Genomic DNA, 250,773 nt, shown 5'->3' on the forward strand with positions numbered 1-250,773 from the left:
GGTTTTGCTCTGGAAGAGGAAGATATCAAGGTGGTTTAGGTGAGTGAACAAGCTTGGGAAAACAGAGTGATAGAGAGGCAAGAGGTTGATGATTGCATGTAAACAGGTTGCTGGGAAGAATGCTTGCCTAGACATGCACCTGCACCAGCACAGGCTGTCCTGTCTGCTCATTAAACCTTCCTGGGTGAGCAGGCTACCTGTTCTGTGTCCATGCATCTGTTCATATACTGGATGGGAACACATACTATTGAAGTTAAGGGCATAAAATAAACTTTTCTGGGGATAAAATATGTTGATCATCACTAAATTGTGTGTGGCTGTAAAAGGAGAGACAAATAATTTGACATTAAACAGAAAAGTGTTCTTCATAAAATAAGAATGCCTTTCTCATGTGGCTGATTTGAAATGTGTTTGTCAAGCACATTGACGTCCTCAAAACCACTAATAAAATACAATCTATGTAATTTCATGTGCATATTCTGAAATATATCCATTCTGGATATGAAATGTGTCCTTAGAAGCCTACTAATTACATTGACACTTTCTGCATGAGCTTATACTTACCATATAAGCAATTAGCGTTATTTCCAGACAAGAATGCAAAAGGTGAAATAACTGTTTGTCCATTATTACAAGCCATTAAGATGCCAGTTTTGAATCAGTACATTCATTACCAGAGAAGTCTAAACAGAAATGACATAAAACAAAAATGTAGCCATATTTACACTCACACTTCTCCAAACCATACAAAAAACTTCTTGATACTAGTGTTATTTAAGCACTATCTCTATCCATTTCAAGTTATTAAAAAAAAAAAAATCTAAAATGTTGAAGGGTTTTTATTCAAGAAAAAAAAAATTGTTTTCTTCATCTATTTTTTTAATAGATTCTTTTTACACCCTGGTAAATCTTTCTTCACTTTGTATGTACAGAGTCGCTGTTCTCACCCACTTGTAATTTCAGTGAAAATGAAACTGATCTGAGATTTCACAAGTATGCTCTTTGCCTCAGGATAAATAGTTATTGCTTAAAATTCAAATCTTTCAGTGAGTATTGAGAATAATTTTAGGGGAAAATGGGACTATTTTTAGCTAGTATTATTTTTCTGTTTGTTTAGAAACCTCTATTTTAAAAGTCTGTACACACAACTGCTATGAAATTCTCCTTTGGTAACTATTATATCAATCAGGTTTTATAGTGTGAAAGCATATTCACTTTGTTAATATAAATTAGCTTATTCTATACACTACAGTCTAATGAGGCAGTGGAATTTTACTGGAGGCTTTGACGTTGTTCACATCCAAGAAAAGCAAACTAAAGGACACCACCTCATTGTAAACACCATAAAGACAGCCCAGCCCTAGAAATAAGGACTTTGGTTTTCAGAGCTGTCCATGAAGGATAAAAGATACCCTTGGACAACCAAGGTAATGCCAGTATCCTAGTCCCTCCAGCACTCTTTGAAGGCTTCCCAGCATCTGATGTCATAGGTAGGTACTACAGCAAGACCGACTCCAAGGACATCTGGATCGATGGACAAGCAGCAAGAACACGGATGATGACACTGCAGAAATACAGTTATTTTGCAAAGCTTTACTATGATTAATAGTAGGTAGTGTATGCGTTAATTAATGATTAATCAAATTGTGTTGTAGCCAAACACTTGAAGGGTATAGGAAGCCTGTGTAAAACCTCGTACAGTATTCCCCAGTTTGGCTGGGACATCTCATGCACATTAATAAATACTTACCCTTGTAATTCTATACTTTGTTTCCCAGCATCTTTCCTCAGCTGGCATGGGCCAGCTGCAAAATTCATGTAACACAATGTATAGGGCAGAAAAATTTTAATTAGCTTTGGTGTTAGACATGTGTGTTCAAAGTCCTAGTGAAAGCTTACCAAGATTTCGGCTAAACTCTACCTATAAATACAATATAATTGTACCGATTCAGTACAGATTATTTGTAACAGCCTACTGAAGTGTTTGAATACTCCCACATTACATATGCATCAAGTGCATAGACTAACCACACTGAACATGCCTTACTCTTTCCATCTCATGATTGATTGCAACAGAGGAAAACTGCCTTGGTACACTGGGTGGGGACACAATAAGCAAACAAGTTTTGATTAGAGAAAGAACAACCATGATAAGAGAACATGAGTACTGTAAGCCTGAGATTACATGAGATTGTTTTCACCCCACACAAGCACACAGATAGTCCTCCAAGTCTTCCTGCAATCCATACAGCAGTTTGCTGAAGTTTGTCTACTTATAAAAACAGAATATTTACCTGGTCGTTTCTAAAAGAGAAAGTCACTTTTCTTGTTTCGTATCAGCTATTCTAGACATAATCAATAGGAACTGGCCAAAGTTCTCCACTGTTCCGTTTTTGTACTCATTTAATTCAGGAGCAAAAACTTCTGGGAGTATGTGATGAATTACCTAAAGAAAACCACATTTTACATTTATGTTTCTGAGCAGCTAGAAGCAGCATGAAATACTATAATAAAATTAAACACTATAGTTGAAGTTCATTATGATACAGCCACAACAACAGATCAGTGCAGCAGCTGGGGAGCAGAGTCATTCCCAGCTGGTGGCCGAACTGAGAGCACAGGGCAGGCAGCAACCGCACAGTCCTGATACAGCAGAGCTGTGACAGGAAAGGGTCCCACCAACAGCCCAGTCATCACTGGACAAAGCAATAGGCCCAGGTCAGCCGAGAAACCCCACGCAGTAACTCAGGAACAGGGCTAAGAGAAGTCAGCTGCAAGCCAACAGAGCTTAAATGGAGCCCCATGGCTTGCAGAGTGTAGGGGATGGATCCAGGTAAGAATGGTCAGGGCAGTTAATCCCAGTTACTACACTCAGGTCCCTCTCAGTACCTTTGCCTGAATTGCTTTTCAAGCAAGTTTTAGTATCTGTGTATTAACTTCCAAGAATTAAAGCTGACATAAAGATAAGGCCCAGGTATTTTGTTATTTTTTACTGTTTCTGGAGCTTACACTTGAAGACAGTATTTGGTACATTCCTGAGCTTGCAAATCTAGCAAAAGAGTATTTTACAAAATGTGAATATGTCTTCTATGCTGCGCATTTCTTATACGTTTATCATATGTTCAATGAAAACAATGTTAGAACAGGATATCTTGGACTATGGTCCTTTTGTCAATGGTGATCGAATGCTGGGAGCTGTCTTGTTTTTCAGACACTGTGTTCAAGAAAGCAAAAAGACAAAACAATGAATATACTCCTAATATTACTTTTATCTGTGTAAATAACTATTATCATTCCAAATAAATATTTTTAAAAGAAAAATCTTTTAGTACATGTCTTTCACCTGGAGTATGCTGGATTTTACAAGTTTTCTTATTTTGGGTAGTGGAATATTCTAGAAAATTATATTTTCCAGCATACTTAGTCCATGCTGCCCAGCTCATTCAGGCATCTGAAAAGAAGCATTCAAAAATGCAATTTCATTTTCTATCCTAGCAAAATGTCAATTCAGTAATACCTAGGACTATACCTTAAACTGAAGTATGCTGTCAGAAGGGTCTTGGGTAAATAAAAGTATATTGAATTTACACTGTAGTGTAACTTGTGGATGTTAATATTTCCAGGACAGTATATAGGATCTGAGAGGTCAATGAAGGGCAGAAAATTTTGGCATTTAATTTTACATGTGAATCCTGTCAGATGGAAAAAGGATTATGAAATGGATTATGGATGAAAATAAGAATATTTAGCATTCTGAAATGGTGTCAATTTGACAAATTATGCAGACATACAGTTTCATTAAGTATTTATATTGACATAGTTCTATATTTAATGTTATTTTTGTAAGGGACTGTTGACATTCCTGAGTTTATCCAAGGGGAATATATGTATTTCACAATGTAGTCAGGTGAGCTGTAATGTCAAGGGTATTCAGGGTCCAGTCAGTTCTGAGATATCAGGAGCAAGTTAGTCGACTGACATAATAATGTAATACTGGAAAAAACAGACTGCTAGGGCAATATATTCTAATATCCACCTGTTCTTTGTACTGTCCTTTCCAATAGCACAATCAGCTTTATTAGCTGCCCTGACAGAATAAAAATGTGTACATGTTTGGTTTGAGGGCAACAAAGCAATCGCTCTCTAGCTTTGAGTGAGAAAGTTGGCAGTGCCCTTTTTCAAGCATTAGTTAAAGATTTTTTATAAACCGGGGTTTATTTGTTCTCCATTAGTAACAGCTACAGGAACACCACCCCCATCAATAATAACCTCTTTATTGCAGCTAACAAACCTTTTCCAATTAGCTGTCTGACTGAGGAGAGGCACATAGCAAAGGTTATGCATTGTCCAGAAAGAAGCACATACTGAAGGTTATGCATTGTACAAAAAAAAACCTACTTACAAAACTCGGATGATGCCAAACTGATGAATTACTGTAATGCCTAGAAAGCTCCTCAAATACAGAATATGTCTCCCCCACAAACTGATTTCCTGGAGTGACTTGAGCTGCACACAAAACTCTACTGTTAGTATGAAAGCACTCTGCCATTACAACAGGCAGTTTATTAGGATGTCCTTGCACAGTCTTCTTACACTTAATGCCTGCCAATCCCTCCAAAGAAACCACAAAAATATGTATACTTACTTTTATCTACGGATTGTTCATTCCACAGTTGAAAACAGACATTCAAACCAGACATTTCTGCTGTATGTTTCACAGAATCATTTTGACAGTTTTCCAGGAAATCTTTTATCTTATTTACTTCAGACCTAAAACTATGTGTCATTTGGTTATCAATGCAAAGGCTTTTCCACTGTTTCTGATCTTTTATCCTTTTCTTCTATATTTTTTTTTTCTGTTTTGAATTCTACCGATAAATCAAATAACATAAAAAGTATTTGCAAAATTCTAGTTAACAAATGCTAAATGTCTTCCAGAAATTCCATTCCCCTTGCTTTATAAATTTGATGTACATTTTTCATTTTCTCTCATATAAAATGTTTTCACAATAAAATCACAGTTAGCACATATAACACCAGTAGTAACCTAGCAGTCATGAAACATACCCACATACAGTGAAGAAAACATGTCCAAGGACAAAATGATGTTAAGGCTTTGGGTACTCTTTAAACTATGTTCTGAGTAAAGGATGCCTATGTACTTCATCTTACATGCAAATTAGTTAATAAACAAACACAAAAACCAGCAGCGATATTCAATTGACTACCTCACATATTCAGACTAAATGAAACCTTTTTTCTCTTGTATTATTCAGATTTTTGAAACAAATTTATTTATTTTCAGTATCAGCTACTATCCAAAATTATAATATTTTGAATAAACAACCTTTGTAAAAGAATATTCACCACTCAATTGCTAATTAAACTGTCTAAGAATAATACCACCTAGAACACTGATTCCCTCATATGCCTTTGCCATCCCTCTGCCCAGTCCCATTTTCTTTGTACTAGCCAAGAAGCAAAATAATTGTTATACAAACATACGTAGTGTGAATGACCCTTCTTTTAGGCCTCTTTCCCTGTAAGAAATATATATTATATATATGTTTTATGTTCTGGATATCTCCAAGAAAAAAAAAATACATATTCTCATAAGCTTTATTAGTTAAATAATTGTACAAATGAAGCAAATGGAACTTTGACAGATGAAAGCTTACTATTGTTATAAGTTTTGGTAAATCATATTTACTAATTTACTTCCTCGAGGTTCAAAGTCAATGGGCACCAACAACCCTAAGCATAGACTCTGCCATCACTTCTGTGTAACTCCCAAAACTGCAAACTCACTCTTAACTCCCACCAGTACAAGTTCCCATGAAAATGGAGAACATCAAAATCAGCTACACAGGAAACTCTCTAGGTTTCACTGCTTGCTGGCATATTACACCATCCATTCAACTTGCAGAAGAAAGGTAAGAAAAGGGTTCTTGATCAAACACACCTGGATGTCTGCAAAAGAGATATGGTAACTTTTATGGGCTTCTGAGGCAGTTTACTCTGTGACTAAATACTCATAGACAGCATGTCCCAAGATGACGCTTTCAATTTCAGTTCCTAAGACTCACTCAAAAGATTGTTTTCAGTTTAGGACTTAAAATGTATAATCATGTTAAAAATTGAAATAAGAATGTGATAATGACTTGTTTACATAGAAATTATACAACCACTCATCACAAAACTATACAATATAATTTCAATACAGTAAGTACAGTAAGTACAGTTACCTCAAAATAATAAAAGTTTTGTGTTAATTCCTCAATGTTATGTATTTACATATTGTACTTGTCCATGTGTATGTATCTTTTCAAAAGTATATTATACATAATTATTACACCAATTCAATATAAAAGATCTCTAACGTCTCCTCTAAAACTGTTTGTATCAACATAAACTTCCCTACTCTCTAGGCTCTTTGGATTATTTTAGGATTTGAGGGTGACAACAAAGTTAATTAATCTGCTCATTGTTTCTTTTGTTTTGCGCATCACCCTCCCTCCTTCTTGTTATGTAAAGTAAAATCGAGATTGATTGGTTCTGTTAGATCCTAATTTTGCACGCCAGATCTGCCTTTATTTCTGTCTGTATGACCTGTGAAACAACACAGTTAATGTTATTGAAAAAATTTTCTCTATGACAGATTTATTACCTAACTTCCATGGGTCATAGCCAACTTTTACTCTTGCCCAGATTTCAAAGCAAGTATTGTATGTGTTAGATTGCTTATACGACATCTTCAAATTTCAGAGCCTTTTGTGAAAGCATCACAAAAAAACTCCTGTCTTTCATATGCAGATTCTTTGGATCCAGTCAAGTTTCAGCAACAAAGCCAGAAATTGTATTCCAAACAGTCTGAAGTTGTTGTTTCTAGTAATCCACTTGGATGAATCATTGTTTCAGCAGTTCCCTCAGTTGTCTCACTGACAGCTTTTAATTTTATATGCATGCTTGCATCATCATCAAAGGCTGGTTGTTTTGACTCTTCACACTTGCTTCCTCCCAGGTCCACATTCCGCTGACTGGCTGAATATTTTGCACGATTATCTGTAACATCTCACCTGTTAAAGAGAGTTCAATAGTTCACTGATGAGTCAGTTTGACTCCCTTCTCTAAACTAATACCACCAGCTTCACTTAAAAACCAGAAAATTTCTTCATAAAGCATCACTGAAAATCAAATGACATCTAATTCAACAGTTACAAAAAACCCACAAATTTAGAATTAACTATCCCTTCTTTAGTAGGGAGCATCCAATACAGGGTGCACATCTGATGCTGTAGAATTTTAAACATAAGGAAGCATACCTGCAGGCAAAGGCATACTTTGCCTCTTTGTCTTGATTCTAACCAAGGTATCAAAGAGGACAGGAAGGGAGGTATGCATATCTTATCACACTTTTTTTGTGTTTGATAGTGAGTAGAACTTCCTATATCTGGAATATATTTCTATGCAGCTTTTCATCCCTGCCTTCTAAAGGTACTCAATTCATCCCTATGTTTTTTAATTTTTTTTTTCTTTTCCCTAGAAATAGTCACTGTTTAGGAAAAGGAAAAAGCTTGATCCTCTTGAAATGGAGAACATGTTTAACAGCTTGTTTTACTTAAAAATCTGGGACCTCCTTTTTTCCAGTTCATCAGTGCTAAACATCAAGACTGTACACCTACAACGTCAAGTCATTGGCTCTGAAGCTGCAATGCCTAGAGAGAAAAGTACTTCTAAGTACAAAAACAATTCTCTGACAAAATTTCTCTTGCTTTGGGCAGAACCAGTGGATTAAATTGGGGCGTCCAAGCTCTATAAATTGACTCCAAAATGAAGAAATACAAGAATTCTCAGTACTGCCAGACAAGTTTCACTGCCAGTGAAAGGGTCCTGCTTTCTACCTGTCATAATTTAGCCCCAGCTGGCAACTGAATACCACCCAGCTGCTCACCCACTGCTCCCCTCTCCCCTGTGGAATGGGGAGGAGAATCAGGTAAAAAAAAACACAAAACAAAACACAAACAAACAAATGGACAGGACAGCAAAGGGAAGAGATAAACAGTAACAACAATAAAGGAACATACAAAGCAAGAGATACATAATACAATGGCTCACCACCCAGAAAGCAATGCCCAAACTGCTCCCAAGCAGCAATCTCAACCCCTAGTCAGCTCCCCCAGTTTATACAATTTATACACTAAGCGTGACCTCATATGGTATGGAACTACCCTTTGGCTAGTTTGGGTCAGCTGTCCCAGCTGTGTCCCCCACCAGCTTCCTGTGAAAATTAACTATATCCCAGACAAACCCAGGACAGTCCCAAGTTCTGAGGCTTACTTTATGTCATCCCTAAAAGCACCTATTTTTAAAAATAATTTGTTTGATACATTATTTATGTCTAAAAGTAAATGATAAATTTACAATGGAATAATATGTTTCTGTTTGAAGGACACAGGGACTTTAAACATAACATACATATTTGTAAATCAGAAGTACACAGAACACTTCACCCTGGAAGAAAAAATATATGGTTTAGGTTATAAGCCATTAAACATGTGTTATGGTAAAATACAGCACTCCCTAATTGTAAACACAGGTGGTTGTTTTTTCAACCAACATTATTTGGTGCTTTGTCTGACCTCTTTTCATTTTACATGAGAGAGAAAAGAAAATTTATGTTCTGTATTTACATGATACAGCCTATCATAAAACAAAAAGTTAGTTTCTGTTGCTTGTCCGTACGATATTCACCATGTCTGGAATATTTCTGCCACCACCTTTTTCAGCACCTGTCTATTGGCCAATCAGAAAAAAGCAAAAGGCCTGAAGTGTCTCCAACTTCATGGAAACTCTTTCCAAAAATACTCTCAAGTTAAGTGTCTCCCTAATAGAAGCTAGTGACTGACAAATCTTTCTGCAGCTCATTCTAAATAGCTAGCTGTGTTTTAACTTTTGGCTGTTGTTGTTGTTTAATTTAGTCCTACTGAGGTTAGCAGCGGAAGTGATCAGCTGTTCAGTGTTCCTCCTTCAACGTTCATTCCTCTTTCCAGAAGTATGGATGTCACATTCTTGCAGATTTGTCTTTGTTTAGCACTATGACTGCTGGCAGCAACGTACAGCTGTCTACCCTTATCTTGCACCAGACATGTTTTTAGGTGGCAGGCTGAGCCTTCCTACAGAACACAGCAATATATTTGACATAATCAAAAGGCAGCTTGCAATAGCTGTTATAAAGGTAAAGTAAGGATGTATTATGATTAAAGGAAAAAGAGAAGTAAATATTTGTTTTCCTAGAGAACAGCATTTCAGTTTGTTGAAAGAGGCACTTTCCTTTTTCAAAGTTAATCCCCTTGTAAAGAAAGAGGCTTTAATCTGGTATTGAACTTCAGCGCTGTCTGTGCCTGCTCGGATCAAACACATTTCACATGCTAAGAAGGAATCCAAGTACATGACTGGCTGTGAATATAAACATATAAAATATGGGCTATAGGCTTGCAGTTAAAATTAACCTAATGGAGGCCATTTTCCTTATGAAAAGGAAAGTGTAACTGAGCTGCATTGACAAAGGCTTAATATTACAATATAAAAACATGCCATGTGATGCTACAAAGCATTTTTCTCATTGACCAGCTATGAAGGTTTTATGATATGCATAAGTGCAAACAGTTTTTATTTTAAAAAAAATCAGATATGTTTGAAATGTGTTTTTTGTAGAGCCATCCAGCAGCTAATCTGAGTGGGACTGAAGCACATACTTGAAGTTAAGCAGGAGTTCCATACTACACAGGGCATAGCAAGATGGATGACTTTTCAGTTACGGTACTGGGAGGGATAACAAATGTAATTAATTTACAAAATAAAAGAAATGGTAAAGCCGCATGAATATGACTAACATTAGGAGGATATGGGACAAAATCAACTTAGAGTAACAGTTGATGCAGTTAAGTAAAATGAAACTAGACAAAAATACAGCTGAAGTCTTGAATGTGGACTCTTTAAAAGAAAATTCTTTAACAACTAGGCTAGGGTTAAGTCTGCTTTGCACAATCAGGACACTTAAATTAACTACCTAACACTTATAGTTTGCTTTTCTTCTTTCAGTGTATGAGGTATCAGTCTAAGTTAGAATGTTATTTTTGTGACACAGATTTTCCAGTAGACTGTTTTAGTTATAATTTGTTTCACTTATCTCCTTAGAAAATTATGTAGGACTAAACTATGCTAATACATTAACAAGAGTGCTTGAATTTCTTAAATTTATAACATAATCTCAAATCTCTACATGCTAGACTGCCCAATCTCAATTATATTGCCATGTGCTATACTGCTGATTTTCATCCTTGCTTTCTCTACCCTTGTGAAATCACATCAGTCCTGTCTTCTGTAACTTTAACTCTCTTCCCCACATGTTTCTTAATTCAACGTGAGATTGGTTTCTTGGGTTTTGTTTGTTTGCTTTTTGTTTGTTTGTTTGTTCTTGTGTGTGTGTGTGTGCTTTAACAACATCAGCTGTATTATAGGCTTGCTTAAATTCTCACTGATATACATTCCCAAATGTTAAAACCAGGAGTGGTCTTCCTTCTTAAACCACGGAAGACTGTCAGCTGCAGTTTGTTGACACCTATTTTCTTGTGGTTTGATGCTATTATATAATATGGCTTAAACATTGTAATGGAATCAGACAGTGACAAGGCCTTCTCTAGGCCCCCTGCACAGATGCAAGCTGAGCCTATATGGATTTTTAAGGACTATTATTACAAAAAATATCAGTACCGGTAAATCAGATTGTCTCTGCGTGTTCTCTGCTCTGAAGAGGGATTTCAATGAGAAGGGTGTGGACACTGCAGGGCCTAATGCACACACAGGCCCCTGCCTGAAAAGTTAGATGCTGCATTCCTCAGCAACACCTCCTGGCAGCCATGATTGTACCGCAGCCTCCACCACGACATGACACGAATCGAGTGTGTGTGACAGTGTTGTGAGCCTGGAGGGAGTCTGATGAACTCCAGGGTCTGGCAAAAAGTAAAGAGGCTGTTGGTGTCACTGGCTCAGACTCCTGGCTGCGGCCACCATCCAGGCCAGGCCACTGCCTGCGCTCAGATAACTTAGGCAGGGACATCTTCACCCCAGCACAGTGTTTGTTGGCAAGGGTGGAATGGCTTTGCTCTACGCGCCTGTGTCTTCATGATAAATTCTGTGAGGACATGGTGTGCTTCACAACCCTAGATGCAAAAAGTGTATTAATCACTATACACAGGGGCTCAAATTCCAAATAAAATTCTTCTGAGATTTTAAGGGATCTTGAAGACACCCACTGTGGCAATTTGTTCATTAGTTTAGTTTTTACCTGTCTGGCTAGTGATAGATTGGAAAATGTGGCATCTTACAAGTGTTCTAGTAGTCTTCAGATAAGGGACACTGAATTACAGGTTTCTTAGTCTGAGGTAGGTTACCTCAGCAGGACCTTAGATACCACAGATCTTGGACTGAGAAGCCTTAATCTCTTTCCTAGTTTAAGTAACAGTATCAGTCCTTTGTGAGTTGCCTTCCTTTCTATTTTATGGTTTCCTTTCCTACTCACAGCTGCGATAATTCCAGAAAGCTGTGATATTTTTAAGTTTATTGAACTGTTGTTACTTGCAACCCCTCAGTCATTTTATTGATGAAGTGTTCTGTAAAAGAAAGGTGTGAGTTATTATTACTGTTCTTTTAGCCATTTAATTTTAACAACTGTTGAATTCCTTCTAGACCAAGTACTAGTACCACTGCTAGAAAAATTGAAGGTGTATGAGCTTTTCTGTCACAATTCTGCAGATTCGTCCAGAAACTTGGAAAAATGGTATTTGAGTACCATGGACACTGCTTGACTATTTCACTATGTTTGACACTTTCATATATGTACAACAGGTAGATACTTCTAATGGACTTTAAAAAAAACCCCACAGAGTAGCTCTAGCTATGTAACAAATTTATTTACAAATATATCTACAAGCAAAATTAAATTTTTGCATACTGAGGGAAAACAAAAAAAGAAACAAAGTGATGCATGGCATCAAACTATAGCAAGGTAGTGACCTAGTGTGTTTAAACACAGGTGACCAGACTTAAAAAAAAAAACCCAAAACAAAACAAAACACCACCATTTAGAGATGGGGGAAAAAAAAGTTAGTGATTCAAAAGAACTGGAGGATTCTGTGTCAACTAGTAAAGGGGGTTGTATCTGATTCTGCTGCTTAAAGTAGAAGCAGCTCTTAAAGATCCAGCTTGCAGTCTGCTGTTTGACTTCAGGTCTTGGGAAAGGAGATTGCCTATCTACTTGTATCTTGCCCTGTTGGTATTTGGAGGAAGATAAAAATAACAGGGACTACAACAGCGGTATTCTTCTTTCTCAAGCAAACACATTAATTACTAGGGTAAAGACCCATGATAGTATATTTTGGTCTTAGGCCAATCAACAATGAAAATCTCTTGCACCATGTAGCATCTTCATCAGAATGGAGAGCTTGTACAATCAGGAGAGAGTTATATTATAGTTTGTGGTATGAGGCTCTGCATGACTCAGGCTAACTAGTATTAGAAACTATTATTAAGGTTTCAGGAGACCAGTCTAACAATGCTCCATCAAATCTATCACTAGGGAAAAAACATTATCTCTCCAGAGTTCTGTTCATCGGTTGAATTTGCCACAATATTGCAATAAGAAGTGAGTGAGCATGTCAGGCATAATATCCTTTATCCTGTTTGTAAGTTATTATTAATCTTTGCATTTTACATGTAAATGCTATATTATTATATAATTATTACACCATTGTATATTATTGTTCACATTCATCTTTCAAAATATGTAGTTGCTCCGAAGTTTTAGTCCCTCCAGCATTTGCTTATAGCAATTTACCGCTGTCCACCATCTTTGTAAAGGGACGTACACATTATTTTTCCAATAAAAATGGAAGATCTTGATCAAAAGTTAAGTAAATTTCCTAAAGATTCAGCATAGGTCAAAGGATATAAAGCACCTAAATCTTAGTAGAATGACATTGGGAAAAATTGTTCATGGCCTACAGCTGTATAAAACCTTACTTTAATGAGTTTGCAAGTTATGAGGAGTATTTCATTAACTTTTGAAGCCCCTAGGAATAAACTGAACACAAATCTTTCTCTTTCAGGGCAAATGTTTCTACCATGCTCTACAAAAGGTAACAGGCATACCTGATTTACACAAATCATCAGTGCAACTGTATTTGTAAAACCTTAGTTCCTTTAAAAATTATCTCTGCAGGTGTCTCCAGGCAGATACATTTTCTTCCCTGAAGTGACAATTTAAACATGTAATTCCAAGAACCAGGATTTCATCCACCCCCTCCCTGTAGAAAATGCTGAAGACAGCCCAAGGCAGTTTGTTGCTGTTTATATACAGGCTATTTTTGGCTCCCACTTCAAGGTCCCCAACTCTTATGCATTTAGTGGAGAGGCCAGTGCCTGACACAGGGCCTGGATTCCACTCTGTGGGGTGACGGCTTAAAAATTAGGCAGAGTGGTTAACTCTTACATGACCTGCTCCTTTTTTGTGTACAGTTTTTATCCTGGATTTTTTTAGAATGACAATTCTGTTCTTATTTGACACAGTGAAATTACTGCAAAATGACATGAAATAAAATCCTTTTTATTTATTTCATTACAAAACAGGAAGGATCTCAAGTCATAAGAATGAGGTTTGTGTACATTATGAAGTAAGTATTCCTAATTCAACAGTGAATTTGTTGAAGTTCTCATTAGGGGACAGTAATTGCCTCTATGAAGATGCAAAGGAATACAGTATGTTAACCACTGAAATAAAACGTGATACCAACACTTAACAACACATAAGGATGGCCTGGGACCAATAGGGAGCTATGAGTCTCTTGTACGCTCGTGTCACAGCAGCGGGTCCACTGCACTTCCATTGTTACCAAGGAATAAACTTCATTAAAAGTGCACAGCAATGTTTAGAAGACCTTGAGATAAGAACAAAATGAATGGAGATCAGAAAGCAGATAATGAACGCTGGCAGAAGGGATGGAGGTCTGTAACACCCGTTCGGAGCTACAACTTCTCCTATCTAGTCTAGAGAATTTGACTCCCAATAGGGTGTGATCTGGCAGAAACAATCCTACCTACATATGGCTTTTGTTTCTGGAAATTATGTGATAAAGTCTGTAGATAAAATGAGCAGTCTTCAAGTTTAGTCCTCCTTTCACTGAGTACTCAAAGGAAATGATGTGCCTGAAAAGGCACGAGTGTGCTCTTGGACAGAAAGATTTTCTTCCCTTAGACAAAACTCTCACAGGAGTTCTTAATGAGGTAAAAGGACTTCCTTGGAAAAGACAGTAAGGGAGAGTTGACAGTGTTACTCTTTAAAATCTACAAGGCTATAGAGACCAGAAATGCATTTTAATTGTCTTAGTGTTAATATATCTGTCAGTTGTGCAGTTTTTTAGAGCATATGTGTTTTTCCAGTGTTGGTATGTGTGTGTGTGTCATTTCTGAGAGAGATACTTCTTTTCTGATTATAAGATTACTTCATTCGAAATGTGGACATTCAAGAGGTAAATTTATTTATACAGTGTAGTATAAGATTAATAATTATCTATTATTACAAAAAGAGGTACCATTTCTGCTGATAACTCTAAAAATATTAAGGGTCTTTTCCAACCTAAATGATTCTATGATTTTTCTTGTCCTGGAAGGATTTTTAAAGTACACAAGGCAGCTATTAGTTTCAAACCACTTTTAGTAGAAAAAGCGTATTATTTTATTTGTTGTCATAAAAACAGTTAAAAAGTTAGGAATCTGTTATGACAAAATGCTGTAGAAATACATTATTTTTCAAAAATTAACTTTCACACACTGTGTTTTCTATGACCTGTGGAGGTAGGTCCCTTGTCAATGAGCGAGAGTCACATCCGAAAATTCCAGAATAATATTTTTAAACCACCGAAAGTACTATCTTAAATATGATAAAAATTGCTCATTTAAATGATTAAGTTCTCTGAATCTCTGAGTAGTAAGTGCACAGAACTTTGTGCCACTTCCAGGCCCAACGTTGCTTCTGCTGGAATTCCAGATAGCGGCAGTCTGCTGAAACATGAGTTCAGTTACCAAATATAGATGAGTGGGGTAAGAATTACATAGTCACAGAGGACAGATGTAACACACAGGCCACAGTCTTCTCGATGCTTACCAAGGACCAAGCAATCTTTAGTGAATAGCTGGAGCAACTTTAAGCCTGCTTAGATAAAGAAGGAAAAAAGCAACTTTACCTGCTATTAGTTATACTTGAGATTCTTCATATTGGCCCATTCATTCTAAGGTCTGTTTTATATTTTCTGCTAAATTTAGTTATTGTACTTTGGGGAGTAATTTTGCAGGATTTCAAAATTCAGAGGAAAAGTATGTGACTTTTTTGTTTAAAAAGAAAATCTTACTAGATACTCTTCTTCCACCATATTATTCATTTGAATGGATTTGCTTTGGGTTATATTTTTTTAAGCAGCAATTTTTCATTGGACAGGTTCCACAAATTTAAGATGCTTATGCTTGAAATGAGTCCTTTGATTTTCTGTGATTTTCTATATTTCATTATTTATCTCTTCAATACATTAGTTTGATTGATTATTCAATTGTTTTCTTTTTGTACATTGTAATCTAGTAAATTTTGAATGTACTCTTTTTCATACTATTCCTTAGAGCATCTATATTATTTTCTGCATAAATATTTAACTAGTGTGATATTAAAATGTATATTTACTTGTCAGTAATTTTTAAATATACAGCAAATAGTACCCCATAAATAGTTTACATGTAATAATGCTGGAAGCATAGCTGCATGCTGATCTACATGCAACACTGTATTTTATGTTTATGTCTTTAAATGATATAATATATGGCTTTGCAGGTTACCTAATGAGTAATGATGATGAAAACTGTTATAAATACATTGTAGTGTAACTTGGAGAAGCTAGAAATAGCATTTGAAATTTCTAATTATGATCTTATATGCTACTTGATATGGCTAGCAATACTTCATCTCCAGTTCACTGTGGTTGCAAGTTGTTCTAAAAGAATAGTGGTTTTATGTATTACAGTGTGACTGAAAAAAAGTCTTTATACTGGAAGCTTCCATTCAGCTGTCCAAAGCTAGACATATAAATCCATTTTTAGTCATCAGACCTTTCTCACCAAGAAAGCTTATCAGCATTAGAGATTTCCAATAACCAGTGTATATTTAATTTTATCATCTTTATCTAAATACCCAGCTTCTGGTTGATTTACCTAAATTCAGGTATTGCGCTTTGAAAATTATGACATGTGTAGCTGTAATATTGTTCTGATGAGTGACAAAACAGCATAAAACTGAGTAGTACATGGAGATATGCTCATTCATAATACATTCATTTTAATCATCATGTCAGGTGGCTTGCAATAGGTTAAATTGTTCTGTGACCCATAACCCATTGAAATAACAGAGCAGCTTGGTCTTGGAAGTCAGAGAAGTTTATCTGAGTATGTAATGTGCCACTTTGAGATGTCAGCAAGCTAGGAATCAGTATGAATCAAATTTAAATAAATATATCATTTGAATCACAGATATTTACAAGTTATATAACTAGTAAACCACCATGTTTGTCCACTTTAACACAAAGTGTTCAAAAATAGCTAAGATTAAGGAGACAGAAACTCTCCAGGTTCAACACGTGGTTCTCTGGCAGCTGTCCAGTTTATGCCTTAACAGCTGAGCCTCTAGACCAACTGTTTGCTTGGCTTCTCAAATTCATTCTTTAAAGCTGCTATGTGGTAGTCAGTTATACTGTATATACCTTTTTAGATTCTGTTGACAAGAGATTGCCATGGTAGCTAAATTTGTTGCACTGTAAACACAGATACAAGGAAAGAAAAATGTAATGCCAAAGAATAAGCCTATCACTGTATTCTGTAAAAACATGTATCAAGTCCTAAAATGTTTCTGTTCCCTTATACTTCTCTTTTATGTGTTGAGTTGTGATCTGTTGGCAAGACAAGCAGGCATATCAAGAGGTGCATATGCCAGGCCAACTATTCCAGTAATCTCTCAGTCAGTTAATGACTACATGCTGGGTAAGCCCTGGTGAAGTGACTAAAGGTAATTGGAGCTTTCACAAGCTGACGTAAAATACATCCGAGTGAGTCTCCTGACTGTCAAGCCACCTATCTATCAGTGGAGAAATGGTTTAAACCATAAAGAGAACAACATTTTTAAAAACCTTGTGCACAAGAAATCTCATAGAAATTATTGTAAGTGAATTTTCAAGGGTTATTTAAAAAGCTGATGTTCAACTTAATTCAATGGATCACAGAAGCAACCATTACTTCTAAGATGAGATCACTCACAATCTAGTGACCAGCAGGATGAATAAATTTCTATAAGGAGAGTTTCAGGCAGATCCTTCCGTTGGGAAAAATGTGGTTACCTGTTTATTGCTGGCTTTGCAGAGACAGAGAACACTCATTCCAAAATAATGTGGGAAAACTGGAGATGTATGGATGCTTCTGTACTTTGTGAAACTGGTACAGAATATGCATAATATGCTTTATACACTTAGATGGTGTGGGGCGACACATAGGTTGTGAAACCTATTTCTTTCTTGTTTTATTTTTAGCATGTGGTAGTTGGATGTTCCACTGACTGGTGTTGAGAAAAGTGCTACTAAGTTGTTTTGAAAGGCAACAAGTTTAAATCATTAATAAAAGAAGTCAATTAGTATTAAAAACATTCTCAACTTTAAACAGGAAGGATAACTTGGAATTTCTAACCCAGACGTACTTGTGTAGATTCTCAAAATGGTTTCAATTAGATCAATATTTTCCTCTTGGAATTTGATGGTTTAGTGACTGAAAGGCAGTGTTAAGGGTATGAGAAAAGTAAATATATTCTCCAAATCATCAAAAGTCTAAAATCAGGAAAAGTAAAGTGTAATAGCATTGATATGAAATAATCAATCAGATGTGAAATAACAAATCACTCAGATTGGCCCAGTGGAATTCAGCTTTGTGCTAGGCAATGTACAAAGGATGTCTTCATAGTTCTGAAGGAAGACGCATGAGAAATATTACTCTTAAGTACTCCCATTTCCACCTAGACAATTTGCAGCCCTCACCCATTCTAACAGAAATGAAGATTTATGGTATTTCATGCATCAATGAGTTCTACACTTCTCCAGGTTTTCTGTCTAAGCTTATGGGAACCAGGCCATAACAGGGATTTATATTAACAAGTTCTCTTTTATTTGCTGAAAAATTGTATTTGTGTCTTCCAGGATGCAAGAGAGAAGCTGTAGCCAGTCATTGCCTCTTTCTTTGATGCTGAAGGAAGTTTACTGTGCAGAGAAAGGCACCAATAAGGGATATCCTGAAAATGTGTCAGAAGCTTCATCCTATCATGACTATTTCTGTGATTCCCTACCAGACACACAGAATGGGGAATTTTCAAATGAACTTTCTGCCTTCCTTACCCAAGAGGAAATATGCAAGAGCCTTGACATAGCTCGGGAAGCCATTGCTAGTTCCATGAAAGAGGATCAGAAAGCAGCACCAGAGTTTACTCATTTCAACACTTCTCTTTCTAGCAATTCAGAAAATTCTTCTTTCAGGGATACCAAACTTCAGGAGCAAGATGCTGTACAGAGGCCTCAGGCAAGCAGTCTGACTTCACCTGCTGTAAGTGACGTTCTTCCAAGCAAATGGAAAGAGCAATCCATTGCACCTCAAACAGCAAGTAGTGTTGTCACGGTTCCCAGAAGGCAAACAAGCACCTCACCTTTGCTAACTGCCAGTCCCAGCTTCATTAGAAGCCTGAAACATCCAGAGAAAGATGGCCCAGGTGTACCTGAGACAAGTCCAACACCTGAACTGGCATCCCAGGGAGAAGTTCCTTTCAGGAACAAGCTATGTGACAAAGCTGCCACGTTCATAGAAGAATTGTCATCTATATTTAGACAGGCAGCAAAGACAAGAGGCCGAAGTCCTGATGGGGATTCTTCTTCTCCAGACAGTGGATACCTGTCTCCTAAAAAGAAACAACTACCCATAAGTACCTCAGTGAGCCAGGAGTTTGACAAGCCACATCAAGATACTGAGCCTGAGGCAATATTACCTGGGGTTCATCTGAATGGAGAGCACTTTTCTAAAAAGGAGAACATCACTCAGAGTGAAGTGGTCCTTTGCCATCCTTTCATCAACATGGAAGAGAATCGGACTTCACCACCTCAATTCACTCAGAAGCTTCGGAGCCAGGAAGTTGCTGAAGGAAATAAAGTATTGCTGGAGTGCAGAGTTGCTGGCAACCCAGTCCCTGATGTCAGGTAAGCATGTGCCTTTTGATTAAGGCACCAGATATCATCTTGTGATTGGAGAAGATACTCAATGCCAAGTATCCCAGTGAACCTTCTCAGAGGTAATCACATACGAGTGGATCACACAGGGGTTAGTAAACACATGGAATAACAGATTCTGACCTCTTCAGTTCTCTAGAGCATTTCATTATTTTCTGCTTGGGAAATGAAGTTCTACTTGATTGAAGAGCCACATGGCAAATTTAGAAACAGAATTAGCTCTAATAACATTCTCTGTGACAGTCACCTCATTAATCTGGGTGAAAGAATTCACAATTTGCCCCTGAAGAGCATATATCAGGCAGTTGATACAGTTTTTAGTCTCAGTTAATTAGAATATCTCCAAGCCCCATACCAATGGGATTTGGGGTCTATACTATGAGATAACCTAAAATTTTCTAGATCTAGTCAAATACTCTCTTGTGTAAGACATTTCCAGAAGATATAAAGATGTTCCCCATTTCAAAACTTATTTTGATACTTTGTAGTGACATTTATGTGCACATACTTTTTTCAATGACAAAACATAAAGTAACTGCTGCATAAGTTTGTTTTTACATGTTTTATTTTTATTAGGAAAAGCTCATAATACGTTCCACTGTCTTCCTTTCCTTGTAAAGCTAATAGAAATTAAGGTCACCCAGAACTGCATAAACAGTGTTTGCCACTCCACAGGTCTGAGCCTTAATGCTAATACGATTGCCTAATACACACATGGCTAGATTATACCTCTAGTTTAAGAGTTCCTCACAACCTACTTTTGTTTAAAGTCAACTAAGCATATTCAACATTCTCAAAGGAAAATTTTGTCCCAAAAGACAAGTTTCAACAGGACAGAATTTGCAGTTCCCCATTCAGAGCTTCCTTTAAGGTTGTTTAGTTACATCTGAAGACTCTATAATTCTTTGAACATTCTCAGTATTTGCTTAAAGGAACATAGTAATCACTCTCCTGTAACAATTGTTGTGCTTTAAATTTATTTGTATCTTTTGCTGTGCAGTCTTTCAACACTTTGAAATTACTAATATTTTGCATTGGCTTACCTCTGATTACTTGCAGACAGTCGCATGTATAGGTCTCGCAGCTATGCAGGCTTAGGAATTCATATCCATCACTAAACAGTGTCTTCATACATACGGTAACTGAACTTCTCCTTTGAAATCAGTCTTTATATTTTTAGAATTTGTACTTCTTGGTACAGGAATAAACAGAGCTGTCAGTTCGAAAATTTTAGATGATTGTCAACAAAATTTAAAAACACACAAACATTCTTATGAAGTTTCTTGCTAAGAAAGCAAGAGACACGAAGTTGTGGTTTGGTTTGGGGTTTTTTTGATGATTTTTTTGGTGAGTTTTCGTTTGCTTGTTTGTTTTGTTTGTTTTAGAATACTACTTATCGAGTCATTAATAAGACTATCAAGGTACTGAGAGCCAGTTTATAGACAATATTGGTTTACTACAATGAAACACTGTTTTCACCACCATCAATCTATCAGTTACAAAATTTATTTTGTGGGGTGAAAATGATCTTAGAATAGACAGCACAGAGGCGTGGAGGATCTCTAAAACCAGAATTACTAAACACCCATTACATAGAGCCTAGGGTCAACAGGCATTTAGTTTCGTATCACAACAAAAAAAACCCTTACTAGTGACATCAGACTGACATATTCTCTATTTCCAGCCATTGGTACAAGTACAGTTCTATTCAGAACAATGATAAATTATTTATTTCTTTTATGAAATACAGGCAGTTTGCTTGAGCTTGACAGCACCAATGAGGTTACAGTGTTTTAATAGCAAAGATGCACTGTTGTAATGCTTCGGTATCTCATTGCTCCTATTTTATTTGGTGGACCATCAGTCTTCAGTGATACAACTCCAGGACCACACATAAATATCATCTGAACTAGGAAGTTGTGTACAAGCTATGGACTTTTTTTCCTTAGGTCTCTTACATCATTATATTCATTACAGTGGCTGCTAATATCAAGATATTTACAAGAAATGTATGAAAAAGCTTTATATTTTTTAAATTTTAATGTGAACTCTGCTTTTCTGAATCTAAACTCTTGCAGAATCATTAAAGGAGAAGGCAAATCTTAATCACTGAGCAGAATGAGTCATGACATAATAAATGATTTTAAAATTCACTATACTTTTAAGTAAACTCAGGAGTATCAATTTATTTGTAACTTTTGGCTTATTTTGCTTTTTGAAACCCATAATTGTGCTATGTTATTAGTCTGCAGATACGACCGTTGTTGAATCATAGCAAATTTGCTTCACGCCAGCTTCTCAGTGTCTTGCAAAGCTCCTTGACAGTCAGTTTATATACTTGCATGGTCCACTCTCAAGTTGGTTTTATTTAGTAATTATTAATAAATCTCCATCTGGCAACAGCAGACAAAATTATGAATATACTCGAAGACCTATTGCTTACTAACAAAAATTTACTTTTAAAAATTTTCCACTAAAAATGCGTTTCCCCTTTAGCCTCTATTTCATTGTAGATCTTCAAGAGAAGAAAAATACGGCAGCCGTAACTCAAAAAACTATTCATTTTGGCAGTCAATACAGTTCTCCACCGGGACCTTGCTGTAATGACGCTGCCGTGGCTGCAGAGGTCACTCGCACACAGCACAGGCTGGGCTCTGCCAGGCCGGGCTTCTCCCGAGGGCTGGGCCCCACAAGGGGGAAGCGCAGAGCCCGCCGCTATTGAGCGCTGCTGGGGAGCTCACAGAACAAAAGCCAAGACTCGTTCAGTGGTTAAAGAGACTGGGCTCACCGTGTAAGGACATGGCAAATACTTGCGCGCTGTTTGGGTTAGACTGCAAAGTCCTGTCTCTGAATCTCGGGGAAAGAAGGGGGTTCTTTCCTTTAGAAGATAAGAAAGGGTGCACAAAGATTAGTAGTGGACTCTAGACTGTAATAACATTACTAGGAACTTCTGAACAGTTACGTAATATGCACATCACTCCCCCTCTTGCTGGAGCTGAAAGAGTTTTATAGTATATCCTGCATATCCAGTAAATAGCTAATATGTTGCAGTGGAAAAATAAAAGCCTATTGAAAACCACTGATGTATTGCAGAACAAGTGAAGAATGTTTGCTGTTTGTGCCACTTTTAGGAACATTTCTGTAAATTTGATTTTTATATGATTAAACAAAAGAACTCAAATATCAATGATACAATATTAGTTAACCATTCTCATGTGTTTTGGTAACTAAAACAATGTAGATTTCTAAAGCACTGTACTTAGAAAACCATTCCATTAGTCTGAATTTCTGATTTGTAATGCCTTTGAAAAAAATCTTTGGAGCATAATCATATGAATTGGATTTAATTACATACTGTTTTCTGAGGAAACTGGCATTAAACGTTTTGTGAAAAGTGCTGAATAGGTACGAGAGAGAAATGGATATTATTGCCAAAAGAAGGGCTATAGAACAAGCTGAGCAGTTACCTGGTCTGTGAGGCATAATATCCAGCCAGTTAGCACATGCAAAGCTTTCTGAACAGGAGATGCATACACGCCAGAAGGCTGTGCTGCCATCCAGCAGGACCTGAACAGGCTGGAGAGTTGGGCAGGGAATAACTTGATGAAATTTAACAAGGGAAAGTGTGGAGTTCTGCATCTGAGCGGGAACAACCCCAGGTTCCAGTATAGGTTGGGAAATTGCATATTAGAGAGCAGTGTAGGGGAAAGGGACACGGGGGTCCTGGTGGACAACAGGATGACCATGAGCCAGCACTGTGCCCTTGTGGTCAGGAAGGCCAATGGCATCCTGGGGTGTATTACAAAGGGGGGTGATTAGTAGATGAGAGACGTTCTCCTTCCCCTCTACTCCGTCCTGGTGAGACCACATCTGGAATATTGTGTCCAGTTCTGGGCCCCTCAGTTCAAGAAGGACAGGGAATTGCTGGAGAGGGTCTAGCATAGGGCAACAACGATGATTAAGGGAGTGGAGCACCTCCCTTACAAAGAACGGCTGAGGGAGCTGGGTCTCTTTAGTTTGGAGAAAAGGAGACTGAGGGGTGACCTTATTAATGTTTATAAATATATAAAAGGTGAGTGCCACGAGGACAGAGCCAGGCTCTTCTCAGTGGCTAACAATGATAGGACAAGGGGTAATGGGATCAAGCTGGAACACAAGAGGTTCCACTTAAATTTGAGAAGAAACTTCTTCTCAGTTAAGGTGACAGAGCACTGGAACAGGCTGCCCAGGGAGGTTGTGGAGTCTCCTTCTCTGGAGACATTCAAAACCCACCTGGACATGTTCCTGTGTGACCTCATCTAGGTGTTCCTGCTCCAGCAGGGGGATTGGACTAGATGATCTTCTGAGGTCCCTTCCAATCCCAAACATACTGTGATTCTGCGATACATAGGCATAAGCAAAGATTAGTACGGTCTGTACATTTGCACACAGCAATAAAATCTGCAGAACTCAGGCTTCGGTTGTTCTGATTTTTCCCAGAAAAGCCAGTTTCAATAACATAGCCACTGCAAGTAATATCGTTGGAACTCTATGTGGTGTGATAAAAGTAGAAAGCAATTCGGGGGGGAGCGGGGGGGGCGGGGCGGCGGTGTTTGTTTGTTCATGGGCTTTTGTTTTGGTTTGTTTGTTGCAGGGTTTTTGGTTATGTTTGTTTTGTTTTGTTGTGGGTTGTTTTTTTTTTTGTCTCAGCTGGGAATAAAATAACCAGAAGCTGTAGTTCCTAAAGTAATGATAAAATAACATAAGTTTTATGGTGACCAAAAAAAGCACTAACTATGTTGTTGTTTTTCCCAGCAACCAATAAGTTGTCCAGCTTAATAATGAGCACAGCTGATATTGAGGCAGAATAAAGCACTGGTGGCCATAAGTTCATCCAAGTCATCTTGTTATTCTGTGATCGACAGCAGAGCAAAAGGCCTTCAAAAGAAGCTACTTAAATATTTCAGACTGTTTAGCATATTACTGTTTTTCTGTGCATCACATTTTAAACTGGAACCCAATAATTGTTATAACTGGCTTTCTTCCCTTTTCATAGCTTTCTTGCAGTTAAACTTTCCAAAGTCCTCAACCTATCCAAATTCAAGGTAGACTCCTTCTTTAATCTACTACACTTCTTATGAGGCTAACAAGATTACAGAATCTTATTGTAAGCAAAGAAACCACGAAATGTAGTGTAAGAACAAGGTTTATATTTGAAGATTTTGTGACTAAGAAGGCCTCTTAAAATTTAAGTTCCTCGGATGTTAATAGCTGTATCACATAGAAAGTAAAAACTGTATTATAGTTTGAGTGACTAATCTTCACTAAAGTAGCTTTATTCTACAAGGGTAAAATACATAAACTTTGACAGAAGGACTTTAACTAGAAACTTAGGGTTGAATCAGTCAAGAAAACAATCAGTTAAATTTCAAGAACCACTACATTTCCTCAAAATTAAATCCTTAACTTACTAGTTCTACTAGCAGAAAATTGAATATCTAACAACAAAGATTTTGTCACTGGTCAGAACAATTTTAACATTGCTGAACAACCCAGATTCTAATCTTAAGATGTAGCAAAGTAGGCTAGTTTGAGAAGTTCTAGGATACGTGTCTTCTAAAAAAGGTCTAAAGCATATAAAATATAAGTTGAAACAGAAATTTTCTATATTACTCTCAAAACCATTGTATCAATCAGTAGCTCTCCTTCAAAGCATGTCAACAGTGAAGTACTTAAAATACCCAAGTGAGCACTGAGCCAGCTGAAGCACATACCTACTGGGACCTCTTCAGCATTTGCCTCACTACCTGAATAATTACTTCTGAGGTCTGCCTTCAGCTGTAAGTTATGATTATTCACCCAGATTCTGTAGCACAATGGACACTGAAACCTTTTGTGCAAAGTGTATTCTCTTCCATCTTCAACAGCAAAGTCAAGAAACTGCCCCTCCCCACTCCCCCAAAAGAAAACAAAGAAAACACAACACTTCCTGCATACTACATGTGAATAATAGAGAATGCTTTCTTTGCCTTAAGGAATCTGTTCTTATTATAACCCTTTATCTTCTCCTTAGTGATGTTTACTTAAATTTCACTGTATCAAGGAGCTAGAATCTCCACCTAGAAACATTTCTAACATGTAATCCAGAACTGGTTTTAGAAAATATAGAAACAAATACAGACTACAACACATTTATAATAAAACCCAGTGATCTTGATATCTACAACTTCACAAAACTTCCCCAGTTTTACAGCCTTTAAAAACTTCAAAGTCTAAAAACGTGCAATAAGCTATGTCTCCACCATAGTCTTCCTATAATAAAGAGTGTGATCCCCCAGGACTCTAATCAGGCACAGCTGCACAGAATATTGATCATCAGTTTAAGTAATGCTTAAAACAGATGCACACAGCTGGGAGGAAATCCAGGTGTACAAGACAATAGTGACTGAACTACCTACAGTTGTCTTGGGAATGTGAAGGGTGTTACAGATGCAGTTTCTGCTTCTTTACTAGGCCTGATTTCAGGTAGGAGAACTGTGGTTTAAAGGGACCATTTGGTTTTGTTTCCTGAAGTCTCTCGTTGTGTCTATTTTGTAGTTGTAATGAAGCATACCAGTGACTTGGTAGGAGGTGTAGGTGTTTCGTAATGGTAAGGCTTTACTACTTTTTTTTTCAATAAACTATGAATAGGTATTTATATATGTGTCTTAATGGAACATATTTAACAACATGTTTGATAATTCTAGGTATCCCTGCTTCAAAAAAATGTGTTTCTTGGGTGTGTTCCTCACTTTTTTGTATAAGCTCTTTAATAGTTATCTTCAGAACTGTTCCTTTTCCATTTGTAAAATCTGAACTATTCAGGTTAGAGTTTAGAACCAGGTGATTCAGGTCCTGCTTTTCAAATCTTTTCAGAAGCTTAAATACATACTTGTGTTATTCAAGATGGAAGCTTTAGTGAAACCATTTTATGATGAACTTGTTTTAAGTATTTGTTAATTACATTCTTATTTGCTAGCTCAAGAACTAAACTTTCTTCTGAACCATTAGATGTTTAATGTGTCTTAATAGCAGACTTTATACTAGACTATAAGCATCATGGTAGCTATAGTGATTGGAGAAATACTTTATAAAAGATTGAAAGGATTAGTGTGTGCTCTAAGTAGCAGGAGAGAGCTCTTGTGACTTGGAAGACATTAACAGCCAAATCTATTATTCTTATACAGTAAAAAATATTTTATTGAGGTTTAATGTGATTGTCACATTATTTCTTATATGTATGTTTTAAATTGAAGCTCACTCTTTTTTGAGAGAGGATAGAAATAGATAACAATTCTGTTGCAAAAACTGAAGTGCAACTTTGTGCCAGAGATAGTATTGATTACACAAATGGTTTATTTCTGAATCTTTGCAGTTTTTGTTATTGAGAATTGTCATTTAAACTTGTCCAAATTCATTACTAATATTGTAATTATAGCAGAGTTTCTCTCATTATTTTTCCTTGTTTTAACATACCTATATCCTCATGTGTTTCTCTAGGTGCTCTAGCACCCTTACAGCTATATCAGAGACCTGCTTGGTTTAGTGTTTTTATTCAAGTATTCATAGTTTTAGGATGAAGTGACATGTTTCATTTTAACTGAAATGAATATACAAAGTATTTTAACAACATTTAAGCACAGTAATTCCATTAAGTTTCATTTTTTCCTTTGATCTGTTGCTTTACTGGATTTCTGTTCATTGTGTGCATTTGTGGTGGTTTTACTTTAGTTTAATTTATTACCAAATGCAATACTTTACAGTAAGAATCTATCTATTATAAAAAAACTTCCTTAATTTACACAATAGTTTCTATTCCATTCATTCACAGTGTTGTTATAATTGTTTATTAATGTTTAGAACAGGGTAACAAGAAATAGTGGTTCTTTGTTACTATGCAACCTTTTGTAAACAAGAAATGTTCCCAGAATATTTTGTATTTACTTCCAAGGGAGACAGTTGATGGAGTTGGATGTTAAACTTCTTCCAAATATAAACATTTTTCTTATATTCTCCCCATAGTCTGGCTGGTTTTCTTTATGAAACTATTTTGTCAAAAAAATGTACTTTTATACAGGAATCTACAATGCTCTTTTACTAACCATTTCAGAGTAGAATTGCACTGATCTCTCTTCTTATTAATCTGCAAAGAGAAAGTGCTTGTTAAGAATGGAGGAAGATTTTTCCACCTAAGGAGTTCCTTGGATCATAAAACGTTATCTTTGTAGATTTGGGTATTTTTATGTGCATGGAACATTGAAGACCATCTGAAAGTATAAACAGTGTGTGTAATATTGAGTGTAGATAAAAAAGTTAGCCATTTTAATCTGGTAATACATTCATTTCAGAAATCTGTTCAGCAGTAACATGTCATTTAGTATTTTATTTGCATTCAAATTAAAATATAATATCTATAGATATTAAAACAATATGTCAACATCCTCCATATTATTCCGTCACTTATATTTTTTTCTTAGTCCTCATGTATCAATAATCTTGTCTTTTACTTTTTTTTTTTCTTCATTTATGAGTCAAACTAATAGCTATTTGCAGTCTTGACCTTCTTATTCTTTTAGCCCTTCTTCCCTTCTCATTTATTTCCTTTTATACTCTTGGTTTATTGGACCATGCTATGCCATTCTTATGTCTTGAATTTTGTTTGTCTGCTTTTGTTGATTTGGGATAAGGCCTGTCCATCTCCAGGCATTGCTGGGGTTTCAGTTTCCTTCGGGGCTGATCTGGAATGTAATGTTGAAAGTCACTTCAGTGACTTCTGAAACTGCTCTGTCTTAGAACAGAGCTCTGGACTAGTGGGCCTTATTGGGGAAGCGAGGGTTTATACCCTAGTGCAAATGGTTAAACTATTGCGGTAGCTGCCTGTAGTAATTTGTGGCCTGCAGGTTTTAAGTAGATAACCTGTGTCTTTCAAATGTTTCCTTTTCCATTCTCCATTTTGTGGCAGTTAAAGTTCACACTGGCTGAATTTTCTGCATCTTGGTGAAAACATGCAGCGGATATAAGGCCTGTTTAGATAATGCACTTACCTGCTTTAAAAATAGTGTGACATATCTGAAAAATGCTAGTAGGGCAGCAGTTTTCTTAACTCATAAGTTAACTCCCCCTCTGCCCTGCCCTGGTGAGACCACACCTGGAATATTGTGTCCAGTTCTGGGCCCCTCAATCCAAGAAGGACAGGGAACTGCTGGAAAGAGTCCAGCGCAGGGCAACAAAGATGATTAAGGGAGTGGAGCACCTCCCTTATGAGGAAAGGCTGGGGGAGCTGGGTCTCTTTAGCTTGGAGAAGAGGAGACTGAGGGGTGACCTCATTAATGTTTATAAATATGTAAAAGGTAAGTGTCAGAATGATGGAGCCAGGCTCTTCTCTGTGACAACCAATGATAAGACGGGGCAATGAGTATAAACTGGAACACAGGAGGTTTCATTTGGATTTGAGAAGAAACTTCTTCACACTGTGGGTGACAGAGCACTGGAACAGGCTGCCCAGCGGGGTTGTGGAGTCTCCTACTCTGGAGACATTCAAAACCCACCTGGATGCCTTCCTATGTAGCCTCATCTAGGTGTTCCTGCTCCAGCAGGTGGGTTGGACTAGATGATCTTTTGAGGTCCCTTCCAATCCCTAACATTCTGTGATTCTGTGTGATAAGTAATACTCTGTTTACCTTAAAACCACAAGGATGTTGGAAAGAGGATTCTTTATTATTTTTCATTACACTAATTAAGAACAGCATTTAGGAGACTCTTGTATTATATGATAACCAAATATTTTATTTTGATGGGGATTTTTTTTGTCATTGCTGCTTAAAACCATAGAGTATAGTATTTAAAATGGGTATCTGGAGAGCCGGGCTATTTTGTAGGTGAAATGACCTTTATAAAGTCCAGATTGTGATAATGGGATAATTTATGAAAGTCTTATAAAATAAACAGATTGCTAGTTCAAGCATAACTTAGTCTGAGAGATCAATTGGTTTTATAAAATGAATATTCAAAGATTTAAAATTGAGAATGTGTGGGTATGGTTGGGGACGTGGTATGGCTGGAGGACACACAGACTGTCTGTTTGTTCACTTCTTATACGGATAAAAGTCCCAAGGAGGAGCTATAGATCCTGGATTTAGATCATGGGTTATTCTTACATTTCATTTATTTCTTGTCTCTGTAGAACAGTTTTGACTATGTGACATATGCATTTTCTCATCTTTGTTATACAGGCTCTGTGCATCACCAGGCTCTCTTTCTTCAGACCTGTATGTTTAGTATTTTTCATGAACACTGAAATATCTTTTGTAGTTTACGTTTTAGAAAATAGCAGACTTTATTTTTTGTTTCCCATCCTGAAAACAGGAATAATAAAGCCTGTTAAGTGTATGAAGATGGGTGTTATAAAAGGCAACTGTACAAAAAAAAAAAAAAGTAAAAAGTTGTTGAAACTTAGCTAGGTCTGTTCTTTCAAATTGGACTTAGGAAAAGAATTCCAGCTCTGTTACTTTATTTTTCTCTGTCTATTTATGAATGCCAATGTCACTGTCTTGGTGTATTTCTGATTACATTACTGAAAGTTTAAAAGAATCTTGGTTCACTTCATTGTTCCTTTGTTCTGCTTTGTCTGCCTCTCAGTAAAAGTATGCAGTTCTTATGTTCCCTGCTAATGCTCCATAAATAAATAACATATTAACTAGTATTTATAAGAAGTCTCAAAGAGAGATGAAAATGTTATCAAAGTGCATTTTAAATTTTTTCTATGCTTGACAGCTAATGTGAAAAGATTAAAAGTAAATTCATTAAAATTACATTTCTAAAATAAGAAAAATTGTGCTATTATCTGCATAGTGAAAAAAACATATAAGGAATTTTTGCCTTCTATTTACATAGGAATTGAATGAGATTTGGATGAACTCTAAAATAATAAGGCACCACATGTCTTCAGAAAGCTCTTTCACTTTACTTGCTGTGTCCATAGTAAATAATTTCAATTTAAAAACTAAGCTTAATTGAATTAGTTTTAAAACAGAGGTTTCCAAAAAAAAGTGATGCTGAAACAGGGCCAGAGGCAATATTCCAAGATGCTGCTTTTACTTCATGTTTCAGTATTTATTTGTATAAGTCTTACATGTGGTCCCTGAACCTTTCCAGTGTTGTGCAAAGCATTAATAGCCAAGATGTCTGACAGTGAGGAAATACATCAGCAATCTGCTTGTCACAGACTGATTGAAAGTATCGATCTATGAAAACGGAAACTTAATCTAGCAGCTAAGTAGAACAGAGGTGGGAATGAACTCACTTGTTTTGGGAGTGGACTGCTTTATTTGTACTGAAATGTGAAGAGAAATGAAGTAGTGAGGCTTTTCATGGAGAGAAACATTTGGAGTTGGTAATTCTGGTATCACAGAATCACAGAATGTTAGGGATTGGAAGGAATCTTGAAAGATCATCTAGTCCAATTCCCCTGTCGGAGCAGAAACACCTAGATGAATGTGTCCAGGTGGGTTTTGAATGTCTCTAGAGTAGGAGACTCCACAACCCCGCTGGGGCAGCCTGTTCCAGTGCTCTGTCACCCACAGTGTGAAGAAGTTTCTTCTCAAGTTTAAGTGGAATCTCCTGTGTTCCGATTTGCACCCATTGCCCCTTATCTTATCATTGGTTGACGCAGAGAAGAGCCTGGCTCCATCCTCCTGACACTCACCTTTTACATGTTTATAAACATTAATGAGGTCACCCCTCAGTCTCCTCCAAGCTGAAAAGACCCAGCTCCCTCAGCCTTTCCTCATAAGGAAGATGCTCCACTCCCTTAATCATCTTTGTTGCCCTGCGCTGGACTCTCTCCAGCAGTTCCCTGTCCTTCTTGAACTGAGGGGCCCAGAACTGGACACAATATTCCAGATGTGGTCTCACCAGGGCAGAGTAGAGGGAAAGGAGAACCTCTCTCGACCTGCTAATCACTTCCCTTCTAATACACCCCAGTATGCCATTGGCCTTCTTGGCCACAAGGGCACAGTGCTGGCTCATGGTCATTCTGCTGTTCACCAGGACCCCCAGGTCCCTTTTCCCTACACTGCTCTCCAACAGGACATTCCTCAGCTTATCATTACTTACCAACGTTCAACAAGTATGCAGTGCTATTCCAAATCTATTTAAAATATTATGCTTAATATTCTTTGACATATTTGCTCATTTGCCTAAAGGCAATACCACATCTTGGATTGCTTAAGTTTCTTAAGGATAATTACAGCAGTTTAATAACATTACTTGAACAGGACATAGCTTTGTAAGATACAATATGTCACTTTTTATATACAAGTTAAGTAAATGCAATTATCACTTCGAAACTTGATAGTTTAAAAATTATTTCCTAATAAAAAAACTTAATCATGTCTGAAATATGCTCTGTAAATGCATTCTTGACAAAGTGAAAGCTAACTTTAGAGATCTTGATGATGAAGTTGAACAAATAGGACTTTTCTGTAAACATTCACAGCTGATGACTGAAAATGCTAGACTTCAGTTCATGCAATTGGAGCTGACAGAGCTTAGAGGGAGATGGAGAAGGCTATGGACTAAAAGTTTATAATAGACCAAACATAGAAGAAGCATAGTTAAACAGCAGTGAAAATTGAGCTTATTTTATTAGTAATAGAACCCCTATGGAAAGTATGTTCTTTTAACAAGTGTTGCAGTTTGATAGGGCTCTGTTAAGTGGACTGTAGATGTGGATCATTTAATAGGCCCTGGGCTTCCCCTTTCAGCCTATGCAAAGTGAAAGAAAGGACTAAAAGAAATTCCATTGTCTACCTGCTCCCTGTCACTTATGAAAATGAGAGAGTAAGTCCTTCCATAAAATCTGTATTTCTTTCCCTGAGCAGAAAGATGTAAAGTGGGAAAGTTAAGGCATTAACAGTGCTTTGTTTTTATACCTTGTAGAAGCATGGTCACATTTTGAAGTGAGTGGTGCAAGAATAGCAGTAAATAGACCTATTATTTCTGTAAACCCAGTGAAATTCTTCCTTTCACTCTGTGGTCACTCTGATCAACAGTGGGGTTGGTAGAAATAAATAAATAGATAGAAGTCTTGGGTAGCTTTTTAGGGTATGTGGGAGTGATGTTCAAGGGATATAATAATGAAAGAATATTGTTGTTCCTTCTTTAGATAGAACTTTACAAAACCTCTGAACATGCACTATATGCAGAACAGCTGTTTTATTTATGTCTGAGGCATTGTAATTGTTTCTCACCAAGTTACTTACTCACAAAACTTTTTATGTTGGCACCAGTTCTAACATTCCACATTCTTTAGCAAAGAAGTGAAGATTAAAATAATTTTTTTTTTACTTTTGGATGTTGAAAAATAGCGTTTCTTTTAAGGTAGCAAATAAATAGAATTTGCATGTTTAGCTTTGCACAGAATATGTCTTCACTGAGGTGTTGTCACCTTAGACATATAACTGTTTTTTAGTTTTTATCCTCTAGAAAACTTTCATTTATTACATTAATTCATGTAACTTAATTGCTACTTTGTGCCTGTGTCAGTTGCCTGGTCTGAGGCAATTCACAAAATGAGAATTGATCAGTAGGAATAGTCGAAAAATTGCAAACACCTGATATAGTAAGGGGCTTGCTTAAGTAACAAAAACTTGAATCAGTATCTATATGACATGTTTCTGTAAATCAGGAAATGAGCAGACTTCTTAAATATACACCAAGGTAATCTGGGTAGAGAAGAGATGCTATTGTATTAAATAAACCAGGAGGAATAATTCAACTATATAATTTCACTTGTATATATGAAGATACCTTTAAGTTGCAGAAGGGGCAAATGCCTGTATAGAAGTATCTTGTCTGATGTACTGAAGTACTTCATGTCACAGTGCTTGTTGTAGACCAGACACTAAGAACCCTAATTTCCTTAAATAAACTCTGCTACAGTTAGTGTGACACTATTCAGTGTAGATAAGTACACAACTCAAGGAGTAGTGTGAACTCAAACAGGCCAGACTTCCTGTGGGAAACAGTAATAAGTTAAAATGCTTGGGAGCTGGAGTTAATTACCAGGTAGAATCACTCCTAAACCACTGGGTATTTTCAGCTACCTGCAGGTCAAAGCAAGTAGAGGACTTAAATTTTTGCGCAACAAGTCTATTATGAAGACAGGTTTCTTTTAGTCTAACACTAACATGCTGCTTCATATTGAAGTTGTTAATTGTTCCGTCTTGTTAATAATGTATACTTGCAGTGTATGCATGCATTAATGTTAAAAAAATAATTAATACTTTTCAATAGTGCCTTTCATCTGAGCATTTCATTGCTTTATAGACAGCTTGTATAACACATGAACAGCTTTTGTTTATCTCCTGTTATTTGATAAGGTAGTGCTTTTCAGATGGCCAAGGCAAAACGATTAGACAAATAGAATCTATCTCTCATTTATGGTACAACTGACAGGTACCCATTGCTAACTATGGATTCTTTTAATGTCATAGAAGATGTTGCAACTAAGATAATACAAGGCCAAATCATTGCTTATGAGAAGACCACTTAAATATTTGTCCTGTGAGTAGCTGAGGCATGTATTAACTGAACTAACATGAATGGAGAGTTTCCTACTCCTATAGACTAGCCTTGACAAGTGCAAGTTGATAACAAGCTTCATAGAAGACCATTTACCATTTAGCCACAATCCAGCATTCTTAGCATTTTACTCTTCTACTATTTTTTTTTTTTTTCCCCCTTTGACATATTAGTGAAATGGATAAAGCATTAATACACTGATAATTAGGGGCCAGGTATAGCATCAGATGCTGTCAGAACCTGTTACCTTTGTATATGCTTTCTATATAGCCTATTCTGAAAGGAAAGGTGAGTCTTTTTGGTCAAGTGTCCCTCTGTGTTATGACAGGTTTGCTTTTAAGAGGCAGTGTGGGGAAGAAAAACAAAACAAACAAACAAAAAAAAAAAAAAAAAAACCAATGAAACAAACCTAAAACCAGTTAGACATTCTACATGCCTATGTTTGACCATGAGTGGGCACAGAGATATTCTTTGTAATATCATACTTAAACTCAGAGATCAAGCAGAAACATGGATCTCATATTGGCAGTTATCCATAGTTCAAGCTTGAATGTGAACTGCCTTAGTTTCTACCTTATTCCCTTAAAAAAAAAAGTTATTTGAATGAAGATAATACTTAAGTCAATTGACATGTGTATTTTTGGCTAAAGCATAGCTCTAGATAAAATGAATGCAATATGCATAGTTTGAATTATGTAAGTTAAAGTTAATTTTTAATATATTTTATAGTGTTTGAAGAGTGAATTTCTGTTATTGTTCAATGTAGGCAGATTAAAATGTGTGCTGGCTTAGAATTCTTCATGCAGTACCAGATGTTCCACTTGGCAGAACGTGAAGCTCATCAAAACTTTTACTGATTTGCACCATTCTTCCTAGAAATCTGCTTCTCAGCTAGTTCTGAATGGAAACACCTGCTGAACCAATTAGTTCACAAAGTAACAGGAATGAATTTGTGTAGATAACTAACAAGTGCAATGTAAGATATAAAAGTGACTTCTCCTTTTTCCTATTCTTAATATATAAAACCATCTTCTATTAAATACTTATTGGTAAAATTCACTCTTAGTTCCAGTTGGATCCCTTTGCTCAGAATTTTCTACTTTTTAAACAGTGAAGCCTTACATTTAGGTAACTAACATAACTATTCACCAAGTAGCCTGTTTACAAGCAGTATAAACCAAAGCCTTTTAAAATCTGCAGTGACCAACTGATATGTGCCTCCAGAAGATAAGTGGAAGTTACTCAGAGTATTAGTGTTTTAGGAAAAGGCAAAAATATCTACGGGGAAGTTCTTATGCAGAATTGAAGATCTTAATAAAAAGTAGGGAAATATAACTTTCATCTTAAGGTTCTGCCTTAATTCTGAATGACTAATCCATAGAAAATTTAATTCTCCTAGTTGCTGCATGGAGAGTCTTTGGATAGTGTGTTCCATTATAATCAATCAATGGGATTTATGTTCCTAAAGTCTTTGAGTTCTGTCATGCATAAAGCCAAGAAATCTAATTTCAACACTATGTATTGGTATAATATTCTATAGATTTCCAAAAAATGGGGAAATTCTCTCAGTTTCTGTTTCTGCACTCCAACAGCTTTCTTAATTAAATCTGAATTTTTATGTCTCCTAAACTATGATCATACTTAAGCAGTCATCAGTGAAGCACCTTTGGAAAGGCAAAAACTCAGGCAGGTAAATATTTATTCTCTTTGTATTGGATAGTTGCTTGTTAAGAACTCCTGTTAGAAGGTATTCTTCTTAGAGATGTTAATTTAGGGAGAACTTGAATTGTAGTTATGAAGCAGTATAAAATAATCCAAACTAGAATACTGAACTTATTTTTTTTAGTACGTCTTTCCGATACACTGCAGAGAGCATCTGTATGTTGCAGTCTTTATTATCAATTAATATCTATATTGACTGGATCTAAATATTTCAATCCTTTGACACTTAGGATAATAGAGATGGACAACTTAATTCTCAATTTATAATTTGCTGGAGATGTTAGTACAGTGAGTCTCTTGTATAGTGAAGAGTAAGGGAAAATACTTGTATCCTTACAGAGGTAAATGTTACTGTATATTTTCTGCCTTTTTTCCAAAACAGCATTGCCACTGGTGAGGGCTTTCAAGTTTAATTAGGGAGGGCTGGGACAGAAGGAGACTTGATTCTATCTGAGCTTCCTCAGGCTTGCCAGATGGCCAGAAGGAATCTATAAAAGCCTGTTTTCCCCAAAACCCATGAGAGGTAATTTTGAGGGACTTTACCTATAAAGGAAGTAGGTGGAGATTGTGATTTGCAGTTCACTGGGGAATTATTACAGATGCCGGGCATTGTAATTCTAGAACATGCTGCTGACTGCAGATTCAGAGGCTGTTGATTCAGAATTTCAACCTCTTTATTCTCAGAGGATTTCTAAATCACTGATCAAAGCATCCCCCTCTAAAAAATAATAAACAAACTAAAACACAACCTAAATGAGATTAACTTTATCTCTATTGGATAGAGGGAACACCTCTGTTGCTATAATCCAGGTAAGTGACAACCTGAAAACTGGATTCATGTCACTTTGTGTAGTGCGATATTACAGCCAAAGTCACTCCAGAACCCAGGACTGGCATAAGACCCACAATGAATTCCTATATAAACTGATGCAGAAACCATCCTTAAATGAAGGCCTCCCCTAGTTTAACAGTTACAGCAGGCCTACTATATCATGTTTCTTCACAGCTTTGTCCTCAGAAGGACTGTTCTTGAGGTATATGACATGAAGATAGAAATGAACTGCTTTGGATTGAAAAGGAAGATGCAATATTGGATTTTCCCTAGCTGGATGGTGTTGGATAGGAAACCTTTAACTGGGTGTTGTCATCATGATTCAAAGCACAGTTTCTTACTCTCCCTCCTGCCTATTTGAAAGACAGCTCTACTACATCAGCATTCAGCACGAGGCTGGATTGTACTTCAATACTTTGCATTTTAAACACAGATTGGATTCATTAATTATTGCTTCTATTAACTATATAGTTTACTCTGCTGATTTTAGTGTAGTGCAGTTTGTATAAAAGACATTACAGGTTTTTGTATGCAGCTTCTTTTATAGGTGTGGATATTTTGTTTCACAGTATGTATTTTAAGGCTGCTACATTATGCAATATCTAGATAGTTCAAACTGCAACAAAAATATTGGTCCCAAAGATGATCCCAATTTGCTGCATTATAATTTATTCATAGTATGACAACTGTTCATTTTTCTCCTGTTCTAACATTCTCAATTATTAACTTCTTCACCTATAACTTGAACACTGCATTCTAAACAGGGAACAGGAAGTGTGTTATATGCAATTTTAAACTTCAAACCCTTTGGCAAATGAACCAGTACATGCTGTACTAACTGCTCAGTTTAGAAAGAATTTGCATGGGGTTCTTCATGATTAATATCAGAGCACTTCTGTGGGGTTTAGGGTGCAAATCAAAATTTTGACTTTAGCAAATTGAGTTCTTCAGAGGCTTGGAAATTTGCTACTTAAATCCAGTTCTCTGTTTTTGTTGTACAAATATGTGATTAAGACAACTCAATGCTCTGCATGTGATAGAGCAAAGAGAATAGCCAGGAGAATACTGTTTTGCTGTCCTTTGGTTCCTCCCCTTCTTTTACTTAATTCTGTAAAAAACTCTAACTTGGTATTTCAGGTAACCATTGGAAAAGCATCTATTCCTCAACTTTTTGTGGAAAAGTGAATGTGAAAGTTGAGTCATAGGGGAATGTTATCTCTAGTCATGTATTTTTATCTTGCTGATGTAAAATGAACATTGTCTAACAGTGGATGAATATTTAAGTTATAGAATTAATATCCAAAATCATAGGGATTCACACACAAAAAAATGGAAAACAATCTACAAAAACTGCATTTGCTGAAAAGCTTGTTTGTATTCTTTGATTGCATTCTTTGTCTTGAATATCTTAATAGAAGCACCGAAGTTCCTTTAATCTAAAAAGTTTTGGGTTTTTTTCCAGAGCAAGTTATTCAATCTAGACGACTAGTTCTCCATTTTCAAGGGAGAGGAAGATAATTTATACTTATCTTTGTGAAAACAAAATTCAAGTCCTTTTTCCAGGAAAGGCCCATGCTCTGATAATTTTTGTAGTACGTGGTATGAATCTCCCATGAGCTTCAGCAAAGTCTGCTTTCAAACTGAAATACGTTGCCTGGCAAATCTCTTCTTGACTCTGGTCTTTACAATATCTTGCCAACACCCCTTATTTTGCACCAGCAATGAGACCAGCAGTTACAGTGATCTCAGTTGACCTAAAAATTTTCCTTTACTTTAAACAAAAAAAAGATATAATCTGAAAACTTGGAGGACGAATTATTACGTCCTAAAATCTGACTCAGTGTTGTAATAGAAAGAAGCATGAGGCAACCTAAAGCATGGTAGTTAGATAAAGAAGACCTCACTAAATTAAAGTTCTATTTACACCCAGTTTACATGGTGTTAAGATTGCTTATACAACCAGCAAGCGTTTTTGAGAGACAAACTGTTCTGGAAACAGCCTGATTTCTCTTTGCTACCTTAAGCGCAGGGCTATTTCTAAGGCACGTACGTGAGAATAATGAACCTAACTTACCACAGTTCCAAGTGAAATATCTCCTTTTAATATTTACTGAAATTTGAACAGTAGTAGCTGGCAACATTGTAGGTGCACTTTTGGCAGCTTATCTGTGTTTTCCCATGAAGAGTACTGCAGTAGCTTCCTTAGATAAGAAGTGTCAGAGGTGAAATAAGCAACTTTTGATGCCTTAGAAAGGTTCTCTTGACACACCTAATAAAGATTCTTGGAATGCGAGTGTCTGGCAGTGGGAGACATGAGGAACCACCGACCCTGTGCATGGATCTTCCCATATATGCCTAAGGCACTCTGTGAATTGGCAGTGCAAGAAGACTTCTCTACATGCAAACATGCTCTTTATGGGTGAAATGGAAGCACTGAAGAAACAGCCAATACTTAGGAATGTAAGAGAGAGGCCTTAGGCACTGCCGTTACTGGAAGTTGTTTGGGTTTTGTTGCTGGGTTTGTTTTGTTTTGTTTTGTTTTTTGCCAGTTCAATCTGGTTTTAACATCTTTAAGGACTCCTGCTGTTGTAGACAAAAATCTAATTCTTATCTCGTGTGCTCATAAGTGATGAAACTGGGTTGCAGAGCTTCCCAAGAGCAAGTTTAGAAAGAATACCACAACCTGAATGCCTTTTCTGCCAACCACACTTTTACATATTTTCTTTCAACAATGTCCTCTGTTTCTACTAATTAAACTACAGGTAGGGAAAGTGTGATGACCATCACATACAGCAGAAGAGATTAAGTTCCTAGTGTTTTGTCATGTACTTTTATCTATATTGCTAATGAGGAATTTAGAAATTGACTTTAGTAATTTATCTAAAATTACTAAGTAATAATAAACTAACTTTTATTTACCTATAAAAATCAAGTTATCATTATTTTTTGTGTGTAAGAACATCTAACACTACTATCTGTGCCTATCCACTTTTGCCTTATATCCTGTGTTCCAAGAAACAGAAATTTCTTTTCATAGAAAGGCAAGCATTTCTTTGAGAAATCAAGTGATTTCATAAGCCTCTACATCTGGCTACCAAGGGTCTTCATCTCTACCTACTTTCTCTGCTTTAGGTATTCAGCAAGGTTTATCTTTCACAGTATATTATAGTCCTACCCATGCATATTATCCTGATTCTAGTTCTAGGGATTTTTTTCCCCTCAGATTTGGTCTGGTTTTGAAATAGAATTTGGAGACCAAAGCAGGCTGTGGAAACTCAGCTGCAGGAGTGTCAGTTAGATCAGGAAAGTTCCTCTATGTGTTGCCAGGTATTTTACCAAGATGCTTATTCTTCTTTCACTAGAAAACAATGAGTTTTGACTAGTTGTACCTCTTCTTTAGCCTCTTGATGTTTTTTTTTTTTTTTTTCCTTTTAATAACTGCCTCAGCTGAGCTAGTATGTTTAGATACATCTAAATTAGACCGTACTCCACTTCCATGGTGTGATACTGATTTTTCTTGTCTTCCCACCAGCAGAAGTCTTCCCTCAATTTGAAGTTCTTAATACATGAAACGTGTTAAGTCTTTCATCAAATTGCTTTTCTGTTGTTCTTTAGAACAACTGTTTCTTTTTATTTCTAATTAAGTTTCAACCTTTGAATTCTTTCTCGTGTACTGTTTGGTGGACAGTGTGCAGGGAATAGCTTCATACTTACATTTTGGGTTTGACTTCCATATTGTATTGTATCTATTTTCTTATTTGCTCATTTATACTTATTGAACAGTACAGAAACTATTTCTTAGTACTTGTGCTCAAAATCAAAACCATCTAATTAGTTATGTAATCTCCCTCAAAATTGTTGATTCTGTAATATAAGAGGTATCTAAGATAAGATTCTTTGCACAGAAAGGCTTTTTTCCTCATTGTTCATCAAAAAGCAGTGACCAAATCTATGACTTAATTAAAAATCAGTAAAGATGAAAAGATTCAAGTGGACATTAAGGATGGAAGCATCAAGAACTTTGAGCATTTGAAATTAAATCTCAAAGATACTGGAGTGTAGGGGATGTTATGTTTTGTTTTTAACACTATTCCATTACACATACTATGTGCATTAGGTGCATCTCTAAGATGGACATATGGTATTGAACATTTCATGCAAGTCTTGTAGAGCATTATGGTAATTCTTGATACTTGTTATCTGAACTAGAAGGGCTTTCAGTGGCGAAATAGCACAGATATAATATTTGTTGTTATTTGCACCTTTGTTTAGGAGTGACAGTAGGCTATTTAAAATCTTCTCAGGAGGAAGGTACATGACTGTCAATCTAAGGGAATTTCACTCCTGGCACCATAAAGAACTGTTCTTTGCTTTACTTTAATTATTAAAAAAGAAAAAAAAAAAAGGAAAAATTGTGTGACATTGAAGATTAATGAAGCGTACGTACATGCTGGAAGTTAAAATACAGGAACAGTGCTTGACATACTTGGGCATATTTCTGCTAAATTTTGAGAAGATCCGATTTTTTTCAGTAGTGAGACCAGATGTTTTTGTAAAGTCTTTAATTAGTCATTCTTCATGTTCATTCCAGTAAATGTAGGTTTCATATGGTGCTTAGTATATAACCAATATTATTTGAGGCTTTATGCCTGCCAAACAGAATGTATGAATAACTACGAATTAGATTGTCATCTATTTGAAGTCCTATGAAACTTTTTAAAGAGCTACTGTGCTCAAAAAAAAACAAAAACAAAAAAAACAAAAACAAAAACCAACCAAACAAACAAACAAAAACCCACAAAAAAGTCAAAATGGACACAACAGTCTAAACACACAGCATCAAATGTTCAGTGTGACATATTTCATCTTGACTCCCAAAAAGACCTTGTACTGTGAGCCAAAGGGAAAAGGAGGATGAGAACTCCTAAGACTTCTAAACTATTGCAGGTATCTGGTGTTCTTCTAAGATTAAACTTTCTTGCATAAGCTGAAGCAGGATAGCTTCAGCTATAAAATAAATTCAATCAGTTGCGCTGCTAGGTTTATTTAGTGAATTCTGTAGAATAAAACTGAACCTTTTCTGGGCTCACTGAAGAATGGAATGCCAAAATCTTTCCAATTTACCATTTAGGCTGGAGGGACATTCATTTCTGACAGATGCAGTCTTTCTACATAATAGCTCTGGGAAAGTTTTAAATTATTCTTAATGTTACTAGTGGTTTTGGGAGCAGGGGAGGTCTGTGGGGGAAGAGCACAGTTTTAGTGCCACCTATAATGCAAGCTCTTGTACTGAAGGGTTCACTTAAAACCCAGGTCCTGAATAAATAGAAAGGCACAGTATGTACAAAAGGACTTCATTCCAAAGGAACTAGTTTAAAGCTGATGATAACTCTGTAGTCTTATTTCGAAATTGCTTGCAAGAGTAAAGCTCTCATTTGTTTAGAAGCGGGGTGGTTAGTAAGTTGAGAGAGGTTCTCCTTCCTCTCTACTCTGCCCTGGTAAGACCACACCTGGAATATTGTGTCCAGTTCTGGGCCCCTCAGTTCAAGAAGGACAGGGGACTGCTGGAGAGAATCCAGCATAGGGCAACCAAGATGATTAAGGGAGTGGAGCATCTCCCTTGTGAGGAAAGGCTGAGGGAGCTGGGTCTCTTTAGTTTGGAGGAGACTGAGGGGTGACCTTCTTTATGTTTACAGATATATAAAGGGTGAGTGTCACGAGGATGGAGCCAGGATCTTCTCAGTGACAACCAATGGTAGGACAAGGGGTAATGGGTTCAAACTGGAACACAAAAGGTTCCACTTAAATTTGAGAAGAAACTTCTTCTCAGTGAGGGTGACAGAGCACTGGAATAGGCTGCCCAGGGGGGTTGTGGAGTCTCCTACTTTGGAGGCATTCAAGACCTGCCTGGATGCCTTCCTATGTAACCTCATCTGGGTGTTCCTGCTCCAGCAAGGGGATTGGACTAGACGATCTTTTGAGGTCCCTTCCAATCCTTAACATTCTGTGATTCTGTGTTAATTAACTGAAGCAAGAGGACATTACATGCTTGATTTTGTAGAACATCAGTGTTTAATGAGAGCAAACTACAGACAGGAAGGCTCCTGAGTGTTATTTCAGTGTTCTAAAAATTTGGTTTTACTTCTAAGCTTCAAGAAAGCAGACATATTGCACATCCAGTTCTATTTTCAAAATACCCTGTATCATACATATTCACTAAACAGGAAACTAGGAGACTGATTTCAAGGATCTGACAAGATTAATGTACTTTCCACTTATTTGTCAAATCTTAAACATTGTAGTACGTGAGCATCAGTAAAAGATAACTGAGACACAGAACAAGCTAGTAGACAGAAAAGAGCTTGGCCTTCCATCTGATGGAATCAGGTTACAAAACTGAAAAAATCTGTAGTTACAACAGATCACATAAGATCCTTCGGTAACTCACTCTGCTCATAGAGTACAAAGATATCCCAAGATGCAAGCAAGACAGGTGTCAGTCAGGGACATAAGCACAAGGCACAGCTGAATGGATGGAGCTTGGTGCATGCTACAAATATCATTATCACTATTTCCCCTAATCTTCTGGGAGTTTTGCAGTTTTCACTGGACTTGAATTTTACTGTTTTTGTAGCTCCACTGTATCCCATGTCACTTCCCATCTGTGGTATAGAATTTCATGAAGCCACTCAGTTGTACAGAATGACAGTGACAAGTCTGTACTTAGCTGTGGTGGTTGTAACCAGAGCATTGTGTCCCATTCCAGAGCTACCATTAAAGTCCAGAACTCCCAAAACCTTTATTCTGTTCCTTGTTAGCAAGTATGCATGTACCTGCTGAAATCTGTTCCATACATGAAAACAGATATTATTTCTGAAAGGGTGACAGTCTGCTGTGGTTTCACAACACACCATAGCTGTCATGCAAACCCCTCTATTGGCTATGGGATGATAAAAACCTCATTTCTTCTGAGAAGACAAATCATACATGCGCTGTGTAATTTCAGTAAGGGCAACAAGTCTGACAGAGAGCTTTTTACCTTAGTTTGAAAACAGAACTGTGCTTTTTTGTTGCTTTTCCACAGAAATCAGGAGAGGAACTCAAAGTGAGATAAACAAATGGCAAATATTGTTGCCGGTTTTTAAAATGTATCTGAGTGTTTTTCTTATTTTTTCATGTGATTATATTATTTCTATAAATAGTCTTTCTGGTATGTTTATTTTGGGCTGAGAAAAATAAAACTATCCTTTCACCTAATATTTGAATCCTTTTCACTTTTCTAATTTTATGCTTCATGAAACCTTATAGACTGAGAACCCTTTGAGGGTAGTCATCATAGATCTAACAGAATACTTTTTATTTTTATCCCAGCATGAAGGCAAAATGAAGAACTGCTGAGATTCAGTGATGTTTTTCTTAAGAGTAGCTACTTAAAAATACCAATGCAAAAAATGTTGATCTGTGTTAGGGCCAAATATTGGCTAGAAAGAAAGTATTTTGATTACATTGTAATAGTATGAAATATAACCTAGATAATGAAAGGCAAAAGGATATGGCCTCTTGCTATGTAATCTCTTTGGCCATCAGCCAGAGCAGGAAATTTTCTCGGGAAGAGCGAAGGTATCGAGTAGCTTGAAAAGTAATATATTTTTAGAGACACTAGCTTCATTTCACACTGCTTTCTAGAATTAGATTGTCACCTTAGAGAACAGACTGATTGTTTGAAAAGTAGTCTGCAGTCTAACTCTTTTTCCCTTATTTATATAAAATACGCTTTAATCAGATGGGGAAAGAGGGGAAAAACTACAGAATACCATTGTTTTAGGAAGGACCTTTGGTACTAGTGAACAGTACTGGAATACATACTAGAGAACAGCATATGCTATTCAAGATTCTATAGTACAAGTGTGTCACCATAAAAGCAAACACTAATGTAACATATTTGCAATATTTCTCTTAACAAAACTGACTCTTGGCACAGCCAATGTCAGTAATTAATCTCGAAAAGTGCGGTGACAGATCCTGCAATTATCTTCTGCTTCTCCTGTTTGTTGTACCATGGAACATTGTTCATTATTTTAAAAGTCTTTGTGGAAAGCCCATTGTATGCATCTACATAGCATGGGGAACAGAGAGGGAGGCAAAGGCTTCAGATAGTTGGAGGGATTTCAAATCCCTTCAGCCTTTGAAAGGATTTTGGTTACTTGCAGACCTTTAAAAGAATCATTATTTATTGTGCAGGAAAATGTATGCTACTCAAATTTGAACAATGAAATATGGTTTTGCTCAGGATGATTGCAAATTTTTGACCACCATTGTACTTATGAGGGCAAAGCTGTCGCAATATGTTGTTATGTACTGAAAAATTTCTATTTCAGAAAGTGTTCTTCATTTAAAATGCTTTTGAAATGTCACTACTTTTATTACATTTACTATATGAATTGTGATACTTCTTGTCTAAGTGAATGATTGCAATCATCAAGAATTGCAACAGCCATGTCACTTAAAAAGGCACCAGTAGGGTCCATTGGGCTGGGGAGAATGAAGATTCGGACCCACAACCATTGTCTTCCATCAAGGTGGTCTGATCCTATCTCTTGCTGGAGTAGGATGGATGTTGCAACAGAAAATGTCATTGGAGGGAATGTGGGATTCCTTCTGCCTGCCTGCCATGCAGGAATTCTACCCTGGACAGCATGAGAGAATCAGCATCAGTCATGTTAGTTCTCCATGCATTCTGATTCCTGCCAGATATGGTAATGACATCATACCTTAAATTATTTCTTTGGGGGCATCCACGCCTCCCGTAATTGCTTCTCTTCTTTGAAGACCTGCTGACTACAGTTGCATTATTCTTTAACTTCAAAAATCCCAACCAATTAAAAGGTTCTGGGAAGGATTTTGTGACAGCTAAGGGTGTGGGATTTTATTTTATTTTATTATTTTTATTTTGTTTTTAAGAGAGGAATGAGCAGAAAATTAGGTGTTTAGTTTGCCTGAATTAAAAGAAAAGGCTGCCCAGTAATATATGTATGATCCTGCCAGTTCTTTAGGGCATATTTTGAAATTTGATACAGGGCAACCTTTGTGCTAGAGATGTGCCTTTTGCCACTCCTATGAAAATCCACCCAGAGTTGTCCAAGTTGCAACCTGCAGTTCTTCCTGAGTTTACATGTGGTTCCATGATTGAGGAATTTTGCCCGAAAGCAAAGATTATGTTTGCACTGGCTATGTTCAGCTCTGAAACAGAGTCCAGGCAGTTTATACCCTTTGCAGGCTGGCCGACTTCTATGCTCCACAATAGGTAAAAGAGTCAGAGACAGCATGAAGAGAAGCTTTGGTCAGGAGTACAGGGTGCACTTAGAATCTGCATGGACTGGCCAAAGAGGCCACTACTGGGAGCTGTGAACAAACCACGAGCTGATCAGATGAAAGCCCTTGAGAACTGGGGGAAGAGAGGAGGACACAGTGCCTGAATAAGGAGGCTGGAACTGCGATCCAGTAAGAATAGATAGAAGGAGGTGGAATACAAAGCAAACAAAATGAGAAGTCAGGGTGACACTGGCCCTGTGGTAAGGAATCTGAAGAACGTGTATTGGGCCTGCCTGGACAAAAAGCTGTAGGGGTAGAAGAGTTGGGACCAGGATAGGTGAGGACAACAGCATTCAGTGGTCTTGATGGATATTTAGTAAGTCAGGTTCTCACAAAAGACCTAAAAGGTTCTGATGCGATTACTTAACTTTTTGTAATGCTGTATGATAGAACTTACCTTGTTGTCTTGTTCTAAAAAATGTAAAAATAATTTCAAGTATAAAAAATTATTGAAGTCACAAAGCCAAGGACTCAAAATGTAGAAAACAAGGTTACACATAAACAACACACTACAATATGTAATTACATAATCACATCTACCTCCCACCACCTCTTATTATTTATGAGTTAAGGGGTAGAATCAAGAAAATATTTTTGTAGCATTCTTGTCTTAGTTTTGTTGAAGATGGAAAATGTGATATTGAATGAATGAATAAATACTGAAAATTGAGAATGTTATTCAAGGTACTGAAGTCAGTGTTTTCAGCAACTGAAAGTAATAGAAATGCTGCTTTAAATGTCTGCAGCATTATGTATTCTCTGAAAAAAACAACTCCTAAATATTTCAAAGTGTATTTTGCAATCCCACTTGCAATGTAATGGTAACACCTTTTATCTCACAGTATTGATTGTGTGAAGAAGTTAGTTATGAAATATTCATGTAGAAGGAAAATAAAAAGTAAGATATTAATATGTCTTAAAAGTAGGTAGGTATTATGTAGTAAAGAAGTCCAAATGTTGTTTGATGAAGCCAGGGTTGTGGAAGAGGTGGAACAGGAATGTGCATGGATATAGCAAGTTGAGGACAAGTGGAGGAAGAAGGGTCTCTTTCAAGCTCTCAGATCTTTACTCTTGCCTTTCCTGTAACATGAGCAAATGTTGGTGAAACCTGGCAACAAACTATCTCATCCTTTCTTCTCCCATACACCATTATCCACTCAGTGAGTTCTCTCGAAAAGTTATGTGTTTGCTATTTGGCGTTTCCTCACATCTGAGTGCTTAACTTCTTAGCAATGCTTTTTAACATACTGCGCTTCTATGTAATGTCTTTTCCTTCCAAATATAATACTGAAAGCTCAGACCCTTTAATCATTATTCATGAGATGCATAACGTCAGCTTCTCAGAGATACAGCTGCTCCAGCTGATTTTAGAAAAGAATTATAAATTGTAAAACTATTTGAGAATGATTGTTTAACCTGGGGGTTGAAATTATTAAAATAGACAACAAATTTGTTGCACCCTTTGAAAAACATGAGGAATCATTCTAAATCTGCAGAAAAGCAAGGCTAAAAAAGATGATATGCAAATAATAATTTCTGTTAAATGAATGGTTCCAAGGCATGAATTTGACATTCTTCAACCACATGAAAACTATCAGTTTTATCTGTGGGGAATATTTTATCAGCACATTGTATTCAAACAATAACCATTCTTATCAACCAGAACCAGGTTCAGTCTTGTTAATGGGGTGAATTGGCAATGACTTCTGTCTACATAGCAACCAAGAAATATTGTTCCAGTGGTCTGGAGTGGCCAAGGAGAGGCAGGGGCGCATTGTGGCACCTTTGCTCATGCCAATAGCACCATACTGCAATTCCTCCTCCTGACAACCCCCTCCCCATTTCACTGACATGAACATTTTTAGAGTATGATCTCATCTTCAAATTGTAAATACTTGGCACTTTTATAACAGGAAAGTATTACAGAATGCTGAGGCTTGCTTCGTGAAGAATTTAGGTAGGAAGCACTTTAAATTTTCTGTTATTAATTACTTACACGTATTTATTAAAGAAATGTACTCTTAATTATGTTAACTTATTTGTAATTTCAGTAAGAATTTGTGTGTGTGGTATTTAGCATTTTATTTGAAGTCCTCACTGTCTTTAGGGCCACTTAGTGGAACCACATTCAGCTGCCTTTTATTGTTTATAACGAAGCAGTGACAAGGCTTTGGGGAATCACCTTGTTTATAAGCTTTTAACACCTGGATAGAAGAATAAACTGTAAAATATTATATTACCTCTTTTTCCTTTTACATTTTCTTAATATGGAATATACTTAGAGCATCCAAAGAGATAAGCCATTAAAATATAAGTCTGGAAATATTTTGAATATTAAACCTGTATTTTTTTTAAATGGGTTTCTTTATTATTTGATGGTGTTTTCTATGTAAATACAATTTCTACTACGGAGACTTCCTTCTTCATTTCAGTTTAAAGCCAGTATAATATATTTTGAGTAAATATTTTAGTATGTATATATTTGATTAGTGAATAATATAGAGAGTAATATAATTTTTGCATATATATTAAGGAATCTAGATTTTAAGTGCTCATTAAGGATAAATATTACATCAAAATGCTTTTATAGCAATGCAAACAAAAAAGAGAGAGGGCTTTGAGGCCAATAGGGAAAATACGACCTTTCCTTTAAATGTAATTTTAGTTTTAGGAACAGGATCATCTTATGTTTTAAAGACACTGTTTCTGACTTGCAGAGGAAGGTGAGATGACGGTATACATGTTAATAGTGATAACAAACACACAAAATTATCAAATGTCCAAAAAGTAGTGTTTCTTCCTACATCTAAACTCAAATTTTAAGCAGAGCTATTTTGAATCTGAAGAGTTACCTAGAGTTTAAAATGTTTAGCATTCAGTGCGGCTGCCTGACTTTAAATTTATGAAAGAAAAGGTGTCAACCAAACCATGGGCAGGGACACCTTCCACTAGACCAGGTTCTGCAAAGCCCCATCCAGCCTAGACTTGAACACTTCCAGGGATGGGGCATCCACAGCTTCTCTGGGCAGCCTGTTCCAGTGCCTCACCACCCTCATGGTAAAGAATTTCATTCTTATATCTAACTAAATTTACCCTCTTTCAGTTTCACATCATTATGCCTTGTTGTATTACTACATGCCTTTGTTAAAAGTCCCTCCCTAGCTTTCTTGTAGGCTGGAAGGCTGCTATAAGATCTCTCCAGAGCCTTCTCTTCTCCAGGCTGAACAACCCCAAATCTTTCAGCCTGATCATCTTCATGGTCCTCCTCTGGACTTGCTCCAAGAGCTCCATGTCCTCCTTATGTTGGGGGCCCCAGAGCTGGATGCAGTACTACACGTGGAGTCTCACAAGAGACTCCCATGCTGTCCTTCTGACAAAGAAAATTAAACAGACTTTTCAGTAGAACTTAAATGTTTGTGAGCATGGGAATATACATATGCATTTTACTTGAATCTCTTCTTACCTCAAATATTTCCCTTAAGTTTTATCTTTGTTTGCATTGATGTTTTTACCTCTGTTGGTTCTATTCCTTAATTTAAGGTGAATTTGTATTTACCCTATACAGAAGCCCTTTTGTTTCAGGACTTGCCAACATTATTAGATGTGCTATGTAACAGAAGTTATATAGATTGAAGAATTTCTGGATGCTTTTAGGGGAAAAAAAAACAGTGGCATAAAATTTAGGGTGTTTAAGTTCTAACATGTATGCTTGCTATTTATCACAATTCAGTCATTAGACATTAGTTCTGTCTCATATGTTTCTCCATAATGATCTTGGCTATGTGGAGACAAATGAGTGAAAAGAGTGTTTAAAGACAAGAATATGTAGCAAAAGAGTCAGTAAGCTTCCTTGCAGGTAAAGTAAAAGCACTGGTCACAAAGAACTTTGTTTTTTAACATTCTTTCCTGGAATACTCCTGTGAGTCTTATTATGCTGCATGTTATTTGTACCAGAATTTCACAAATATGGTCCCTGTAAGGCAGATGTTTTTAATAGCTCAAATTAAGTGACTTAACAGTTCTAGCCTATGTAGTGGCAAGATATCAAGTGCTTCTTTTCATATGAAATATGTGTGCTCTTACAGTGGTAATTCTCTACCACTTCACTATGGTTATACAAAAATGATATCACTGTATATTGCACTTATACATGTTTGATCTTGACCTTTCCATAGAGCACTTACAGAAATTCAAGCCCTGAACTTCATGGCTTCCTTCGGATCCAAACTGAATTGTGTCATTTTAATTAACTTTTATAGTCTCTGATTTCCACATCTTGATGACAGATTAGCATACCAACAGAGTAATAAAATGAGATTAAAAGGTAGACAAACTTCTGCTTTTATTAAGCCTTGATGTTACAGAAGAAGAAAGGAATTTGATCATGGAATGTTCCTAGATCAAGGATCTATGGTATTTCTTTCAAGTTGTACATAGCTTACCTCTGTATCTGAATGCAATAGGAACTTAGATTGTTGACTTGTTTATGAACCATTGTAGTTTCATTGCTACAGAAAGCTCCAGTGCCATTGAAACAAAAAAAAAAGTGTCATTGTACACCTGAATATATTTTTTTTGTGTGAAAACATTCTCATTTCCTTTTTTTTCAGCTCCAGAGGCATAAATAAGTCTTGAAGGACTGCATCATTAAAATTGAGAGTTGATTCAGATTATAAATGGGTAGTTATTTATTATAAACTAACATCTCCCCTAGGCTCAGTAGAAACTACTAACAAATTCAGTCTTGAAAAAGTTGTACGGAAGGAAAATTCCATTATGGTTTCTTAGGTCTTTGTTCTTTAATGTAGTGCTTTACTTTCTGATTAAAACTATTTGTATTAAATGCAATAGTATATCAGATTAAATGTTTATAGCCTTATAAGCTAATTCAGCAAAACTAATTGCAGTAAATAAACTCAGCATACTTAAGTAAACTTGTCTATTGGAGCTGTAGACATTTTGATGATTTGAGCATATGTCATACTGTTATATTTGAAAATACAGGGGAAGTGGTGTTTGAGCTTGGCAGAGAACTGACAGATAGCTCTTATTATTTCTAGATACCCTCTCTAAGTAACAGGTGCTTTCTGGATACCCTCTCTAGTAGCAGCTGCTAGTGAGCTCCAATGATCTTATTCCTAGAATGGCCTACATTCATTGGGAAGAACTGAAATACAGTCTCTGTGCTTTTGTGGGCCAGAAGCGGCCAAATACCACTGTTTAATATTGTGATGTAGGTATTTCTTGCCTCAAAGGAAAGAAACTAGAAAGTTGTGGTCAATGGGGCAGAGTCCGGTTGGAGGCCAGTATCTAGTGGAGTGCCTCAAGGGTCAGTGTTGGGGCCAGTACTGTTCAATATATTCATCAATGACTTGGATGAGGGACTAGAGTGTACTATAAGCAAGTTTGCTGATGACACCAAGCTGGGAGGAGTGGCTGACACGCCAGAAGGCTGTGCTGCCATCCAGTGTGACCTGGACAGGCTGGAGAGCTGGGCAGGGAAAAATTTAATGAAATATAACAAGGGCAAATGTAGAGTATTGCATCTGGGCAGGAACAACCCCAGGTTCCAGTATAAGTTGAGGAATGATCCATTAGAGAGCAGTGTAGGGAAGAAGGAACTGGGGATCCTGGTGGACAGCAGGATGACCATGAGCCAGCACTGTGCCCTTGTGGCCAAGAGGGCCAATGGCACCCTGAGGTGTATTAGAAGGGGGGTGGTTAGTAGATCAAGAGAGGTTCTCCTTCCTCTCTACTCTGCCCTGGTGAGACCACATCTGGAATATTGTGTCCAGTTCTGGGCCCCTCAGTTCAAGAAGGACAGGGAACTGCTGGAGAGAGTCCAGCGCAGGGCAACAAAGATGATTAAGGGAGTGGAGCACCTCCCTTATGAGGAAAGACTGAGGGAGCTGGGTCTCTTTAATTTGGAGAAGACGAGACTGAGGGGTGACCTCATTAATGTTTAGAAATATACAAAGGGTGAGTGTCAGGAGGATGGAGCCAGGCTCCTCTCGGTGACAAACAATGGTAGGACAAGGGGTAATGGGTTTAAATTGGAACACAAGAGGTTCCACTTAAACTTGAGAAGAAACTTCTTCTCAGTGAGGGTAACAGAGCACTGGAACAGGCTGCCCAGGGAGGTTGTGGAGTCTCCTACTCTGGAGGCATTCCTGTGCAGCCTCATCTAGGTGTTCCTGCTCCAGCAGGAGGATTGGACTAGAAGATCTTTCGAGGTCCCTTCCAATCCCTAACATTCTGTGATTCTATGATTCTGTGAAATTTAGAAACAAGTAAACAACAGCCTTGCTATGGAGAGAGGTGCAAGTAACTTCTAAAATAAACTGAAATCCAGCTGAATATTGGACATTATATGGAATAGGCATTGTATGTTTTGAAGATTTGTACTGGTTTAAATTAATTTTTATTCTCAATTGGAATTAGGAACTGATTCTTTTTTTTTTTCTCCTCCTGTTGAAGGAAGAGCAACAGGGATTGTAGCATCCTGATAAGTCCACTTTTTAGGATGAAGTCCATGACCCAAGAAGACCCTCAGGCCTCAACCAGAAGGAGGCTACTGTGCCTTTTGTGTATGTGTGTGATATTTTTAAGACCAGCATCTGTGATCTGTACTGAATATATAAGAACTAGCTATTTCCTAGTTACCTTTTTCAAAGTAATAATGTGCACTACATAAATATATCCCTCTTTTTTCCAGAGGGAATTGGAAGTCCCACTGCATAGGTGGGCCTGAGGGACTGTTTAAAGCTCTGCCTTCAGAGAACCATCAAGGAGGAAAGGCTTTGTGGGAGTCCAGGGAGTAAGGGATGGTGTTGACTCGGTAAGCGAGCATTGGCCAGGAGTTAGTTACTTTGGCATTATATACTAGTAGTAAATTGGATGGTCCTTTGTATGGCTATATGTGTAGTTTTGTCTGATGATTACTTTTATAGTACAGTAAATTGTTTTTAGATTGAATGGCTGTTATATTCCTGGTCCTGCTCTGGTAATGCAGGCTGGATGTGTTTTCAAAACAGGCTGCACAAACTGGTTGGGAAACTCTAAGTCAGCAGTACCCATACCAATATGATTTTGAAAACAGGTTTTGCTTTTGGTTTTTACCTATCTTGTTAAACAAAGGTCTATGCAGTATAGGACAGGGGGTCTTCTCAATAACTTCTGTAGAGACTCATAACAAATTTTAGGATTACTATGAAGCATGACTAGAAATGTGTGTGTAAGTACCAGAAGAAACAGCAGAATAAGTGTTAAAAGAATGGCCTGAAATGATAGTAAAGAACATTAATCCCAACCAATTAAAGCCAAAAGGCCTACTCTTCAGTGGGACCACAACATCTTGCTAGTGGAAGTCTATGCATTCTGACAACAGAAGAGTGGAAAAAAGGTTGTAGTATATGCTATTTCTTTTTCTGCTACCCCAAAAGGAAGAAATCCTATAGCAAAAGACTTCCTATAGTAACTGTTAACTCTTCAGGAATATAAAAATCTATCATTATTGTTAATCAAGAAGAAACCTAGAGAAAACACAAGGACTGGATGGCCAGCATCCCTTGTTGTCCACATGGCATGCAAGTGATTTTGGTCAGACCACTAAACATGTGTCTTGGTGCTTGTAAATATGTGGGTGTGAGAGTGTATGTTAAAATCAAGAGTGGATGAAATCTACAAGAGAGTGGGTGGCTAGATAAAATCAAATCACCTGGAGTTCCTGTAAATACTATTTCATCGTCTGTAAGGTTTTGCCTTTGTTTTGTAATACTAATTTCCTACATACCTACTTAAACATTATGAAGGAAGCATTTGATTTTAAGAGTACACAGCTGAGGAAAGCCTGCTGAAATTTCAGCTCAAGAACAAATGGAAAGCTGAAAAAAGTGTTAATTTGATGCACTTCCTTCTGCAGACTGTACCACCAGCTCCATGTTGCAAACCCAAATCACTGCAGCCAGGGAGGGCAAATACTATTCAGATTTTAGAATTTTCGTTTTTCCAAACTTCAGTGGTAAAATACATTAATAAATACAATTAATATTTCAAATCTTAGCTAAGCAAATCTTGTGTTCATGAAACAGGATATATGACCTTGTTTCTTACCCAACTTCTCTGTAATGGCCTGAAGCATCTCATACACCACAGCAAGGCATTGCAGGAATAAACTGACTTGCATATTTTTGTCAATTAGTGAGGAACATGACTTGCACTGATAAATGTGAATACTGGCAAAGAATAGGAAAGAAAATCAATTGACAAGAATGTAAAATAAATTTCTGCTGGGCAGAGTGTAGAAAAAAGCTGCATTGATGTAGCTTACTGGTCTAGGCTAGGCAATATGCATTTGAAATACTGGTTTGCATCTTATTTGACTGCTTTCTTGATTGTCACTTCTGATACTTCTCACATGAGTATTTGAAAGTATTTCTAAATCCCTCACAAATGTTTGTTTTAAGATAAATTTCCCTTTACATGACAATATTTTAAGTTTCATAATTTAAGGTGGCATTTTACTCTAGCAAATTTAGGAGGATTCTCTCAAGGGAAGAGAAAGATTCAGGAAAGTAAGTTTTGAATATTTGCAGTTAAACATTGAAGTAATTTAAAGGTTAAAGCTTATCAATCACATACACATTTGTGAATAATTTTTGTTGTCAAACTCTCCAATTAATTTGCTGACATTTGTTTTAACATCTGCTGTTAAATAATCGTGGTTAAATATAGGGTGTTCATTGCATCTTTGTGCAAAATTCATTTTGTTCTCAGGATAAACAAGAGCATCTATCTGAAGTGGCTCCAGCCAAAATGCAATGCAATTTGATTATACTATAATAACTGCTTAATGACTGTGGAGCTGCTTATTGGGAGTACCGTGGAGTCAAGCTCAACTGCTGACATTACAATCTTGTAACCACTTCTTAGGTAGAACTGACATGTGTACACGTCATTCAGCCAAAATGAGCCTGTGTGGATGGTTCCTTTGTGGGACCTGAAGATGTGGTTCCCATTTCTCCTGTGGAAGTAGATTGCAGGTGAACAAGGTGCAGTTAGTTTTTCATCCTTCATTTATTTCCCATGCATTTTGATTTGTTGTTTTGTTTTGTTCCAACTATCTTTTGTACTTGAAAGTGATATCTTATAGCCTCATTTTACAAAGACAGTTTACATCAAGAACAAATCAACTTGCTGTGGAGTTAGCATTTGTGGTGTAGGAACAACAGATAACTCACACAGCATTCTGATTTGGTGCCAAATAATTTTTATCTATGACTGTCTCAACAGTGACATCTTTGGTTGATTGTATGTTAACATTAGCAAGCCCCAAATGGCTACTCATTCCTAAATGTGAGAACATCCATTTCAAGGAGTACTTCAGGAATGCTGAAGGAAACTGTTGGTGTTTAGTCCACACATTCAAATGAAACTTGTACAATAAATTAAGTAATACATGCAGGTTCCACTACCTTGTATTAGAAAAAAAGAGTCATAATGTATAGTCACATTTCATGCGGTTATCCTTCTACCTGATGAGTTATCAACTTGCTTCCTCCGTGGTGATGACTGTAAAATGAAAGTCTGGAATTGTCATTGCCATTAGCTTATGAGAAATACACATACTAGCAGGCACCTCTTATAACGGAAAGCTGCAAGCATGTATACTGCGCTTAGTTCAATTTATACTTTCATCCACCCATGTGTGCTAGTTTGTATTCATTGTATTCATGACTAAACTTGTGGGGACTTTTTTTTTTTTTTTTTTTTTTTTTTTAAGAAAAGGAAAATGGAAAATGTCAAAATGTCAGGCTAGATTTTTTTTGTTTTGGTCGGTTGTAAGAAGTGGATGGAACCATGATGGCACAGGCAGACTTACCTCAACTTATGTGCTCTTTTGGCTACTTCACAAAGTAGGTAAACTGGCTATAGAAAATGGAGCACTATCACCTAACAAGTTTTAATTTCTTTGTAATGCTGTATAATTCTGCCTCCACTAAGTCAAGGGCCCCAGTGTTTGGAATTGTGTAAATATATAACAAGGAAATAAGTATAAATTTCTATTCCCCACATGTGTTGATCTCTGCAACAAGTAGTAAGAAATACGTATTTATCATATCTGTTATGGAGTATGCAGAGGTGAAGGGAAGGAAAACGGATCATAAGGTTTGCATCATTTTAATGCATGCTTAAAATAAATGTCTTCCATTTTAAATAGGGAGTTGGCATTTTCAGCAGTCTCCAAAGGGGAAGCTGTGAAGGAACTTTGGCAAACACAGATGCTTTGTCTGTGTCCCAAGAGCTCTGACTGGCATGTGGCAAAGGGATGTTACATTTGGCACTGTGTGGGCTTGATGATCTGCTGAGTCCCTGGCATACTGATTGGTGTAGCAAAGATCTGTGAAGACATCAAGGACTTGGCAGCATTGTGTGTGTATTAGCAATACAACAAGCCTCAATTTGCCATCAGGTATGGCTGCATGAGTTCATTCATTGAGTGCAGAAACAAAAGCCAGCTTTTCAGGGAGTGAGAGGGGAAAGATGACTTCTTGCCAGCTGCATTACTCATTAGTCCTCTTAACCTAGGTTAACCCTTTTGTGCACAGTGAAGCTATGAGAGAGCAAGAAGTGTTCGAATGCTTTGTGGATGCTTTCTGCATTTGTTCATCAGCTGCTATAGAGCAGCTGGCCATGCTGCAAGAATAAAACTTTAAGAATGCGCTTCCAGATCTGCTTGGGCAGTTTGCCCTCCAGTTTGTGAGGCTGTTGTTGAAGGTATGCAAAGATTGAACACAGATACTGCTCTGGAGAGCAGCAGGATATCTGCTTAAGATATTTGGGGTAGTGTATGCATGGAGTTTCCATTTTTCACCATAAATTCTGTTTGCCATGCAGTTAGCTCAGAGTTTGCATTGCAGAATTACGTGAAATGTGATCAGATTCTACCATGAAACACACACACAGCCTCTCTGCTTTTCTTTTTGATTACTGGTGCCCATACCATACTGAGATATTTTTGCATATGGACGTGGTGCAACTACCCTGTTAAATAATATTGGAGTGAAGGAAGACAATGTTGATAGCACTTCATCTTCAAATGCTGAAGGGATATTAAGTATGTAGGATAAACAGTTAAAGAGCAGACTGTGACCTCCAAGAGGGTACCTCCATTCCTTCAGAATGCTTCTCAGGCTGCCTGCCCCAGATGCAGTAGTGCAGTAACACACTCCCTGGCTGTCTGCCCGGGCTGAGGAGCAATCTTTAGCTAGACAGCATTACCTACGCTTCACTTAAGCCCACCCAAGTGAGGAAGCACCTCACTGGGGTGGATGTGAGCAGGCAAGAAGGGCTCTGGGCTTTATTTTAAAGGGCCACAACCTCTCTTAGGAAGAAGGCACAGGTTGAGCAGTGGGGGTAAGATGTGCTTCAGGCATGGCACCCTAGAGGTAAGGCATCTCTGTTTCTCCTGTCTAAAGATCAGCTTAGCCCTTGCTACGGCTATGACTGATCTATAAGAAGTGGCCTTCTGTAGAGAAGAGTGTCCTCATTTAAAAGCTTCAATTCAAAAAATTCCTCTGATGTACTGTGTATATTAATTGCCCAGACACATTTACATTACAATTTCACCTAAGATTTTCCAGGTATCATGAAACTTCCTTCTGTGTAAAACTTTGCAAATTCATTTTTGTCATAGAGATACTTTACATGGAATGAAGTTAGGAAAGTTTACCTCTTAAAACTGTAAAACCTATAACAAAGACGTGGCACTGTTCCTGTTTTAGTGATTTTGTTTGTTCATCTTGCCACTGCTAAATATAACCAGAAAACTCAAGTGAAAAGCTTCAGTTAAAAGAGCATGGGATTTCAAAGGGCTGGTAGAAAAAAACCCAGCCCCATGTATGCTAGCTCACTGCAAGAAAAGTACTGGAAGTGTGTCAGCAGCAGAGGATAAGAAATCCTTTTTCTGTAGAAGCCATGATCTCAAAGAATCCTGGCTGTTCATGAAAGCTTCTCTTCTGGATGTAGCTCCACAGCACTTCAAAGTGATCTCCTTGCTGTGGCCATGCATCAATCTCCTGCTTGATCTTCAGCTGAATGTTTCTGCCTCTGTCTGGCATAATAATTGTTGAGCTGGAGGCCAGTTTCAAACAGAATTTATCGTAAGTAGATATTTCAAAGCTTATTAATTAGAGATTCTGTTAAAATAAGAAACCGAACTTAATATATCTACTTAGCTTACTGCTTCTTTGTTGGTGCAAATCATTATGCACAATTATTGTTTGCCTGTTGAGTCAGCTTGGACATACTAGAGCAGAAGTATCAATGTCAACACAGCATATAGTGTTTGGTAGCTAGGGGGCACAGAAGGGATTGCAAGGTGCAGATTGGAGGGTTGACATGCTCTTACAGGGAAGAGAAAGTGGTTTGTGTAACACAGCTTTGTAACATGGTAAGGTGGAGAAAACATAAATCCTACATATTTGTAAGAAATCATCCCTGAAGAATATTCTGAGTTTTATTGCTTGTAAAATTAAAAAGTTATATGTGTTAGGTTGATTGGATAGAGGTAAGAATTTACTCTTTGAGTTGGCCCAAACTAACTGGTAATGGTTAGGGAACATTCATAAAATAGTCCTCTGTGCCACTGCAAGCAAAGTGAGCCTGAGGTAAAACTGTATCCAGAATTCGGGATAATTTACCTTTGCAAAGGGGCACAAACTTTGTATGTGGGAGGTCTGGAAAGAAAAAACAATCTGCAACCATTAGTACCTCAAGGTTAGAGGTAATACTTTACAAGCATAAACATGGTTACAATTACTGCTAACTGTATGCTGATGTTCCTTGGGAAGGGCAATATGCTCTTGAAGAAGAGGCAGTCCAGATACATGTGTCAAACTGCAAATCAGTGGTTCTTTGAGAAAGTGGATTGGAGACAAGATATAATTTTTAAGTAGCAAAAATTATCTGCTATATATATTTTTTTAGAAAGTTGTTTTGGAAGGTAAATGCAAGAAACAGGTTCCCTAATACTCTCAGTCAAAGCTAGGAAGATGAGTAATTAAAGGAAAAAGTTGGGTTATGGGGTAACAGCAGCCTGTACATTGTAACATATATTAAAAAAAAAGAATACTGCTTATTGCTTCTCCAATCATTATGAGTATTAATAAATAGCATGATATTTAATTAATAACCTGATTTTCCAAAGCAGCTGAAGATTGAAAATATTTCAAAAATATTGTTTTGATGAACAGAACCTGCTAGGTTCATGGTAGCATAACACATCTGAGGATCTACAGAAAAAGTTTAATTTTAAAATCCCATTAAAGATAGCAAATAAACCCCTTGGGTACAGCTTTGGTTACTATTGGCTAGAAACACTACCAAATCCATATATCAACATTCACATACACTCCCCCTTCTTCAAGGTTTCAGCAATGCATTAGAAGGGAAACAGCATTGTGTGTTAAGCATGATTTTTTCTGTGTTTTGTTGTTGTTTGGTTTTTGTTTGGTGTTTGGGTTTTTTTATTATTTTTCCTAATTATTATTTTTTTAAAATATATTTTTTTAATCTCCCTATGAGCTCATTTCCTGAACTGATTTTCCTCCATACTCAGGAATAGAAATATGCGGTTTACCTCAGGTTACTTTTGAAGAATTACTGCTGCACAGTTAATCCGCCTGAATAGCATTTTTAAGATTTTTTTCAAATCATGAAAGGGCATTTGTCCCAGAAGTAGGTGAAGCAGGCAGCCTGGTAAAACTCAGCCTTCACTTCACAGCTATCCAAACAGCCAAAGCAGGCTTGATTCTATATAAAAAGCTTTGATTGATGTTCAGGGGAGGCCCATTCCTGGCGATGCGTGAACTGGGACCCCCTTATGGTCCAGTCAGCAGCCTCTGCTAGGTGATCTATTGGGAAGTTTTCCCCCACCTGACCTAATCCTCAGTGTTTTGTGTTAAAATATCTTTTCTGGAAATCATTCTTAGAGACATGGCATAGTTTATTAAAAAAAAAAATAAAAATCTCTGTGTTGTCTCCAAAGTGAAATAATATGTAAAGAATAGGTAATGAATGAGATTTCATTTTTAAAAATTTCAATAATTAGATCTACTTTTGATAAATTATTTAAGTGCGCTTTTAATTGTCTGCTGATAACAATACTTCCTTTATTATAAATGTTAATTCATAATATATCCAAATGTATTCATTTTCATTTATGTTGCATTGATAAGGAAAATATTTTAACCTTACAGAAACATATAAATTTTAAATATATGGTATCTCTCAAAATCTAATGTTACAAAAGTTTGAGAAGGAAAAATTGTGGCCACCTTTGTAACCTGCTTATAAAACAGGGGTGTCCAACTCCAACTACTCCTAGTTACATTTATACAGTCCTAAAATTACATTTGGCCCTTTCAAAGGCAACCGCGAGGCCAATGTGGCCCCTGGTGAAAATGAGTTTGATACTCCTGTTATAAAAGAAAACTGCAATAGTGATAGAAAGGGAAGATCTCTTTTTATGTAAGTAGACATACATACTGTTTATATCATCACAGAAAGACATGGATTTTTGGCTCATTCAAATACTACCCACGTCTAACAAAAAGCATTTGTTCAAACAATCTACATTTTCTGTTAGAAGTTAACTAATGAATCATATGGATATTTTTGAAAACAGTCTCAATATATTAACTGTAAGACCTTCTCAAGTACTGATTCATTTAACATCAGAACTCAATACATATTTTATTCTGCTTTTTGTTTTGTTTTTTTTTCAAAATGCTTGTTGCTTCAGTCTTAAAATATACTTTTATTTAAATGCAGCAGTAGCTGGATTGCTTCATTTAATACTCCTTTCACTAATAGAGGCTGCAGAAATATATTCTTTAAAAGCTCGACTAGAAAGGGACAAGGTGATGTCTATACCTTTAAAAAGCACTGTGGTTTTAAAACCCAACCAACAAACTAAAACCCCTGCCTTCAGAATATCTGCATGAGATTTGTGGTGGGCAGAGGGTTTGGGCCCCACAAACCTTTTGTTGTATTGCTACATTTTATTATTAAGCTCCCGATAGTCATTAGATCATAACATAAGGACTTTGACATTGCTCACATTAAAAACTTACATAAACTAAGCTAAGAAATAATAAAAATAGTTCTCCTTCACAGATTCTTAGAATTACAATCAAAATGGGGGCGGGGGGGGGATAATAATAAAGGAGTCTATTGTACAGGATTTAGTGATTATTTTGTTACTTTATGGAAACCATTTCCTCAAAGTTTAAACTGAAATAAAATTGTTAATGAGCTTTTTCTGCCATTACTCTTCAAGTTCTTGTTTCCTAGCTAAAACAGATTTGGTGGTCAGGTGGTAGCCATGTCATCTGCTGACATCCTGGACACCAGTTTGCATAGGGAGGGGTGTAGTGGTAATGCTGGAAGCTTTGTTTTACGAACTAATAGCAGGTGTCTACTTTTTCAGAACACTGGAGTTGTGTTGGTGCTGGAGTCAGGTCAGTTGTGCTGATCTTTTGCCTTGTTTGCTTGGAAAGAAAGGCTGCTAAATGCCTGTGGTTCTAGTTTCTTTACTAATGTGACTGTGGAAATTTTATGCTGTGTTCAAGCTACACTGGTTTCTCACATTCCTCATAGATTTTCTGTAGGAAATATTAGCAGATGATGGCATGAAATAAAATTAAGAAACCCCCATTGAGAGACTAGGGGCAGAATTAAGGAGCATTCACACTGAAAATTGTATTATAATAGTTGCAACAATTTTGGGGTGTAGTTTGCTATTCTTCACGACCCAAAATGACACCTTTCTCTAGCCCTGGATTTATAATTTCTTATGAAAGGAGAGTAATTTTCTTTAATAAATTGCAAAGCATTTACTTGTGAAAAATCTTCAGTTTTGACTGAGAATATGTGCGCTATCCAGAAAGAAGTACTTGGGTTTTCACTTTCTGACAGAATGTAATGGAGAATAATTACCTGTTTCCACACTAGGTTTGTATGCTCTCTCAACATGAGCATGAAGGTGAACTAAACCTGCGGATAAATAGATCAGAGAAGGCATGAGATTCTCCGGCTCACTAGCAATTAAGAACAATTCCCATGAGCTATAGCCTCAAGCAGAATATCCCCAGTGTATGAATCATATGGACAATGCATGCATTAAACAGGTGGATGAGCTGAGTTTTAGGAATGTTTGATTCTTCTCATCTCCACCCTACCATTATCCTAGTTCACGCATCCTTTCAAGGTGCGTTTACATTTGATCACTCAGCAATTTCAATGGAGCTCATTTCAGGGCTGATTGTTACATACTTATCCTGAGATCACAATGGATTCAGTAAATAAACAGAATAAGTAGATGATTCTTTAACTCTGTCTGAATTCAGCCGTTTGTCTTGTTTGGATTTGTGATGCTTGCATGTGTCCCCCACTAAAAGTAAACAAATTTACATGGAAATTAGATTTAGCAACTATTTGGAAAGTAATAGTTATTAAAATGTTCTTGGGCTTTCTGGTCTTTGGGGACTTCCTATTGGCAGCTAAATGAAATGCATATTCTACAAGATCTCTGCATTTTTCCGGTGCTCTGGAAACTCATGATTTGACTGACTTTCAGGCCTAAGTGCAGATGATGAGGATTTTTATTTGTGTAATTGTAAAAAATGTTGCTATCAGTTTATGTTATGATGCAGCTATAAAAGATTTGTTAAACTCAACTTGTCTGAACACGTACTGTCAATATGATGCAGATACTAATCTTGACGGCACTGTGCTTGAGGCTGTAGCTTGTAGGTACTGTTCATTTCAATAGACATTGGGTTCAAAAAGCTTGTGATTTCTTTGAAATATCTGTTCTTGGGTTGTGTGGAAGAGATCTCATTAATTAACTTATTCTGAGATATTTGAACATGCTCCTTTACATATACAACCTATATGTCTGTTTCTAATACCGTGTTCTTCTACGTCTCTACTGCTTACGTACAATTGAATTACAGTGTTGGCAACTAGAAGCATTACAGGCACAAAAGACAGAATTATGTGTAGTTCTTTTTTTCTTTCAAATAAGAAAGTTTACATGCCAGGAAAGCATTCTGAAAATTTGAATTTCCTCCGATTTTTGATTATATTTTCTGTAAAAGTTGGGGTTTTTGTTTGGTTTGGTTTTTTTGGGGGGGCGAGGGGAGGAAGTAGTATTTCTCTTAAATGTTAACTTAGGTTATTCCTCTAAGAGACAGAAGACTTTGGAATATACAGTAAATCTCACTTTCAAAAATGTCTAAATGCTCTTTAGGCCCTCTTGAGAATAAAATTTTGACATTAAATAATTTCAGAACATCCAAATACTTCATATATCTTCACAGAGAAAAAGCTTCTCTCTAAATCTATGCCACTGAAACACTTCCACTTTTTGAAAGAACAGAAGTCTTTGGGAGCAGTGGTGAGTGCGAAGATCAGGAAAGAGCATGTTTTGGGTTAGTAGTCACAGAAATGATGGAGAGGCTGTATGGATAGAAAAAAAGAAAACCTTTAAATGTTTTCCTAATCAAAAATAAACTCAGTATGGGTCATAATTTGAAAAATTAAGGTTTATAAATACTAAAAGAAAAATGTTCAAATTAGGAAAATACAGATTCTGACGTGAGTGTTCTACCTTTTTGCATTTTTCACCAGTCTTGTTACTTTTATTAGATTATAGCACTTGTCTTGCAAGTGCTCCCTACATCCAAACACTGCGTGACCTTTGCTGGTGAATGTCAAATTTACATAGGCTATATTTGGAATACATTTGTGTATACAGAGTACAAGACACTGAAGTTGTTAAATCACCCAGTTTACCAGAGCTTGTGTCTAGTAAGTGCTCAAAATTAGCAATTAAAATTTAATTTTACCTCTAACTGCATGGCTATTATTATATTTTATGATTATTCTGCAGAGAAAAAAAAAAAATAAATATAATGGCTTCTTCATGCAAAAAGTTCAGGAGAGTGTGCCATAACCTCTCTGGATGGACCTTACCATGTAGTAATGGGAGGAAAATCTTGCTTTTTAGAAGCTACTACTGGTAGTCAGATGTGGCATTACTTAGAACAGTTTGATTAACCTTAAGGAATCTTTTAAATCTATTCTTTTTTGATAATTAGAATTTCTGATGCATTTATCTAATGCTTCAGAAATTACTGTAGTCATCTGGTCTGAACAGCGAACAATTTATGACGGCTACATTTTACCAGTCAAAGCATTACTCCTATAAAGCATCTTATTTCTGTGTGAAATGAGAATGAATTTTCAGTGCAAGAAACTATCATATATACCTTTTATTTTCCTTCCTTACCTAAAATGAGGTCAGCTGGAAAACACAGTGAATTCTGATAAATGTTCATCAGATTTTGAAATTTCCAGCTAAAATGTTAGTAGGCAGAATATAACACATTACTTGAAACAGGTTGGCAGCAAAGTAGCAAATGTACAGTTATCATAATTTTTAAAAATGTGCTAGGGTTACATTATATTTGAGTTAAATAACAACAATATTAGTATAGTAATGATTTATACAACTGAGACCCCTGAAAAATTCAAATATTTTAGTTCCATAATTGCATAATAACAAATAATTCCAGGTATTTTTGGTTTTGCTACGCATCTTTGTCATCTGTGTAGACAGCAGAGAATAACAAAAATGTAATAACTATACTGGTAATGATTCATTTGATGGATAAGTGTGGACTACTGAAGTTCTCAATGTTACTTTATCATGTCTTATTTGAATTTCTGATCTTATGGTTGTCAAATTCTCCTGAAAGCAGCGTCATCGTTTTGAGTTTGGTTACGACAGCAGTGCTTAGACAGAGGAAAGCATGTGACAGCTCCCCATTACTCTTTTGTTTGCTTACTTTTGTGTGTGTGTTTATGTTGTAGTTTTATATTTTTGCCAAATTTGCGTTATTTCGGGCTTTTCCATAATAGCAAAACAAATTCAAATGTCTGTACCAAGACTGGGTTTTGGACTAACCTCTGTATTCTGGAGACACAATTGCAAACAAAATGGAATGTGGGCTTATTGTTGTCCACTCAAAGTGTATGTTTTTCAAGTTAGAACTGTAATTAGCCAGTTCAGCAAATTCAGTGCAGTTGCTGTTCAAGATGGGATGAGGTGTGGACTAAAAGCCTTCAAGTAATCTTATCTGTTCTTGATCTTTTCTTGCATGTGAAATTTGTCAGGTTAAATTTGGGCTGGCAAACCTCAGGACAGCAAAGAAAGCCAAGCTCTCTGATGTGACCAAGGAGTAAAGTACCAGCAGAAATGCACATCACAGGAGGGCTCAGTGAACTTCCTGACACACAACTTGGATTTACTATAACTTTTATGGCCTTACAATATATTGCAATTCAGTCTCTAGTGAATATGCAGGAAGGCAAACTTAAATCATCATAACTTCCTTTCATTCCATATGGTTTCTATAGGCTTCTGAGATTTACCTTCAACATAGTGTATTTGTAGCTTTAAAATCTATCATAACAATTCTTTTTGCTACTAGCTTTGGAAAAGCACTTTAATTTCTTTAATGTAATGAGAATGTAGGGAAGTGTATTATATTGGTTCTATAAAACTTAAGCTTCTATCCTAAGCTACATTAGACTTACTAAAGGATAGGAAAAAAATAAAATAAAATAATATATATATATATTATATATAAAAGCTAGGTCCAGACAAAGTATTGACCCTGGGTATAGAAATCAGTCAGTCTGATCTACTCTGTCTCCTGTACTGAGGAACAAAGTCTTGTGCAAACAGGTGGCTGGTTTATGCTATCATTGTTGAAACTGGCACACTGGAGTCTAATTTCTATTTTCTCCCTTCTTTCCCACTTCTATTCCTGTTGTAAGAATTGTTATTTCAGAAATATTTGTTGTGGAAATTGACCGGTTTTGCTTTTCTAAAATAGCAGGTCAGATACCTCAGAATCTTGGGCTAAACTATTCTGCATGAGACAATATCCAAAATGCTTTGACCATTCTTCATATTGCTGTGTTTTAATTAAATCTTTTAAAAACTAATACTGCTCTCTGTAAAGTAGTACTCTTTGCTGAGAGTAGTCTGATAAAAATATAAATTATATATCGTTAGTTTGTAAAGTTTGAGGGTATTTGCTTGAAGCCCTACTGGATACAATTAAAATTTCCCAGAAATTTTAACTAATCACAGAGACTGCTTCTGGGTTGTTTTAGTGGTCCTCAAATTTATGTGAGAGAGTCCAGATCAACTACAAGTAATTAAAAAAAAAAAAAAAAAAAAGGCTATCACTAATGATTTTTTTTTCCTTAAATTTATTTACTTATTAATGACCATTTTTAAGACCTTAAAAAGCCCACATTTGTTAGAATCAATATTCTAAAGCTTTTTACAAAACAGTGACAATAGTTACATCATAGCTTGCTTGATTATCCGGGAAAGAAGTCTTAATTGTTCTTGTTCTGTGTGGTTTTCTTGGTTGTGTTGTGGGTGTTGATTTTCTTTTTGAGAGATGCGCAATTTCTTTATGAAAATTTCTGAAAAAGTTGGGTGAAATTAAACTATATAGAGATTTTTATATCCCAGTTTCTGCATTATGTTATAAACTTCCAGCATTCGCTTTTTCAAAAAAACATTAAGCAATAACTAGAAATGCTGAGGATTGGAATTTAGGGAATTCTGGAAAGGCAAATGTGATGCTATTTTTTCTGACACATAGTAAACTTCAATAGTAGCTTCTGTTTTTTCTCTCCAGTTTGTGAACAAATGCACACAGTGTGAAATGCATTCTGGCTTCGGTATTATCAAGTAGATTGCTACTAAATCATGCGTTCCGTGACGTGCCTTTGTAAGCATAGAGCTTACAGTTACAGTTTAATAGTGCAATGAAATGAGCTGCAAGTCACATTGGAATTTTTGCTCTACCTACTCTCAAGATCAGAATCTTAGGATAGAGACACTCTCAGTACATGCGATAAGAGGAGAGAATGAGGGGAGACGGATCACTATATTACTTCCTTCATGTTATTTTTGGATATGACTAGCATTCCTCCCCTTACACACACCCTCTTTTCTCCCCAGCCCCCACCTCTTACATGCATTACAAGCTCATACAAACACTCTCACGTACTCTGAAGCAAAAGCAAGAGCAACAGTTGGACTGAAGCCAGAGGACTTAAACTTCGCTTCCTCATTGCCAGCAGGCTTTGTTCTTTGGAATCAGAACTAGGGAGAACGTCTTCCTCGCCGATTGTGAGTGGCTGGAATTTGGCAACTCGACTGTCTATTAATTTTTTCTGTGCTCTTCTGCAAACAGCTGAATTCAGAGCAGCAAAGTGAAGAGCTGGGAATAGTCAAGAAACAAAGGATCCAGAGACCTTCAGCTTCTTTGTGGGGGGTGGGGGCTCATCTGTTCCACAATGGTAAGTGCCAGCATTAAATGTGTATAAAGATGCAAGAAACAATAAGGTGTTTTTGCTGTTCTACTACAATAGGAGAGGGGAAAAAATACGTGAGTGAGTCATACAGTATGTGCTCAGTTACAGTGGTCTCGGAACACTGCCTAGCAATAAATGTTTCTCATTTCTCCCTTTTCAAAAAGCACTGTAAGAATGTACGTATTTTTGCAAGATTCCCAAGTACCTGTACGATTCCAGAAAGGCTTCCAAATGGCTTCATTATCATGTTTTCTTCAAACCTGTTTTGTTTAGAACCGTGTGTAGCATAGGATAATTTTAACTAGCAGAGTAACTAATTTACGTGCGAGAGTTGAACCTGAGAAGTAAACATCTTCCATCACAGAGGATATGAACAGAACTAAAGTTCAGGAGAATGGGGGAGTGAAAAGGGATGAGATGCTTCCTTAAACTGTCTAGGTTAGAGGAACCCAAAATAAACTTGTCTGAAATGATTCGCATCCATTCAGAGCACACCTCCCTACTCTTCACCGCAGCATTAGGAGCCAAGTGAATCTTTTTAGAAACAAAAAGCTTTGAGAGTCTACTGTTCTAGGGCATGCAAGTGAAAGCTAATGTAAACTGGAAAAGATTGTATGTTTGGATAAATGACTCTCAGAGGACAGGAGTTGCAAAAGGAAACTGTTTTCTTCCAATAAGCAAAATTATTTAGCTATTCTTGCTTTCTAAAAGTGTTAACATTGCTGCATTTGAAGTTTATTAACAGAATGGATTGCTTTGTTACAATGACTTTTTTTTTATCATCTCCCTGTCTTGTCTTTAGGAAAAGTTTTATAATGACCAGCACAACAGCAGATTAATTCAAATGCCTTGGTTTAAAAACTGCCATCTAGCTGTCAAGGGAAATTCACTGTAGGGACCCATTTGTTTTAAAGCTACTGATAAGCCCTGCTATCAGCATGCTGTTATGTCTTGCTACATGGTTATCTTAATAAAGTGATAAATATGAAACCCTTGAAATCCAAAAGTTCAGCTGTGTAATAGATTTGACAAAGAGGGAAGGACCAGGTGATTGAATGTACTTTAAAATAAATAAATAAATGAAATTAGTGGGACAATAGACCTGAAAAGGTGAAAGCTTTTTTTTCCCCTTAACTCAGGTTCCATCAGCTACTTCAAGCAGTTATTGCAATATTTTCTGTTGACGACGTGAGTGGTCCCTTCCCCCTGCTGTCTTATTAACTGCTGGTTATCAGAGATTTGTGAAGGTGAATCTGGTCATGTGAAAAATATGCTGAATGAGCAAATGAGTGACTGTGCAAAGTATAGCAGGCACAGTCAATTAACCGTTTGTTTGAGTTCTGTAAGTTTGTTTTTTCTAATTCAATAACTTGTAACCAAAGCTCTCCATTCTGACTTTTACCCTTCATTTGGAAGAATACTCTGTTTGGTGTGGTAATAGGTAAAAATGAACCACTGAATCCTGTTACTATGGCATGACTGCAAAATGGTGCTCAGCAGGATAGTGCGCAGTAGGTTAGGTTGTTAGGGAAGTTTAGTAAACGTTTTGTTTGCCATGTACTAAGGCACTTCTTTCTGTAGCACTTACTAGTTTTATTTATGGGAAGTTATTCACTGAACTGGAATCACACACTCGAACTAGAGAACAGTCTTTTTCAGAGCTAAAAATGGAATAGTGTTTTCCTGAGTGGGGCTCCCTCCTGCCGATGGCACCATGTCAGGTTGCCTCAGCAGCTGCTTTCAGTTTCACAATTTACATGGGTGCTATAATGACATTTTTTCTATTTGATGTGGTGGAAAAATCTGACATCTTTATACTGTTTTTACTGCTTTGATGTGTTAAAGCATATTTTCTACTGACTGTGAGGTTTGGCAATGAGTGTTGAGTTCAGAGATGAGCCTGTACCAAAACTCTTGGATTCCAACCTCCATGAAGTATGAGAAGGTTAATAACTGAGTCCAAACGTCTTGGCTCTGACCTATACTTCTTTTAAATGCACATCACTTCGGCCACATGTTTAAGTGGTTTTTTGAGGTGATTAAGACTGAAAGAAATCTTTCAGGCTGCAGACAGATTTTTAGAGAGGAAGTGACACTTAAGAATCTTATAGTTACTTAAGCTAAACTTTCTCATTTGCTGCTTAAACTTGACTTTTAGGAGTCCCCAAGGAATTACGTTCCCTTCCTCTGTTATAACTTTAGATTTAAGTAATATTTTGGAGCTCCTTCTGACATGTGCTGAGAAAGCTAAGGTGCTTTGTGCCTATTGTTCCTACTTGCTCGAGTGGAGCAGCGAAGGCCAACAGCATTCATCCAGGTAATGTGGGTACCTCCAAGGGTTTGTTTGATCCTTAGTGACCGGCTTGTAAGCTTTTAAGGAAGCTTCTAATTGTTGTTTTTGTTTTTTTTACTCATCTGTGCAAAAAACTTGTGGGAGCCCATAATAAAAATACTGTTGTGCAATGTAAAGGGATACACAGATTGTTACTGAAATAATGGATATTCTGCTTCTTTAATTGATCAACTTCTCCAAGCCTGGCTGGTTTAGTGGATTCAATGGCTCTCTGTGAATACAGTTACACAAGCATCTGCCAGCTGCTTATTGTACCTCTGTTTGCTTCAGCAAGGCAAGAAAAGCTGGGTTTTGGCTGTGTTGGCTCGCTGTGGTTTGTGGCACACAGCATTGATTTATTAGGCAGTAGTTACATTTTTTTTTTCTTTTTTCCTTGAATGATTGAACTGTGATGTCACTTTCTGTCTTGGCTTTAACCTCTTAAATAACTTTTCTTTTCTTTTTTTTTTTTTTTTCCTTTTCTTTTTGTGCAGACTATTCTCTTAACACTAGGGAAGTGGGAAATGTCCCAATGTTCATTGCAGAGCAACTCTGTCTACCCCAGCACATTCCAGGGCCACCGAATCATTTGTGGTGAGAGTGATTCAGACCTGGTTAAGATGATTTAAAAGAGAGGTTATGGGCATACTGCAGTTGTGCATTTAAGAAAATACAGGGAGTTTTTTACTGCCTGATTGAGACCACATGGCTCCAACTTAAACTTTTTTTAACGTGGAAATTGTTGGCTGGATGTACTGAAACGATTTATATTTTTTTTTAATTGCCTAGAGGCCAAGAATTGGGATCATAGCATTTAATTATAAGGTCAGGGTTAAAACAAATGCTTTTAATGTTTCTTCGAATAAAAGGAGAAATAGCTTCTTTGAATATTTTGCATAGAGGACAAACATGCCTCTCTTAAATGAGAGCAAATGTATTTCAGAAACTCTTTTGGACATTACAGGGTAATTGGTGACCTGATTTGAGAGAGAGGGAGAAGGACAGAGATAAGGGAAGATCTCCCTGTCATAAATCAGGGTAAATATGTTCCATTCCAAATACATTATGGAAAGAAAGTATGAAAAGTAAAAGAGGACAATGACCTTCTTGATTGTATACAGTTTAATTGCTTACTCTCAAAATTAGTATTTGGGCTGCTCTTAAGAGTAGTGGAAAGTTTATATTATTAAACAATTTATTAAACTGTTGTAAGTATACCTAGAACAAAGTATATTCCCAATCTGAAGAATGAAATTATAATAATCTATATTTTAGGCACTTTGTACTATTATGTTCTTTTTATGTATATTGTTTATTCTGAGACACTTTTAATCAAATCTTGTTCTTTGCTTAGTACTCTCATAATCCTTTCTTCTCAATTCTTTCCTTTTTTCCATAAATTAGTGCATAGGACTTGACATAAATTTTTCATCCAAATCTCCTTCAGATGTGAGTATCACATGGTGAATGATTTTTATACAGATACTTTTGAGATGGGAAATCAAGTTCATGGATTTTCAAATTTAGAAAACAGATCAAAAGCCGCAGCATTGAAAAACACTGGTTTTTTTTTTACTTCTGTCTGGAAGATGAAGTAAATATGAAGAACAGTTTCTATGATAGTTCTGTATACACAGTAATTTATGTAGAAATTATAGATAAGTATTATTCTACAACAATCCAATAAACGGCAATTAAAAGCTTTTTGCTGTCTTTAAGTATTGGGGTAGTAAAGTTAGTGGACTGAAACAGAAAAGAACAGGTAATGTATATCAGTCACATAACTGTGTACATCTTTTGAACTAGCTTCTTCCTTGACAGTACTTTTCTTTCTAATTTCCAGGACAGATGTGAACTTTGTTCTTAACCTTAAAAAAATAAAGGATAAAAACTTAAAAAGCCCAACAAAACAAAAAAATTAACCAGGCTTCACGAATCACTGTTAGTTAATTTTTGCCTGATATAAACCACAATGTAAATGTTTAAAACTTCTTTGCATTTTTTCGTAACTTTGAAGTGCACAATGCAGATGGGAAAGCTATTAATATTTCTGAATAACTGCTGTGAGAACTAATCAGAGGTCCAAATGTATACTGCAGCACCTTGACATTCCTGCCTCTGAGATGCTAATGTGTTGTGTCAGTGTTCAGTTTTACTGTATTAATGCATACGAAATATGTAGAACCAACCTGAATTGGTTTTATATTAGGCAATCCTAGTCGTAGTGTGGATAAAACCGTACATTTTTTTCTACTAAAATACCCCAAGGCATGGCCTTTATAGTACCCAGTCTTAAAAGGTGCATCTTGTGCCTGAGTCCCTCAGTGCTTTACAGATCATGTGAAGCAGAGGTGGTAAAATTCTGCTGCACAGTATAGGTGGGAGTTTCCTGCTGTTTTCATATAAAGAGCAGAATATTTTGGTTTTTTGAGACTTCTCTGGGACAGCATTCATAGTGCTGCTGATGGTATGCAGTTATTAATCTGTAAGTAGGATGACATTTGCCATTCTTCCCAAACTTAATGGCTACTTACATGTTTTTCCTGACTAATGCTGGTGCAATCTGTGTTGCAGTGCTCATTTGTAAAATAGATCCCCTCTCTTTAGTCAGTTTTTCAAACAGCGGAAAGAGGCACATTGGAAAAGAGTTGGAAATAAGGATCATAGAATGCCAGGATTTATGTGGGCCAGAGCAAGCATGTATAAATTCTAGTCATAGCACAAAGGAGTAATTGCTTGAAGCAGTCTTGAGCATTGATCTTCAACCTGTTGGATTCCTATGGAATTTTTTATTTTCCAGTAAAACCTGCTTTTGGTACTGCTTCGTATTTTAGTTTTCATGATGGTTGTGAAAAATACATGGCAGATGCTTTGAGGCAAGTGGGAAGAGCCTTGAAAGTGATGAATGTTTGGAGCAAGCAGGCACTCGCCAGAGCTACACAGATAGTGTCCAAGGGACATAGCAGGGGTACGTGCAAGCTTTGGGATCATACCGCATTGACGGCTGGGAACCATGGTTATGAGCTTGTCTGATGGGGCTGAAACCAAAGTCTCAAGTGAGATCCAGGCTGTGTCTTGCAGCTAGTGAGGGTATGTAAAGGTGCTGAAACTGATAGATTAATAGATAGTATCAGTTAATTGTTATTAATTAGGCAGAGGCCCTCAAGTCTGGCATAGGTGGTGAATGTAGTCCTTCTCTAAAGAGAGTCCTTGTGAGATTTGAAATGCACAGTAATGCAGCAGTTAACCCTAATGACAGGTATCTATTTGCATAGACATAGTAAATCAGCCAGATTTTGCCTGTGCTTTGTAATTTCTGTAAAAGGATGCTGTGTGTAAGAATGCTGAGGAAATGGTAGCATAAGTTGTGCTGCCTTGGGAAACCTGAGGCTCCAAAGACAGGCAATTTTCCTTCCCCACCCTTTCCTTCCCCTTATCTGCTGCTTCATCTAGACCCTTTCAAATAACACATTCTAAATCTGTCCTAGGACACCACAGATGTTATCTGGGAGTCCAAAGTCTTGAATCCTATTTTCATTCTTCTAATGAGTAGCTTTTTGCTATGTCTGTTGTTGTACTTACCTTTGAGGTAGATCATAATGAAATAGCGTGCCAAAGAGAGGTATAGTTACTTGTAAAGATGACAGTTCTTCCATAGAGATCAAGCCTTTTTTTTTTTTCCCACCAGCAACCATGAAACGTGTCTGTGATAATATTACATTATGAATTAGAACAGGTATAGTCAGTATTGCTGATGAATTGTTTTGCTAGTTAATGTTGGATATTAATTCAGAAAGCTTCCAGTTTCAGTCCAGACCAGTAGGCTTAGAAGCTATTTAACATGTTACAAATGTGAGTTTGTAAAGTGTCTGAAGTTCTGTGGCTCTGCTGGATATCAAACTATTAGTGAAAGAACATTAATGTTTAGATTATTTGCTGTATTTCTGTGATTATACAGCTGACTCCAGATCTAGCTTTAATAATTTCCTTTCCTGAATTTCTCTTTATGTAGTTTTCTCAAAAGTTTCCAGTTGTCCTTACATAAAGTAATCAATATCGCTGAGTCTGAATTACAAATTAAAGAATGCATGCAAGATAGCAAGAATTAGCTGTATGGATGAAGGAGACTTCAGCATATTTGGCGAAGACTGCATTTATGAATTCAGAACAAAATTCAACAACGAGTTTAACCATTTAGGAATAGTGTAAATTAGGTGCATTATTGCTGGGCCTTGATTATTGGATTCTGAGATATTTTTTCTGAGATTTTTGTTTGTATACATTGTTGGGTACCTCACACAAACACACAAAACCCACATTTTCCTGATAGTCCTGAGGGCATTTACATGAGAACTTTGCTTCAAGCTTAGGAGATAAAAATTGTGATGATCACTAACAGAAAATATTACATAGAGCTTTAAACCCTGCACTGCCAACTTCAGCCAAACCACCTGTTTAACTAATAGGATTGCTGCTTTTGTCATCTGTAAATACATGAAACAGATTTGACTGTTGTGACTGACTGTGAATACAGGTCATCCTAATCCTGAATAGTTCATTGATGGAAGTTTCCTCCATGGGCATCTCAGCCATTCAAGATCTGCTGCTACTATTGAAACTCAGTGGAGAACTGAGGTGCTTGATTTCTACAGCCTGTGACTCTCTGAGATGCCAATCTCTGCAGGCTGAACCTCACAAAGTAAATTTGACTGCTGTCATATGTAATGCAAGGCACTGACAAAAGTGCTGACAACTTTCTTCCTTTGCTCTCAGCTGCTAAGTTGCTGACTTGACCTGTATGAATCAAATATTTTATCTCTGGTCAACAAGGTTATATTTACTGACTCTGGCTTGGAAGTAACTGGGAAGTAAGAAAAAGGGAGATGATAGTATGAACAGTATCCATGTAAGAATGAAACAGTTTTATATTGGGTATGTAGAGTCTCATTTTGTATTTAATCTAGGGTAGTCAAGCTAATGTTGCAGCTACAACTAAAACAGTTTATCTATTCAGCTACAATAATGTAGATAAATGTCTTCTGTAGGCATCATTTAATTGTGCCTATAAGAAGCATGGTGATTGCAATATATATGATAGTTGATTTAATAACTTTCTACTTTTCATAATTCCAGCAAGATGTCTGACAGTTTTGAAGGTAAACCTGCAAGTTCCACAGTTGCCACTTCCATGTTTTCAGCATGAACCCTACACACCCTGCATGGAGGTTTCTTTTTACTTATTGTTGATACCTTATTATTATTGATTACTTATTGGTGATTTGTAAGTTATTAAGGTTTCATGATCAAATGTTGGTGGTATTTTTCTGTGAAGTAGTGGTTGGGCTAATATACTTCTCAGCTTTCTCCCCTTCTTAAATATTATGGTTTTGAGAAGTATTACTGCTTCATCTGAAATGTTTGTTGCCAGCCATAAACTTGCCACTAACTCACCACAATCATATAATATGCAGCCTCCCTTATGTATAGAATTTGAACTGCATAAATGCAATTTTATCCTTATCCCTTTCCACCTTTTTCTTTACTCCTAACTCTTTACTGTCCTTCCTCAAATTTCAAAATGCTGTTCCACTGGATGATTATGCTTGGCAGTTCTGTAAGAGGTTCCCCTCCCCATGTAAGCAAAATATTGTCAGCATGCTACTTCAAAATACATTTCTGGTCAAAGGAGTGTGCAGTTATAATGGACGGCTGAGAGCGGCATCTCTGTTGTAGGCAATATGCATTCCATTTCAGCTAGACAAGCAATCATGTTAATCCTGCAAGCCTCAACAGTGCTTTATGTCTGAAAAATGTTCAGCATTTTACACGTGATTATTAAATACTTAATTTTTTAACCTGCTGTAACTGTCTTCACTGCTTTTAGTTTTCTTTCTTTTCTTTCCATCTGTTATCGCGTTAATTTCCTATCAAGTACCAGCAGTAGTAACTTGATGTAAGCCTCATTCTGCATAAGCCAAGTGACAGTATCTGCAATTTAAGGGAACGTATTTACAGTCATTTAGTACACACACGAGAGACTTCAGTGCATAACTGCCCTCAGAGTCAATAGAAGGTGGCCACATAAACTCCTTTTGTAACAACAGGCAAACAGATCCCTAAGAGTGAGAGTTCAGTATTTCACTGCCATGCAGTGCTATATAATATCTTCCATTAATCTCCTTATTCCAACCTGCTAGGTTTTTAAAAGACTGAATAATAGTTTTATGGCTAACAGTATGTGTGGTAACGCAAAGTCAGAATCTGCTCTTAGGCTGGAGAAGGTCAGTGCATGGAAGGTGGTCTTAGAGGTGAGGCAATGGAAGCCGAGTTCTGACCCGACTCTTACCTTTCTTCAGTGACAATAGACAAAGTGCTTAAGAGCTGTTTCTCAGTAATAAAACATATCTCATTATCTTATGTTCAATTGCTGTTTCAGTGCTCAAAGTCCTATTTGCTGAGCTTGTCTTTCGAGACATCTTTATTCAGCTACCTCAGGCACAATGTTCATTGTGCAATTGTCAAGGTGCACAGTAGATGAGAGAAAAATGTTGTTGGGAACCATTAGATCCTGTCTAGACTGTTGTTATCAGGTGGTCCAATGTTTATACTTGGTAAGATGGGTGCTGCATGCTAGACACTCTGGGAAATTATGGTGAATGTTCTTACTGAATATACACCTGAGGATATGCCTAACATAACAGAGTAAGAAAAATTGATGAGAGAAGGGAATGGTGGAATAAAATGAAGGAGGCATAGGATGCTGCTGTAGTTGGCTCTTCCAGCACACTCTTGAGGCTGAGAACAAACCGTATGAAAGCAGGAATATTATCTCTAATACCGTATGTGCGTTTCTTCTGAAGCACTAAGCTGCGACTCTGTTCTCATATGCTTCCCCTACTCTTGACTCTCAGTACAGGGCTGGTTGCATTTCAAGACTGCTTCTAAAATGTATGGGATATCTTTCTTCAACTTCCTTGGACCAAATATTTGAGGATGCTTAATAGAAAACAAAACAGGTAGACCTTCCTGGATTATCTTTGAAATCCATTTTGGAGAGAAAATTTTCATGTATGTATTTCACGTGTGGCAAAGGGTTCCTTTAGCCACAGGGTGAAAAATACAGAATGGCACCTCTAGTTTGGAAAGCAAATATTTTGATTTTTTTGAAAGAGATTATAATCTTTGCATGAAATGAAACAGCAAATCAATCAATTTCTGCTGGCACAACCACAGACACAAGCAGAAGGGGTCTGCTTGCCTTACTGACAAATGAATTAGCAGAACAATCTGAAATGGAGATTATGTCTACCACACTTTGACTTCAGGGTAAGATGTTCCAGGCCCAAGAAGGAAACTGTACAAAACCAGTGAATTTAATTACCTGTCAGAAAGAAAGACATTATTGCTCACTGTCTGGTATTTCATGCCCTAAAACAACAGGAGCTCCTATGTAGTAACTAGTTGAATGCAAAAAGTGCATGTTTCAGGTGCTGAATTCTGTATAGTATGCTTCACAGTTCCACAATAATCCTCTGAGAGTATAAAACTCTGAAATTGTGGAAAATTAAGGGTTATATGGGGTAATCATTTAAACCTGAACTACATTTAAAAAATAATGAAACTTCTATAATAATACTAGGGACAAAACTGCAGAGTAAACTACTGTAAAGATTTTCTTGTGGATGCAGTTCCTCGTTCTTCACATTTATAAACTGTTCTGGTTTTGTACTGTGATACATGGAAGCAGCTTCAATTTTTCTTTGCATTGGAGGCAAGTTATTGCCTATATTGCAGTGGAGATTGAAATGTATAAGATATTTCCAAAGAAAAATAAAAAAAGCTTCCACCAAAATATGAAACCTAAAAACACAAAACAAGAAAATTGCGTGGAATGGTAAGGAATGAAATTAATGTACATTAGCTGTATGTATTATGCCTGTTTTAATTTGAACTTGTACTTGGCTTCATTCTTCATCTCACTTACTGGTCACTTACTGAATTCAGCACAAAGGCTTCTGAAATACAGGTAAATGTACCACATACCTACTGTATGAACATTCTTTTTCAGTAGATACTGTCCTACTTCTTGGCTTTTTTTTATTTTTACGAACTCATTATGGAGAATTGCATTTCTAGATATATCAGAAAGCCAAATAGTTTTCCTTTTTAATGGATTTTAAATAGTTTTGCAAATTGCAGACCAGATTCTGATCCATTAGAATTCATAGGGTTTGGGCTGTGATTTTTTTTTTTTCCCTTTCTTTTTCTTTCTCTTTTTTTTTTTTTTTTAAGGAAAAAAAAAAAAAAAGCTCTGAAACCCAGAGAACTTACAGATGATTTTACTACTGTATTTATGAAACAAGTAAGCATTTTTCCAAGCCTAAGTAGTGTAATTTGGGGGCCAAGAGCAAGTGGGAATTATTTTTCTGTCTCTCATATTTCATGATATTGAGAAAACATATATGTATATTATGTATATTAAAAATATAAAAATAATTGTTGGGTTATTGCAGCTTGCTGCTATTTCCAATTCAGTCTCTCTTTTATCATCTGATATTTGCAGGATTTTATAATTACATTTTGGGGTCTTTTACTTGAGAAAACGATTTTAAGTGAAGGGAAGAGATTTTTCAGTCTTTAACAGCTTAGCCTCCTGAAGTTGAAGATACTTTGTTGTGAGGCAGTATTGGCTTTATTCTGATGGAAATTTATTTCCGTTTCAACACGTTGAGAGCTTGAAAAAATCGCACATTGTCAAGCCCAGCCATCCAAGCTGTTAAGTGATTGCTTTCATTACTGAAATACACAAACGTAGTTGTAGTGGCGCAAAGAGTTCTTTTGACTCTTGTCAAAAGAAAAGTAAAAAAAAAAGTTGTGCCAGGAGGTGCCTACTCTGACTTTTGAGGAGAGTAGTTGTTTTCCCTTTGATTATTCTAATTTATCCTTTCTCAGTCTGGCTAACCTATGAGGCAGCAGGGTTGTTTCTTAGGCACCTGCAAAGGAGCTCTAGCCGTCTTTGCACAGACAGCATTCCATCTCAAAAGCCATTTTAGGATATATGGCTGAGTTGTAAGCAGCAGCAGTACCCATATACATGCCAGGAACTCAAGCTTAGTCAAATAAAACGTTATACAAAATATCCTCCTCTAGGCTTGAAAATATTTTCTAAAGAAAATGACTGCTATAAAAAATCTCATTAAATTAACCTGCAATACAGCACCACTTATCTAGTGAGTCCAACAGCCCTCAAAAATGTCTTACAGATAAAAGGATGGAAACCTTAGTACCTTAAATTAATATAAATTATTCTTGGGATTTTTATTTACATATATGAATGTGGACACATAATTTGCAAATTTATATATGCCCAAATATACTAGTTATAAAACTTAATGAATGAAATGAGAAGGCATAGTTATTTTTAAGTAACTAGCTGCCCATGTGGCAAATAATCAACATGCTTCTTGTAAAAGGTGGTTTGCAGTACCACATAACTGGTACTTAAATTGCACAGTATTGTGTCTCTTTCTTGGTCTGATGATTACACAAATCTCAAATGAACTGAATTATCTATCCACATCTATTTGTCAGTTAAATTGGTGCTTCTGAAAGTGACACATTTATAGCTCAGGCTTGTGCTCAAATACAGAGAATAAAGTTTCTGAAACTGGTTGTGAAATCTGTGGGTTACGACTACACTTGGTCAATGTTTTTGTCTTCATAAACAGGCAGTTAGGATCCAGTTTAATAAGGTACTTCATGTTTTGGTGATGGAAAAAGATAAGGAAAAAAAAAATAAATCAAAATAAGAGATGAGAAGCTTTGGACTTCCGAGATAGAAAACAAGTTGTTAGGCATTCTCTTATTTCATACATTAAGGTTGACTGTAATATAAGCAATGTTTTTTTTAGAATTTTTTTTTAATATAATTAATTACTTTACAGGTGAAAGATAATTGTTCATTCTGGTTAGAGAAGAAAACCTACAGATCTTTTCATTTTATATTGACTGCAGTTTTGGCTGGTTAAAGAAATATTATCTACTTGCCATTCTTACTGAATAAATACAGCTGCACAGATGTCTTTGTTCTACATGATGAAACAGGATTACCTGAAATGTGGTATCTCATTTGGATACCACTGGATGTGTTTGTGAAATATCACGTGCCCCAACATGACAGAACTGTTGTCAACAAGAGTCACTTCCCTGATTTCTTTGCTGTATGTCGTATATGCACCAATAAGGCTTTAAAGTTAGTTCAACGAGAAAGCGGCTAGATACTTGTTGTTGTTCTTCTATTAAATATTTAAATATTATTCTTATAATCATAGAGTTCTAAAAAATTTAGTGCACATATCCATTTTTTTAGAAAGTTACTCCTTCAAGAAGTGTGTAGCCAATAATGAACAGTATAATGAACAGTATCCTAACTTCCTGCACAGCCTGTCATGACAAACATGTTTATTGATCACAAATAAATAGCTTTGGATTACATAACCAAATAAATAATACAGCAGGCATCTCTTTTCTGTATTATATAGTATGCCTGATTTCTGTAAAGAAAAAATTAGCATTAAACTTCTTCATTATAGGCATGGAATATAATTCAGTTCTGTTCTTTAAGCCTCATAATTTTTTGATTTACATCCAGATTTTAAACTGAGGTTGCACATGGCACTTAGTGCCATGATCTAGTAAATGGACTGAAGTTGGACCAAGGGTTGGACTTGATGATCTCTGAGGTCTTTTCCAACCCAGTCGATTCTGTGATTCTGTGTGATACTTCATTACTGTATCACATCATTCATATCTTCTAGGTTTTTATAATAATGCAGGATTAACACAGAGATGTGGAACTGACAACAACGAAATTTACTAAATTAGAATGGTTCTCCTCCTCCTTCTTCTCTATAGATTTCCACAGTACACAGTCAAATCATGATAAAGGTAAAAAAAAAAAAAAAAAAATTAAAAATATTTAATTTATTGTTTTTACTGCTTCCGTACCAAGGCCACGTCTTTAAGACTATCTGTCCCTCTCTCTCTCAAAAACAAAAAACAAAAAAAAAAAGAAAATTTATCCTGAATCTTTAATTCAATGGAGAGTTACCAAGAAATGTAGTCATTATTCCACACATCTTTACTCATACAGCTCATATTATAATATGCACACTTGTTTTATAACAAAAAGCTGAGGTAAGCAGAAGTGCCTTAGGAGATAGGAAGTAGTTGCCACAGGAGTAAATTTGTAGTAGGAGTAAATTTCGGTAGGTTCAGTAACTTCAGAAAAATACATTTCATGGCAAAAATTCTTAGTGTGCTTAAGAATAATTTAGCAATAACAGACTTGAAATCAGTAGCATGCATTATACCACTTGCAGAGAAATGTAAAATAAGCAAAGGTAACTGTCAAGCAAGTGATTTTAAATTCTCTTAATCTAAAAAGCGTCTTCTAAAAGATTTGACATACAGCAAGTTAGGTGCTTGCTTGCATGTATGAATATCTCTATTGTTCACGTAATTAAAAGCTTCAGTCATAAATACATTTTTTTAAAAGCTTCTATATTTAAAAGCTATGAAGTGAGAGCAACAATTGCAAAGACAGAGACAAGATAGAATCTTTAAAAAAAAAAAAAAAATTAAGAACATTTAAGCTAATCCTGTGATTTTAAGACAGAACAATTAGTTTTAATCAAGTCCAGCAATACTGTTTTTCTTTTGTAATGAACTGTACACAGCTATGTGAGGCTGTGGAATGCTGCAGCACTCAGGGAGAATGCTGTGAGCGACAGGCAGGATCTCTGCTGTAGCTCTGAATGTCTTGCCTGGAGCTGTCAAAAGCTCAAGCTTTCTGTTTATTTCCCCAGCCAACATGCTGAAGCAGAGCAGAATCCTTGTCCCACAGGTAAAGCGAGCAGAAAGAGACTTGGAAAACCTATCCAAGAATGTAAGGAAGGAATTTTCCGAATGACAGGAATAAACTAAAAAATGATCTTTGGAGTCTCTGCAGCCTGCAACAGTGACAGAGGCCATTGCTCACTGCTCTTGGATACTTTGTAGCTGGTAACATCTGTTACCTTCTGTACTCCATCCTCTTTGCATCCTTGCACAGAGCATAATGCAAAACTGGACTTCAGAGGCCACAGAATTAACTTGTAGGAAATAGCGAGCTGAAATGTTGACATGGGTCTTGAAAATAGAACCATTTTGGTATTCTTTTGCCTTTTCTGTGCACTTTGAGAAGGCAATTTTGGTCCCAAATACCTAATTGTGCAACTTACTCGGCTGGATGTGAAGTCCTCATTGAAATTTGTGAGAGACTGGAGAACACTGTGCAACACCTGAAGAATCATTTAAATTCTGGATAAGTATATAATGTGTACTGTTCATAATGTAACACACTTCTTCTTATAAAATTGGCTTTTGTGGTTAGAGCTTTCAGAGCTGTTTTTCAATTGCTTAACTAGAGGCTCAGGCAAAGCACCAGCATCTATATTCAGATCTTAATTTTCTTTTAAGATTACAAAATATAAATATTTAAAGTGTGTATGTTATTGGTAACTCTTTCATGAATGCCTATGCAAAACCAAAATTGTATATAATGCATAAAAATATTGTATTGCAAGTTCAGTATGCAAAGAACTTAAGCATCTGAATAATCTGATTACTGCACTGTATTGTAAATCTCACATGGCCAAGCTGATTTCTTTTAAAAATCAAGTTAAATTCTTTAAGTAGCAATGCTTTACTGTCTGGAAGTGCTGGACTGCGTAACTTGAATGGAAGTTACATACAGTATTGTGATGGAAATGCTGACTCTGCCAGTGCAGGAACGTCAGAGTATTTCATTTTAACTTTTCTTGCTGGACATACTTAACACCACTAAGGATAGAATTACTTTTTAATTTACAACTTATCTCTCTGCACTTTTTGTAGTGATCAGAGCTCCCCATTATAATTCTTCCCTAAGGCTATATCTTAATGTTTCGCTTCAGCTGCCATTTTAAATTAACTTTTAAGAGTGTGCAGAAAGGAAAACCTCTCTATTCCTCAGTGACTCTCAAAAAACATAAGTTCCATAAGGATTATGCATTAGAGAGAACCTTGAACTGTTTTTCTTAAGGCTCTGGTGCTTACTCAGTCAGTGTACTGTTCAACTCTGTTTATATTTTGTTCACAGTCATTAAAATCCCAGACACATGTGCTTGTATGTATTTCTATGCTTGGAGGGTTGTGAGGGCATGAAGAAAAGAAGAACAAAAAAGAAAGACATATTTTGTGAACTGCTACTTGATGTCAGTGTGCATGAACTACTGCTCACCTGGCATCTGACTGTTCTTTTTTGTTTGCTGTTCTAGTTTTGCAGTTTTACAATACTGCAGCCAGTGAAAAAAGCAAAGTAGGCTTTGAAGCATGAAGAGCAATTATCACAACCATTGTTCTCCTGCTACCAAAACACCTCTGGTTTGCTTCCTTGGAGCACTGACTTTCCAGTCTAGTGACTGTGTTTCAGTGTCTGCATTAAATACTTCATTGCTATTGTTTTAACACACAGTAGATACAATGTAGGTAAAAATCTATGCACAGTTGGAGAAAAGGCAAGGCAAAGAGTAGTACAGTGGAAATGCAGACAGGAAGAGAAATGGAGGAAAGAGAATGAAGAAGAAAGTAGGAAAGAACAGAGAAATTCAGTGTAATTTGAAATTTGGCATGACACTTAATGACTAATAATTCCAGTTACATAAAATGGATATTCCTTTTGTTTGACCTTTTTTTTTTTTTTTTTCTTTTTTTTCCCAGCCTTTATATGACATCATTACAGCAGTTTCTGTTCTCTTTCAAGTGGACGGTTGTCTACAAATTAGCAGTAACACTCGCATGTCCTGCAGGAGTGCACCTAGGATGCAAGCTTGAGTTCATATTCTGCAGACTGATAAATACACACATATGTAAAATCTTTTGTTGGTCTCTCTGCCTACAACAAAGAGATAGGGAAATGCGTAGATCATTTTTGTACATTTAGCACCCAGAACCTGTGAAATAAATGTATTTTTCAATGAAAGTTGTCTATAGGGGGAATTATCTTTTTTTTTTTTCAAATCATCTATAGTGCATTTGTTCCTCTGTGTTACTGTCAGTGTCCTTTGGGATGGGTTTGGTTTGGGGTGTTTTGGCTTTCCAGAAGCATTATTGCCTTCTCACAGCTAGATAGTAATCCTCTTATCCCCAAGAGGATCAGTAGACTGGAACAGGCTGGACGTGAGTTAATGCTGCCCTAGTTAGCATAAAGCTGGAATTTTCTTGTAAGACTTGCTTTGTGGCTGTTTTTCTGTACCTAGCCATGAGTCCTGGTTTCTTTGGCTCCATCTCCCTTTGCTAGTGATTTGTTGCTTGCCTTGGTGATCCCTCTGCAGAAAGAAAGAATGCTTCAAAGATCTGTCTTTGAAGCTTTTTCAGTTCTTAGGAGCAGAAAATCCTCTTACTGTGACTATTCCAAGTGTAATGGCAGTAATGCTGATGGGGCCTGTAGATAGCAGTTTTGTGTTCTGTAATAGTCCACTGTATAAAAGATGGAACACTAGAATTCAGCCTGTTTGGGAAAAAATACTTAATTTAGTTTGACCACCTTTTTTTTTTTCATCATAAACTCTCTTACACTGAACTGATGATTACCAAGTTACTGCAGGATAAGTATTTCAGTTGAGTATTTTCTCAATCACTTAATTTTTTATGTAATCTCCAAAAAAGGGTCACATTAACTAATCCTCTCCTATCAACATGTAGATAGGCAAGAAAAAAAATACAATTAAAAACAAGAAAGAGAATATAACTAAGTCTATTGCAGTACTCTTCATCTCCAATAACTCTGCTCTTGCCCATTGTGAAGGTGAATTCTTCTTTTCACAATAAAGAGTGCAGTTCAACGTCAGGCCCATTTCCCATTTATCAAACATCACCTTAATGATGGCTGAGGTAATTTTGTATTGAACTGCTTACTTACATCTTTTTTTCTGTGGCAGATGGTTTCTGTGGCAGGTCAGGACTAGTTTCCAGTGGCGTGTCACCAATGTGGTGCAATGAGTCTCCATCCCAGCCGGTGTTGAGGAATAGCTCCCACTGCTTGGGGCTGACCGTATCTATGCATGAATCAAGGGGTGGTGACAACTCGTCTCCCTAAGAAAACAGTTTGTTTATTAAATGTCATCTGACAAAAGAAAAAATACATAGGTTTATATGTTTATCACAATTTCTTAAACATTTTGTGAGTATGGAGTTTAAGAGACTGTAGAAAACCATAGAATTTCCATGAATAGGATCTATCTAAGAAAATAATTAGGCTTAGAGGAGAGATTTTCCTTTGCATGATGTTTCTGGAAAGGAAAGAAAAATAGAAGTATATGGTTAAGTAGAGCCTCATATTACAGGCCCTTGTCTGTGACTGTCTATAAATTGAATTAACCTCTCTCTTGTGCATATTGTTTAAAGTGTAACTTAGGAAAGGCTGCACAAAGGTTAGGACTCTGAAGGCCTAATAAGTAGGGATAGCAGTGGAGGTCCTCACACTGGGAGAAGGGAGGATGTGTGACAAGAGAGGAAAAGAGGGGAACAGGGGAAAAGAAATGTTAATTTTGGCAGTTGAGCTGGCAGAATAGATTTGTCTCCAAGCCTAATAGTTGTAAAAGTAGGCCAAAGGGATCTACAGAGTAAACAAATGGAAGTTTGTTCGTTCATTCCAAAAATGATGCTTTCTGTGTGCACTGTCTGGCACAACAGAAAATGGACTTGTAAGTCTTTTAATTACAGAAGACAATTGCATATGGTTTTAATACCACTATCAACATTTTTTTGCCTTCAGGAATAAAAGGTCTATTGTTCACAAACTCAGGGTTCTGGGTGTTATTAAAGGGAATTGTCTTATGTGTAAATCTCTTAGGTTTCTTTACTCTGCATTCTGAAACAAACATGAAATCTCAAATTTTACAATTTTACAAGAAAGTTTTGTAACATATTTTTTATTTCTGTTAATTACATGTAGTTTACTAATAAGAGGAAAAAAAAGGCAATAAAAGTGAGGCAGTTAATTTCTAAAGAGTCCTCACTGATTGTTATTGTGTGGTATCTCTCATCCTGTCCTGTTGCATGTTTTTCCTAAATAGGTAGGAGGGATTCTGTAACTCTTGGGGTTACTTTAGTTTTGAGGATCAAGGGAAAGTCATCTGATGGAGGGGAATGGGGGAGGAAAAAGGGGAAGTTTAGTTCTGAAGTATTACTGAAACGTAACTTCAAAAATTCTCTCATGAACATGTACAAACTAAAGAAAGAATATCAAATTTTTTAAGGACAGATTTTAAGTATTTTTTAATTGTTTTTGAAAATATTGTTATCTTTCAACTTGAATTTCTCTGTTTATACTTATTTATTTGAAAAAAATAATCCTTTACTAGAGTAGGAAACTGAAAATGTATAGGAAGAAGAATAAAATATCACTTTTGAAGCTTGCTGTCAGGAATTACTTATTTTGTCTTTATCCTCACCACAGCAAGATTTGAATTTTGGAGTGGCAGAAGAAGGAAACTGAAAAGAGACAGGGAGAGAACATGGAAAAGCACAGATTAGGATTATTTGTGGGATGTTTATTATATAAATATATAAAATTCCCAGGCTAGAAAAACAGTTTTTGTTTCTGATCTGAGGCAGCAGTAAACCTATTTGAAGTTTAGCAATATGGAACCTATACCATGGGATTATATGAGGTTGACTGGGCATGACAGACAAAAATCAAACATCTCATGTGGAGAATCAGTGAGTGTTAGGAAGAAATTAAACTGAAATGGGTCAGATTGTGATCAAAGCAAGCCAGTACATAAGATATGCAGTAAGCATTAATTCTACCAAAACAAGATAGGAAATAGCTTTAAATTGTAGGTGTGTCCAATTTTCTTAGCATTCAGAAATGTCTCACTACCTTTTAAACGAAGTTTATTCCAGCAAGTTATTTCTTTGCAAATGCCATTAAACACTTCAAAGTACCATGTACTGATTTCAGTAGCAATTTAGATTTTTGCCGCAGAGCGTCATGTCTTCCTGTGTGTGATGAGCCTGAACCAATCTTTTATGTTCTTTTTTCCTTTGTATTTCTAAATGTGTGTGGGCTGCAGATGGTTCTGTGAAGGAAAAGAACTCCAGAATACCCCTGACATTCAGATCCGTTCTGGAAGTGGAGGACTTCATTCGCTAATTATAGCAGAAGCCTTTGAAGACGATACTGGACGCTATACTTGTTTGGCTTCAAATTCCATTGGTTCAGATAGTACCTCAGCTGAAATATTCATTGAAGGTAAGAGGTGAAATTGTAAGATACTTGGCAGGTACAGGAAAAGACGACAAAGCGGAAGTTTGCTTTTGGTTCCGTATGTTAAGATTACATTTGCTTTGGTGCTATTTTTATGGTGTTCTGCTTCTCTTCAATACAACATGTTTTGAACATCACATCTTATTAATTCAGATATTTCAAGGAATGGCCAAAGAATCAGGGGGTAGACTGCTATTTATGTAGGGTACGAGCAAGATAAAGAATGGAAAAAGAGGAATAAGCAAAGTTTTTGGTGCATGGTTAGCTTTTAAATAGTACCTCCTGCAAATCAGAGATTTGACTGGCGATATCAACAATGATTTTCATGATAGCAGTAATCTCTGTCTCAGTTCTGAACTTCCTCCCAGTGCAATTAATTGTGGCTGCTCTAAATGAGTCTTCTTCAATCTTAGGTAAATGTATCATAATTCTTCATATTTAGTACACTGACTTTAAGTCAGGGTAAAAGTCAGTCATATTGGTTTTGTCCAGAATCAACTGCTAGTAATTGTCAAAATATTTCTTGACTTCAGAGTTACTCATAATTCCAGTATTATTTTCCTGAGGAAGGTTAATTACTTGACCATGACTAAAATTACTAAATAATTTTTTTTAGTGGAGGACTGTATTGTAAGCATGATTATATTAATTGAATACTGATTTTTGTTTTATTTCATGGATCTTTCAAACATTTTGGTAGTATGTATTCTTTTACCAGTTTTGGAATCAATTGAAATTAATTTAAATGCTTAATTGAAAACATGAAACAAATTAATATAAGAAATACTCATAATAAATCTGAATAATACCATAGCAAAATCGTTAAATAGCTTTTGATTAGCAAAGCAATAATGTCTTTCACTAAAATTAGCTAAATCATGACAGATGTTCATTTATAGGAGTTTTTTCATTATGTTTTTTTATTCTTGGAAGCTTGTTATCCCACATTAGGATATAATAGTAAAATCCCCAAGACTTTTCTGAATCTTACAGAATCTAGTAAGACTTTTCTTTACAGAGGCAAGCATGATTTCAGAAAATCTCAGGTATAGTACAAATATATAATACTGTGTGAAGTTATAATAACAGAAGCAACACTAAAAAAGCTAGGTGGAGAAGTACAGTGAATAAAACAATTCCTTTTTTGAGATCTGTCAAAATCTTACTATGTAGAAGTGCTGTCTTGAAGTTTACAACATATAAGTTTGAAGGAGAGAGAATGGTTCAAGTCGTTAGGCAACTCCCTGATGATCTTTAAGGGAAACCAGGTTGTCACACAGGTATCACTTTGTAGATTAATAACTTTGACACTGATGCCTCATCCTTTCTTCCATGCAGCAGGCCCAGCCACACAAGACCAGGAGAAATACTTTCATCTGGATCCACTCTACTCACTTGACATTGCTTTTCTGTTTTACCACTTCTGTGATACTTGTTGCTTTGATTTTTGTTGTCTAAACTTTGTAAATAAATAGGACATTCGAGTGCCTCGGTCCAAGCTTTGTTTCATTGGAATCAGTCTACACTATCCAATGCATATTGATTATGAATTGCTTATGTTTTGTATTACAAATACAGTTATGCATATGCATTCACAAATCCTCTGAGGAACTGTAAGTACTGCATAAATGTCTAAAGTAAATGTTGTATGTAGTACCAGTTGAGGGGAATAAATTTTTCCATATTTTTTTCTTTAAGTGAATTCAGGGTATTGCCAAACACACACATTATATCAAGATTTCCACTGGCAAGCAATACCAGTACATAAATGTTATGTATAGCCTAATATAAATAGTCTGAACTGTGGAGATCATGGGTAGCAAGTTTAGTCTGAAAATGTCTTTCTCTGTTGAGTTGCTCTTACTTAAGGTTGGAGATTTGTTATCTGTGTATAAGCCATGTGTTTGCTTAAGCTTTCAGTTTTAATATTCAAGTAACTAAAATTGTATTTTTCCAGTAGAGTAGTAGTAGTCAGCATTTTTTTTTTTTCATTTTTGGCCATATTTACTTCCATATGAAGGAAGACAGCTAAGACCCTAGGGAAAACAGTTTGCAATTAATTTGACAATATTAGAATTTCTGTAACTGTCTAAAGTACAGAGGTACAGTCTTCTATCAGATAAGAAAAACTGCCATAGTTTGTTCCAGAGAGTTCTCAACCCTTGAAGGTAAATGCAAAAGTAGCAGAGTTTTTTCTTCAGAATGTAAACACTAAAAAATCAGTAAAAGGATATGAGACAATTGAAAATACTTTCTTTTCCAGGTGCCAGTTCCACAGATTCAGAGAGTGAAAGTTTAATTTTCAAATCAAAATCTGGAGCTATGCCACAGTAAGTGCACAAAGTAGAACCAATGCTGTGCAAATGTTCTTAATAAGGGGCACTGGAAAATCCTCGGTAGTTGCAGATCTGAATAAGCATCTGGGCTATATTTGTGTATGTCTTGTCTTTTCTCCTCTTGCATTATATAAATGCGTATTGTGATAACTGTAGATTGTATAAATGTGCTTTTTTGTGTCTGAGAAGTCTGGCCCTACCCTGGCAACTCTTTCATTGATATCAACTTTTCATATTCAGAAGTAACTTCAAGTTAACCAAGTCTTCATCACCCAGCCCTGTGCCTCCAAAAGCACATGCAGAGGCCTGCAATTAAAGAAACAAAATACATTTTAGTTTGTATCTTGTATCAGTGCTTTTTATTGGGTGTGAAAGTGTAAATTAGCCAAAGATTGTATTCTACTCAAGCTTCCTCCAATGTTGATCTTTTCAGCTGATAATGACATATTTAAAGATGTATAAAATCCAAGGTGGCTTACTGGTTACAAACTAACGTATTCTGGTTTCAGAGCTTATAAAATGCTTGCTGTTTTCTTTTCAGAGCCCAAAAGAAAACCACCTCTGTTTCCTTGACAATAGGATCTTCTACACCAAAGTCTGGAGTCACCACAGCTGTAATTCAACCTATCTCTGTGCCCAGTCAGCAGGTATTTTTAAACACCATTTTAAAACTTTATTTCCAAATCTGTAAGACCTGAAAACCTGTCATTTTGAGGAATTATATTATTGAACTATAAACTTAGCCTATTTTATTAAGAATGACAGTTTTAAAAAATTAAGTATATATCTCGTGAATGGGGCATAAAAGTAAATACACATATGGATTCTTACACAGTGTGTATCAGCGCAGCATGTGAACAGCTGATAGATCTGTTGATGATGAAAATTACAGAGTATATCACTTAATAGTGACTTGGTCCAATTCCAGAAGAACGTAATGCAAATGAATGCCTACAATATGTATTTTTCTATAAGTTTTAAATTTTCTTCTTAAATTAAATATTGCTGTAATTTCTCTGGGCCTTTTAGAGAAAATTAAATTTTACTGTCTAGAAATTAAAAGTAAAAAAATCAACGTTCATCAGTTTGTACTAAGTTTTAATGCCACTGTGGATGACTCAGAGTTTGCATGTAAATCATAAAATACAAATAAAATCTTTCTTAGACTGTACCTGGTAAATTCTTTTCCCTTCCTTTGGCTGACCTTGACAAGCTTTTAGGTTCCTGGATTTGTTTATTACTATATCAATCAGGGATGTAATAACAAAACGCTTCAGTGCAAAGGACTTACCTGAATGATATTAACAGGAGGCAAACTCTCAAAATACTTAAAGGCAGAGACAGTTGGATACAAAATTCTCCTGGGAAGCATAAAAGCTTTAGGGCTTGCATTTTCATTTCAGAAATAGAACAGATGTGAAATAGTGATGTCACTCAAGCGTGCTAGAACAAGAGCACCATGATAATACTCTGCATTTGAAATTTTGCATTATTGCATAGATAAATGCAGGTCATGTTATTGAAACCAACATTCTTTCCATTTTGTAACATTGTTGCACTGCTTTGCAGACTCAAAGCCCTACTTCATGCCTGCACCGTGTGGATGGACCTAAACCTAGCTATTCTGCACCCATATTTACAAAGGTATGTTTTATCCATCATTATTTTTATGTCATAGTCCTATAGTCCAGAAGAAAATATCTAAATGATACATCCTAATACAGGAATGTTTGATCATGTTAAAGCTTTTAGAGTTTTCATTATCTTTTTCAGTATTAATGACTACCTAAGAAAATACTTCTCCACTGCAACATTTATGTTCTTATGCCTTCTACCCTATTAAAATTGCTAATGGAATTACATGAATATTCTGTATGTGTTTGTCTTATGCCCGTGACTGTCCTCCATTGAGAATTCTTTGTAAAATAAAACTAGCTAGGCACCAATTACACATCATAGTAATGATAAATCCTCATTCACGATAATTCATCTACCGGCAAGAATAAATAACACAGGGTTTTTTACTTGGTTTTAGAAAAAAATCCATGCATGCATGTTACTTAAAAACACAGTTCAGATATTCTTCATTGGAATGTCTTGTAAAATGTAAGGCATGGACTGGCTAGAAGGAAAACTTTTCTTCAATGATTCTTAAGGAAATATTTATGTCAATATCTATTTTCATATTCATTCCAAATGAAACTTTAGAACTAGGAATCAGGTAACAGCAGCAAGAAGGACAGCATATTTCCCTAATCATCAAAATGCAACTCTGATTGAAAATATTATTTTCATTTTGCCTTCAAACCATCATTTCCATAGCAGTAACTATTATTTAATGACCATTTGTTGAAGTCAAAATGAAGAAAATAAGGTATTTCTGTCTTTTACTTCAAAAAAAAAAAAACAGTTGACTAAAAGCTAGTATGAAATAGCAAGTAGTTTTGCCTTGAGATAAGTAAAAGCAAGCCCTGTTCTCCACAACTGTCCAGCCTGGCTCCATCATATCCCTTTCTTATGTCAGAAAAGGTCTGATCATGTCCCTCACAATTCTGTACTGATACTGCTGGTATCACAGGAGAATGAGCAGTGGATGTACAAGAGATTAATGTCATTAGAGCAAGGCAAGGAGGCAGGCAACTTCCTAGCATGAGTAGGAAATATTATAGGAGAAATCCAGCATTTGTTCAGAGACTACCAAAGCAATCAAGACTTCACTGCTCCTTCCTAATCCTCCTATCTCTTCTTCATGAAATCCAATATTAACTGGCTTAAGCCAGCTGGAACATACCAAGCAACTTTATTTGCAGAAGAAATGAACAAGATATGAACAACAAAAAATGTACTTATGCAGCTCCCTGATGCAAATTTCTTTCTATACAAACTTCAGGTAACAACTCAAAGCTTTTTAGGTTTCGATGTAACACAATTCATATGTATTTGATTAACTAGAGATCTATGAATAGTAAGTAGGGGTAACTCTGATCTTAGACCTAACTTCAAATGCTTTGCTGCAACAAGACCTAAAACTTTATGAATAAACTGGGAAAGGAATGAGACAGCCAGTACAGTAAAAAATAATCTTAAGATTGATAACAACGGCAAAAATACCGGCTGTCTCCTGCTGATTCTGTTACTTAAAGTTCTGTACTTCTTTTCTCTCACTGTAGTTCTTCATCAAAGGTCTAGACTCTTTCTGAATTTTTTCAGATGTATATGTAATTTATTATAGCCATAATACTCAGAAGCTATCCATGCTTAAGCTAATGTATCGTAATCATGTTTCTGTCATCTAATTTTGCCTGGCTGGTTATTAATGGCTCAGAGGAAAAGCAATTCCATGCTCCAGATGTTGACCTGAAAGCGGCCCAGCCACTTTCTCAGGACCAATGTGTAGCTAGTTGCAGAATTTTCATTTCATTTTCTGGAAGAAGGATGGAAAATGGAAGGTCAGACTACAACTGTCAACTTGTGATGGTCAGAGGAATTAAATACTTCTACACCTTTTCCATCTTCGGCCATATTAAGAATGTGTTTGAAAATAACCTATTTGGTAATTTCTAACTACATACTGATATGTTAGATTTAATCAGAGTGAAAATGCAGCTCACGGAAAATTTTTATTGCAAAAATGTAATGACACAATAAAATAAAGTTGAAATACAAAGGGAAGAAGAGGCTGCTTTTAAGAATGTAAAATGCTCCTGGTGCATTTGAATCATGATTGTTACATTTCAGGAGATACAAAACTCCACAGCATCTGAGGGACAAGTCGTGGTGTTGGAATGCAGGGTCAGAGGACACCCTCCCATTCATGTTAAGTGGTTTCGACAGGGCATTGAAATTCAAGATTCTCCAGACTTCAGAATTCTCCAAAAAAGTAAGGCAATAATCTGAAGTGGCTACTTTTGATATAGGATGGGGAAAGATCACAAAATTATTCTGTCAGGGTTGAGTTTTGGATAGATTCCTCTCTTCCTCACATTTCAGCAGTCATAATGGCTAGAAGTAATAATTGAACTACTGCTACCAACAGACAACTTAAATCTTCCTTTTTCTGTAATGTGTCTGCACAGAGTCTGTAGTTGCCTACAGTGTTTCCGTATAATACATGCATTCAGTGTACTGTTGTTGATTAATATGATCTCTAATACTATTTTTCTTGTTTGTTTCCCCTCCTTATGATGTGATATGCAGAGCCACGATCTGCAACTGAACCTGGTAAGAGTCATATGAAAAAATAATCTCTTGATTCACTAGCTCTTTGAATTTGTACTGAAGCCATAAATAGAAAAGTCTTTCTGCTGAGCATTGGTAATATGAAACCCCCTTAAAGACAATGTTTCTTTATCACACCTTCCATACTCTACACTGTCCTTTACATCAATTCCTTTATTAGTTAAACAGTAAATTCCTTTTAGACTAGCAAGGGGAGTCTCACAGCTTAAACTTGGAAGCAAACTTCATTCTCAGAAAATGAGCAATTTGCATGCTACTGAGGACAAAGAACAAAGACCACAAAATTATGTTACCCAAACTGTACTCATAAGAGTTTCATAACACCCAACCACTAAATGTTAGTTTTGCCAGTCTAGCTTGGCAGATGTGAAGTGTTTTAAATGCAGGAAAAGCTGATCCTCAAAAACAAGGGCACATTGAATTTTTCTAGCCTATTCGCAAGATAAAAGTTCCAGATTTCAGCAAGAAAAAAGTGTTCTTCCAAATGCAGTGTTTCTCTGGCTGTTTCATTTTCCCATTATACATCGTTATATGCTGTGGCAGTTTCTTGAATAGTAAGAGGAAGCTAAAGGACTGAGAATGTTTGTTCTTTAATGTTTCTAAGTCAAACAACTTGTAGGAGAGAAGACAGTGATATGGTCTGAGCCTTGCTTTTAGAGGGCGGCTGGTTGTGCTTGAATGTGCTTGAATTTAGAGAGAGTTTTAATTATGGAGTAGAAAGATTAGATAGAAATATTTTCTGCCTAAGACTTGGGTATTCCCAAAGAGTGTCTGCCTTAGTAATGAGGGGATATTTTAAACTTTAGGGGTCGCACTGACCAACTTTGACTGCAGGGAGAACAGACCAAGCAGCTGAGGGATGGTGGTAAAGTAGCAGTGTATCTATAAGGATATGGACTAGGAAAAAGCAGTGCAGGGTTAATCCTAGGAGAAAAGGAACTTTCTCTTAGCTTTCATGGAGAAGAGAGGAGGTGAAGAGGGGAAAATATTTCTGCTTTGCTTTGTCAGTTATTCACTGATTTTTTCTTACTGCTTCACAAAATTGTTATAAACCTATTTTACTTCACAACGATCATACATATACATACACATGTAAACACACGTGTGCATGCATGCACACACATGCTTTGCCCTGACAGTTAACATTATTCATTGTGGTGTGCAGCATCACCACCTCCAGTAACAGCCGATGCCCAGAATATATGTGACTGAATGATTTGATTAATGGGGACTTGAAATATGAGCCATGTGAAAGAAAAAAGAGCACTGGAAAAACAAATAAATCTCTAATGATGAATTAAAACATGTCCAAGTGCTAACAAATGGGCTATTGGTAGTTTATAATCATAATCCAAACTTTAAGTTTTAAAAACTGTAAGTTACGGTAAAAAACAGTTTGAGGTGAGTTTCAGTATCATATCAAGCCTTTGGATATTAAAAGAAATTAAGGAGAAGAGATTTGTGTAATATATAACACAAAATAAGTCTACCAATAGGTTGACTTTTTTCCACCTTCCTGGAGAAACTTATTTCTTGTCCAGGTAGTAAGATGTTTTCTAGATTTTTCTAGATTTAATCTACAAACTCTGTGAGAATAGTACCTAGTGTATCTGTCTTACTGATACTAGGAGCTTGAACCGCATTCACACTCTCCTTTAACACAATAGAAAGGATTTGAAAGGAATTAATCTTTATGCAGAGGTTTCTATGAAGTCTAAATTTACTAGCATATCTTGGGGGTTTTCTTTTTATTATCTAATTTGAAACTGTTCTGTCAAAACAACATTCATGAATAATGTTTGTTTATTTTTATTAACCTGTTTCTAACCCCTTCTCCCTCTTTAGCCAATATAATGTGTATAATGCTAGATGAACAAAATAGTTCAGATTAGGAATGCAGTGTTATCTGGTAGAAAGGAGAAGCACTTGTTTGCTTGAGACAAAAGGTTTGAGTTCTGTTGTATGAATAGTAGAGTATAAAGGAAATCTCTTGCTGGAAATTTTATTTTCAGGGACAAGTCAGTAACTTTCACTAGCGCAAGGTTCATATAGCCTATCCGACTGATACTACTGTGGAATAAGTAAGAATACTCATAGTTCACAATGTCAACAGTTTACTTTCATAATTACTGCCTGAAATGGGAAATAGAAAGTGAGACTCTGAGTCCAAAAAGATCATTACTTTGCCAGCCCTCTCACGTGTCTCCACCATCATGCTGATGGTGCTGAATGCTCTCCTTCCCATGTCTGGCTAGCTTGCAGACCCTGGGAGAAGATACCTGAAGCCTTCTAAAAAGTACTAGGGAATGGATCCGTACATGAAAGGTGCATTTCTTGAATTTTCACATCTATAGAAAAGCTATTTAATATCAAGGTATCTCATAGTGCTCTCAAGGCAGATGGCCAGGCAACTGTAGGAAGGCATCTCAAGATACTATTTTGATATCTGTATTGTTGCAGTTTAACAGACATAACAGTAGCAAATGCCTGACAGCAGTCTGTCCTTTTTTGTTTCTCATGCTTGTAATTCTGTTGTAATATGTATTTATATACACCTTCCTGCTACCTAAAATGTATGAAAGAGTTTTGGTTTGCTATTTCATTCTCCCGGGATTCACTAAGTACTATCCCGGTAAGATTTGTGCATGTATCGGTCCCTGCTAAGCTTTATTAAATAATGTGCAGTGTCTTACACTCCACTAAAATCAATGACAGTACTCTACGTTGTGTAGGAATTGACTCTGTGCACGGAAAAGAAGTTTGGGCTAAATGCAAATATTTCCTTTCGGCATAAATGATAAGCAGTGTTTTGTGTATTAGTAGTAATATTGGCAATAAGTAAAACTGTTTTTCAGAATGTCATGAAGGAACTTAAAATTTCTACAATAGAAAGCTGGGTGGGTGCCAGAAACAGAAAAAGTACAGCACTAGTTTTTGATGCAATTCATACTCTAAGAAGCCAGACAAAACAATACCTGCAGAGGAAATTGTTCACAAGCAGACAGATGTTGTTTAGTGCAGATGGTGAATATGTGTGCAAGATTGATAGGGAAACCAACATGCCTATGCTAGATAAGCGTTCAGAATTATGAAAGATGGAAAAATTTTTGAAGTCATGTCTGATTCTACAGCCTCCATGGAACTTTACATAAATCGTAACAAGCTGGTTGTCAGGCGAAGTCCCATTGTCAATAAACACTTCATAGTGTTCAAAAACAATGCTTATCCTCTGCTAGGTCTGTACTAATGATTTAAAAGAAAAACGCTCCATGAACTCACACAGGTAAGAAATTAAGAAGCAAGGGGAGGGTTTTGGCTACTTTTGTGGGGGACATTGTATCTACCCTAATGCGTTTTGCACTCCTTTTTCTGTCTAGACAGAAATCAGTTTGCATCACAAATCTCTCCAGACTGCTTTGTGAATTAATAGCTAGTCAGATTACTTAAAGCCAACATCACAGTTTGTCAAATTACCTGGTCTGTACTTCTTTCTTGGATGTTTTGACTTTATACTGATTGAATCCTTCAAAGAACAGGCTGCCGGAGAATGAAAAATCCTGTGGAGTCGTTTGCCAGCTCTTGATATTTTGACCATTACTCAGCTGTCTGGAGGCAGCCACAAGCTGTATTGAATTACATTAAAACAATTGTCTAATGGCATGTAAGAAGAAAACTATATGAAGTAATTTTTCTTAAATTGCCAGGGAATTGCCACATATACATGCTTTTTTTCTTTTTTCCTAAGCACAGTACTGCGTATGTTCACCAAAATATCTCTAAAGATAGTCATCACTTCTCTTGGAGTGTGCTTTCTTATTCCCTCTTTGGCTGCTGTATTTCCAGAGGTTTGACTCTAGTAGGTAATTGCAAATATATGGCAAATGTTACAGAAATCCTTACTGCCTTCCCACACTAAGAAAATCAGCTTTCTGAGAGCTGATGAAAGTAAAACCACAGAAGCTTCAGTAGGTCAGCATGTGTTGGATCCTTGCATTTTTTAGTGAAAACAAAAGAATTATGACTAAGAGTCTGGCTTCTTCTTTTACTGCTGAGAAGTAAAAAAGGTCTTGAAGAGAGCAATCTCCAATGAGCTGTAGCTCAAGATGCCAGATGAAGAGAAAACTGAAAATTAACTTAAATTATCCTTCATTAAAAGGGGTCTGACCAACCAATGCACTGTTGCTTGTCAATCACATTTTCACTAGTACTGTGTGCTCCCAAGGTACCTACAGAATTCTGGTCCTGTCAGTGACCCCATCTGAAGTCTGACTGCTATCACTGTCCTTGCTTGTTGATGCTTCCAGATTCAAAGTAAACCTCTGTCATATTTTGTGCTATGTGATTAAGAAAAACAAACAAACAAACAAAATACACCAAAAAAACCAAAACAGTTGCTTCTATTTCTCTTCAATTGTAAATATTTAAAGCTTAATAGGGTACATTAATCATCATGGTTACATTGCTGAATACATTGATTTCAGCTTCAATGCATAAACCTGACAACTTCAAACTAGCTGGCTTAGGCATCTACAGCATCATAACTGCCTTAGTGTAAGCTTTAGCATAAACTTTTCCTTGACTGTCATAAATGATTTAATTTCTTCTCAAACCTGAAAACTGTTTTTAAGGACTGAAGTCCATGCTGCAATAGCAAAGTTGTTGTCTATTGTACCTGAACTGCCTAGATAGCAGCCTTGTCAGGTATTGATTACATATGCTGTAACCTAGATTCTGTGCCCTAAAACTGCATTATATTTCCCAGAATCACATTTGCTATTGTTCAGTTTTCTTCTCGGTATTTTCTAAGTGCTGTTTGAGATATCTTCAAACACAGTTCTGTATAACTTTTAAAAACTTGTCTCTTCATTTCTTGAGTGGCATAAAAGCTGTTAAATAAGCCAGAACTACTGCCTGACTAGGTAAAGGTGAAACAGAAACAGGTAAACTAAATACTTTTTTCATTGTGTTCTTGCAAGTTATCTGTAGGTCAGCAACACTACCATCTGTTATGCTGCCCTGCATATTCAGTTATTCTCTACTTTTATACTTCCAATTCTCTTTATATGTAACATGTACAGTTACCTGAATGAGAAGTTGTTACCTGATGGGCATACTGCTTTGCCATTAAACTGTTGTTGAGTATCTGATGGCTGGGGGAACACGAGGGAGAATAAGAGACAAGTTGTCTACAAGATGGCAAGGTTGCATCTTTTGGGACTTCACCAGGAAATCGCGACTGTGACTACTCGCTCTCTTTGTGTAGCAGGAAACTTACGGCTTCAAACCTACATCTATAGAAATATTTCTGTTCATTGCATCATAATGAACAACTGTTAAAATAGACCATACTCATTTCCCAAGACTCTATATGCATTATAGTGGAGGCAGCTAATGATCACATTTGTAGATGAAGGTGCAGATATAAAACTGCTCTACTTTTAATGTGATATACAGAAACATTCTGAAGTAAACATATTAGCAGTGATGAAATTTGTTAAAATGAAAGAGTTTCTGTTTTACCCAAAATCATTCTTTCTAATAGACTCAAGAACCACAAAGGGAAAGGATTACTCTGTAAAATGTAATCTTTCTTTCTAAATAACTGACAAAATAGTCAAGTACTTGCATGCCTAAGCATTTTACATGTTTCAGTGAACAGAATGCTTTTGTATTCATTTAGTCAAGTGTTAAATATGTTTTAAGGCCCTGAGAACAGCATTTCAGAGCTGCTTTCTGGAACACATTTTTGTGATGAAAATATTTGTCAGCTGATGATTGCCGGGAAGTAGAACAGACATCATTTACTTCAAATCATCAGATTCTACTTAGCACAGTAACAGAAAGAAAAATAATTACATAAGTCAAGATATAAAGCTAGAAAAATACCCGGAGCAGTTTGTGTTATGAAAATCTTAAAAGAATATTTCTTTTGTCAAATTAGTATTTTATTTCTATGCTTTCCATAATAGTAAGACTTTTAGGAAGGACCTAGAGGCCAGTAATTCTTGGTTTGGGGAGACCAAAACAAATAAAGGCAATGGCAATGTGTTACACACGCTTTTAGCCTGAGCTACCTTTTGATTAGTTCTTAGGAACTTTTATGTTTTCAGTTTAGCCAGTTTTTTTCATGATTGATCACGAATGTGTTGTAGTTTGCTCATCCAGCTCAGAAGACTGAGTAATTTAAACTCTGATTATTTTCATTACTAATTTCTTTTACAAGGATTTACTGCAGTTTACCATGTAATGTATAATTTTCAAATGTATTGCTTCAGTAAACAAACTACATCATCGTAGAATCCATTAGAATTTTTTTATCACTGAAGAGTGAAGATCAGCTCTTCTCATGTGACCCTTTTACATACTTTAAAACCTGGAAGAACGTTATGCATTAATTCACTCTGCTGTTTGGAAAATAGGAATTCTGCTGGATGTTTTATTTTGTAGTACCTTTGCCCTGCTTCAAAAAGCAGTTCTCAGCATGGTGGGAGTGATTTTTATTTCGCAGTCCTGAAATACCCAGCTTTCAAAATTCTGCTGTTAAATGAGCAGGAAACTAGTGTGCTGTATGGATCAGGTTGCATCCCCAGAGTCAGTTCAATCCGGGAGTACACACATGTGTTTAACAATATAGCTCTGACTGCTCATGACACACCAAGACTCCAAAAAAAGCTGATCTCAGTAGTTCAAAAACGAGCTTGTGTTACCTATTACTTTCCTGATAAGACCTTTCATGAGTCATTAATCTTCATCTGGGTCAGATAAGATCCAACGTGCTACAGTATTACCAGACGTGCCTCTTGCAGCTACACAGAATAACTGGTTTGTGTTGCCAAAAAAAAAAAAAAAAGAAAAACACCAAGCATGTTCTTCTGTCTGAAAAGCAGCTCTGTGCCAAATCTTTGGTTAGTCATTCATTTTTAGCCCATTTCCAGTACAGAAAGTTTTTTGATACATTGTTGTTTACAATTGGAAAAATTCCCTAACTTTTTTTGTTAACTGACTAAATGAGACAGTGATCTGCCGTTCCACAATGAAAATTAGGAAAGAAAAAAAAACTGAACTGTTAGAAAATGTTTTTCTTCTTTGAACTAAAAGATGTGAAGCTTACGTTACTGAACCTCTTCTAAAGAATAACTTTCTTGTGAAAGCTGTTGGAGTTGGAAGTATTTTTCCTAACTTTTCAGGTTGTTTTTATTAGCAATATTTTGTGTAATTGTCCAAAATGCAAAATATCCTTTTTCTTTTTTTTTTAATTTCCCATGAAACTGGATTCTATAAAACTTCCCTGATTTGTTTTTGAGACTAGACAGTAAGGAAAATCAAAAGAAACTCCTAATTAATTAAGGAAACCTACAATGTAACATTGCCCAGGTCTAAAATTATCTAGGTATGTTGCATAAATACTAAAATTATTTAGATTGGCTATATTGTGAACTTTTAAAAATATTAGGATGCCGTTACAAGTAGAGATAAAGTGACTTCTTTGAAGAATCCGGAAAATTTATGTGTAGATAATTGAACGTGCTGATTATAAATGGATGGAATTAAGTTAGAAGACATTACCCCATCTGAAATACCAACGGTCCAGCCTTCATACAACTTTTCTGACTGAGGCTCTGTAATAATCAAAGCATACACTATGGCACATGAAAGTAGAATGAACAGATTTCAAACAGCCACAGAATATGTCTGTGTCACAGCATTTTGAAGAGTTTCTGGGGTTGATGGTTCGTCCTGTATTTTTAATTTATCCATTCTCACTGGTGTGCAAACAGAGGGAGAAATTATCTTCCCAAACTCTGCATAAGAGGAATGTTTATGCATCCAGATTTTTTAATTCTGGTCAGTTTATACAGAAAAGTTAATTGGAAGAGATGACAAAATACATTCTGGTTTTACTGGGATTTTGATCTGAAATATGGCATTAAACATATAAAAATTCAGGGAAAGAAGGAATGATGTGGTTTATTTAGAGGCCCAAAAAGAGCTTGCAAGTATTAATTGTGTATGGAAATTAATATGTCCATTTGATGAAGTGCTATCCTCCATAAAAAATGAAGATATTGGGTGTGTAAAATGACTGCACAGACTTGTGACTGCAAAATCACTGTTGAAGACAGGCCCCTTTTTCAAAACTTAGCTTGGTGAATTTGCTTGTTTTAGATACAAAGTGATTTTTAGTAAAGTCATTTATCTTAGAAGAAGCTTTTCTGCAGTTCTCCCAACATTGCTTTGCATGAGGAGCACTTCTGGTGTCAATGCAAAAGCATTACATGGTACTTTAATAGTCTATGATGCAGTTTATTTTTCTGTTTATTTCCAGAAGAGATATGTACCCTTGTAATTGCAGAAACTTTTCCTGAAGATTCAGGCCTTTTCACATGCACAGCAACAAATGAACACGGTTCAGTAACAAGCAGTGCACAGCTAACTGTCTGCTCAGGTATGTGATGAAGGGAAAGAGGAAATTTTAATCATAGATCTTAGATAAATAATTTACCTGTGAAATTATCATCTGTTTCCCTTGTAGAAAAGAGCTGCTGTAAGACAAGGGGTTTGTCAACCTCAGAACATTCATATATAGCAAATTGAACGTTTTTATTGGCTCATTTCCTAGTATAGTATTTTTTGTTCATGTAAAATACATTTAAGTGTCTTCCACAAGCCTGGCAGATTTTTAAGCAGTGGGGTTCTGAGACTAGATGGCAGCAGAGGCAAAATGAAAGCAGATTAAATTATGCTACCAAAGGTGGCATGTGCCTTTTGTAAAATAAATAAGTGTGACGTGGTATGTTTAGATTTGTTATATGTTTACATATATATTGTTGTGGAATGTACTTAACCAGCTGCCATTGCCATGCATCCTTCAGCATTTTTAAATGATGATTTTTTTTTTTAATGATGCTGAGACTCCAGCAAGAGGAAATGCTGTTTCAGAGGTTGTCGTCCCATACTACTTACCAATTTCAGTTAGTGGCTGAATTTCTGAAAAAGAGTTAGATGGATCCGTAAGGTTCCCTATTGTGCCTTTTGCATGCGGCAGAGTCAGAAAGTGAATAGCCAGTCATGTATCAAATTCAGCATAAATTATCAGTAGGGAGGTCTGGAAAAATATCTGCACGGAACCGAAGAGGTCTCACCTTTAACGAAGTGAAAATACAGTATCATGTACTTTCTCTATGACTTGTTGGAGAGATGTTGTTTTTGATTTATTTCAGCCAACTCAGAAAGCTCTAGTCATGAATCACTGACAAGAGAATCCAACAGTGATGATTTCAATCATTTCCCACCGCTTCCTCCAGTTGAAATTAGCTCTCTTGAGCTTCCTCCTAAGAAACATACAGAAACCCACCAAGCAAACGAGTTGCAATCTGGTCCGACAGCCCTTCAACTACAGCTCAATTCATCTGAGGAAAAAACAAATGGCATCCATCCCATTCATGGAGTAAATGGAATGATTAAGCACAAGCCAAATGGTGATAAATCCATTCCACCTCCAGCTGCCTTGCTTTCACCCACTAAGGAGCCACCACCTGTGCTTGCCAAACCAAAGCTGTGAGTATTTTTTAATTTTTTTGGGGGGACCAGTGTTTGTTTCTTATAAACTTGTTATTTGTTGAAAGCAAAACTTCACCTGGAGCAATTTAGTGCTAGACAAATAGTGGACAATGCCTGTGCCTATTTCTTGAATAATCTTCTTACTGTGGTAATTTATGCCTCAAAGAGCTGAATAAAAGAACTGTGTTCTTTCTGATGATACTACACCAAAGAGAACTACACAATATATGCACCAAATTCTATAGAAAGATTTAAGATAAAGTCACAAAAAATAAATAAGTGATAGTGGCTGTTCCTCTGTGCTTTTTATTCTTAATCACTGTATCTAAATGTTGTAGTGGCCTCAGATTCTTGCATGCTATTCCTGTTTCAACACTGGCTAGCTATCTTTTTTCTGAATGTTCTTGGTTTTGTGTAATTAGTGGATATTCATGTGTGTACTGGTTATATTATTTCTTACATTAGGTTTATGTAAAACATGTAACTCATTCTTCTGTCAGACAGATTATAATGGTTCTTTTATAACTAAAAATCTGAAAATGGAAAAAAAAAAACAACCAAGAAGAAAGAAATAAAGTGGCAAAAATCATAGTATCATTTTTTTTACCTTATGTTAATGATGATACCTTACTTATGAAAGAGTGATCTTATGCTGACTAGTAGCTTATAGTTTGATTTTTAGCGTTGTGCAGAGTTCTCTTTTCCATCGCCCTTAAGAATTTTTTGGAGCCTGATGAAGGAACTAAAATGCTATTTTATTTCATTTGCATCAATTATCAGAAGTTGTTATTAATTATAAAAATGCATTTAAGAAGTAGCATGAAATATAGTCTTTAAGCTTAGCAAGGTCATTTGCCTCATTACATGTTTTCACAAGATAACTTGTAAAATATAAAAAAGCTGTTCTTGTAGCAATCATGTACTCATTTTAAGCACACAAAACCACGTGCTTGAGGCAGCAAGCCAACAGGGTTCCCTTTCTGCATGTGCCACTTTTTCTGTGTCTTTGTCAATCTAAGCAGTCTCTGACAAATGTAGAAGAGAAGGAGGAATGGAAGAAGTAGAATGACAGAGTGGTGGCAGAATAGCATATATGGTGATGATTGCATGTACGGGAAGAAGGTTGCTGAGGATGGCAACTTGCAGATGATACATGGTGCAGCATGAGTTGGGTTTCCAGCACATCTATTGCAAGACCCATTTGTGAAAAAAGGAGACAGTGGCTTCAGCAGAGCAGTAAAAAGCAAATTTCATCCCAGAGCTTTCTTTCCCTGAAGCAAGGTATAAGAAGTGTGTAATAGACTTCCCATTGTATAATGTTCACTGGTACTTGTGCAAAATTTGTTTTGTTTTTAAACATAGAATCTACATATAAACAGATATTAACATTGTATACAATGATGTGAGAGGGATGCTATTACAAGAATCCTTTTGGTTGCTGATTTCCAAATTGATGACCTTGGAATCCCTAGTGCAATTGAACTTGAGTGCTATATTTTGCCATTAACAACACTCAGTGCACAAGAGACTGATCTTGATGGTAGTCAAGATACATGTTTTGTTTAGCCAAAGTCAGCATAAGCCTATGCTGTTGTCAGAAAAGGAAATCCTGCCTTCTCATCATCAAAGTGTTTTGCGCCCAAGCATAGGGATGGCAAAAAAAGGGAAAAGGTGCTAATAGGAGGAAGAAAAGAAATGTCTGGCTGCAGAGACTTGAAATCAGCTTTCAGCATGTGGGAAACTGCATCCTGAGTCAAAGATAGCAAAATAATTGCATTAAAATTAGCTGAGTAGTAAATTAGCTATCTTAACTATGAGACTGATCACTTTTGAAGAGATCTAGGGAGTTGCATCTGTCCATAGAGTTATTAGTATTTGATGACAGAGGTGGCATATATTAGCAATGACATAATAGTAAACATGTTTATTATAACCTCTTTTTTAAAATTCTTTAAACATTAAAAGTAATGTTTGATGTGTAGAAAGCTTGAAGTTTCTGAATATGATTAGTGAGTTTTAGTTTTGATGAAGACTGACGCTGATTTTAAACTTCCCAAATAATCTTTTCAAGTTTATCTTAACAGGTTTATCTGTGACTTCTCTGAAAATATTTTATTCAGCCAACACTGAAAGCAATTGCAAAGAGTTTGGGAATGATGGGCTGGTTTTGGTTTGGTGGTGGTTTATTATTATTATTTTTAGTTTAACAAGAAGGAGAGACTTGAATACCTTCTTGGAATATTAAATACATTTGCACCTTGGCAATGCAGCTGTAACCAACACCTGTAAATAATGATTTATCACAATTCTGTCCAATACAAGAGGTGGCATGATAGAGAGTTATTGTAGTTGTTTTCAGGATTGAGAAGTGTTTTTAAAGTCCTATGAAAGGCTCAGTTTGTGGTTTCAGAACTGTATATAATGTCCATGGTTTCAGAACTATGTATAATGTCCGTAGTTTCAAATGAAGAGCTTCCATCCATCCAAGTGTCTTAATATTACTATGATTTTTACATGTGCCTGTTAAAACAGTATGGTGTTCATGTGGTTACTGGATGTACCTACGTATGTGATGTTAGCTGGCTTTGTATAACAACATCAGTTCAAGGCTCATAGACTCAACGTGACTACGGTATAGCCCCAGAATTTCCTGACCAGACAGCTTCTGTTGAAATGGCTGTGATTTTATCCTCTTTGTGTTGGAGTGTTATTCCAGCCTGTTACATACAACTATCAGAAAGAATATCAGCTCAGCAGGAGTCATTCTCTTCCGTGCTTCTCCCTTGCAGATACAGAGAACAACTGTAGGTATTGATAACCACCTTTCTATAGCTAATCCATTAGCTTAAACTCAAAAGAAGCCAGTAGGAAGTACTATGTGTGACACATCTTTAAAGTTAGCACAGCAATACCTGCCCCTGGAATATGATCCACCTGATTTTTTCTTTACATTACTGTGAGAAGTAGTATTCTTCGTGGGCGTACATCACACATGTTGTGAAGAAGATGGATGGGCAGAATGGGCAGAATTCCTTAAATCCATGTCACCCAATTCTCTCTGACAATTTTTTTTTTGCAGTGAAAATGAAAGATGGGTATTTATTCTGAAAAAAAAAAAAACAAACCACCATTAAAAGTGAAAAGCAGCAAGATATAATTTCTTGCCATTTCTGAAGTTGTTGATAAAATAGCATTTGCTTCAACAGATGTGGCTACATTGTTTCCTGTTTTTTCTGAGATTTTTAGTTTTTCTAAAAGGTATTCAAAGTCTTAGTTTTTTGAATAATGCACAGAGAAAATTAAGCATAAATATAATTTTAAAGATATCAAGCAATTTTTTGTAACATTAGTATGGAAAAACTGATATTATAATTAAAATTATTCCTTAAGATAAGTTAATCTGGTTGATATGCATCAAAGTCACTGCTGTGTGAGCCAATAGAACTTCCTTAACTAAAAACACTTGTGTTCACACTGGTCATGAAAGTGATACTATTTTTTGAACAGAATTATTTGTCACTTCAATCTCCATTCCTCAGCAGCTGAGTTCTCTTTCACATTTTTTTCTGTTTTGTAATTGACATCTCAGATATTTTTGCAAAGATGCTAGTTCAGCATTTCTAGAATATCTTTTACATCCTTTATTAAAATGTTCATTTCACAACTTTTCACTCATTACTGAAATTATTCTTAACATGATCTTTCTGCTAGCAATTTGCTTAATATTGAACTTACTGTACTTCTAGTCATATACATGCTATGATGTTTGTGATGCCTGTGTCCTGCCAGGCGTTGGGTTTTAAAGATACTGCAAGAAATTATTATTTTCTTAATAATCGTATTTGATATATGCAAGTAATAAGTCACTGTTCATATTAGGAAGAGCTGGATAGAAAAAGAACATGTGAGAATAGCCAACAATCCAATAATTAATGCCTTGGAATATACAAATTCAGATATACGTCCTTAGTCTGGCTAAGAGAGCCCAGGCCACTGAAGCCCAGAGGGCACTCGTGCTTGGAGTTTCAGACACTCCACATTTATTCTTATGCAGAACAGCATTCTGGAAATGATGAGAAGATGTGACGTAGGAAAACTCCTTTCCATCCAGTTCCACTAGTGCATATATGAATGTGATTTGCTTTAGCAGCCCAAGTTAGAAAAGACTGACTACAGAAATGCTCAACTTGGATGTTAAACACTGATTTATGTAAGTTGTTGTTTAAAGTTATTGCATCTTCTGATAAAAGCCCAAATAGAAAACCATTCTTGCATTGTTTGAATGACACACAGAGCAGAGATCTGCTGCCATTATTTGTATGAAACAAAAAAGTAACTGAGGCTTTCCCAACTATGGGAAAGATATTTCAGCCTCCTTATATGTGATACAACAATGAACTATGTCCTAGTCAGTTTTCCATGTCTCCAAAACTTAAAAGTTAAAAAAAAAAACAAAAGCAGGTGTTATTAGTTTTGAATTAGGACTGTCAATCAGAACTATGTGCAGTATATATTCAAGATTTACTACACTAAAAATGTGTGAAGTGTCAACTTCGACATTACAGAAATATGAAAAGAAGAAGAAAACATGACTATTACCAAAAAAAGTGAACTTACATAAACAATAATTTAAATCAAAAGCAATAATTTAAAATTCTATCGAGTTTGAAAATTCACATTAAAATATGTACTCTTATAGAGAAAAGGCACTGGTTAGCATCCACTGTAATACATTCTAATAGAAAAAAAGGCTTAAAGTAATTGAGGGTCCCATATTCCATAAGGCTAAACAGAATTCAAAGTTTTAAGCATCATTGCACTTTACTTAGAAATTAGCAAGACAATCTTCATTTGCATAAGAAAAGTGTGACATGCTTGTTTTGCCTAGGTTTTAGTGATCACAGTAAATGTGTAACTTTGCAGTCATGAACAAAGGTCCATCCAGGTCCTCCCCTTCAGTTTCATCTGCTGTGTTCTTTCAAGGTTGATAAGGACCTTTGGATCCTTATCTTGTTAATAAAGTCTACCCAAAACAAAACTTTGATGTAAACATAATTACTACTGTAGAAGAAATAACTAATGCTAACAACATTTGCTAAAATGTTAAGCAGAATAACTGCACATGAAGTCAATCACTTGATTATAGTACAAGTCCTGATCATTTTCTAAGTCTGTTTTCACAATTAATATATGAATGGTTCATTTGTAGTGCTTTTGTTTCTCTCTCTTATTTCATACCAGTATTTTTTAACAGGATTAGAGATAAGCCAAGGAAAACTTTGTGTAGAATTTCCATTTCAGTAGCTACTGATCAACAAGCACTTGTTGTGCTAGGACTTGGGTTTATGATTTACTAATAATAAATGGTGTATAAAAATAGAAGAGGCTTTATGAGATAATATACTAAGAAACAGGAGTTTGCCTCCATTTTCTTAGGCTATTTTCTTAACATAAAGGTTGCAAATCCTTAGAAAGAACAAAAACTATTCTAATTCCTTGTGGCATTGTATTCAGCTTGTGAACTGAACGTAGTAGCTTAGGTTAGTTTAAACCAAGATATTAGTTGACTTCCTTAGTGATCTTAGATCACTGTGAAAAACTCTGAGACCACCGGGGGATGGAAGAAAGGAAACAGGAAATGCTATGAAATAAAGACTGAAAATTGCATTTAGTTATCATGCTCTGTATCTCACTGTTTTAAAGAATGAAGGGAGTTTTTTAGTTTTTACCAAAACAGATAGATCAGTGGAGCAAAGCCTTTGAGCATTTTCTGGTATATTAGATTGATGTTTGCAGGTACGAGAGAGATGAAGTATTACACAGGCAATAGGATGTTGCAGGTGGAGAGGCCACTACGTATTAAAATATTGTTCAAGGAGACCCAGTGAGAGTACTACAGTCAAAAATATCATTCTCTTTTCTTCAAATTATAATGATGCTGAATCCTAAATCTTCCTACAAATCTTTAAGCTGTTCTATATTTATATCTTTATGACTAACAGAACACTTCTAAAAGCATGGCTCCTTCCTAGAGAACTACAAACAGTTTAGGCACCATTTTTCTTGGGAGAAAGACAACCCAGTGTTGCTGAGAAAACTAAATAGTCTGTATGTTGTGTATTAAAAAAAAATACTTGTGTGAAAATGCCCTAATTGAATTGTACCAAGTTATATCAGCTTTAATGGAACTGCGTGAAGTTGAAGAGATATAAAACTATTCCAGTTCCACCTCAAAACAGAGCTTTCCATTCTGTTAACTACTGATCAGATGGATCCGATGCTGCATATTAATGATATTATTGTTCATATTAACAAAAATTCAGTTTTGAGGCAGTTCTAGTCCTAGCAGCTTTCATGAATCCTCATTTAGTCACTTAAAGCCTCTGAAAATGTGTCAACAATATCTTTCATATTCCTCAAAACAGTCACAAATAACTCAAATGTTGAAATGATGTGTTGGTAGGTCTGCTGCTAAAGGCAGTCTGCTCAGGCTATCACTTTTTTTCCAGTTCCTAAGGTGACTTTAATGAAAACCTAGGATCAGATAATAATTGAAATTGTAAATAAAAATAAGTAATCATTTTTTTGTGATTATTCTGCTTTCAGTCACTTTAATTGCCTATTTCAGGCCAAGGAATAGCATGATCCAAAACCAGTGGCAGTTATTGCTGAGAAATTTCCTTTTTATCGATGCTTTTGTAACATAGTGTTAAAGGGCATATGTAAATGAACTTTAAGTCTTTTAAAACCTGCAGCAATAGAGGTCTGAATCTCTTCATAACAATGGAAATCCACAACATGGAAGGTTAGAGGTAGGCGAGAAATTTATTTTTTAGGGTTTTCTTTCTTCTTTTGGCACTGATGTTTTCTGACCTTAGTAGGTGGAGAGAAGTAACTGTGCATCCTGCTTACATACAAGCTAAGCAGTATTTTAACAGGAAAAGTCAAATATCCTTGAAGCCGTTATAAAACATCTGTGGTGTATACCCTCCCAACCCTGGAGCAGCGTCTGTGCCACCAGCAGGATGTGCATGCAGGACTTATGTGTTTTTTTCAGGTTTTTATTTTTACAAAAGTAATCCAGGTAACAGCATAAGCAGAGTAATGGAAGGAAATGAACACAGGTTCAGCCACTGGTTTGAGTCTGTGCATTTTAAGTTTTTAGTGAAAAACTTGCTGTGAGCTTGCAGATATCTTTAGTGCCTCCAACAGATTGCTTTCCTCTTTTCCTGTTTGGTTGTTGATTCATAGTTTTGTTGCCTCTCTCATAACTTTGTTGCCAACTGTTACCTCCAGTTCCTCTCAAGGTACCAATAGTCAGCTTTTTTCCTAAGAAACAAATGGAAACTAGAAGGTCAGACTAAGTACTAAGAACCTTCTTCCTTTCCAGTGGGTGCTGGAAGAATATGGAGTTGCACAAATGCACAAATAACCAGACAGTGTTACAGAATAAAGATAGCAAAGGTTGGGGGAGTGGTTTTTTTTATTTTCTGTAACAAGATTGAGTAGATCAGAATGCCAGCAGTTTATGATGCATCTTTCAAACAGAAAATACAGGACAAAATGTTGTACCATCTTGTGTGCAAAACCAGCTTCTGGTAGCCTTACGATAGTTGTGAACTAAAAGCATTGAAATGAAACATTTTGACTTTTAAAATATTTCTGTTGAGTTTTGCTTCTTTCCTTCTCACTGAAATGACTGGATAGATAAAACACTTGGAAATGATCAAGCAAATCAAATCAAAGAGTTCAGTTCTTCTAATATGCAGCATTTCCTGAGAGCTTTTCAGTGTGGTCTTGAATAGACAGTTTCTGTAGAAGTGTTCAAGGACTCTTTGAATCACAAGATTGAGTTCTCAAACAAGTTGATTGAATGCTTCCCTGCAGGCTGATCCTTGCAGACCATCTGTATTTCCTCCATATTTATTTGACACTGAAAATGGCATGCAACTGCATTTGCCTTGGTCTTGTTTCAACCCTGACCTCCTAATTATCCGATTTACACATAACTTTGAGAATGGAAAAGCACTCTTTTTTGCTGAGAAGGAGGAGGAAGGGAGTTGAGAAGGGACTTAATTTTTGTTTCCACTATCTTTGTTTTTCTCTACCTCAATGCAGACAAATCCCTCTTCCAGGACTGTTCACTTTGCTGTAGCAGGTAAATACTGAACCTTCAAAACTGAGACAGATGGTGTTCATAATTTTGTGTCAGTTTACAGGAAAGAAGAACAGAAACCCACAAAATTTTAAAGTGCAAGTATAGCATGTCTGTCATCTTTGCCTTCTGAGTGACTTCCTAGAGAAAGGTCCCTTCTGGTTCAGGCTAAAAGCTTTTAACTAATGGTACAGAATATTGCACTGCTATTTCCTTTGGCACTCAGGTCTGTTGAGAAATGAAAAAAAAAACCCTCTGCACAGAGCACTTAGTATTCTAATCCAAAATGGGAAACTGGAAATCCTTACTCAACAAAGACATCACATGGAAGTTGATTAATATGAGAAAATACAACTTGCCTTTTGGGAAAATCTGCTTGCACATTTTATACAGGTTTTGACAATACATTTTATCATTATACTTTGCTGAGTATAAAATTCATCAAGAAATTGAAAGATTAGTTCAGGAAATTGAGATAGGTACTGGCCAAAGCTATTTCTGCCAATACTCATTTTGTTCAGAAAATGGGTTTGGTAGAGTCGGGGTAAATAAATACAGAGGTATAAAGTTCCTTTTGATAATATGAACACTGAAGTATTATGGGCACTTTAATAGCCCGTGATAGGCAAAACATAATTATTGTTTGAATTGTGTTGAATTGTTGGAGTAAACAGCAGGTATTTAAATCATTCAAATGGTGAAAATAGACACAAACGAAAAGATTATGTTTGAATGGAATTTGGAAGCTAAATGGCTTTGTCTTGAAATCTGCAAAAAAATGAGGACTGATTAGCAGTTGCTTTGTCATTCTTTCCTTCAAGAAATATCAAAAAATGTAACTTGAGGATTCATTTTAGGGGCAGTCAGCATGGCTTTACCAAGAGTAAGTCATGCTTGACCAGCCTCATAGCCTTTTATGAGAATGTACCAAGGTGGATGGATGATGGCAGAGCTGTGGATGTGGTCTACCTTGACTTCAGTAAAGCCTTTGACACAGTCTCCCACAGCATCCTCACAGCTAAGTTGAAGAGGTGTGGTCTAGATAATAGTGTAGTGAGGTGGGTTGCAAATTGGCTTAAAGAGACAAGCCAGAGAGTGGTAGTCAATGATGCGGAGTCTAGTTGGAGGCCAGTATCTAGTGGAGTGTCTCAGGGGTCAGTACTGGGGCCAATATTATTCAATATATTCATTAACGATTTAGACGAGGGAATAGAGTGTACTATCAGCAGGTTTGCTGATGACACTAAGCTGGGAGGAGTGGCTGACACGCTGTGCTGCCATCCAGCGAGACCTGGACAGGCTGGAGGGTTGGGCGGGGAATAACCTGATGAAATTTAACAAGTGAAAGTGCAGAGTCCTGCATCTGGGCAGGAACAACCCCAGGTTCCAGTATAGGTTGGGAAATTACATATTAGAGAGCAGTGCAGGGGAAAGGGACCTGGGGGTCCTGGTGGACAACAGGATGACTGTGAGCCAGCACTGTGCCCTTGTGGTCAGGAAGGCCAATGGCATCCTGGGGTGTATTAGAAGGGGGGTGGTTAGTAGATCGAGAGAGGTTCTCCTTCCCCTCTACTCTGCCCTGGTGAGACCCCATCTGGAATATTGTGTCCAGCTCTGGGCCCCTCAGTTCAAGAAGGACAGGGAACTGCTGGAGAGGGTCCAGTGTAGGGCAACAAAGATGATTAAGGGAGTGGAGCACCTTCCTTATGAAGAAAGGCTGAGGGAGCTGGGTCTCTTTAGTTTGGAGAAGAGGAGACTGGGGGGTGACCTTATTAATGTTTATAAATATATCAAGGACGAGTGCCACAAGGATGGAGCCAGGCTCTTCTCGGTGGCAAACAATGATAGGACAAGGGGTAATGGGATCAAGCTGAAACACAAGAGGTTCCACTTAAATTTGAGAAGAAACTTCTTCTCAGTAAGGGTGACAGAGCACTGGAACAGGCTGCCCAGGAGGGTTGTGGAGTCTCCTTCTCTGGAGACATACAAAACCCGCCAGGACATGTTCCTGTGCAACCTCACCTAGGCGTTCCTGCTCCAGCAGGGGGATTGGACTAGATGATCTTTTGAGGTTCCTTTCCAATCTCAAACATACTCTGATACTGTGAAGAAGCTTAATTAAAATTGCTTGGTGAAGTTCACAACAATTTAAATGCTTAGTATTTTTAGTATAATAGTACTGAAAATTTACAAATATTTAGTCTTCTCTCTCTGTCATTCATCTCATTAAAGTCAATTCAGTAAAAGATGCGGTAGTTTACTCATATCCCGTTGCAGTTGTTGATATATTTTTGTGGTGAAAAATGGAGATGGGGAAAATACTAATAACAACCCAGAGGAAAAATTTCTTTTGCTTAGATTACTGCATGAAGAATCTTCGGCTTAAGACTTAAAAGTGCAATTAAAGGGAAGAGGTTTTTTACATTTCTCTTTTTAAAAGACTTCTGTTCAAATAACTGTAATAGAAAAAAAAAAATACAGTTAAATAACCGTAGCTTGAAGTAGCTTTTCCTGTATTCCCTTTCCCTGACTTGCTCATTCACACTTGCTCTTGCCTTCTCTTTTTCTTTCCCCTTCTTTCATTCTGATGGACAACCTTCACAATTCTGACAGATGAACCACTATTAGCATAGGGTTCATCATATCAGGATAAGAATGTTTTGCATTCTGATGTCATGTTTTCACAGTGCCTCAAAGGCTTTTTAGCAGAGTTAGAGGAAAAACTCAAAGAATATTTTCCATTTCAAATACAATAATGTAAGGATTGCTGTGGACACTCCTTTTCTTGTCTGTGAATTCTGGCTTATAATGTAGCTGTTGCATTTATTTTCCTGCTTGGACAAATTAAATATTTGGATAATCCTGACAGATGTATAAAATGCAGATCAAATTACTTGAGTTCTCAGTGGGTGAAACAGGGTAGAAGTCTGAATTCAGAGTTCGAGTTTTCAATTAAGAAATTCTTACTAAAGAGGTTTCATTAAAGACAGTACAGAAAATGTTTCTAGTGAACTGGTAAGTCCTCCCTTGTAATGTTAAATGACTGGTCTGTTCTAATGGTACTGGCATTAAAAGACTATGTATTCAGAGTTTTCTGTAAATTAATGTGTTGACTATATACTTAGAGTTTGAATAGTTAAGTCATTTTCTTGCTTATTTGAGTGGGAAATACAATATGTGTCTCTATTAATCCCACCAAAAGTCATCTTTCATAATCATCTTCCGTTTTGTTGTTCTGATGTTGCCAGTTTGTGAAATTGCTTAAAATTTCTCTGTCTTAGTATTACATTTTTTACATATGTCTGTGAAACCGGTAACATGTTGGCCTTTTTTTAAAAAAGCAGCTTCAGAATTGCTCACATTCTGTTACAATTCCCTAATACAAAAACCATCATATAGCACACATAAACTGTACTGCCTTCTTGAAACTGCCATATAGCGATTAAGACTTTGGTAAATCCAGATCTTCCTCTACATTCCATGCAGAACTGGATATGATCTCAATGTATACACACAAAAGTATATCAGCAATTCTTGTTTCATTGAACACCAAGTGAGACATTATCTTGTTGATGAACTAGCTTTTTCATCCAGGGACTTGCCATGCAAATAGTAAGCTGGTGATAATTTGGCAGGGTAGTAGATGTGAGTTTAACATGCCAAACCTTGGTTCTAGTTTTAAATATATAGAGGTATAAAAATATCTGAAACATATCTGAACCTGCAAGTGATCTATGGGATAATATTTAAAATTTCTCACTAATTGCAGAAGGAAACTTTATCATTATGTAATTTTCTGCTCATTCTGTGTGCTAAAGACTGGCCTGGAATGTGGAAGAAAATACTCTTTTTATAATCTTGTAGGTGTGCAGTATACTTGCCAAACAACAGGTAGTGATCTTATGGTAATTTATTTGAGTTTATCTCATGGACTTTCATAAAGTACCTTGCCAGTGAATGCATTGTGCAAGTCCTTTGGTATTTTTTCCACCTTTCCTATCTGTACCTGTTTCCGTTTTATAGTTACACCTGTAGCTGATTTCTTAAACTAAGGATTTATTTGGTTTTATTTGTGTTGGCAACTACAGTCCAATGTTATTACTTTTCTTAATTTGGAAGAAAATGAGGGAAGTAAACAAACTACTAAGCTTAAAGGCTCTAGAGTCCTAATGAGGATGTCTGTTCAAAGTACTTGAATGTCACATCTTTCTAGTTCAGCTTCTGTAATACAAATGGGTTAAGCAAATCTTTTATCTCTGCAGAATCTTCTCAGGTGTCCAAGAATAGCCAGAGGTATGTGAGCAGTGATCTGGTCAAAGAACCCAACTTTGTGGTTCAGTAGCAGTGTATTTCTCCCTGGTAGCTGAATAACCTAAGAGCATCAACAGCACATACAGTTCCAAAAGGCAAAGCAGAACGGCATGAATTGCTGCTTTTGTAGTTTAAGAAAAGATTAATGAATGTCAGGGAGCACACTTACTTTGAGAAAGTGTCCTACTAAGTAAATACTCCCAGACAGAAAGCTCAACCAGCCTCAAGTGCCAACAGTTTTATTGAGCAGTTCATTTCTGGTTAGCCCTAAAGGATGGGGGTATTTTTATTTTCCACATTTCTGAATTCACTAGTAACATTTTCTGTCGTGGCACTTAAAAAAAAAAAAAAAAGGCTTTGTATTTTGTTATTATATCAAATATTCAAAACCTATAATACTGGAATGGCGAGTATTATTGGGAAATTCTGCTTTTTATTTTCTGAAAATTGATTGCTTCAACCATGCACATTAATTACATCTTTAAAATTCAATAAATTTTCATAGCTTCTTAAAAGATAAAATTGTCATTGGAGATTACACAGAAGTGACAACTCCTCTTAAATGCTTCATTTTATCTTTTTTACAAATTAATTTCTGGGGCATTTTAAATACTTAGTAAAATAGTTGTCATTTTGGCTTAGAGGTTATTGGCTTGCTGAAATTGCTTAGAATTTTGAGTTGGATACACTTCAATTTTTGTTTACTTTTATAATGCTCACTGGGAATAGAACTATTCCTCCCTTAAGTAATGTAGGATAAACAGTGCTTTCTGTCAGAAACAGAAATTCACAACTACCCTTTTGGCCTCCTTACTAATTATGTTTACTTAACTCTCAACACAGTCTACAATGGACTTTAGTGACATTTGCAGACTTTGTTATCTAGTAAAAGCCTGTCCCAGTGAAATTGCTGGGTCAGCCACTGAAGTCAGAACTGTGTGCCTTCAGCTTCCATGAAAAAGCATAAATACAGTGCTGGTTATCAGCAAACACCATAGAAATGTGCAGCATAAAATACTCGATATGCATGAATATCCTATCAGCATCCATCAACATTGGGATCACGTAATAAGCATCATCTTGGATTAATCAAAGTTACGGAAGATTTTGATGATGTACCATAGCAGAGGACTGTATGTTCTGTATGTTCTGCATACAAAACACCTGGGGAAGGCAAGAAAACCTTACAAATGTCCATCCTGACTGTTGCTGTAGTATAAGGTTTTTTTTTTTTCCTGATGCATTTTTTTAATAGATGAGACTAAGAATTACTAACTTAATATAATAGAGGTGTTTAAGTCCCTGAGATAGGACTCCAGAGTTATAATGCTGATGTATGTACTTTTTGCTCTATCCAGTTTATTTTTGCTGTGTGAATTCTTGTCCCTGACAGTAGAAAGACAAAAGACACGAGAACTTGACTTTTTCTGTTACTAATTCACTGGATTTCATAATTGACTCTAGTTGCAGTAATGTGTTTTGCTGAAGAAAGCTACAGACATGGCCTTTTGAATTTTTTATTGTCCAAACCTGATTTATAATTTCATTACATTATAAAGTGCTAAATACTATTCTCACAATATTCCCAAGTTGAGGAAAATTGGAGGAAAAAAAGCCTCTGTTCTTGGTAAGTGTAGAAACAGATAAAATAAAGCTCATTAGAGATACTGCTGAATTATCATCAGCTAATTAAGGTATTCGACAGTATTTTCATGGCTAAGGTAAATATTTGAATTCTAATTATTTAAAGAAAAAACTGTCAATCAATGGATAATCCAAATTTTACTTGCACTGGGACTTATTGCAGGGCTATCTACCACAGCTTTTACAAACAAGCATGTACAGGTTCCTGAACACTTATTCAGGTTCCTGTGTTGTTTACTATCACATTTGTTGTAGGCAGTGTCAGGCAGTGGATTCCATTTTTTGTCAGCATCCTCTTGCAGTGGGGCTATTCACACCTTGTATAAGACTGTCTGCTGTAAGCTCTGCAGAGAAGACGTTAAGAAATGTAGGACCATTATAGGAGAGTCCTGTTTTGTCCTCCATACAGTTTAATTTCTAACAAGTTATTAGTGTACAAATGGATCTACAGCAAGATGATTCCATGACAAAAAACTCAGCTTGGAGTTTCAGGAAAGCATTTCAGTTTAACCTGAGTCAGGGATAGAAGTTACCCAACACAGCATAATATTCTCTGCTGAACTTCTGCCAATTCTCTACTAGTATTAAAAAGAAGACATTGAAGGAGGCTTTAAATAACCTTGCCATGGATTGTTTGACTGCCAGAATGAAAAGTGAGCTAATACTAGCAAGTTACTGACACAAATATGTGAAAGACAGGATTAAATCATCTTCATCTGGGTTTCTAGCTGTTTTTCATAAATTTGTCAACCTGTAACTCAGAAGGTTTGAAATTTTGGATTTAAGACATGCTTTTGAAAATGGGCATGGGAACTTAAAATATTAACACATAGGTGTTTTGTTTGGTTTCTGCCTGTATAATCTGCAAGAAATGTTATGGGACATAAAGTTCACCAAAAGAAGCCAAACAACGAGGAAAAGGGGCTTTTTTCTAAAAAAAAACAAAAAAAAAAAAACAAAACCCAAACAAACAAACAAACAAACAAAAAAACTAAGTATATGAGTGGATAAGCTTCCCAGGCTTTGAAGTGGCAGGTTTCTTTCTATGAGGTTTGTTCTGCCAGTTCTGAGAAGGAGAGAGCATGCATGTCAAATCCTTTTCCAAACAAGCCTCTCTGATTCCTGCCAGAGAACCATCCTTACTAAAGCTAGGCAAAGTTAACCCTTATTTAAGAAAAAATAGCTTTATGTAACTTGAAAGAAAGACATGGTCTTTCACTGGGATGATGCTTCTAACAATAGACATGGATTTAGGCCATTAAATCAACTATATCATTGTTTCCAAAATGAGATAAAGTAAATTAAGAACAAGCTTTCAAGTCACTAAAACAAATAGTAATTTCACAAATCATCACCTATCTTTCCTGAAAAAAAATACTGAAAAAGTCAGCAATTAATGAAATTTTGTAGCTGAAACTGCCTCCCCCTGCAACTTAATGGTAAATTGTGAAGTTGATAAATGTGTTTGTTATTTTGCTACTACCATATAATTTATACTAGTATAAGTAATGGCATAAACAGTAAAACTTAGAAAACATTTACCATTCTGTTATAAATATTGGTATAGTGTGTTACGTCCTTTCTTCGTGGCAAACAAAATTCAGAACAAAAGAACAGCTTTGAGAGATAAAATCTGATCCTCCTAAAGAAGGTATGCACACACTAGAAGCCCCGCTGAAGCCACGTCTAAATCCCAGTTTATATTCAAACAGCAAGAGAGCAAACTGAGGACTGCCAAGCCTGATCAGGCCATATTTGGAATGAAATGTTTAGAATCAATGCTCTGGATGACTATATTCTGCAAAGCTTTTACACGTAGTGGTTAAAATGTAATAACGGACGAGTAACTAGTATGACTTTAGTGTCTTGTGAAACCAGTGACTGGGGATTCAGACAAAAGAAATGGATACTTATTAGAAGAGATACTAAGGCTTGGAAAGGGCTGTATTCAACTTGTTGCGTACCACTTGCACATTTCTTGTTTACGCACCCATGGAATGTTTCAGAAAAACATTGGGAAACTACATCAACTTTTCTGCCAATGGAAAATGCAGTACAGCATTATTTAAGGACAAAATAACATTTTAAAAGAGTCCAGATTTCAGACAGTGACTTTATCAGCTTTCTATGTTGGTTGTTGACCTTGCTGAAAATATGTAGCAAATTCTTTGAGTTCTCTGTACCCATTTGCTCTTGCTTGTATGGGAACCCATGTGCTTTTAAACATTGTAACTGATTCTAATTATTGCTTGGATATCACTTAGTATCCTCCATAAATCAGAATCAGTTTTAGATATGGTCAAAGGATTTGCTGTAAGCTATCAGAAAACAGTTGGTTTACAGTCCACATATTTTATTTCTTGAATTTGTGGTTAGAAGGAAGGTTATTTTTCTTTCTCAGTAGAAGGAGAAACACTTAAACATCAGAAAAAAAGTGAATGAGAGAGAAAGAGTCTCTCTAAAATGAGAAAGTATTGTAAACATAAAATATTGAGTATTCTAGCTCTCATATAAATGCAAAAACGATTTTGAGAAGACAAAGAATTTTTTCTAAGTTTTGTTTTAGTAATCAATGTCAAGCTTTAGAAATATCTAAAATATAAACTTTTAGATCCCCCTTTTCACTCTCAGTGATGTGACACTGATTTTCTTTGGCTTTACTGGAATATCCACTTTATATCCTATGTGTATGTAGCTTCTTGGAAACAGATTTTAAACCGTAGTAATACTGTGGATTATTTTAGCCAGAAATTCAAATGGATTTTGTACTTGTTTGATACCACTAAATCCTCTTCTTTTTTTTTTTTTTTTTTTTTAGTTGGAAAGCAATAGACTTTTATATAGTAAGACCCTTTGAAATAAGATATACATGTTAACATGAAAGTAAGGAGAAGAGGTTTTTCAGATACTAATGGTTTCATCTCTTCTGAATATTTGCAGAACATCGTAATTATTTTTGTGTAAGTTCCTGAAAGATATTTTAGTCTTGTGCTGGTTGGAGTAGAACCCAGCTACATTCCTTACTAGTCCTCAGAGCAATGTTATTACACCATTTTCTAGAATGTGGAAATAATATGGTTATTAGATCCTTTCTTTTATGGACAGAAATTATCTAAAATGTAAGTTGTTTAGGCCTATGGTTCCGATAGTGGGTAAGAGTGTATGCTTATGTGTGTATGGATTGCTACAATAATCCTTTTAAAAGATTCCTTCACTTAAAAATATTTTCTAGTACTGAAGAGGAAACCTCAGTCTTACCAGTTCAGAAACAATGTGTGATAGTCATTGCACTAGGCATGTGATGTGCTGAATGTGAATTAACTTTCCAATTTGTGGTGTTTACCTGGAAAATGCTCTAAGCATCATTTGACAGTTGTTTTGAATATAGATCCCTGAAGCTGGTTCCAAGTTATTGGTGGAAGAGATATAGCACACTGCTACTTCAAGAATATTAGGATGTTGTGTGTCTCTAACTCTTCACAGGTTCAAAATTATTAACATTTGACCTTTGTCCCTTGGCTTTGATTGCTAAGAACTGTGTTTACAACTGCCTCCTCAACATCACTGTCTTCCAGGAGCAAATCTGAAGAACTCACTTATCTCCCTCCTGGGGTGCACACAGTGCAGATTTGGCTATACAGTTGATGGATCAGGAGACCTACTAAGGTCCCAGCCAGACTTGTTCCATTAGACTATCAAAAACAACTATATTTTTTTCTCCTTTGCTTCAATATAGGAAAACAGTGGTTCCAGATTGAGAGAATGTTAGTTGCTAGATTAACTGCGTGGGTTAATTCCACTGTGTACGTGGGAGGACACTCAAGCATCACTCACAAGTCTCACACTCCTTTTGACACTTCACATGAGGTTTTCACACCTCCCTTCTTTTGATCAATTAAACTGTGTCATCTGTTTATCTTCAGTGCATCTTGAGTGTTAGTCTCACTGTTGAGGCTGGTTTCATACGGTTGTTCAGAGGTCAGTCTTCACACAATCTGTTAGAAGTCAGTTTGTAGACATCTAACCTAAGCCTGCTGAACCGAAGTCAACTTTTGGTTTTGTTTTGGTTTTTAAACATTATTTATGACAAATAAGACTGCCAAAGCAGCACAGAAAATGTAAAACTGTGATAGTGCATTTGCAATTTCTGCAGTAGGACTACTTTATGTTGACTTTTTTTGTGGTTCATAGTTGCACGGTCATTTTTCATATGAGAATATTCTTAAACAAAACAAAATATCTGTAGCTTTCGATGTCAACTGCATTCGATACACTCGTACCAAACTTGCAAAAGGTGTTTCAGGATAAACAAACCTGTCCCTGTAAAACTGGTTTGTTAGCTCAGTCATTGTGAGACAGCCTGCCAAAAGAAGGCAGGTTACTCCAAATCACTGTAAACATGCTCTGGGAAGGAGAGAAGGCAGTAGTTGTTTCTTTACCAATTAATTACACAGCTTCAGTTATCATTTTTAGTGGGAGGTCGTAATAACCACATGACCCACAAATACCCCATGGAAAGCTTAGAAAAGTATTCTATTTCAAGAATGTTTTTATTATATGCTGTATATCTTTGTTCTTTCACAGAATTTTTAATGATAAGAATAATTTTAGAGCAAGAGATCCTGATCACAGCAAGTGAAGGAAGCGCTTTTAAACTAGCTGTAGCAACCCCTCTTTTCTTAGATGGTTGGGAGCCTGAAAGGTTTCCAGCTTTCTGTAGCTTGTACTGCTTTTCTTCATAGGCTTTTTATGGATTCTCAGTAGTAGATAATATTAGTGATACTCCAGGAGGCCTCTTCTGCTTTGGCCTGCTTTCAACATGCCAGTACTGAAAGATGTGAGAGGATTAGCTGAGGCTGTGGTCTCGTGTTTGCACTTCCAACAAGCATAAGTCAAAGCTGCTGTCACCCTGTTCTGGCCTCCCCTCAGCCAGTCCAGCCCCAGGAGCAGGGGAAGGCTCAGGCCAGGCTGCTGACAGGTGACAGGCAGTACATGCAGCAGATACCTGCAGAAATGCTTGGGCTGGCACTAGGATGGTGGCAGTGAGCAGAAACTTCTGTGCATCAATGCCAGCTTAAAACATCAATATGTGAAGCTGTGGCTTGAGAACTCCTGCTGTTCCAGTGACGGTGGCCTCCTGCTCAATAACTCTACTGGGAGAAATGTTTTTGTTGGTTTTGGATTTTTTTTCGTCATTACAGTGCAGTATAAATGGGTTTTAGTTTAAGAGAAAATGCTTTTGGCCCAGAATCTTTATCCATGTGTTCAATTGCTCCTTCAGTTGCTGGTTTTTATTTGTCATTGTGGATTTACAGTCCCTTGAAGTCTGGTAACTGAAAAGAGAAAGCTGCTGTCCTGAGTATCCTAGAAAATCAGACTCCAAAGAAACACCTGCAAGTGATTTATACCCTGTTAGTTTCACCCCATTCTTCAGGAAAATATGAGGGAATAGTCACTCCTTTGGAATGGAGAGTTCTAGAAACTTCCATAGGGACTGAGCAGTGTAATAGCACTGTTCCTTTCCACTTATTTTGTTGTCCCTTGTTGTTCCTTTTCCTGTCCATCCCCTGTCCTGTCCCCTCCTCTCAGTTCTTGTCTCTTCAAACATAGTAGCCTTTCGTCAAATTCCTTCCATTTCTCCACTGTTTACTCAAACCCAAACAAACCCCTAACTATGGACATCAGCAAATACAGGTCTCCTTCAAGGCGAATTTATCTCTCCTTTTGTTGTACAGTGATAGTGCTATTGGGAATCTTGCATTTTGTACCTTTTGTTAATTTCAAAATTTCTCTAATGCAACTGTGAATTTTGCTTCATGAGTCAACTAGTAACCAATTTGGGAGAGGAGAATAAAAAAATAAATTGTGTGTCTCTGAGGTGACAGAAATAAATAATTGTAATTTCACAGAAATACTATTTCTGTCACCTGAGAGTCTAAACACATGAGCAGTTGTATTACCGGAGAGGTGGGAAACAGCAGCAATGGTGCATAGAGGAATGAAGGAGTGACTGAATAGGAGAAGAAAAGACAAATGCCTAAAATTACTGATGGAAAATGTTTCCATTCTCTGTCCCCAGCCACACATTCATCTCCATCAGGTTGTGCCAAGACTGATTGTGTGTGTCTGAGACACAGAAACCTCTTTAAAATGTAACATTTTTATGCTATCACCTGTGAACATGATACACAATAATAATTTTTATAGAATTATGATGGTTTCAGAGCCATAGAGACTCTTCACAAAACTTATCACTATTTTCAATTAAGGCAAATCAATCTTATATAAGGCATTCAATTGTCACAAGTGGGTATGTATCCGTTTTTTCTGATCATAACTCTGGTTTTGGAAACAAAGTACCAGATTTTTAAAAAATTGTATATGTACAGTTGCATATAGTGCTTATATTAGCACTTAGTCTAAACATCCTTAAAAAATAGTTGTAGGGTATCTGTGTTTGGGTATTTGTGGCTGATGGCAGTATTGACCCACATGCACTGATACAAACTGTATAATGCAGCTGATTTTTCTCATTTTAAAGTCATGACACTAAAACTCCTTGTTTACACAAAGCGAAGAAAGTACAAATTTAAATAAGCTTCCACAATGGCTTTCTTTTACTGAAGTGCTGATGTAAAAAAGGATTTTCCTGGGCAGATGAAACCCACTGGGTCCTCCAGACAGAACAATCCAGCATTTCAGAATGAATTATACTAACTTGCTGAACCAGACTCTTCTCCCTGTGGGCATGTGTCTGTTTGCATATATTTATCAGTCTGCTTGGAAACAGACTGAGGAACACTCATTCATTGCCTTTTAAAGAATCTGAATGGACCTTTCTTTAATTGTTTTAGAAAAAAAGCATCCTAGGGAAGATCGTAGCCACTTACTGTAAACTAGAAAGAGGCTTTAAAGGCTCTTCTTCTCACTGATTTTCACACAGCCTGAGTTGTTATTTCATCTTTCCTTTAGAAAATTCCAAGCTGTGCTTTAACAGTGAAGCATACTATAATTCCCTGTCTCCTAGTTTAATCTCCCTAAGGGAGGTAATTCAGGAAGCCCATATTTTCTTGTAATTTCTTGATCGTCAGGCTATTTTACTTCTTTATTTTTACTTATGACCACCCACGAAGCCCTTTAAACTTCATCTGATTGCTAGGACTTTAACAACAAGTTCAAATCTTCCAGAATTAAAACAGTTCTCAAGATAATGGGTCACTTACTACATTTAATATTTTAGTAGCCGAGATCTCATGAAAAAACTTACTGGTTTGTTAAAAGTTATGACCTCATGGCCTCAAAATCAGGTTATTAAGAGTGGTACTTTGCAGAGGACAGGTCTAGCTAGCCAGCACCACACAGAGCAATAATAGCTATTGACAAACTACTGGAATTCCTTTCCTTTCTGACGAGCTGTTTGTCCAGCAAAAACTTTTCCAGCATTTGACATAAAGCAAATGCTTTTACCAGTCACTGTGAAAGAAATTGCTTGCAAAGAATTAGGAGTTGTTCACATTGCTTGATGTACACAAAGAATGCTGTACTAGAAGGCTGGTTGCGCATCATCTTCTATGTGGTTAGAAAGGGCGGGGAGCTCTTGCAGGGGTTGTTTCGGATTATTGATCTGCAGAACCCAGGAGCACTTCCAATGTCCAGGTGCTCCATCAAATCATGTTATGATTTGATCTCACAAGAAGACCCAGGATGCACCATGCCCTCTTCTTAAATTTTATTTCCATATCAAGGAAGCCTGATTTTCTTCTTTTCCTTTTTCTTTCGATGTCCTTAAAATCAATACTATTGGTGATTTGCTAATGTCAAAAGTAGGTTGCTTATACATCCTGCTCTTAGAACTCTGAGCTCAAAAACAAGATACCAATACAAATAATTTTAGCATAGCTTATATCGCTCCATCAAATAGTAATCATGTCAAAAGCCAAAAACATTGCTGAAAATAATGAATTTGTTGTCCACATTTTCCATAATGAGGAAAATGTCATACTTTATGTTCATTCAAGAGTATATTCAGGATCTAGGAATGTACCCTCTTCATTTAAAGTTCCCTTTCTTTTTGTAAAAAATGAATTAAGCAGTTAGAATGACACTTCCACTGATTTTCCTTATTTATGATTACTTTCTAGCTAATCTGACATAATCTGCGTATTCAAGATGATGCTGGTGCCCATTTTGACTTATTGTGAATGTCTACTTATATCTTCAAAGCATAAATATGCTGCTTGCAAGCTGTTTGCTTTCTATGGCCATTAAAATATATTGACAGGAGTTTGAAACTCTTGGGAAGAATCTGACCAATCTGTACCAAGCTCTTTCCAGTGAAAGTACTCGTTCACTTTCATCCACTGTCTAGTAGGTTATAAAAGCTGGCAGAAGTTTTAAATAAGAAACAATGCCAATTGTTTGCTAATTGGTGGGACTGGGTAACTAGGAAATAACATAGTTTTTAAAAACCTCTACATTTTGATTTTACAAAACAATCTGCAAATGTGCATTACACAGCAATTGAAGATTTTTGTTACAAATGACAGTTGTAACCATAACATGCCATAACGATTTTCCTCTCTAAGCTTTGGCTGTTTTCAGGGCCACAGCAGTCTCAGTGCCATCACCTGTGTAGCAGCACTTTATTTCATGTACTTCCCTTTTACTTTTTCCCCAGATTTGTTCTCCATTCTAGAGATCAAGTAATGTTCAGACTGGAAATTATGAATCAGAGCTCTGGGGAATTTCAGAGATGGGTTTTGTTTCAAGTCCACCTTCAGCCATGTATGATAATGACTAAAATCTCCTTCAGTTCTTTTTCACTGTTTTAAAAAAAAAAAAAAAGAGAGAGAGAAAAAACTAAAAAAATGAAACCATGTACTTCAACCATGAGGTGGGAGGAGAAGAGAGCTTCAGTTTACATCAGACAGATAACTGAAAGCTAAAAGAGTTTAAGCTCTCAAAGGAAGAATCTAAACAAGTGTCTGACAGTGTCCTGCAGAATATCAAGACCAACATCACATCAGTATTTGTTCTGGACAGAGTATGAAGCAATATCCCAGAAATTTATTTGTGGTCAGAATTACTCTCATGAACTGGCCCAGCATCACAGTTTAGTCTTAGTATATCCTGAAAGGTTCTTTGCCAAGTAGTTGGAAAGGCTTGGGGAAGCTCTTGAAAGCCTTTCAAGATAGCTTTCCTTCCCCCACTCCCTTGCAGTGAGACATAACCTGTCTCATGGAAATTTCGCCAGCCAGACTGCCTCACAGGTCTCTCGGTGCAATGACTTGAAGCTGAGATAACTGTGGTTTAGATCTAAGGTGGTGGTACACAAATGAGGTTAGTCTCATGGCTGTGATATTTTTGAGTTGAGATGAGCACTTTCAAACACAATTATATGTTTTGATTCATTAGACACAAGAGACTCGATAATGACTCTTTCCAGACGGAGCCTCCTGTTGCCTTATGCAGCTGACACTCCCAGGTCTTGCAATGGGACTGCAAAATGACAGAGCTGGTGGTGCTGGGTCAGTAGAATGGCAAGTGTGTATGTTGGGAGGTTTCTCTTTGCCAGTAGAGTTAGCAATGCACTTCCAAAGGGAAGGTCATTGCCAGTGAGGAAAGTTTGTTCAAGAAGGTGGGGTAGCGCAAATTACCTCTCCCTCCAGCAACAGAAATGCAGAAACCAGGCTGTTTTGCCAAGTAGGAATCTGCTTCTACTCCTTGGGCTGCTAACTGGAGGATTAAAGAGGGAATGGAACCTTTGTGCTGCCTACATTTCTAAAATCTCACCCATGTCTTGTAGAAATTAATTAAAAAAAAAATACCATAATACCATAGCCATTTTTTTTTGTTGTTATCCATGCAGAGAAGAATTTGAAAGGTATTGCTTATTGTTGTTGAAGAATGGCAGTCATCCATATTAATTAATGTGAGAAACAGTTTCTAGAAAACAGTTTTGCTTAAATTTGTATGTCTTCAAAGGCAATCATATCTGTCACCCAAGTGCTATACATGTACTGTTGTAATCTTGATGTGTTCTGTTGTTTTCACAAGTTCTTCTGAATTCTCACCAACATCAACATTCATGTAAGCACCTGAAAAATATTATCTACTTCTCTTGTTTTGATTTCTGAATTCAATACCTGATGTTTGTTAAGTAAACCATTCTACACCATTTCAGGTGGTACTGCAGGATCCAGTGAAGCATGTGTGCCCTTGCATTCAGAAGGGCTTTTTTTAACTTTGCAAACTAGGAACAGAGGGAACATGTATCAATACAGGGAGAAAAAAAGTGTAAGAGACGCAGACTCTCAATTCAGAAATGAGCTGGCTTTCTTAATGATGTGGAATTCTGTCCTCTCAGTGTAATACCTGTAACCTGCTACTCAGGTAACATGCTCTCCATTGAGTTTTATAGTTTCTTCTGAAGAGCATTTTAGATATTCTCATTATGTGTCATTTGTCCAGTCATTTTAAGTGTGGAAGTTTATGATTAGTGTCACTCTTCATTTGCAGTCTCAGATACAACATATGCCCTAAGGAGATACGTGGTAGAATTTAGTATCTTCATGTTGTTTTCAGTGTGTAGTTTGCTGACCAGCTCGTGCTGCACCAAGGGCCACGTTTTACTGTGAAAAGCATGAACCTGTTTTTCCCAACCTCCATCTTACGACTTCTTCCCCTGTGAAGGTACCAGCAATCATATAGCCACATGACCAGCTGAATTAGGTAGCTGAAATGGTTGAAAAGTAAGAAAAAAAAAACGCACAACTTTAGTTTTTCGGCCAGATCACTACCCTTTCAGTGTCAGGCCCAATTTAGATCAGCTTAAACTGACAGTGAAACTGAATCCTTAGTGTGGAAGTTGGCTTCAGTACACCTTTAATAAAAATCCTTTAAATTATACTCTTGGTGCAGAGTATTTTGGAAAGGGTTGTTGAAATGTAAACCTGATTGAGATACGATTGACTGTCCTGTGCTGTGTTACAGAAGGAAACTTTCTTGTAAGAATGGCTCGCTAGCCATTCATGGCAACATTTACTGTGTTGAGTCTGACATGACCCTCTAGAGAATAAAAATCTTGGCATTGATTAATGTCTTGAAATCTTTCCAGGAATTCTTTAAAACTCTGCACAGTACAAGAAATTGTACCTGAGAATTTAACCAAAATATATATTACAAGGAAAGCAATGGGGAAAGAAACAGCTTAGAATCTCCCATTTTATTTTGGACAGTTGCTTTCTGCCCCTTCATGGATGTTTTCACATGTTACCTTATTATGTGAGGGATTTACTGATCTTGGTTAGGAAGTCTGTGTGGACTTACTTCAAAGGTAACTTTATTAAACTGGTCAGAAACATCACACCAGATTTTCAGAGTAGCACAGTCTGTTTCCTGTAGTATGCCTATGTCTAACTTCACTTCTTAAAGTTGTTTGTTTTGTAAAGAACTTTCATACTTGGAGAATATTTTTTGAAGTTACACTATTTGTATAGATCCACAGAATCCTTTCTTTGCATTTCCAGCTGTAATAAATTCCATCTGTGTTTTATCTATATTTGTATTGATTTTTCAGCTATGCTAGCTTATGTCTGTCTTCCGCCTTATTGACCCTGAAGTCAACTGGAGTGGTGGGCGTACAGCCAATTTCAGATGGCATTTGGTTAGTTTACTCCCTTTTAAAGTAGTTTAGGAAATGTAACTCAAACATTTCTGTTATTTGACAAGCCTGTTTAACTTTTCCAATTTCACTCCTTTTATTCTGAATTTCCTCTTCCTTAATATTTTCTAGCTCTAGCAAAAGGGATTAGAAATGTGTCTCACTTTTAGCTATTTTCATTGTACTTTTCTTACTAAATTTCTATCTTTGGATTTCTAAATTTCAGCTATGAATTATTGTTTTCCTAAGCCTGTGTTTATATATATTTTTGCTTTGTGCTACTGTGCATTTGTCTTTTAAGATGTAGTTACATAACGTTGGCACATAGCCTAAACTCATAATTAATTTAAAGGGAATTAAGGTGTGCAAGGAATGCAAGATCAGGCATTTGGGAAATGGTCCAGTGAAACAGTGGAGTTGCTTTTTCTTTTGCTGTACAGTGAGTATTTTTCTTACACAATTTCCATGACTCTTGGAAACTTATTTCACTTCTTCTTAGCTAATATGTGTTCCATTAGCATTTTTTGGCCTGAAGCCAGTTGATTCCTTCAGGCTTCGGTGAAGCGTGAGTTGCCTCACACACACACAGTTTTCTGTCTGAAATGATTCAGCTCTAGTTTAGTGGCTATTGTGATGTTGCATTTTGATGGCTTTTAGTCTCCCAGACCAGTGACTAGAATTGCAGCTCCTTGTTTTGAAGTCCGGACCTTTATTTATACATTGTTTTATTGCTGAAACTATGGGATACTGTCCAGGCAATAATCTGATTAAAGTAGGATAAGAAAGTACACTTAGTGATCAGACTAATCAAGCCTATTTTATTTTTTTGAGAATCACATCCCAGATCCCATATGAAATCATAATATCACTCATACTGTTCTGCTGGTAGTGTTATTTAGGGCATGTTTTTCTCATAGTTCACTGGGAAATTAAAAATAAATTTTAAAAACAAAAAAACAAAAAAAACAAAAAAAAAAACCAAAAAAAAAAAAAGAAAAAAAAAAAAAAACCCGAACACGGTCTTACCCTTAACATACTTTAACATATATGTGGGACTGTTTCCTCACTTCACTGTGTATTGTATTCTTTGGAATGTGTACTTAAGTAAAAGAAGCTATAGAGTATTTCTTAGAAGAACAAGCCAGGAAACAGTGATACAAATAAATCAAACAGACACAGCTTTTTGAAGGTGCTAATAAAACATGAGCTACTGTAATTATGTAGCTGACTGCATTCAGAAAAGAATTGCATGTTTTTCCCTAAGGTGGGCTGAGGGATACAAAAGATCCTTAAAGTAAAAGACAGAAGATTCAAGGAAAAGAAAGTAACATGATAGTAATGAGATGCTGACTTCCTTGTGTATCGGGCCTGTCAGCAACAAGGGGAGATTGTGTGCTGCAAATAGTTCAGAGACAGGTAACCATGCCAGGCTTTCCTTCTTTATTCGTTGAAAAGGTAAGGTTCATTTTGGTGTGGTTTGTTTTCTGTTTCTGGAGTTGTTTAAACACATTTTTGTTTTTAAATAAAATGCTCATTAAGGACTACGACATAAATCACACTTTGTTTTGAAAAAGCGAATGTATATTACAACAAACTTCTGAATTAATCACAGTTGACACCTGTTGTAATCTGAGTAGCAGAGAATAATCAAACTGGGGAATTTCCCTCTCCAGTTCTAATACCCCTCTTTTATGAGCTAAAGGCTTGAGGAGTTCCTCCCTTTGCTATTTGCCTCATGGGATCCTGAGAAAAGACACAGGTACATATCGTCAAGTGGCCATGGTTTGTACATCTCTTGATAGCAATTTGTTCATGTTTGTGTGTGGCTGAGTCTAAACTGATTCCAGTCATCCCATTTTTAGAGATGCTGAACTGCTGCTTAAGACTGGTTCTGCAAAAAACTGAGAGAATCCAGCCTCACATGTCACCAAACTTTTAGTTGTTACATTTGGATTGCTATTCAGCTATTTTACTGCAGCATTCGCCATTAATTAAGATTACATGTACTCAGTGAAAATCTAAAATATTCTTCTTGCATTATAAATAAAACATTAACTAAACCTTAAAAAAATATTCTTATATAATTTTTTTTACCATAATTTAATTCTACAATATTTTTCCAATCTAAATAAATTTCCCACATTCTTCACATGACTGAAACCATTTTTATCTTTAGTACTTTCTTAGGTAACCTACTTATTCCGATTTTGTAATTCTTATGCATTAACCTTCTCCTTGCACGTAGATTAGATTCTTAATGTGGCATTGCTGCTCCTGCTTGAAATCGAGAAGCTTCTTGGGACAAACCTGAATACTGAGTCTTTCTACCTAGAGCACCCTGAACAATTCCCAGGTTTGAAATATGAATTTGTTCATATTCTTCTTCCCAGCAACAGTTCCATGTGGTTCCTGGTTAGGCCAAGACTGCTGAAGTAAAACCTGCTGCCACCATATTTCTACTTCTTCGAATCTCCCGGCATGCCCATCTTTTGTTGGGGTCTCAGGAAGCTGGCACAGCAATCTCTCATCAGTGGGGAGCTCTTCCCATGTGAGGCTACAACAGTGCTGGGGGCCTGTCAAAGTGTCTGCCCAGCTACCTATAAATGAATATGGCTAAACCTTTTTCCATGACCACTCTCTTTTTCCCCCGTGTTACTCATGTAATTGAATTCTCTAGAGGGTGGTTATTTTACAGTCATTAGATGATTGAGCAAGGGACCTTCATTATTTTATTTTTAAAGTACAAAACATTTGTAAAATATTTCTGCAATAAAAAAAATATTTAAAGAATGTATAGGAATTGCAGTAAATTTAGCAGGAGAGGTCATGCAAAAAAAAAAATCTCATTACAGCTATAGACAAGTGTTACTTGGAATGCCTTTTTATTTTCTAAGTCTATAAATATTGAGTGAGAGATACTTAAATTTGTTATCTTAAACAGGTAATCATAATGGGAGTTTGGTTTAGAAATTCCTATACAAGAAACATTGACTCAGTTTAGAGACAGTGGTATTTTCCTGGGCTCAGACACTCTCAGTGTTCATACAGTATACCTTTTACCTTGTAAAGTATTTTCTGTAAGTGCTGATTTCAGTATGTTAACTTATTTTTCCAAAGTCTTCCAGCATAAACATCCCATAGCAAAATTCTGTAAACATCCTACAGCAAAATCGTAAATGCTAAGCAATTTCAACTAACAGAGTGGAATATCTTGGAGAGAATTAGATGCCCCCTCCTTTCCTCCTAATAAGCTGAAGGAAGGACAGGTCTTACAGAATGGCAGAGTGTAAAGTTGTAAAAGGAACACAGTAGTTCTTTCAGAACAGACTCTCCATAAACTGAGCAAACCCTGCAGCAAAATAAACAGTGTTCCATTATACTAGATACCTATAGGGAGTTCTCATTATGCCAAACCCAGAAAAATATTTTCTTTGGATTTGGCAAAGGAGTAATCAAAGAATATGTTTGGCAATTAATATATTGGGGAACTGTCTTATTCTCGTGTCTTCTACCACTCTTACTGATTTCTAAGTGTTTTGAGGGTTTTTTTTATAAAAAAAGGTCCTGCTAGTTCTGTAAGTTCAAGATAACCATAATAAAATGTTGTAAACCAGCGTTATGTTAGTGTATACTAATCATAAGAGCTGTGTTTTAACAAAGGTGTTACGTTTCTCCAAATATGAGCCATACATGTTACATAGTATTGTAGCAAAATCCTTGCTGCAAGTATATTATGTTTCTAGTTTAACCAAAGTAGTAGAATTTTGAGGAAAAATATACAATTGTCAGTCATTCTTTATTGGCATTCACCACATTGCTGGGGGGAAAAAGTAGGGCAAACTTCTCAAAAGTCCAGTTTTGGTCAGTGAGTATCAATTTATTGATAGGAACTGTATGTAAGCAATGCAGTGTTTTTCCAGCCAGGAACACATTGTTGTGATATGGAAAAATCCTCATTTGCTACGGGTTTGGGAAATATTTTTTTGTTTGGTTGGCGGTTGGTTGTGGGGTTTGTTTTTTTCTTTGTTTGGGTTTGTTGGTTGGTTGCTTGGGGTTTTTTTTCTTTTTCTTTTTTTTTTTTTTTTAATGGAGCTGAACTGTTTTTTTAAATAAGTCCTCTGGCTCAATACATTTATTGGGCTAGAAGATGTATCTAATGAAAACCTATATGGATAAATGCTTCTAAGAAAGTCTGTGTATCTACTGCTTCATTGACTTTTCAGAACATTCTATCACCAACCCCTCCATGTTACCTGTTCAGCTTTGTTTTTAAGAAGACTTTCAGTTTTGTTTTTTACTCATTTTTCACTTTTAATATAAATAAATTATCTTTTAGAGAAGAAAAGGAACTGGTGAATACTTCAGGATTTGAGTATCTGTGGATTGGTATTTCTATCCTACAACAGAAGGGTGGGCATTTTATCGCATGTTTTAACTGAGTTTGAAGTGAAAACCACTGTGTTTTTAATAGAATTGCGTAGGCAGAGGGTAAAAGTTGTAACCAAAATTCGAGATTAGATAGCAGAAGTTTTGTTTTAATGTATGGTACAATCTTTTTACCTGTTCTCATCCAAGTAATGAAAAAAAAAACCAAACCACAACTAACTTTCACTGTAAATTAGATAGCAAATATGTAGTGATAGCTGTGAAGTAATTGAGTAAGAGTTCATATACATCTTAGGAAGGCATTAAAACATGCAGTCTCATATTACACTTCACAGATTTTACAAAACATTTCCAATAATTGTGGTTGAATGAAATCTGGAATTTTAATGTTCAGGCTTACTGCAGTATAAACAAATTTGCCTTAACAGTACTTTCTTTCTAGAAATGATATTTTATGATACCATATTCCTTTGCAGTTTATTTTCATCTCAGCTGAACAGCTGATGTATGCAAAACTTGATGCTTCCCAAAAATACTGGTAAGGAGCCCAGAAAGAGATGTATAGTGCAAACTCTCATAGGATTTCTGTGGAAGCTGAGGATGTAAGACTGGATGAAAACTGAAGTTAAAATTAACCTGGACAACTTTGTTCATCCATTTCTACCCATATTGCAAAAAACTACATGAAAGTAAGTTTATAAAGGCAAATACAAGAAGCTGCCTTATAATCTCCTATGACTCCCTTTAATCTCTACTCTCTCACCTTCATAGAGAATCTCATCCTGTTGCCCTGTCATCATGTTGAGCAAATATTGGGCATGCAGGCGAGACAAGCTCCTTGCTCTCAGTTCTCATTTCTTGCATCTGTGATTTCAGAACAGGATTTCTAGGAAAGTCCTGTTAAACCAGTAGCAGTCCAGAGATCTAGTGTAGAGCATCCTGTGTGTATGATCCACGGATTTCTGAACTTCTAGGGGAAAAGAAGAAAAAAGAAAAAAAGAAGCTGGAAATTCTGATGTCATAATGAGCACGTGCAAAGCTGAACTTCTGGTAGGAAGGGGGTTTGTTTGTTTACATTTACATAGAAGAGCTCTTGGTCTAGCCAAATATAGGCATAGTTTAGTCTAGAGAAAAAAGACTTATTTCAGGCACTAGGAAGATCCTTTGCCAAATAAATTAATTCTCTACAGAAGCATTCACATGCTAGAACATCCTTAAGCTATGAGAAGCACATTCCCCTTTTATTCATTTCAGCTTCAAAACTTTATTGCAAAGGCACCTGGAACTTTTTTTTTTTATAAAGTTTAAAAAATGAGACAATAAAAATATTTTGGTCAGATGTTTGCCATGGATTATTTCAGCAGAAATGGAAATTTTGCAGAGCTGTAAGCAGCTGAATGCAGGTGGTTTTAGCAATGTGCTGTGGAGATCTTTAAAAAAAATAGATTATGCTAAACTTTGAAGAGCATATTACTGCTTGCCAATAAACTGTCTGAATGCCCTCTCCTCTAACTGTGGAGAATGCCCTGGTGGGTTTCACACCAACACCTTTGGCACAGGTGAGGCTTGTGCTCGTTGCCATAAAGAGAGAGGACTTGCTGATGCAAGCAGTTTTGGTCTGTAAACCAAGTATCACACAATGGTCAAGGAGACTTTAAAAAGCATTTTGATACAGTATACACTGCTGAAGTGCTTCATGATCCACTAAGTAAGGAGAAGCACCAGTCAACAGCTTTTCTGTGTATTTTAGAGCAATTGCATTCCTTTTCCTAAGCCAAAACATAGCCATCACCACTATGTAAATGTAAATCTTTCTTGAGAAGTCTGGTTCTCTTCCTTCATTTCCTGTAGCATGTTAGGTACAGCTTATTTCAGACTGTTTTCTCTTAAGCTTCCAGAAATGTAAACAGAGCATAAAAATCTTGTCCACAAATCACACTAAGTCATACTGAACTCCCACTAGGACGACTTTACTCATAAGATCAGTTACTGCAAATTACTATTCAAGTTTGTTGTTTTGGTTTTTTTTCTTTAAATATGTTGTAATGCCTAGGAAGAAGAAACCTGGTTTCTAAAGGACAAAATTAAGTCTGTAACGTGTTGTCCTTTGACAATCCCAGACTTCATGATGTGTGTGTCTTTGTATATGTTATAGTGAGTTGCTCAAAAGTTCACTTCTTGAGCATCCAGTAAACATGACTCCTACGACAGGAGAAGATCTCACTAGTGCACTGCACCAAGAGAGCTAATATAAAAATATTTTATATTGCTGAGTTAACTTTATTACAGTGTTACTTTATTCTCTGTTTAGTACTGTCTGATCGGTGGATCTTCTATATTGCCCAATAGACTGAGATGAGTTAAACTATGGAATAATGCTGTCAAGTCTTCCATCATAGTCAGCTTCAGTTTGTCATTTCTCAGTTTCATTCTGCCGGTCCTCACTGTAGTCTGTGCTTATTTACTATTTACCACTTGCAGGTATCACTGATTTTCATTTATAATAGCAAAGTCATGCAGCATGTATTTCTTTCTAAAACCAGACTTGGTTCACAGTGATCGTCTACTTGCAATTGACAGTGATTTCTGCTGCCATTCTGTGTATTTCCTCCATTTTGATGATAACATGTTGGCAAATGTTTTTCCAGTTCTAAATACAGTACAGTGGGGCATATCAGCTACACATATTGAGAAGACTGTTCCCTATTCCCATGAATTTGTGCCCCACTCTCTCATACAGGAGCGTTGTCCTTGGCCACTTCTGTAAATATAAGTCAAATGTAGGACTTTCTACCACTGGTAACTGCATTATATTTCAGCGTAACTTTCATCCAGCTTTCCCCCAGGATACGTTTCAGTACTTTTGCACTAAAAGTTCTGGCAATATTATTTTGATATGAATGCACATGGTTTTCATTCAGATATATATATGTATATATCGTTAATGTTGCTCACATGGGTTTGTAATCAGAAAAGTATGTATTAAATTAGAATTCAGGTCAAGCACTAAATTGAACTATAGTAATGAAATATTCTTGACCAAACTCTTGATATTAAGCAAATGTTTTCTGCTTCAGTAAAAGATGGCATTTCTTTTAAAGTCCCACTTCTGTTTGGTTGACAACAATTTTTAATACTCAAAAAAAAAAAATTTAGATATGATAGTTACAGCATCATGAAAAGCTTTCCTGCATAGTTCCATTTAAATATATAATGCTGTGCTGTAAATTCAGGCACGCAGTGCATGATGCAGAGTTCTTTTTTTATATCAACTGTCTGGAGTTTTTATCATGGTGAAAATGCTGAGATAGAAATGCCTTCTCTGTATCTTCTTGTGATTCTATGCAAACATATTTTAGTGGTCAGCTAAACTGTGCAGGTTAATTTTAAACTGGGAAATAACCATTCTTCGCCTGTGTCTGTGTGGCTACCTATGGGTACCTATATACTTGCATGTGTGCATTCCATGACTTTCCATGAAAGTTCTGGGAGAAATTTGTAGCAAGCAGTCCTTGATTATCCTACCTGGGTTTCCATGTGCATGTGTTTCTTTCATGGGTATCTAAAATGCATAGAAAAAGAAGAAATTATTAAGCCTACAGATTATTTATTGGCCAATACAATTAGGGACGATACTTTGATATGAACAAAGTAGTATGTTTAGCTAATAAACTGAAGACAGCAAATATAGCTCCGATTTTTAAAAACAGTTTTCAGGGACTTTCAGTAAACTCTTAACCAAGCCTGATATCTAAAAAATTAGTAGATAATGTAGAAATAATTGTATGATCTATAATAAAGAAATTAGAATAATAAGATCATGAACATAATGTGACATTTTGGGGAAACAAAATAAATTTTGTAAGCAGAGGAAGCACCTCACAAATCTGTTAAAATGATTTGAAAGTATCAGCAAGAACCATATGGATGAGTTGAAGTCTAGTTGATACAGTCCAATGGATTTCAAAAGTCTTCAACACAGTCCATTTTGAAAGGCTTCTGAAGAAGCTAAGCAGGCAAGGGATGGAGGCTTGACAAAATACATCTTTTTGCTGAAATAAAAATAAATGTTTAAAAGAAAGTAACTAAAAACAGAAATAAACTTTGAGTTCTCAAGAGAACAGGAGATAACCAGTTGAAATCCACACAGAACTGTGCTGAGTCTGGTATTGTTCATCATCTGTGCCTCTTTTTCCACATCATCTATGCTTAAAAAACAAACGAACAAACAAACAAAACCACAAAAAGGACACAAAACCAAACCCACAACTAAAACAAACAAACAAACAAAAAACCAACAAAAAACAACAACAACAAAAAACTGCAAGCCAACTCTTCCTCCAAACAAACAAACAATTTGGTGTTCCGGTTTCAGGTGTTTAAGTACAACAGATCTGTAAAGACTTATTTTTATTAGTTAAGTCAACAGTATACTCTCACACTTTGGCAGGAGATTTGTTCAAAATCTATATTAAAATATGTCATTATCAGTATATTTATCTATACATCCAGAATATATCAAGATGTTAAGTCTGAGAAATATGCTTATGTGTTGTTGATTATGCTTTACAATATTATAAAACTAAATCTTTAGCACATTTATTATAATTATTTTTATTCTTAATTTTTATTACAGGGCTGAACACTAGTACAGAAATTCAGTTTTGTTTTACTGACAAAAATGCTGAAGTTTTTTGTTTGTTTTCATAATTCCTTTAATAGTAGTAAAGGATTTTGTAGTTTATGTATTCAGCATTCACCAGTAGCAAGTTGAAACAGTTGCTTGCCAGTACTCTAAACCTGATTATTAGGAATGTGTGCACAACTATTTTATTTCACATTCAGATGATAAAACTACTCAGGTCCATTGGGTTAATAATGTGATTTTTCCTGGCACATTTCTATTCCACTGTTCCTGCAGACTCTTCTTTTTTTGACTACGTAAAACTGCTGTTAACACCGATGTGGAGCTGGAGAGCCCAAGTACCCTCCAGCAGAAGTGCAGATGGGAGAGCATACGGTGGGGGTCTCTGTGGGCAGCACTTCAAGTCTGTGAGAAAGAAGCTGCCACAGCTCAGTATAGTTGCTCACATTGTTTTACTGTGTGCTGTGGAGTAGCTGCCGTCAGTAGGTTCACCGAGGGAGAAGGAAGGATTCAGTTGTGCAAGCACAAATTGGAAGCTACGACAATGAGAAGGTGGCATGGGAAACCCATATGATCTATGTGCTAAAAGTTTGTCAGTGGGGTCAATGGTAGCGATTTAGCAATGTGGAGCATTTAGAGAGAGGAATCTTGTACTTTGAAACCTGTTTGAAAAGACAGCAAGAGGTCTGGCATTGACGTTGAAAGTCTGTGGAGTAGTAACTTCCAGATCTCTGGGAGATCATCCTTTCTGTAAGGCTGGAGGCCTACCCTTTCATAGGTGTTTATCTAAGATTTTAGACAGCTGTCTTGAGCTGTTCCAGCTGCCTCATTCAGCAGAGACATACTCTTATATGCAGAAGGGAAATATGGCAAAAGAGGAAACATAGAACAGCACCTCAAAGGTCAAAGGATGTGTCCTTCTACCCTGAACATGTCTGTTATGGTGTCGTTTGTTCCATTCAGAAGAACTGATGTCAGATGACAGGGCCTGGACAGTAAATTGTTTGCAGAATCAGCAGTAAGATATTTGTCAGTAGCCTGAACACCTGCTGGAGATGATGGAGCTGTTCTGAAATAAACCAGTACTGCTGCAGCCTTAGCAGTGGAGAGGATGGGCTCCATGCAATAGCCCATTTTGTTTCAGTGGTTATTTGTCAATCCTATGTCCTTAGAACTTCTGTTTCTTTTATTCTTAAAGCATTTCTGTATTTTGGATTTTAATTTTATCAGCTTCACTGTCAGTTATGAATACTTTAACTAGATCCATCTCGAAGCAGATAACTTGAAACCAGGAGATTTTTCTGGGCATAAATTCCACTAAATAGTTCCTATACATTTCTTATTTTGCTGTAAGGTTTGGTTGTGGATTGGCTTTTTTGTTTGTTTGGGGTTTTTTGTGGTGGGGCTTTGTGGTTTTGTTTGTTTGGTTGTTGCTGTTGTTTGTTTTGTTTGGTTTGTTTTTTTGAGGTGAATTTTAGCATGGTAGTTTATGTACATAATGTAAATACGACGTAGTAAATACATTTCTTATTCTGCTAGTCTTATTAAGCTGCTTCCTTAAGTTTTTCTAGTTTGAGAGTTCCTCACAAGTAAACAAACTTGTTCAGGCCTCTGCTGAGGGCAAGAATGCAATATAAAAATACCAGAGTCAGTTTTCTGTTGAGCTGAAAGTACAGCTGGCCTAATGTGTTGGGTGCAGCTGGAGGAGTGTTATAGGAAGGTGGTTATAAATGCACCTTTGTACTCTCCCTAATTATTTTTTTAATGCACTTTTGTGCCCAAGAGCCATCACTATTACCCTGTACATCAGTGACATAATGCAGCGCTCTCTTTGTTTCAGTCAGCTACTTGTTTTCTGCTTCACCCAGAGATCCACAGGAGCTTGCAATAATGGAAGAACTTTTAATGTTATTTAGGGACTTCTTTTCACAACTTTAACGCTAAGGAACTGTATTGAGAAATATGGGAATGTTTCCAGACTCCTAAACAGAATTAGAAAGTTAGAAGTTTAGCTACAACTTCTTCTTTAATTTGTTGCAAAATACTGTTTTTTGTCATGCTGCCTTAGGGAGGACTGTCTCACAGGACTTTTACTAATTCTGAATCATTACTTCGTAAAGGGTATTCCTTTTAAGGAGTCACAGCTCAATAATGTCCTTAGTCAGAGAGAGCTCTGCATATTAACTTTGTTCCAGTTGTCACTGTGGACATAGTCAGTATATATTCTCCTGAACTGTTATCATTTGCACGTTTAGATTTAAAGAAAGAAAGAAATTTCTGCAGGATTTCTTGGTATTTATTTAAAAAATTACTATCCCATAAATGCCTCTGATACTCCGCTTCAAAAAGACTAGATCTAGAAGATGTGAACAAAAAGAACTAGATCTAGAAGATGTGAACAAAAAAATGCAGTGACCAGCAGGGCTAATTTTTTTAAGTGTTCTTCCTTGCTGTTGATTTTACATATGCATGTACATTTAGACTGTAAGTTCTTTCTTAGGAGGTACCTGACATGCTACTAAAACCAAGTATCAAGCAACAGTAATAACAGTAGGCAAATTTCACCAACTTCTAGCAGGTAATCTGCCCTTCATAATAATACTTGAAGGAGTTTAGGGGTATTTTGGGAGTAAAATTAGTCCCACTTGCTTTCTTCAGGTAGCATAGCACAATAGTCACTTTTTTTCTAAAACAGGTATCACTGCTGAGTGATTCCTTTCCCTCTGCAGAAAGCACCAGTTAAATCCCCAAAGGACACGCTGCAACCTGTTCCAAAGAACCATGAAAAACATGACAAGAATCTGTGAGTTTTTACACCGGAACCTTATAAACTCCATTTTCCTTTGTGTCGTTGCCAGCGGTTCGCACGGGCTGCCGCGGCAGCGTTCAGGAGCGCTGCGGCTCAGGAAACCCACCCCGGCTCGGCCCGTTTGAAGGCTGCGAAGGGGAGTCGGAGTGGAAGGCGGAGGAGCCTGGCGGCGGTTCCCGGGAGGTTCCCCGCGGCCCGGCCCGCAGAGCCCCCGGCTGCCGCAGCGCGGCCCTGGGCGGGCTCCGCCCCGCCGGCGCCCGGGGAAGCTGCTCCTTACATGGGCATGGCCGCCGCTCGCCCGGGGCCCGGGCGGGGTGTCCCGCTGGAGCCAGGCCGCGGCCCAGCCGGCGGTGGGGCGGGGGGGTTCAGCCAGACAAAGAACAGTCCCGGCAACCAAATAAGGAAGTTCGAGCTGGAGGATTTCAGAATAGGAGCAGGGGGAAGGCGGGAGGCAGTCTTTGCTGCTGTTAACAGAGAAGTGGTAAATGCAGGGCATCAAGGCTCACGAACTTGTCGTTAGCCCTCTGTAATCTGCTGCCAGCAAAGCTGAAGAACTCAAGCTGTGTTTGTCATATTTTCTCATGTTTCTGAAGGCTCTTTATAGATCTTTGTTTATAAAGGAGGGGTCTTTGGCAGGCCCCTTTGGTTAGCAGCCTGAAGACAGATGAACTTTCCTCTGCCAGGGGAAGAAATCCCGTTGTACACTATTCAAGCATTGTGAAAACACTTTATGAATTTTTGTCCACTAAGTTTTCATCAGAACACTGCAGAAGTTCATCTAGAAAGGGTACATATGCACCCCTGAGAGACTGAGGTGTCTCTGCAGTTGAAAACTGTAGCAGAGAGAAAAGAAAGAAAATGAGTACTGAAAAGCACCCTGACAATTCTGACAGAAAAGCATTTCATATAACAAAATGACTTGATGGAAAATTTTTCTGGTATATCAAAAATGCAAGTAAACTACTGGTTTAAACATAGGTATGGAATTCATCCCCTGCAGTCCTAATCCCGTGTCTTGGGACTTCTTTTTTCCCCCCCTACTTATATGGGCTGGATTTAAAAGGTCTTATTCCTGCTGGGAAAAGACACACACCATTCCCCTTTTCACTTCAGGCTTACTCAAAGGAGGAAGAATCAACACAACTTCAGTAGATGCAGGAGCAGCTGTGATCTTTGCTGGCTGTGTGAAAGTTAGAACAGAGAAAACTAAATAGCTGTGGGCACAAACTTCAGCAGTAACGTGTAACATACTGGCCTGGTTTGCTCTGGTTTCAAAATGTTAGCAACAGAACGTCTTCTAAATTCACAGCCTTTATAGCAAACAATTACATGCACTATGAGCTTGACATCCTGATGAAAGGAAGTAAATTATGCCTTGATCTTGAAATTGTGACCAGATCAGCTCATAACCAGCTACTGAAAAACATTTTAAATATTGTGGGGAAGCCTGACTCAGAAGAAACAGCTCCTTTATCTTTCCTGACAGGCCTTCCAACTACAGCAGCTGTAAGTTACTAAAGTGTAACTAATTGAAAGATACAACACACTTGTTATTACCGTATCAGCAGTATTAAAGAAGAGAATGTAGTGTTGAGATTTGAGTCCAGAGCTGGGAAGGACTTAAGGGTGATATTCAAATTGCTGTAACTACCTGTGACTTTATGTAAACCTCCTAACAATTCAAGCATCTGAAATGTAGGTACACCTGTCATAGATCCATGGTGATGCTTGCAAATGTGATTTCAATATCACAGCTGAAGAGTGTTATGCCAATTTTACTATAAAGTAGAAACCATAGATACAATATTAACAAAAGCACAGAGGAGAAACCTTAGGTGAGGTTATTTTGCTCTTGATCCCAACATCTTGATTCAAACAGAATATTACAGGAGTCTTTGTAATTTATTTCAGGAATAAAAAATTAATAATCTGAGAACAGTGGTAGAGTGAGGTAGGACAACAGTGCAAGGAAAAGCTGCAAGAGTTGGGAAAATAATGCAGGGCAGAACCAGCTGCACAGCTGGGGAGAGGAAAGGAGTTAGACAAAAATTTACAAAATAGTTCTCCTTTGTGGTGTTAGTGAAACTGGGAGTTTAACATGGGTCAAGGTCCTTTTGAGTCTGAGGAGTGAGTTGTTTTCCAGGTTAAATTTTGCTATGTTGAATGTAGCTATTTTCAGAGCTCATACGCTTTGCTCTATCAGTAGTTGTTCAGGCCAGGAAAATCTGGATTACTCACGGTCAAAACAGACAAAGAATGTTGGTACCAAAGTAACCAGGTACTTTAGGGAAACCATTGGGATATATGACTTCTCTATGTGCTGCTTGTTCAATCATCAGTGTTCTCGTTCCTTATTAGAAAGTGCCTACATAGTAGAGCCATGGTTTTTCTCCATGCTGTCATAGGAGTTGCACAGTAGGCTTAATCAATATGATTTAAACAGCTTTGTACCCTGAAGACTTTTGCTGCTTTAGTCCAAAAGGTGAAGTAATTAGTATTATAACAAAGACTTAAGCATGAGTCACTTCATCACCATTGATGTAGACACATGTGTGTGTATACATACATGTCCATTAAAATGCTAATAGCCTTCTTATGAAAATTGTCTCAGCAATAGAAACTTCTAATTTTTGTTTTCCTCTATGTATAATTAGAAGTTTGAAAACTTCATTTCATTTATTTTTGTTGAATCACATTTTAATAGATCATAGACTTTGCAGTATGGTTTGCTTTCAAATGTTGGCTTTAGCTATGGTTCTCTCTGTGTAAAACACATCATTTTGATGGTATGTATTGGCAGAATTGAAAGTGATGGGAAATGTTTGCTTAAATAACCTTTCTTGTAACAAACACCTGATCTTTCATTTTCCAGAAGTGCTAAGAAAAACAAAAGCCACAAACAACTTGGTACTTCTGACCCAGACACTGGGAATTTCACTGACAGGAAATAATACCAAACAAAGCAATTTGCAGTTGGGAGCTCAGTGTCTGCCAGCAGCAGCAAAGTTGGGTAGTGTGGGATGCTTGTAATATGGGATTCAAGATACTTTGGAAATAGTGCTGATGCTTTGGGCTGGTAGATGTTTAGCAACTGCGATTTTAGAGGTACAGTTAGTCCCTTTTGTTTTCAGGAAAACATAATTTTGCATGCTGACCTTCTAAAGAAATCTCAAACTCCGATGCATTCCAAGAAAATTAGTGTCCTGTTCCTGGTTTAGTAATCCCCATTCAAAGCTTTTAAGGGCTGTCAAGGGGCCTGGAGCACAAGTCTGATGAGAAGCGGCTGAGGGAACTGGGGCTGTTTAGCCTGGAGAAGAGGAGGCTGAGGGGAGACCTTATTGCTGTCTACAGCTACCTGAAAGGAGGCTCTAGCATGGAGGGGCTTGGTCTCTTCTCCCAAGTAGCAAGTGACAGGACAAGACGAAATGGCCTCAAGTTGCTCCAGGGGAGGTTTAGATTGGATATTAGGAAAAAATTCTTCACAGAAAGGGTTGTCAGGCATTGGAACAGGCTGCCCAGGGAAGTGGTCGAGTCACCATCCCTGGAGGTGTTTAAAAGATGAGGTTCTTAGGGACATGGTTTAATGCTGGAGTAAGGTTAGGTTATGGTTGGACTCGATGGTCCTGAGGGTCTCTTCCAACTGAAATAATTTTATGATTCTAAGCACAGTATGGAAGGGGATGTAATTTTATGGAGAGGTTTTTTTGTTGTTTTTAATAAAAATTTGAAAATCCACAATATTTGGCATGTTAAAGCTTATTATGTGTAGCTAGTGTAAAGGAATGCATTTCCTTTATGTAATAAAAGTAGGGAGATTGCTGTATTTGGATTAATAAATCATTTATTTCAGTCAGCTGCATATGAATTGATTTGAAAGCTTGTAAACCCTTTCAGTTCCTTCTTCTAGTCCTGCAGTGTCTATGTCACTGCCATTTCCATCTGAGCTTAGTGTTGTTTGAACTGTAATATGATGCAAACCTCCATTGTGGCTAGCTGAATACTACTTGTGTTTATTTACAGGCATGCCTATATTCTTGAATTAATTTCCAGTTTTGAGACCAAAAGGATCTTGTGTCATGTGTCTCCCAAATGTAGAACACATCACTGAATCTCAATCACAACTTCTTCCTAGATCTTGGAATTTTGGTTTTGTTTTCTTTTTGAAAAACATCCTGGTTTGATTTAAGAAATTTGAGAGGTCTGGTCTTAACTAGCATGGTCAGAATTGTACACTCTAGTGTAGCTTTTAATATCTTTGTTATTCACCAGCTAGAATGCTAAAACGTCGCATATCATAACGAAGAAAAAAAACAACTAGGCAAATAAATGAAATTAAATAGAAGTTCATAGCTATTTGTAGTATAGTAGCACTTGGAAGCTAGCTGTTGTGGATCATAATGCATGTACACCCTATTAAAATACTATTTCTTTATTGCAAATACACTGCAAGCCAAACGGTTGCATTTAAATACTACAAATTATTCTGTCATAGTTTAAGAACTTGACAGGCTCTGTCAAGAAGTCCATTGAGTTGTTTTATCTTAATTTGTTCTCTCTCAGATTGCTGAGGATGTAATTATTTCATGTAAGGTTTTCTCCCTGCGTTTTCAACTTTATTTTCCTGAAATAATACTTTTAGTTTTCTCACTTCAATCAATACTGATTTCATTTTATTTAGAGGGTAGTATAAAAACTGAAGATTCTCGAAGTTTGAATCAATGCTAGCAAAAAACCCCTTCATATGACTTCAGGTAGTTTGGTGTTTGTCTGTTTTGCTAGTGGCATTTACCATTACTTCCATTACTTCACAGAAATAAATTGTTGGGGTTTTTGTTGCATTTTTCCAAAAACTGTTGTTATAATTGTAATTACATTCTAAATATTTCATTTAAATTTTAGGACTTCATGGGACTTGTATACTATTGTCTTTCTACATGTAAATTGCTTTCCATCATTTTAGTCTGCCAGTCATGCTGTCCATACGGTTAGAAACCCTTTAAACTAGAAACGAATGTTCCTGGAGGTGGAATGATAAGCAAAGTTGTTTACAAGAAAGAATCACAGATCATATTAAGATTTAAGTAAAGCATATGGTTTTGTTTCCTTTGTCTTTGGATCTTTATTTTACATTGTGCCTCATGTTTGGTTCCCAGTAAGTTGAGCTTCATTTTCACTTTCCATGCCCAGTTACGCTTGTGGAATCACAGTGAAAACAGTGTCTTGAACTAAGCTGATGTGCACAAGCTGTCTTTCTGCTTTCATCTTCTATCCCCATGAAGTGAACACGAGTATACATGCATGGACACAAAAGTCTTCTCCAAAATTCTTGGAACATATGTGCGAAATATGTGCAATGTACGAGCTGCGACAGAAGAAAATGTCAGAGAACTCAGTTTTCTTTACTGCAATATTAACTCTGTTATAATCAAATACAAAGGAGAAGGTGTGGTTAAGAGACGTGAAGTCCAGGTACTGTTTTTCTGTAACTGGTTTTTCCTACCATACATCAGTCCGTTCTTTGTTGTGTGTGTTAGATTATCTGCAGCTATTACTGGCTGAACTGCGGATAAAATACTATCCTCGACAAGCATGCTTACCCGTAATCATATAGAGGCCTGATTAGTGATGAGTGATACTGTTTTTATCTTTGTACTATCTTAATAGTATGTGTATGAGCTACCATGCTTCTTCCCCATAGTCATGTACCAGAACTGGAAACAGAGGTAGTGCAGTGCCAGTCTTCTCTCTGCCAGGGTCTGGCATGTCACTTTATGTTCTAGTAATGGGGAGATGCTTTATTGCACTCTCTCTTTTCCCTAGTTGGCAGCATTCCTCTGTTCTCCCTGTTACATTCTGGAGTGACTGAGTGATGTGGAGTTCTGAGTCCTAAAGAGGGCTGCATGGTGAAAAAGGGTGAAGGGGGTCGAGGAAGCAGTTTCAGTGCCACCTTGTTCTGCATTGTCCGCTGCAGAATCAAATTTCTCAGGTACAGGTCTTGCTCATCTTGGGGGTTTATAGAAGTTGGAGGAAAATAATTATGATGATGTTCTCGTGTAAACCAAATGGATTCCAGGCATCCAGAGCTGGACTCTAATACACACTGATTGGAAAGAGGAGCTGAAAGAAGAAAGGGGAGCACCCTTTCAGCTGCTCTAAAATCTCTTAAGCATTATCCAGGATGTTTAGTAGCGGTGAGATAAAAGGCAGCATGTTTGTACACTTCTTTTTGCCATCCATGTTGTAGAAAATTCAAGTGATAACACTGCTCACTTCTGTGGACTAAGCATGGATTTGAGAATAGAGGCTGTGCAGAAGTATCTTTTGAGATTGTCTGCCTCATTTTGGGCAGATGTTTAAGTAGATGTTACTAATGATTAGTTGTGTTCTATGATTACTTAAAAACTGATACTGGAATGTAAGCTGTAAGAAAGCCCTGGATCCAGACCAAGGGGGCTGTAGTAGGAAGGGTAGGAACTAACAACAGAAATCTGTTCTTCGGTCTTCATCTCATTATGGAAAAGGGAAGAAAAGAAAAATAAATCTCTACCTTCAAATGGTGCCCTTAGTGGAATGTACAGTAGTAATTATTGTATTTACAGTAAGTGTTTGACAGACTGGTTTTGTGTAATTAGACGGCAAAATAGCATGATTTTTGTAACATAGAGTAAACATTCTCTGAACTCTGATGCTGTTGTTTGACAGGTGAAGAACATGCAGGACATCGACAGGTGACTGAAGTGTGCAATATAGTGATATGGTTTTTCTGGAAAAAGTTTAAAATTCAGTTTAACCCAAATACTCAGGTATTTGGTAGTGATGACTAGTGGCTTAAGTATTATTTAAAAAGACAAGTATTTAAAAGCTTAGCAGAATAGTTTGAGACATCATTTCCACAGTTCTCCATTAAAACATGTAGGCATCCCACCTGTCTGTCACGCAGACAAAAATGATATGAAAATAATGCAAACTTTTCCTGCGCAGAAAAGCTAACAAAAACTCTCGTGGCAACACTTTGGTGCAGCTGTATGGCAATATGGAAGAGCCTAGGATGTTTCCTCCAGTCTCCAGGCAGCTGCAGCATCTGCTTCTGCTTGAGCAGACATTTCTCAAGCTTTTCTACTGGCTATGGATGCCGAGTTCCCGGAGGGAAGCAAGTGAACTTCCAGCATGGGACACGAACCATTGTTTGGCAAAAAAAGTGTGTCAAAAAGTCCCAGTTCTTGAGAGTAATTAAGACTCAAGAGAAAGACCATGCCGATGGCGATTCGCTGCGGGAAACCCCCACTTCCCCGCCGTTCCAGCAGCCTGGTACCGCCTCTCGCAGGCACCGGGGGGCCCGGGGTGACGGCGGGACTCTTAACGTGAAGCCGCCGGAGCGGCCGCGCCGGCGGGGGCTGAGGCAGAGCCCGGGCCCGCCCCGCCCCATATAGCGCCGGTACCTGCGCCCGTCGCGCCGCTCCGCCCCGCTCCCGCCGCCGGACTCCCGCGTCCGCTCAACACTTGCGCTCGGGTATGTGATAACTGCCCGCCTGAACCTTGCCGAGGTAAGATGGCAGGATGCTTGCATGAGTTCTGACGTGACGTGTCTTCTTCTGAGGACGCGAACGCACGGCAGAAGGGGTGATGGAAGGCGAGAGGTTAAGGGAGATGAAACCTTGCTGTAGTCGGATCGGGCTGACGGCGTTTCTGTCGAGTATTTGGTTTTTTTGCACGGCTCTTTCTTGCCCTTTCAGTTTGCCACATCGCCTGTAGTTGCGTTCGAGTTTGGCTGATGCACTTTATTTGCCGACCGTGGCCAAATCCTTGGTGTTTCCAGAGACAGAGAGGATGCTGTTGTGGCGGGAGCAGCTGTGTGCACCTCTGTAGCTCAGGAGTTCCTAGATCAGTTGTTAGTTTGTGAGTAAGTGTGACAGAGCAGTAAAACATGAGTGCTTTTGCAGCCTTCTTTGTAGGAGACTTCTGTAGGAACCCGGAGATACTCCTGGATGAAAAGAGAGTTGGTAATAGGCACAAGACTTGATGTTTTAGAAAGCTTAATATGGCTTCTTACCAAAATCAAACAAAATATTAGGTGGGGTTTTTTTTTGTCTTGTGGAATTCATTAGTCTGTAAGGAAGACATATTTGGTGACCTCGCAATGATGTACTGCTGCAGCTTTTTTTGTCGATTGTTTATCATTGAGTGTTGAAAGGAATTTGGTGTTACTTAGTAACTTTGTAACTTACAACAGTAACGGCTTTGGAGATTTTTTTTTTTTCTTTTCCCAGTCTGTAGTAGACATTTGTTTAAATTTCAGTAGAGAAGACAAAAAAAAAAAAGTGAAATTTTCCTGGCAGCAGGCGCATAATTAGAAAGAAGGCTGGGAAAAGTAAGACTGACCTTCCTTATAATGATGTGTTTACAGAAACTTGGAAAGCAGAGATATGCATTGGCTATCAAAGAGTAACCAACGTCTGCTGCTGGAACATTTGGGTCAGCCTTATATTAAGGAATATGGCACAGCAGAGCATATGTCTAAAAATAGGTGTGGATACATTTGATGTTTCATTAGGCTTTGAGGTCAATAAACTCTTTTTCCATGGTATTTTGTGGCTGTGTTGAACTGAGACCATGATTCCTGTGGCCACACCTTGTATTTCTGAAATTAACTCCATCGGATGTGTTACATATTGTATGGAAAGTTCTATGTCCGCTCACAAGTCTGTGTGCACTGAAATCCACTGGAGTTCTGGGATGGCAAAAAGTTATGATGATGTTCTTAAGGAAGCTCAACAGTTTCCAGGCATCCAGAGCTTGTCTGTGATTCACAATGCATACCAGACATAGAAGGGATTAAGATACAGAACTGATAACAAAAGGATGGAAAAAAATAATAAATATAAAAAGTTAAAAGGCTCATAGCCCATGTCTGGTAATTGTATCTAAACCACTTTGCTATCAAAAAGGGAGCAAATACTTGTTAGAACAGGATTCTGAGAGAGATTCTGTTGCATCCTACTTTCAGATGGGGGACAAAACCTGAAAGAACTGTCTGTGAAATGATATTCTGGTACTGATTTTCCTGGACAGGAGGAGAAACCCCGTGGGAAAAGCTGGGGGCAAAGGGACAAGAGTTTGAATAAAAGAGACTGGAGGACTGGGTAGGAGGTATGCAGATGTTCTTAGAACTTTTGAAGCTCTTAGGAATATGCAGGTAGTATTTTTTTGGAATTAAGTATGCCATTTGGATAAAAACATTTCTGTCACCTTTGAAACAGGAGAAACCTCATAATCACAAAGTTAGAATTTACCATGTTATCATACACTGCAATCTAACATAGAAGTTTTCTTAAAATTGGAATGTTGGATGTGTGGTAAGAGTTCATTAGCAGCTGGCAGTTATATGTCACATAGCTTTTCTTGTAGCTTTGTGAGAGCCAAGCTGGTTTGTTGTTTTGTTTGCTTTTTTTTTTTTTTTTCAGATAAAAACTGTTCTTAAAATTTAAAGTGTGTTTTAAGTCACAATATATGGCCTTATGTAACAGGATTCTATTACAGCAGTGCTTTTTAGTATACATCTTTTTATGACCTCTATTATCTTTAAATTGTTTTTCAAGTTGTTTGGTTAGTTGGTCTTGTTTTTTTTGTAAGAGCAGAACAGTTACATATATTGTCCTGGCCAAGCTCATCTTGCTGGACGCTCATGCACCTATTATTGTGGGCCTATTATTTTGAACTCGCCTGAGTCTACTGCTTTTTCTTTGCATAGGCTGTATGATGATTGCAGCATATAAAAATTTGCAATGTGTTATTCTACAGTAATTATTGGGTTTGTACAATTACAATTATTGTAAATTAGTTATGGAGATCTGCGGTTCCAGGCAACAGAAAGCAACTCACTATTCTCTGCACTGAAGAGTTTTTTGAGCTTATACGACAGTAGTGGAAGGCATGATAGTCTCGCCTCTCCGCGAGCAGGAGGAAAGTTGCAGTTTTGTCATCCGCTTTGTGGTCTGTATGACTGCAGCGGCCATTTCTAATAGCTATGTTGGCTATGTTAGCACAGCATGCCTCCGGTTCTGTAAGGACACAGTGGTAAATGTGATGAGTAATGTTCAGCTGTTGGGCTTTGGGCACTGGAAGACAAAGGGAGTTGTCTGGCTGGATGTGACTTGTGGGATGCTGGTCAGCCCACTTACATGGAGAATTCCTTCTTTCTCTGCTGTATGACGTTTCTTTCTATTACTCCGCTTCAAAATGATCCACAAGAGACACACCTTATTTAAACTTATATGGTTCTCAACTGGGTGAAGTAAACTGATCTGACTTGTAAAACCATGTCTTTGATGGGAAATTATTGTATTCTTCAAAGAGCAAATTAATTTCTCAACTAGCTCTACTTACAGTAGCTGTTTTGTAATTTTACTCATGCCAGCATAAATGTGGACCCATATACCTGGGAGCAGAGAAGAGCATCATTCAGCGTGATGTGTGTATAGGATCATTTCCTTTAGATTATGAATAGTGGTAGGCACTGAACCTGAAAGATATTAGGACAAAGACCTTTGGTTTTTAAAAGCTGAGTTTCTAAGATGAAAATGTATAAATAAGGGAAGTGCATGGGGTGTAGTGAGAAGAAACTGTCTGAAAGATGAAGATAAGTATATACACTCTTATTACATAATTTTCCTGTGAAATGTTTTATGTTACTGTCATATGTTTCTTCATTTGATGTTTATTCTTCAAGAAAGGTGTCTTCAAGTATTTGGGGTTCTACTGGACCTTTACTGACCTGAGAAGAGTTGGTGGCCCTAAGATTTTATTTTCCCAATAAAAATGTCAGGGTTATGTAGAATGTATTCCTTACCTGATAGTCCCATATATGCTTAAGAACATAATCACTGGCTGGAAATCTTTCATCCTGGGAATATTCTTTAATCAAAATATGCTTATGGAATTTTGTATTCATGAATTGCCTTCCATCTTGGAAACATTCCTGTTTTCTTAACAGATAGCCTTTCAGCACTAGATTAAGTAATAAAGTTCCCTTTGGAGTGAAGCTCCCACTCAGTAATAGCAATACCAAGCAATGATTTCATAGTGATAATACATCAGTTTGGAAGAATAAATGCATATAGAGTAATTACTAACCAAGTTATAGTATGCCCAGAAGACTCATTTTAACCTCTAATTCTGCACAAAGTGAAGAGGAGAATCTTTTGCGACCACAAGTGTCAGAACTTCCTGAAGCTTTACAGATCATTTAACATGTTGGTATACATATAATTAAAAAAAAAAAAAAAAGCTATCATAACTATCATAGAAGGAGAACCAACAATTAAGGCAGTTCTTTTTACATATGTGAAGTATAATTTCTGGATTAGCACACAAATAGAAAACTATAGAAATATTTTCCTCCACATTGCTGTCTAGACACTTAACGGGGTCCTTCTCCCGCATGCTTGAGACATTCTAGACTTTGCCAAGGCAGGAAATTTGTATTTCCTTTATTGAAGCAGAAAGTGATTGTAATTAGTGTATTGTGTATGGCACTCCCCAGTGCTTTCCCTTTCTACAAAGGGAAGGTGTTTAAGATAAACGACATTTATTTTTATATAAATAAATAAATGCAGGGGGCTCAATTTATTGCTGGGTCTTTTTCTGCCTGGTGCACCCTCATGACGTGAATATGCTTTCCCTAGTTTGTGTAGTGCACATATCTCTCTAGGGATGATGTAAGAAATCTTTGTTTAACTTCGATTATTTTAAACCATCCTTTGGTAGCAATTACTCAGGATTCATTCCTGTCCTTCCCAGGACTTTCTTCTGAGACTGGTGAATTTTATTCCTTCATGTCACCAAAAAATGTTCCTCTTGGAATTTCTCCTTGAAATGGGCTCGGGATTTTGTTTGTTACCACTTTCAGAAGATGGTCTGTATTATATGTGGTGGTATAAAACATGGAAGAAGAAAAAAACAATTATTCTAATTCTTCTTTTTGAATAAACCCATCTTATGTCACGGTTCACTATAGAACAGTTCAAACAGAAAGTGGCAATGTGTTCATACCTCATCCTTAAGAATGTGAAAGACTTATTTTGCGAAGGGTTGAGTCTGTGTGTCAGGAGCTGCTATACTGCATTGCCGAAGTGTCCAAGTTTTGGTAAATATTCATTAAATGACACATCGTGTTTGTCCTTTTGGATTTGTGTAAAGTGAAGGCTTTCTATAGAAGGACAATTACTTGCAGACATGATGTGTCAGCCAGCAGAAATGTACAGGAAAAAATTTTTTGGTTTTCGTTGGCAACATCATTACATTTATTTTTCAGGCCTAAAAAGTAAAAAATAGATTAACACACAAAAATCTGGTTTAGTAATGCCAATTAATGCCATCAAATTCACAGTGAAGAATGACATTCTTTTCTTGTATGCTACTGTACCCATTGAGGCGACATGGTACCTGAGGTGTGCGTGTAAATAATAGGAAAACATAGGAAAATAAGTGTACAACTTCAGTATTTAACTTCTTGCTTTTACAATTTAAAAAATAATCCTCACCTATGATAAAGAAGAATCCACTTCAGAAAGCAAGAAATGCATGGAACCAGCATCTGGTGGGCTGGAGAAACTTCATCAGGAGCTCCCACCTGGCTTCTAGTGAATAGAAAAAGAGTATGGAATATTGTGATTTTTGTGTGTGTGTGTGTTTCCTCTGCTACAGAATCATTTAAAAAGTATGACTCCAGTTCTCCAGCATCCCTGAATACAGAAATCTGGTTTAAATCAAGACCTGCATGTGTTACAGCAACTTTTCTCAGGAGAGTCAACCTGCTGGTTTTAGGCCAAGCTTTAAGCTGGGCTTGCTTCTACCCATTTTTGCACCTTACTCACAACTTGGAATACTTATTTTTGTCATGTTTTTAAATGTTTACTCCGTGGCTGAATTGATTCTTCCAAATAGACTGAATCACAGTCTGAAAGTAGTCCCTAGAAGCAGAATTGTTTCTTTCCATTCTGTTTCAAAGACCATGTGCATTTGTACACGCAGATATGCGTGAAATGTATGTTTCTGACTTTAAAGAACAGATAATGCAGATTGTTATGAAAGGAGATAATCAAGTCTGTGTTCATACATATCTAATGGTGTGTGAGTGTATATATACGTTCGTGTGTGGCCATTCAGAGCGTAAGTAAAAATCTGTATCTGACTCGTGGGGATGATTTGTTTAAAGCAGCTATTAAAGTGCAAAACAATTTTAATAGCCAGCTTTGGCTAGCAGAGCAGGTTCACCAAGGCAACATAGAAAGTTTTGCATAAATGAGCGTTTCCTTGTGCAGAATCCCAGTAATGCTGTATTTCTTCCAGCCCTTACTTACTTTGGCTCTAAAATACAAAACGTTTGTTTTCAGTATTTGAAGGTTTCAGGAGGACACCCTGATTTCTGGCTGGATTTTGCAATGCCCAAAGACCTAGTGAATTTTTTAGTACAAATGAGGCTCTGAAAACCCCAGAGGTGGTCGTAATGTTTGGTGGATGGGATATTTTCATGGACTGTGTGTGATGTGTTTCCCATCAAAACTTTCAGGGAATTAAATGAACGCATGAGTTACTTGGTGTTGCGTTACTGATGGTGAGTCTGTTGCAAGATGATGCCATTTACATCTGTGCAAATCTTGGGTACCTAAAACCAAAATTACATAAAGAAAAAGTAAAGGAAATATTGATATCCACACTGACAGAAGTACTGGTGCATAGCTACAAATGTCTTTCAGACATTTTCATGAAGAGAGTACCTGGGCTTCATAAGTGTTTATCTGTATTATTCAACAGCCAATCCACCAGACTCTGTATTTTGCTCTACAAGCTATGGATTCTTTCTCCACAACAGATATGTTTCCTCACCTGATACAGCCAAATTCTATTGCTTTTCCATTTGTAAACCTACCTGGTAATTTTCATAGATCTATGATAATTCTCACAGACTTGAGTTTAATGTCTTCACCAAATCACTTATTCTTTCACATATAACCTTTGTAGCCTATTTTTAAAGACAGTAAATATTTTGCCATACTGATTGGCTGTGTTCTAGGGAGGAAGTCTTGATTTCCTATAAATTTTCAGTTTTTTCTGTCTTTATAAAAATCCAGAGACCTGTATGCAATGTAAAAAGAGACACCTCTTCTATCACTTTCTGCTGACATAAGAAATCCAATTTATAAAGTGAGACTATGGAAGCTCAAACTATATTGAAAGTACATTATGTTGTCTTATGAGATTCTAGGATGCTGCATGTGGTTTCTGTTCTTTTATGTTTGGTGACTTTTGGAGTTTATACTAGAGATTTTGAGGTTATTAATTGTTTAACATTTTCTTGAGTTGTTAATCAGGAATTTCTGGAAAATTATTGCATCCATTTTCTACGTTGCATTAAAATGCCCTCTGAACCTCTTCTTTCTTTTTTGAAAAATAAGAAAAGTATTCTAATATCAGTTGTATTTCAGGAGCATTTGTGCTCATAGGATACAGAGCTTTCAGGGAAAAAAGCCAAGGTTGGGAGCTGCTTCCATATATATGCAACTGAATTAAATGACCGTTGCATCTATGTTTGTCCGCATAGATGGAGGGGAAAAAAAGGAGTGCCTTTTAACATAAAATCAAAATTATATATTAGCATTTTCTCAAACAAAGAATGAACTTTCAGCCACTGACTCTGAGGTTAGTTCTATGGTTGTCTCTTGTCCATAAAACTCAGAAATCTGGAACTCTTGCCATGTTTCCTTTGCTCTCCCACCAACTGTATGGCTGCCGGCAGCAACCAGCTGCAAGCAACACATGAGCCTCCCTTGCAGCCCTGGCTGGAACACATTGCAGTCATCATGTCTTGATGTCAAAGATGCGTCATGTGCTACGTGGAACAGTGTGTGGTGGCACCATTCCCAGGATGGTGAAGCTCAGCACTGATCACATGCATCACAGTCTGCCCAAGATAAAGGACCTGATTTTGATGAGTTATTCATATTAATCTTTTGGTTTGAGATTCTCAATTGCTTCCTCTATTTAATTACCTCAAATTCCTCAAAGGTTTTGTTATAGGTTGCACACTGTTTTGCATGAATTTGAAAATGTCTTTGACAAGAGTCACTTAAAAAGGGAGGCTGTGCTGCCATCCAGTGGGATCTGGACAGGCTGGAGAGTTGGGTGGGGAATAACCTGATAAAATTTAACAAGGGAAAGTGTAGAGTCGTGCATCTGGGCAGGAGCAAGCCCAGGTTCTGGTATAGGCTGGGGAATGACCTTTTAGAAAGCAGTGTAGGGGAAAGGGACCTGGGGTCCTGGTGGACAGCAGGATGACCATGAGCCAGCACTGTGCCCTTGTGGCCAGGAAGGCCAATGGCATCCTGGGGTGTATTAGAAGGGGGGTGGTTAGTAGATCAAGAGAGGTCCTCCTTCCCCTCTACTCCGCCCTGGTGAGACCACATCTGGAATATTGTGTCCAGCTCTGGGCCCCTCAGTTCAAGAAGGACAGGGAACTGCAGGAGAGAGTCCAGCGTAGGGCAACAAAGATGATTAAGAGAGTAGAGCACCTCCCTTATGAAGAAAGGCTGAGGGAGCTGGGTCTCTTTAGTTTGGAGAAGAGGAGGCTAAGGGGGGACCTTATTAATGTCTATAAGTATATAAAAGGTGAGTGCCACGAGGATGGAGCCAGGCTCTTCTCGGTGGCAAACAATGATAGGACAAGGGGTAATGGGATCAAGCTGGAACACAAGCGGTTCCACTTAAATTTGAGAAGAAACTTCTTCTCAGTGAGGGTGACAGAGCACTGGAACAGGCTGCCCAGGGGGATTGTGAAGTCTCCTTCCCTGGAGGCATTCAAAACCCACCTGGACATGTTCCTGTGTGACCTCACCTAGGTGTTCCTGCTCCAGCAAGGGGATTGGACTAGATGATCTTCTGAGGTCCCTTCCAATCCCAAACATACTGTGATACTGTGATTTCTCAATTAATTGCCCTTCGTCTTGGAAAAACTGAGGGTTTGCTAAAACCACTGACAGAATAGTTTAAGGTTTCATATATGTTCTGTAGCTAGTAGAGGTAACTGCAACATGTTTCATGGACAGGAAAGTGGTGGTAGAAGGGCTTTTCAGAATATGTGGGATATAGGAAAACATATTTCCTTAATTGATTTGAGCAGCAGTTCAGTGTTTCAGAATTTTCTTTGGATGCTCTTGGATGTAAACATTCTGGTCTAAATTGATTGTTTATGCTGTAAATTGCTGATGGTGCCTAATGTTCTTGTTATCTGTTATCGGGTCTTGCATTGTACAGACTCCTGTCACATGAATATTGCACATTGATGTGCAGATTAGCATGTTGTGGGGACAAGGACTTGTTTAAACTAAGGTGTCGTGCTTTTGGTTTGATGAAACCATTTCAGTGCCCATTTTCAGACAATATTAGTAGTTTTTCTGCTATAATAGTATATATTGTCCTGTGTTTCTGAATAATTGCCTTTCTAATCAAACTCTCATTGAGGTACTAACTCTTCAGATTTATCTGTGGCAAGTTTAGGCTTTTCATTCCCCAGTAAAATTAGGATTATAGTTACTGTTGCTGATGAATTTTACACACACTGAAAACTGAAGGATAAGCAATCAGAAATGATAGTGTTGCACATCATGTTCACGCTCTGTCAAGTCAGGCTCTGGCTGGGAACACATTATAAAAGGTGTTTCTAGAAAGTGTCAAGTTTAATTAGTTGTGCCTCATTAGCTCTAAACTTGAATGTTTCTGTTCCAGAATAAGTGTATACACATAAACACTTTGGAGTATCTGTTGTGGTAGAAGTATCTGTTCTGGTATGATTCTGCCTATAGACAAGTCCAACTGATTCTTTCATCTCTAGTTCCCTAGTCCAAAGGAAAAAGCAACATTTCTAAACTGTAATACTGTAGGATAAATTACTGCAGGAAATTAATCCAAGTGTTTGTTAAGCCATGGTTACTAAATGATACTTAGCTGGTGTTGAAGGAGATACCTTCTGTTTTGTATAATATTTCTAGAAATTTTAAATTGTTATTCCCCTGGTGCTGGTACATTTTCTTCTGAGGGTTTGTTGTGTGAGCTTTCTCAAGATTGCAATCTTATGATAGTTTTGTAGCCCAGATGCCATATTTTAATTTAAAATTAAGAATGTTTCTACAGTTCTCTGTACTGGGAAGAGTTGGTGTCTGTGTATCTTTTCTGTAGCTCAGGCAGTCAAATTATTAAGTAGCAGTAACAAAGCAAGTTTAGACAGTGTGAACCATAAAAGATGCTAAAATACGTCAATAGTACCTGAATTTGGGACTATTATAAACACGCATAGATCTCTGCAAGTTGTACATTATTGCATTTTCCATGGTCATTTAGCTCTTGAGCTCCTGAGACATTTCTGCCATACCCCTTAATAGGAAGTTTTTTCTATTCCAATTTTTGAAACAGACAATGTCATTTGTTGCTGTTATTTAAATTATCTGTATTAGTATGCCATGATAAGTTGTCTCTATGCTCTGAATATTTAGTTAATATCTGGAAAAGACCACTGTGGCACCAGGCACACTGAGTTAGCATCCACAAAAAATTTGCATGCTCCTTTATGTATAGAGACATCTTCTGTGTGTGGAAGAGAAATTTCTGTGTTTTCACTGCTTCAGTCTGCTAATAAGGGCTGAAATGAAAGATAGTCTGTTTAGACTTCGTGACAGCTTTTCTGGGAAGAGAGCAGAGATTGACTCACTGCAATCATCCTACCAAATGCTAATCAGATGTTTTCCATTTCTGTCACTACTGATTTGACTTGACTGAGGACCTGAGTGTGAAACCTTTGCATCTCCCAAGTATTTCTGTGCTGTTCAAGTAAAGGCAAATTACTGAGATACTTGATTCACCTTTAAAAAATTATTCCTAAAGCACAAACTAAACTTTGAAACAGATTATTATAATACACGGATGAACTTTTACATGTAAATTTTAAAATTTGTTTGAATGAAGTAAAATTTGTACAAAAGTTGCCTGATTTTTCAGAGCTACTAATTACTGTTGTTTCCATTGGTTAAATTGGAATGTCTGTCTGCCTGAGCAAAGTGATTACTGGTTTGGATTCCTGAATTAATTTACACAAGTTTGGAAAGTTGTTGCAGCTTGTTTTTTCTATGATAAAACAAAAAGATGATAGATTTGACATGTACATGCCCAACTAGCATGTCAGTTCCCCTTGCGGCTGCTATATATAGTAGGCTAACTTGCATAATAATAGTGCTGGGATGGATGAGCGAGAGAGACTCACAGTTGAATTTTTTCCATTACAGCTCATTTTAGCAGATGTTTTCTTTGTTTGCAAATGACAGTGCAACACAGTACAATAGTTGAAACTTAACAGAGAATTAGAGTAACTTATTTAGCAGGAACTGTGTCATCCAGTCAGCAGATTTTAAAGTCTTACCCTAACTTAGGCTTAATTCATGTTAGATAAATATAGCTGCCATATTATTTTAAATTGTATTTTGAGTCTAACTTAATTCCTCTGCTTTCTCTGACCTTTTCTGAAAACTAGGCATTAATTGGAACCACTGTTAAAATGGCTGATGCTAATGATTCTGCATATCCTTTTAGAATAAAGAAAATCACATTATTTAGTAATGAGTCAATTCTCTGATCAACAAGAGTACACAAAGATGAAACTGCTTAGATGAAAATTGTTATTTATACCTTTGTCATTCAGGCAATCAAGTCTTAAGTTACATGTCTTCATTTTCAGTGAAATGAAGGCCTGTACTGTGTACTTAGTGATAGTGTATTAATGTTGCACAAATACCCTCCATTTGAAATCTGTAGATAGTTCCAGCATTGCAGGTGAAATTTACTTCATTTTTTTCACTGTGCACATCAACCAGTTTAAAATCACTTTTCTCTCTTGTAACCTACATTTTGACTTTACTTCCATTAAAGTCTTCATTAATTTTAAGACATTTGAATTTAAAATGTGTATGTGAATTAAAACAGATCTTGTTTGGATGCTGCCATTCAGAGGTAAAGTGGACATAGAAGTTCTTTCTTATCCTTCACTATTAAAAACTAAAGGTATACCTTTACAAAACCCACCTTGGAAGGAATGTCCTTACTGGCAGTGTGGGCTGTGGGGGTCCAGCTTTCAGGTGCTTCTTCTTGGACAAGCACCACCCTTCTGTTGCACCTGCAGAACCCTTTGAGTGGCTGCTCTTTCATCTGAAGCAGTGAATAGATCCAAGTTTAAAAAAAAAAGAACAACCACAAAAAAACCCTGCCCCGAAGCCCCAATCCAAAACTACAAAAAACCCAACCAACAAACAAAATCACCAATCCACTCACATTCTAGGGCTACATTCAAAATCTAACTCACTTGCCCCTTCTGATGTAAGAGTCCTAAACTGTTGTGCCGTCACAACTGGATGTGAAAGAACAGGGAAGGGCACATAGAAGTATTTGGGGATGTCTTACCGAATAAGAGGGACAGAGAATCCACGGTATCATAAGACCACACAGTTCCTACATGAGAGCATTCACAGTGGTTTTCAGTGTAGTCCATCTTACATTCATTTGCTGCATACCTTTACTTGGTTAGTATTTTATTTCCTGAGAGTCACTGATGTAAAGATGGCAACATTTACTGTAAATTTACAAAGATTGTATGTTGCACAATTGCAGCTAGAAGCAGCAGGAGCCACTCAGTGAACTCCTCTCACGCTCTTTCAGAAAAAGCAGAGGACAAAACGACCTACCTTGACTTTCTGTACTGTAGTAAATACATTTGTGTGTGTGTGTTTGTGTATGATGGTGCCTAAATAAATTATGCTCTTAAAAAAGATCCATGCCAGCAAATACTGCATGCAGACTTGAAGCAGGAGTTGGATTATGGCTTAGTAATTGTGCACTAGAAATACAATAACTGGAATTCATGTTTGCATTAATTACAGCACGAACATAAATTTCTCTGCCTGCTTTTATTCTTCATGTACTGTGTTGATTGCTAGACTTTATTGCTTGTGTCGTACACTGAGCGATGAAAAGCAATGTCAGTAATGGGTGCAAAAATGTGAATGCAAGGACTATTTTTTTCTCAGAAAAACCTTGTAGGTCCACTGGGTTTTACTCCACATTTAACTTATTTTTATAGCATACATTCAAGTAGTCCTGTTGTTTGTGGTGAAAAGCTCAACATATATATCTGGATGGTAACACCTGGCTCTTAAATGAATATCAGATAATATTTTACAATAATTAACTAATTTATTGAAAATAATGTCATAGTAGAGATGAAGGATAGTACCTATGGTACCATAAAATAGAGGGTTTGTCTTTTTCAGGATCACAAAGAATAAGCAGTAAATAAAAACATGGTAGATACTTGTCTCTGTCCTGCATGGGCCCAGGGGATTAGGCCTCTCTTTTTAAATTGTTGCTTTCTAAGGTTTCTAGAAATCCTGAGTGAAGTCATAGGAATCAGAACTTCATCCCTTGCTTTTCACTGGAATTATGTACAACTTACATGTATTTTTTGTTAGAAATGATGCAAGTCTCTTGCTGTGCAGTTGGTGACAATTTGAAGGTGGCTTTCATTAGGGGTTCTTTCTTCAATGTTTTATGGAGGGCTCCAGCTCTGTGTTCTAGTCCTTTGCAGTGAACTACTGGCCTTATATGATGATCCTCACTGAAGACTTTGTGGACACTTCTGAGTGTTTAAAGCAAGATGTTAAGTTGCAGAGAGGTTTCCTATTAAGGAAAAGTGATGTAATGTCAGTGGAATACTGCCAATTTCTCTCTGCTCATTTTATTTATATTAGCTGCATACCAAAGAAAATGCCCCATAAAACATGAGTGCTCCTTGCTATATTTAGCCAAGCTAATTTACTAATACCAGGAGATTATGTTTATATGCAATGGAAATAATTATAAAAAGATTTGGGAGCCTCTTCTTGAAATAAAACAGGTTGAGCCTGGGAAAAGTAAATACCAGATTTGCTCCTGGTACATTGAAAGACTCTGGGGTAACTATTAGCATTTATGCTTGCAACATAGGTATTTCTGTGCTGAAAAGCATTGTTTAACATTTTAATAGAACTCTTTTGCTTACTTTTTAAAGAACAGAAAGTACGAGGAAGTTATTTACATTGATCTGAGTCTTTTTAGTCTTAGCAATGCAAATGTCGCTGCATTTAACCTATGTGACTAAAACCAATCCTGCCACACACATTCCAACCTGATCTTCTGGACTGAAGTATTTGCATTCATCTTCATATGTAATACATTGTAATACTGTGTGCTTTTTTTGGTGATATTTAAAACCGGTCTGGCATATCTTTTCTTAATTACCCTCTCTTGACTTTTCTTTAGGAGTATTTTTTAAATGAGTAAATGGGTCCCCTTTTTAATGAGCAAAGTTTTTTTGCCTGGTTTATGTTCAACTCTTTGTTCAGCTGATGGTGTTGATAAATAATCACAAAATTTCTTCCTGACTCTAACAATGTTACTTCATAATGCTGTTGAACAATTTGACCTTTTCTGTTAATTTTACTTCTACATGGTGACCCTAGCTGGGTGTGGTAGTGTTTGAAATATGGATCCTCCCTGATACTATGTCCGCCTAAAAGAATATTCGCCATCAAGAGTAGCTAAATACATTTGCCAGCTGCTGATAAATAAGAGCTGTCATACTAGTGACCTATATAATGCATATGGAAAAAAAAAGAAGTGGAAAGTGGTACTTTTAAATTCATAAATTAAATGTTAAGTCCAGTGTGACTGAAACTGTGATATAAGATTTGCAGTTGATTCATGAGATACAAAGTCATGTGTAGGAGAAAGAACTTTGAGTAATGTTACTTTTATCTTCATTACTGAGGATGTGTTGGACATTATATGTATTTTCTGCTCAAATCTGAGCCGCCCGCCTTCGTTTTGAAGCGTGTGCTTTATTGGGATGACTTCTAAAGATGCTTCTTTAAGAGGGTCTTTATACGTTCTGACATTTAGCATCTTAATTTGCACACTCTGAACTGCACTCTGGAGGTTCCACTAGCTTTAGGAGGCTGTACTACTACTCATGTGAGATGCCAAAGATGAAGTGATGAGAACATTTCTCTATGTGTCTCCTTTTGACTAGAAGCATTAGAGCAACGTGACAGCAAACTGAAGTGCTGCACGGCCAGAAGAAAAAGGCAAATGATCTTTTAGGCCTATCACAAATCAAGTGTCATTGTTTTACACATCTGGAGCTTGTTTTGAAAACATAAAGCTATTTAATATATAGAGGATTTCAAAATGATTGCGAGACTCTGTTGCTATTTCCAAGTATGCAGATCTTTCCTCATTCATTCTGAATGATTCATTAGGGAAGTAGATCATGCTGCTAAAAAATCATGAGAAAAGATTTCGAGTCAACTAAGGGTCGAAAAACATTTCCTGCAATTATGAAGTGTGTTAATCAAGCTGGGCCTTTTGCCTTACAGATTCCTCTTAATTTCAAATATCAGATTTTAAACATAAGACAAATTTAAACAGAACAAAAAGCTTTGGGTCATGAGATGCCATTTCTAGTATTAGGCTCTTGAGGACAAAAATTCTCCCTAGTGTAGACGATCAGACATAACTAATCTGTGAAGTATTGCCTGGACAGTGTACAGCAAGAATTATGTGTTATCAATTATTGCTTAGCAACATTTATTTCCTCATTTTTAAAACTAAGGCCTGGTGGATTAGTTATTATTTAAGTAACTTTAATATTGAAGTCTTGAAATCCATTTGGAAAACTGCAGTCTCTGAAGGTTTATGAAATGACCGAAAGTTGGGCAGCTTCAGACAACATTGCCTTTGGGGCGTGAGAATGTAATTGATGTGGTGAGTCTAAGTGCATGGGCTCGTTAGAGTCTTGGCATACCAAAGAGGAGGACTGTTGGAGAACAAACTTGTTTTCCTCCAAACAAAAATACTAAGCAGCTCAGCCTTTCTGCCAGTCTGGGTGCCCACTTTACCTGATAGACATATACCTGATACAACCAGTCAGAGAACTTAAATGTCTTTGTCTTATTTTGTCCTCTACAACAACAAAAACAACAAAAACCTACAATATTTTAAAACACTCTCATGTGCTTCTAGCTATTTGACTTTTCATTTAGTCATTCCTTATTCTGCAAAACTTACCATGGTATTTTATATGAATTAGAAATTAGCTGACCTCTAATGATCCAAAACCTTTTGTTACTGAGTAACTCTTGTGCTTAGTGGTGTGTTTGAGGTTTTTCCCTGAAACAGAAAAGGAATAGAGGAATCCTTCAAATGAAAAACAGAATCAAGGTACTGTGTAAGTTTTGTTTGTGACTTCAGAGTAGCTTTACCAAACTGGCTCAGAGACACAAGAGTCATGCAGATTCTGACAGCTGGAATAATCCTTTAGTTCACAGTAGAAAATTGCAGAAGACAAAGGTATTTTAGGCCGTATTTTCTGAAGAGCAAAGCATGCTTTTCTAGAGAAGCTAGCACGTGAAGTGAGGTAGAATGTGAAGTCACTTGTCTTGCTGTTATACACTCTAGGTAGTGCCAGAGCTCCCAAGGAGTGGTGAGGAGGTGGTGATAGTCCAAGGAAAGAGGCAGGGAAACAGACAAGAAAGAAGCAATTTTGTTATTGTCAAGTTACCTACAAGTCCAAAACTATATTTTTCAATATGGAGCTATAGGTGGTTTATCAAACCTCAGCCAGATAATATTTTTCTTCTTTCTATTTCAGCTGTTTGTGAGGTAAAGGGTAGCTTGGAGTCCAAGCTGTTGTGATACAGAAGGCTGGACACATATTTAGTGTCAACATCAGTGTGAAACATGTGTGTTGATACTTTTACATTTCATTAGCACTTAAAAACAATCATGGAAAAAAGGCATGGATTTTTTTATTTTTTTATTTCAATTTCACTAACAGTAATTTACCAGTAGTTTTCAAATGTAATATGAATATTCTAGTTATGTTAAGGAAGTGTATTGTGCAGACTTAATGTTACACTATTTTCAGTAAGGATAAAACACAAATTGCTGTTGCTAAAGATAAACAAAATTGCCTTTCACTGTAGGAATAGATAAACCATTTTTCTCATCATCCCTTCTGGAATGTTCTTTGTAACATTAATCTAATCTCAATAATTAAATATGGGAAAATATAACTTGAGATCCTCAAATCATACACGTTCTGTTTCTAGGCCAGTATTATTTCTCAAAGAGTGATCAGTTCTGGTCTAAGAAGGTGCATGAGTCATCAAAATAATGAGTCCATCAAGAGAGAATCTTTCATCGTAATTGTCAGGGAAAAAAAGGGTTTAAACCTTGAGGAATATACTTTTATTTGTAACTAGCTTTTGCAGACTACCCTGTGATCAAACTGGAGACAAATAAAACATGTTTGTTTTATCTGGGCAGTTTTTACTGCAGGCAGGAGGAAGGAACAGAATTAATTGAATTCTGGAGGTCAGCAGCAGACAAATAGTAAAATCTGTACTATAGCACATAAAATAGTAAAACTTCTGTCTAGGCCAGTCCATACATTGTCTCTGGATGAGTAAACATTAAATAATATGCGCGGTACCCTATTTTTTAATATATTATACCTAAATGTGATATATACACATATAAAAATATTTCAAGAAACCCTATAAATTAAAGGAAGAGTTTAATTTTCAGCATATTTGTTTATCAAGATATGTGCTTAACTTCTTGGAAACGGAGACTTACATAAAATAGGAAGCCAGAGTGTCTTGTGGTGTACACACTTATTTTTAAATGCCTTCTAGATTGCATGGTTTAGCTAGACATCTCATGCTAGTTTATACGTCTACTCTGTATGCATTGCCTACATTAGCAACTAGTACACAGAAACAAAAGTGGCTCTGTAGAGGGACTGGAGTGAGGTGGGTGTCAGTGTCTTTTCCGAAATAGCAGGTGATAGGATGAGAGGAGATGGCCTCAAGTTGCACCAGGGGAGGTTTAGATTGGATAGTAGGAAAAATCTCTTTAGGGAAAAGGTTGTCAGGCATCGGAACAGGTTGCCCAGGGAAGTGGTGGTGTTTACGAGACATGTAGACGTGGCGCTTAGGGACATGGTTTAGTGGTGGACTTGGCAGTGCTAGGTTAACAGTTGGACCTGGTGGTCTTAAAGGTCTTTTCCAACCAAAACAATTCTATGATTCTATGAAATCAGCTCATGTTCTTGAGAGGCTTCTCCAAGATGCAAACTGGAGAACAAGCAAGTGGTGGCAGTTGGAAATTTGCTTCAAAAGCACATTTCTAACACAGGCTAAAGCACAAATGCAGATGTGTCCTTACCCTCCCCTTAGGAGAAGTGCCAGTCTATGTGCTTCCTTGTTTTTGGCCAGTCACCATGTTGGTTACTATTTTATTTAGCAAAAATGAAACTTGGTCCTTTCTGTTACTTTCTCTGGGTAAGAAGGGTGACCCCTTTCACTGAGAGCTAAGCAAGATTCAGAACAGTTCTAGAGAAAAGACCAGCCATTCAGAATCATTGGCAAAGTATTTGGCCATAACAAGTGCTTATTATTACAAAATTTACCTGTACAAGCCCCTTTTTTATGTCATTATACATCACTTCAGGCACAGTTTAATTCAGGTAAGTCCTTACTGCACGAGGCTCCCATACTTAAGGTTACTTGATCTATTAAGAAATAAATAGCACTTGAAGTGAATCATCTTTATGGAATGTATTTTCAAGCAAAGGTACAAAAGCAATTATTTGCTCTGTCATGTATATGTAAGGTATTCCATTTAAGCTTTTCAGAACAATGCACTGTACAGTTAGATAGCAGGTAAAAAAATGTTAAATTCTAGCTGTAAAACCTCTTCATCTGTTTACCAGGGAAATAATATTTTGGAATTGTGTGTTGCCAGTGCAAGTAACTAATTCAAGTTGAGCGGCTGTGTCCAAAAGTATGTAATTTCAGGTTACCTTGTTTCTCTTTGTGATGATAGGGAATGTGATTAGTTCTGGTCAGGTCTATTCAAGGTGTTAAGGAGCAGAATATATTCTGAATAATTAAAAGTATATTTTGACTCCAGTGACATCTGTGTATTGTGGGTGGATTTTGCCTTTGCTCAGTAATTCTTACAGTAGGTATTCAATTTGGTTTTTATAACAATCAATGGGGACATTACGGTGAGGTGTAGAATTCAGTCACGGAGTAAGGCTGCAAGTGTACTTAGACCTTAGGATTTGCCTAAGACATCTTCACTATAATTATGTTTATCATGAAGTAATAAGCAGTAGCTCTGCATATGTAAGGGTGCTTTAACAATATTTTGAGTATCATAGTTTTTCTTGTCTCTTTTATACTATGAGAAAATGCCTTCTAAAAACAAAACAAAAACCCAAACTCATGTCTGGCCAGATAAGAAGTGACAACACCTTGTAAGCTCTATTTTCTAAATTAGTCCAGCAAGGTGAATGGAGAACCACATCTTAAAAGATTGTTCCTCATACAAAATAGGTGACAGAAGTATTCATCAGGCAGGTATCACTGAATACAATGCAAGTTACTGATAGAAAGAAATGCGATAAACCAAAAAGATGTTATCAGCCTATATGAGCAGTTAAAGTTATGTCTACTGTTACAGCCAAGTCTACAAAGAGTTCTTTTTAGTTTATTAAATGCAATAGCTGACGGAAGATACATCTGCTACACTGTCAAGTATTTCCATTTTACTAAGATGTTCTGTTGCTGCTGTCTTGCCGGCTCATGTTGGAGTTTTCATTCTGCTCTGTGACAAGTGAGCCCACAAGGAGTCTCCTGGCCATGAACAGATTGAGCATTTGCCAGCTCTGTGCAGTAGTGTTTATGTGCAATGCTGCAACACGCACGAACACTGAGGACACTTCAGCTATTTTTGTATTCAGTTTCTTTGCCACAAAGTGAATATTTAACTTAACCAGAGCTTTGTCTATCAGCTAGCCTGTTCAGAGAAGAAAGTTGAAGCAGTTTGTCTGTACCTGAATAAACTGGTAACTGCAGCTGGGGCCAAGCAGCTGTGTAACATGGAGAGGGTAGCTATTTGTTCCCTGTTTCAGGTGACACAAAACAACAGAAGGGAAGCAGTGAAAGGCTGTTATTTCTTCAATTAATACATGAGATACTTCACCAGCGCTTTTAAAAGGCTGTCTAAGAGGGCATCTGGAAGGAAAGTTTCTCCCAATAGATCTACAAATGTCTCTGGGTGACACCAATCCCTAATACGGCAGTAATTTCAGATACCCTGGGAAGTTTGCAACATGCAGAGTGACTACACAGTTGTTTGTCCTTTAAAGTATCTTTCTTTTCACTGCCGTAACTTTCATTGAGATTACCAACCTAGATCGCCTGACAGGGATATAGCATCCTGCACTGGATCGAGCACAAGATGTAATTTTGTTAGGGTTATGTCGGTTGAGTAAATATCACCAAAGTTGTGAGTAATGTTTCGCTTTCCAATGCTCTTGAGAACCAGGCTGGAAGATTATTACTGTCTTTAGCAGTTGCTGCTACTTCCTTGTGCTTCTCCTCCTTCCATAAAAGACAGTGTACGTTGTTCATGGGGTTATTTTTGTGTGTATAGAAGGACTTCAGCAAGACTGGTACAGTACTATAACTCGAAAATACTAAAATGGTGCTGACACGTAGTGTGTAAGTCATATTGTTGTAGTGGGAGAATCTCAGATGTATTTATTTATTTCATATAAACACCAGGTTTTATGCATTGTTTTTCTTTCCAGTGGTTCCTTTCCATATAGTATCTTAAGAATAGGATATCTCCAGTGAGTTTCAGTGCTATTGATGTGTCAACTGGTAATATCCATGAGGCAGCGGCCTGCTCAGATGTCAGAGCTGTTTGTGAATACAGAATGGCTGGTAAAAGGGCCTAGAATTAAAGTTTTAAAACTAACTTAATTTTGTCAAGTAGTTTTAAAACATAGTTAAAATTTTGATTTTCATAAAAACACACTGACAGCAACTGTGTGTTCCCTTTAACATCAGGGCATCCAGTAGCTACTCTATTTTTTTTTCTTTTTAATATGATGTTCATTCTTCCTCCCGAAAGTATCTATTTCAGTAATAAGAAGCACTCATCTTTATGTGTAACCCAAAGGACAGGCACTTGTCAGATATTAGAATATTAATATTGAAAACAGGTCCAGTTTTAAGCCCTCTGTAACTAACTGTTCATGAGTAGGAATAAATTAAGCAAATCTATTAACTTTGGTAGCTAGTGGTAGATGAAATGTGATGACTTATACAACATCTTGTTAATCAAATGTATTAAAGTTAAAATTTATTTTTTTAAAAAAGCAAACAACTGCTCATGTGCTGTTCCAGTGCCAGCACTGGAAAAATGTATCGTACTACATCTAGAAGAGGAGTGGCAATCCATGTTTTTGCTGTTCAGTTTTGGTTTTAGGCTAGTACAGTTTTTCAAACTTTGATATGTATATTTTTCCTCATACTTTCTTTGAATATACCAGTCAGCACAGAATACAACATTCCACATGCTGTAGCACAATCAGAGGCAAAATACCTAATTGTTCTTTTTCAGGCTAGTTCATTCCTGCATACCAAGTCATAATTTCCTACACATTGAGCCAATTCAGCTGTAAATTGGAACCTGTATTGCTATTAACACCTTGTTACAATTTACCTCTTAATAACATAACAGTGTTTTGCTTCCTTTATCTGTAAAACTTGTTACCTGTGTGCACTGGTTATGTAACGCTACTCAATTACCAAACCAGACAGATTTTAAACGACCACACTAGTTCTTATGCTCTAACTCTACCAGAGATATGGTGTTTAGCCTTTTTACTAGAACTGTATTGTGTCTTTATGACTTTTGGGAACAATGGTGTGCACAAGAGCACAATTTCCTCTCTTTCTGTACTCAGGCTGAACATGTTATCTCACTGGTACATGTTTTGAAAAATGTCCCTGCAATGGTATAGAGAAATGAAAAATGGTTCCTGTCCCTAAAAGAATTTCTTGTGTTGGCTGAATACTGGCACTTTCACTACTGTTGGTTTCCTTAGTACAGAAATTACCTTGATGCCTTTGACAGATAGTCAAGCCATAATGGAAAATGGGCACAGGTGCAACTGTCACTGTTTAGGATAGACAGGAAAGTCTTTAACAGCCAAATTGCAGCAGGATTTCCTTACAAGAGAGTTCTCAAACAGTGCAGGTAAAATGCAGATGGTTTACATTTATCTTCTGTGCATATGAAGTTTCTCAGATGCAAGGTCAAGCTTAGTTTCATAACATGCTCATAATACAGTACCTGTGTTCACTTTTGCACCATTCCAATTTTCCTGAGAGTGTGTTACGTTACAGTGAAATTAGTTACAAACGCTTCTGCATATTAACTTGAAAAATGGAAAATATTATTTATCACAAATCTGCATTTTTCAAATTGTTAAGCTTTGAAAGGCAAGTAATAAACGTTAAAATGTTGCAGCTGGCTGAGATGGTTCCTAGTTGTAGCTCTCCAGTTATTCAACTTAAGGATTAAATTGTAATGACATCACTGCATCCTCCCTGAAATCTGTTAGTAAAGACAAAAATATCTCTGAATATTTGTGAGGTAGAACCCAGACTGGTGACAATTTTTGTTTTTCCTTCCACCCCCTCTCAAGTTTGTATTTGAACTGATAATTCCAGTCTTGCATACATGTGAACCCTTGCAGGATTTAGAACAGTCCAGATTTCTTTTTCACAATACAGGAGATTGTTCAACATCAGGAAGCTTAATGCTTGGGTAAATATATTTTTATTAATACAGCCTGAATCCTTTGCAGTTTTTGTAAAAAGGGACATCCCTTCTCCCTTCACTTCACCTTAGTGCCTTGTCATATATGTACTTTTTAATATTTCTAAAAATGAACAAATATTCCTTTGGTGGATACAATTTAGTTGGAACTGCCACTGTATTCTGAGTATTTTTAGTACAGCTGTTAATTCATCTACTGCTAGCTTAGGATGTTTTCATTTTTAACAACTCTCAACTGTTGATAAATCTGGTGGGAAACCTTGAATTATATTAGGAATTTTGTCAGAGGACAATTCCACATATCGGTGACTACTGTAAAATTTTGCATGAGTTGGTATGTGCATTTCGGTGTCTGAAATATTAACTGTCAGAAGAAGGTTAGAAAATAGTACCTTTTATACCAGTAAAATACAGCCATTGTGGCTGTAAAAAACCAATTAAGCAGTGTGTTTCAGAGGTAACTTAACAGCTACATGGCAAGTCTGCCACACCAGCTACCGAAGAGCCACAGATGCAGAAGCGCTGTGAATCTTGTCTACTGAGGGAAGCACAGCAGCCCCCAGCACTTCCAGTTCTCCATTCCTTCTCTGCCTACCAGTCATGCAGCTGGGCTGCAAAGGAGCTAGAGAGGTATAACAGATTTTTATGCCAACTTTAATTTGTTACTAAATTCTAAGAAAATATTCCATCCGTTGTATACATATATAAATATATACATATAAAAATATATCTAAACATAGATATTTACTGACGTGGAAGTCAGTGTTACCTGAGAAGAGCCCTTGCCTTTTAATACAGCATGATGGTGGCTATTTCCCTTTTTGTAGAGCTCTGGCATGATTCTGGAGCATTAGGATTGAGTTAGAAGCTAAATCTTCTTTGGAAGATAGATTTAGTGTAGAAGGGTAGTTGTTACACCAAGATATGAATACAGAGCTTTTGGGGCATTGGTTTCAAATCTTAACTCAGAAAACTAGCTCAGCCTTAAGTGTGGTTAATTCTGGTTATTTTCATTCAAAATATTCCTGCGCTTTCATTTTGGATGTATTTTTTAGTATGTTTGTGTAGAACTGGACTGTCGGTTTCTCAAGGGGCAGATGGCTGGAAGGATAGTGAAGAGGCCAGTCTGCTTTTGCTCAGGAATGAATGACTGGAGATGGAAGCAAGCCTGTTATTCTTCCATATGTAAGATAAATAGAATCATAGGGTACCAGGTTGGAAGGGACCACAAGGATTGGGTCATCTGGTCCAGACTTTCTTGGCAAAAGCACAGTCTAGACAAGGTGTCCCAGCACCCTGTCCAGATGAATCTTAAAAGTGTTCAATGCTGGGGAATCCACCACTTCCCTGGGGAGATGATTCCAATCGTATTCTTTATTTTAAACAAAAATTGCTTTTTTAATCTGCTTTCTGTTTGCTCTTTTTCTTTTGTTAATGTCATGAAGGAGGACAAAGGAGAGCCAAAACCAGGAAAATTTAGAAGTTATAACATAGAAAAATGTATTTAATCTTAGTTCTTTTTCTGTGGTGGTTTGTATGTTGTGTTGTAATAAACCGAGTAAACTTGAATGCCCTTACCACACTTTGTGGGAGACACCACCTGGATATGTTTTCTGTATGACTGATTGCTCTCAAGGCTTGGACAGCCTTTGGAGAAACCCCTCTCCCAAGACAGAATGGATATAAAGGCTTCCATATGAACTTTTGTGCTTAAAAATATTTTTTTATGCTCTCTATAAACCCAGAGATGTAAGATAAAAATAAGGTTGGTACATATCCGAATATTGGAAACCTGTGAGTGAGCCTGACAGAGAACTTTGAGAAGGATTTATTGCACCACCTCAAAGTGCCATCTGCTGTAATCTACTCTGCAATCCAGTAGCCAGGTCCTTTTGAGACTTGGAGATGTACAACCATATACCTGTCTCCTGTCTCGGCCTAGACTTGGAGCTGCAGTTCCTGATGATAGCTGTTACCAGTTTAGTTCTCAAAATTGAGGACTGCTCTGTTAGTTTTCAAAACAATGTGATTCAAAGAAAGTATTAGGAAGAAAAACATTATGAAAATGGGATAAAAAGATGAACCAGCCTATTATAATCTAAACAAACTGTGTAACTCAGGACACAAATTCTTCAATAACTTAAAATATGCTGTATGTACTGGCACCCTTAGAGAAGATTCTGATCATCTCTGCCCACCGTTTTCTCATACAATCACAGCATTTTGCTTTTTAAAAGACAGTGTTCTGTAGTTGCCCACCAAGGAACCTAATGTGTCTAGTCTTTCCTTTGAACAGCTGCTTTTGAATGTTTCTCACTGTCATTTAGCTCTCAAAGTCATCACCTTGCTGAGTGTGTTCCAAGTGCCCAGAACTGAACCTGTGCGTGCCAGTGTTCTCCCAGGCACTGCAGGCCAGGAACCTCATCTCTGCTGCAACCAGTGTCTGCTTCCATTGAAATATTACTGCTTTACTGTTTGCGTTTTTCCAACTGTTTTAGCATACCTATTAGAACATCTGAAAATGCATAGAAAAACCTTTGTTAAAAATATCTGGTGTTGAAAAAAATTACAAATACTGAAGCAAAACTTTTGAAAATATTTATGTACTACTAGGCCTGCTTTTCATCAAGTTGCTGAAGTGTCTCAATATTCACTTTACCTTGGTTATGATTTTTTTAATTACTTACTTTTGCCATTCACTAAAAATTTGCTTTTAAGGGTTCATTCTTACGTTGTTATAACTAATTATTTGGCAAAACCAAAAACTCCACATGGAAAATAAGTTTTATTCTCTCTTGTTTAAACAAACTTTATGTGTTCCCTGAAAGCACGTGTGCCCTTTAAAACACCAGGATTGCAAAACATATTTCAGATAATTGGAAAGAGGATGTAATTACAATTAAACTAATTTTTTCCTGTAATCTCATCCAAAAACTGATTTATTTATATATATATATTTTTTAACTGCCTTCTTTGTTTCTCTACTAATGGGGGCAACATAACAGACCAAATCCTTTGGATCATTTTGACTGCTGGGCTTTCTATATCTGTGGTACAGCAGCGTTATCTTTCAGTGACGTACCTATGCAGAGCTTCCACCGCTATTGTTGTCATTACAAAGGAAAACAGAGTATATAAAGACAAGAAATTAATGAGTATAGGGCAGCATCTGCTGCTAAAAAATAGCTGTGAGTTGGAGATCAATTCTTTGCAGACACGGATTGTGCATTTTCTACCACTGGAATGAAAATTTGCTCTAGGAAGGTCTTCATGTGTTTTGCTACATAGACTGCTGTGATAATGATTATGTCTGCATGTCATTTTTCAATCAGACATGCAATTGCTTTGTCTGGGCCCTAAGCTGAACAAAAGCTTTGCAAATGGAATTAGTGTTGTCCTGAACTAATAAACCCTGACTTACAGCCATGTGTATTCCTGTGTCCTCAAGCCAAGCGTAGTGTGAGAGCAGAGCAACCTCACATTTGCCTGACAACCTTTTACAGATGTACCCTGAATCTGGTCTTGTCTACTGCCTGGGCTGGTCCAGCAGCAGTTCGGTGGCAGGCGCAGTAGTAGTGTATGTACCATTGGCAGGGCCATAGATGGTCATTTGTGTTATGCTGGTATCTGGGCACATTGCCGTATGACTTGGCAATGAAAATAAAAAAAGTCTTAAGACAAGACGCTCTTACTTGCTTGCAGCACATTCTGGGTAAACATAGGAGTGTTGGAGACACATAAACTTATTCTATATTCAATACACCATTTACAATACTGAATTTCCCCCCGTTTTTTTCCTAACCTTAGTCTCTCTGTAATAAATAAAAAATCATTGGGGGTGATTATGATGTAAAATAAAATAAATACTACTTGTAAAGAATTTTACAGTCAGTAGGTCTGCAAATAATCAGACTAAAGACAGAGAATGAGCTGAAAGTGGTAATCATACAGGACTTTCCAGTCAGAGGTGACCTGAAGCATTTCTGTCTTCAGCCAAGAAATTCAAATGATGATGGGAACTAAAATTGTGTTGCTTTAGCCCGTTTAGGAAAGAAGGCTTTTACATATTTTAGCAAAAATCCAACAAAAACTTTCAGCCTGTGTTCTACGGAGTGAAAAGTTGAACTGATAGGGATTTAGAATCTCTATTGTCAACATTAAAAAAATTAATTATATAATTTACAAGTAAACTTCACCATTTCAATATTCTTGTTGCTGATTTAATTAAAAAGGACAATGCAATATCTTTTTAAGTACCGAAATATGTGTTGTTGGTGGGATGATTGACGTTGCTAGAGTTGAACCAACTTTATGACAAAGAAAGTAAAAAGCAACTATTAAACGTAAATAACTGATTGTCACTTTTTTGTCCTAAACAAGCTTGTTCCCATTTTTCTTATCTAAACAATCTCCTTTGGCCTGAGACCATAAGCAGAATTACTGTCAGAAAACATTTTCTGGGAAATGTGGATGGTTGGAATATCAAAATTAATCTTAGAGTGGAAAATATGATGATATTACCATTTCTAATGTTGTTGCTACCAACAAAAGTGTATTGTGCCAGAATCATACATTCATATGCCATGCATTAAGCAGACAGCTTCTAAAATTTCTGCTTAAATGACCTAAATTATATATAAACAATGACACACTTGTATATAAGAAAGTATTTATGTATTAAATATACAGAAAAGGTATATGTGCATATGCTGAAACTTTGTGGACATCTGGAGTGTTGAGATAAAGTTATGATTTCCAGCTGGAACATGACAATTTTAAGCAAGTCAGTCTGATGTATTTTAAGATGACAGACCACACAGTTAATTTTGATCTCAATGTCAATCAAATGCCTGTGTTGTGGACAACAAAACAAATCAAAACACAAACATCCCAGTGCATAGTCTGGTTTGCTTCACTGCTGAACATTTTGCCTTTTTTCTTTTTTTTACTTAATTAACAGTTTTGAGTGCCCCTGCATAGTAGTTTTTTTAGTATTTATTGTTCTGCTAGTGACTGTCTGCATTTCTAAAAGAAATTCTCATTTTCATTTAAGCTGACAGTACTGCAACTAGCAATTCTGCATATCTGTATTCAGTATCTACTAAGATATGTCTCAGAACTTACAGTTAAGAATAAAGCCTGGAAAAAGAAAGTGGGACTAAAGACATGGAGAACCTCAGTTCACCATTTCCTTAGGCTACAAATGCTGCTTTGAAATCTTCTTTCCTCATCTACAGAGGCACGGATGGCTCCAACGCAGAAGCTGGTCCCTTGTCTCCTAGTATCTCATTAAAATCATGGCAGTAATTAGGTCTGTCTGATTGGCCTGCAGAGGGTACAGCAGAAATCAAGGCTGAAGTTGCCACTGAGTAAATAGGTGAGGCTTGTTATCGAAACAGGGCCATTGAATGAAGGAGGCAAGAAATGAAAAGAAACCTTCTTAAGAATTTCAGCACTTTTACCATTACCTACATTATCTGGATTGCTCCTTTAAAATATCCTAAGCATCTTCAAATTGTCTTAGAGTTTACCTTTTTTAAGAACTGAAGGTTCAATTAACTTCTATTATGCATATACTTTTTTCCCCCTTCGTGAGCTCCAAAAATTGACTTTTGTAGTAATGTTTTATCTGTGAAGAGATAGGCCTATTCAAGATTTGCAAATGCTTTGAACCTTCCCTGCATTCTGACTTCCCTAGACCATAGCTCAGTGGAACTTTTACCTCCTCTCCGACCAGCACTGCATGTCTGATCATCTTTTTGTCTATTTTTCCTTCCTACAGGGACCCTATAAAAATACAGCAGCTGCAGAACCAAATTCGTCTGGAGCAAGAAAGTGTCCAGCGGCATCGTCACCAGCAGCAACCTGATCACCATCAGCACCCTCCCTCTTCTCCTTCCTTTCCTCCTCCCCCCTCCTTCCAGGAGCTTGAGGCCAGCCAGTCTGTCACCTCTCCTGTGCCAATGAGTATTCTTAACTCTCATACTTCCCCAACCATGCAGTCTTCCGGCTCCTTCAACTATGCTCGGCCTAAGCAGTTCATTGCTGCGCAGAACATCAGCCCTGCCTCGGGTTACGTGACTCCGTCTTCAGGATCGTCTACTTCCAGCCTTCCTTCTCCTATGTCTCCAACTGCCTCTCAGAAACAGTTTGGGAGAGTGCCTGTTCCCCCTTTCTCTCAGCAGTTTGCTCCAGAAGGGGAGTACGCCTGGTCTCCTTCTTCTCCATCTCCTCCGCCCCCACCTCCACCTGTCTTTAGTCCAGCCGCAACATATCCGGCGTGTGATTCCTTCCCGCTTCCCCCTCCCCCACCCCCTCCTCTTCCTTCACTTTCATCACCTTCCCACAGCCTGTCTCCAACTCCCAGATTTCCTAATTCCGGCCAGTCTCCAGCAGCTTTTCTCAGCTCCATGCTGCCATCCCAGCCACCGCCCGTTTCTGTCAACGCATTAGGCCTCCCAAAAGGAGTGACGCCTCCGTAAGTATCAGCTAATGAGCTCCTTGAGTTTGACTGTACTGAAGATTTATTACACTTGCTTCATTTTATGCTTTTCTAGGGTCCTTTGCTGTTACCTGCTGCGTGAGAGGGAGAGGTGGATGAATTACTTGCAAATGCTTCTCTGCTAGAGTTGGGATAGGGTTTTGTAACCTTCACGGAAGTGAGATTCTGAAAGACTCCTACAGTAGTTACACAAAACAGGAGAAACTAAAGCTTTAAATCGTAGTTGATGAAAACATGAAAGCAGCAGCAAAAGGCTCTGCATGCCCAGGGCAATGGAAGGAGATCTGAGAAAACCCTTCTGATGACCGTGTTCTTTTAAAGTCACATATTCAGTGATATGCAGTCTAGGTTCCTATTACTCCTGCAAACAGAGAAATGTCAAGTAAAGAGAGCATTGTTCAGATGTCCCTATAGCTTTGTGATGCTTAAAGCATAAGGTATTAAAGTATATATCTGACAACAAAATGGTCATAATGATATATTGACTTTTGGCTAGAGGTTTTGTTCTGAGGAAGTTTGGAAAAGGGTTTAGGAGGGGATTTAGAAAAGCAGTGCATAAAATCAAACAGAATCCCTCCCCTAATGACTCTGCGTACTTGTTTTCCCCTTTTGTCTTCTCTAAAGGCCAAAATAGTATTTTGGAGCATGTCAGCTCCTGTCATAGATCAGTTTGTCTTTCCACTGGCACTAGACTCTCATTCCATCCTTAGAGAACAAAGATACATGATGAAGAACAAAAATGAGAATAGCCGTATCCAAGGCTTATTTATAACTTTGTCCAGAAGTTTTTCTAAACATATCTACAGTATCTAGGTGACTTGCTCAGCTACATACTGTTGCGGTGGGAACTTCTGTTATTTCAGTCCAAGATATGAAAAGGAAGAGAAGGAAGAAAGCAGACAGATATAAAAGCAATAAATCACGTCTATGCTTTCAAGCGCATTTCTTTATCTTGATTTCTGTCATATGGCTCATTATGGTGTCTGGCCATAAAACAGATTTAGGACAAAAATGATTAAATAGTACAGTTTGCCCTTGCACTCATAATAGTTGTGATTTTCCATCTTACTGTGTCCTTTGCCCTGGCCGAGTTTCTCTGCTGATACTGACGAATGAAAGTTGCATGATTACTTTACTGACTGCTTGACAGGTAACCACAGCCCACAAAAGCCTGTAGCTACCCCAGATTTTCCAGGAAAGGCTCTGGTACATCTATATAGTTCTGGGTAAGAACTGGATTCCTTTCTGTGTGCTGTGTGGTTGACAGCAGCAGCTCAAGCTTCTGCTGTGTCCCACAAATTCTGGGAGCAGCCTCTTTCCCCGTTACGCTGCGTTCATGCACATATGTTCTCGCCTGGGGCATTAGCTGTGCTCTTCCTCATTTCCTTCGATCTTTGGACAGGGAGACGGAACTCTTGCAAGGATGCTCCCCGCTTCGCGATACCCCTCACCTCCCCATGGCCAGCGGCCAGTCTGGGTGTGCACTGATGGTGGGTCTGTCCCCCTGGGACAAGGCGGCAGCCCCAGGCTCTGAGCTGAGGCTGAGGTGGTTGGCTGTTTGGCCTGCATTCCCTCAGGAAATGCACTCCAGATGGGAGCTGGATCATGTTAACTGTACTGAATGGATGTGTGTATAATTTATGTATACATACATATGTGCATTTATATATCTACACACAATGAGCATTTGTCATCTGAATTATAGCATTAAAGAATGGTAAAAGATGTACTGAATAATGAAAAAAAAAAAACAAAAAACCAAACCCACACTATTTTTTATATATCTTTGATGTCAATTTTTCCCTGGCCTCTCCTTTTTCATTTTCTGTGTAGGTTACTAATGTATGGTGTGTCTTGCTCAGTAAATCATTCTGTTTCCCATCACTCTCATACCATTCCTGTGCAGTTCTTCCCCTTGTCTCCCATCCACTCACTGCTTTTGATCTCTTCTGCTTTGTGCTACAGTTTCAGTTCTTTTTTCCCCTCACCTTCACTTTCTGCATATTTTCCATCACCTTTTGCTCCATCGTTGCAAATCTTCTGTTCTTGAACCATTTGTCTTTCTGAGATGATGTAGTTTTTGATCCACTCACTGTATCTCACAACCTCAACCTATAGTTTCCAACTCAGTACATCTCCAAGAGCCATTGATGGAAAAGTATGATACTGTTTCCTGACAGTGTGCTGTATGGTCTGGGTGCAAGAATGAATGGGAGCATTCCAAGTTTTGCTTCAACTCAGCATCTAAAACACTAGTCAAACCATTCAGCATTTTTCTCCGCCTCTTGATCAGTCATATAGTGGTGATATGGAGAATATGGTAGTGGGTTGCTGAAAGTGAACTAAGCAGAGTTTGAAATGCCCTTCATAGAAACTCCAAATATAGTGTATGAACTGTTAGGATTTCCCCTTTAAAAGATAACTTTATGATTTATTATTATATTTTAACCTCAGTAGAAACAGACTTGGACCTGTCATTTCATTTAGATATTTCCACACTTTCATATCAACTCCCTCTAGAAGATAAAATGCTCTTAAAAGTTTTCCTGTCAGCTTTCAGTGTGTTCATAGCTCTTTTCTCTTGTCTTTTTTTTTTTTTTTTTTGGTGTGTCTATTTAACAATTGGCAATCCACTGTTTATATTTTGTTTATATGGTCTTTTTACTATAGTGATTTACCCTTTTCTCTCCCAGGCATGGTTACTGTGACACTGATAGCCCAATATCTGAAAGAAAACATAATCATAGTCTCTTGTAATTACAAGAAAACATCGCTTGGCAGAGTAAGAAATTCTGCAGACTATTTTTAGAAGTCAGGCATCTCGATACACTGAGAAGCTTATTGAATAACTCTTCATTTTTTTCATACGTTTCAATAGCTTTTCATGACCAACAGAATCAGCACTTAATAGGCAGTATTCTCATTTTCTTCTGATTGTTTTTGTGGTAGGAGCACAATATAGACAAAGCAATAAACATTGCAAGTGGAGACAGTCTGTGTTTGGAGATGATCAAAAGCAGCACTAGTGAAGATTTCTGTAAAAGGGAAGGCACTGTGAAACGTGACTGGTTACATACAAATAACCAACAGAGTCTTCTTTGCTCCTCATGGAGCCAAACATTCCCTCCATCAGCTTTCTTCAGGGATTTCCTTTGCAGTGTATACATCATCTTTGTTTTATTTAAAAGAGAAATATATATATAAGATGGCCAATAAAACAAGTAAAAATCTCTTCCATGCCTGTACTCTGTGAGTCCATGAGCAGTAAATACCATGGTAATGATCCAGCTAAGAGTTGACATTTTCCTTAGTTCTGGACCCTGAGAATCTGTGGAGGTGACAGCATTATCTAAACCAGTTCGATGAAATGAATATTCTTTCCAGTTGACAGGTTTGGAGGCACTGCACCAAGGGTTTATTTGATTTGGGTTTTTTAGAACATATAGTCTTACAGCCTCACCTGAATCATGGAAACAGCTACTTATGATTTTACTACACTTTATTTGGACATCTGAAACATGGAAAGCAGCTTTTTGTAGTTAGCACCTACTAATTTACTTTGAAATGTTTTAAGCATCTATTTGCAACGATTATATGGGAAATGTTTCAGTTGAACAAAATATCTCATCTTTCCAGGAAGCTCTAGCCACTTTGTAGCTGCCAACACTTTCAAGCTGCAACTGTGGTGGTGTTAGCTGAACAAGCTTTGGGAATAACCTTTTCTTCTTGTTGTTAATGGGGTAGATTTGATAAATTCATGTCTTGCCAGAGCATAGTGTTGTCAAACAGGAAGAGAAGTGCTGGTGGAACTGCATAGCTAATTAAGTACTTAAGGGAATTATGAGCGCTCATAAGTTATTTCTGAGCTAAAACTTGGCTGCAGTAACATTGTTGGATACTGTTCTTAAAAATCTGAAGTCTTTCTTTACTTAAAAATACCTCTGTGGTGGGTGGTGTATTGGACTCAGGTTAGCTTCCAGTTACAAAAGACTTGCAGGGAACAATGTGACAGAAACCTGGAACTGAGGGAGTTTTGCCCACAGTTAAATCTGTAGAAGCTAGAATCTGGTCTTCACTGTTTATAAAATATATATATAATATGTGTATATATCCATATGAAGAGAAATAAGTATATTTATAAATTCTAGGTAATCACATACATTGGTAAGTTGACCTGAGCATTTGAGAAAACAAAATTAATCCCTATTTAGTGAAGATTTAAATAACAAGAGTATAAATATTGCTACTAAAAGGTGTGGAGTTATCCAATGAATCTCTTTCTAAGTATAAAAACATGTATTGTCAGCTATACATATATCCTTTCGAAAGGAACTTAAATACAGTATTTTCTTAAGTAGATACTTTTCCTTAAAGATGACTTTTTTCTTAAACTAGATATCTTCAGTAACATTACCTTAGTCAAAAAAATAAAAAGGAAAGAAAAAAAAAACCCACCTGACTTCGCAGGGTTGTTGAAAGAGCAAAACCGTAGATTTACTACTTTCTGGAAAAGAATGGAAATAGAAAACATTGCTTTGAAAAGCATCTTGTAAAATGTAGTTAAATAAGCTGCTTTCATCAGTGTAGGTAATAAATTTAATTGCTGTTTCAGTGATCTCTAGAACCTTAAATCCAAATCTTAAAGAAGATTCTGTGGGAATCATGAGAATAGCAACATCAGAGCTCTGTCTGTTCTTGCAGCTGTGTACTGCGACTAGTCCATTGAATTTCTCAAGTAGCACGGAGGCAAATATTTTAGTAAGCCTTACGTCCCTTGAGTCAGTTAGCAGTGATGGTGACCACTGAGGAAAAGCTGCACTTCTCCATCTTTTTATCTGACAGCTTTCAGCAGTCTTCCCATACAGATGGCAGCTTTCATTTTAGAGTCAACTGTAATGCTGTCCTGTGCACACTGGACATTTACTTTTCCTGTTTCTATGAGTTATGTCTGTCACAACTGTATAAAATGGAGGATACTTACAGCATGTTTGATGTGAAAATAGTGATAAGTAGGAAGGAATACCTTGGTTAAGAATTCCAACATCAAACTGAGAAGTAAGGTCAGGGTGTTTTCTTGCTTCTGAGGGAGCTCAACTCGTCTTCATATGCTGCCTATTCAGTCATACCTGGAGTTATCCCTGGATCTCAGGAAAATATATCTGAAGACAAGTGTTTCTGTAACTGGAAAAATTCCAGCAAATATTGGAGTTTGCATTCATTCCCAACCCCAAATTTTCTTCAGTTATTGCTTCTGTCCATTAGACCATTTTTGTTTAAGGTTTCTTGATTGTTTATGTTTAACCTCCTTTTCCCATGGCTTGGATACTACTTGTGCCTATTAGGCCAACACCTGAATGTTTTGTTTGTGATGTCAGATCACTTCTTGTTTATTTTACTCAGAAACAGCTCATATTGGACGCTTTGTTTTCGCACAATGTAACACCTTTTTATTATATACATACACGTGACTATCATAAAATACATATCCATAACAGTGTTTTCAAAATATGATTAATGTGTATTTGTTCCACTTGAACTTTGAAATCCAGGTTGTGCCGCAGATCTATTCAATTTAAGTTGCTCAAAAATAGAGATCAAGTATTTAACATGGAGACACACACAGAGGAGCCAAAATAACTGACCTACTGTATCCTGATAATCATGGCATCTGGAAATATAATTTTCAAGATGTTTCTATCCAGTTCTTTTTCTAAATGGTATTGACAGATATTTAAAAATGTTGTAAGGTGACAAGTGAACTTAACTAAGAGAATCAGTGTGCACACCTCTCTGTTGGAAAGAAAGAGAGGCTATTTGTACCAATTCATTTATTTCAATACAAATTGCACCGTTGCTTTGCACCCTTTCTTGGTCTGCAAATTGTTTTTCTTCTGAGGACTTAATTTTGTAACTTCCTTATTTTAAGCAGATCCGAACGCCCTGGAAACGTCTGTGAATGTAAAAGCCAGGTACAGTGCTTGATAGTCATGGAGACCTTAATCTTTAGCATTTCATCAACTGGAGTAATGGTTAATATTTTGGAAATTATAACTTTTCTCAGTCCAGTGTAGGTTTTTCTTGGGATTCTGGTAATTACATGTATCTTCTCAAGACTTTGGGACTGTGAGGTCTGTGCCAGCCTTTTCTATATTCAGGAGTAGTCAACGCTTTAGTGTTTTCTTCTTGATCATCAGTTTTGGCATAATGCTGGTAACAATCAGGGAAGATGACCAGTTACAAAATAGGTGGTAGTTTTTCAATTAGTATCCAAATATGTGGACATATGAGAAGCAAACGGGACTTATATATCTATGGTAACCAGTGCAGCATGAGGCAGAGGGATAACTTGGTCTGGTGGGGAAGCAGCTGAAACGAAGAATGAAAAAGCGGACTTGTTCTGTGTTGTCTAATAATGAAGAAGGTTAAAACTTGCTCAGAAATAGATATTATTTATGTCAGTCTTGATCCTATCCAATGGTGAGGCATGACGTATTTATTTTTTTCAACTACAGTTCCATAATCTTTTCTTGGGTGGTAGAAATAATTGAACTTTTGTATTTTTGTTTCATTTAGTGCAAGTCAGCCTTAGTCAGGTCTGTGCCTCAGGCATTCCCTGAATTCAGATGCACGTAAGGTCACATTACTGAACAGAGCTGATTCCTGTTCTCCATAGTAAGTTTGACAAGATCAGACTAAGACAATTTTAATATGCATCTGCAGCTTCAAAGTTTGACCTATCATAGTGCTTGTAGTAACTTTGTTCTCACAGTAAGTGAGAAATGTGGTAAATGGGCAGGAATTAGCTGTATTTTTGGAAGGCTGTCATTTTAAACGAAAAATCAAGTTACTGTTCATTACCTCAGTACCAGAGAATTGATTTGGATTTCTGTGAAACTGAGCCATATTGGCTGCAAACAGGAATTTGTTCTTGGAAGGATAACAACAGCCAGCCTGTTGCCCTTGTTTACACTATAAAAGGTACATAGGAAAGGAAGGAATTGCATCCAGCATGCACTCTGTGTAATTAAAACATGAAAAGTACTGCTGGTTTGGCCTTCTTTCTAAACAAATGTTAGGGCAAAGATTCCAAACTAAGGAGACCCAAGCCAAGGTTGCAAAAACCTTTGCTGTCAAAAATCTCTGTGTGAGAATTAAGATGCCTGAGCTTTGGCAATTCTGTTGCACCCTTTCTGACCTAAAGAATTCAGACTTGCGTGCTTTTGTCTCTGTATTCAGGCCATCAGTGGCTTAAGTGCATGTTTCAGAGATACTTAAAATCTATGTGGGTTTGAGCCTGATTCTCAAAGGCTGATAGTTTCCTTGCACATTTGTGGTAGTGGTTGTGTGCGTGAGATTAATGGTGTCAGTATCTTGAAATATACCTTCTCTGGCTATCTCCTGCTACCTTAATACTCACAATATGGTCTGAAAATTGTACCAGGCAAAGAATGAATGTACAAATACACACATGTATTGGCAGAGTGTTTTGTTTAATACTGTTCCTGAGAAAATATGAAAAGAAAGCTGATGAGCCACTAAGGAGGACACAAATCTTAGGAACTTAATGCATCCAGGTGAGGGGAAGTAAGGACGGTGAAAAATATTTGCAAAAGCAGCTGAAGAACATTTGCTGTCAGGCTGTCTTGACATGAAAACCGTCTCTCAAGCTAAATGAATCTGTGCTTCAGAGGATAGATTTACTAAGGGCCTTCCATTTGTTGCCATTGCCTCGTAGTCATTTTGAAAATCATCTCAAGATTGCGTGTCTTAAGAGCTAATTTGGTGCGGGGGGATGTATGTAGATATGTATTTATGTACATATTTTAAAGTGTATATATGTAAAACAAGAAAGGGAATCTGCAGGAAGAATTACATTTCTTGTGCAGCTGTTCTTTTTTTTTGTCCCAATTTAAAATATTCCTGAAAGAGGTTTTCTAAAGGCATTTGAAGAAATTTTGACTGATACTCCTTTTTATAGTTACATTTTTAAACTGACTGCCTCCTTGCTTAAATACCTCTTCCTGAATGTAAATAGAGAAGAATCTGGTTTTCAGGCAAGTTGCCTTGACCAGATCTTGGATGACATTTCCACACCCACTGTGCAAAGCTCAGGATGTTCTGGCACATAACCAGAGATCTGGAAGGTTGTTAGGGAGCCTGCCACTCCTGTTAAAAGCTACCAGGGATCCCCAGGCCATTGCTGAGATATTTGCATGCCTTGTTCTTAAATAAAATTCCCTACATGACTTGTTCCAGTGTTTACCTGTCACTGGTGAAGAGTGGAGAAAGGAGAGTTCTACATTGTTTTTGTCTAAGCTAGGCCTGTTGTTCTTCAAGTTGTTGTCTCCTCGAAGGACATGGAGAATCATTGAATGCCAGCTGTTTTCTGATGTTTTGTGTTTCATTCACCTCTATCTTCATTCGTCTCATTTCCTGACCAAATAAGCAAGACTTCTTGTGTGCGTGTGCATGTGTGTGTGTGTGTGTGTGACATAGCTTGTCACAAAAGCTATGCTTTCAAAACCATCTGACAGTTTTCGTGTTCAATAACTTTACAATTTGCTGTATTTTTCTTGAAGGGCAGTGACAAAACTATATTCAGTGTCCAACAGCAAGGAAAACAATGAAGTTTCATGTCTGATGCTAATGTGTCTGAATTATATTTCTTTTCCTTTTAAAATGATGATGTTACTGTCCAAGTTGTAGTTTCACAGATTATTGAGAGGTGCTTAATATGTTAGTGCTAATTTTTCATGTTTATTGCTTTCATGCTTTGAACATTTTTCCCGAGTTTAATCATCATTAGATCACCTCTAGAATTATTATGAAGATTATTGGAAATGACAGTTGTTACCTGCAAATGAGTTGCAACATTTGCAAGTTCAGTGTCATCAGCCAGTTTGAGAAACGCTTTTTTTTTTATTTCACTGTTCTAGTTTTTAAGGTTGAAACGCTAAGTACTGAACTTAATATACATAGACCTTTGAAAGACCTCATTGGTATATATTCTCCCAGTTTTATAGGAAAAAAAAAATGGTTGATACTCTCTGAATAACTTTTTGAGACAGTTATGTAGCTGTATAATAGAAATTTCAGCCAGACTCTGTGTCCCTGATTTACTGGGGAACTTGCTGCAGCTCCTGGTGGCTCACTCAGAAGCCACGAACTGGAGTGTATCAAAGCTACTCCTTTTTGCCTATCTGCTGCCCTTTAGCCTGACAGAGAGAGGAGTGTGAGGTGGATATGATTGCATTTTCATTTCCTTATTATCCGGCGCTGCTTTGAAATTGACTGGAATATTATTTTCTTCCATGTAGTGTGGACGTTGAACTTACTGACCTGTAATTCTCTTGTTGCTCCTTCCCTTTTTGGGTGTGTTTGCTTACAGGATTTTTGTTTCCAGAGATAACATAATGCTTCAGAAAATGTTTTCACTTGTTATTTGAAATCCACTCCAGAGCACTTAGCCCATCCCTCCACTTTTCATGTAGTTTTGTGACTTTCTTGAGTAAACTGTACATTTTACCTCTACAGCCTATTGAGTGCCAGGCATCAACAGGTCTTTTTCTGCTAAGACTCCTTCTGTTCATTCAAGTCTGAAGTTTGTAAGAATGTGAAATGAAAACTGTATTTTTAATGTATCACTTGGAATTTTGCAGTAGAATGCATGTCTCCATCAGGAGCTGGCACAGGGCTGCTTCAAGGTGAAGCCAAATTTGAAATTTGCTGCCTTGAAGTTGGTTCTGTGTGTGTGTGTGTGTGTGTGTGTCCCCGTCCTTATCCAAAAAGTGACAAAACTTGGCTCCATGGCTGGATGAGGTAAGAGGCTGGAAGCTGAAGGGAAAGACCATGAGGAGAGAGATGCCACCTCTCCACCAGCCTTCCAGCAGTTGGTCCAGGGTTCCTAAAGGACATTTCCTTCGGATTCCCTTCTGGTCTCTTTCTTGAAGAGACATTATCTCTTCCTTCTCAGCATTCATTTGCCTCCCTGTAGATGGGATAGCTTTCCTGACTTCCTCCTCGAAACAAAGTGGAGGATAATTTGCTTGTTACTTGTTGACTGAGAATATCCTCAGGCAAATGCTGAGGGGATTATTCTGCTTGGTGACTGAGAAGGTCTCCAGCTAGTGGCTGAGTATTTCTAGGGCAAGCGATGTTCTCTGGCTCTTTGTGATATATTAGGCAAACATCTGCTCTTCTTCTGTTGTGATTTAATCTGAAAATGCAGTTCTTTTTACAAGAATGTCACCATTTTCCCATTTTACATTTACTTTCAGTAATTAATCTATTTACTTTGATGAAATGTTTTAGGAATTTAGACAGAAATGTTTCCAATTGTTGTCTTTTCCATCTATTCACTTAGTTCCTTTTTAGCTTTTGACAGCACATGGGTATTGTTTCATTTTAACTAATGCTAAAAATTATCATTGAAACAACTTGCTGAAGAGTGAATTCTCTCTAACCATGTTAAAGAAACATAGCATCAAACAATCACAGTATGTTTGGGATTGGAAGAGACCTCAGAAGATTATCTAGTCCAATCCCCCTGCCAGAGCAGGAACGCCCAAGAAAAATTGTTATGCCCATATGATTCTTGTCTAACATTTTGGTGTTAGTAATTAAATGATTAATTTGTGTATTGGAAAGAAGTTTATCCCTTACATGTTAGTTTGATATTTTTTCCATCCCTGTCAACTTTGAACTTATCAATTTGCCTGATTTGATTCTATATTTTGCAAAAGTCATGGGCTGAGCTCTATTGAGTCAATCAAGTTAAAAAGCCAAATCAACAAATGAAACTAGTATTGAATTGGTATCAGTGTTTTAAACAATAATGTGTGACTTCACTGGAGAACTGGGATGTGCTAAAAGTTTAAAATACTACTAGCAATGTTGATTTCTTCACAACTGTGTAAGAACAGCTGATCTTCAGTAGAAACCACCATTGTTGGGCACTTCCAGCAGTAGAGCCATCGTGACATTACTGAGAAGTGTTAAGTATCAGCGCAGACTGGAGCAGAAGATTTCCTGTGCCGTTTCAGAAAATGGGAGTGAGACAACCCGAAAGTGCGGTCATAACTTGTAGACTAGGAATAGCTTGGCCCTGTGATTGCGAACTGTGAAAGGGTTGCCATTTCCCTGTGAAATCCTGCTGCTGAAAACTGCTTTGCAGGGATGATTTTTCTTTTTGCCAGTGTAACGTGGACTCTGTGAATGGCTCTCCTTTCAGAAGCAACATTTACGTGTTGCCTTCCGGGTAGGTGTTCACAGAGATATGAAGAATAAACATGAAGTTATGTGTTGTGTATTGAAAAGCTGTAACAAGGAATTAGTTAATAAATAGTATAGGAAATTAATTATTAACTGCCCTGTCTTACATCTTTCTGGTCTTTATCCATCTGGTACTTCATAGGAGCCTTGTTTATCTTCCATGCCCATTTATCTAGTCATGCTTTCTCTTTCATGTTTCCCCCACTTTGCTTTATTGCCATTGCTCATCAGTTTCCTCTTGGAGTGTATGGTGTTCACAGCCACCGCTACACAACCCTGAGCCCTGTTTTAACTAACACACAAATGTAGCATAGTTTCAAATTTGTCCTTAAACCAACCATCCAGTGATGTGAGTTAGAAGGGGCAGCATAGTAAGTAAGATGCCAGACCTTAATTTCAAAGACACAATGTCATTTTCTTCACCATATAGCAGTGATTCCAGATAAATTCCTAAATATCAATGTTTTCAGGAAAGCTTATGAATTTTCCTGTACTGTTTTGCAGGGGATTTCCTAAGAAAACAGGCAGAACTGCTAGGATAGCATCAGACGAAGAGATTCAAGGGTCAAAAGACGCTGTAATTCAGGATCTGGAAAGAAAACTTCGCTTCAAGGAAGACCTTTTGAACAACGGGCAACCGGTAAAAGAACATTGAATACCCCAGGGAACAGGAGTGGGCATCATGGGTAGTTTCTCAGATATGCTGCATGTAAAATAATTGTTATATATTATTTTAACATTTTATGTTTTTATTATTTTTAATTTCATTTGCAAAGCTGCATTTCCATAAGGAATGATAGTGTACATTTTGGCCTACCATTCATTCTCCTGATGGGCAACTTTACTTGGACTTAACAAAGCAATAGAGGTCTCCAAGATGATGAATTTGTGTAAGAAACTTGTACGGTCTGTACCTCAAGGGCTTTTTCAGCCTCAGAGACCATTTAGTGTTGATTGTTCATCACTGGTGGGCTGGCCAGTAAACATATGCATAGCTCTTGATCAGTCCAATCTCATTCTACCTTTTGCCCAGCCAGTGGACAAGGAGGGGAAAAAGTAGGTGGTCAGTGGATGTCAGAGCAGGACAAGGCAGTTCATGATGAGAAACAACCCATTAGATCTTGCAGCTGTGGGACTTTTTTGACCAATAGAATAAAATAACCTATACTAATAACTTACAGACTTTATCAGGAGTTAACGACCTGCTTGAGAAGTCAAGATATGAGGTAAAATGGGCATATCAAACAATTGAAATGCACAGCTGCAAAGTTCTCCATTAATTTTTGTGCATTTTAAGATATACATAAAAGATAAAATACCAAACTCTTCCTGCTCAGAGCTGATGAGAAGCAGCTCTCCTAAGACTTGATTACAGTTATTAAGGCATTGATTTAAATGCCTTTGAAGCAGGAATCTCTTTTAAGAGGAAAGTAATTTTTAAAATGTAGACTGGCACTCCTGTTTTGTCAATGAAATGTTTTCAAAAGCATCTGAATGCCTTGGGATACCTTTGTGTCACTGAAAGGTGGTGTGTTTCAGGTTTCTCAGGACCGTACTCAGAAGTTCGCTAAGTTTTCTGCCATGTCAGAGGGGTGGACTATGGTGGTGTAGTTCAAGGCAGCCTGTTGAGTCAGATGGTCTAGTACACAGCTGCCGGGTTCTGGTTCTTAATGAGGTCAATGGAGGGAAGTAGGGAAGATGTTCAGAGTGACTCGTACTTCTGTACTTACCTTTCTCCATTGACTGCACGAGGTTGGGCAGTGAAGGAGGATCACTCTCATAGTGTACAAGTTTCTGTTTTTTCAAGGGAGGTGGGCTGAGCATGACTGTCAATGCCTATTTTGGAAAGTGAGAAAGATGTTTTGCCTGGACAAATGAATGGAATGTCCTGAGAAAGCTCACATGGCCTGACGAAAAAAAAAGAGACCTGTGATCAGATGATGTGGGAGCTTGAACCAAGTTAAACTCCGGGTTTGCGTTTGCCTTGAGGCTTTTGTATTGCAGATTCCTGTCTTCAGTGATTCTGTTTGTGTAATCATGGCTGGGGGCACTTGGAGTGATCACAGAAGAAATTAAAGTGAAAAAAAGTTCATGACTTTCTTAGAGATTTGTAACTAAGCCAACACTGGTACCTAGTTCTCATGAGTCTCAGCCTGCTGGTTTAGCTACAATATGACATCTTTTAAAAATTCATTTAAATGAGCTTTTTTTAAAATGGAAGCATTAAGTAGATGTGTGATGTTTTACAATTTCCATTCTTTTTCCATTTTTCTGTTTAAATGAGACAATATCACCATGTAATGAGTTTGCCTTTCATTTACTGGCATTTTTTTGCAATGCTGATTTGTAAGAAAGTGCCTAAGTGCCTGAAATGTGTTATTGAAAGTAGAAGGAATAATAATCAGATAATTTAATTGTACGCTTAGAGTTTTATTTTAACTGGCGTCACCTTCTGAGTGTAAATTGTCTTTTATAAGCTGTCTTCATAATTTCTGAAAGAGTTAGAAGAAACAGAAATTAAAAACCTTAAGGAATATATTTTTCTATAAAGCTGTCATATTTTTGACAAAATAATCAAGTAGCATTTTTGGCAGAGTTTTCTCCTGTGTGGGTCTAATGTAAAAATCAAGCAGAACGGCTAGGATGATTTGACATGCACTTTTTTAATGGATATGCTGATTTAAGCAGTTCCTATTGCTCATTCCTGCCCGAGTTCCTGGCAAGAGAATGGAGACAAATGGCAGAGTCAGGGCAGGGGTCGCTTAAGCCAGAAGAGCCACTTGTAATGCAAAAAAAATGCATCACAAACTGCGGTATAAAATTTCTGTTAGAAACATATTGCTGCTCTCTTTTCTTAACTTTACTTAAAGCGTTGCTTACTGTTCTAACTGCCTCGTAGTTCTTAAAGAGAAATAAGCACTTTTCTTTCTTCTTTTCCCTCCCCATCATCCCCCTTTTTATTTTTTGTTCAGAAATTAACGTACGAGGAAAAAATGGCTCGTCGATTGCTGGGAGCAGATAGTGCTGCAACTGTCTTCAACATCCAGGAACCAGAAGAGGAGCCTGCTATACAGGTGCCACAGAACTCTACACTTTCATAAGAGAATAAAAAAATTCCTTTCAATTTTTCTTTTTTACTGGCTGTGATTGTCTAAAAAAAACCCAAAAAACAAAAAACAAAAAAGTCCTACATAAGACAATAAATATACACAAGATAGGACGGTTTTGATTACAGAAGTCATATGTTATATATCAGTGAAGTAAACTGGAGAATCACATGCCCATTGCTCAGTTTTTCCATAAGGTTGAGAGTTCTCAAATGTCTGCTCTCGGCTTTAAACTCTTCCGTTTATCTTATTCTGTCCTGACCTTTAAGTCTCTCAAGGCAAAAATACATCTACTATCTTGAAACCATCTTTTCTTTATGTGTGTAATGTGCACGTTTTGGCTGCAGACCAAAAACACAACAGAAAGTCTGCTTGAAGGGCCAGGTACACATTCTCCGTTGTTCAGATGCCAGAGTTGCTATTTGGAAATGTGTAGCATTTGTTTGCTTATGTTACCACATAAAGTACTTTCTCCAGCTAAAAACTCTGCAAAACTGTCCTGGGTTACTCTTGGTATTCCTTCTGCCTCTTGATCTTTTTTCTGCCCTTGCAGGAAGTTCGCTCTGTTGGTGCTTCTGTAGTGAGTCCTGTGGACACTCAAAAGGTTAACGTTTTCACCTTTTTCTGTCTTGCTTTTTTGTCCATTGATTTTTTTTTTTTTTCCTTTTCCTCTGTCATCTTTGCCCTTTCCCTTCTGCTGCTCATGGTTGATAACAAGAGGTCACATAGCATTAAAAACTGGGGAGATTTGGGCTGCCCTCCCTTCAGGGTGCTAAAGTTGTTCTATAATCCTGATTGTCTGAGCGCAGGCAGCTAAACTGCAGTAACAGTGTGTTCCAGTGTCTGTCTGCCGTTGTGTTAACGTACACTGATACTAACTGCCTTGCATCCAAATCAGCTGCTCTTTATATGTACCACGTGTACTTCGTAATTTGCCTTTATGATAAGCTTTGAGGGAACAAAGAGATTTAAAGTATGTTTGCAGTTTACAGAGGTGTTTCACTTTTCTTCGATTTTTTACTTTTATCGAAGGTTATGATTAGTTCTTTAACCAGTCAGCAGAAAGACTAAATGACATTCCCAGATGAGAGGTGATGATAGAGGATGAGTATGTGAAAAGAGGCTACATATGAGATATGTGTTCTACTGTAAATAAATGGCCAAAGGTCATTTGAAAGAGTGCACAAATTTCTGCTGACTCAGGAGAGCATTGGCTAAAAAAGTTACATAGATAGATAGATAGATAGATGCTTTTTTTCCTGCTCCCCCTCCCCCCCCCACCTTGCTTCTGAGCTTTCTTGCATTCTGGCATTATCTTTGTTATCACTAAGATTCAAAGCAGGACTTTGGTACTGCAAAGTAGATAGAGTGAACAGTTCAAGAAAGTAAACAACTGTGTATGTCACAGCAGTAACATTTCCCAGTATCAGAAGAGCAAATTTAAACTAGCCATAGTGTTTTACACTGGATGAAAGTTTCCTCTCTTTTTTCTATATCTTGAATGCTTTTATGACAAAATTTGTTTTTAAGGAAGAAGTGATACTTTTGGCCAGACAAAGGGGACCGTGGCAACAGGAGTAAAGTGAAGCAACTATCATGGACTGCCAGTGTTGCCATTTTCTCTTTTTTTTTTTTTTTTCCTCATTTTTACAGGCAACTATAAACAAAATCATTTTAGCCTTCTGATGCAGCCCCGATACAGTCCTATGCAAATAGCAGATGTGAACCATATGGTCTTCTGGCCATCTGGAAACAAAACCCACCCTAAATCTGCCTGTACCCTCAAGGAAATATTAGTGTGTTTCTTTTGTCTTTATGAACTGCTTCAGTATACTTTTATTACTATAGGCTTTTTTAAAAAATGGAAAGAAAGCAACCAATGACTTTCCTTCCCCTTATAAATTAGACCTTAAGATAACATGAAATACAATTTTTGCCTCATACCAGATGTCTCCATTGTTTCATAGGAAAGTTATTGGAGACAAAGATTATAGTGTTTTTCTTCAACAAGATTCAGTTTCCTTTTATATGTAAAACCTAATGGGTTGTCAAAGATCAGTAGAAGAAAAAAAAACCCCAATACATTAGGAACACATCTTGCTAAGCAATGTGTTGAAGCTGGGCATTAATATGTACCTTTCTTGTTTGACAGGAGTATAAAGTCTCCAGCTTTGAGCAAAGACTGATCAGTGAAATTGAATACAGGCTGGAGAGATCTCCTGTGGAAGAATCAGATGATGAGGTGCAACATGGAGATGAACCTCTTGATAACAGTATATCACCGTATTTTGAGATAAAGCTGAAACATTACAAAATCTTTGAGGGAATGCCAGTCACATTTACATGCAGAGTGGCAGGAAATCCAAAGCCAAAGGTAAGAAAAGAAGGTAAACATTGCTAGAACTGCTCTGAAGAGTTTGCAATTGGTACGTTAGTCAGCCTCTGGACCCTCTGGGCTGTATCTTAGAGGAACGGCAGATATTCTCTCTTGACAAGGACTTCTAGCTGGTGTAAACTGTCAAATCTCTTTTGACATTGCTGGAATTATTTATATTTATACTAGGCAAAAAATCCTGCTGTGAGGCATCGGCTCTTAGTACTCCCTCCCGAGACTTCACCTCAATTATTTTACCTGGAACTAATACTTCGTCATTTTCAGAGTTATTCGCAGGGTCCATCTGTACCCCAGAGCGCAGCACGGTGCTACAAACTCCCTTGTGAGCTGACACAGTAGTCCCCAAAGCAACCTCCTCGGGTTAACACGGGCAATTAGCTCAGGCACAGCAATGTGCTTACGCAAAAATATGCTGCTTCTGGTTCAGAAGCCAGTGTGGTATCTATGCATTCTTCAGTGTTGCAGAGTTTATATCTACACACCCTAACAAGACTAAATTTTATTGAAAGTTAGAGGAAGGCCTAATAAAATACCATAAGCTTCCATATATCCCAACAGCAAGACCAGACATGCTGGTGAGGTTTTAATGAGTGAGCTTCTGAGGGAGGGTTGGGTTTGGGAAGCATTTCCTTTTAGCAAATGTAAATGTACCTGTTGTATGATGTCAGTAGCCTGGAAGAATGCCTTCCTTTGGTAGGTTGTGCTTAACCATTTCAAAAATTGCTTGGCAAATTGCTTGACTCATTATGCAGCAGGCAGAAGCAGTAGCTTCCTCAGCTTCCTTGCCAAAGCCGTTTTCTTTCCCGTGAGGGCCTTGCAGCTCTTACAGTGACCTCTTGTGGACAGGGCTCTTTCCCTCTTAGACAAGATCAAAAGTGCCGTATCTCTTAGGTAGGATCTTCACGGCAGCAGCCGCATTCAAATCTCTCATCTAGTGTAAGTTTTACAGGTATTTTGAACAGAGATAGATACAAATGACTGACTTTAAAAGTCCAATGATATAGGTGTACAATACTGCACAAACTGTAAAAAGAAAAAATGGTCCTTGCCAGGTAGCAGAGAAAAGAACAACAGAGAACTAGAGCTGTGTCTACATGAGCAAGTAATGGAGAGCAGAAGAAGCAAATCTGTGGAATGAGAATCCATCCCTGCATGCATTTCAGAAGGTTTTACTTCAGGCTAGCTCTAATCTCGTCCCATAGACTGATGCAGATGCAGCATATTAGATGTGTTCTTGGAGCACATTTTCTGGCTTAGTTTCATCTGAAAAGAATCCAATTATGTGCTCCAAGACCACAACACGATGTGAACCACTGCAAAGTAAGTGGGGCTGATCGCTATAGTCATATCACAAAAGCACTCCTGCTTCAGACTGAAGACACACACTGAGAAGATTAGCCCAGTCTGACTGAAACCAAACCCTGATGTCCAGCATTACTTTTGAGATAACAGTACAGGAGAGTCTGTTGTGCCGAAGAAGGGTAGAAGACAAATGGGTTCATTGGTGCTAGAGGTGCAGTGTGCTGGAGAGGGACTCTTTTTGCCTGAGGCTTATGACTAAATTGCTGGATCACCTCTTATGAGTCAGTCTTAGTCAACGTAGCCATTCCCTAATTTTCACAGTTTCCAATTAAGGTTTAGTTTCACAGTCATCTTAATCTGATGTAAGACAGATGAAAGAGGATGTCTCCTTCCCCTTACTCTCCTTGTTTTGGCATTAGGGATTGCACAGCCAAGAAACCATGCACTAGTAGTTCCCCTGAAGCACAGTGTTGTACAGGAGTATCTGATGTGAATGCACTCTGATTCAGATACGATGTTCTGTTTTTCTGCAATGTCAAAGCATGCACATTAAGAAGTGATTTGCCTCTTGCACCTGGGACTGTGACCCTTTATTCCATTCACTTGCAGATGCTTTGTGCGATTTGTTAAGTTGCTTGGGATGGAACCAATTTCAGTCCTGCTGGATGACTACTTGTTATCTGGGCTTTGCAAATGTCAAATCTTCCCCTCATCCTCCGGACCATGCCAAGATAGCAGTTCTGAAATGCTCGATGGCTGAGGGCTGCCCTTCTGCTGTCATTTGTTGAAGCTGGAAGTGTTGCCCCTGAATCAGTTCTTTACTTTGGCAAATGAAAAGCTGGAAATAATTTACTAACTTGAAGCTCCTCCCTTCTAAGTATTCTGGCAGCTCTGCCAAGGAATGGCTTTGGGAAGGACTGTGGTGTTTCTAAAATCTGGCATTCATTACAAGGGATTTTTCTAAGCAGGGTTATTGGCTTGATTATTTTTTCCCCTGAACATGCCATGTAAATTGAATACTGATGTGCAAATTCTGTCTTCATAAATATGACTTCTAAAATCTGAGTCTACTTTTGTTATAACCTTCAGTGTAACATAAAACTGTTTTCTCATTAAAATGAGAACCTGTGGTGATACAGGAGGGATTGTGGAATACTTCTCTTTAAGGGATATTTCCCTTCAGAATTAGGACAATGCCATACGAAAGGTTGAGACATGAATGTTGCGTAAAGCTTGTACTGCTCCTTCTTCACATGACTGAATATAATTCTTAGTGATTAAAAATGCCTGTGCTGCCCAAGATCAAAACCCCTTTTGTACTGTGTATTCCATTGTATTCCCAGTCATTACACATTGGTTTCTGAAAATCTGGTGCAAATAAAAGCAATCCAGATGCAGGATTTGGTGCTTATGTAGCTTAATGGTACATTTATTAAAAGGTATCCTAGAAAGAAAATACTTCACTGCGAGGGCCGTTGTCTCCAGCAGTAGTGGTTTCACTTATTAACTCTATGCCAGATAACGGCAATATTAAGACTAACTACTCGTAAGTAAAAGCCAGTGATGCCAATGCTTTTAAACTTAGTGGAAGCATTGGACAACACATGTATCATGTTTGGATAGCTGGTTCAGTTGATAGTTGCATGGATTTGCATGTATTTCCATGTAATAATTCCTGGCATGTCTCCTGATATTTCTGATAAGTGCATTGTTATTAAATAATTACTACTTAATGCAGTAGATTTCCAAGCAACATTATGACACATGTAAAGCATACAAGTTAAAACTCATTTTTTGCAGGTATATCGTTACCAGCATCCATTAGCATGTGTATATAAGTGATCAAATATCTTTTGCATCTCCAGTAAGTGCTCTGTCAGCAGATGAGAAGACATGACTAAATCTTTTGTTAGCACCACAGAGTCTCTGCGAGGCTGCTGACAGACAAAATGGGAAACAAGTATAACCAGCTATGAGGAAATGAAATCATTTCTAGCTGCACATAATGCTTGTTAATATAAAAACCATACACGGTAATTAATTTTTAAGGGAAATTTCCACTCATTCCCTCCAAAACATTCTCCATTGTGTTTTTGTGAAATTTAAAAGTATATCCTTAACTTTTCCCCCAAGTGAGCGAATTTAGAGCTTTGAAATGTTGGCATGTATGAAGAACCTGGCAGATTAAACTCTATCAGGAATTGTGCTTTGCTTTGTCGCTTCATTTTCACTGGAAAGCCAGCACCCTTTCCTCACTGTAAGACCTAAAGTCCCGCCTCAAGAATTAGACTGAGGAGAATCTGTGTTTTCCTCACGCAAAATAGTCGCAGCAGTCACACGACCAGGACACAGGCAGTTGTTGTACTTTGTACAGGTTAACCTCATAAAAGCTCTGCAGATTTCTGCACGAGTGATTTAAGTAACGCTGACCAGCGCTGAGGTTGTGGAGTAACACACGCTTCAGAAATGACAAGTAAATAATGTTCTACTTAAATCTGGGTTTGGGGAGCTGAATACAGCCTTCCTAGAATAAAATGGTTCACATATTCCTGTGTGTGTTTTCATGCTTACACTACATTTTTCTTTTGATTCCAGCAGATTTCGCTTTGGGGTTTTATGCTATTTTTAAAATATAGCAAAAAAAAAAAAAAAACAACCCAAGGCTAGGTCAAAATATTTGATTTTCTTTTTTCCTCAAGTTTGAGGCATTAAAAGTACATACTTTTTTGTGTAATTTATGGATTATTATAAGATATTATTCTGCATACATCATTTTCTTGGCTCACCGAAAGCAGATCTTAGGTCAGCCAGAGAATAAAATTATGTATCAAAAGTAATGGAAAAGACCTCCGTTTGATAGATCGTGTAACTGTTCTGTGCAGCTTGGAACTGTACTGGTGTTGGCGTGCAATTATCCAAGGCTACATACCTACGTGCTGACTTGTTTTGAAGTATTTCCCGTGGCTTGGTGAAGCTGTCCTTCTGCAGCTGTCTGTCACGTCGGGGTGACACTGCTGGATTCAGTCATGCGATTATGCTGAGCACACGGACCTGCTCCTTGCCAGCGCCAGCAGCTGAATCCCCTTCTGGCTTTTTGGTCCAGTCAGCACAAGGGATGTGAGACAAAACTGGTGTTTCAAAAGTGAGATCATTACTTCTGTTTCATTCACCACTGAATTAGCTATTCCTATAATCACCTCGTTGTGTGTTTTTATTTTCTGTAAAGAGAGCAATAGCATCCTCAAGTTCTTTCTGCAACTTCTTCAGATTTAAGTGATATAAAAAATTGAAAATAGCTATCTTCTCTGGCACAGAACTTTTCTTTATAGTAACATCTATTTTCAGTTCTCAAAACGTTCATCTCCAGTTCTGTCCTTGCAATGGGCACAGCCCTAATGCCCCTGTAATTTTCTTTGGTAAATGTTCATGACACCATCTTTCCCTTTGAGGGATTGCTAACCTGTAACTTGTCTTTTAATGAAAGTGCTTCACCGAGTGTGGTTCTGCACTTTTACTAGATGATCAAACTGGTTTCCTTTTTGTGCTCTCCAGAGAGGTTTTCAGCAGTTAAGATTCGTCAATGCTGGTAATTGAGAAATGATGACAATGAGCACCCGCCTCTTATCAGCCGTGCCTTGTTTTTTTCCGGCAGATTTATTGGTTTAAAGATGGGAAGCAAATTTCCAAACGAAGTGATCACTACCGAATTCAAAGAGAACCTGATGGAACTTGCTCACTGCATACTGCAGCCTCCACCCTGGATGATGATGGGAATTACACTATTATGGCTGCTAACCCACAGGTAAATGAAGGTTTGGCTCCAGAGCAAACATGCTTCTGGACATAAATCTTCAGAAAACTATCTCATCTTACGTATGCATGATTTAATTAAATGATGAGGTCACCACAGAGTATGTAGGTTAGATTTGTGTTTTCATCTTGCATCAGTAGGGTGGGACCTTTCTATCTCCAAGAGATTAGCAACTCAACAGCAGGTTTTTTCCTATGGTTTGAGGTTTCAGAGGGGAGGGGTGTTGGGTTTTAAGCAGTGTTCAACCATTTGTTTCAGCTGATAACATCTCAGTATCCTGAGCATGGAGAGCACACACACTGGAAAGGCGGGGCTGAATCCAGTTTACCAGCAGAAGTAACCAAATCCAGCAACTTAATTTTTCTTCTGTTGACACTAGTCATTGACTGAGGCCAACTTTTTTAAATGAGTGGGAGTATATCACACCTCAACATGTCTGCATTAGGCAGTGATGGCAATTCTGTAAGGCAAAAAATTCTAGAGCTTATTATGTAGGGGAGAAGTCTCCTGTGTTGATCCCAGAGTCTTAAACACTGTTTTTCTGAAACACAGAGCGTTACTGGTTTTGCAATATTACTTGCTCTTTGCCGACCCAGTACAAGAGCTGAGGTGCACAACAGAAACCCAGCAGTGCGTTGGACACAGCTGAACTTACAGCACACGCATCCTATCGAAGTAACTTTCAATCCACGCTCCCTACAGCACAGCAAATTGAGGGGAAAGATTTGCACATGAGAAACCAAGGCAGTAACATAACTTAAGGGATGTAACAAATTATTTTCTTCTGTAGCAACAAATATCTTGCCAAGACCTGGCCTGCAAGTAGAATCACACTGTAAAATAGCGAACTGTATCACTGAGACAGAGTTTAATCTACGCAGGAGTGTTGTGCTCTGTTATGGAGGTTGCTTGGTTACTGAGCGTGACACGGCCCTTTCTGCCTTGCTCTTTAACTGTCAGTCCCGCTCACATTGCAGCGTGCTTGGGAACATATGGGATTGTACATGCAGACAACACACAAATAGCAGTTTTAGGCTGGATTGTACAAATTGCAGTGCTTAAATCTAGGTGGTTTTCTACACATACAAATAACAGAGGTGAAGAAATAATAAAGAAACAGCATAAGGCCAAGGGAATTCTTCAGGCTGGGAACTTTTACACATAGACAACCATTGTGTTATAACACTTGGTACCATTCACAGCAGGTTTAAATATGATAAATAAATACATCCATGTTCAAGGTAGGAAGCGAATCCTGCTCATCTTCCTCTAAGTGTCGTGTTAATGCACCTACAGAGTTCCCTATGTAGTGTTACTACATGATCCAAAATCGTAGAGACCTTGTTGAATAAACTGCCTTTGTGTTTGTACACTCTGAATAGCTCGTATGAGGATATTTAAGGCCTTCCTTTTAGTATTTGTTAGTCTGGGTAAGGCTCGTTTGATGACACAACAGGGAACTAGGTTATCAGCTCTGGTCATTGATGACACTCATTTGTGGACTTTTAGATGTACTAAAATGAGACCGTTTTGTATTGTTCGTAGTTTGGGGACTGAAAAAGCCATTTTGTTAAATAGTAAAGTTCTGTGTCTGTGCTTTTTTCTCTCTTTGGAGAAAAACCAGAGGCATCCTCCTCTAGCTCCCCTAAACAAACCATCTGCCTGTTTCACCAAGCCCATTCTGTTCTTTCTTCACAGGGGATTTCCCAAGCAAACATACTTATCTCTTCCACTATTTGCTTGCTTTTACTATGCGTTTAGCAGTATAATGGAGGCAAAGAAGGGCTGTGAATTAATGTACTGGCCTTTCACATTCAAAAGATCTGGATTCCAATTCTTTTAAGTCATACCGAGTAGAAATAATTTTGGCATAGCTTCCTCAATTCTAATGGAAAGTTGTCCACATCTCAAAGCTATCACAAACTTAGGCGAATTTGGCAGCCTTTCCTCAAGCAAAGTGAAATACGTAAATATAAGGGAGCCTGCATCAGGATTCTGATGGACTGATAGATATTTGCTCGGCTCTTGCTGTGTTTTGGTCATTGCTATTGGAACCACCAAACTACAAAGCAAAAAGGCTGATAAAAGTTGATTTTTATTAAAGCAAAAGGATTCAGTTCATTAAAGCTCTGCCAGTTTATGGCATCTCATGATCTGGATTAATATAATACAACAGGATTTACGTATGTAAAGTGCTGTGTTGACAGCCGTGGCTGTCATCCATGTTAGCTAATACAGCAGGAACCGTTGCCTGCGGTGTGAAGTGCAGCGTTCTGGAATCCAGGTCCTAACGCACCTCTGGAGTTTGCCATAAAATTTGCCATTTAATTTAATCTAGAGCAAACTGACCCTGGGCCTAGAAAAACACAACTCCGTGCCTGTTGTAGGCCTTTACTTACAAGTTATGTCCCTTATCTGATCTCTTTCCACGAGCTGTATGGGCTCAAGTCAAGCCCTTATTTTCCAGTCTCTCCACATCTTTGCACTGTGCACCCAGGACTCTGGCTGGATTTCCCTTATTTTGTAGGCCACCACGTCATGAATTACTTCCCACTCATCGCTTCCGTCCCATTCATCCCATGACTTTTCCAAATCTTTGGCTTCTTGCTTATTCTTCCCTATCCAAATTCTTTACTGTCCTTTGTGTTGCCATTTGTGATGCCTTTATGTATTGAGATGCACTGGAGTTATCCGAACTGTGTTAATTCATCACCTGCCAGAAAAATATTAATATGCACTTGTGCCTAAAATAAAAATGTATTCGTTCCAGATGTCTTCAATGGTCTTGCAACACACACACAAAAATCTTTTGCTTAAGAAATTGCTGCAGGTCATGCACAATGGCTTATTTTAACACAGTATTTTTCTTGAGGACTAAATGGGTCATGGGAATAAAAGCAGAATATAGGGACTTCATTTCTAACAGTCCAGCAGTAACGCAAAAGTCATAGCCATTTGAAGGCTGCTTGTGACCCCAGTGAAAATGGTTTTCCATGGGCTTTGGCCAGTTGTCAATGAACGGGTATTTGCAAACCCCAGATTACAGTGACAAAAATATTTGCCACTTATACGACGACAGACTTGAGTGTGGAGCTCACAGCTTAGACCCGAAGTTCATGCAAAGTTGATGTGGATATTCCAGGTGGAACATTCTAGCTGTGACTGTGTTATAGTCACAATTATTCCAGCGGTTCTTGGTTAGGTTGGAAGCTAACAGTCAGAAGGTATCTCGACAAATGATTTTCAATGTCTTTGTGATAGAAGAGGTTGTATTACAGACTCTGTAACAGGTGGGCAAAAAAGAAGAGATAAGGTTGAAAGTTTATTACTGTTACATGCTTTAATGTCTGGTAATGTTCCTCCTCTCCTTCACCATAACAGGGTAGAGTAAGTTGCACGGGCCGGCTGATGGTTCAAGCTGTAAATCAGAGAGGCCGCAGTCCTTGGTCACCTTCTGGCCAGCCTCATATAAGAAGGTACTTGATGCCTTTTGGTTTTGGTTTATAATTGGGGGGGGGGGAGTTATTTGTTTTTCTTTTAATAATACATATTTTGCAAAATTATTGTGGTAAGATAAATAATGTGAAGAAGGTAAGTTAAAAGGATGGGATTCAGACAGAAATGTGACCTACCTCTCCTGTCTAAAACTTTCTGCCAAGTTTGCATACTTAGAAGTATAAGCAGCCTCTGCAATTACATTAGTTTTAAGTATCTTTAATTTTGCCTGTCTCCTCCTCGTTTCTTTGTGATGGTCACTAATTAATCATCTCACATTCCACTGTCAGCTGTTGGGAAGGACTTTGTCACTTATGTTTTTTAAAACCTCTCACCTGACTAGGATTCTACCAGCAATCTGTACTTTCTGCAGCTTTTAATAATTATTAATTTAAAGAAATAGAAGAAATAACTACATGCCAAAGAATTTTATTAGATTTACATTATAAATACTTCAGTATTTCAGTGATTTCAGTTCAGGTTCTTATAAGGAATTATGAGTCAGAAATAAAGTATTAAACTTATCTTTTGTAAGTTTACAATTATTCACATATGAAATTTTGGTTTATGTTTTTGGGCCATATAAGGGAATTTTCCCTTCAAATGCTTTTTTTTTCATTCCCCAAAGCATTTATGAGGCTGCTTAGCACAGCTCAGACATCTTTAGACAATACAAAAAAATTCACTTTGGTTACCCAAACAGAACTGCTTTCAAGGGACTGTGAGAACTCCAGTTTTGTTTTCTGCTGCGAGGAGGCACATGGTCACTCAATGGTCACAATGGCCACAGAATCTCAATATTGCCCAATTGTAATACATAGATGTAATTACATAGTCAATGTGTAATAAAGAAATTACTCCTGTGACAATTAGCAGTCATAGTAGTATGACCTGCAGGACTGCTGTGTGTGGAACAGGTTCTCTTCCCCGCTCTGATCACTAGAAAGTATTAGGAAGTGAGGCTGGTTGCTTGAAAGATCGTATCAGTCTTATTCCTGCCTGGAACTAACTGGGCTTCCCACAGTTCTGAAAGCATTTCCCAGCATCTCTCACCAAGGTGTCCCATCAACTCTCCCTCTCAGCCTTCCTGTCTAGGCCTGTTAAGCCCAAAGCTCAGGCTGCTTGTGGAGGGGAATGTCCTGCCACCAAAACAGCTGTGTCCCGCTGCCATAGCCTGCCCAGTAAATGAGACACTTGACACCTGCAAATAATGGGTAAAGTGAAAAGTCTCTGTTAGTCCCTGTAGGGAAAAGCTGCCATGAAGAGTCAGGTTTCAACTGGATTAGTCCGTGCACACAGGGTGAGACAGGGGAAACACCTTCATAAACGGGGAGGGGGACGGGCTGAGGGGTGGGTGAGAGCAGCGAGCAGCTGACGCTGCTGCATCTTTCTACAGGACGAAATGTGGGTGTTTCTGCAATGGGCACAACCCCTGGGGTGGTAATGGAGTAGGCTCATTTTTCAGTTTCTCCAAATGCAATTAAAGTCCAAGGCCGCTTATGGCTGGTGTTTTATTTTCTAACTGAGACAAGCACTCAGGCAGCCACTATTGTTTTGCTTGGGTATCCAGCAGAGTAACAAGTTACAAAGGTTTCCATATAGCAGTTTAATTAAAATTAGAGCAATTGTTGGGGATTCTTATTTACTGTAAAATTACCACACGTGAAGGGCTCCTTCTGGTATGTTCCCTTAGGGAGGGTCTGTTTCTGCCAAGCACCCAGCACAGCGCTGTTGCTGGCCAGTGACATTTCCCACTGCTCCCACCATCCAGTTCTCCCCGAGACTGATGAGACAGGAGCACGTAAAACCAACCTCAGACAGGCAGACAGACTCCCACCATCAGCTTTTCTAACATAACACACCACAATACTGTGCTCCCCCATACGCTATAATATGTGCCACATATATTGCCATATACTTTAGTAAGTAATAGTCCTGTGGCATTACAGTATTTCTATAAACTTTTCTGCCTGAGAGCAACAAAACCTTTTTAACCCTTGTTTTTTTTTTTAACAAGTGTAATTATTAGCTTAATGAACTTTATGACTTGTTACACTGTTGACAGCCTTTTTCCTGAAGTATTTTTAATCTCTCACACAATGTGTTCTGGCAGAACTCTGGTTTATGTCATCTTTGCTACATCACAGCCGTTTTTCTGCACTGTGCTTAGCTTGCAAACATTACCTTCTTAGTGCTATTTTGGGGAGGGTGGAACTTTTGAATTGTCTGACGTGTACAAAGCTTGAGCTTGGTTGCTCAGACATGGTGCTCAACACTGTAGCCCCTGAGCTGTCTGGTGGTGCGCAGCAGACACAGCCCCAAATAAATCATCTTGAAATGCATGAGATTTAAGTGAGATTTTTAAAATAAACATTCCTGTTGCCCCTGTGCTCAATTAGAGGAATAATTGGAACTTAATCTCCTTTATCCCAAATTAGTGATTGTTATCATATGGTTGGTTACAAATTCTTCTCCAGCTTCTTGCTCGCCGAAGTTCCTAGTGCATTGCCCATGCTGACCCGCAGAGTCTCCCTGGACACATCTAGTACGTGATGTCAGTATTGCTGAAACTCACCTTTGCAGTTTGACACCCACATCACAGCTCTAAAGAAGCCATAGCTAATCCCAGGGTATTCCAGTCTATTGATCACTCCTACACCTCTGAAGTACCTGGCTCTACTCATTACATTATTTCTTAAAAACCATGAAACGGGTTTAGAATTAAAATAACCCCAGTTTCACGTCTCAAGGTAAAGGCTTGAAAAGTGGTCTGCAATTTTAGAGGTACATTTACAAAGAGGTAAAAAGAAACGCATTCTTTATTTCCAGCTCTAGACTAAACAGCATCCTTCCAAACCTGCAATTTGAAAACTTAGTTTCTACGATTCAAGAACATAGTATCAGAAAAACAAAACAAAACGTCTTTGGTCACAAACTCGGGAAATTCTTAACCTTTTTGTTTTCCATTCATTCGGTGTTATCATTTGCTATTTTTTCATCCAGTTTTTTGACCAGTGCTGCCTTTTTATGCAGCCGCAGCTGTGAGACGGTGGCTCTCAGAAGGGCTGCCACACTTCAGCAGTGCAACTTCACCCGTTCGGCTCAGCCTTGCAAGGAAATGAGCAGCACTTACCTAGAATCATACTTGCGCTTCATTGGCATTGTATCAGCAGTATGGAAGCAGGATGCATGTAGATATTACAGAGGCAGATGCTGCATTGTTTGCTTGCACTGTGTAGCTCTCAATTCACTAGATACCATCCTTCCTAGGTCAGACTGCAGAACTAATTTAAAAAGATAGGACAAGAGTTTTTCTCTGTTGCCATCCATCTTCTGTCCCTGCTACATGCACGTGAGGCATCTAAGTCACCAAAACTGGCCAGGAACTCGCCAATGAAGCAGAGTCTTGCTTTGGAGCTCTAGTGCAGGAGCTTTAGGTGTGTTTAAGTGGCAAAAAATGTTAGGGGCTTAAGTCCTGGATTTAGGCACTTAAAGAGCTTTCAGTGTGTGTGAAGAAGTCCTGTCTGTGTTCCCTTGTTCAGTATCTGCTCCTGCTTCAATAGTAGTAGAGGCTGAATTTCCCCCCTCCACATCTGCCTTTAGTTACAGCTGCGGGAAACCTGTGAGGATCATTAAAAAGTAAAAATGTATCTAATTATGACAGATAAGGTGATGACTAGTCAGAATTCAAACAGAGCAATAATAGAGAAAAGGGCAACAACAGAGAAGGACAAAAGGAACCAAATTTTCAAGCAACTCTAATTAAATTAAACCTCAGTGAAACAGAGTGTGCAGCTGGAGTGTTTATCTTCCATATAGTAGTACAGCCTCTTGGTTTTCACCTCTAACTGCTGAGGGCCTTAAGCTTTTTTGTGTCATCAATTATTTTAACCTAAAGAAATGCCCATGGGCAGTAGAAAACACAGTATAGCCACATATACTGAAGCGTGTATATACTGCAGCCAATGGCCGAACCAGAAACACTGGAGAAAGTTAACAGAAAATGGAATTCAGGAAAGAATTTCACTGTAAAGTCCTGTTGATAAAAGCTCTCTGAGGATATTTGAACAGCTCTACCGTGCAGCAGGGTGCCAGGGTGGGCAGCAATTGGCTCTAGAATGGAATCCACTGGAACTGATCAGGCAAGGACAAAAACTCATCTCAAATTTTGTTTCAATTACAAGTTGCTTTGATTCCTAAATCACGCAAATGCAATAATTCTAATTTGGGGGGGGAACAAAAACCCCAAAACAAACAAAACAACAACAAACAAAAACAAAAAAAAACAACCACGTTTAAACAAGGAACCAATTAGGAAAAGTTTCAACAGAGTAAATTAACAGGCAAGAAGAGCCAATGCTGAAAATGGATTGATACCATGGAAGCTTAAGGTGATTGATACTGTTTCTGAGAACAGGAGATACTTTTCCTTCTTTTTGTTTTTTATTAAACCTTTTAAAGTACCTTTATGAAGAACAATTTAACAACCAAAGTTTTTCTTCCTGTTGTTCACAAATGAAATTCTTATTGTTTGGACACCACAATTTGGTGGCTTTGAAAATGTTCAGGAATACCTCCAACAAAAAAAAAAAAACCCTGTTAAACAAGGAATAAATATCCACAGCACTTCAATCTACACAATTTTCTGTGAGGTCTTCAGTAGTGCAGAACAAGAGTAGACAAAAAGTAAGTGTGATGTGAAAAGTCTCTTTCCAACAGAGAGGAGGGAGATTTTTAGCTGCTGTTGTTTTCTGAAAGGTGAACGTAATTAACGAACAGTACTTTTGCCTTCTGGTGAAGGGATTAAATACACAGGACACTAGAAATGAGGAACTGAATCTGTCTGCTAAGGCCTACTGACTTATTTTCTTTGTACTTCAGTGATGTAAAGACTAACTCTAAAAAAATACTATCAGGTATGAACAAATGATTATTACAAGCAATTATTCTGTAGCAAGATTGTTTTCTAGATTATATTTTGCCACAAGACGTGAATTAAATGAAAGTTATTGATAAGCACAGTGTCACAATTAACTCAGTCTGAGCCAAATGCTACCAGTGTACGTGTGTAAATATGGAGTGATTATGGTACAGGTGCAAGAAGTGATTTAAAATTCAAAGCACTCTTACAAGTGATTTTGGTTCTTCTGATTTAGCAGAGAACAAAAAATAATTTACCTTTATTTCATGTTATTTTAAGACCACGATCTCGATCAAGGGACAGTGGTGATGAAAATGAACCAATTCAGGAACGATTCTTCCGGCCTCATTTTCTGCAGGCTCCTGGAGACATGACTGTTCAAGAAGGAAAACTGTGCAGAATGGACTGCAAGGCAAGTACAACACCAGGGACGACAGCTGCCCTTCCATAACATGAGCTGACTCAAAAAGCCAATTCGTTTCTTTTTAAAGCTGTTTTACCTATTGGCAGTTTCAGGGACTGTCAACAGTTTAATTAACCTCGCTGCTTATAAGGAAGCTGACAACCAGTTTGCCTCCCCTCCAATGAAGGTGCTTCAGGCAAACCTCACAGTCCACAGTACGCTGATTTTTAGAATTCAGCTTTGCTGGGGTGTGGAGGGAAGCTATACAGCCAGGGTGCTTCTCCCTTTTCAGTTGAGTTTCGATCCCCTAGTAAAGTTTCAAACATTATAATCCTGATTTATGATTTTGCCTGACAGAATAAATTAAGGCTGGGATGAGTTCTGTTTCCTTTATGCTGACATATTTGGGAGAAGCTGTTTGTTTTCCAGTGGTACCCACAGCAAATGGCAGGGCTTTCAAAAGTACAAGACTTGTTCACACAGCCCAGGCATTAACCAGTGCAGGCGGTGCTCCCACTAGGTTACGCCTAAGCAGAATGGAACTTAAAAGTTCAATAATTAGTCAGGTAACATCTTTTTGTCTGCAAGTTTTCTACAAGAAGTTAATCTAAAAAGGAGTATCTTCTCATTCCATGTGAAGAGCAAACAAAAAAAAAGACAAAAGGTGTCACCTTGCCTTTTGTTTGGCAATGTATTACTACATTTAACTTGTAGCATATCTAAAGGCTGATCTTCCTTCAGTCACACCCGTAAGACATCATGGAATTCAGGGAGTTGGCTAGAAAGTAAGTAAATGTATACACCTGAGTCAATGTGTAATTCAGGGCAGAATTAGATCTTTAAATCTTATGGTACACCTGCAGCAGCAAACAAAACCAATCTTCTCTGCAGGAACATGTCAGGACTCCTTCAGTGTTTTGTATGTCTAAGACCATTTCCCATTATTCTGTTTACACTTAAGGTTAGTGGATTACCCACTCCAGATTTGAGCTGGCAACTTAATGGAAGACCAATTCGTCCTGACAGTTCTCACAAAATGTTGGTACGTGAGAACGGGGTGCACTCCTTGATCATAGAACCAGTGACAGCCAGAGATGCTGGAATCTACACGTGCGTTGCCAGCAATCGAGCTGGTGAAAACACCTTCAGCCTGGAGCTCATTGTTGCAGGTAACATCTTCATGCTACGCTTCCCAATGAGCACTGCAAGGGTAACCTGAAAAAGGAAAATGTAAGTGCTACCAGATGATGTGGTTGAGGGGTGGGGGCAAGAAAAGGAAACCTGGTAGTTACAGAACTATAGTTTTACGTTATGTTGTGGAATAAGTTGCCTGGCAAGTAACCTCTGTGCACACAGTTACGAAAAGAAGGATGTTGCCACAGCTGAGGCCACAAACCAGACTTTTTACTTGAATGGGGTTGTAAATGGTCATTTGTGCAGACCCGCATCTACCCGTTTGCAGCCAGCATGGTGTGATACGTCCGTCTCACAGCATATTAGGCTAATGCTGTTCCAACCTGCTGGTAGAGCAGTTCCTTCTGTAATTAAATGCCCTTCCTTCTATGGGATATGAAGGAGCACTGTTTGGCAAGCATTGTGCAGCCAGTTTGTCAAGTCTTCATGTTGCACACTTTAGTTCTTTAGGGGAAGGGGAGAAGCCACTCAGCTCTGTTTAAGGCTCATTTTTTCCCTATTAAAATACTGATGTGACTGTTTTCTTCAGATAAACCAGGGCTGGACTTTGTGATTAATGAAGACAACACTCAAGTTTCCCGGCATTTATATTTTTCATTATCAGTTTTTAGCCTGTTGCTGAAAGAAAGGCTACATCTTCACAGACTAGTGTCAACATGAGTGCCATCTTTATTTTCACAGCTAAGGAAATACAGAAGGCACCTGTGTTCATAGAGAAGCTACAAAACACGGGCGTGACTGAGGGATTCCCAGTGCGACTGGAGTGTCGAATCTCAGGGGAGCCGTCTCCTCAGATATTCTGGAAGAAAGAGAACGAGTCACTCACATACAACACTGACCGAGTGAGGTTAGACTGACTGAGAATAATCTCCACATGTATAACTTCAATGATGATTTATCCTGTAACACAAGTGAAAACCTAGCAGGTTTTAAGAATGCTTTGTGTGAACACCAGCTCATAAATATTAACTAGTTATTGCAATAATTTATGACATTTACTCAAACTTGCAGCCAGCCTGGTGGCAGAGCCAGCATTAAAATGCTACCTGTTTCCCAGCCTTGGACTTAACTATCTTTGCACTTCAATCATGTGGCAAAGTAGTTTTTCTCTTCTGCTTCTCAGCAGAAACCATGATGGATAGATTCAATTTATTTTATATTATAAGATTTCAATTTATTTTATATTCTAAGTTCTATAAATGTTTCCTTGATATTTGATAAAACTTTGTACGAATGCTTAAAAGCAAACTCACAATATATTGCAAGAAAAGGAGCTTGTTACTGTTAGGACACAAATTATTGCTGTCCTTTTAAATAACTAAGAGTATTTCAGTACCTTGTTCCTCAGGGCTTTTTATCCCTTCCCCAAAACATCTGGGTAAGTTCTGGCATCCCTGCTACTCACATCAGATTTTCAGATCTCTTCATCTAAAATTGTGAAGCAAGTTCCTTTATGCATTTTTGCTTCTTAGTTTTCAATACAGGATGATGAACCAACAAACTGTCAAACAAGCCTTCATTTTCCTCTTGTTAATTTCAGAGGAAGTTCCACATTAATTAAAAATGGAGTCTAATTAATCTGTAACTAGGATTTGGTCTGTTTATAATGACATTTTAAAATACTGTTTAAATTGCAAAACAGTGTAAACTAATTTTCTACTTTTCTTTTGTGCAGCATGCACCAGGATAACTATGGCTACATTTGCCTGCTTATTCAGGGTGCCACAAAAGAGGATGCCGGCTGGTACACCGTTTCAGCTAAGAATGACGCTGGGATTGTGTCTTGCACGGCTAGGTTGGATGTTTATAGTAAGTGACTTCAATTTTCGTGGTCACATTAATCCTCTCAAAACCAACAGTTCTCTGAGTTTCAGTTTCTTGACAGAATGGTTTACACTGGTCTCTCTTTCTTTTATTTATAGTTTCTCCTCAATAATAACGATCCACATCAAGACAACAAATGCTCTGTCAAAGTACATTTCACCATCTTTCAGATACCTAAAGCAAAACAAGCATGCATGCTCTCTGTTTTTGCTTAGTATATTAAATATAGCTAATTAACAGCAGATAATGGCATGATTACGTTATTTTTGTGGATCATTATTACTCTTACTCTGCTAGCACTTCCCTAACCTTTTGTATTCTTTTGTACATCAGTCTGTAATACACCTCTGACAGCTACCAGAAGTGTAGTAGATGTTTTTATGGCTTTCTGCTTATCCACTCGGTTTGTTCCAAAGCAGTCCCTTACATAGTGAATGTTTTCTTAAACCAAAATCTCAATGACAAGAATTAAGGTGTGTGGTGGGGAGACTGGAATTATACAGGGTGGTTTCTGGGGTGGTGGTGGTAGTGGGACTTGGGAATTAAAGACTTAGCCCAGCCTTCTTGAGCATACAAGGGGTGGCAAAGGCAGCCAGGTGATTTCCTTTCATATACAACAAATAACCCTTGAACAGGCCTCTCACTGTAATACTAGTGCACGGAAACAAACCCCTTGCTGTTACCTTCCCAGTGACACAAGAAAGGGTAGAAAGCAACGCCAAAAAGGCAAAGGAACAAACACAGACACTATTGTTTGTACCTAAGCTTGAAGGTGAAACTATATGCTGACAATAATAAAACACACCACTGAGAAATGAGACAAACTTACCTTTGATATAATGGTTTTCTGCTGCTTAGAAATTAGTATCGCCTTTACAAAGGGTTGATCGCACATCTGGTCCGCTTGGTTGCACCACCCAAGACAGCTAACAAACATTTTTTCTTTCCTTTTCCACCTCCAGCTCAGTGGCAACAACCAGCTCAGACAACCAAGCCAAAGAAGGTGCGGCCCTCAACCAGCCGATACGCTGCTCTGTGTGACCAAGGACTAGATATCAAAGCAGCCTTCCAGCCTGAAGCAAACCCCGTCCACCTGACAATGCAATCTGGCTTGGTAGAGAGCGATGATCTGTAGATCCAACTGCCGCTGCCATGATTTTCTTTCAAAGCAGAAACACTGAAAGCCATTGCCTTGACCAATGATACTCCTATGTCACTTTATGCAAAGGCAGACACCTTCAAGTACAAAAGATAAAAACAAACACAATAACCATATATTGCTTATTCATTATACCAAATTAGGATAATAGATAGATTATTAATAGAAATGTACACATTGCACAACAAATCACATTCACCAGTTCCTTATACCTAAGTTGCTTCAGCTCTTACAAATAACCCTTTTCATAAAGGCCAAAATACATCAGAGAGACAGATTTTTTTCAAAAGAGAACACTCTTTATCACTACGTGCCTTCATAAGCAGGAAGTAGATGCTATACAATTTTAATGGTGCAAGATGTTTTGTTTGAGACCATTAGATCACAAAGAAAATTAGAATGTATGGTTATCTATAGTTGTGAAATGGCAATGCATTCTGATAGCTACAATGAACAAGTGCAATATTGTAAGAATAAAACAGGAAGGGACAAAGGAAGAGAAATGTAAGCAAGTGCTGTATCTCTGCCAACTGCTTTCTATTCTGCAACGGAAAAAATATCTTGGCCTTAAATGCTGTTGGTATGGACAATTCTATAACATGACATTAACACCGTAATTTCAAATTCTTTTGTATTCTCCTTTTTGCCATCTAGGAGGAGGCTTACTTAAAACCATACAGCAAAGACAGTTTAAGCATAAGTAACTTAACCTCTTCAAGATAATGACAAAAAAGAGCTGACATGCAGTAACAGTCTACTCCAGACTATAAATATGGGTAACCAGATGGGGAAAAACCGCCGACAGTACGAACCCCTGCAGGAAGTTCCTGTGAGGGCTGGGAGGGGGACAGGGCAAGAGGTTGAAACTCTCTGTGGATTTCCTGAAGACAGTCTGTAACCTCGTGATACTGCCATTCAAGAATCTGAAATTCTAAGGTGAGCTGAAAACTAGAGAGTGTATGTATGGGACATTCGTCTGTTTAAAGCCTGTGTAATGTGTATGAGGATTAGAAATGTACAGTAAGTGAAAAATAGGTTGGGACTGCAATACGAATTTAAATGACAAGTATACACCACAGGTGACAAGCTTGCAGATCTGAGGAAGTAGAAAACGAAGATGGACAAAAACAACATTCAATTTGCGCTTTTTTTTTTTTCTTCTTCTTAACATAGCATATGTGTCTGGTAGATTTTATTTTTTTCTTCTGTAAACTGTAGGCAAATGACAGCTCTTTTAATGGGTTGAGTCTGTGCGATGCAGATCAAAAGCCTGAAGGCTGATTTCAGAATGCCAGGCAAATCCACATCCAACTGGAGCCCCACCTAAGTCAGCTCTGACTGGGTAGTTTTAAATTAGAACCAACTGAATTTGAGAAGGGAGGGAGGGAGGGCGGGAGGGAGGGTGGGATGGATGGAAGAATTACTAGGCCTGACAAGAAAAATGAGCATTTGATGGTACGAGCTACGATACTTTGCTATGAAAAGAAAAACACTGTATTCCTTATATGAAGCACATATATGGTATCTTTCATTATTTATAATAAAAGTGTTGAAATCTTTTATCTCAGTTCAGTTATTCAGAAGTCCTGTACTTAGGGTTTGGTTTTTTTTAATTTTGTAATTGTGTACACCATATATTGCATTACTGCTATACGTGTATTGCTTTGTAAGTACACAAAGTTTGTTTGTTTTTTTTAGTGACTAATAAACTTTAGCACATAAGGTAGTACTATTCTGATGCAGGATATGACCAGTATGGGGATTGTTAATCTACATTAACGTCATAGTCTGTCATCTGGGAATAATCCGATTCTATTCTAGAAAAAAGTATGTCATATCATTTGCCAAATTTTTCTTGACTGTGACATGCTAATTTACTTTTTTTTGTTTAGCTTCACTAGCATTATTTTGCCACCTTTTATTTGTATTTATAAAAAAATGTATTATCATTACTTTGGACTGTTGTGCTGATATCATGTGGGTTTAACATCAATAAATATTACACAAATAGAAAGTTTTCCTTCTGGTAAAGACTATTAACTGTTTCAGTAGAAGCATGCAAATGTAAGATTTAGAAATTCTGAATGTTATGAATACAGATGAAATGAGGGCTAGATGCAGTATGTAAAAATGAGTAGAATTTATCAGAATATTCTGCTTGTGACCGGGAACCTTTATACAAAACAAAGGAACATGACCCATGAACTCTGCGAAACATTTGGCAAATAAAAGTACTTGAAGATGCTTTTTTTTTTAAATACATTAGAAAACATGCAGGTCTATTTTGTGTGTCTAGTAATTGTAATCACTTACAACTGATTCTAAGTAAAGGGCATGGTCCAAGTGCTGTTAAATTCATTTACGAATAGTCAGCTAACTAAGCAATATCAAAATTTTAAAAATAAAATGTTAATATTTGCTTGTAAAATCCTGAATATTAACTAGCTTCTCCTTTCCCTTCTGTGCAAAGTTACCAGGAAAGATGCAAGATGATTTTTTCCTTTAGGTTTACATTTCAAGCATTGATCACTACAAACAGACTTATCTAGGCAATTAAGTGAGTACTGACATTAATGGTGATGCTGCAGCTGCAGTCAATGGAGTTCTGTCTGCTTATAGTCAATCTGTCTTTGGCTTAGAGACTGAAAAACTGAGACTGCGCTTGTGAACTGGTTTTAGATGAGGTCATCATCACTTTTTGCCTCTGTATATATGTACAGACACACACTTAAGTAGTAAATCACATCTCTAAGCAGCGAAGTTGTTTTCATGAAAACATTCAGCTGTGCTGTTACTTAGTTACAGGGACTGTTTGGGTTTACAAATTCAGAGATAGAAGCATGGCACAAGAAAACGACATACTTTTCAAGCCAAAAATCTGCAATTCTTGGAAGCATCAAGCTAACTTCCAGAAGTTTAATCTCTCTTCACATACCCCAAAGATAGATAGTATGACCTGAAAGTGTACTTTTATCATTTCATAGGACTTAAAAAAAAGAAGTCCTAACTGTTTGCAAGCATTCAGGTTTAGCTATGGGAAGACTTCAAAATATTTAGGAAGCTGATCAGTCCAACTGTATTCAAAGCAATCAAAGAGTCAATGCAGCTGCATTCAGGATGATGACAGAAACCTCTGCCAAGAGCACCAACACTGAGGTGCAAAATTCCATATGCATGAATTTTTTTCCAGCTGGTGGTGCATCTTATGGCACAATGCCTTTATCCTGCAGCTTCATGACAATAGCAACAATCAGTTAACATACACAATTTTTTTTCCATCACAGCCAGCCGGGGGCTGGGGATCAAAACCAAGCCATAGTCCAGTTTGAAACCCTAGCTTACAAGTCATTGTTTCTTTCTATTGGGCCACTTTCAAAGATCACTGTAATTCACTTATTTTGTATGCTAATAAACGCCTTGATTCCTCACATATGGACCACTACATCCTTATCTCTGCAAGCAGCCCAAAAGGCTTTAATATGTAAGCACTTCATGAGATCATATTATCCATCATGATGCTGAGAGGATCAGCTGCACACTCTGGCTGTATGACCCAGCTGCGAAATCCACACTGCATAGTATAGACGGATTAAAGCATGGACTGGAAACGTCTGCTCAGATGATGCACGTTGACAACAGCCCTGATTGACTGCCTCACAACCCAGCTGTACATGGAAGGGGTAGAATTTGCTGACACTCAGCTTGTTCTTCTGAACCGGCTAAATGAAGAAGCCCTCCCCCTGCACAGCTTATGGGTTTGAACAGAACCAGGCACACAAAAGCAGATGAAAACACAGCTCCTGCCCCAAGAACTTTACAAACTACTGCAGACAGCACCCAGTACTCTTTGTGTCTTAAAGCCTGCGACTCTCAATCAGAATTAAGCCACAATTTGCATCACGTTACAGAAGTGATTAATACATAACATAAGCTCATACTGCACTGGATCTCCAATAAAAATGTCAGCATTTGGAACATAATGCTCGAGTCCCACTTAGAGCAAAAAAAGCCAGACTACACGCGACAGTACCTGCCCAGCAATGATTTCAGCAGCTATACCAAAGAGGGAGACGAATGAACTTCTGTCCAACAACACCAGGAAGGAGATCTTTTTTTCTTTATAGAACAACTGCATTGCAACAGGTAAACCCCAGGGAAGGGCCAAGTCTTGCAACCACTGTCACTTTCCAGTTCTGTAGTAACATAAATGCTCCAGAAACAGCTGCAGAGTAAGAAGAAAAAAAATAACAGCACATGGCCACTACTCAGACTGATTACATCATTTACAGCAGGAGCTCGACAACGCTCATCACATTGAATGGATTAGTTTTGTGTTGTGTGGTTTGGTTTGTTTGTTTGTTTTTTTCCTGAAACTGTTCTGTTGAACACACAACTAAACACATTGTCAAGATTTTTTTTTTGGCAGACTCTTGGCCCAGGTATCACAGAGTATTTCTACAAAGAACTGAGGGTACTAAAATACATTGCCAAGGAGAGGACCTTTCCAACCTACTGCAACGTGTGGAAAATACCTAGTAAGGCAAGATTTCCCATACAACAGGCAACACACCTCTCTATTCTACTGTAGAGTAAGAACTAGTGGATTCAGGAGATGCCTTTTAGCTGCAGTTTGTCTGGACAAGTATCATTTGTAGCGAAGAACTTACCTAAAAGAAAAACCTGTTTTACCACACAATCCTATAGTATAATGCACAATTCTGTTTCTTATATACATATATATACTTCTTATAAACATATTAAGTCACTTTCTCCTGCAACACTTCAGAATCAGATTCACTGAGCATTTTTGTAATAAGTGTTTCATCTACAATAGAAGTTTTACCTTTCTTAAATTCTGTATTAACTTCAGCCGTACAGTCTCTGATCATTCACTAATTCATGTTTAACAGTGTATAATAAATGAAAACCTAAGTTTGAATATAATTCTTCTATCAGCACAATTGTTAGTAAATCCAAAGATCTTGAACTGCAGATGAATGATGTCATTTCAGGTATGGAGCAGCAGCAGCTTTCAAGAATTTCAGTTTGTAAAATTCAAGATCTACTTTCTCTTAGGAAAAAAAAAAAAAGAAGTGTAATTACCTAATGTAGATTTCCAAATCTAAACTAGACTGCTGTTTTCCCCTATGTCTTGTATATGAAAAGCAACACAGTTACAAATCCTAATAGAAGAATGAAGTAATTTTTAAGTTTTACTATTTTTAAGCTTTTCCTGAGCAGCAAATCCATTAAACAACCAACTTCATAAAAGCAGAACAAAGTTTTCATTTGTAATTATTAGTGTTTTCTTGCAACAAATAAAAATGTTTATAAGAAAAGGCACAGCTACTGCTCATAACTGTCATTCTAAAACAACTAATTTCAGGTCAGCCTACACATCCTAAAAGCAGAGATGGAGTGTTACAGTGTTTCCAAGAACTAATTCCGAGGACTAAGATATCAGTGATCTGTCTTTACTTGCCCAGGGTAAGTGGGATCCAAGCCTAAGGTGAAGCAAAAAAGAACATAGCTCCTTAAGTGAGGACAAAAACATGTTGATGATCAGAGCACCTCCACTGCCCTCACTTCAGAGGTCAGGTTTGTCCTGGCTGCTTCTGGCACATGTCAAGTCAGGATTCAGGACTGAACTCCCAGTAAGTGCGTTTGAGCTCAGTGTGGAAGTCAGAGGAAGCTGACACAGCAGAGCATGAGTCAGCAGTTAATACAGCAAAAAATATAGGTCCAATTTATAAAGGATAATACAATAAGGGGAGCCCAAACAAGTTGTCCTTTTTAGAGGCAAAACTAGATTTATTACTTTGGCAATGCAAATGGGTAGCTCTTCAGAGACAGCTGTAGCTGAATATGTCTGAATAAACCATTTCTTAGGAATAAACTCACCTCACATATTAGTAATCTAGTATATTTGGTTCTCGCCTAAATGGAAGGACACCACCTTAATTAATCAATGAGAGATACAGGCACATGACAAGCATTACTGTAAGACAGATCATTCAACATTAGGAAGAAAGTCATCATGGTGCCAAAAGAACCAAAGATTTTACAGAAAACTTCGTAAACAGCTTTGTGAAACTATATAGTAAATTAACCTTGCTAATCTAATATTTACAGATCGACTGAATACAGCTTCACTGCATAGCAGAAGGCTTAGCCTGACCTCCACTCTGGTGCACTGAAAATTATGTTGAACCACAGAACTACAGGTGCTCTCTTCTCTATATGCCATCCAACAAGAGTGCTACAAGAACCTGCAGAGAATGGATGCAGATCCAGTCTACCCCTGGCAGAGCCATCTCACCATCAAAAATCAATGACATCCACACAAAACACATGCAATGATGATATGCAGGAAGCTTTCAGTAGAAGTCTACCACCTACCTGAAACGATAGGATAAAAGTTCACAGCAACAGCAGCAGGAAGTAAAACACCATAACCTAGAGCTTTTAACAGGTCTTCAACATAATGGTGGGGATCTGTTTACAATACAGCCTCCAACATATGTGCAACGTGTACTTTTAGTGCATTTAGCATTAGAAATACAGATCTGGGAGATGTGCAAATTAGATCTGCAAAACATCAAACTGTTTCACTCACACACTTCAGCAAAGCCACATAATCAGCCTGCATTTATACCTAAACAAATTGTTCAAAATAGCACACCGATTTCAAACCCAGTAACACAGTACACACACAAGGCCACCTCAGCAGAATCAGCCAGCAGTGTGGGAAAGAGGAGGTGACACCCATGTGGCTCCATCGGCTCAGACAGTGTTAGCTCAGTGGCATCTCCCCCCCGGCGCCGCTCCCATTGACATTATCCTGATGTGGGTATTGTGACACCACGTAAGAGTTGCTGGGTTTTATTTGTGTGTTGTCTCAACATGTTTGACATCATCATACTCAAACTGGAAATTTGTTACTAGATCTCCAAGAAGCCCAAACAATTTCAGTTTTAAGAATTATGGCAGAAAGATGTATTTTTATTTCAGAATGAGACTAAAATGATGAAGCACACCAAGAAAAACAAAAAGGAAGAAACAATAAAATTGGATCTGATGTATTTTTAAAAGCATGAAAAAACCCCACAATTTTATGTTTCAGTGTTGTAATTTGTTCTAAGAAATGAACAAAAAATATCCAAGATCTTAACAGATATGAGATGTTAATACGAAAAATAAAAGCATAAAATACTAGAACTGTTGTGGTCATAGTCACATAGTATTTGTTACTAACTCAGCAGACATAACTACAGTAAAAAGGAGCACATGGTCTGAAATTGAACATAACCTATGAGTGAAAATAAAACATAATCTGGGGCTCCTGTAGAGTTCTTAAAGAGCCAATGCTCTTTAAAGACTTCTCTCCACCACTACATTTGCCCTGTCTTTTCAAACACTGATTGATTACCCAAATTAAGTGGGTGCACCTGCTCTTGGAAAGTTGTTTTCATCAGCTTTACTTAAACGAACTATACTAGGCTTTTTTTTTTTTTTTTAAGTCACATAATTGCAACAGGCAATACACATTTCAGTTTCATGCAATACACTCCTCACACTATGCGACACATCAAAGGAGGAAAATTTGTCTAACAGCAATAGATAATCATTACAATATTACATTATTATCTACAGTTAAAATGTACGAAGAGAAGGCTGGCATTTAGATATCCACTTTCTACCCAAATTTCACTGAACTCAATATTGAAACCCTTTCCATCATGTCTTTTACATCCCTAAACAGCTCAGGATATATGGATTTGGATTTTACAAAACCAGCAATGCCAGCTATCAACTTTGTATCTACACAGGCAACTTCATTTCCCTAAAACTACATAGATACACTAACCAAATAGTACCAATATAATAATGCCTTAGGATAGACTGCCCTCAGGAGGCCAAAATGAAAGCTCATCATGGGATATCACACACTAGCACACTAACACAGCACACTTCATGTACACCTGTTACCATAAAAGAAAGCCTGCAAAAGCTGTTCCTTGTGATAGCTTCTACTTATAGCTGCAATATTAAAACAAAACCCCCACACACAAACTCACAAATATTTTGTATGTCCTGCTAGAAACTTCTACTGATGATTATTGCAATTAGTGCTTCAGAAGTAAAACACGTGAGTTCACTGCATCAAGTTCCAAGTCACAAACACATTTCTTCAGAGGTAAGAAGGAAAAGTAAGGCTCTACTGGTACTTAACAGAAGATTATAGGAGAGTTTTAAGCAATATAACAGATGAGGAAGCATCAAATGAATAAAAAGCACATGCTCTCTCCTCCACTAGGAAAAGAATCACAGAAACTTCTTATTTCTAGTAAGAGTGAACTGAAGTTTTCAAAATTAAATCAAAAAATCACAAGCCAAGCACATGGTCCTACTCAAGAACACCCACATGCAAATAAACCTCCAAAACATTTATAGATAGCTCGGCATAAATGCCAGCAGCACAAGATGTAAAACCCCAATGTCTATTTTCCATCAACGACAGTGACATAACAGGCATACCAAAATATGATGGAAGCAAAAGAAGTAAGCAAGACATCGACACAAAATACATAAGAAAGTCATCAGACTAGATATCAGTATATTAACTCATTAAATAAAATAATATGGATTGAATTTCCAGGCCAAATAAGGTAAACTTTATTGTTAGACAATATTACTACCAACACAATTGAGATGATGGCAGTAGCTATGACATCTAAAGACTATAAGGCCAGTAATGTAAACATGATGAAAGACAAATCATCAGCAAGTTGGATAAATGTCACACTGAAGATGGCAAGATCACATTTTTTTTAATATGTTGTTTTCATGCAGCCAGCCAGGGACACTCAGCTCTGTTTGCGGGCCCCATGAGTCAAAATGCTATTTTCAAAGACCAACTTTGTGATGGTAACATTTACTTCTGTGACAATATTGACCCAGTTTATTAATAAAGACAACAGTCCATTACTGCAGACTTCCATAAAAAAATCAGCAACACAAAATAAGGAGGTCTACAAATTCAAGAGCAACACAGCAACCAGAAGAAGGTTGTTAGAATGTCTCATCAAATGTAAGAACCTGCAGGCCTCAACCAGAGCCATCAAATGGCAGATTCAAACATACCAATCACAAATTGCTGGAGATACAGGAGTCTTCTAAGGAGACACCACCACACACTTGACCTGCTACCTACACTATGCACTCACTGCTTCCACTGTCTGAGAGATCACACCTGGACATATAGAACCCTGACAGACATTACTTCTTAAAGAGTAGATGCATACAGTAAAAGCTGAAATGCATTACCATTTATAACTAGTTTTCAGTTTGAATATACCTGTTTTAAGAAAAGTGGAAAATAGGTCTTTTAAAAAGATTTCTTTTAGGCTACCAACACTTTAGTCTAGCTCTATTGCAACTCCATAAATAAAAACATAGTATGTACTGTAATATTTTTAAAAAACTAATTAGCAGCATACTGAGATTCTTCTGAGGGTGTTATTCCAGGCTTTAATCACAAATATAAACTAAAAATGTCATTGCTAATAACTTATTTGACAGTTCCCTTACCCAACAAACCAAGGGATAACAATAATGAGGGTCAGAACTCACTACAAGGAAATTATTTTTAGTCTCTTAAGTTTGGTTTTTGGTCAAGATATGTCACACAGGCTTTGCCTGTAAAATACTAAGGACAGGTATGGGCAGAGCCAAGTTACTGGCATATTATTACTTGACTATTAAAAATGGGAGTACCAGCTGTCCTTCCTCACCTTTGACGCCCTCAGAAAAAAACATCATCTGTCAATTCTCTGGCCAGTTCTTCCTATCAAAGAGAAACATAATCAGTAATTATATTTTTGGTGCAAAGACACATATGACACCTATCTTTTCACCTCTCTATAAAGACATAACAGTAAGATAAGGTCTCCCAAAAGGACTACTTTTAGTGGTATCTTCTATTCCAGAGTAACACAGCCAACCGTAAAACTTCTGAATATACAACCGTTCCTGGTATTATTTCTCAATATGTACCTGTGAGAAGCTTGAACATGCACCATTTCCTGGCACAAAGACAAAATTTCTCAGCTGCACAAATGAAGAAAATCTCAGATTTTAAAGACTCAAAGTTATCATCAGTGAGATCTCTTATTTCTGTACTTCGGTTTGTGCCAAGACGGGAAGTAATTTCAAAAGCTGAATCAACATCTGGATCACGATGCAATAAGCACTGAAGCTAACAAGTGAAGGTCCTAAACCACATTAATAGTTTTCTTCAGAGATGATAGAAACATCAATTGTCAAAGTTACTTGATCTCATTAGAAAAGCCTGGGGTCAATTTTTTTTAAATTTTCAGCAAGAGAAGAAGACTTAGGATCATTTACAGTTGAATAATTACTGTGCTTCAAAAGCTGCTTTGAATAAAATAAAAGACTATTTTATTGACTATACATACATATTAAAGAGCATCACCATAACATAGTTGAACTGAGCATTCAAGAAGATATACAGCAATACACATTGATTTCACATTCTGGAAATGAGACATCTGCTGAGCCAGTGAAAAGTCTTTTATGTGGCAAGGCCTGTAACTGGGCTGTTCACCAGAATATTATAAAATTAGCAACTCTGATGAACAACAGTCCTTCAATATATACAAGCAAGTGCTACTGGATTAAATGAGTGCTGTAAATAGATTCAATACTGGAACTGAGGACATTTTGTCTTTATAAAAATACATGGCATATAATTAAATCTCCTAAAGGCAATTCATGTACACAGAAGATACAGAAGCTTCCAGCTCTGTAGTGTTAGCTACAAACAAAAACCAAAGGAAACTCCTTGCCACTTCATCGGGACTAACTGATAACAATAAAAAATTACAGAGTTTGCAGTCTTCACCCTACATGAAAAAACCTGATGCAGTCATACCTGCCAACCAATAAACATGCCTCTGCAATTTATTAAACTTTGTGTTACACGATTATAAATGAATGAGCATAAATCAAATAAAATCTCCACTCTATCCCAAATTAGAAAACATGACTTCATAAAAATATAGTGCTTTAAAAATGTATCAGCATGTTTGAAACCATCGCTATACCAAAATCAGGTCTTTTTCAAGTTGTTACATGCACAGACTTCATAATACCAAACGGACTTTTTCATGTAGCTAAACATATGCCCTGGAACCCACTGCTGCTGAATATCTCCTCTGTCTAAGGAACATCAAGTCAAATACATGCATCAATCGTCAACTAATATCCACATACCCTCCCTTTAATTATTATATATTTACACATTACCATCATGACATTTGAGTAGGTACTTATTCAAGGTAGCGTTTAACTCAGAAGCTGCAAGCCTCCATCTACAATTAGAGTACTCCCCGTAACATAAGGAGACTCTAGAAGAAAAACAACAGCATGTGCAACTTCATGAGGCTCTCCAAACCTTCCAAGAAGAATTGCTTTCTTCAACTGATCTTCTTCCAAATGAGCAGTCATCTCTGTGTGAATAAAGCCTAAGAGAGGAGAGATATTCGAGGAGTTACCCAACCTTCAGCTAAATTTCTCTAGCGGCTTTTCCCTGGAACCCTCCAAAGCGAAATTTACTACAGGATTCAGCACCAGCTACCATTCTTCAAAGTCTAAGTCAGTCCACACCATTTTCTAGCCAAGAACAAACTTTTACCTAAACAATAAAATATCTCCCATTTTGGAAGCACTGATGTAATCATAAAAAAGGTAGAGAGCTGTAGAGGGCTATGAAGAAAAAAAAAAAAAGTTAACTCTAAAATTGGGCCCCAAAACCATATTTAGTATTGTTTTTAAAAGACAAAATACAGTCATTTCACCAAAACATTCTCAATAAAAATATGGGTATAAAATCTCTGGCAAGAAACCCCTACAGTGTTTCCATTATAGTTTAGTACTTATGACAGCACTTACACCATTTCTATTAGAGCACTCATTTGAAGAATATTTCTTGACAATTTTGAAGGATATTCCTTTACAATTTTCAGTTAGCTCAGATTCAGTTTTCCCACTGCTGCACTTCTCTTCACATAAGCTGTAGCTTCATAAAGAGCTGATCTTATCTGTTTTCTATCTGCCACCAAGAAGAGAAAGTCTCAGTTTTGCTTTCTACGGTACAACTGTGCCCCTTTATTGGACCCTTCAGAGAACTGCTCAACTCACTAACAATAAAAGTATTTTTCCTGGTGAACTGGTTCATGTAGAGGTCTGACAACATCAGAGCTAGCACAAGGTGAGCAGCAGAGTACACAGCTATCAGCAGAAAAATCAGAAAAAGACAGAAGGATTTTCCTTAGGGGTGGCAGTTTGCTTGGACTAGATGATCTGGTGAAACCACAGCCTTGTCCCCACAGAACTTTCTTTCCAGAGTCTCCCTTCTATCCACAGTAGACAGGGAGAGACAGAGACACTTTCATGCCAGCTTCTTGTGGTCTTTCATGTTTCACTAATAAAAAGTAAGCATTCTATAGCAGGAGACAAGGATAGCTGTCTGTATATAATTAGTTCTAATCCTTCCAGGTGCAAGGACAGCAAGCTTTGAAGGAGGAACAAAGTAAAAAAATATTATTATGTAATAATGGATAGAGGAACAGGTAGACACACTCTTCCAAGTTTCTCAGCATTCCCTTAAAAAGACTGAAGGTTTTGTAAACTAATGCATTACACTTTAAACTGGGGAGAAGGAGGAAGGGGGGGGAACAAAAACAAATAAACAAATCGTTAACTTACAAAAGTCGAAGAAAATAATAGCAATTTATCTTAAGTTACTTTCAGAGTACAGCAAATATCCAGCAGTCTTGATAGTCATGTATTGCAACAGTCAAGGATGTCAGGAGCTTTCGAAAAACTAACCTGGAGCAACCACATTGACTCGAATTTGCTTTTTTGCAACTTCTTTAGCAAGAGAGCATGAAAATCCAACTAATCCTGCTTTGGTAGCACTGTACACACTTTGACCAGAGTTGCCTTTAAGTCCTACAATACTTCCTAAAATAAACATCAAAGAGAATACAAGATTAAATTACTAATTTGAGACCTTGTACTAGCTTTATCATTTTAGTTTTAAATTTGGAATGGAAAATGATATTACAAGAAAAGGAATTCGAAGTGTATCACTAAATGTACTTTGTAGCTTACTGCTGGGGTAAGTAAATTCCTCAATTATCTGTGATTTTTGTGGAATCCATATATCTATGTTGACCAACAGGCACCAAGAGGGTAAAATTAAGAGCTTTCTAAAAAAATATCCTCATACACACACACACACAAAATCAACTGTACCTATTTGATTCTCAGTTAACAACTAGCAGCTGGTAGATTTAGCTATTCGAAGAGCCGATGTAGAATGGTAAAACTATTTTTTCAATAAAATATAACATCTGGGGTGTTTATTACTTAAACAAGCTGGTTTTACATTTAGAAGTTGCTGAAATTGCACAAAAGAATAACAGTTCATAAAGAAATGCTAAGTATAGAATATCTAAATACAAAGAAAATAGTCAATTTTAACAAGTAAAATTTCAACATGTTACACCTGTTAAACCTTTCTGGAAAACTAGTACTTGGAATTCCACTGGATTAGACAAGCAACTTACCTATGTTGACAATAGCACCTCCCTGCTGTTGCATCATACTTTTTACAGCAGCTTTGCATGTCAACATTGTTCCCAAAAGGTTAGTGTGAATCTGGGCTATCATATCTTCAGTTTTGGTTCTCAGTAACAAACCATCCCTGATGAATAGACAAAAAAACCCCAAAAGAACTCATTGAACAACCCCAATGATCACATATACTCATAATAAAACATGACTGATGAACGGAATACTAATGGTGATTTATATGGTTCTACACATTCCAGTGTTAAAAATTATGACATTGCAAGGATGACACATAGCAAGAAAAAAAGTCAGCTATGCTTTTGACAACAAAGCCTCCTTTGCAAAATGGTATCAAACTTTGGTTTGGACCATTTCAGAGGGAAAAAGTGGAAGAAACAGGAGTACAGGGGGAACTCATAAACTCAGAATACAGAAATTACAGTGAAAACTGTATCATACGTTAGAATTTTGCTGTCATCAGGAACAAAACATTGGTGAGTGCTTAATACTGTTTTCAGACGTACTCATTTGCAATACTCTTACTAAATGCAAAGGCCCTTAGCACCTTACAATAAGATGCTGTCATCTAGAATTACATATCATCTTGTAACAAATAACCAACCTGTTGATTCCAGCTGCATTAACCAAGTAGTTAATAGGACCTAAATTCTTCTGAATCTCCGCAAAAGTATTTTGGACTTCTTGTTCGTTGGATACATCGCAACTAAGTGCCAGATGTCCTGCTGTATAGAAACAAAGGCACATCATAATAACAGTAAAAGATCGTATACCATTCATAAACATTCTTTAGGATTTATCAACTCAATTGCAGAAGCAAATGCTTAACTAGTTACAACCTGAAGAACCCATTTAATTCCCAGATAACTAAATAAGGACAATTTTCAAGTATTGTATTGATTAGTTATGTGACAATTTCTTCATTTAGTCTTCTGGCCTTTTGAGATCAGAAGTTCAGCATGAGCAGACTGGTCTCAGTTCTGGCTTGTTCAGAAGCCAAGGATGACTCAATTCACACCATCTCCCTGTTGCGACCTTGAACAATTCCTTTCATCTTACAATTCATATCTTGCAGATAGAATTGGTAACATACTTTACTTAACTTTCCCAAAGAATATTGTGACAACAAAAGCGTACCGATACAGCTTTTATTTCAAATTTCTCACTCTTTATTTTCATTTTCATCTATTTAAACAATGAGGTTTATTTAATCATTTACTACTTCCATAAGTCACCTAAGCACTGGACAGTGAAGAAATAACTGCAAAGCAGAATACATACCACCAAGATTCCGTGCAGTATTCTGGGCTACTTCCAGATTTCTAGCAATAATTGCCAGGCGGCAGCCTTTCTCTGCCAGTAATTCTGCAACAGCTTTTCCTATTCCTCGGGATCCTCCAAAAATGGCGCAAATCTTGCCCATCTTCAAAAACAATTCACAAATTGCAAATGAACAACGAATGTCAGGTCCACTATAGCAAGAGAATAACAACTGTTCTTGTCAACATCATGGCCCTTAATAGTTTGTAGCATTTTGTAATATCAGATTATAGAACTACTGATGTGTCAATTTTTTATTCACCAAGAAATAAATACTTGAATTAGACACCACTTGTACAAATCTAAGTTATTTCTTAATTGTTTCTGAACTAGCAAAAAACTTATGCATGTAATCTACCATTTCAATACTAGTATTCTGACAACTCCTATTCAGTTGAGTTGTATATATCTAAAGGCTATAATGTATTGTTCAGCTGCTTATTCAAAGACAAGGTAGCAGTCATACTGCTCTTGCCACCACTGTTATTGTACTAAAGTTATTTAGACTGAAGGTCTCACTCCATACTAAGCATCTGTGTCGGACATCTATGCTGCAAACATCACTGAGCATGATTTGATACTACTGTATTTACACTTAATAGTAAGTTACACTCACAATACCATGTTTTACCAGGGGTTTTTGGTTTCTGCTTTGCAGGGAAAACAAACAAACAAAAACCCAACCCCAAACAAACAAACCAGCAAAAAACCAACCCCAAAACAAACAAACAAACCAACCTTTTTGATATGTGAAATTATTCTGAAGTAGCTAGCTAAGACATTTAGTAAGGAGTATAAAAATTAAGTACTTCCATAGAATGACCTTTTATTCTGCAACCTCGAGAAACCAATCAGCTGGTTTGGGATTTCCTGAAGAGCCAGAGGCAGAATCCAAGCAATAGTAATGAACCTCTTTTCCATATATTTTAATAAATCCTTTTAAAATTCAATTATACTTCGTCTTTATAACATCCTAAGGCAACAAGTTTTATCATTTGTGGAAAAGTACTTCCTTTTGTTCTTGATTTGCCTTCTACTTAGATAATACCATGTGTTTATCCTCATATCTTCCCCTGACTGGTTGTAACTTCAGAGACTATTTTTCTGGATTTTACCCTCCTCCTATATCCTCCCTGAGGTCTATTTAGTTACTCTTCTATGTATAGAAGCCATGCTGTATCTCACTTAAGACAATCCTGCCACCCTACCCTTTGCCTTACCTAGGTCTATTACACTCTTTTTGATGTGGGATAACCAGAAGAGCACAGTGTTAAGTATACAATGGAAAAATGATTTTGTTCTTCCATGACAGGGCCTGAAAGAGCAGAGGGTCCTTTTCTGTCCCAAAGTAAGCACAAGTCCTTGAAATCAACCCATGTGTCTGCTTCTACTGGCAAGTTGAAATCAGCTTCCTAGGAGCAGGAAGACGATACTTGCATCTCAGGTGGCAGCAATTTCAGCAGAACATGTGCAAAAAGACATCTTGCATGAGGGCAATTCCTTAGCAATAAAAATGGGCACCACTGCCTCACCAGAAAAAATAATCTTTTGGGTAGTCTTCATTAGGGTAGCTAGACTGCAAGAGTTGAATGAAGAGGTCTTGCACTCCAGCAACTACAGTTCTTACTGTCTTAGCAGACTAAAGACACAACCAAACAAGCCACCCATATTTTGTTGACACTTTTTTTTTGTTATAAACAAAGTCTCAGTCTGCCTTCTCCATCTTGACTTTCTTTACAGAATTACTACGACGACTCTGAAGTTTTTGCCTATTTGTTGCAACAATGTTGTGCTAGGATTTCCTCTTTCATAGTTTGGTCTTACCAGCACTGAGCATACCTACTCTCTTATTTTTAATTGAAACATGGAATGACATAGATGAGGAGGGCTCTCTGGAAGTCATCTTGTCTAACTCCTCCACCCCTGGGCAATGCCAAGTGAACCATGTTATGCTGTTTATAAATACTGTCAGACCTACATAGATTTTCCAAATAATTCTGAACATGCTTAGCTACACCAGACCCAAAAAACTGCCTGTGGGAAATTTCTTTAAAACATATCATACTGCCCTTCCTGGTCTCTTTGAGAAGAGAAAAAAAATCTTGCTGATTTTCACAGAATCACAGAACGGTTGGGGTTTGAAGGAACCTCTGGAGATAATCTAGTCGAGGGGTGTCAAACTCCTTTTAGGACTGTATAAATGTAGGAGTAGTTACAGTAGTTACATGTATACAGTGCTAAAATTACATCGGGCCCTTTGAAGGCAACCACAAGGCTAGTGTGGTCCCACGGTGAAAATGAGTTTGATACCCCTGGGTCCAAGCCCCCTGCTAAAGCAGGTTCACCCCGAGCAGACCGCACAGGAATGCGTCCAGGCGGGTTTTGAATCTCTGCAGAGGAGGAGACTCCACAACCTCTCTGGACAGTCATTCTACCACACTCTGGAAGAACAGCAAAAGTTCCTTGTGCATTAACCAAGTGTTTACAGGAGGAGCGTAAGGCCTGCTTCCAACAACGTGTGGTTTAGCACAAAAGAGCCATACAGGTTCTTTAAAGTTGTGACTTGAGAGAAAAATACTGCAGCGGAATAATAACCTTATGGTCAATAAGGAATAATAACCTCTGGTCAAATAAATGTAGGGAAGAACAAGTACCTTTTGAGCAACAGGTTCCACTAGGTTCCCACACAGCACACACAGGCGCCTGTACCACCTTTGTCCCCTACCGCCCTTCTCTTCTTTCGGAACGAGCTATTCAACCCGTGACCCCAGCCCGCTGGCGGACACCTCAGCAAACGCCACCCGGGACCCGCCAGCCAGCCGGGCCGCCCCCGCCCCTGTGCGCCCTCAGCACACCGCCCCGGCCCCGCCCTCGCGGCCAACCCCTCCTCTCCTCTCGGCAAACCTATTTTCCCCCCCTCCGCTTTTCTGGGTTCCCACCAACCTCCTCCGCGTGGGGCGGCACCTCTGTCCCTCCCGGCCCCGCTCCCGCCTGCAGCCGCCGCCGCTCCGCCAGGGCCAACCGCCCCGGCCACACACCCCCGCCCGCCGCCAGGGGGCGCCCGCGCGCAGCGAGGCCCCGCGCGGCCGGGCCTGGGGGCAGGAGCCGCCGGCCGCCGGTGGCCTCGGGGACGCCGCGGGGCCCCGCGCTCACCCTGCGTCTCCTCCTCGGGGGCGGGGCGGCGCGGAGGGACGGAGGGAGGGAAGGGGAGAGGCAGGGCCTGGCGGCGGGGCGCCCCAGCGCCGCCCCCGACCCGGCGGACGGGCCCAAGGTGGAGCCCTCCGCACGGCCAGCGGGGCGCGGCGCCGGCTGGGAGCCCGCCCGCCCCCCGCGGGGCACGCCGGGACGGGACGGGACGGGACGCGCAGGCCCCGCGCGGCGCTCGTGCCACGGTGGCAGCAACGGCGGTTCCCCCTTTGCCCGCCCCGGCCCCTCAGGCCCTGAGCCGAGCGCGGGCTGCGCTTCCCGCCGGCCCCAGCACGGAGAGACTGATAGAAAACCGACTTTTACGTGTATTTCAATTTACCTTCTGTTTTCTGAGCGGCTTGCTTTGCTTTCCTCACATAGAATCACAGTATGTTAGGGATTGGAAGGGACCTTGAAAGATCATCTAGTCCAGTCCCCCTGCCGGAGCAGGAACGCCTGGATGAGGTTACACGGAAACGTGTCCAGGCGGGTTTCGAATGTCTCCAGAGTAGGAGACTCCACAGCCCCCCTGGGCAGCCTGTTCCAGTGCTCTGATACCCTCACTGAGAAGTTTATTCTCAAATGTAAGTGGAACCTCTTGTGTTCCAGTTTGAGCCCATTACCCCTGTCCCACCGTTGGTTGTCACCGAGAGGAGCCTGGCTCCACCCTCGTGACACTCATCTTTACATATTTATAAACATTAATGAGGTCGCCCCAGTCTCTTCCAAGCTGAAGAGACCCAGCTCCGTCAGCCTTTCCTCATATACACACCTCCTTTCTCCGCAGAGCCCACATACGGGCAAGCCTGTCTGCTTGCTTTTTACACTTTACAGTCTTGAAACTCCATCTTACACCCAGCCATCCAGACAACGCCCGTCTAAGCCACTTGTACCATGCTTCATGCTTGGCACCAGTACTCGCTGACAGAATTTATATGGGGTGGGAAGCAGCTGCCTCACTCTGAACTGGGGCTCTCTGTCCTGTCCTTGCTTCCCCCTCCAGGTACAAACAGGTGTTTCACATGTAGATGCATACAGGCAGATTAAAAAGAATTTTGTCTTCTTCACCTTTCCTTGCCCACAAATCCCTGGGATCTCCTGTGAGGCATTGCTGTATCAGCAGAGTTAAGTCGGCTACACTTAAAGGTAGATAAACCCAAAATACAGAAACACCTGTGAGAGTTTCTGTTTAGTAACCAAAATTACCTTAATATTACGCCATTAAACTAATATAAAAATCTGCTGTGTTTTAACAGCAATGCTGTTAACATTTATGTCTGATGATGTGCTAGAGGGGTTTCTGTGGACTCTGAAGTCACACATACTGAGTACATTTTTTTACCTGAGAAATAATAATAAAACTTATCACAATTGTGTACATGAGTTGGTTGGGGTTTTTTTGAGAAAAATTATTGTTAAAGGGTTCCACAAAGTAACAGGTGTCAAAATCATACTGGAGTTTCTATGAGCTCAATGGGAATATAACTTGGTACAGTTCTTGCTTTTGACTTGAAGGCTGTTATTCAGGATTTCAAATTATAAATGTTTCCAGGGGAGCTGTAGAGAGTTTAATAACATTAGCAGTATTCGTGTTTGATTATTTTTCCATGGATCATTCTTTAAATATAGAAGGAAAAGCAGGTTTAGGTACTGCTAAACAGATGAACATCTGTAAGAAAAAAATCTTTAAGAAAAGTTGTTATACAAAATTAAGTTTCTTTTAGCAAGTATATTTATACGGCAAGCTGTTTTCTGTAACTCAGAATAGTCCATGACCAAGACTTTTGGTCTCTAGCATAACTAAGGATCAGGATTCACAGGGGGAAATTACAGCTTTTTCTTCAAGTGATACATGTAAGCAAAATAACAGAGGGGGAAAAAATGGTCCTTCGTGATATGACATGTTTTCAGAAGACGTGTATACAACAGAGAGAAGAACTATTACCACCATATTGTACGAGGACAGCAGCAGGCAGATTTTATGTGAAAATTAAATTAGTAATTGCAGTTTTAACCTATTTGTGACCTGTGTCCTCATCCAGAGAGTTCACCCATCCTTGTAAGAAAGTTAAAGAAAAGCTGATCTTTGCTGTACTGTGAGGACTTTGCTGACACAGAGTAAGCACAAGTTTCACTGTATTTAAAATAATTTTTTTAAAGTGTTACAGTTGACAAAGCAAAATATCCTTTTCCAACATTCGGATGAGTTTCTGTTCAATTCCTGTTGCTTAACTGAGTGTTTGAAACAAGATGTGTGTTCATCTGTTGGCCAAAGTGACATTAGCCTGTTTCTTCTGGATGCCTGGTTAAATTGTGAGCTCAGATAATCTAAGCAGAGCTCACCCAAGACAGTTTATTCACACTGATTTCCCGTTAAAGCAAGACAAGCTAGTGGAGTCCAAGAAAGAAATCATTTCTGGGGGACAGTAGCTGATACGTGAACCTGATCTGATGGACCTGCTCCATCTATCGTGCCCAGATCTGCAACAGCTTCTTCAATATTGGCCACTGTTATGCCTGGTTTACTATTAATGTGGAATTATAAGCTAAAAACTCTTGTATAGCTCTCTTTGTGACCATGTATACACATGTTTGGAACATGTTCACAACATACAAAATGATGCAGCTGTCTTTCCTGAAGCCTAATGCATTCAGCCATTAAAAACACTCTTCCTAAGACAGTTTTTTACTCTTTTCTTGAAACATTTGAATAATTCTTCATACAACTGAGACACTGCATTCAAGTAAGCATTCCTCTCTTAACAGGAGAAAACCACAATATCCTCAAACAAGAAAAGATATTTCATGTATCTAAAATTCGCCTAAAATGCAAATTGAAGCATAACATCGCAAAACGAGCCACTAGCTGTTTCTGTAGCCAAGGTCCTGTGTATCAGGCATTTCAAACTCTTCTTGGTTTTGGATTTGAGGCTAGATTTACCAAGGAACTTGAGTGCCAACCTTTAATCACACTGGTGCCCAAATCTGTGGTCTCTTAAATTTCTGCCATGAGTCACACGGGAAAGAGTCATGCTGCTCAGAGGTCCAGCAGCATTTTCCTGCTATCCCCTATACTGCCAGTGAAAGCACATGTACCACATTAGATGGGTTTTGTGTAAGGCCTGAGACAAAGCAACTGGAGAAATGGCTCCACAGATGGGTCAGCCCCATTTTAAACAAAAGCCTGATGGTTGGAGCACTTGGCTCAGAGAAAACCTTCTGTCTTAATGGAAACATGATCACTAGCTACAGTTTCTCACAATCGAATGGGAGTGTCATAACCATCGATTTGAAGAGGTTTCAATTTATATGAAAAAATACAAAAAATTAAAGTGAGCCATCAAGATCTGAACCTGCTGCCAGAAAATTGCTGTCCAAAGAGCTTGTGCACTTGTCATTCGCATTTGGGGAAATCAGGCCTACTTACTGATTTTATATATGTATGTATATATATACACACACACACACACATATATACATAATATATAAATTACATAGCTAACAAGTTATATATTGCAGTTCCCAAACCTTTTTGATATGGCTTCAGCTTTCTAGGCAAGTGATACAAAGTCTGAGATGAACTGCTGAGGAAAAAAGCAAACACATAGTTTGCATGAAAGAAAAACACTCCCCTCTTCTCCCAGTATTTTGCAGTTGGCAAACTTTTCCCAACCACACCAGTTCAGATATTTAAGTGGCCAAATTACCATACGTTTGTTGTTAAGTGATTTTTTTTTTATTATTACACTGCAGTTTGTTTTGTTTTTCTAGACTATCCAAAATCTCTGCAGTATTTGTTATTGTGTTCTAGGATTGAACTTTTATCGTGCCAACTTGAAGTGGTTTTGTACAATTTAGATGTACTTTTTCAACAAATATCTGGGCAACCTTTTTCCTCTTAAGAAACTTCTTCCTGGTACCCCTGTGAAAAGTCTTTCCTCTTAAAAGAAAAACATCTAAACCAGAACAAAACAAAGCCATCAGAAGCTTTGGCAGATTACCTAATGTTTTCGTATCTTCCTGGCTAAACAGGTTTCCCTACTACAAGTACTATTATTTTGCACTTCAGTGTGAGGCCCATGTTTAAGTTAACACACGCAGTTACTGAACTGCTGCTGTTTCCAGTGAGAAGTCAGGCGCACCATGGAGGCAACAGAGAAAAATGTGTATTACTGCTGCTTAATCTGGTGCTCAAATCAAACACTTCATTTCCAGTGCTGTTATGCAGTACCTCAACACATTAAAATAAAACAACCCCACCATTGCCCACCCCTCATAGAAATACCTTCAAGAAACAAAAGCTTTGTCACACATTCAGCCTCTCTCCACAAGTCCACTCTGATCACAAGCACTGGCCACTCTTACCCTGTATCAGTGGACTTTAGACCAAAGAGATGGAAACTAGGATCTCAGCATCTCTCAGAATCTCTTGTTTTCCCTTCATATGTCCCATGCTTCATTTAAGGAGTGCACTGCCACAGAGTATATCAGTGCTCAGCTCATGAGTCCCAAGCCAGCAAGGACTGGGAACAAGGAGGAAATAAACAGCTCTGCTGTCCAGGGAGTAAATTCAATGCTTTCTGTACAGCTTTTTTTTTCAGACAGACAATTCTCCAGAACTGCAGAGCATCACACAGGGCACTCAGCATCTCCCAGCAAGGTAACCTGGAAAACAAGCAAAACTGACACCATCAAAGAAGGACATGTCTCACTCCCAGCAGTTACCACTGCACCACTGACCATTTTGTATAGAAAGGATATTTTTTGTGTAGTGCATATTTTGTAAGCGATAAGAGTATCCACTAGAATTGTGGTGCAATGACATCCCAGAGTTTTACAGAAGTGTTTGAATACTCATGACTCAATAACCCTTCTCCCGTTGTCTTAGAGACAATTTGTTTGTAATCATATATAATATGCTTGAGAGAGAAAATAACTAGTCTCAGGAACAGCACTTAAAAATAGCTAAATGCCATTCATAAAAAACCTTGCATAATTTATTTGATGTTATCAGTGCAGTCTTAATTCCCATTCTGTCTTTCATAGTCTGACCTCTGTCCACATTCACAACATATCTATATGAGCTGCAAAGCAAGATGCATGGCCAATCATTTCAAGAATTTATTTATCCTTTAAATATCTGTTTAGATATTATTGCATTTTCTGGTGAAAAAAAAAAAGAATAATTTTCAGGAGCTCCTAGACATACAGAAAACTCTTCTCAGCATTAAGACAAACAGCAAAAAGTTCTGAACAGCTAAAATTTCCTTCATGTTATGACGGAGCAAGTGTCAAGGTTTTCCTGCCCTAATACATCACTAATCACTGTCTCAGGTTTTGAATCTCCACAAATGGTATGGACAAGTCCAAATTGTTGCCTACTCCAGTCCTGTGATGCAGTCTTCTGTAAATTTACTGCATCTACTCATATTTCCATTTAGAACACTCTATTTACAGTGTCTTTAAATTTGTTTTCTTGGGGAAATGCAATAAAGTAGGATCCTGGAAGAAGCTGACAGGGAGAAGAAGGGAGAGTCAGAAACAGGGGTGGGGGAAGAATAAAGATGGAAAGATTCTGCCTGAACTCATCAGCATAAGAAGATTCAGCTAAAGGTCTCTACTGCAGGAGTAATAAAACACAGTTAATAAGCAACATGAATTGGTCCTTCGGCTCCCTTCTCATGAGAAGCTCTAAGAAATTAAACAAGCAGTGTATTTGTTTTATAAACACCATAATAAGCCCCCAGGAAATAGCAGACCTGAGACACATGGAAGTGAAATACTTCCATGATTCCTCTTATTATGTAGTTTGAAATTTGTAACATTTACAAAAAGGAAGAGACCAAAAGCTGTTTGAAGCAGGAAACTGAAGTCATATCCACAAGCATCAAACCGTTTTCATACCCTCACCCATTTTAGCATATGTTCATTACGTGACCATGAATATGTTTTCAAGGTTAGCCCTAATGAGGCACAGATTTATTGAGTACAGGAATACCAACTTAATGTAGCACATCTACTTGCTGACAGAAAGCAGCAAGTCAAGGGACTGTGTCATCATTCCCCCATAATCGCAAATAGCCGTGATCCTAAACATAAGGACTTACACTGGCAAAACTTCAGCTGACAATTTGCCAGCAATGAGTGTTGAACACAGTCCATAATAAATGGCAACTGTGATAGCGGCAGTGACAATCACTCATATCTCATAGACTGCTCGCCTCCTTTATCTTTACCAGTATTACAGGAAATGTCAAAAACAATACTCTTTACAGCTGTTGCCCATTTTGCAGCCTGAAATATATACAGTAATTCTTGGAGAGCTTTCAAGGAACTCAATTCCCAACATTCAATTTTCTCTATCAGATTGTCCTAAATAAATCTAGTTTCATATCACGTCTCTTCGCAGAAATACTTTGCTGTCATTTCATCCTGCTCATGTACTTAACTGAGCAGCTGAAGACTTCATCTCCTTGTGACATACAGAAGCCCTTACTGTTGTGTGTCCTTCCAATAAAGTAGTAAATCATAATAATACCCCATCAGCTGGCTTAATGAAGTAGGAAGTAGGTTATTACAAATGAGAAGAGGTATTTTTAGATGATTGCTTACACCATTTTTTAATTTACCTGTCACAGTGAATAATTTCCTTCAAAAATTATTAGAATTGATTAGCATCCTTGGAAAGAATTAACTACTGCTCGCGCCAGACTATGTCAGATCAAATAATGGCTAATTATATAAAACACATAACACATTTCAGTAGTTTTATTTTTCAATCGTTTCTCGTAGGTTTGATTCTCAAGAGCGCAGTTTATGGTGAGATTCTACTAGAAGTCAAACATTTTTCTAGCTTCCCATAAGAGGTCTGGTAACCACTCCTGCCCAACCACACAGTTTATAGTGTGGCTTACAGAAACCCAGAATGGCACAAGCTACCGTCCCTGAACTCCAGAAGGTAATTGTCTTTTGAATCATTTGTATTTACGGTTATTCACTGTAAAGAAAAGACTATAAAGTATTTATTGTAAAGGTTAAAAAAAAAAAAAAAAGAGCAATTTAGAGTGTCAGTCTAGAAGGTGTGTATTTTATCACACTGTGACTACATTGGCTATGAAAATGCAAAAGTGATCAACAACTCTCTGGATTCAAAGCCATGTGATGCAGGTTGATACAGCTGTAGGGTGCTACATGACCCTGTTTTGAGATTTTTTTCCCAAAACAGTAAAAATTCACATGTATATTTTAAGTGAACTTCTTTTTTCCTCACCTGCCTAAAGCTTCTCTATAAGGTTTTGTAGTGGCAGATTGTCCCTGGCCTGTTGTGGACAAGCTCCCCTTTCTGTCAGACTTCAGCCTCCCTTCATCCAGTTCCTACACATCATGTTACTTTTTCTTGACAAAAGGAAACACTCTCTCCGTCTCCCCATCTAAGTTCTTTCAACAGACACAGAAGTCATGTACCATCACTTGAGCAGAGTCTTTTTTTGTTTTTTTAGGCAACTATACATTTGCTAGAAAAATCAGTTCTAAAGAGCACTGAAAATTACACAGAAAAAAAAAATACAATTTAGGAAGTGTATTTGTCAACGTTTGAGATGTTTTTTAACGAAAAGCTAGAGATAACTTTCTGAAAAGTTATTCAACTGAAACATGGAATATTCTGAGAAGATTCAAGCTTGTATTTCCCTCCTAATTTTCTCAGTTCAGCTACTGAACAGGAGAAGATGTGTAAGTGCAGACCAAGGATTTATCAAAGACCCTGCTATTGTTCCCAAAGCACATCAATGGCTTCTCTTCCCAGCTGAGTCTCTGCAGCAAGAGCCTCATTAGATGAGACTTTTTAAGCTGTACCTGCAGCTCCAACCAATCTTTAGTAGAGTCCATCGCTTTTATGTCTTTTCCTTCTTCTGCTCCTTTCATATTTCCTTTTATTCCTTCCATATTTTTCCCTCTTCCTAGCAGACAAAAGGAGAAAGAATGCTTTTCTCTTTCCATCTCACAGGAAAAAAGAGTCATCTTTATTGTCTCCAGCCACAGACTTTCCCATAATACTGTCCATAGACTGCAGATTTAAGCAAAATCATCTGAATCAGGACTTCAGTGACTATCACAGCATAATACCACAATGCATCATACATTTCCACTCAGATCATAATTATTTTAGGCAACCTATACAAGTGGGTAACATTTCTGCAGTGTGCAGTGTTTACACAGCAGAATTCATTTCTGTTTACTTCATCGAATCATTGTTGAATTTGAGGATGCCTTTCATAAACAATTATTCTGCTCCAATAGTAACAAGTAACACATTTGCTTTGCAGACACCTCAGTGAGGCACTCCTGTCAACATGAGTTGTCTGTCGTGTGCTTTAAAATGTTTTGAAAAAAATATGGTATGCCATCTGGCTCCCAAATGCTCATTAAATCCATTGGAATATGGGTGTTTAAGGAAGCTGACATCGCATGATGCCCTCCACTTAAAAAAAAAAAAAAGAAATAAAGAAAAAAGAATCTGTTAATAGAAGATTAAAAAAAAAAAAAAAAAAAAGGAAATGGTTACATTTTGTTTATAATTTAATTTCCTGCAATTAAGAACATGCCAGCCATTTCAGAGAATAAAGAGAGATGACAGCTCCCATTGCCAGGAGTTTATGATTTAAGTTTATTTTCCGAGTGACATGAAGAAGGGAAAAAAAATCTAGCAGGGGCATGGGATGTGAAAGCCACGGACTATTTAGGTTTCTCAGGGGAAGGACATCCCTATAAACTAGGATTCAGAGTTTCTTTCAAGACTTGCCAAGTCACTTAGTTTTTCCCCTCCAAATGTCAGTTCTCCCATCTTTAATTGAGGCTAATGGCTGTCAGCTTCCCCTACTGACACAGTCCTAGGGAAAGACCTGTTCTACAGTCACTGTCCTTTTCTGTGGGAGCACTTCCAGGTCTTAATGTAGACAGAGGACTGCATCTGCAAAAAGTGAATTACCAGACAGAGGACTTAAACCCTATTTGGAAAGGCATCGTCTTTTATTAGGGAAGTTGCTCAATTAATTTTTCATAGGAAACTTAAAAACAAATAGATTAGTGATGGCTGGGAGAGCTTCAAAAACAATCCAAGTGTTTAATTTAAAACAAACAAACAAACAAATAGGTCTGACATCAACTCTGTATTTCCTGTAATTTTTCAAGTAAGATTTATCCTATTTACTAAAAACTGCTAGGCTTAAATTTGCTGGAATAAGGAAGCGCTTTACAAAAACAGAGGGTTTTTTGTCGTAATGTGTATTTAGATTCAAAAGCTGTTAATTATACCTAAATAAACAATCTGCTAAATACACGTTAAGCAATTCTACATATGACACATTTGTCCGCTGCCTGATGACAATGATGCAAGAGAACAGAACAAGCTGCAATCCTGCAGAAAATAGCCTAGGGAGTAAAGGGAAGGAGAACAACAGATAACCAAATGGGATAAGAAGGAATAAAACAGTAAAAGCCTCATGCAGTAGACAGCCCGACACCATCTCCTGAATAACATGTGGACTAACGGTGGGTGTATTTTCCCCATTGTAAGAACTGGGCACTGTTGTTCCAGCTGACCTTATCCTGCCTCTCTGAATTTTCTCAACTCAATGCATAGCTATTTTTGGCAGCAGAACTCTGCAAAATGTTTTATAATCCATTTTGGCTGTAATGCTGCATCCAGTTGCAACATCCTTCATAGCTTTAACTCATCTAGGGCTGCTGTTTTTTAAGCAGTTGAAGAAAAAGGATACACTGGGAAATAAATAAGGTACTGACCTCCACTCTTTGGCTGTAAAAGGAAGCCTTTTGCTCTAAGACTTCTGCACCTGCCACATGCAGAAATTAGCATGGCAAAGACAAGTCCGTCAATGAAGGGTGAAGGGAGGAGGCCATAAACAAACACACTTGCTGCCACACTCTTGTGTTTTGCCATCTGGAACTTTACGACACAGCAGGAGGTTTCAAAACAAGATTCTTGTAAGTTAATACATCTGTTATGCTGACAAGAGCGTCATTTTGCTTTTGATAAGACAGACTGCTCTCTAAAGGGATGAGAAAATGGTGGAATATATGGAATTAGTGTGCGCTGTCTGTGCTGGCAAATTTATGTGAATGCAAGACAAGCCACTGCTGGGCAGCAGCTCCTAATGAGCCTCCCTTGGCATGTGCAGGGCAGCCATGCGGAGATGCGTTTGCTGATAAAATGGATATGCTATAAAGGGCAGGATACAGTAGGTATTCCACTCATGGTAACTTAAAAAGCAGTGCACATTTGCAGATCTTCATAACAGCTGAGAAAGCGCAGCTGCCACTAATACGAACCATTTCTGTGTATTTTGTCAGCCTAGAAAGTAAATTAGTAGTTAATTTCTTCTGTCAAAAGTATAAAACACACATGGCAGTATGCTACCTAGTGGTATCAGCATTCCAAATATTTCGAAACTTGGGAGAATTACACTCCTGTAAATTACAAATGAAAAACAAAGCAAAGTTCTACCCTCTGACTAAAGCTCTCTCACAGTAACGTTACTGATTGCATCTCTCACTCCTCTAAATAGAATTGTTTCTAAGTAAGAATTTTCAGGGTTTATTTGTAACATATATATGCATTATGCAAAGCACACACAAGTTGATAGAAGAGTTTTTAGGTACAACAAGATATTATCAGCCTGGATCACAGATCCATCTATAGCTGTGTTTTCTATAATAAAATCAGCTCTGTTTTCTATAATGAAATCCATTTATTCTGGTACAGCATGTTTCAGTTCTTTAACAGCACTCACATTAACACATAAATGGCAACTGCAGCCATGCAAATACTAATAGCATAGTATTCATCCATGAATCTTTCTTTGGAGGACAAGGAGTTGTCATGCTGCAGGTCCTAATCTTCTTTACACACCTTAATGAGCGCAGGTTACATGTTTGCCTTAATTGTCATACCTTTATGACATCCTGTCACCATGAATATTTTAGTCAAATAGTGTGCAGCCACTCAATTTCTAAGCACAGTAATTTTGTCAGATGATTGCAGTCCTTCCTGCAGCTGGTATTTAGCACTGGTACCAGTACCAGTCCTGGAATTAGTGCTCCTCCTAACTGATACACTTCCAGTTCTAGTTTGCCTGTAGGGTGAGGAATCAGTGCTACCTCACTCTTCCCCCAAAGGAAATGCTTTTTAAAAAGAGCAAAGAAAGGAAGAAAGAAAAGCATATGCACTAGTGTCACAGCCTCCAACCCTTTGGATGTACCACCCTGAAGTAAAGAGCTTCCCAAATCTGTTTTAGAAAAAGATGTCCCTCTCCCACCTCCCACTTTCGAACATTCATTGTTCAAATTGTCAGAACAGATAACATTCAGCTTGCTTTTCCTTCGACAGCTTGGGTGAATAGTTCTCCCGGTACCACAGATGTTTCCTTCTAGCCACCAAAACCAAACCTGTGCACCTATACTACAGATCCCTGGTCCAAGGTGTAGCTTACACCTACCATTTTATTTCCTTTTCTCAAAGAGAAAGCATTTGCTCTCTGAATGTCTAACTCTCCATCTAGAAATTCTCATCCTAGACCTCAACAGTTTTCCGGCAGTAGTGAGAGGAGACTCCGCATGACGATCATTGGACGTGCATAAGCAGATCACATCTTTTGTCAGCGCTGCCAGGATTTCTTGGAGCAAGTCTTGATCCACGTGCTGAGCTGCCCAATTACAGCAAGTGAAGGCTTTGGCTCTGTACTTGCTTTCAGTGGGGACATGCACAGCTCTTGGTGTGTGCCAGCACGCTTGTTTAAAATACCCAGCTGGTGAAGTCTCTGGGATTACTTGCTTAAGCATGGTCCAAGGCATAATTTAAGTCCCTGGTTCTGCAAAACTCACAAGCACTTGAAACTCCCACTGAGGTCAGAGTAGCTGAGGTGCATGCTCCAAAGGACTAAACCAAATCGCAGTCGTGGTGACTAATGCACGATGTGGGAGGAAGGGAGAGAGAGTATTCTAGGCCAATTCAGTGAACCATGACCATTAAATCTCAAACTAGAAAATAGAAAACATTTACCCAAGCTCTCCAAAGTGCTGTACTTTCCCCTTGTATCTGTTACAGCACCCAAGAAATCAATTTCAGGTTTGAAACATCAATTTAATTTATTTTTGCTGGATTAGAAAAGTATGAATAACTTCTATTTGTAAGTCGCATTGCTTTTTTTTCCCTAGAACCATGCCACTTTATTTCCAGGATGGTCCAGAGGGAAAAAAATCCCCTATGACTCAGCGAAACACCTCATCACACATTTAAATCTTAATATCATGTTTCAATCCATTCCTGTTCTGTAAAGTGCTTAACAACATTTTTTGTTCATTTTTTTTGTTTAGTAAGAGTCCAATGCACTTAATCGTTAATGAAATGAAGGTCTAGGAGGTTAAGTGGTGCATGTGAAAGAGACAGAGGAGGTGGTGGTTGGGCATAACATGAGGCTACATTACAATTAGCTGCTAGACATGCTAGTTCTAGCTATAAAAAAGTAATTTAAAGTTGTAAGCAAGACATAACATTCATGCCTTAGGGACCTCTTTTATATTTGGAATTGCTATTTCAGCATCTAATATCTTTTCCAAAAGCATTATATTGTGTTCCTAAATATAGCAGGAACATAAGCGAGCTAGAAGCTATTGTAGATTTGTCAATAGTGCTTTTAGTTATAAGAAGATGGGCTTTCTATTTGTGGTTTTTTTTCAATGTCAGACACACTGACAGCTTTAAGAAAAAAAAATGAACCAGAAGTTATCCAGAAGCTAGTATTTGCCCTTGAAAAAAATACTGTTTTGTTAAAAAATGTTGCTTTTGGCAGCATTGTAAAGGAGAAATCATGCAGACAGAACTTCAGACACAAACAACTAGAAAGAGTTCCAGCCTCTGCTAGCATTATCTGATGATAAAGTCCAAAAAGCTCAAAAGTACACATTTGCTATTTTTTCTCCAAACTAGTTCTTGTACTTGACAGAATATATTATACTTCCTGTACTGGTGGGTTTAGCCATTACTCAATAAACACAGGGCTGTAGGCTAATTAAATCGCAGCTGAGTGAGTCTGCTGTTACTGTCAGCTACGAGAGTGCCATACTTCACAGGCTAAACCAAACCTGTTACACAGATCGGCAAAAGTACTAAGAGAGCAGATGGAAAAATCCCCACATCATCTCATTCACCGGTAACACGCTCACGCTGAGTCTGCACAACAAAGGTTTGTCAACGTAAATATACTACAGCGCAAAGACAGATGCATCCTACTGATTGATCTTTTTCCACCAGCATGACCTCTGAAGAGCCGGAGCTTTCACAGCCTGGTTCAGCTGTCCGAGGCTGTTGTGCGGCTCTGACAGCAGCTCCAGCCGTCAGCCCAGACTGCACCTGCACTTGGGGGCTCTGGCAACACAGCAGCGGGCCCACAGACACGTCACCAGCTGAGTTCTGTTGGGGTCCTTGTCTCCAAGACACCCAAACACTTGGTCACGTCCAATGACAAACCTCACCAACCTACTGTGGGAGAGAAGCATTAGCATCATTTACTAAGGGATAGCTTGGTGTCAAAAAAATGAAGCAAGCTGTGGTTGGACCAGTCAGTGTTTCACTGATCTCTAATTACAGGGCTGTTTCTCCTCCCACCCGCTCCCCACCGGCACAGTCACTGCTGACACGTCAGTCCTTACCAAGAGAACTGCAGCAGCTTTCCCAGACTCAGAAATTGATGTTCAAACCTGGCTGACCATGTGCCATGGAGAACAGTTGAAAAATGTTACCCACAGTATTTTATATTTTAGTATTTAATTTTTCTTGGATCATCTAAGTGTTCACTAACGCTACCAAATTAGAGAAAACAAATTACAAGAGCACTATTTTGCAGTTCTGGACAAATTTTATATGTATTTGACATCAGGTTAACCTGGATTTCCTTATCAAGGAGTATTCTAGGTAAGAAAAAGAAGAAATGAGAAATATTTTCTGCAGCTTTCTTGAGCGCAGCTGTAGCAGACCTCCAAATAGCAACATGGTTTTGGCATGCACAACTGGACCACTGAAAGTTGGTCCTGAACCAGTTTCTGGTTCTTCAGACAGAATTCAAAGGCCCTCTCATTTTTGGCCTCCTTCACCAATTTACCAAAGACATTCTCAACAGAAACACTCGAGCTTTCTGAGAATTATGTCTAGCAGTCTCTGGCAGAAATCACCAATTCAGTATTAGGGAATGTGCATTGGGTGCAAGTAATTAAGAATACTGAACACCTAGGCAAGATGAGTACCCATTTTGTTGAGAGCTTTAAAGCATTTATCTCTTTGCATGTGTTGTTAACCCCCATTAAAAAGGCTGATCTTTACAAAGCCCAGTATTATTTTAAAATGCTATTAAATTTCATCCTCGTAAAAAAGCTACATTGTGTATCAGAGGCCTTAAATTATTGAATGCAAATAATTTCAGTGATATGCAGGGGAAAATAGTTACTTGTGTACTATAAACTTAGAAGTTGGAGGCATAAAGTAAAACTTTGATAACGAGCAAAAAATAAGCAGATTTTCCCAATCTGTGTGTATTCAAAAGACACACTGAGATTGCCTTCCAGAAGAATGGAGAAAAATCCTTTGAACTGTAAACTTTTTAGAGCTAGCATTCTTCAGCTTATTGAGAAGTTCACCCAGCTGAAATAAGAAATTTGACCTAGGGCACGTCTCTTGTTGTGGAGAACAAAGTCAATGACCACTTTAAAGTCATCTGCTGCTGACTCATCCTTTCTCTCGAGCATCCGCAGATACACCATGAGAAAATACGGCAGCAACTAACCACAAAAGATTTTGGGGCTAGCAGCTGTCAGCAAACCAAAGCCTACTCTGCAATTGTGGATCTGAAAATTTATAGGTTTGATTGAAAAGTGAACAAGTCTCCCATGCTTTACAGTGCTGCTAAACAGCATCATCTTTCACCTCGTGCCTTGGCCGTACCAGTGGGACAAACGATTTTTGAGAAAAGGATAACACAACCCAAATAGTTCTGTGTTTTCAAAGTATGAAAACCATCCAGCTCAGTTTCTTTCAGACATATTCATTCCTCTAGGGGAGATGAGATATTTTCTTTCACGACTTAACAGTAGGGGGCATATTCAGTGTATGCCAGCAAAGTTTAATGAAATCAATGAAGTAGCACTGATTTGCAGTAATTGAGAGGCCAGCCATGTGTTCTAATGCCAAAGAATCTGGATATTTAAAAGGGTTATATTGCCTGCCTTTTGGGGAAGCAGGGGGAGGAGAAAAGTCCATCTGCTTTGTGGAATGGGGTTCTGTTTAAGATAGCAGGGACAAGAGAACATCTGTACACATAGTTACGAATCCTGACATTTTTCTTTCTGCCTGTGTAATTACAGTGGTTTTCTTTCTCACTGTGCTAGCCAATTTTCCACTCTACGCTCCTGTACAGGCTGTTCCCACCACTCTGAAATTAGAATGTAGCTAGTGAATTGGTTTTGATCTAAATGACTACTAGATGCAAACATCAGAAGGCCTTTGGGTTCTGCATGCCACGTAAACAGGACCATAATATGGGCACTAGAGTTGGCTGCAGCCAAGTGCAATTCATTTACACATGCTAAGAGGAATTTTTACAAGCTAGTTAGAACTGTGAATAATTGAAATCTGGGGCTAACATTACTGTGTTTAAATTGTCTTTACTCCACTGAGTAGGAATGGCAGAGCAGTCAAGAAATGATTTTGCCACTTCTCTTTTCAGTAAAATAATAGTGCTGACAGGAGTAAGTATGGTAGAAGGAACAGATAAATAGCAATTTCTGACATCTACTAATACTATATTCAGTGTAACTGCTATGATTTGATAAGCATGTGTGAAATGCTCATTATATTACATTTTGAATGGCTTTTGCATATTGCAGATAGGATATAGCAAATGCATTTTTTTGTTGTTCCTTTTATCAGGCTGATTCTGATCCAACTACACTTCAGCTGCTCATATGCATCAGCTAAGTCTCTCACCCACAGAAATCAGTCTCCAGGAGACTTCTCTGGGGCAAGGGTTTAGATGTTCAAGCTGTTGACTGTATTTGGATGCAGGTCTAATCCATCAGAATCTACTTGTGAATTCAGGAAAACAATTCAGCCTTCACTTTCAAAACAAGTTTTACATCACATGCCTCACAAGAACAGGAATCATCAGTTTGGCAAATGAGGAAACATGCTCAAAAAGGTGAGACCTCAGGTTTCCAAGAGCAGCTGCTAACTCAGAGCTCTCAACAAGTTTGTTTCCTAGAAAGCAAGAGCAATTTGGATAACACTGTGGAAAGAGAATGTGCTGCATCCACTCCGTTTCCCAAGACAGCTCTCTAATGTTAGTGTTACTGCACAGACTACATAGAAAGTGGACACTACCCCTGTTTATCAATGCAAACCTGCAACTCCTGTTGTGTTTTTTATTTAACTCGGTGCTTCTCAAAGCACACCCATCATGTCAAGCCTTTCAGGTAATTCAGGAATACAGATGCCTAGTTTCAGATTTCAGATGTGTTTAGACATGAGGACAATGATGCAGCTCAGGTCTACCACAACAGCATTTCTTCTATTAATAGACACAAGTAGCAAACAAATAAAAGCTTAAGAGACTGAGTAAAGACTGAGGGCTGCATTTTCAGCCTTAGACATCCAAGTTCCTTTTAGGTCCTTTCATAAAGCTGCACTCTACCCTGGCAACTGAGGTAAGATCACAAACAAGTTACCGAAGACTCAGGTCCCATATAGAGGTTTTCCAAATTCTTTTCTCTTTCCCAGTTTTTCCCCACATTCAATGTCCACGCCCTCACCATCCACCATCACCCTTCTCAGCTCTTTTGTTTCTATATCCAAATATTTTGAGTAGGCCACTTATGAATGATAAAGTCATTTCAAAGTATTATGACACTGTTTTTGCTCAAGTCAAACTTCAAATCTGCAGTAAGATTTGCCATTAACCATTTATCAAAATGCAGGCAAAGAGCACCTGAGAGTGATCTGAGAAGTATAAACATTGCAGATTAGTAGTAAAAATCCAAAGATGATGTGTGCATTGGCATGTCCTACAGAAACCAGTGGCATCACTATTTATTGTGCATATATACGAAAGACTATACTGTAGGAGTTTTAGTAATGCCAGACACAAATCTTTTTAACTAGACAAGTGGATTCTTGTGTTTCATTAAAGTAACTATACACCTTTAAACACATTTGCTTAAAGCTACTGGAAAGAATAAGCCAGTTAGAACATTTTGCCAGTCTGTGAAAAAAGTCAGAATGCTCAGAAGCCACATTTTTCAGCCCATGCAAAACTATCCTAAGTGTCATTACTGCTATAAGGCAGAGGTAACGAAGTGAGGGTGAACAGCATTGCACGTATCTTGGGCAAGCCATATGTTAGACACATATTAGAATTACTCAACAATTACAATACCAAAAAAAACCCCCTACACAAATAAATAGTCTTACTTCTGCGGCACAGCCATGATGTTTGTGCATACTTTTCTCCTACAGACACAAGGATGTCAGATCACAATTCTGAAAAACAAATAAAGCTGCTTTTCTATATTCTCTATTCCACATTTCTACCAATCATGTTGCTTCCCCCTCCCTCCTTCCCCCTTAATGAAGGGAAGTTAGACTAGATGTTCCTTCTTTACAAAGAGGACTTAATGCTGCGGCACTCACTACTAGCAGAATCTAGGCACTAGTCAGTCTTAACTAACAAGGAGCCTATTAACAGTAACTGAAACATTTACAGACCCTAAACACTTTTGCAAACACTTTTAGGATTAACTTTCTACCATTTTCCCAGCAGCCACACATATATAGTAGACACGTAACCATATTCAAATCAGGAACATCTCTCAGTCAGGCAGTTACTGCCTAGTTACAGGCAGCACACTTCTTCAGGGCAAACGAGTTTCTTACCACCAGTTTTGCCCTCAGAGAAAGACTGGGTAGATGCTTCACCCGCAGGGCTGGGGACTCTCTCTCAGTATATACACGGCGCATCCACTACACCAGACGCTTCTTCCTCTAGGAAAAGCACTTTACAGCTCTGCTGCACCTGATATGCTGTTGACAAGACCAAGCTAGTCAGTCATGATCAGGTTGAGACGGAAGTTACCTACCTCTTCCGAAGCTACTTGCAGAAGGAAGGAGATGAGATCCTCAGTTCTCTCTACAGTTTTTGCATTATATTCAACTTTCCCAACTTCTAGTGCTATGGAATCTGAAGACTTTTTCTCTATGAGCAGAAATATCCTCCTATGAATTCTGAAATTCAGTTCAGGTAATTTTATTGGCAAATTCTTTACAAGTAATTTATGTTTAATGTTTGCATACACATTTTGATTTAGCTGTTTGCTAAGAAAATATTTATTAGGATTGGAAGTTTAACATAGTAAATCAACACTTAACATTCACTGGACTTCAAACATAGATATAAAATACCTTACAAAATTTTTTATGGAATTACACAAAGCAAATGCACAGGGTTTGTCTGTTTGTACACTGAATTAATCCCAGCCAAAACCAAAAAATAACCGATAAAAGATCACAAAAAGGCATGAGAAACTGCATTTTTGTCATTGTTGTACTGCTATGTAAAAAGCCCTTTTTACAAACATTTACTTAATGTTAAAAAAATCAATTAAAAATGTATGCCATCTAACAGAACTATCGGATTAACAGCTGATTTTTAACTGACTTTACACCATTAAATTCTATTAATAGAGGTACCTTAGTCACTTAGTTTAAAATATGGAGAGCAGAGATAGAAAAAAATTAACCTTTAGTAGTCTTTAATATAAAATGCACTAAATTTTCCAAAATAAGGATATTATGACACACTAGTGCCAATTTATGCTGACAAAAGCTGATATCAGCTTCTTTCTAACTAAAATTCATTTCACAAAACTTTTATATATTACATGAATATTCAAGTAAACTATTTAAACATATTTAAAAATGCAAAAACTGAATTATACAGTGTTTCAGAGAGATGGTTAATTCGGGAATGCTATCATGTCCAACTATATATATTTATAGATATATTTTTTTCTTATTTTTAAGACCATCATTATACTACCTGATATTGCAAGAAATCCTTGTCATTAACGTTTTATATTTTCAATGTATAACTTCAGAAAAATCATAAGGATTTAACACATCGCTGTGTACTTTTTCATCACTTTCTGTGTACTGTGTGACACTGAATCACACTACTGGCTTCCCTTTGTAAAGTGCTGAATAACAGCCAAATTACATCAGATTTAACTGGAGGTGACGGTGCTCAGTGTCTTGCAAAAATGACCACTAAACTGCTATAATCACATAATAAAATAAGAATACAAAACAAGTTCAGCTGAGTAGCGTGTGTGTTCACCAGTGTCAAATTTTTAACAAAACCCTGAAAGACTAAAAGCACTTTTCTTGCAGGCTGCATTCGTTATATCCACCAGCTGCAAGGACATTAAAATATTCTATCAATGATTTAAACACCGGACACCTCCTCTGGTTGAAGGCGAGTTGCTCACTAGTTTTGGTCAAGTGGCTTTTGGGAAACTTCCAGAGCCAAATAATCCAGCAACGGGAAACCGGAATGGAAAATGCCAACCATGCACAGTCATATTACTGCAAGAATTGAGTAACACATGCAAGACAAATAAATGGTCAGAACATAGAAAAGTAGCAATGGTTAAGAAGTTAGTAAAGTTTTCACAGTGTTTCATACAGCCTTTTACTTTAACACAAGTGCATCACTTACCACCACTATTGCTCAGACATTTTAAAACATCTCTTGGCCATGCAGATCAGTTTGAGAAGAAAACACAGCAAAATTACACTTTTTCGGCATTTTTAGACATTTACTACAACTTATAACTTTATTTTTAAATTCAGTCTTATCAAACAGATATTTGCAAGATATCATCGTTCTAAGTGTTGGGCTTTAACATTCCTTTCCATTTTATTGGATCCTGAGCACTAAATGCCCAAAGAACTGGCCCAATATACAAAGCTAAGCTTTGTTCAAATAGCCAAGTTCTTACATAAACAGAAAGTAGAGGGAATTTCTTATTGGCACTCCTAAATTTCCTCCTTCCTAACCTTGAGATGATCCTAACCTTGAGATGGTGAATTCATTCATTTGTTCAAACACATCTTTGCCTCCTGGAAACATTACTCTACTTGGGTGATTTATGAAGAAGCAGAACTAGACTCAAGAAGACCACTGAATTTTTTCTTTTTTTCTTTTTTTTTTCTCTGTCCAAGGAACAACATACACATTTTTTCCCCACTTGGCAAATTCTATTTGACGCCACATCACCAGCACTCAACATTAACTCATAAAACAGAGACTTACTCCACTGTCAGACACAGCAGGGGAAAAATGTCCAGAGGATAAATGGGAGGCTCTTTATCAGATATAATTGCTTGCTCATAAGGAGAGAATCCAGCTTCCCCTTAG

At 37.5% G+C, this 250,773-nt stretch overlaps 2 protein-coding genes across 6 annotated transcripts; one reads left to right on the forward strand and one right to left on the reverse strand.

The window, feature by feature from the left end:
- Positions 1 to 18,333: 18,333 nt before the first annotated feature.
- Positions 18,334 to 212,032, forward strand: PALLD (palladin, cytoskeletal associated protein; the record flags this gene model as incomplete). Of its 2 annotated transcripts, XM_080343535.1 has the most annotated exons (21): positions 18,334 to 19,376; positions 86,896 to 87,074; positions 89,353 to 89,419; positions 89,967 to 90,072; positions 90,995 to 91,069; positions 93,164 to 93,305; positions 93,623 to 93,646; positions 101,991 to 102,110; positions 102,886 to 103,222; positions 176,455 to 177,150; positions 188,950 to 189,085; positions 191,418 to 191,519; positions 192,106 to 192,156; positions 193,705 to 193,926; positions 198,902 to 199,051; positions 202,442 to 202,536; positions 207,756 to 207,888; positions 208,841 to 209,048; positions 209,755 to 209,920; positions 210,749 to 210,882; positions 211,860 to 212,032. In XM_080343535.1, 21 exons carry the CDS (start codon positions 18,334 to 18,336, stop codon positions 212,030 to 212,032), a joined length of 4,359 nt encoding a protein of 1,452 aa, XP_080199661.1. The 2 variants fall into 2 exon arrangements, with proteins under 2 accessions (XP_080199661.1, XP_080199662.1); XM_080343536.1 differs by lacking the exons at positions 18,334 to 19,376; positions 86,896 to 87,074; positions 89,353 to 89,419; ... (7 more) ...; positions 188,950 to 189,085; positions 192,106 to 192,156 and having other exon boundaries at positions 191,317 to 191,519.
- Positions 212,022 to 230,315, reverse strand: CBR4 (carbonyl reductase 4). Of its 4 annotated transcripts, none has more exons than XM_080343545.1 (8): positions 229,997 to 230,236; positions 227,015 to 227,156; positions 226,338 to 226,458; positions 225,712 to 225,848; positions 224,969 to 225,103; positions 223,533 to 223,602; positions 221,851 to 221,903; positions 212,022 to 212,133 (listed from the first exon to the last, which is right to left on the reverse strand). In XM_080343545.1, exons 2-7 carry the CDS (start codon positions 227,154 to 227,156, stop codon positions 221,882 to 221,884), a joined length of 627 nt encoding a protein of 208 aa, XP_080199671.1. In that variant the 5' UTR covers positions 229,997 to 230,236; the 3' UTR covers positions 212,022 to 212,133; positions 221,851 to 221,881. The 4 variants fall into 4 exon arrangements, with proteins under 4 accessions (XP_080199671.1, XP_080199670.1, XP_080199669.1 ...); XM_080343544.1 differs by lacking the exon at positions 212,022 to 212,133 and adding an exon at positions 216,189 to 216,278; XM_080343543.1 differs by lacking the exons at positions 212,022 to 212,133; positions 221,851 to 221,903 and having other exon boundaries at positions 222,611 to 223,602; positions 230,207 to 230,315.
- Positions 230,316 to 250,773: the final 20,458 nt, after the last annotated feature.

This window comes from Nesoenas mayeri (genome assembly GCF_963082525.1).
Source record: "Nesoenas mayeri genome assembly, chromosome: 4".
Lineage (NCBI taxonomy): Eukaryota > Metazoa > Chordata > Aves > Columbiformes > Columbidae > Nesoenas > Nesoenas mayeri.

Bases quoted from the DNA above. Each gene is read 5' to 3' on its own strand.
- CBR4 (XM_080343543.1), bottom strand. From the start codon at position 227,156: ATGGGCAAGATTTGCGCCATTTTTGGAGGATCCCGAGGAATAGGAAAA. The intron at 225,104-225,711 runs GTAAGTTGCTTG...TGTTTATTTTAG, and splicing joins AGGTGCTATTGTCAACATAG to GAAGTATTGTAGGACTTAAA. The intron at 223,603-224,968 runs GTTAGTTTTTCG...CTCCTCTCTTAG, and splicing joins AGTCAATGTGGTTGCTCCAG to GCTTTATTCACACAGAGATG.